This window comes from Neoarius graeffei, chromosome 14 (genome assembly GCF_027579695.1).
Source record: "Neoarius graeffei isolate fNeoGra1 chromosome 14, fNeoGra1.pri, whole genome shotgun sequence".
Taxonomy (NCBI): Eukaryota; Metazoa; Chordata; class Actinopteri; order Siluriformes; family Ariidae; genus Neoarius; species Neoarius graeffei.
In genome coordinates this window covers 24,622,160-24,858,739 of record NC_083582.1, presented here as the reverse complement: position 1 = coordinate 24,858,739, position 236,580 = coordinate 24,622,160, and the positions used below count along the sequence as shown (strand labels likewise).

The window sequence follows — 236,580 nt, the reverse complement described above, 5'->3', positions numbered from 1 at the left end:
CAACTGTTCCAGGAGGGAGAAACTTGGCATTGGCCTGGGGCTGTTGAACCGCTCTTTTGACTGCAGCGTCTTCCAGGTGGCGCCCTGCGAGATCATACGCCACCCGGAGGCGTTCTTGATGTTCTTGCACCCAGTCCTCTATTGAGCCCTCCTCAGCACAATCCTCTTGAAAGCCTAGCAAGGCAGCCACAGGCAGAAAAGGTTTGCGCCCAAACATGAGCTCGTAGGGAGAGTACCTGGTAGAAGAATGCACTGTGGTGTTATAAGCAAAAACTACTTGAGGTAAGTGTTTTGGCCACTGTCTCTTCTTCGCCGCTGGGAAAGTACACAGAAGGTTGTGCAGGATGTGGTTGAACCGCTCTCATTGTCCATTCCCCTGAGGGTGATAAGGGGTAGTGCGGCTCTTCCGCACCCCATAGAGTGTACACAGATTCTTCAGAAGGTCACTCTCAAAACTTCGCCCCTGATCTGAGTGGATGCGTTGCGGAACGCCATAGATGTAAAAACATTTCTCAGTTAGAATACAGGCCACGGTGTTTGCCTTCTGGTTAGGTGTAGCGTATGCTTGGGTAAACTTGGAGAAAATGCCCGTAATTACCAACACATTCTCTTGGCCATCACTGGCTCGCTCTAACATGGTGAAATCCAGTGCTACTACTACCAGTGGCCTGGAAGCCAGGAGATGCCCCGGAAAAGTTCTCAATCTTGGCTGGCCTGCCTTGGCCACAGTGCACCGCTCACAGTTCAGACACCACTGCTCCACGTCTTTTCAGAGTCCAGGCCAGTAGCAGCGCTCTCGCAGCAGCTGGGAAGTTCTCTCACATCCCTGGTGGCCATGATCGTTATGAAGGGCAGAAAGCACCTCGCTGTGCAGAGACTGGGGAAACAGCAACTGGAGGACATCGATGGCGCCATCTGGTGATTGTACCAGCCAGTACAGAACCCCATCCCGATCCCGGATCCTGTCCCTCTGGCGCACTAACTCCTTAACAGCTGCGGGCTCCTGCCCACGTTCAGCTGCGGATGGTACTGCTCCCCTCTTCCAATACTTCAAAAAAGAGCCCAGAACCGGATCAGCAGCTTGTAGAACTCTAAGCTCTTGCTTTTCTTGAACTGGAAAAGCATCAATGGCACCACAAGAAGCACTGTGGGTGCTAGCAAGAACAGCACTGGCCTGCTGGATAGCCAAGGGAATGGCTGTGCCTGGGGCTAGCTCTGACATGGACGTTGGAGTGGGTTGGCCTGGCAACCGAGATAGAGCATCTGCATTTCTGTTCATAGTCCCTGGGCGATACTTGATGTCAAAATTGAACAGCGCTAACTGAGAGGCCCAGCGCTGCTCAACGGCACCAAGCTTAGCTGTCTGCAGGTAGCTAAGGGGATTGTTGTCAGTATACACTGTGAACTTAGCACCTAGCAGATATTCTCTGAATTTCTCCGTAATTGACCATTTCAAGGCGAGAAGTTCAAGCTTCATAGCACTATAATTAGACATGTTACGCTCTGATGGATGCAGTCCCCGGCTTGCAAATGCTACAGGCCTCTCCTTGCCTTCATATTCTTGAGACAGTACTGCCCCCAGACCGGCATGACTGGCGTCTGTTTCCAAGATAAATGGCTTGGAGAAGTCTGCATATTGCAGCACAGGTGCGCTTACTAGCTTACTCTTCAACCCCGAAAATGCAGCCTCACAGGCATTGTCCCAATGTCCATCTAATGAGGCAGACTCATGCTTCTTCTTGGAGCTTTGCAACACCCCAACTACCTTATGCAAAGGAGCCGCCAATTGAGCAAAGCCCTCCACAAAGCGCCTATAGTAAGAAGCGAAGCCCAGGAAGGACCGCAGCTCTGTCAGCGTCTGTGAGCGCCTCCACTCTACCACTGCCCTAATTTTCTCTGGGTCGGTCGACACCCCTGCAGCCGAGATGACATGCCCCAGATACTTCACTTCGGACTGGAAAAAACTACATTTCTTTAGTTTCAACTTTAGGTTATGGTGCTTCAGTCTCCCCAAGACAAGCTCTAAACACTGCAGGTGTGATTCAAAGTCACAGGAGAACACTACGATGTCATCCAGATAAAGCAGTAGGGAATGGAAATGCTCATCTCCAAAAATACGTTCCATGAGACGCTGAAAAGTCCCAGGAGCATTGCATAGCCCGAACGGCATCCTATTAAATTCAAACAATCCAAATGGTGTACAAAAAGCTGTCTTTGCCTTGTCATGCTCGGCCATTGGCACTTGGTTGTATCCAGAGGCCAGATCAAGGGTGGAAAAGAAAGTGGCCCCAGTCAAGGCGTCTAATGACTCCTCTATACGGGTAAGAGGAAAAGCATCCTTTCGAGTCTGTGCATTTAGCTGTCTATAGTCGACACACAATCGGATGGTGCCATTCTTCTTCTGCACGACCACAATAGGGGAAGAATAGGGACTGCAGCTCACCCGCACCACCCCCCTGTCTAGAAGCTCACCAATGTGGGCCCTAACGAGATTGTACTGCAAAGGGGGAAGTCTACGATAGCGCTGTCTCACAGGTGCAGTGTCTAGTAATGGTATTTCATGATGTATGAGGTCAGTACACCCAATATCTTCTTCACTCTGGCTAAACACACAACTGTACTGCTGGAGAAGTGCTCTACCCTCCTGATCTTGACTGGAACTGAGATTGGGCCACGAGATGGCTGACAAGTTGAGGGGACTATGTTGAGCCTGAAGTGTATTAACTTGCACGATACATGCCATGTCCCCTACTCTCTCCAGTGTAATAGCACTACTGTTGGTCTGCAGTTCTACGGCAAACAATTCACCTAGAGTGACTCGGCGTGGCAGCCAAACATCTTGTGCCCTGACATTAACTATAGGCACCCATACCCTCCCCTTTTCCACTGAGAGGTAAGCCTTGGAAGCCAAAAGGCCAGCTAGCAGCCTGCTGGTGGGTTCAAACAATGCGGAGTGAAGAGCACGACCAAAGTGTGTGGCACAAGTGGCAGCTACCATCTTCAGCGACCCAGCTGGAACACGCACAGATGAATGCCCACTCATTTTAACACGCCCCAAAAGCCCCGTTTCTGGCAGGCAGTCTAATTTGTGGCACTCAGACAAAGCATTCCTCCAACCCTCACTTGCTCTTTGTACGATAGGAGACTGAAACAGAGTGGAACCATGTTGTTGAAAGAGGTCCCCATAACACCCACTTATTATATTCATGCCCAACAGACCAGGGACCTTGGCTGCACTGTCTGAGTGGGGGTGATCACGGACAACAAGAACACCCATGCGTGGCAGGGCCTTACCTAGAACTCGAACATCGAGCTCCAAGTACCCCAAGTATGGGATGTCTAGGCCGTTAGCTGCCCTGAGCTGAAGCCAATTGCACTCTCTTAACTGTTTGTCATCCCAAGATTGAAAATGGCAATTAAAAAAACTCTCGCAGGTAGTTGTTACCATTGAACCTGTATCAAGTAGACATGGGACCTGAACCCCTCCCATCTCAACTTCGACTACTGGACAAGACCCGATAAGCTTTAAATGTTTTGCGGTTATTATTGAGCCGTTAAAATCCCCTTCTGACGGCCGACTCTCTGCACCAGAGGGGGCTAGTTTCCCTGTGGCCCAGAGACTGCAGCTGCCACATCTGCCTCAGTTCCCTGCACAGCCACCCTTCCCCGCATGGTTGGCCCAGAGCTACTAGCCAGTTCTAAACGGCAGACATGGGCAATGTGTCCCGGTTGTTCACAGCACAAACATATGGGTTTACCGTCTGATTGAAAATGATAAGGCCTACGGGAAGGTCCGCTTGGGCCCCGACTCTGCATGTTGGGTGAGTGTGAGGAGGCCAATTGCTGCAATATAGCATCCAACTGTGCTTGCTGTTTCCGTAAGCATTCTTTCAGTTCTGTTAGTTCGTCATTAGGTTTAGCAGTGACTACATGGCTATCAGCTCGACACTCACCCACCACCAGAGCTTGGGAATCACAGGAATAAGAATGAGGTCATGGCACACAAACACGCTCCCCATCCTCCACCCAACGAACAGCCTCGCTGCGTATGGAAAGAAAAGAAGAACATGGGTTAAGCCTAACCAACTTCTTCAGTTCCCGTCTTAACAGCCCATCCCGTACATGCTCAATAAATTGATCCTGGACTAAAGCATCTGAGTCTGGAATGCCTCTGGGGTTGTTATGCTTTATAGCCTCCATCAAGGCCAACAAGGCATGAGAAAACTCAGGAATGGACTCCCCCTCTAATTGTTTACGCTGGAAAAACTGCTTTTGGAGAGAAATAAATGATTTAGAACATCCATAGGTATCAGTCAAAACTTGAAATATTCTGTCTGGATCATTTTGCTCTATGGAAGGGCGGAACTTTATCTCATTTTTTGCTTCGCCATCTAAGAGGTCATACAAAAACAAGGCCTGCTCTGCCCGGGACATGTGTCATACTTCCAGAGATCTACAGGCCTCCTCCACCCACTCCTCTACTGGCAGAGTGTCTATGTCTTTCCCAGAAAACCTAGGACATTTTCTCTCCCTTGGCAAATATATGTAACGTTCAGATCTATGAGATGCATTAGCAATACCAGCCCCTGAAGAACCACCCCCATCATTCCCACCAGAGCTAGCATGAGCATCAGAAATACCAGCCCCGGAAGTACCAGCCTGACCAAAAGTAGCACGCAAGCGATCATTATCAGCCTGCAGCTGTTGAATGTGTTCATTTAAGAGTCTAAAATGTTCATCAGGATTCACTTCTGTATCACTATTACTCATGACTGATTACCAACAGCAATTAGAGACAAAAAAACCAAAACCAAAAAGCACTAGTTCAGAGGCACAAAATTTCAGCTTAGCAGAAAGAGCGGATCTTTTTAACCTTGCCGTTCATCTAGAGGGCTGGTCGTCTGCAGGGCTGGTCACTTGGAGGGCCTTTCGTTGACTAGGGGCAACCACTGTTTTCTTCCCAAAGCAACTCAAAACAAAAAAAAAACAAATACATACAAAACCAACTTAACTCTAAAACTTCATGACAGTTGCACTCAGCTATCCTGCTGGCTACGCCAAATATGGCCACTGCTATGACAAATTTACAAAAGTAACTACGCCACTCAGTTTCAAGGGTGAGAGAACCCTACAATAAAACACCTAGATTTACTTCCCCACAACAGTTCAACATAAATAACTGAAATACAACTGTCATATAGTTATATAAAAAGCTTTTATTTTCTTTTAATTTCTCTTTTTTTAATTTAAAACAGGACTACTTATGGGCACTAGGCTCTCAGCCACATAGGCAGATGGTAAGGTAACAATGTGCCTATTGGCAACAGGAATGTGCAAATAGCAAAAATATAATGTATGGTATGAATAATATAAATACTCATGAGAGGAAAACCAAAAGACAATACACAACAAACGTATTAATGAAGAAAGCACAAGAAAAAATAAACAAAAAAAATACAAAACCACAAACCCCCCAAAAAAGAAAAAAAGGTTACTGCCACGTGGGCACAGTCTAGTTTGTTAGATGGTAACACAACACACACCTGCACACACGTACTACTCTGAAGATACTTAATTTGGTTTCCCCCAACGGTAACCTAAATACTACTAAAAAAATGAGACTACAGCCCATAGGCTGCACACTTTAAATGCACAAACCTAATACCTAGTCATGACACACAAAATCACCGAAGCTCAGTTTCCTAATTGCCCAGAGTATTAAACCAACAACAACAAAAAAAATTAACTAAAACTCAATAGGGAAAAAAAACCAGTGGTGCCCCATCTACCGTTGCTGTAGCACCAATGGTGATGACGATGTGTTCTTGCATGTTTTTAACAAGAAGGTTGCCATTAGGAAAATACTATGGTTACCCACTTACATTAAAAAAACATTGACCACCCCCGCATAACGCTGGGCACCGTAGTACTTTCACGAGATATATTACAGAACAAAGGCAAAGGCAACATTACCTCCCGCTTGGACAGCTACAAAGAAACGAATTTTACTCATAGAAGGTCAGGTTCCAGCTGGGTCCACCCCATCAGTAATACTGTGATAAATTCAATAATAAATTAAAATCAACAACAAGAAAACATTGTTTAAATTTGGCTAAAGTCAGACATGACGTTACCTTCCGTTTGCTCGTCAAATCGCATGAGCTGTTACCCACACACAGGCTTCCAGCTGTAGGCCACTGGCAATACTGTGATTAAATTAAGTGAGGTCAATAAACTTGCAAACATTTACATGAAACAAATGCATGGACCGAATGCAAACAGACGCAACTTTACCTTCCGTTTGCTTGTCCAGGCACTGAAATCACTACACACACACAGCCAGCTGGGCTCACACCACCAGGTTCTTTGTAGAAAAGACAAAAATGACAATCACGGAGAGGAGACACAACATATACCACCACAGGTGCTCAGCATCAACTCGGCGTCTCTTGCCAGGTGAGCTAAGGACGTGACGTTTTAAACTTTACGTGAGACCAACAGGGAAAAACAAGGGTCCGGCTGCCGCATCAAAATAAAAGTGCAGTGCTCCCATAGGCTACACTGCCATCATTGACAGAGAGCTCACTAAACTCAATGTTAGTATTGCTGCACTTCAAGAGACCGGACTTGCTTCTTCTGGCTCCCTAAGGGAGGATAACTACACTTTCTTTTGGAAGGGCAAAGAACTTGAGGAACCTCGCCAGCACGGATTCGAGTTTGCCATCCATAACACCTTCCTGGATGCCATAGAACCCTCCACTGGGTGTACCGAATGTCTTCTGTCCATGCTCCTCAGCACTGAAATGTTCTCAGTATCTATGCTCCCACCCTCAACTCCTCAGAGGACACTAAAAACCAGTTCTATGGTCAGCTTGATGAACTGGTTAGGGGTTGCTCAAAAGACAAGGACCTCTTCATCCTAGGTGACTTTAATGCAAGGGTCGGTGCGGATCATGCATGCTTAGGCCTCCACGGTACCGGAAAGGTGAACGAAAATGGACAGAGACTGTTGGAACTGTGCACCTACCATAACCTTTGCATCACAAACTCCTTCTTTCAGTGTAAACCACAACACAAAGTGTCTTGGAAGCATCCAAGATCCCATCACTGGCACCAACTCGACATGATCATCACTAGGTGCTCAGCCCTTAACATTGTCCTCATCACTACAGTGCAAAAAATGATATCTTAGCAAGTGAAAATATCTTGAAAATAGTTGAAATGATCTAGCATTTCTTATTAAAAGAATACAAAACACCAATTCTGAGATTATTAAACCTAGTTCTAGATTGCAACCAACTTATTCTAAGATGTCTTATCAAGTAAAAATATATATCTGTCCATGTAGCAAGATAATTTAACTAGTATTAAGTAATTTTCTCTTCAAATTCAGTTTTCAATTTTTTGCAGTGTAGGAGCTACCACAGTGCAGACTGCGACACTGACCATGCCCTTGTCTGCAGCAAAGTTTGACTACAGCTTCACAGGACACCATTCCAAACCAAAAGGATGCCCCCGTATCAACACTGCACAGACTTCAGTTTCCCTCAAGGTGGAAGAATATGTATCCAAACTGGGCCAGGCTCTTCACAACCTGCCAGACCACAATGCCACAGCAAAGTGGACAGCTATGAAGGATGCTATCTACAACATAGCCATGACCACATTCGGCAAAAAGAAATGGCATAGTCACAACTGGTTCAACACACATCTCCCCAGGATGGAACCAGTAATTGAAGCCAAACGTAAAGCCTTCTTGAGCTGCCTGAATGCACAGACACTGGCTGCTCTCAGAAATGCTCAGAGGACTATGCAACGTACTGCCAGACAGTGCACTAATGATTATTGGCAACAACTCTGCACAGGAATCCAACGTAGTGCCAAATCTGGAGACCTCTGAGGCATGTATGATGGCATCAAAAAGGCTCTTGCTCCAACTATGAAAGGGATTGCTCCCCTGAAATCCCAGACAGGAGCAAAGATCACTGACAGGAAAAAACAGATGGCCCGATGGGTAGAACATTACTCTGAACTCTACTCCCAAGAAAGATCCATCTCTGACATTGCCCTCAACAATGTAAAGGAACTGCCCATCATGGAAGAGCTTGACGAAGCCCTCTCCATGGAAGAACTCAGCAAAGCCATCGACCCACTCTCTTCTGGCAAAGCACCTGGCAACGAAAACATCCCACCGGAAGCCATCAAGTGCAGGGAACCGGCTCTGTTACAATCACTGTACGAACTTCTCTGCCTCTGCTGGAAGGAGCAGTTCCTCAAGACATGCGTGATGCCACCATCGTAACAATCTACAAGAACAAGGGTGATCGCAGTGACTGCAACAACTACAGGGGCATATCTCTTCTCAGCATTGTTACCAAAGTCTTTGCCTGGATACTCCTCAGCAGGCTCCAACAGCTCGCAAACCATGTCTGTCCAGAATCACAATGTGGCTTCAGGTCAGGTAGATCAACTACAGACATGATTTTTACCTTACATCAACTACAAGACACATACAGAGAGCAAGGTAAGCCACTCTTCCTAACATTTATTGATCTCACAAAACCTTTGACATGGTCAGCAGAGGACTTTTCAAACTCCTCAGGAAGATTGGTTGCCCCCCAAGATTCCGCAGCATGCTGGTTTCCTTTCACCTGGGCATGAAAGGTATAGTCCTCTTCAACGGATCAACATCAGACTCCTTCCCCATCAACAGTGGAGTGAAACAGGGATGTGTTCTGGCACCTACTCGGTTTGGAATCTTCTTTTCCTTGCTCCTGTTGTATGCCTTTGACACATCCACCGATGGAGTTTACCTGCACACGAGGTCAGACAACAAGCTACACTGCAAAAAACTGAAAACTGAATTTGAGGAGAAAATTACTTAATACTCGTGAAATTATCTTGCTGCATGGACAGATATTTTTACTTGATAAGACATCTTAGAATAAGTTGGTTGCAATCTAGAACTAGGTTTAATAATCTCAGAATTGGTGTCTTGTTGCTAATAGAAAATGTTAGATTGTTTCAACTGTTTTCAAGATATTTTCACTTAAGATATCATTTTTTGTAGTGTATACAACCTGGCTTGACTGCGCTCTACACCTCAGGGAGCTGCTCTTTGTGGATGATGCTGCACTCACAGCCCGCACAGAGGAGGCCCTCCAGAGACTGAGTGATTGCTTTGCAGATGCATGTACCCAGTTTGGACTTACTGTCAGCCTAAAGAAGACTTGTGTCTGCATACAAGGTGTAAGTCCAGTCCCCTCCATCAGGATGAACAACGTCACCCTGGAAGTGGTGGATAAATTCACTTACTTGGGGTCTACAGTCAACCATACTCTATTGCTTGACACGGAGCTTGACAGATGGCTAGGGATGTCAGACACCACCATGGCAAAATTGATTACAAGGGTATGGGAGAACCCATCTCTGACAGAGCACACCAAGATCCAAGACTATCAAGCCTGTGTCCTCAGCATCCTACTGTATGGAAGCGAGACCTGAACTACATACAAGCACCAAGAACAATGACTCAACACCTTCCACAAGTGATGCCTTAGATGCATTCTTGGCATGAGCTGGCAGGACCACATACCATATAGTGACATCTTGCAACGTGCCAAAATCCCAAGCATGTACTCTCTGCTCAGCCAAAGACGCCTCCACTGGCTTGGACATGTCCGACACATGGAGGATGGAAGACTGCCGAAAGATATCCTGTATGGTCAGCTGGCCACTGGTGCCAAGCGAGTTGGCCGCCCAGCACTGAGATTCAGAGATGTGTGCAAAAGAGACCTAACTTCTTGCAACATTCCTGTGGAGGACTGGGAGTGGCAAGTCGGAGACCGAGCTGCTTGGCACCTCGCCATCCATAAGGGCACCTTGGAGGCTGACAGAAGGAGAGTCCTGACTGCAGCTACAAAGAGGCTGGAAGCAGAAACATCATACCTCAACACCCAGTTCACATACAAAGAGTACAACAAGGTCTGCAAGTCCCAGATAGGCCTGTACAGTCACTCCCATTCCCATTCCCAGGTGCACCCAACATGATGGTCTTACGTGATCGGACAGCCAAAGAAGATTTTCAATGAAATATAGGGTTTCCGTGATTTGCAAATCTTCACATTCTGTTTTTAATTTATGTTTTACACAGTGTCCCAACTTTTTTGGAATTGGGGTTGTAAGTTAATGAACATACAATGAAACCACAAACTACATGCAGTGCAGTGCAGCAAATGCAAAACAGCCATAAATAGATCCGGGTAATACTGTTGCCTGCTGCATTGAATGACTGTTCTTGTCAAGATTTAGAAGTCATATGAACTCTGTTACAAGTTGTTTCTTGCAGCACAAAAGTTAAGGTAGTTGTACAGAGCGGATTTTTCAAACTGCATCAGAATGCCTTCTGAGAAAGTTTTGCTGATGAAATGTGAGTCATTCTATGAAACCAGTGCCATTTGTATCCGCAACGTTTGATGACATGCATAAGGCATCAAAAATGTTCCAAATTGTGTTTCCAAAGTGGAAAATTATTAAAGTGTTTTTGTTAACATATTTGAGAAAATACTTGTGGCAGTGGGGGCGTGGTCAAGCGCCGGTTTGTGACAGGAGGGCGGAGCCAGGGAAGGTGAGTGGCAGAATCACTACACCTGACAGTAATTAATCTGTTTGTGTGTCTTCCCAGTAACCGCGCCCTATTTAAGGAGGCAGAGGGAGAGCAGAGGAGAGCTCTTCCCGGGACAAGAACACAGCGTGTGTGTGTGTGTTTATGAGAATAACGCTTTTTGTTATACTGAAAAGTCTGGCAATAAAAGCCTATTTCGTACCTGAAGCTTTGTCCTGCCATCCTCTGTGCTCCACCCACACCTCAGAGAGCTTACAGTGCTGCCGAAACCCGGGAAAAAGGTGGAGCACCAACCCCGCAGCCCCATGGAATCCTCCCTGTTCACGGACCTGGTCCACGCCCTCGCCACGGCTCAGCAAAGCCAGCACCAGGCACTCGTCACGCTCCGAAAGGAGCAAGAGCGGCGCTTCGAAGCCCTGGTGCTGGCCCAGCAGGAAGATCGCGAGGCGTTCTGGCATCTCCTCGCGTCGGCGGGGTCCACCAGCGCCCCGGCTGCGGGCCCGTCTCCCCTCACCATGACCAAGATGGCCCACAGGATGACCCCGAGGCGTTCCTCACATTGTTCGAACAGGTCGCCGAAGCCTCGGGGTGGCCGATGGAGCAGCGCGCGGCGCGCCTCCTCCCCTCCTGACAGGAGAGGCGCAGCTGGCCGCGCTACAGCTCCCCGCCGACCGCCGGCTGGCCTACGCGGACCTTCGCCGGGCCGTCCTCCAGCGCGTGGGGTGCACACCAGAACAACAGCGCCAGCGCTTCCGTGCGCTGCGGTTGGAGGAAGTCGGCCGGCCGTTCGCGTTCGGCCAGCAGCTCCGGGACGCCTGCTGGCGGTGGCTGAGCGCGATGCCGAGGGAATCATCGATCAGGTGGTTCTGGAGCAGTTCATCGCGCGCTTACCAGCCGGAACCGTGGAGTGGGTCCAGTGCCACCGCCCGGCATCGCTGGATCAGGCAGTAGGACTGGCGGAGGATCATTTGGCGGCTGTTCCGGCGGCAGGACAACCGACGACGTCTTCTTTTCTCTCCTCTTCTCTCTCTCTTTCTCCCCTACCTTCTGTGTCCCATCCTCGCCCCATTCCCCCACCACGGAGGCGGGGGCCGGCTCCACCCCAGCCGGCCCGCCGCACCCGTGGTGCCCTCCCGTTTCTCCCTTCTGTGTCTGTCTCTCCCCCCCTCAGGTGAGTGAGCCCCAGAGCACAGTTGCAGAGGGAAAGCCCAGGCCGGTTTGCTGGCGCTGCGGGGAGCCGGGCCACCTACAACAACAGTGCGCAGCAATGGAGATGGGCGCGGTGGTATGGATCCCTGACGCGCCAGAAGCTGCCCTCGATCGGGCCGGAGCGTATCGCATACCGGTGAGTGTCCAAGGGGCTACATATCAGGCGTTGGTGGATTCTGGTTGCAATCAGACCTCGATCCGCCAAAGCCTGGTGCAAGACGAGGCATTGGGGGGAGCACAGGGGGTGAAGGTGTTGTGTGTGCATGGGGATGTTCACAGCTACCCTTTGGTGTCGGTCCACATATATTTCAGAGGGGAAAAATCTATAGTGAAGGCGGCGGTTAATCCTCGCCTTACCCACTCTTTAATTTTGGGGACTGATTGGCCGGGATTTCGGGGTTTAATGACATGCCTAGTAAAGAGTGGGTCCTGCCATTTGACAGGGGGAGGTCCCGGTGTCGCTTTGGCTGGAGCTGCTGTCGCAGAGCCGTCTACGTCATCTCCGAGACAGAGTGAGGAGCTGCCGGCTCCTCCTCTTTCTGTTGGGGAATCCCTCGCTGATTTCCCATTAGAACAATCGCGAGACGAGACTCTGCGACATGCGTTTGACCAAGTGAGAGTAATCGATGGACAAACGCTCCAGCCGAACGCCACCCCGTCCTTCCCCTATTTTTCTATTATGAAGGATAGATTATACCGAGTGACGCAAGACACTCAGACGAAAGAGCGAGTCACACAGCTGTTAATTCCAAAGAGCCGCCGGGAATTGGTATTTCAGGCGGCTCACTTTAATCCCATGGCTGGACACCTAGGGCAGGATAAGACACTAGCCCGGATAATGGCCCGATTCTATTGGCCGGGGATTCGCGGTGATGTCCATAAGTGGTGTACGGCGTGCCGCGAATGCCAGTTAGTAAATCCAGCAGCCATTCCAAAAGCGCCTTTGTGCCCCCTACCATTAATCGAGACCCCGTTCGAAAGAATTGGGATGGATCTCGTCGGGCCATTAGATCGGTCAACACGAGGGTACCGCTTTATATTGGTTCTGGTGGACTATGCAACGCGATACCCGGAAGCGGTGCCTCTTCGCAATATCTCAGCACGCAGTATTGCAGAGGCCCTCTTCCACATCATCTCCCGGGTTGGAATCCCAAAAGAGATTCTGACTGACCAAGGCACCTCGTTTATGTCACGAACACTGAGCGAACTGTATGGGCTATTAGGTATTAAGCCAATCCGCACCAGCGTTTATCACCCACAAACGGACGGTTTAGTCGAACGGTTCAATCGCACCCTCAAGAATATAATTAAAAAATTCGTAAGTGAGGACGCACGTAACTGGGATAAATGGCTCGAACCCTTGTTGTTTGCAGTGTGAGAGGTCCCCCAAGCCTCCACGGGGTTCTCCCCGTTTGAATTGTTATACGGGCGTAAGCCGCGCAGCATTTTAGATGTGCTACATGAAAATTGGGAGGAGGGACCTTCACAAAGTAAAAACGAAATTCAGTACGTTATGGACCTGCGCGCAAAACTCCACACGCTCACACACATAACTCAGGAGAATTTGCAGCAGGCCCAGGAACGGCAAGCCCGCCTGTACAACAAGGGCACGTGCCTTAGAGAGTTCACTCCGGGAGAGAAGGTACTCGTACTGTTGCCCACGGCGAGCTCCAAATTAATCGCCAAGTGGCAAGGACCCTTTGAGGTCACACGGCGAGTTGGGGACGTCGACTATGAGGTAAGGTGAACAGACAGGGAGGGGGCACTACAGATCTACCACCTCAATCTGCTTAAACTCTGGAATGAGGAGGTCCCCATGGCGTTGGTGTTGGTAGTTCCGGAGAAGGCGGAGCTGGGGCCGGAGGTTCAAAAAGGGACATTGGCATCACGTACCTCTCCGGTCCCCTGTGGAGACCACCTCTCCCCGACCCAACTCATGGAGGTCGCCCAGTTGCAGGCCGAGTTTTCGGATGTGTTCTCGCCCCTGCCCGGTCGCACTAACCTCATAGAACACCACATAGAGACGCCCCCGGGGGTGGTAGTGCGTAGCCGCCCTTACAGGCTACCCGAACACAAAAAAAAGGTGGTTCAGGAAGAACTTCAGGCCATGCTCGAAATGGGCATTATTGAGGAGTCCCACAGTGACTGGAGCAGCCCGGTGGTCTTGGTACCCAAGGCCGACGGGTCGGTCCAGTTCTGTGTGGACTATAGAAAAGTCAACGCGGTGTCTAAATTCGACGCGAACCCAATGCCTCGTATTGATGAGCTGCTCGATCGACTAGGCACGGCTCGCTTTTACTCGACACTGGATTTGACGAAGGGATATTGGCAGATCCCCTTGACTCCATTATCCCGGGAAAAAACGGCCTTTTCCACACCGTTCGGCTTACACCAATTTGTCACACTTCCTTTTGGGCTGTTTGGGGCGCCGCTATGTTTCAGCGGCTGATGGACAGGGTCCTCCGGCCCCACGCCACCTATGCCGCCGCATATCTTGATGACATTATTATTTATAGTAACGACTGGCAGCGGCACCTGCAACACCTGAGGGCCGTCCTTAGGTTGCTGAGGCGGGCGGGTCTCACTGCCAACCTGAAGAAGTGTGCGATTGGGCGGGTGGAAGTACAGTATCTGGGCTTCCACTTGGGCAACGGGCAGGTGCGTCCCCAAATTAATAAGACAGCAGCGATTGCGGCCTGCCCGAGGCCCAAGACCAAAAAGGGGGTGAGACAGTTTCTGGGGCTGGCTGGCTACTATTGTAGGTTTATACCTAATTATTCGGACGTCACCAGCCCGCTGACTGACCTCACTAAAAAGGGGGCACCAGATCTGGTCCAGTGGACGGAGCAGTGCCAGCGGGCTTTCTCTGAGCTAAAGGCTGCACTGTGTGGGGGGCCACTATTACACTCCCCTGACTTCTCTCTCCCTTTTGTGTTGCAGACCGATGCGTCGGACAGAGGGCTGGGGGCGGTGTTGTCCCAGGAGGTGGAGGGGGAGGACCGCCCCATCCTGTACATTAGCAGGAAGCTGTCAGTGCGTGAGGGGCGCTACAGCACTATTGAGAAAGAATGTCTGGCGATCAAGTGGGCGGTCCTCGCCCTCCGTTACTACCTGCTGGGGCGCCCTTTCACCCTCTATTCGGACCACGTGCCCCTCCAGTGGCTCCACCGCATGAAAGATGCCAACGCACGGATCACCCGTTGGTATCTGGCACTCCAACCCTTCAATTTCAAGGTGGTCCACAGGCCGGGGGCGCAGATGGTCATGGCGGACTTCCTCTCCCGTCAAGGGGGGGGGAGTTGGCTGCAGGCCAGACAGGCACCCGGCCTGAGTCGGGCGGTGGGGGTATGTGGCAGTGGGGGCGTGGTCAAGCGCCGGTTTGTGACAGGAGGGCGGAGCCAGGGAAGGTGAGTGGCAGAATCACTACACCTGACGGTAATTAACCTGTTTGTGTGTCTTCCCAGTAACCGCACCCTATTTAAGGAGGCAGAGGGAGAGCAGAGGAGAGCTCTTCCCGGGACAAGAACACAGCATGTGTGTGTGTGTTTATGAGAATAACGCATTTTGTTATACTGAAAAGTCTGGCAATAAAAGCCTATTTCGTACCTGAAGCTTTGTCCTGCCGTCCTCTGTGCTCCACCCACACCTCAGAGAGCTTACAATACTATTTTTAAAAATTACAATACAATTTTTAAATACTTTTTCATTAGTCCATGACCATTTTCACATCTGTATTGACCAACATGAGACTAGCACATTAAAACATCACCAAATAAATGTTAATTTTTATCAGACATTTATTATTTTCGGAATTACGTGTCCCTATTTATGAGATATTTCTGTTCAAATTTTTAAAAAAATTGAAAAATTATACGTGCGTCCTTCATTTTAACTTACCACCCTTTCAGACTAACTTTTGTCTATAAATAATGTGCAGTTGCTATAAACTACATCACAAAGAGGAAGTGACATTATTTGAGCCATTGAAGCAGGCAAGTTCTGACATTCTTTTTCATTGTTTACTTACTGCATTTTTATGCTAGACCAGATCCGTCAAGCCAACCACCCTGTGATGCAAAATAGATAGGGGAAATAGTTTTTTATTATAGTTTTTACACTATTAATGCAAAGATTTATATTTCAAATTGAATGCATGTGTGTTAGGTCATGCACTTGACCCCATGGAGATCTGTGGCCATTTCAGGATGAAATGTACCACCCTGTCACATACAGTGGTGCTTGAAAGTTTGTGAACCCTTTAGAATTTTCCATATTTCTGCATAAATATGACCTAAAACATCATCAGATTTTCACACAAGTCCTAAAAGTAGATAAAGAGAACCCAGTTAAACAAATGAGACAAAAATATTACACTTGGTCATTTATTTATTGAGGAAAATGATCCAATATTACGTATCTGTGAGTGGCAAAAGTATGTGAACCTCTAGGATTAGCAGTTAATATGAAGGTGAAATTAGAGTCAGGTGTTTTAAATCAATGGGACGACAATCAGGTGTGAGTAGGCACCCTGTTTTATTTAAAGAACAGGGATTTATCAAAGTCTGATCTTCACAACACATGTTTGTGGAAGTGTATCATGGCACGAACAAAGGAGATTTCTGAGGACCTCAGAAAAAGCGTTGTTGATGCTCATCAGGCTGGAAAAGGTTACAAAACCATCTCTAAAGAGTTTGGACTCCACCAATCCACAGTCAGACAGATTGTGTACAAACGGAGGAAATTCAAGACCATTGTTACCCTCCCCAGGAGTGGTCGACCAACAAAGATCACTCCAAGAGCAAGGCGTGTAATAGTCAGCGAGGTCACAAAGGACCCCAGGGTAACTTCTAAGCAACTGAAGGCCTCTCTCACATTGGCTAATGTTAATGTTCATGAGTCCACTGTCAGGAGAGCACTGAACAACAATGGTGAGCATGGCAGGCTTGCAAGGAGAAAGCCACTGCTCTCCAAAAAGAACATTGCTGCTCGTCTGCAGTTTGCTAAAGATCATGTGGACAAGCCAGAAGGCTATTGGAAAAATGTTTTGTGGACGGATGAGACCAAAATAGAACTTTTTGGTTTAAATGAGAAGCATTATGTTTGGAGAAAGGAAAACACTGCATTCCAGCATAAGAACCTGATCCCATCTGTGAAACATGGTGGTGGTAGTATCATGGTTTGGGCCTGTTTTGCTGCATCTGGGCCAGGACGGCTTAGCATCATTGATGGAACAATGAACTCTGAATTATACCAGCAAATTCTAAAGGAAAATATCAGGACATCTGTCCATGAACTGAGGCCAAGTTTACATTAGACCGTATCTGTCTTGTTTTCTTCGCGGATGCATTGTCCATTCACATTAAAACGCCGGGAAACGCCGGGAAACGGGAATCCGCCAGAGCCCACGTATTCAATCCAGTTCGTGTCTGATCCGGTGCTGTGTAAACATTGAGGATACGCGGATACGCTGTGCTGAGCTCTAGCTGACGTCGTCATTGGACAACGTCACTGTGACATCCACCTTCCTGATTCGCTGGTGTTGGGATCACACACACAGCGGCTCAGTCCCGAATCACTGCTTGTGCGCTTCACTCGCGCGCTCTGTGAGCTGCGCAGGGCCGGAGTGCGCACCCTCCAGAGGGCACTTCCTGTTCAGGGTGGAGTGATTTGGAGCGCAGGAGGAAGCGCTGAGCTTCACTGAGGTTTATTTACACATTTCAACTTATTTACCTCCTTCAGGCGCTTAAACTCAGTGAGAACATGAACATCACAGCCAGGTGTGTTTATCTGCTGGAGAAGGTGTTTGCTTGCCATCCTTCCACTTGCAAGTGGTGAGTGACTTGCGCATGCCCGATATGCACTGGGATCATGTGACGTGCCGTCTAATTAGTCATGTGATTAGCGTATCCGTGTATTGGCGTTGCTGTGTGCATGCGAATCGTGTATTGGCGTTGCTGTGTGCACGCGAATCATTTTAAAAACGTTAATCTGATGATCCGCTGATTTGAAATAATGTAAACAGGACCTTAATCTCAAGAGAAGGTGGGTCATGCAGCAAGACAACGACCCTAAGCACACAAGTCATTCTACCAAAGAATGGTTAAAGAAGAATAAAGCTAATGTTTTGGAATGGCCAAGTCAAAGTCCTGACCTTAATCCAATCGAAATGTTGTGGAAGGACCTGAAGTGAGCAGTTCATGTGAGGAAACCCACCAACATCCCAGATTTGAAGCTGTTCTGTACGGAGGAATGGGCTAAAATTCCTCCAAGCCAGTGTGCAGGACTGATCAACAGTTACCGGAAACGTTTAGTTGCAGTTATTGCTGCACAAGGGGGTCCCACCAAATACTGAAAGCAAAGGTTCACATACCTTTGCCACTCACAGATATGTAATATTGGATCATTTTCCTCAATAAATAAATAACCAAGTATAATATTTTTGTCTCATTTGTTTAACTGGGTTCTCTTTATCTATTTTTAGGACTTGTGTGAAAATCTGATGACATTTTAGGTCATATTTATGCAGAAATCTAGAAAATTCTAAAGGGTTCACAAACTTTCAAGCACCACTGTACCACCCTGTCACATGCTTTATTGTGATGGGGTGGCTCTGCTTCCCATTTTGAATGTTATAAAAATTGAATGAATTGGAGCCTATACCTATAGGTTAAAATTGACTGGCAGAGCGAGAGAGTATTGATTGACTGGCAGAGCGAGAGAGTTAGCAGGTATGATGGAAAGAAGGAAGTTGGACATTTTGTGTGCGCAGGAGATGAGGTGGAAGGGAAGCAAGGCCAAGAACATTGGAGGTGGATGCAAATTGTTTTATTATGGAATCGATGGAAAGAGAAATGGTGTTGGTATTGTTTTGAGGGGAGAGTTGGTCAACAGTGTGATTGATGTTAAGAGGGTGTCAGAGTGATAGGTATGAAGTTGGAGATTCAAGGAGTGGTAATCAATGTGTGTGCGTACGCCCCACAGGTTGGATGTGAGAATGAAGAGAAAGAGTTTTTCTGGGGAAAAGATGGATGAAGTGGTAGAAAGTATACCGAGGGAGGAGCGCATGCTGATAGGAGCAGATTTCAACAGACATGTTGGCAAGGGAAACAGAGGAGATGAGGACGTGATGGACAGATATGGTGTAAGAGAGAGAAATGTGGAAGGGAAAATAGTGGTTGATTTTTCAAAGAGGATGAATTTGGCAATAGTCAATACATACTTCAAGAAGAAAGAGCAGCACAGGGTGACGTTTAAGAGTGGAGGAAGATCTACACAAGTGGACTACATACTCTGTAGAAGGGGTAACCTGAAGGAGATTGGAGACTGTAAAGTGATGGCAGGGGAGAGTATAGCTAGACAACATCGAGTGGTCGTGTGCAGGATAAGCTTGAAAGTGAAAAAGAGGAAGTGTGAAATAGTGAAGCCGAAGATTGAGTGGTGGAAACCAAAAGAGGTTGATCATCAGAAGAAGTTTAGGGAAGAAATGAGATGAGCATTGAGTGGTAATGGAAGTCTGCCAGAAGATTGGGATACTACTGCTATACTAGTAAGAGATGCAGCAAAGAAGGTGCTAGGGTGGTCATCGGGAAGGAGGAAGAAAGACAAGAAAACATGGTGGTGGAACAAAAGTGCAGGAAATTATAAAAAAGAGGCTAGCAAAGAAGAATTGGGACGATCAGAGAGATGAGGAAAGCAGGCGGTTATACAGAGAGACAAGACAGAAGGTAAAAAGAGCAGTAGCAAAAGCGAAAGCAGATGCATACCAGGAGTTGTATGAAAGACTGGAGACCAAAGAAGGAGAGAAAGACCTGTACAGACTAGCTAGGCAGAGAAATAGGGAAGCAAGGGATGTACAGCAGGTAAGGTGTGATGAAAGATGTAAATGGAAATGTGCTGACAAACAAAGAGAGTGTATTAAGAAGGTGGAAAGAGTACTTTGAGGATTAATTAAATGAGGAGAATCCAAGAGAGAAAAGGTCAGATTCATTGGAGACAGCAAATCAGGAAGCAGAGTTGGTTAGTAAGGATGAGGTGAGGGCAGCCATGAAAAGAATGAAAACTGGGAAAGCAGTCAGACCAGATGGTATCCCGATCGAGGCTTGGAGATGTTTGGGTGAGATGGCTATGGAGTTCCTAACGAGATTGTTTAATAAGATCTTAGAGAATGAGAAAATGCCGAATGAATGGAGAAAGAGTGTGCTAGTCCCAATATACAAGAATAGGGGAGATGGACAGAGCTGCAGTAATTACAGAGGGATAAAACTGATGAGCCACACCATAAAGTTATGGGAAAGGGTATTGGAGGCGAGACTGAGAAGAGAGGTAGCAATCTGTGAACAGCAGTACAGGTTTATGCCAAGGAAGAGCACATCAGATGCAATTTTTGCTTTAAAAATGTTAATGGAGAAGTACAGGGAAGGCCAGAGAAAGCTACATTGTGTGTTTATAGACTTGGAGAAGGCATACGATAGAGTGCCGAGAGATGAGTCATGGTATTGTATGAGAAAGTGTGGAGTGAATGAGAAGTATATCAGAGTGGTGCAAGACATGTATGAGAACAGTGAAACAGCAGTGAGGTGTGCAGTTGGAACAACTGAATGGTTCAAGGTGAAGGTGGGACTTCATCAAGGATCTGCTTTGAGTCCTTTCTTGTTTGCCATAGTGATGGATAACTTGACGGACGAAGTATGGTAAGAGTCACTATGGAACATGATGTATGCGGATGACATTGTGATATGTGGTGAAAGTAGAAAGGAGGTTGAGCTGGGTTTGGAGAGATGGAGGTATGCATTGGAATGAAGAGGAATGAAGGTGAGCAGTAGCAAAACAGAATACATGAGCATCAATGAGAATGGGGATGAGAGTGTAGTAAAGATGCAAGGAGTAGGTGTAAAGAAGGTTGGTGAATTCAAGTACCTGGGGTCAACTGTGCAGGAAAATGGGGGCTGCAATAGTGAGGTGAGAAAGGGAGTGCAGGCAGGGTGGAGCAGGTAGAGAAGGATTTCGGGAGTCATTTATGATAGAAAGATGGCAGCAGCAGCATTGAGATGCAGCATGGCAGGGGCTGTTGATCTGCATTTCTTAAAACATCAGGAAAGCTGTCCACCATGCGAAAAAATACTCATGCCAGTCACCATTTCAAGCTTATCTTGTACTGATAAATGCAATAAATGCAAATTTTGGGAAGTGATCCATGACGTACTGGATTTGCTACACTGCTGCTGGCCGCTGTTGCATTGCCTCTTCGCGGCAGCCTGTTTACAGCAGCATGCTCTGACCATCGGAAACATCAGGCGACGCGGCAGAGCTTGCCCTGGGCTACATACATTGTGAACATTTGTGCCATAAGTCATCAGTACCCGCTGGGCTACTATACAATCTACGCATCAGTTCTGTGCTGCGGACAGGCTATGCTAGACCCCGCTTGCCTATATAAACAAACCAATGAACAGACGAGACTCACCTCTCCGTCATGAAAGATCCATGGAACCCTACTTCTGCTGCTCCTACTTTCCGGGGATGTTCAACTAAATCCAGGGCCTGTCATTCAGGGCGCTCAGCTGGACTCCGATATTGGGCATTCTCCAAGAATCGAGATGGTGTCTACAATGGAGGTGAGTGACAGTGCATTACCTCTACCTGGTTTCCCCGCAAACGAAGTAATCACTGTCGGGAACTATGATCAAGTGTATAACGCTACTCGACCACTAAATATGCCCCCTGTATCAGCAAAAATTGACTCTGTTTGTAACTCAGCGATTAAAAAGCAAAGGGCTTTTTAAATTGTCAATCATGCGAAGGTAATATGGGACTCTAAATTCAAGCTGAGAGGGCTTTTTGGTAGACATCTGAACTGCAGAAGTATTGTCTCAAAGACTGAACAAATGACTCATCTGCTATTGAACTCAAACCTGAACTTTTTGTGCCTGTCTGAAACCTGGTTACAACAAATAACTCCCATTAATGTTTTCACAATGCCAGGGTATCAATGTTTCAGACAGGATAGAACTACAGGAAGAGGAGGTGGAGTGCTGCTATATGTGAAAAATGATATCAAATGTGAACGCATTGTTTTCAAAGTTGCTGTCACTCTAGAATATGTTGCTGTAAAACTGGTACTATCCCAACAAATGTCATTTATGATTATAGGTTTTTACAGACCCCCAAATGCAAATGACACCTTTTATGACCAGCTCGCTGGTATCTTGAAAGAGTGTAATTACAACAAGGAGATCATCCTAATGGGTGATTTTAACATAAACTGGGAGGATAAGGTGAAGAGAAGAAAATTTAAAACCATTATGGATAAATATCATTTTGATCAGTTGATTAAAGGTCCAACAAGGATTGGGCGCAGTTCAAGCACACAACTAGATCTAGTCTTCTCCAATAAACCTGGAAGGATAACGAAAACTTATAATTTCATTACTAGTTTGTCTGACCATAATTTAATTTTGGTGGCAAGGAAATTAACAAAAAAGAGATTTCAAAATACTACATCACATCACACATAATTCTTCTTTTATACCAAAAAGCAAACAAACTGCATTTGATAATGAAGTAAACAATGTAAATTGGAATGAGTTACTGTCTACTGAAGACTTGAGGCATGGCTGTGACTTATTTACAGCAACTATTAATTCCATAAGAGCTAAGTATACCTCAGAAGCTCGGAAAAAAAAAAAAACAGGACTAAAGTTGATTTATCCTGGTTTAATGAAACCCTATGGAAGCTGATGAAGAGTAGAGACTCTGCATTAAGGAAAGCCATTAAGACAAGAAGAGATACAGATACGTTGATTTACAAAGGTATGAGAAATAAAGTTATTAGAGAACTGCGATTTGCTAAATCAATTTTATCTCCAAGTAATGAATGAGGCAAAAGGAAATAGCAAAGAAATCAGGAAGAATATTAATCACCTCATAGGGAAGGAACAATATTTCTCTGGGGGACTTCAGTTAAAAGTTCAGGGTAAGCTAGTTGAGGATACTACTACTGCCTCTATTTTTAATTCTTTTTTTCTTGAATCAGTACAGGAGCTAGGTAAACATTTTAAAAAGATGGATCTGAAGAATACTGTCCACATTAACATTTTAGGACAGGTTTTTGATCTTGATATAGTTCATGAAGGGAAAGTTCACAAAATAATTTGCTCCCTTAGAAATTCAAAGTGCAGAGATGCCTTTCATCTAGACACAATGCTTATTAAAAAGCATGTTGATTGTCTAAACCCCCCCCCCCATTGCTCATTTAATTAATCTCTCAATTATTCAAAGTCTTTTTCCCTCAAATTGGAAACATGCCATTGTGACTCCTGTATCTAAATCTGGTGATCAATATGAAGCCAGTAATTATAGACCTATAAGCATACTGCCTGTATTATCAAAGGTGGCTGAGAAGGTTATCATTGAACAGCTGACAGCATTTCTTAACTCAAGCAACCCAAGTTTACACAGCATGCAGTTTGGCTTCAGAAAAAAATTATTCCACTGAAACTGCAGTCTTGCACCTCATAGAACAAGTAAAATCTAAGCTGGACAAAGGTGGGATTGTTGGTGCTGTATTTTTAGATCTACAGAAAGCATTTGATACAGTTAATCATGATGTACTCATTTCTAAACTTGCAAAATTTAACTTCTCAACTAATACACTGGCATGGATGTCTTCATATCTATCCAATAGAATGCAGTGTGTTAAAGTAAAAAATGTGTGTTCCAGTTACCTAGAGTGTAAAATGGGCGTGCCTCAAGGTTCAGTGTTAGGCCCACTACTGTTCAGTCTATATATCAATGACCTACCTCAGAATTGTCATGGCTTGGATGTACAGATGTATGCTGATGATACAGTATTATACACGCATGCAAAAAACGCTCAGGTGGCAGCTGAGAAATTAACTAAAGCAATGGAGGGTGTGGTTAATTGGCTTGTCCAAGCTTGTCTTAGTCTAAATGTCAGCAAGACAAAAGGTATGTTTTTCTCTAAGACCAACACTCACACTCCTAACACAGGTATATTTATTAGGGGTGAACAGATTGACATAGTAACTCAGTTCAAATATCTTGGTGTGACACTACATGCAAATCTAAACTTTAAGAAACACATAAAAAAATGACCAAAACTATTAAATACAATCTAGCAAATTTTAGACAGGTTAGACATTCTCTTTCTATGGAAGCAGCAAAGATATTTATGCATGCATTGATTTTCTCACATATTTCATACTGTATTACCTGCTGGGGGCAGGCTGGAAAAACCACAATTAAACAAATTGAATCATGATATAAACAAGCACTAAAGGTGTTTGATAAAAAGCCATTTCTGCACCATCACTGTGAAATTTTAGACAAACATAATCTCTTGAGCTTTGAGAATTTTCATTTCTTTTCAAACCTCTGCATAGTGTATAGAATTTTAATGGTCTGGCTCCTACTTGTCTACTTGAATTTGTCCAATGTCGCCCTGTAAACTCTGTAAGATCCACCAGAATAGCATCCATATACAATTGCATAGTACCCTTTCGCTATTCTACCTTTGGTCAGTCAGCATTTGCAGTGAATGCCACCACACAGTGGAATGACATACCTGACAACATAAAGAGCTCTGGCTCTATTAGTAGTTTTAAATTGCAATTAAAACATCTATTGAAAACCACCCAACACTGCACTCACTGATGACTGACAAAACACTTTCATACACATCATATACTTTCTGTATTTTTATCTACTCACAATGGTGTTGACTGTGTGTATAGTGGAGCTATGTGTGTCTTGTTGTATTTTGTATTGTCTATATTGTATTGTCTATATTGTCTATTATGTTTGTATGTGGGCGACATGGTGGTGTAGTGGTTAGCGCTGTTGCCTCACAGCAAGAAGGTCCGGGTTCGAGCCCTGTGGCCGGCGAGGGCCTTTCTGTGCGGAGTTTGCATGTTCTCCCCGTGTCTGCGTGGGTTTCCTCCGGGTGCTCCGGTTTCCCCCACAGTCCAAAGACATGCAGGTTAGGTTAACTGGTGACTCTAAATTGACCGTAGGTGTGAATGTGAGTGTGAATGGTTGTCTGTGTCTATGTGTCAGCCCTGTGATGACCTGGCGACTTGTCCAGGGTGTACCCCGCCTTTCGCCCGTAGTCAGCTGGGATAGGCTCCAGCTTGCCTGCGACCCTGTAGAACAGGATAAAGCGGCTACAGATAATGAGATGAGATGTTTGTATGTTTGAATGTTATCCTGTGTTTATTTGTAATTGTGCCCTGCCAGGGGGACTGCAGATGTAAATTAGCCAAAGGCTAACTCTGGTACAGTGCATCAGATGGAAACATTTATGTTAAAAACTGTACATGGTCCCCTACAAATAAAATGACATAATAATAATAATAATAATAATAATAATAATAATAAAGTCCCAGCAAAAGTGAAAGGTAAGATGTATAAAACAGTAGTGAGACCACCTGTGATGTATGGATTGGAGACAGTACCCTTAACGAAGAGACAGGAGGCAAAGTTGGAGATGGTGGTGTTTGAGGATGCTAGGGTTTGCGATGGGAGTGACAAGGTTGGACAGGATAAGGAACGAGCACATCAGAGGGACAGCACATGTGGAGAGCTTGGGAATTAAACTAAGAGAGATGAGACTGAGGTGGTATGGGCACATCCTGAGAAGAGATGCAGAGCATGTTGGAAGGAGAATGTTGAGGATGGAGCTGCCAGGCACACGAAAATGAGGAAGACCAAAGAGGAGATACATGGATGTAATGAGAGAGGACATGAAAGTGGCAGGTGTGGTAGAGAAGGATGTGGAAGACAGGGAGCAATGGAGACGAAAGATCTGCTGTAGCAACCCCTAATCTGGAGCAGCCAAAATAATAAGACCTATAGGACTCTAAATTGACCGTAGGTGTGAATGTGAGTGTGAATGGTTGTCTGTGTCTATGTGTCAGCCCTGTGATGACCTGGCGACTTGTCCAGGGTGTACCCCACCTTTCGCTTGTAGTCAGCTGGGATAGGCTCCAGCTTGCCTGCGACCCTGTAGAACAGGATAAAGTGGCTAGAGATAATGAGATGAGATGAGATGAGACCTATAGGTTAAAATTTCTTTTACTAGGAAAGCCCAGAAAGATGTGTTGCAACATTAGTGTTTCTGATGTAGGTTAATCACTCTATTTTGTGTTACCTTAACCCTCTTTGGTTCACTCATTCACTTACTATATCTTTCACTTACTCACTATATTTTACAAAATAATGTTCCAATTCATTAGACTTGCAGACAGCCTAGTTCTGTCTCCATCATACCTCCTTTAAGTGCAGCTGAGAGACAATGGCGATACCGTGCACGTTGGGATCCTGATCCAGAGAGGAGGCAAAAATACATAGAGAGTGAGAGATGGAGATGGAGAAGGGAGAAAGGAAAAAAAAGATTAGTGATCTAAGTGGGCAGGGGAAATGTCAGCTACATAAAAAGTGGAGGGAGCAAAACAAAAAGAGAAATGAAAAGGCAGAGGCTAGGAAGTGCAGTCTGGCCACCCCTCTTCAGAGTATAGATTCTGTCCAACAGTCAGAGCAGCAGTCAGGATCTTCAAGTTCAAGGTATTATGTAGTTAGGACTGAAAATAAACAGACACTTAAAGAATAAGAAATAGGGCTTACATTAATTGGTAATTATTTTACATATGGTGTAAATGACTGACCCATTAGTTACCAATTGAGTTTTGTTTTGTTTCAGGCAACATGAACAAGGAAACAATTTCCAGGAAGAACAGAGACAAAAAGAGAAATGAAAAGGCAGAGGCTAGGAAGTGCAGTCTGGACACCCCTCTTCAGAGTATAGATTCTGTCCAACAGTCAGAGCACACAAAGAATTTGAAAACCTAAAGAGCTCACGAGAAGGAAAGAAAACATGCTGACAAATACAGAAAAAGACATAAGCACTTAAAGAAGAACGAATCAAAAGTAAACAAATTAACTAAGACAGGCAGAGTAAGCTCCAAAATCAGAAAAAGACTACTATCATGAAGCCTTGATTGACTATTATAAATAATAAGTACTGTAAAGCAAGAAAAGAGAAACAAAAATAACTAATCATGAAGGTAACAGTTGGGTGGATTGTGAAGAAGTACAGACTACATGGATTTGCTGAGAATGCCCTTGGATTCTCAAAGAAGTGTTGCAGCATTCAGCGTGAAAACCTCTGTACTACCAACAAACGTTCCACAAACAGGTGCACTGCTGCTTTTAAGTCCAAACTCAAAACCTTCTTCACGTGGGATGATGTCAGTCAGATAACAAAGGGATGAAAACAATTGCCAGGAACAAGGTGAAAAAGCAGAAGAGGTTTCTGGCTGACACGATGAAAAATCTTCATAAGAAATTTCTTGCTGAAAACTAAAGTAATGTATCATTCTCTCTTTTCTATAAGCTTTGCCTATTTTGCATTGTACACCTGACCCTCTTTGACCACAACACCAATCAATGCAAGATCCATGAAAATCTATGTTGAGAAGATGCAACATTTGAGGTTCATAGATAGCTCAGACCTTGAAAGTTTGACCAAAATGAGAATTTGTGACACCTCTAGCAAAACGTGCATGTATATGAGTGTACAGAATGGAAAGACAAGACTGTTCAGCTGTCCAGTTTTTATGGCTTGGCAAAAGTTGCTTTCACTCAGTGGGCCACAGCAGAGAAAGAAAGAGAAGATGCGAGTGAGGGCCCTACCACTCTCAAGATCACAGCAAAGAAAACAATGGAGGACGCACAAGACAATCAACAGGTTCTTCTGGCCTGCAAGAGATGGTATCCTGTGGTACCTCTATGATGAGGTGCTTGAAATCATTCAAGCACCACAGCCGGTGACATTCTATCACATGGAAATCCAGAGGGATGTTTGGAAGCAACTCTCCCAGTCACTGTCATGATGTATCCATCCATCCATCCATCCATCCATCCATCCATCCATCCATCCATCCATCCATTTTCTGCCACTTATCCGGGTCCGGGTTGTGGGTGTAGCAGCCTAAGCAGAGCAGCCCAGACTTCCCTCTCCCCGGCCACCTCCACCAGCTCTTCCGAGGGAATACCGAGGCATTCCTAGGCCAGCCGAGAGATGCAATGTCTCCAGCGTGTTCTGGGTCTGCCCCGGGGTCTCCTGCTGGTGGGGCATGCCCAGAGAACCTCCCCTGGGAGGTGTCCAGGGGGCATCCTAACAAGGTGCCTGAACCACTTCAACTGACTCCTTTCAATGTGGAGCAGCAGTTCTACTCTGAGTCTCTCCTGAATGACCAAACTTCTCACCCTGTCTCTAAGGGAGAGCCCAGCCACCCTGCAGAGAAAACTCATTTCAACCACTTGTATCTGCAATCTCATTCTTTCGGTCACTACCCACAACTCATGACCATAGGTGAGGGTGGGAACATAGATGGACCAGTAAATTGAGAGCTTTGCCTTTTGGCTCAGCTCTCTCTTCACCACAACAGACCAGTTTAGTGTCCACATCACTGCTGACGCTGCCCCGATCTGTCTGTCTAACTCCTGCTCCCCCCTAACCTCAATCATGAACAAGACCTCAAGATACTTAAACTCCTCCACTTGAGGTAGCAACTCCCCCTGACCCAAAGTAGGTACTCCACCCATTTCTGGCTGGGCGCCATGGCCATGGACTTGGAGGTGTTGATCCTCATCCCAGCCGCTTTACACTCGACTGCAAACCATCCCAGCGCATGCTGGAGGTCACAGATTGATGAAGCCAACAGGACCACATCATCTGCAAAAAGCAGAGACGTGATCCTGATGCCACCAAACCGGACACCCTCCACCCCTTGGCTGTGCCTAGAAATTCTGTCCATAAAAGTTATGAACAGAACTGGTGACAAAGGGCAGCTCTGGTGGAGCCCCACATGCACCGGGAACAAGTCCGACTTACTGCCAGCAATGCGAACCAAACTCCTGCTCCAGCCATACAGGGCCTGAATGGCCCACAGCACTGGGCCTCGAACCCCATACTCCAGAAGCAACCCCCACAGGGCACCATGAGGGACATGGTCTTAAGCCTTCTCCGGGTCCACAAAACACATGTAGACCGATTGGGCAAACTTCCATGCACTCTACAGTACCCTTGCAAGGGTAAAGAGCTGGTCCAGTGTTCCATGACCAGGATGAAAACCACATTGTTCCTCTTGAATCCGAGGTTCAACTATTGACTGGACTCTCCTCTCCAGCACTCCAGCATATGCTTTCCCAGGGAGGCCGAGAAGTGTCTGTCCATAAAAGTTATGAACAGAACTGGTGACAAAGGGCAGCTCTGGTGGAGCCCCACATGCACCGGGAACAAGTCCGACTTACTGCCAGCAATGCGAACCAAACTCCTGCTCCAGCCATACAGGGCCTGAATGGCCCCCTATAGTTGGAACACACTCTCTGGTCCCTCTTTTTAAAAAGGGGGACCACCACCCCAGTCTGCCAATCCAGAGGCACTGTCCCCAACCTCAGCAACTTCAGCCCCTATGATGGGTGAGTCCTCCCAAGCACCCTCAGACTTTGCATCGTCCTCAGATGACATGAAGGTGGGATTGAGGAGAATCTCAGAATCTCAAGGCTGATCAAAAGTCGCTTTCCATGGCCTCACCGAACTCCTCCCACATCCCAGTTTTTGCTTCAGCGACTGCCAGAGTTATTTTCCGCTTGTCCCATTGATATCTGTCAGCTGCCTCTGGAGACCCACAGGCTAACCAAGCCTGATAGGACTCCTTCAGCTTGATGGCTCTCCTCACCACAGGTGTCCACCACCAGGTTCAGGGATTACCGCCACGACAGGCACCAACAACCTTGCAGCTGCAGCTCCGCACAACAATGGAGGTACAGAACACTCGGACTCAATGTCCCCATCCTCCCCCAGTATGCAGTTGAAGCTCTGACGGAGGTGGCAGTTGAAGATCAGACAGACGGGAGCCTCCACCAGACATTCCCAGCATACCCTCACTACATGTGTGGGCCTACCAGGTCTGTCCAGCCTCCTCCCCCACCATCTGATCCAGCTCATCACCAGGTAGTGATCAGTTGACAGCTCTGTTCCTCTCTTCACCTGAGTGTCCAAGACATACGGTCGCAGATCAGATGAAACGACTACAAAGTCAATCATCGATCTACGGCCAAGCGTGTCATCGTGCCACGTGCACTTATGGACACCCTTATGCTCAAACACGGTGTTCGTTATAGCCAAACCGTGCATGGCACAGAAGTCCAACAACAGAACACCACTTGGGTTCAGATTGGGCAGGCCATTCCTCCCAATCACACCCCTCCAGGTCTCACTGTCATTACCCACATGAGCACTGAAGTCCCCCAGTAAAACAATGGCATTCCCTCATGGTGCACTGTCTAGTACCCCACTCAAGGACTCCAAGAAGGCCGGGTACTCTGAACTACCATTTGACGCATAAGCACAAATGACAGAGACCATTCCCCGAACCAAAGATGCAGGGAAATGACCCTCTCGTTTACTGGGAAGAACTCTGATGTTAGCGTGCTGAACTGGGGGGCTACCAATAGCCCCACCCCTGCCCAGCGCTGCTCACCCTTGGCAACTCCAGCATTGAAGAGAGTCCAACCCCTCTCCAGAAAATTGGTTTCAGAGCCCAAGCTATGCATTGAGGTGAGCCCAACTATATCTAGTTGGTACCTCTCAAATTCACGCACAAGCTCAGGCTCCTTCCCCACCAGAGAGGTGACATTCCATGTCCCAAAAGCCAGTTTTGTCAGTCGGGGATCAGTACAACAAGGTCTCTGCCTTTGGCTGCCTTTGGTGGCCAGGCTTAGCCCAAATGACCAACATGGAACCACTCTCATATAGACCCAACACCTGCAGGAGGTGCTGTAAGGGTCTGGTGCATTGTCAAGTCAAGTCAAGCTTATTTCTACAGTGCTTTTAACAATAGACATTGTTGCAAAGCAACTTTAAAGAATTTGAATGACTTTAAACATGAGCTAATTTTATCTCTAATCTATCCCCAATGAGCAAGCCTATGACGATGGTGGCAAGGAAAAACTCCCTCAGACAACATGAGGAAGAAACATTGAGAGGAAACAGACTCAAAAGGGAACCCATCCTCATTTGGGTGATAACAGACAACATGATTATAACATTAACAGTTTTAACATGAAGTCAGTTTCATTGATGGAAACTTGAGTGCAAAACTGTTCATGACAACTGCAATCCTAAAGTTAGCAAGTCAACTGTAGTCCTCAGCCATAAAAGCATTACTGTAAGTGTCCAGAGCATCTTCCAAGTGTGACTTTCAACTGTCCATATGGGGCCGTCCTCCACAGGAACAATGTGATGAGACTCCAACCAGATATAGGGCATCAGGATGGATCAGGCAGGTCCGAGGAGCAGAAGAGGTCAGTATCTCGATCTCAGGATTGACATGTAACTCAGACAGACAGACAGGGGGATAAGAGAAAACACAGGTTGTTAGGTATGCCCAATGTTACCTGAATAAGTAGAAACAGTATATATTTTGCACTGAATGCAAGCAAGGACGCCGGCAAAGCTAACTATGACAGCATAACTAAAAGGGGAGAGCCAGAAGGTAATACAGGCATGATGGTGCCCCAGGACATAAAGCAGCAGCCACTACACCATCACCAAACTCAAGTGAGCAAGTGAGTGGGGGACTGACAGCATCCATACATCCCAGTTTACCAAAACACTCTATGTCTGAGGACTCTCCAGATCTACTCCTTTACCTAATAAAAACTATTAACAAAACGAAACAGATGTTTTCAGCCTAGACTTAAACGCTAAGACTGTGTCTGATTCCTGAACACTACTTGGAAGGCTGTTCCATAACTATGGGGCTTTGTAAGAAAAGGCTCTGCCCCCTGATGTAGCCTTCACTATATGAGGTACCAACAAATAGCCTGCACCTTTTGATCTAAGTAGATGTGGTGGGTCATAAAGGACCAGAAGTTCGCTCAGGTACTGTGGCATGAGACCATTCAGTGCTTTAAAAGGTCAATAGTAGTATTTTATAATCAATACAAAATTTGATTGGGAGCCAGTGCAGTGTGGATAAGACAGGGGTGATGTGATCATATTTTCTGGTTCTAGTAAGGACTCTTGCTGCTGCATTTTGAACTAACTGGAGCTTGTTTATGCACTTATTGGAACATCCAGACAGTAAGGCATTACAATAATCCAACCTGGAGGTAACGAAAGCATGAACTAGTTTTTCCACGTCATGTAGTAACATTAATTTTCTTATCTTAGCAGTATTTCTGAGATGAAAGAAAGCTATCCAGGTAATGTTATCGATGTGAGTTTTGAATGAAAGACTGGGGTCAATAATCACCCTGAGGTCTTTTACTGCTGCACGTGAAGAAACAGAAAGGCCATCCAGAGTTACTATGTAATCAGAAAACTTAATTCTAGTTGCATGTGGTCCTAGCACAAGTACTTCAGTCTTGTCAGAGTTAAGCAAAAGGAAGTTAATAAGCATCCAGTGTCTAATGTCCTTTACACATTCCTCAAGTCTATTAAGCTGGTGTCTCTCATCAGGTTTTGCAAAAACATGCAACTGTGTGTCATCAGCATAACAGTGGAAACTAATACCATGCTTATGAATAATATCACCCAGAGGTAACATATATGAAGAAAAAAATCACTGGACCCAAGACAGAACCTTGTGGAACACCAAACTTTACCTCAGTATGTCTAGAAAAATCACCATTTACATCAACATACTGATAGCGATCAGTTAAATAAGAGCTGAGCCAGGAGAGGGCTGTTCCCTTAACTCCCACACATTTTCTAGTCTATCCAGAAGAATGGAATGATCAATGGTATCAAATGCTGCACTAAGGTCAAGCAACACAAGCAGCGAGACGCAGCCCTGATCAGACGCCAACAGTAGGTTGTTTACTACTTTAACCAGTGCTGTCTCTGTGCTATGATGAGGTCTAAATCCTAACTGATACATTTCACGGATGTTATTCCTATGTAAATATGAGCATAACTACCATGCGACAAGTTTTTATAGGATCTTTGAAATAAAGGGGAGGTTTGATATTGGCTGATAATTGGACAGGGATCAAGGTCAGGTTTTTCAATCAGGGGTTTGATAACTGCTAGTTTAAAGGATTTGGGTACATAGCCAATCCTAAGAGAAGAATGTATTGTTTTTAGAAGCAGTTCTGTAACACGATAAAGTGTGTAAAAACGGAAAGGATCTCAATAAGAATTATTTAGCCACAAGTACTCCAACACTGACATGATGTCTTCATGGTTCTTTCTTTGTGTGTAGGGGCATTGTCATGTCATGGAACATGTTTAAAAGAAGAAGAGACATGTACACTCAAGTACAGTGAAATTCCTCCTCTGCATTTAACCCATCTGAAGTAGTCAACACACTCATACGCACACACACACACACACACACACACACACACACACACATACACACAGAGCAGTGGGCAGCTATGCTACAGCGCCAGGGGAGCAGTTGGGGGTTAGTTGCCTCATTCAAGGGCACTTCAGCCATGATACAGAGGGAGGGTAAAGTGCTGTTCATTCACTCAACTCCCCTCACATTTATTAGGCTTCTTAGTTGGGCTTCTGCAGCATACAAGGACATTTTATACAATTGTGTTCTTCAAACTTTGTGGCAACAGATTGCAGAAGGAGCACATATGGGTGTATGATCAGGTCTCCACATTGCTAACAAACTGTACAGTGCCTTGAAAATGTATTCATACCCCTTGAACTTTTTCACATTTTTCCACCTTACAACCATGAACTTAAAAGTTTTTTATTGAGATTTTATGTGATAAACCAATACAGAGTAGCACATAATTGTGAAGTGAAATGAAAATGATAAATGGTCTTCAAAATTTTAAACAAATAAAAATCTGAAAAATGTGGCGTGCATTAGTATTCAGCCCCCTGTACTCTGATACCTCTAAATACAATCCAGTGCAATCAATTGCCTTCAGAAGTCATCTAATTAGTTAATAGAGTCCTACTGTGTGTAATTTACTCTCAGCATAAATACACTTGTTCTGTGAAGGCCTCAGTGGTTTGTTAGAGAACACTGAAGAACAAACAGCATCATGAAGTCCAAAGAACTCACCAGACAGGTCAGGGATAAAGTTCTGGAGAAGTTTAAAGCAGGGTTAGGTTATAAAAAATATCCCAAGCTCTGAACATCTCAAGAAGCACTGTTCAATCCATCATTCAAAAATGGAAAAGTATGGCACAACTGCAAACCTATCAAGACATGGCCCTCCACCTAAATTGACAGAGCGAGCAAGGAGAGCACTGGTCAGAGAAGCAGCCAAGAGGCTCATGATCACTCTGGAGGAGCTGCAGAAATCCACAGCTCAGGTGGGAGAATCTGTGCACAGGACAACTATAAGTTGTACACTCCACAAATCTGGCCTTTTTGGACGAGTGGCAAGAAGAAAGCCATTGTTGAAAGACAGGCATAAGAAGTCCCATTTGCAGTTTGCCAGAAGCCATGTAGGCAGGGCATTTTTTTAACATAGTTACTGGGAGACCAAATTTTAAACCAAGTTATGTCTTATCATTTGGTTCAATCAGTTGCAATTAATTAACCAAGTACAATGTAAGTATACATTTAACAAGGAAAACTTGGCACTGCATTAACTATGTTGATATTATGCTGGCTGAAACGAGGATTCGTAATGTGGCAATTTGCATCACAGAATATGCCACAGCAGTGCAGCCGCATGGACTCTGGGGCCTGTGATTGTATTGCCCAGACCAGTTGGTCTCCTAGTGGAAAATCCTTAAAAAATGCTCTGCATGTAGGGGACACAGCAAACATGTGGAAGAAGGTGCTTTGGTCAGATGAGACCAAAGTTGAACTTTTTGGCCTAAATGCAAAGCGCTATGTGTGGCAGAAAACTAACACTGCTCATCACCCTGCACACACCATCCCCACTGTGAAACATGGTGGTGGCAGTATCATGCTATGGGGATGCTTTTCTTCAGCAGGGACAGGGAAGCTGGTCAGAGTTGATGGGAAGATGGATGGAGCTAAATACAGGGCTGTTGGAGGCTGCAAAAGACTTGAGACTGGGAAGGAGATTCACCTTCCAGCAAGACAATGACCCTAAACATACAGCCAGAGCTACAATGGAATGGTTTAGATCAAAGAATATTCATGTGTTAGAATGGCCCAGTCAAAGTCCAGACCTAAATCCCATTGAGCATCTGTGGCAAGACTTGAAAATTGCTGTTCACAGACGCTCTCCATCCAATCTGGCTGAGCTTGAGCTACACTACTGTTCAAAAGTTTGGGGTCACCCAGACAATTTTGTGTTTTCCATGAAAATTCACACTTTTATTTACCACCATAAGTTGTAAAATGAATAGAAAATATAGTCAAGACATTTTTCTGGCCATTTTGAGCATTTAATTGACCCCACAAATGTGATGCTCCAGAAACTCAATCTGCTCAAAGGAAGGTCAGTTTTATAGCTTCTCTAAAGAGCTAAACTGTTTTCAGCTGTGCTAACATGATTGTACAAGGGTTTTCTAATCATCCATTAGCCTTCTGAGGCAATGAGCAAACACATTGTACCATTAGAACACTGGAGTGATAGTTGCTGGAAATGGGCCTCTATACACCTATGTAGATATTGCACCAAAAACCAGACATTTGCAGCTAGAATAGTCATTTACCACATTAGCAATGTATAGAGTGTATTTCTGATTACTTTAAAGTGATCTTCATTGAAAAGAACAGTGCTTTTCTTTCAAAAATAAGGAAATTTCAAAGTGACCCCAAACGTTTGAACGGTAGTGTATTTTGCAAAGAAGAATGGACAAAAATTTCAGTGTCTAGATGTGCAAAGCTGGTAGAGACATACATACCACAAAAGACTTGCAGCTGTAATTGCAGCAAAAGCTGGCTCTACAAAGTATTGACGCAGGGGGGCTGAATACTAATGCACACCACATTTTTCAGATTTTTATTTGTTTAAAATTTCGAAGACCATTTATCATTTTCGTTTCACTTCACAATTATGTGTGTTGGTCTATCACATAAAATCTCAATTAAAAAAAACTTTTAAGTTCGTGGTTGTAAAGTGGAAAAATGTGAAAAAGTTCAAGGGGTATGAATACTTTTTCAAGGCACTGTATATCAATCTTGGAAGCATAAGGGTCTTGCTCAAGGTTCCTCCAGCGTTTTTATGGAAGCCCTCGGATTTGAACCAACAGCAAGAGCTCGCCTGGAGGGAACTGGTGCTGGTGGTGGTGGTGGGAGTGCCTGGGTCGCAGCACGTGCGGGGTGATACAGCAGCACGCGCTGGCCTCAGGTACAGGAGGAGGCGGAGCTCGCGCGCGCGCACACGCACACGCAGCGGCGACTGCTCGACTCGCGCGTTCAGAACAAGCCGTGCAGAGCTCGCGTTAATTAAGCTGCGTAAACCGAATGCGCTTGCATCGTGTGAACCGGGAGCAACTGGCCCGTTCCTGACCGCCAGTCCTTCAGCTTGAGGGAATGTTTTATCTGTTTTTGCAGAACTCTCGTGAATAAATTGCTGCTAATTCTATTAATTCTATTAATATTTGAGCTCCAGAGATCATGATCACCGCTTATGACTCCATGAATAATGATCGAGTCACGCGTGAACCGGATGTAAGGAAGACGTTATAGGCTATATTTGATTCTGCACGCTATCCTTCATTCATTCCCAACATGTCTCATGCAGAAGTAGAGGTGTCCGGCCTCGGATTCCCGAGTTTACCTGTTGATCTGGACGCGGACTGTCTGTCCCGAGTGCCGCCGCTGCGCGCGCACGCGCTCAGCGCCAGAAGGAACTCGTACGTGCTTCATAAACTGGAGCTCGAGCCGCAGTTTTACAGCGCGCCGTCATGGTCCGACGAAAATATCTTACCCGAGAGCCGGGCGGAGGAACCCAAAGCCGCGCGCGCTCCTTCATCCCCGGCGTCTCCGCAGCCCTCAGCATCCAAAGCGCAGTGGGACGCAGCGGATCCGGTGTCCGCGGGGCACGGGGCGAGCTCGGATTCAGACATCGAGGTCACGAAAAGCAGCCACAAGCTGATCAAAAGACTCGAAAGCCGATGGGAGCAAGACGAGAAGGAGGACGTGGAGACCAAAGCCGTGGCTACATCTCCTGATGGTCGATACCTGAAGTTTAACGTGGAGATCGGAAGAGGATCGTTTAAGACGGTCTATAAAGGTCTGGACACGGAGACCACAGTGGAGGTGGCGTGGTGCGAGCTGCAGGTAAACTTGTAAACATCTCTTATCTTATCTCATCTCATCTCATCTCATTATCTCTAGCCGCTTTATCCTTCTACAGGGTCGCAGGCAAGCTGGAGCCTATCCCAGCTGACTACGGGCGAAAGGCGGGGTACACCCTGGACAAGTCGCCAGGTCATCACAGGGCACATAGACACAGACAACCATTCACACTCACATTCACACCTACGGTCAATTTAGAGTCACCAGTTAACCTAACCTGCATGTCTTTGGACTGTGGGGAAAACCGGAGCACCCGGAGGAAACCCACGCGGACACGGGGAGAACATGCAAACTCCACACAGAAAGGCCCTCGCCGGCCCCGGGGCTCGAACCCAGGACCTTCTTGCTGTGAGGCGACAGCGCTAACCACTACACCACCGTGCCGCCCCTCTTATCTTATATTGTGTCGAATTATAATGATGAAACGGCTGAGAGGAGTGAGGACAGGTGATGAAGGTGCACCTGCCAGCAGGAAGATCCCTAAGGCATGGGGGGGGACATTTTTGCATGACTAATATCTATGGTTAACATTGCTGCTCATGAAGGTCTGGGTTCGAGCCCCGTGGCCGGCGAGGGCCTTTCTGTGCGGAGTTTGCATGTTCTCCCCGTGTCCGCGTGGGTTTCCTCTGGGTGCTCCGGTTTCCCCCACAGTCCAAAGACATGCAGGTTAGGTTAACTGGTGACTCTAAATTGACCGTAGGTGTGAATGTGAGTGTGAATGGTTGTCTGTGTCTATGTGTCAGCCCTGTGATGACCTGGCGACTTGTCCAGGGTGTACCCCGCCTTTCGCCCGTAGTCAGCTGGGATAGGCTCCAGCTTGCCTGCGACCCTGTAGAACAGGATAAAGCGGCTAGAGATAATGAGATGAGAACATTGCTGCTACACACCGATTAGCCATAAAATTAAAAACACTGACAGGTCAAGTGAATAACATTGATTATGCTGTTTCAATGGCACCTGTTAAGAGGTGGGCTGTATTAGAGAACAGTCAGTTCAATTTGACAGCTTTCTGTTTTAGCCAGCATGAACTTTTTCAGCATTTTGTGCTACAGTAGCTCTTTTGTTCTTCTGGCTTGGACTATATGTGCTAGCCTTCATGCCCCATGTGAATCAGTGAGCCTTCGACACCCATGATCCTGCTGCCGGTTCACCGGTTGTCCTTCCTTAGACCACTTTTGGTAGGTACTAACCACTACATACCAGGAACACCCCATAAGATGTGCCATTTTGGAGATGCTCCAACCCAGTCATCCAGCCATCACAATTTGGCCCTTGTCAAAATTGCTCAGATCCTTACACTTTCCCATTTTTCCTGCTTCCGGCACATCAACTTCAAGAACTGACTGTTCTCTTGATGCCTAATATATCCCACCCCTTGACAGGTGCCACTGTAAAGTTATTCACGTCACCTGTCAGTGGTTTCAATTTTATGGCTGATCAGTGTACATAAGGTATATCGAGAAAATAATTCTACAAGTGCTATACTGCTTTCAATTTCAATTATTCATAATCATGACTATACTTATATTAATATATTAGTATATTAATAATTATATTCAGTCAAATGTGGCTTCAGTTACATGCCCCTTTTTTGTATTCCCAACCCTGATTTGGGATCTGGATCAGATCTTTTCAGTGTAACTTCCTGGAAATGCATTTTTTGTTTTTTAAATTTTTTACCAGCTTAAACAAACAAACAAACAAACAAACAAACAAACAAACAAACAAACAAACAAACAAACAAACAAACAAGGGGGGGCCATGGCCTAAAGGTTAGCGAAGCAGCTTTGGGACCAAACGGTCACTGGTTCAATTCCCTGGACCAGCAGGAAAAGTGGTGGGGGGAGTGAATGAACAGGACTTTCCCCTCCCTCTACATCCATGGCCTTGAACCTAACAAGGTACAAGTGGGTATGGTATACATACCAACTTCTCACTGGGTATGTGTATGTGTACTCACATCCCCAGATGGGTTAAATGCAGAGAAAAAAAGATTACTGTGCTCTAATGTACATGTGACAAATAAAGGCTTAAAATTATTGGCACCATAACATCATGTCTTAACTCACCTGTGTTACAGAGTAAATGCTGTGTTTAAGCTTGTTTAATAAATTTCCTCTCTCCCTCTGTCCCTCCACCACCTGATTACTCTGATTTCTCTGAATTTTAAAAACTTGTAACTGACAGTTTGGAGAGAACTTGCCAGTTGCTGTAGTACTAGAATTTACTACATTCACACTCAGGCAATGGAATGTCATTTTCAAGTTTATGCAATTTGCTGCTTCTTCATACACTTATTCATATTCATTACTTCAATGTCACATGCTTTAACAACTTCAATACTGGACATTCACTTATCACAAGAAAGTGATGATTACCGAATATTCATTCAGGTTAGAACTGTCATGTCTCACAGTTTCGATGTCAGTACCATTCGTTTAAATGGAGGGTTTTACTGATAGGAAAATGAACATTATATTCTGCCTATGTTTTGCGACGTTGAACGTTTTATTATAATAGCTTTCTTCTAATATTGTTGATCAGTATAACCCTTATAACCCTGTTTTGATTGATAACAGCACACTCACAGTTTTGGTATTATTATTATTATTATTATTATTATTGCTCTTCAATGCATATAATCTCTCAGGACAATTGATATGATAGAAAACATTGTATTTTTTCTCATATGGGATCAGATCTGGTTTACATGACATGAACTTTTCAAAAATACACGTCTCAATACAGTATTACTGAGATATAAGAGACACAGGTAACAGGACTAAAGCGAGGTTCGCGTTCCCTTATTCAATGGAGGCCTTATATATATGACACTTCGTCTGGCATCAGATATACTAGGACAAAACAAACACAATGCCTGATTTTTCCAGATTTCCTCTTCACCCTTAGTGAGCAACTGGCAGATGTCATTTCTGCTACAGTAGTAAGAAGCTTGCCAAAGCTACTTCAATTGTTAAACAGTTGGTCTCAGTTCAAAAGAGGCTTGAGTCCTGTTAAAAGTCTTAATCAGCTCTAACAGTATTAAAGAGTAGGGGTCGACCGATAATCGGCCTGGCCGATATATCGGGCCGATATTCTGCATTTTTAGGGTTATCGGTATCGGCCATAATTTCCACCGATATACCGATAACATGCCTTTTTTCAGCCATTTCATTCCTAACGTGACTGTCACTGCACGTCCTTTCCTGCACTCGCCTCTCTGAGTTCAAGAACACGGTCCCGCCCACCACAACATCTGATTTGTTTGGCACAAGAGATATAGCCAATCGACACGTGTAGCGAAATGCTGTGAACTGTTTCAAGGCGGCCGTACGGGCACTCGGGCAGAAGCGGCACAAGGGATACAGCAAATCAACACGTGTAACTAAACGCTGTGAACTGTTTCAAGGCGGCCGTATGGGCACTCGGGCAGAAGTAGATCCCACTTCAAGGTAAGGACACGCTGCTTTTGCCGCAATAAGTCACAAACACACAAGTTGCAAAAGCACAACATCATTATATGTTTACATTCTTCATCTACTACTCGTTAAAATTGTCTATTTGCATCTGTGTAGCCAGGCAAACTTAGCTTACGGAAGGAAGCACTTGAATTAGCCTACAACCAACTAGTCTCGCTGAAACTACATGTAATGCTTTCTTCACTACAATATAATCCTCCTAAATTGGGAATATTAGGCTTGGGCATTAAAAGCATTAGAATGTAGATGGTTACTTGTTAAGTTGTTACATAATAGGGAGTGATAGCCTACTTTATGTTTGATTTTACTTAAAAATGCTGCAGGCAGCTCCCTACACTTGATTTGTTATTTAAAAACTACTTGAAGTTGGTAAGTCTTACTTAGTTCTTAGTGTAAAAGAATCCAGAGTGTATTTTCATTTATTTTCCACTGAAAATGGTGAGTTGTAATATAGTAGGGAGTGATTTATTTTTTTATTGGTGAATATTTATTTTATTATTATTTTATTTCTCATTTTATTCTAACTAATGTTTGACTTTATTGTACAAATGCTGCTGGCATCTCCCTGCACAAAATTTCATGTTCAATTTTACAATTAAACAAACATTTCATGGATATGAAGGTCTGTGTCAGTGTGTGCTATGTTTAATTTCATGTGAATTATAATGTTTACATTTATCGGTTGCACATATCGGTTATCGGCATCCCAATTCCATAATAATCGGTATCGGTATCGGCCCTGAAAAAAACATATCGGTTGATCCCTATTAAAGAGGAGTGCTACTGAGATGTCAGCCTGCCTTTGATGACATCATCATGAAAATGAATTGCATGTGAGCAATCACAGGTCTGGTCTTATCTTTGGTGACTTCATGAGTTTACTCCTGATCATACACCCTCTCAAATACACCCCTCAAAGAAACTGATGACTCTTCATGAATATATGAACTGATCTTGTACTGGCTGTTGAAACATTAGAAAATGGTCGGATTTCTCCTTTTTGGTTAGAAGATGGAGCAGTTTTGTTACTTGTAGGTCCTGCTCATCCAACATGTATTTGATCTTGGTCTTCGCATGCCCAGGATGATTTGCTCGGTGGACTAGGCAACGTGGTATACTGGATACACTAATGCACTAAATTCCTGCAAACAACTTGATGACTGCATACAATGGAATTGAAACACACAGAGGGTCTGTGTAACGAAAAATACAAGAATCTAAGAAAATGCAAGTTTTATTCAAGTAGATTCACTGAACTGTTAGCTTGTTGACATTATGGATACCAGTTAACAAGGAAGTCTAAAAAAATCCTGTATATTTTAATTGTATAAAGCCTAAGCCATAGTTTGCATGTTCTCCTCGTGTCTGTGTGGATTTCCTCTGGGTGATCTGGTTTCCTCCCACAGTCCAAAGACATGCAGATTAAGCCCATGTTTACATTAGACCGTATCAGCGGATCATCAGATTAACGTTTTTAAAACGATTAGTGTGCACACAGCAACACCAATACACGATTTGCGTGCACATAGCAACGCCAATACACGGATACGCTTGGCTCCGCAGGCATCCTGCGCTCCAAATCACTCCGCCCTGAACAGCGAGTGCCCTCTGGAGGGTGCGCACTCCGGCCCTGCGCAGCTCACACAGCGCGCGAGTGAAGTGCACAAGCCACGATTCGGGACTGAGCCGCTGTGTGTGTGATCCCAGCGCATATCACTTACTACTTGCAAGTGGAAGGATGGCAAGCCTAAAGACAATCATAACTACACAATGGGCAGTATTCGCATCAGTGTTTGCAGTATTTTCATACTTTTATACTCTTTAATGAAAGGTGATACAAGGCGGAAGTCCGCGCCGTTTTTCAGCAGTCGCGTCACATGACCAATGCCAGCGAATCAGGAAGGTGGATGTCACAGTGACGTTGTCCAATGAGACGCCAGCTAGAGCTCAGCACAGCGTATCCGCGTATTCTGAATGTTTACACAGCACCGGAGCTGACACGATCTGGATTGAATATGTGGACGCTGGCGGATTCCCGTTTCCCGGCGTTTCCAGGCGGTTTAATGTAAACGGACAGTGCATCCGCGAAGAAAACGAGACAGATACGGTCTAATGTAAACGTAGCCTAAGTTCACTGGCTACTCTAAATTGCCCAGAGGTGTGAATGTGAGTGTGAATGGCTGTCTGGCTCTCTGCAATAGATTGGCGACCTGTCCAGAGTGTACCCTGCTTCTCGCCCAAAATTAGCTGGGATTGGCTCACACACGAACCTTAGTATGATGAGCGGTATAGACAATGAATGGATGGATGGATGGATGGATGGATGGATGAAAAAGGCCTAAGACTGAAATGTACTAGTGCATCTCAAAAAATTAGAATACCATGAAAAAGTTCCTTTTTTTCATAATTTAATTCAAAAAGGTAAACTTTCATATATTCTATATTCATTACATGTAAAGTGAAATATTTAAAGCCTTTTTTGTTTTAATTTTGATGATTATGGCTTATAGCTCATGAAAATCAGAAATCCAGCATCTCAAATTATTAGAATATTCCCTAAGATCAATCAAAAAAAGGATTTACAAAACAGAAATGTCCAACTTCTGAAAAGTATATTCATTTATACACTCAATACTTGGTTGGGGCTCCTTTACCATGAATTACTCTATCAATGCGGTGTGACATGGAGGTGATCAGTCTGTGGCACTGCTGAGGTGTTATTGAAGCCCAGGTTGCTTTGATAGTGGCCTTCAGCATATCTGTAATTTTGGGTCGGGTGTTTCTCATCTTCCTCTTGACAATACCCCATAGATTCTCTATGGGGTTCAGGTCAGGCAAGTTGGCTGGCCAATCAAACACAGTAATATCATGGTCAGCAAACCATTTGGTAGTAGTTTTGGCACTGTGGGTAGGTGCTAAGTCCTGCTGGAAAAGGAAATCAGCATCTCCAAAAAGCTCGTCAGCAGATGGAAGCATGAAGTGCTCTAAAATCTCCTGGTAGATGGCTGTGTTGACTTTGGACTTGATAAAATACAGTGGACCAACACCAGCAGATGACATGGCACCCCAAATCATCACAGATCAAATCATCACATTATGTTGTTAGTATACTAGGCCTAGCAGTACTAGTGTAGTCCATACACAATAATGACGTTTTTACAGCCAAACTAGCCTAAATGCATTGTGCTAAAAGTTAGCAAGCTAGCTAAATAATGTTATAACATTACAGCCGCCCACCTGAGTAGCATCCCCCTCCGGGTCATGTTGTCCTCCAGACGGCGACGCCGCGAGAGCTGCAGGTGCCGCTGAGGATGGTGCAGATGATGCAGCAGCAGAAAATATATTTGTCAATTTCTGACACTTGGCCACATCTGCTTATAGTGTGTGCCTTTTCTTTTCTCTTTGTGCTCCTCCCTTGCATTTCTTCTCCATTTTTGCATGGCTGATTAATTGATTGACAGATGAAGAGGGAGAAGGGGGCCGGACCGAAACCCTCGGCCTTCGGCTCGGCTGTGATTGGCCAACAGCTCCATGACTGACGCCCATGTAAGCCAATGCTGATTATCCAGACACTAGAGAAACTGTTAACATTGCTTATCATATTAAAGGCCAGCGCAACTGTATTATTTTTTTTTCTCTGCCGGCCCACACTGAACCACCGGCCCACCGGGAAAACTCCCGCTACTCCCGATGGCCAGTCCGTCCCTGTTTGGGAGACAAAAGCAACTTAATAGCCACCCATCACTCTTCATAAAAGAATCCACGTACTCCTGAAAAACCCTGTTGCGTCTTACAGATGTATAGAGGTCTTCTAACAGAGCCAGAGGTGCCCTTGCTGAGATTTGATGACTGGCACAGCTCTTGGTTCAATAGGTGACTGAATAAGCATCTAATCTTCCCATTGCTTTAATTGCAAACAGTTTGAAAATACCCGTGTAGCCTATGTTAGGGTACCTAGATAGTGGATGTAGGCCTTTAATAAATATAATATTTTGCCATATGCTAAATATTATATTTATTAAAGGCCTACATCCACTATATGCCATATGCTAAATCCAGCCACTGGGGGTGCATAAGCGTACTCTTGGTGCCGGTCCCAAACCCAGTTAAATTGGAGAGGGTTGCGTCAGGAAGGGCATCCGGCGTAAAACTGTGCCAAATCTAACATGCAGAATGAAATGAGAAATACCATACCGGATCGGTTGAGGCCCGGGTTAACAACGACTGCCTCTGGTACTGTTGGTCAACAGGGTGCCGGTGGAAAGTGTGCTACTGTTGCGCCAAAATGGAGAAGGCGAAAGAGAGGGGGGAGGCGTGTTAGGAGAGAGCATGAAAGATGGAAGGGAAGGAGCTTAGAATTTAGGGTAGGAACACTGAATGTGGGAACACTGACTGGCAGAGCAAGAGAGTTAGCAGGTATGATGGAAAGAAAGAAGTTGGACATTTTGTGTGTGCAGGAGACAAGTTGGAAAGGAAGCAAGGCCAAGAACATTGGAGATGGATGCTAGTTGTTCTGTTATGGAGTCGATAGAAAGAGAAATGGTGTTGGTATTGTTTTGAGGGGAGAGTTGGTCAACAGTGTGATTGATGTGAAGAGGGTGTCAGATAGGGTGATAGGCATGAAGTTGGAGATTCAAGGAGTGGTAATCAATGTTGTGTGTGCGTACGCCCCACAGGTTGGATGTGAGAATGAAGAGAGTCTTTCTGGGAAAAGATGGACGAAGTGGTAGAAAGAATACCGAGGGAGGAGCGCGTGCTGATAGGAGCAGATTTCAACGGACATGTTGGCAAGGGAAACAGAGGAGATGAGGACGTAATGAGCAGATATGGTGTAAGAGAGAGAAATGTGGAAGGGCAAATGGTGGTTGATTTTTCAAAGAGGGTGAATTTGGCAATAGTCAATACATACTTCGAGAAGAAAGAGCAGCACAGGGTGATGTTTAATAGCCTGGGCCCGCCCATCCTAAGTGTGACGCAACACGGGGGGCTGTTGCGAACTTAGTCTGGCAAGGCAAGCTATCTCCAGCTCTTCCAAGCTCCCTAAAAATTGAGAGCCAATCAACTTTGAGCATCTCCAACGGCCCTGGGTAGAGGCGTGTTCAAGGCAGTGATGTAGTAGAACTGCGACCGGAAGCCATAGATTGTTTACAGAATCTATGCCGGAAGCACTTCATTCACTAGAAACATTACGAACATGGAGCAGCGGCAAGCCTTTGACACAGTGGTAGATGCTGTATTGAAAGCATTCAATGGGAAGTTCTCATTGAAAATGGAGCAAAGAGCAGCCCTGGAGGTATTTATTGAAAGGAAGGACGTTTTTGCCTTGCTCCTGACCGGCTTCGGTAAGAGTTTAATCTACCAGTTAGCTAGCCTGGGCCCGCCCATCCTAAGTGTGACACAACACAGGGGGCTGTTGCGAAGTTTCCGTCGCATCACATATGTCAGAGGAAAGAGTGATGTGATTGGTTTAAGCTTCGTCACAGCCTTTTCTGGCTTCGACCAGTGGCAAACTGAGGCATTTCAGGGAGGCGGGTCAACCACGCGCTTTGGGAAACGGTTGGGCTTAATATCTATGCCAGACCAATGCTCGCAGAGCTTTGAAGTTGCGTTAGCCAGACTAGACATTTAAGAGTGGAGGAAGATCTACACAGGTGGACTACATACTCTGCAGAAGGGGTAACCTGAAGGAGATTGGAGACTGCAAAGTGATGGCAGGGGAGAGTATAGCTAGACAACATTGAGTGGTCGTGTGCAGGATGAGCTTGAAAGTGAAAAAGAGGAAGCGTGAAATAGTGGAGCTGAAGCTTAAGTGGTGGAAACTAAAAGAGGTTGAACATCAGAAGGAGTTTAGGGAAGAAATGAGATGAGCATTGAGTGGTCATGGAAGTCTGCCAGAAGATTGGGATACTACTGCTATTCTAGTAAGAGAGGCAGCAAGGAAGGTGCTAGGATGGTCATCGGGAAGGAGGAAGGAAGACAAGGAGACATGGTGGTGGAACAAAGAAGTGCAGGAAATTATAAAAAAGAGGCTAGCAAAGAAGAATTGGGACGATCAGAGAGATGAGGAAAGCAGGCAAAAAGAGCAGTAGCGAAGGCGAAAGCAGATGCATACCAGGAGCTGTACAAAAGACTGGAGACCAAAGAAGGAGAGAAAGACCTGTACAGACTAGCTAGGCAGAGAAACAGGGAAGTGAGGGATGTACAGCAGGTAAGAGTGATGAAAGATGTACAACCCCGATTCCAAAAAAGTTGGGACAAAGTACAAATTGTAAATAAAAATGGAATGCAATGATGTGGAAGTTTCAAAATTCCATATTTTATTCAGAATAGAACATAGATGACATATCAAATGTTTAAACTGAGAAAATGTATCATTTAAAGAGAAAAATTAGGTGATTTTAAATTTCATGACAACAACACATCTCAAAAAAGTTGGGACAAGGCCATGTTTACCACTGTGAGACATCCCCTTTTCTCTTTACAACAGTCTGTAAATGTCTGGGGACTGAGGAGACAAGTTGCTCAATTTTAGGGATAGGAATGTTAACCCATTCTTGTCTAATGTAGGATTCTAGTTGCTCAACTGTCTTAGGTCTTTTTTGTTGTATCTTCCGTTTTATGATGCGCCAAATGTTTTCTATGGGTGAAAGATCTGGACTGCAGGCTGGCCAGCTCAGTACTTGGACCCTTCTTCTACGCAGCCATAATGCTGTAATTGATGCAGTATGTGGTTTGGCATTGTCATGTTGGAAAATGCAAGGTCTTCCCTGAAAGAGATGTCGTCTGGATGGGAGCATATGTTGCTCTAGAACCTGGATATACCTTTCAGCATTGATGGTGTCTTTCCAGATGTGTAAGCTGCCCATGCCACACGCACTAATGCAACCCCATACCATCAGAGATGCAAGGTTCTGAACTGAGCGCTGATAACAACTTGGGTTGTCCTTCTCCTCTTTAGTCCGAATGACACGGCATCCCTGATTTCCATAAAGAACTTCAAATTTTGATTCATCTGACCACAGAACAGTTTTCCACTTTGCCACAGTCCATTTTAAATGATCCTTGGCCCAGAGAAAACGTCTGCGCTTCTGGATCATGTTTAGATACGGCTTCTTCTTTGAACTATAGAGTTTTAGCTGGCAACGGCGGATGGCACGGTGAATTGTGTTCACAGATAATGTTCTCTGGAAATATTTCTGAGCCCATTTTGTGATTTCCAATACAGAAGCATGCCTGTATGTGATGCAGTGCCGTCTAAGGGCCCGAAGATCACGGGCACCCAGTATGGTTTTCCGGCCTTGACCCTTACGCACAGAGATTCTTCCAGATTCTCTGAATCTTTTGATGATATTATGCACTGTATATGATGATATGTTCCAACTCTTTGCAATTTTACACTGTCGAACTCCTTTCTGATATTGCTCCACTATTTGTCGGCGCAGAATTAGGGGGATTGGTGATCCTCTTCCCATCTTTACTTCTGAGAGCCGCTGCCACTCCAAGATGCTCTTTTTATAACCAGTCATGTTAATGACCTATTGCCAGTTGACCTAATGAGTTGCAATTTGGTCCTCCAGCTGTTCCTTTTTTGTACCTTTAACTTTTCCAGCCTCTTATTGCCCCTGTCCCAACTTTTTTGAGATGTGTTGCTGTCATGAAATTTCAAATGAGCCAATATTTGGCATGAAATTTCAAAATGTCTCACTTTCAAGATTTGATATGTTGTCTATGTTCTATTGTGAATACAATATCAGTTTTTGAGATTTGTAAATTATTGCATTCCGTTTTTATTTACAATTTGTACTTTGTCCCAACTTTTTTGGAATCAGGGTTGTAAATGGAAATGTGCTGATAAACAAAGAGAGTGTATTAAGAAGGTGGAAAGCATACTTTGAGGATTTATTAAATGAGGACAATCCAAGAGAGAAAAGGTCAGATTCATTGGAGACAGCAAATCAGGAAGCAGAGTTGGTTAGTAAGGATGAGGTGAGGGCAGCCATGAAAAGAATGAAAACTGGGAAAGCAGTCGGACCAGATGGCATCTCGATTGAGGCTTGGAGATGTTTGGGTGAGACAGCTGTGGAGTTCCTAACGAGATTGTTTAATAAGATCCTAGAGAATGAGAAAATGCTGAATGAATGGAGAAAGTGTGTGCTAGTCCCAATATACAGAATAAGGGAGATGTACAGAGCTGCAGTCATTACAGAGGAATAAAATTGATGAGCCACACCATGAAGCTATGGGAAAGGGTATTGGAAGCGAGATTGAGAAGAGAGGTAGCAATCTGTGAACAGCAGTACGGGTTTATGCCAAGGAAGAGCACGTCGGATGCAATTTTTGCTTTAAGAATGTTAATGGAGAAGTACAGAGAAGGCCAGAGAAAGCTACATTGTGTGTTTGTAGACCTGGAGAAGGCATACGATAGAGTGCCGAGAGATGAGTTATGGTATTGTATGAGAAAGAGTGGAGTGAATGAGAAGTATATTAGAGTGGTGCAAGACATGTATGAGAACAGTGAAACAGCAGTGAGGTGTGCAGTTGGAACAACTGAATGGTTCAAGGTGAAGGTGGGACTCCATCAAGGATCTGCTTTGAGTCCTTTTTTGTTTGCCATAGTGATGGATAGCTTGACGGACGAAGTGAGGCAAGAGTCACCATGGAACATGATGTTTGCGGATGATATTGTGATATGTGGTGAAAGTAGAAAGGAGGTTGAGTTGGGTTTGGAGAGATGGAGGTATGCACTGGAATGAAGAGGAATGAAGGTGAGCAGTAGCAAAACAGAATACATGTGCATCAATGAGAATGGGGATGAGAGTGTAGTGAAGATGCAAGGAGTAGACATAAAGAAAGTTGGTGAATTCAAGTCCCTGGGGTCAACTGTGCAGGAAAATGGGGGCTGCGATAGTGAGGTGAGAAAGAGAGTGCTGGCAGGGTGGAACAGTTGGAGAAGGATTTCAGGAGTCATTTATGATAGGAAAGTCCCAGCAAAAGTGAAAGGTAAGATGTATAAAACAGTAGTGAGACCAGCTGTGATGTATGGATTGGAGATCGTACCCTTAACGAAGAGACAGGAGGCAAAGTTGGAGGTGGCGGTGTTGAGGATGTTAAGGTTTGCGATGGGAGTGGCAAGGTTGGACAGGATAAAGAACGAGCACATCAGAGGGACAGCACATGTGGAAAGTTTGGGAATTAAGCTAAGAGAGATGAGACTGAGATGGTATGGGCACATCCTGAGAAGAGATGCAGAGCATGTGGAAAGGAGGATGTTGAGGATGGAGCTGCCAGGCAAACGAAAATGAGGAAGGCCAAAGAGGAGATACATGGATATGGTGAGAGAGGACATGAAAGTGGCAGGTGTGGTAGAGAAGGATGCGGAAGACAGGGAGCAATGGAGACGAAAGATCCGCTGTGGCGACCCCTAATCGGGAGCAGCCAAAAGAAGAAGAAGAATTTTGCCATATGCTACATATTTTAAATGATGAATATTTGGCTACATATGCTTAGATACCAGTCCAATGATATATTCTAAGAACAGTTCTCCACTTGGCCAGATATACGGTGCTGCACCGCACATCCAAACTTGCGTACACAAGGTGAGGTGAGACTTGAAGTGAAATTTGATCATAGTCTCTGCATGGAAACGACCATATGCCCAGTTTTCTCTTGTAAGTTAATTTTGTAAATGAGGGTCATTGCATATCTTTTGCATTTTAAACTGGTTTTATGATAGTGCAATCAATCTGGAGCTTTTGATTCAACATACATTTATCTTAACAGTTATTGGACACTATGCTCACAAGCCAGACTTCTAATTATTGCTAAAGAAGTTTAATATGTTTTATCACTGAATATAGCCAAAACATTGTACTACTTTCACAATTTATTTTTCAGTCGACGTTTATTGTGATGCTATCTGACAAACAGTCAAATATCGAAAGTACAGCATACTGGTGTCAATAAACTCAAACTTAAAATCATTCATGAAATATTAAAGTGGCTTAAAAAAATGTTCCAAAACACTAAACTTCGACATGGATCTGCAGTCTGTATACACAAGTTGTTTGTATTTGTGCAACTGAACAGTTGATGGCTTTAGAAAAATTGTGTTCCTGTCTGATTAGCGTGTTCCTGTCTAATGACGACCACAGTATATTCAATGCACTGCTAGTTATAATTAATCCAACAAGTCATTTCAGTGTTAGTTGCATCATACCTTGATTTAGTAGAACATAACCACTGGTTGCTGAACAGCATTTGGCACCGACAATGGAACACCGAACACATCATTAATGTTCATGGGCTAATGCAATGCTGGCCAGTTATGAATCTAATCATTCAATGTGGATGTTGCCAAATCACCTCTGGGTCTCCCCATCCCTTTAATAGGGAGAATTACAGAACAGTTGTGCATTTATTCACAGATGGAAGGCATCATACATGATTGAGACATTTTGTGCAGTGTCCTTTTTTACAGTTGCACGGAGTTTGTTTTTTTTTTGCGATCAATGTAAATTTATAGTTGCAGGTTGAACAAGTTGTATCCAGGAGCAGTATTCTTTCTCCAGCCAAGTCCCCCCAGTAAATTATTCCTAAATCCCAAATCTACAAGTCACAAATCTGTGGATTGTTGAATAACAGGTTGGAGAGACTGCAGTTATAAGATGTAACACCATCCCTTTATTGGTTTTCTTTAATGCTCTGGTTTTTGCAGTGGGAAAACCAACCCTGATCCCTCATCTCAACAAACATCACTAGCAACCCTATCCTGACCATCTCATCAGTTTTAATCCTATAGTGCTACTTCTTCTTCTTCGGTTTCAAAGATGAGCACAAGATGAGCATGACTATCTATTATGGGTCCTCAGATGACTGGAGAGGCTGGTCTGGGCTAGAGCCCTGCACTCCCATGGGAGTCCCGCGGGACCTGACGCAAAGCAGTGCGGCGCGGGCCAAATTTTGAAAGCTCATTGCGGGCGCTGGTGGGAGTGCACAATGCGGGAGCGGACGGGAGAGGTGATAAGCTGCAGTCCCACTAACTAAAAACGTGTTTAAAATAAAATTTATAAATTATTAATTTATGTCAATCATATATAATTTGTGCTGGGTATTTATTTGGCATTAATAAAAACATTTTAAGATGCCTAAATTTGCGGATGTGGTCTAATCTCGCGTACGTTTCCGATTCCTTTCAGCTCTTCAGTGTTTGAGATCTCCGATCATGGCAGAAGAGCAGAGCTCCTCTAGTGAAGCTCACAGTGCTTCAGAAGTAAGGGCTGCTTTAAAAAGAGGTACATTTACCGTTAAAAAGTCAAGAGTCCTGAAATCAGACATTTGGAAGTCGTTCTCACTCATGTATGACGCAGAGGGAAATCAGCTGCCCTTTGCTTGTTGTGATAAGTGCCAAAAGTACTACAGCTTTGGGAAACCGTCGTTTTTTGGATGTTAGTTAGTTCAAACTTGCATCGTACCATATTGGTTTAATGCTAACTTGGTTGGTTGTTTGGGAAACGCACCCCTGAACGTGAGCTGTAGATATTTATGCTCAAATCCACTCAAAGTAGGGGGCGGGGCACCATCACGCTGTGTCTTTAAATTATATTAATTTCTTATAGGCCTACTTGTATTTCCTAGAATGTAAATGTGAGGAGTGACATATAAGCTATGTGCAATGTACAATATTCTTAATATCCACTGTAGATTTTGGTAGGTGTGTTGGGTATCTCTGTAAAGCCTCAGCTGTGCATGCCGCCTGGCAACGCGCACCCTCGCTATGTGCGCTAGGTGAAGGATCGGTCAGTGGAGAGCTCAGCTAATCTCAGCATGTTTAATTCCCCAAGCCAATGACAAGAACTTTCGTGAGAAATAACGCGAACGTCTGCATCATGCAGGATTTGCGGGCGGGAGCGGGACAAAATGTGGCAGGTGCGGGCAGGAGCGGGACTGAAAATCATAATTCTTTGCGGGAGCGGGCGGGAGCAGGACTGCACAATGCGGGAGCGGGCAGGAGCGGGACTGAAAATTCTGTCCCGCGCAAACCTCTAGTCTGGGATAAGAATTAACAATGGCAGTGAGGACATTGGTGGGTTTCCGACTGTTCAGAAGGAGGGGCAGCCAAGTTCTGTTCTTGCAAAGTTGGCCCTGCATTCTTCAAAGGTAGAGACACTGGAGTGAAACTTGCTTCACCATTCGAGCTGGTCAAGGGCAGTAGGTTCCCATGAAGATGGGATCCAAGCCGCACTTGAGTGAGGCTTTTAAGGCGTCTTTCTATCGCTTCCCCTGGCCACCCCTGGAATGTTTACCAGAGCACAGCTCGCCATACAGCAGCTTCTTGGGAATTTGATTGTCCAACATATGACCATGTGCTGTGATCTTACCAGAACACAATATACAGTGGGGCAAAAAAGTATTTAGTCAGTCATCAGTTGTGCAAGTTCTCCCACTTAAAAAGATGAGAGAGGCCTGTAATTTTCATCAAAGGTATACCTCAACTATGAGAGACAAAATGAGAAAAAAAATCCAGAAAATCACATTGTCTGTCTGATTTTTAAAGAATTTATTTGCAAATTATGGTGGAAAATAAGTATTTGGTCAATAACAAAAGTTCATCTCAATACTTTGTTATATACCCTTTGTTGGCAATGACAGAGGTCAAATGTTTTCTGTAAGTCTTCACAAGGTTTTCACCCACTGTTGCTGGTATTTTGGCCCATTCCTCCATGCAGATCTCCTCGAGAGCAGTGATGTTTTGAGGCTGTCGCTGGGCAACATGGACTTTCAACTCCCTCCAAAGATTTTCTATGGGGTTGAGATCTGGAGACTGGCTAGGCCACTCCAGGACCTTGAAATGCTTCTTACGAAGCCACTCCTTCGTTGCCCGGGCGGTGTGTTTGGAATCATTGTCATGCTGAAAGACCCAGCCATGTTTCATCTTCAATGCCCTTGCTGATGGAAGGAGGTTTTCACTCAAAATCTCACGATACATGGCCCCATTCATTCTTTCCTTTACATGGATCAGTTGTCCTGGTCCCTTTGCAGAAAAACAGCCCCAAAGCATGATGTTTCCACCCCCATGCTTCACAGTAGGTATGATGTTCTTTGGATGCAACTCAGCATTCTTTCTCCTCCAAACACGACAAGTTGAGTTTTTACCAAAAAGTTCTATTTTGGTTTCATCTGACCATATGACATTTTCCCAATCCTCTTCTGGATCATCCAAATGCTCTCTAGCAAACTTCAGACGGGCCTGGACATGTACTGGCTTAAGCAGGGAGACACATCTGGCACTGCAGGATTTGAGTCCCTGGCGGCGTAGTGTGTTACTGATGGTAACCTTTGTTACTTTGGTCCCAGCTCTCTGCAGGTCATTCACTAGGTCAGGGGTACTCAAATAGAAATGATGAGGGGCCACAATTTTTTTTCCCATTTACTCAAAGGGCCATTTATTGAGAATGTGTATGATACATGCCATAATAATGTAACACATTTATTTTAACATTTCCTTGTCATTGAACACAACAGTATTAGGGCCTACCTAAAATAAAAATATATTTTTCATTTGGGCACAAATAACTGAATAAAATAAATAAAACAAATAAATAACTGAATAAAACATTACCCTGTTAATAATCCAAAACAAATACCCTTCAAGCTGCCCATTTTCTGTGCTTTGGTTAACAAACTCAAGAACTAACTCACACTCTCAATATTGCTTAATGGGAGAAATGGCCTCATGTGTCTTTGGCCAATGTTTGGAACCTTGGTTTGAATGGATTTTTTATTCCATCACACAACTGCTCTGCTACATCACCAGCCAGCATTTCCGTGCGTCTGCATGCTGTGGAGTCAGACAGGGGGATTTGTTGAATTTTGCCTTTCATTTCCTCTTTTTCTTTGCCTTCAAACAACGTGTCCATCACATCAACCATGCACTCTTTCATTATCTCTGCGTCCGTGAATGGTTTCACGTGCTTTGCCAAAACCCACGCTACTCTAAAGGAGCATTCCGTTGCCTTTTGTTGTTTTGTCAAAGAAGTGTGGAGGATTCTGTTGGATGTTTGATATGACGCCATCAGAGCATTTAATTTTGTTGTTCTGGTCTCGGAGTTTTGCGGAAATGTCTCTTCAAAATGCTTGTGTTTTGATTCATAGTGCCGTTTCACATTGGACATTTTTATTGCCACGACACTTTCTTGGCAGATTAAACACAAAGGTCGAGTGCTGGACGGTGGAAGAAAGAACGCAAACCTTTCTGTCCATTCTGGTTGGAATTGGCGGTTCTCGCTGTCCAGTTTTCTTTTTGGTGCAAACTTCGAGTATGCCATTGTGGCTACGGCCGGTAAACTGACTGTCTGGAGTTTTGCGAGGGCTTAGATTAGCCTTGCTATTTGTTTATCGTTGCCATGGAGGCAATCCTCACATCTCGTCGCAGCGCGAGGGGCGCTCTTTCAAAATAAGAGCGGACAGCGCGATTGAAAAAAAAAACCCAAATTAAAAAAAAACACACAGAACAGCTCGCGGGCCAGAAATAGACCCCCCGGGGGCCTAAAATGGCCCGGGGGCCACTATTTGAGTATGGGGGCACTAGGTCCTCCCGTGTGGTTCTGGGATTTTTGCTCACCGCTCTTGTGATCATTTTGACCCCATGGGGTGAGATCTTGCATGGAGCCCCAGATCGAGGGAGATTATCAGTGGTCTTGTATGTCTTCCATTTTCTAATAATTGCTCCCACAGTTGATGTCTTCACACCAAGCTGCTTACCTATTGCAGATTCAGTCTTCCCAGCCTGGTGCAGGTCTACAGTTTTGTTTCTGGTGTCCTTTGACAGCTCTTTGGTCTTGGCCATAGTGGAGTTTGGAGTGTGACTGTTTGAGGTTGTGGACAAGTGTCTTTTATACTGATAACGAGTTCAAACAGGTGCCATTAATACAGGTAATGAGTGGAGGACAGAGGAGCCTCTTAAAGAAGAAGTTACAGGTCTGTGAGAGCCAGAAATCTTGCTTGTTTGTAGGTGACCAAATACTTATTTTACCGAGGAATTTACCAATTAATTCATTAAAAATCCTACAATGTGATTTCCTGGATTCTTTCCCCCCATTCTGTCTCTCATAGTTGAAGTGTACCTATGATGAAAATTACAGGCCTCTCTCATCTTTTTAAGTGGGAGAACTTGCACAATTGGTGGCTGACTAAATACTTTTTTGCCCCACTGTATGCTCTCCATCTCTGCTCTCTGCAACACTTTAGTATCCGACACCATGTCCTGCCACTTGATGCGGAGGATCTTTCCAAGGCAGTGCAGCACAAGGCAAGCAGCTTTAACCCTTTGGTGACTGACCCCTTGAAAATGGTTCCTCCAGGAACGATGACGTTTCAGTTGTCAAGACAACGGAAAAACTAAAATACAAAAACAGAAAGATACGTCACAATGCTTTTGTGCACAAAACAAAATGCTCTTGTATTTGTATTTGTATTTTAGTTTTTCCGTTGTCTTGACAACTGAAACGTCATGGTTCCTGGAGGAACCATTTTCAAGGGGTCAGTCACCAAAGGGTTAAAGAAATGGATGTAGATTTACAGTGGTATGCAAAAGTTTGGGCACCCCTGGTCAAAATTACTGTTATTGTGAACAGTTAAGCAAGTTGAAGATGAAATGATCTCCAAAAGGCATAAAGTTAAAGATGACTCATTCCCTTTATATTTTAAGCAAAAACAATTTTTTATTTTCATCTTTTACATTTTCAAAATGACAAAAAAGGAAAAGGGCCTGAAGCAAAAGTTTGGGCACCCTGCATGGTTAGTACCTAGTAGCACCCCCTTTGGCAAGTATAACAGCTTGTAAATGGTTTTTGTAGCCAGCCAAGAGTCTTTCAATTCTTGTTTGAGGAATTTTGATCCATTCTTCCTTGCAAAAGTCTTCCAGTTCTGAGAGATTCCTGGGCCATCTTGCATGCACTGCTCTTTTGAGGTCTATCCACAGATTTTCAATGATGTTCAGATCAGGGGACTGTAGGTAAAACCTTCAGCTTGCACCTTTTGAGGTAGTCTATTGTTTCCAAAATGCATCAGGCTTGTTTAGATGTTCTTTTGCAAACTTCTGACGCTGAATTTTGTGATGAGGATGCAGGAGAGGTTTTCTTCTGATGACTCTTCCATGAAGGCCATATTTGTGCAGGTGTTGCTGAACAGTAGAACAATGTATAGTGGTGCTTGAAAGTTTGTGAACCCTTTAGAATTTTCTATATTTCTGCATAAATATGACCTAAAACATCATCAGATTTTCCCACAAGTCCTAAAAGTAGATAAAGAGAACCTAGTTAAACAAATGAGACAAAAATATTATACTTGGTCATTTATTTATTGAGGAAAATGATCCAATATTACATATCTGTGAGTGGTAAAAGTATGTGAACCTTTGCTTTCAGTATCTGGTGTGACCCCCTTGTGCAGCAATAACTGCAACTAAATGTTTGCGGTAACTGTTGATCAGTCCTGCACACCGGCTTGGAGGAATTTTAGCCCATTCTTCCATACAGAACAGCTTCAACTCTGGGATGTTGGTGGGTTTCCTCACATGAACTGCTTGCTTCAGGTCCTTCCACAACATTTCGATTGGATTAAGGTCAGGACTTTGACTTGGCCATTCCAAAACATTAACTTTATTCTTCTTTAACCATTCTTTGGTAGAACGACTTGTGTGCTTAGAGTCATTGTCTTGCTGCATGACCCACCTTCTCTTGAGATTCAGTTCATGGACAGATGTCCTGACATTTTCCTTTAGAATTTGTTGGTATAATTCAGAATTCATCATTCTATCAATGATGACAAGCCGTCCTGGCCCAGATGCAGCAAAACAGGCCCAAACCATGATACTACCACCACCATGTTTCACAGATGGGATAAGGTTCTTATGCTGGAATGCAGTGTTTTCCTTTCTCCAAACATACTGCTTCTCATTTAAACCAAAAAGTTCTATTTTGGTCTCATCCGTCCACAAAACATTTTTCCAATAGCCTTCTGGCTTGTCCACATGATCTTTAGCAAACTGCAGATGAGCAGCAATGTTATTTTTGGAGAGCAGTGGCTCTCTTTGCAACCCTGCCATGCACACCATTGTTGTTCAGTGTCCTCCTGATGGTGGACTCATGAACATTAGCCAATGTGAGAGAGGCCTTCAGTTGCTTAGAAGTTACCCTGGGGTCCTTTCTGACCTCGCCAACTATTACATGCCTTGCTCTTGGAGTGATCTTTGTTGGTTGACCTCTCCTGGGGAGGGTAACAATGGTCTTGAATTTCCTCCATTTGTACACAATCTGTCTGACTGTGGATTAATAGAGTCCAAACTCTTTAGAGATGGTTTTGTAACCTTTTCCAGCCTGATGAGCATCAACAACACTTTTTCTGAGGTCCTCAGAAATCTCCTTTGTTCGTGCCATGATACACTTCCACAAACATGTGTTGTGAAGATCAGACTTTGACAGATCCCTGTTCTGTAAATAAAACAGGGTGCCCACTCACACCTGATTGTCATCCCATTGATTGAAAACACCTGACTCTAATTTCACCTTCAGATTAACTGCTAATCCTAGAGGTTCACATACTTTTGCCACTCACAGATATGTAATATTGGCTCACTTTCCTCAATAAATAAATAACCAAGTATAATATTTTTGTCTCATTTGTTTAACTGGGTTCTCTTTAGCTACTTTTAGGACTTGTGTGAAAATCTGATGATGTTTTAGGTCATATTTATGCAGAAATATAGAAAATTCTAAAGGGTTCACAAACTTTCAAGCACCACTGTACCACAACTCCAGAGTCTGCTAAATCTTCCTGAAGGTCTTTTGCAGTCAAGCGGGGGTTCTGATTTGCCTTTCTAGCAATCCTACGAGCAGCTCTCTCTGAAAGTTTTCCTGGTCTTCCAGACCTTATCTTGACCTCCACTGTTCCTGTTAACTGCCATTTCTTAATTACATTTCGAACTGAGGAAATGGCAACCTGAAAATGTTTTGCTATCTTCTTATAGTCTTCTCCTGCTTTGTGGACCTCAAACATTTTCATTTTCAGAGTGGTAGGAAGCTGCTTAGAAGAACCCATGGCTGCTGATTTTTGGGACTAGGTTAGAGGAGCCTGGGTATTTATAAAGCTTTGAAATTTGCATCACCTGGCCTTTCCTAATGATGTGTGTGAACAAGCCATAACCCTAACAAACTAATTAAGGTCTGAGACTTTGGTCAAAGTGATCTGAGTGCTCAAATATCCTATAGCCCGAGAGCATTAGCTCAAAATTGAGTCCAACCCGGAACAAATTAGTAACAAGCTGAATTTTTCAGAATATGTTCAGAATACCCTTAGGAATAACATACTAAAAGTCCCCGGGAATCCACCTTGTGCTCTCTGAGAAATTCAAGATGGCGTCCAAAATGGCTGCCGATTGGAGATTTTTCAATATCTCAGGGATAAAACATAATATAAATGCAATTAAAATGTTAAATTATATATTCTCTCATACAAGCAATGCAAATTCACCATTGTCACACTGTTAAAATTAAAATTAACCAAGATTACAAGGTCATTAATGTGGAAATTACATGGAATTTGATGGTTGACATGATTGACAGATTAGCTTAGTAGGCTACGTACATACATGCACATAATGTAAGACAACAATTAGACATCAATTTCCTTAATATTTAGTGCATCTTTAAGCTTTGATAAAATATTAAAGGGAAATTAAATTTGAGAACTCTATCTTCTAAAACTACAATGGCAAGCTGTTTCAGTACACTTCTTCAACATTCCGGCGACTTTCATGACAAAAAGGTCTGCCTCAATAAAAGCTCTTGCTTATAAACAATGAGTAGACTTAAACACTTCTCAGTGCCTCAGTTGTAATGCTTGGACCTTTGTTGTACCATCAGTGAAGTAGGGAATTTATTCAAGCTTGTTTAAGGGTGGAAAAAAATTAATCTTTGAGTTTCTAGCGCCAGTCTTTACTACTAGCAATGCCAGTGTGTTCGGACAAAAAATGACTAAACTCAGCATGACCTTTTAAAAATGACTGAACTCAGCATGACCTTTTAACATGCCATTTTTCATTTTACACCACCAATTTACTTTAATTAATATTAATGAAAATAAGTGCTCCAACCCCTAGTAATTGTGTTTGTTGTTTTGTGAACAGAATAGGATGATACGGAGTGAACGAGTAACCAATGGATCCACACTATACACAAATATACTGTTATAATAATGTGTACATTGTTATTATATAATGTTAATACACAATGTAATTAATACACACATGTTGGAATTTACTCTCCTACCCTACAAAACATATATTCTGACCTTTTAATTGCATTAATATTTTGTTTTGGGCCTGAGATATGGGCAGATCTCCATTTGGCGGCCATTTTGGACGCCATCTTGAATTTCTCAGAGAGCACAAGGGGGATTTCCGGGGACTTTTAGTATGTTATTCCTAAAGGTATTCTGAACATATTCTGAAATTTTCAGCTTGTTACTAATTTCTTCCGGATATAAATCCTTTTACTCCTGGGCTACTAGGGTTCCCATACTTTTGCAAGTTACTCTTTTCCTTTTTTTACTCTAAAATTGTACAAAACCAAAATAATACACCGATATTGCTTAAAATGTTGATGAGTGTGTTTCAGCTTTAACTTTATGCCATTTGGAGTTCAGTTCATCTTCAACTTGCTTAACTATTCACAGTAACAGTAATTTTGACCAGGAGTGCCCAAACTTTTGCATACCATTGTATATCCATGATGAACAAACCAGAGGACTGTGGCAAGGAAAACGTGCAGTGAAGGCATGAGGAAGAAATGTTTAAAGGAACCAGACTCAAAAGGCAACCCTCTTCTCTGGGTTGCCAGATAGTTGGATTATAAATAATGACTTTTTAAAATTGTATGCTATAAAATTATACAGTACTAAATGAGTTGAAAGTATAATGTGAATAAGAGCCTTGGGAGTCCTGGGATGAGACGTCTTTATGATTAAAGCAGCAGTTCTTAGGGTCAAATCTATATCCAGGAAATGAGCCCAAAGAAAGCGTCAGACATGGGGGGGAGGTAGGGTGGGGTGGGGTAGAATGTTCTGGAACCAACCACAACATACACAATCTCTTAGTTGTGTTCATATCTTGAACCTTCTCTTACATAGCAGTTGTGTTGTGCCAATCTTGAATATAGCTGGACCTTCATACAATATAAGGAAGTGGGCATGTGGTCATAGTTTACTAATCTCCATTTCAAGTGGTTTATGCTTATTCATCCCTATAACATAGGGGAATTGTTTCTTGACCATCTTTTCTTGATTTGACCTTGGTGAACTTGTTTTAATAAACAGTTCAGAATTGACCCAGGTGGGCAAAAATGTGAGCTTTGAGGAAAACTGGTCAAATTTTAGAAAGAAAACATGACATTTAAGGCAATTATACTGCATTTCAACAGATATTATTATGTAAAGTTTGCACTTGTTTCCTGACAGTGAATGTCCCCTCTCACCCAGCGTTGACTGGCGCTTAAAAACACTCCTGCATGCTTATCAGCAGCTGCCTTATTTTAGATAAGTAATGCTTATACTTTTCTGTGGAAGAGGTGTGGTTTGTTTCATAATTCTGTAGCATAACCACTGAAACCTCCCAGTCACGTTACACTGCAATATATGTTTGTTTTTGCGTATACAGTGGCATGCAAAAGTTTGGGCACCCTTACTGAAAATGTCTGTTACTGTGAATAGTTAAGTGAGCAGAAGATGAACTGTTCACCAAAAGGCATAAAGGTAAAGACGACACATTTCTTTTCAGCGTTTTCTGCAAGATTTGTGTATTATTTTTGTTTTGTACAATTGGAGAGTGAAAAAAGAAAAGGAGCACCATGCGAAAGTTTGGGCACCCCAATACATTTGAGTTCTCAGGTAACTTTTACCAAGGTTCCAGACCTTAATTAGCTTATTGAGCTGTGACTTGTTCAAATTATTCGTTAGGAAAGGTCAGATGATGCAGATTTCAAAGCTGTATAAATTTTCTAACTCCTCAAACTTGTCCCTAAAATCAACAGCCATGGGCTCCTCTAAGCAACTCCCTCGCATTCTGAATGATAAAATAATTGATGCTCACAAAGCAGGAGAAGGCTACAAGAATGTAGCAAAGTGTTTTCAGGTAGCCGTTTCCTCAGATTGTAATGTTATTAAGAAATGGCAGTTAACAGAAACAGTGGAGATCAAGATGAGGTCTGGAAGATGAAGAAAACTTTCTGAAAGAACTGTTCATTGGATTGCTAGAAAGGCAAATAAAAACCCCTGTTTGACTGCAAAAGACCTTCAGAAAGATTTAGCAGACCCTGGAGTGGTGGTGCACTGTTCTACTATGCAGCGACACCTGAACAAATATGACCTTCATGGAAGAGTCATCAGAAGAAAACCGTTCCTGCGTCCTAGCCACAAAATTCAGCATCTGAAGTTTGCAAATGAACATCTAAATAAGCCTGATGCATTTTGGAAACAAGTCCTGTGGACTGATGAAATCAAAATAGAACTTTTTGGCCACAATATGCAAAGGTATGTTTGGAGAAAAAAGTGTACCAAATCCAGGAAAAGAACACCTCTCCAGCTCTGAAGCACGGGTGTGGATCGATCATGCTTTGGGGTTGTGTTGCAGCCAGTGGCACAGGGCACATGTCATTGGCCGAGGGAAGCATGGATTCGGATAAATACCAACAAATTCTGGAAGCAAACATCACACCATCTATAAAAAAGTTGAAGTTAAAAAGAGGATGGTCCTACAATAAGACAATGATCCAAAACACACCTCAAACTCTATAATGGAATCCCTCAAGAGGCACAAGCTGAAGGTTTTGCCATGGCCCTCACAGTCCCCTGACCTAGATCTCAAAAGAGCAGTGCATGCAAGACAGCCCAAGAAACTTGTAGAACATGAAGCCTTTTGCAAGGATGAATGTGTGAAAATCCCCCAGTTAAGAACTGAAAGATTATTAGCTGGCTACAAAAAGTGTTTACAAGCTGTGATACTTGCCAAAGGGGGTTTTACTAGGTACTAACCATGCAGGGTGCCCAAACTTTTGCTTCGGGCCCTTTTCCTTTTTTGTCATTTTGAAAATGTAAAAGAAGAAAATTAAAAAATTGTTTTTGCTTAAAATATAAAGGGAATGAGTCATCTTTAACTTTATGCCTTTTGGAGATCATTTCATCTTCAACTTGCTTAACTGTTCACAGTAACAGCAATTTTGACTAGGGGTGCCCAAACTTTTGCATACCACTGTATACAGAGACTGCTCAAACTTTTTTTGGATGAAAAAAAACGTAAGCTACAGTGTAACAGCAAGAAATTCAAATACGCAAAAAAACTTATTTTTTTGTAAATTTCGTTAAGCATGTGTGTGTTGGATAAGTAATCATACCCTATTAAGAACTCTAGCAAGGATATTTTTATATCTTGAATTACAATGCTGATTAAAAATATTAAAAAGTTAATGATTTAAAGAAAGTGATTTAAAGAATAGTATAAGTAGTATCATCTTCTCAGGCACAGCCTCACAGCTCCAGGATCCCTGATTGGTTTGTGAGCTCAAGTTACTGTCTCCTTGATCTGCATTCTGTTCGAACGGGTTTCCTCCTGGTTCTCCAGTTTCCTCCCACCTTCAAAAAACATGCCGGTAGGTGGATTGTGGATGCTAAACTACCTCAAGGTGTGAATCTGTGTCTGGATGATGATTTATGATGGACTGGCGTGTTTTTTTGTCCTCATGCCAGGGTCCCTGAGATAGGCTCTGGATCCACTATGGAATAAAGTGTTTAATGAAGATGAATGAATGAACATGATCTCTTAAACTGAACGCATAATGTTTCCCCATCCATGTGACTTAATTGTGGTAATTTAATGGTAACAATGAATCCTCCTGGAAGGCTATGAGGGGCTAAACGAATGGAGAAAGTGCCCTAATGGATCAATACATCATCCAAAATCTGGAGGCACACTCAACTGTCTGAGGGCCAATGAAGAATTGAGGGAGTTTCTTGCAGAGAACAAAGATTCTGACTATATGGATTCCAAACTTTTTGAGTCAGATGATGTGCTGCCAGCTCCTGACCATTGGCCTATTGTGCTTTCATGCACTTCTCTCTGCTGCCTTGGCTGTAAATGTGGACTGAATCATTCTGATTACTTACTGAAAACATTATGACACAAAATATCAATAAATCCAAAAGGGAACAAACAAAGCCTTCATTTTTTTTCCAAACTGAAAATGTACATGAATAAAAGTATTGATAGTTTTGGTTTGAAGTTTACTCCCTCTCTAATTTGACATTCATTTGATGCTTTGTATAAAACTCGTTCAGCTAAATTGCATCTATGTATATTTATTTATTTGGCAGATATTTTTATTCAAATTGACTTACAGCTGAGACAAAACCCAAGCAAAGAGCTGAAGATGAAAGGTTTTGCTCAGCAGTGGCTCTCAAGCAGCCCTGAGATTTGAACTGGAAATTTCCAAGCTACCAGTCCGTTATGGAGATAAGTACTTTAGAATTTTGTTTTGTTTTCTTCCTTGCGGTACCATTTCATTTCGAGTAATGAACTGCTTTGTATATCTGTTATAGCAACATTACCACAGTTTTCAAAGTCTTTTAGTGACTTTGACCACTCTTAGCTTTCTTTCTATCGTCCAATATTTGCATTTTTGTGTTATAGCTTGATCTTCATCTCATTGTACACTAGATATGCTATCGTCTTTTTATTTTTTATAACCTTGCAGTTGTATTACCCCCCCCCCCCCCCCCCCCCCAATTTATAAAATTCCATATTTGGATGGATAAAGCAGTACATTCTGTGACAGTGTGTTATCGTATTTCCCTTATTATATCATACAGCTAGTGGTAATCTTTTGGCTGTAATTAGTGCCAGATGTGTCCTAAATAACGTCAGTGTTCTCCCGGAAAATCCAGTTATTGCAACCCAACACATCAAGGAGAAATAATGCAGCACACACTCTGCTTCAGTTATGTCTCAGAGAAATGTGTGGAAAGGATCTGTTTCCATTTTGCCATCCAACGTATCAGATTATATTCAATATCAGTTGTACTCAAAGTTGACAAATTAATTCAGCCACTTAAGTCCAATAGTTACATCATTACTCATAGTGATAGTTGGGTTACACAGTTAATTGTGAGATTATTAAAATTATCAGCATGGTTACCCTTGAGGTTGCCAGAGTTGTCTTGATTAAAAGTATCTGTGACAGGGTTTCAAAATAGCATCTAGAACACCACCTTTAAACACAAACACTTGCTTTTAAGCTTGAAATTAACAATTGGGGGATAGAAAATACCGACTGAAGGAGCAAGTCATGTTTGTTTACTTTGCTGTCTGTCACAATGAATACAATGTGATTTCTATCCTTATTATTCAGCAGCTTATAAAAAAAGCACTTGATCCAGCACATCCTATTATCTTGCATTTTATTATTATTATTATTATTATTATTATTATTATTATTATTATTATTAATACATTTTTTAAGTTACTCACAAATTAGTGGATCTACGAGATACTAAATAAAGGTCATGACATGAAAATCTGTGTAAGGAATGTACGCTATTTTGTCAGGCTTTTAATTCTCAATTTTGTTTTGTCCAATTAATAAAATAATAGCTATATTTTTGTAAAGAAAATGTGCTGCGGGTTTAAAGGATAAACTGACAGAGCATTTATTTGCTTCACTTACTGTTTTGCTGTACTTACTCTCTTTAATTCACTCAAAACTTTGGAATGGATTTATCCCATGACACATTTCAGTGTGGTTAAATTAAATTGTCAGACAGTTGCTCTGGACTTAATACCGTTTCTCACTTGAGCCAATATCACTCAGGAAAAATGGGCTTAAGTTCGATGCCAGAATCGCACATAACAGAGACACGCCTCTATTTTGGCAAAAACCATCGAACCTGTAACTCTTACGTAACTTCTAAATAGCACTTAAGTGTGTAATTACGTCTGTGGTCTAAATAGCTATGTTCACAATTCCTGTATTATGTCCTCACTATTACTGTATTTCCTATGAAATCATTGGAAACAAAGACATTATTTAAAAGGAAGTATTGATTTACCTATCAAGGTTATACCATTAGATTTTGTAAATGCAATCACATGACCCTCTACTCAGACTTAGTGACAAAAGCCACATAAACGATGGGCACCAAGTAAATATACTGTGGGCTTAAATGGTCAAAGAATTTAAGCCTGAAAAATTTCTGATACTGATATGGAAATATGTGAACCTCTTGCAGAAACTTTTCTGGTTGGGTAACAAGCTATAATTGTAATCAATTTGATTTGATTGGCAAATGAAAGGCTCAGGAATATGCTAGTGTAAGTAAGATAGTGAACCACAGACATGGTAAATATTTCCCTTAATATTTATACCAATTAATAGTACAGACATACATTAAAATCCATAATTAAATGAGCAAATACAATTAAAATACTTCACAAAGTGCAGAACAGCCTGTAGGTGACAACTCATTCTCGATGTTATCTATAACAAAAATTCTCTTTTTGAGTTCCTTCTAGCTGTTTTGCTTTTTTATTTAAGAATTTAATCTGGACATCCATTTCACAAATCTATTATTATTAATGGAACCGATGCCAGTGCAGGGGCTCCACAAAGACAAGGCTCTGGGTAACTGCCACCTTCATCTCCTCTATCAGGCATCTCTTCCTGCAGTGTCCTGTGGATGTGTCCACTTTTCTAACATTCTCAATTTTTCATCTATCTATCTATCTATCTATCTATCTATCTATCTATCTATCTATCTATCTATCTATCTATCTATCTATCTATCTATCTATCCTTTCTTCTATTTATTTATTAATTTATTTATTTATATTGCATGATTTCCATATCCATTTGTTCTCCTTTCACCAAGCTTTAATAACGCAGGAGTGAAAATGTATGGGTGAGTGAAGCCATGAGCCAGTGAACAATAATATTTCCATTTCATTATCTATGCCACTCATCCACTGCGGGTCGCGGGGAAGCTGGAGCCAATCCCAGCTGACATCAGGCAAGTGACAGGGCACACTCCAGACAGGTCACCAATCCATTGCAGGGCCAACCAAAAGAGACAAACAGCCATTCAAACTCAATTTAAAGTAGCCAGTTGACAAACTGCATGTCTTTGGGGGAGACTCCAGCACCTGGAAGAAACCCACACAGGCACAGGGAGGACATGCAAACTCCACATAGAAAGGCCCCAGTCAGCCACAAGATTCGAACCCAGAGCCTTCTTGCTGTGAGGCAACAGTACTAATCACTATACCACCCTCTCACCCTACAATAATATTTATACTCGCAAATACAAATTGATTTATTAGGAAATACCCTGATACTAATTAAGCATTATAGCAAGTTCACTGGTTCAGACAAAGAAATGGAGGTCAATTATGATGAGTGGTCTCAGCTTTTGGTGCGAATTAAACATTAAACTGACGGAATAAAAATAATGAATGAATATTACATTAATAGAAGGTCAGATTACCCCAATATATTAGTGTCGTCTATCTATCTATCTATCTATCTATCTATCTATCTATCTATCTATCTATCTATCTATCTATCTATCTATCTGTCTGTCTGTCTGTCTGTCTGTCTGTCTGTCTGTCTGTCTATTATCTGTAGCTGCTTATCCTGTCCTACAGGGTCGCAGGCAAGCTGGAGCCTATCCCAGCTGACTATGGGCGAGAGGCGGGGTACAGTCGCAAGGTTATCGCAGGGCTGACACAGAAACAAACAACCACTCACACCTACAGTAAATTTAGAACCACCAATTATTGGGGGAAACCGGAGCACCCGGAGGAAACCCACACAGACACGGGGAGAACATGAAAACTCCACACAGAAAGGCCCTCGCTCCTCGCTGGCCACAGGGCTTGAACCCAGACCTTATATATATATATATATATATATATATATATATATATATATATATGCTTATCCTGTTCTGACACAGAGACAAACAACCATTCACACCTACAGTCAATTTAAAGCCACCAATTAACCTAACCTGCATGTCTTCGGGGGAAACCCACACAGACACAGGGAGAACAGGCAAACTCTATACAAAAAGGTCCTCACCAGCTGCTGGGCTCGAACCCAGGACCTTCTTGTTGTGAGGCGACAGTGCTAACCACACACACAAAAAAATATATTGACTTTGTTTCATTTATTATGACTTAGTGCTGTTTATAGCATTTTTTTTTAAATGTTGAAACATTTCATTATTTCTTAAGCCATTTTTGGTCTACAGCATTTCTTTACATGTGCCTAAGACTTTTGTACAGTACTATAGGGTTAGTCAAAATTATGTTAACACTTAAATGGTAGCAACCATTTATTCACAAAACATACATCATATGTGCAAGATGATTTACAGGATGGTCTCAGCCTGTTCACCATCGTGTTCAACACACAAAAAACAGCGAGCAACAGTACCATTTAATCTGTCATCCATGCCGTACGTCTATCTGCAGGAGAAAAATAATTTTTGACTAACCCTGTATTTTATACACACACACACACACACACATATATATATATATATATATATATATATATATATATATATATATATATATATATATATATATATGAGTGATTCCACGCTTATGGGTACTGAAATGGGGACATGAACTTATTCACCTAAAACCATTTCTTTTTTTACCATCAGGTCACAAAACATGTAATCTTTAATGAATGATATGTTAAAAGATAACTTTAATTTTCTGAGATGTAACAAAAACATATTTATATGCCAAAGTCAAGCCTATGAGTTCCAAAATGATGTCTGTTATATTACTTCTGTTATGATTGTCCATCTCGCGTCTGTTACAAATTAATTACAATCTAGCTATATACCATGTTAATCTTATTGAAAGAATGTGTATGTTTATTCTACTACACATGTTTATTAATTATATTTCCTAAAACATCACCTTCCTATGTTTCAGAAAGTAATTCTACATTGTTAAAATTGAGAATATATATGTCCACAACACTTCTGTTACGTTCTGACTTTGGCATATAAATATGTTTTTATTACATCTCAGAAAATTAAAGTTATCTTTTAACATATCATTCATTAAAGATTACATGTTTTGTGACCTGATGGTAAAAAAAGAAATGGTTTTAGGTGAATTTTTAAAAATAAAGTTCATGTCCCCATTTCAGTACCCATAAGCGTGGAATCACTCATATAGATAGATAGATAGATAGATAGATAGATAGATAGATAGATGATGAGTCATGGAATCCACAGACACATGTCAGCCGAAACGAATCCGAGAAAATCGCAAAAGAAGCATTTTTTTTTAAATTTAATGCTTCTTTTGCGATTTTCTCGGATTCGTTTCAGCCGACATGTGTCCGTGGATTCCATGACTCGTCACACACACACACACACACACACACACACACACACACACATATATATATATATGTGTGTGTGTGTGTGTGTGTGTGTGTGTGTGTGGAGGGCCTGTGTGGAGTTTTGCATGTTTTCCCATTCTCTGGTTTGCTCCCACTATCAGAAAATATGCTAGTAGGTGATTTGCTCTGCAAAATGTTCCCTTGGTATGGATGAGTATGTAAATGGTGCCCTGCGATGGACTGGTTCTGTTGCGCCCAGTCTTGCCAGGATAGGCTCTGGATAAAGCGGTTACCAAAGATAAATTTAAAAAAAATTTCAGGAAACTAATATTTACAGTAGACAGTTAAAGTAAGAATATTGACACTTATATAGGTCTATATACAGTGGATATAAAAAGTATACACACCCCATTAAAATGATAGGTTTTTCTGATGTAAACAAAATGAGACCACGATAAATAATTGCAAAACTTTTCCCACCTTTAATGTGACCTATAACCTGTACAATTCAATTGAAAAACAAACAAATCTGTTAGGGGGAAAAACATAAAAAAATAAAAAACGTACAATAAGCTGGTTACATAAGTGTGCACACCCTTAAACTAATACTTTGTTGAAGCACCTTTTGATTTAATTACAACATTCAGTCTTTTTGGGTCGGAGTCTATCAGACTTGGCAATATTTGCCCACTCTTCCTTGCAAAAGCGCTCCAAATCTGTCAGATTGAGAGGGCATCTCTTGTGCACAGCCCTCTTCAGGTCACCCCACAGATTTTCAATTGGATTTAGGTCTGGGCTCTGGCTGGGTCATTCCAAAACTTTTTTGGGGTCATTGTCATGCTGAAAGATGAAATTCCTCTCCATCTTCAGCTTTCTAGCAGACACCTGAAGGTTTTGGGCCAAAACTGACTGGCATTTAGAACTGTTCATAATTTCCTCCACCTTGACTAAAGCCCCTGTTCCAGCTGAAGAAAAAACACCCCAAAACATGATGCTGCCACCATCATGCTTTACCATGGGTGTGGTGTTCTTTTGGTGATGCACAGTGTTGTTTTTGCACCAAACATACCTTTTGGAATCGTGGCCAAAAAGTTCAACCATGGTTTCATCAGACCATAACACATTTTCCCACATGCTTTTGGGAGAGTTGATGTATTTTTTTTTTTTTTTGCAAAATTTAGCTAGGCCTGGATGTTTTTCTTTGACCCTGCCTCATATGGCAGGGTCCAGGCATATGGAGAATACGGGAGATTGTTGTCACATGTAGTAAACATGTGAGACCATGATAAATAATACTACCAGTACTTGCCAGAAATTCCTGCAGCTCCTTTAGTGTTGCTGTAGGCCTCTCGGCAGCCTCCCTGACCAGTTTTCATCTTGTCTTTTCATCAATTTTGGAGGCACGTCCAGTTCTCGGTAATGTCACTGTTGTCCCATATTTTCTCCACTTCTTGATGACAGTCTTCACTGTGCTCCATGGTATATCTAATGCCATGGAAATTTTGTGTACCCTTCTCCTGACTGATACCTTTCAACAATGAGATCCCTTTGACGCTTTGTAAGCTCTCTGCGAACCATGGCTTTTGGTGGAGGATGCAACTGAGTAAATGTCTGAACTTTATTTGGGGTTAATTAGAGTCATTTTAATTTACGGCAGGTGTGTACCCAAAAAGACTGAATGATGTAATTAAATCAAAAGGTGCTGCAACAAAGTATTAGTTTAAGGGTGCGCACACTTATGCAACCAGCTTATTGTATGTTTTTTTAGTTTTTATGTTTTTCCCATTAACAGATTTGTTTGTTTTTCAATTGAATTGTACAGGTTATAGGTCATGTTAAAGGTGGGAAAAGTTTTGAAATGATTTATCGTGGTCTCATTTTTTTTTTACATCAGAAAAACTTATCATTTAAACGGGGTGTGTACACTTTTTATATCCACTGTATGTGCATTTTCTTGTACCATGTTTTTAGTATCTCGGTCGTGTTTTATTACACAACCCCACCTACAGAGTTAATCTGTTGCTGCCTTTTACTCTGCCTTTCTCCCTTCAGTGTCAGATATTAAAATAGCAACATTATCATTGCTGGAATGATGTGACAATATCCATGCTACAGCTAATCCCCCAATGCTATTTTGGGGTCGGTGTGCTCTTGTGTAATTTTCTGTATTTCGGTAAAACTGAGGTTTGACGCATGATTTAAAAATCAATCAAGAAGAATTTCAGCAGCTCACGCCTCAAACTTCAGTCTTACCATAACACAGAAAATGAGGAAGGAAAACTGGAGAAAGTCAATGGGTTTCAGCTCTCAAGCTCACTTATATCCCTTTTGGCAAGAATCATACTGCTTCGTGTTTTCTGCCCAGAATCCGCCTTCACAGTCATGTGTATTTTCATTCTTTATGCGACATGAAAATCCATGCATGGATCCATGAATAAATCCCCTCAAACCCCAGCACCTCATGCAACACTTGATCTTCTTTGGGAAATGCTGGACTCCAGGCTCATCTGCACATACACTTAGATAAGAGGAACAATGATAAGTGGTCCTCTTAGACAACACGGAGGACGATTGCTAGCGTGCAGTAGAAAAAAACTAAGTGAGGCACAAAGCAGTGCTGGACTATAGTGAACACCGTAGGGGTTTAAAAGTCACACCTGTCTAGAAACTGAAATAAACACAGAATGCGTAAGTGCTCTTTGATGATTTGACAGCGCAGGAGGATTGTGCACATTTCCATCATATACCGGTATTTATGATAAAGTATCGTACTGACAGAAAAACTAAATTTAGGTCAAAACCTTTTTTTTTAAACTTTAACTCTTATAATTCAGCTGTTTTGACTCCTAAGAAGAGCTTTTTTCAGACTATAACATATATCTGAATATAGGATACGTATGAAATATAAATGTGGGTGGCACGGTGGCGTAGTGATTAGCACTGTTGCCTCAGAGCAAGAATGTCCTGGGTTTGAGCCCAGCGGCCGATGAGGGCCTTTCTGTGTCGAGTTTGTATGTTGTCTGCCCGGGTTTCTTCCGGGTACTCCAGTTTCCCCCAAAGACACACAGGTTAGGCTAATTGGTGGCTCTGAATTGACTGAGTGTGAATGGTTGTTTGTGTCTATGTGTCAGCCCTGCGATGACCTGGCAACTTGTCCAGGGTGTACCTCGCCTCTTGCCCATTGTTAGCTGGGATAGGCTCCAGCTTTCCTGCGACCCTGTACAGGATAAGCAGCTACAGATAATGGATGAAATAGAAATAGTAGAAATCTGTAAATTAGAAGAAGATATCTGCAATATACAATTGTATGTGCAACTTAGAAAGGCAGTATATGATTTTAAATAATACTGTAGTGACTTAACGGTCAGAGGTCTAATAGTGCAAGAGAAGAGCTGCATTTCAACTGACAGTGATAGTCACTGGCCACTTTATTAGAAACACCCATCCATCTGCTGTTTTATGCAGTTCTCTAATCAGCCAATCCGTTGGCAGCAGCACAATGCATAAAATCATGTTTCTACAAATCAAGAGCTTCAGTTAATATTCACTTCAAACATCAGAATGGGAAAAATTGTGATCTCTGTAACTGTGGCACAGGTGTTGGTGCCAGATGGACTGCTTTCAATATTTCAGACACTGCTGAGATAAACCCGGGGTTTTCACACAACAGTCTCTAGAGTTTACACAGACAGAATGGTGCGAAAAACAAACATAGAGTGAGTGACAGTTCTGTGGGTGGAAACAAAGGCCTTGTTGATAAGGGAGATCAGAGGAAAATGGCCAGATTGGTTCGAGCTGCCAGGAAGGATATAGCAACTCATATAATCACTCTTTACAACCGTGGTGAGCAGAAAAGCATATCAGCATGCAACAGCAGAAGACCACATTGGGTTTCACTTCTGCAGCCAAGAACAGGAATCTTAGAATCAAGAACAAGTTCCTATTAAAGTGGCCGGTGTTTGTATAGTGGCACTGTATGTTAACGCTGCAGGTCGGATATTGTAAGTCATATACTCACCTCACGGAGATGACTTGCTGATAATGTTTCTAAACTTGTGAATGAGGTGAATGCCCGCTCTCTGTATAATCTGGGTGGTTACCTGGAGACATTGTAAGCATATCAAAACAGCCCCAGGTTTCTTCGCACACCCGCACACTTTAACGTTCACTCGAGTTCCGATCTGTCAGCACAATGCAGCATTACTGGTTTGGCAAAGTTCTGCTTATAACGGACTTCCTGAGTTTTAGTTCAACTCAGTTCAGAATTGCAAATGAGTGAAAGTGCCCCATATCATGAAACACTTCTGCATCAGGTAGCAGATTATGCATGGTTTAGCTTTGCATATGTGGTTAAAATGTTTGCTGGTTATAAATATGTTTTGTGCAAATTTGAATAATTTGCGAATTTTGCAAATTGCAAATTTGAGTGAAATATGAAAACACTCACAATTTCACTGGACACTCATGTTGGCTATTGTCTTTCCAGCTGTTCTTCTTTAATCGAGAGGAATATGTTTCTGTACCCAGTATTATAGGAACCCCAGCACTGCCTGCTGACATCGGCTCTTCTCCCACTTTTCTTTCATATATAGTAGGATCAAAAAGTTCAGTCTACTACCAAGAACTGTTTTTATCTCTTCAGTTATGAATAACACAGTCCTGTGGTACTGAGTTTGTATTTTGTGTTCATTTGTGATTAAATGAAAGCAATTCCTCATGGTGGAATTGGATTTATTCTCACTTTTTCCATCTGATGTAAATATGCCTTCCTGGGTAACACCTTTTGCTAGGAATCATACTTACAATTGTGGTCAGAAGTTTACATACAGTGACATGAATGTCATCTTGGATATGAATGTCATGACAATATTTGGGCTTTCAGTAATTTCTTTGAACTGTTCTTTTTCTGTGGCAGAATGATTGTACAGCATACATCTTTAATTTAAAAAAAAAACACCAGAATTTGGTGCATTAGTTTTAATTTTCTTTGGGTTTTCTGAAATCATCACAGGATCAAAATTATATATAGAGGGTAAACATTTACATACGCTCACTTAGATTATTAATTCAGAGGTGCTGAAACTTCCAAAATGTCTCTTATCTTGCCAAGGCCGAGGTCTCTTAACTTCCTGTTTGTGATCATGATTGACTACAGCTGGTAGCTTCTCTGTGCCTTCATAAAAAGGGTTTGTTTATAGCACTCAGTGAATTGACCAAGACACAGTAAAATGGGAAAGTCCAAGGAGCTCAGTGCAGATCTGAGAAAGAAAAAAACCTCCTGGAGGATAGCTGTATGGTCAGATGAGACAACAATTGAGTTGTTTGGTCACAATGACCACCATGTACAGAGGGACACTGAACCAGCTGGTGGTGGTGGTAGGATCATCATGCTCTGGGGCTGTTTTACTGCCAGTGGAACTGGTTCATTGCACAAAGTGGATGGGATAATGAAGAAGGAGGACTACCTCAGAATTCTTCAGCATAAACCATCAGAAACTTGAACACAACTTGGGACTTGGGAGTTACAACAGGACAGTGAACCCAAACATGCATCAGAGCTGATTGTGGAGGATAAAGCAGCTAACATTAAGCTTAAAACAAGTCCTGGCTTCAACCCTATTGAAAATAGGACTGTGCTAATAAGTCGAGTCCATGGCAAAAAAAAAAAAATTAATTGAACTCTACCAATTCTACCATGAAGAGTCATGAAATATCCAACCAGAATTCTGCCAGAAGCTTGTTCATGGTAAACAAAATGTTTGGTCAAGGTGAATCTTGTGAAGAGACATTTTACCCAAATATTAGGTGTGCTGTATGTATATTTTTACCCTGTGTTGATTTCAGAAAACCCAAAGAAAATTAAAACTTGTGCACCAAATTCTAGTGGTTTAAAAAAAAAATACATGCTGTACATTCTGTTACAGAAAAAGAACAGTTCAAAGAAATGACCGAAAGCCCAAATAGTGCCATACACTGCAAAAAAAAAAATTGTAAACTGAATTTGAGGAGAAAGTTACTTAATACTAGTGAAATTATCTTGCTGCATGGACAGATGATTTTACTTGACAAGACATTTTGGAATAAGTTGGTTGCAATCTAGAACTAGGTTTAATAATCTCAGAATTGGTGTCTTGTATTCTTCTAATAGGAAATGCTAGATTGTTTCAACTATTTTCAAGATATTTTTACTTGCTAAGACAATTTTTTGCAGTGTGATATTCATATCCAAGATGATATTCATGTCACTGTATGTAAACTTCTGACCACAATTGTACATAAAAAGTTGCAAATTCAGGCTTGTCGAGTAAGAGTTGTGGTTCTTTGTGACAGTTTTTGCCTTAGAATACATAGATTTGAGCTAAGTTTGGCTCTCTCATTTTAAGGCAAGTGTTTCCTGTAATAGATTTTATGGAAAATTCTGTCCTTGTGAATCCTGTCAAACATTCCCACTGTGGCAGAGTAGCTCACAGCAAATGGGAGCGAGAGACTGTGTGTGTGCGGAGGGGTGTTGTTTCAGCTTTTATTTCAGCTTTACTTCTCACATTTTACATCTGCTCTCACATTCATTATTATTATCACATTCTTACCTCTTTTGTAACATGTTTACGCCTTAGCTTTCATTATATAAGATAGAAAAAAGATATGGTTTGCCAGTGCACGAGAGGAAATGCTTGCAGAGGAACTGAACTGTCAAGAAAGAAAGAATGAGAAAAACTACAAGTTGATCTTTTGAGAAGTGTCTTTTCAAACTTCCATTCAGCCTGTCACCCACTATAGATTCAACATATTTTTCTGTCACTTCTTTTACTAACAATGCGCATGCACACACACACACACACACACACACACACACACACACACACACACACACACACACACACACACACACACATTTTATCTATTCAGTTCTATTCTGTCCTTGTGATGACCTTTCATTAACAATTATAAATGCAACTAATTAGTGCTATTCCTACTGTACCTACTGTATATCGAACCCTGACATTAACTTCAGTGACCAACAGGAAACCTTTTGACTATTACTTTGAAAAATAAAAGCTGCATTTGTTTTTGTTGCTCTTTTGAGAAGTGTAAAAAACATCAGAATGGGAAAAATTGTGATCTCAAAGTGTGACTTTCACTGTGGCATGCGTGTTGGTGCCAGATGGCCTGGTTTGAGTATTTCAGAAACTGCTGAGCTCCTGAGGTTTTCCACACAAAACAGTCTTGAGATTTTACACAGAATGGTGCAAAAAAACAAAAACATTGGCTGAGCGACAGTTCCGTAGGTGGAAACAAATGCCTTGTTAATAAGAGAGGTCAGAGGAAAATGGACAGATTGGTTTGAGCTGCCAAGAAGGATAATTATATAATCACTCTTTACAACCGTGGTAAACAGAAAAGCATATCAGCATGCAACAGCAGAAGACCACATTGGGTTCCACTTCTGCAGCCAAGAACAGGAATCTTAGAATCAAGAATGAATTCCTATTAAAGTGGCCGGAGAGTGTATTCTTCACGTATTAAGGGTTTAAAAGAAGATGTAAAAGTCACAAGACACCTTACCAGTAGTTGCACTCTCGTGACAGCTATGCGAACTTCTTTCTCTCCTGTTAATCATGATTTGTGCGGGATTAATATGCCAAGACACACATTAACCACACTGACAGGAACAATTATATACAGACTCTGTCTTTAACAACTCGCTTTTCTGAGGGCCTACATGGTGCCACGTACATACATGTAAAATCCATGATCCTTAGTTTTTTTAAAAAAATGCATTTTCAAGTTCTGACATGCATTTGATTCATACAATACACTGGAAAAGTGCCCTGAAACCCTTTAGGCCTTTCATGTTATTGTAACATAAAATGATTTATGTGTCATTTTGTAAACACACCCTTGCTTGTCCTGAGGCTGTCCTGCATTTCCCATTTTTTTGGTTAAGGTACTGTACTTCATCTGCTTTCTCTCCCTCAGGTTTTGCACCATTTTAAAATACTGTCAAATTATTATAGACAAAAGTTTATAATAGTTTCCATGAAGGAAGTATTGATAAATGATTATAGCTGTGCTAAGAATTCTCAGTATTTGACTAATTGTCACTATTCAGTGTAATTTCTTGTGGCATACTGCACTACTGCAGTAATTTTAGGGGTAATACAGACCATCCAGCCATCCATTATCTGTAGCCGCTTATCCTGTACAGGCAAGCTGGAGCCTATCCCAGCTGACTATGGGCGAGAGGCGGGGTACACCCTGGACAAGTCGCCAGGCCGTCGCAGGGCTGACACAAAGAGACGAACAACCATTCACACTCACGGTCAATTTAGAGTCACCAATTAGCCTAACCTGCATGTCTTTGGACTGTGGGGGAAACCGGAGCACCCGGAGGAAACCCACGCAGACACGGGGAGAGAGAACATGCAAACTCCACACAGAAAGGCCCTTGTCGCCCAATGGGCTCGAACCCAGGACCTTCTTGCTGTGAGGCGACAGTGCTAACCACTACACCACCATGCCACTGCAGCAATACAGACATATAAAAAACAAACCAGACCTACAAACATGGTGGCCTCTGTCACACATATTCCTACCTGCCTCATTACCGATCACTCCACCGTATATAAGGACGCTTGTTCTACTCACTCAGTGTGAAGCAGATGCTATTTGCTTTCATACCAGTCATTATCAAGCCTTGTATTTTTTTCATAGTCTTTCTGGTTTTCTAATTTTTGCTTTTTGCCCAGCCTGGTTTATGCTGCATGTACATCACCTGAACATTGCCTGTTCTCTGACGTTTTGGATCTGTCTGCAAGCTTGATAAATATAGTAGTTGTTTACCTGCGTTTGCATCGGTATCTGCCATGTAAATTGTACAGAGGATGTACAGAGGACACGATGTACACGATGTACAGAGGAACACTGTACCAGCTGGTGGTGGTGGTAGGATCATCATGCTCTGGGGCTGTTTTACTGTCAGTGGAACTGGTTCATTGCACAGAGTGGATGGAATAATGAAGAAGGAGGACTACCTCAGGATTCTTCAGCATAACCTCAAACCATTGGAAACTTGAATGTGATTGGGAGTCACAACATGACAATGAACCCAAACACGCATCAGAGCTGGTTGTAGAGGATAAAGCAGGCTTAAAACAAGTCCTGATTTAAACCCTATTGAAAATATATGAACCGTGCTTATAAGTTGAGTCCATGCCAAGAAAAAAAAAAGAACTCTACCAATACACCCATGAAGAGTTGTTAAATATCCAACCAGAATTCTGCTAGAAGCTTGTTCATGGTAAACAAAAAATGTTTGGTCAAGGTGATTCTTGCAAAAAGCCATTTTATCCAAATATTAGGTGTGCTGAATGTAAATTTTTGACCCTGTATGTATACTTTTGACCCTGTGTTGATTTCAGAAAACCCAAAGAAAATTGTGCACTGAATTTGTTTTTTTTTAAAGATGTATGCTGTACAATCATTCTGCTACAGAAAAAGAACAGTTCAGAGAAATCATTGAAAGCCCAAATATTGCCATGACATTCATATCCAAGATGACATTCATGTTACTGTATGTAAACTTCTGACCACAACTCTCTCTCTGTGTGTGTGTGTGTGTGTGTGTGTGTGTGTGTGTGTGTGTGTGTGTGTGTGTGTGTGTGTGTGTGTGTGTATATATATATATATAATATCTCCATGGTGGTGTAGTGGTTAGCGCTGTCGCCTCACAGCAAGAAGGTCTGGGTTCAAGCCCCGTGGTGTGGGTTTCCTCCGGGTGCTCTGGTTTCCCCCACAGTCCAAATACATGCAGGTTAAGTTAACTGGTGACTCTAAATTGACCGTGAGTGTGAATGGTTGTCTGTGTCTATGTGTCAGCCCTGTGATAACCTGGTGACTTGTCCAGGGTGTACCCCGCCTTTTGCCCGTAGTCAGCTGGGATAGGCTCCAGCTTGCCTGTGACCCTGTAGAACAGGATAAAGTGGCTAGAGATAATGAGATATTGATCCAGGAGTGTGGTTTAGTGGCCATCTTTACCATAACAACAGTTAGCACGTTAGTCCAGTCAACATGTTCAGCTTTTTAATCATGCTGCTTGTGTTGTGTGTAACAAGTTTTAGTCGATTTCCATCTCAGCAAAACATCATTAAAATGTTGTGATTAAACAGACAGCAAGAGTTTGTGACTGCAGTGGAGTTGCTCAACAGTATATATTTGTCTGACATTCAGGAACAAGGAGGCTGTGGATGTTGAAAAGAACATGAAATTCACACATTATCCATCGGTAATGACATTGGTATTTTAATATTACTAACAGTTAAAGGTCATTGTTTTGGAATTTAGAATAATTGTTTGAGAAATTATCATGACCGGTGTGTTTTTATATAACTGTTTTATTGCACAAAGAGTGTGCACACACAAACACTGATTCCAATGAAAGTAATCAGACACAGATTTACATGGCTATTATGCTTCAGTTTAATGGGTTATTACAAGGATTACCACCTTGTTTGATTGGATAGGCAATTCATTTGGACTGGTCTCAATCAGTTTAGTCTGTTCCAAGTGAGCTATATGCACGAAAGAGGTTTTTTTTAAATTTCAATTTAAACTATCAGTCTGATTATTAATGGATCATTAGGCCACATGTATGTCATGTTTATCATACTGTCCAACTTGGGCTTTTCTCCAGTAGTATAGTATTCAGAGAGACCGGTATAAAAAATAACCAGTTCAAGAAGTGATTCATTTCTAATAAAACCACATATTCAGTTTATTTTTATTACAGCACATTAGGGCCAAAGAAATGGAAAGGTGTGTGTTTGGAGTTGAAATTAAATTAGTGTGGTTTCATATGTGCAGCTGGAATCAGACAATCCAGTCTGCTGTTGATGGCAAGTGGAGTCATAATGTCTGAATTCAGTAATAATGTTAGTGTCTTTAGCATACATATATAAAATAGGTATGAAAATATCACAAAATATCATATCATGATACCTGAAAACCACAAATACATTAAAGGTGACATATTATACCCCTTTTCCACAAGTTGACACTGTTCCGTGAGGTCTTAATAAAATGTCTGAGACATGCTTCGATCAAAATACCACAAGGATAAAGCATCACAGCTCCCTTCCCACCCTGTCTAAACAACCCCGTTCAAAACGGCCGATTTCAGTGCCTCTTCCTTTAAATGATAATGAATCACTGCTCACCCCACCCCCTCTTCCGCTGGCCAATCAGGTAGCACTTTCCTCATTTGCAAAGGCATTTCTCAATCCATGAGTGGAGATACTCAGATGAGGGGGCAGGATAATTCTAATGAGCTCCACTTGTGACACAGAAAGTGAAGCCAAGTTTTCTGAAATAGGCAGAATAAAAGAAACTGACTGGGTGTCTTATTTCAGAGTTTGTAGGTTGATAGGCTCCAGATACCTAAATGAATGTGCACAAGCACTGAAAAAGCAAGTTTTTCATTAAACTGTTCTCTTTAATATGACATACGATATGTATAACATGTATGTAGATTTGATAAACTGCGAGCTAGACAATAAATGTTGCAGTAAAATAACTTTTGAAAAACTCAGTTGTTGTGATGCTTTTATTTAAGTTCTAAAAATTAAATTTGTTGACTGTGAAAATGAGAAATTGCATTTTATAATTGTTGATTCAATTACAATTAAAGCTTCCATAAAATACAATTAACATCGAATGATCTGCTTTCAGTCAAAGTATACAATTGAAATAATACATCTCAGAGAAGTATATTGTGATACATATTTTTAATACATATTTTTAAGTGTATTTTGTGATATTGTCAGAGATGCAGGTTCAGATGCAAATGCAGGTATATCAGGCTTTATTAAACTTGGCAATTGGTAAAAAGACATAACCCATAGTCAAAGTCAAGGTGCAGGGAAGGGTCAGGCGATTAGCAAGCAATGTTAACTAGGACAGGCAAGAGCAAGATGAGAAAAGCACAATCACTGTACAAAAGGCTTGGTATCTTCCGGAATAACCACAGAACATTTACTTCACAAAGTGGATGTGTATGTAGCTGTGGTTGTAATTGCATCCATGTATCTGTAGTCAACAAGATAGTGAATGTGAACGTGACAAAGTCTGTGTTTGCTGGGAAACGTAGTCCTCTGCGGCCATGTTTGTAGTCCAAGCTGTAATATGGGAGATGGATTCTAACACAGGGGGCACGGTGGTGTAGTGGTTAGCACTGTCGTCTCACAGCAAAAAGGTTCTGGGTTCGAGCCCAGTGGCGAATGAGGGCCTTTCTGTGTGGAGTTTGCATGTTCTCCTCGTGTCTGTGTGGGTTTCCTCCGGGTGCTCCGGTTTCCCCCACAGTTCAAAGACATGCAGGTTAGATTAACTGGTGACTCTAAATTGACTGTAGGTGTGAATGTGAGTGTGAATGATTGTTTGTCTCTATGTGTTGACACTGCGATGATCTGGTGACTTGTCCAGGGTGTACCCCACCTCTCACCCATAGTCAGCTGGGATAGGCTCCAGCTTGCCCACGACCCTGCACAGGATAAGCGGCTACAGATAATGGATGGATGGAGTCTAACACAGATTCCAGCTTTGTCATGACAGATACACGGTATGAGAAATATTTAAGTTATTCCACAAAATCAAGTTGTACATGAGTTGATAGGCAGGCCTAGAAATTCATATATTTTTTCACCAGCCAGCCAGACTAGTTACCTTCCAAAGTAACTAGCCAAACAGAAAATAAACTAGCCAAAATTTGTTCATGTATGAATTTTACTTCTGTCAAAAATAACACAAAAGAGAGTAGTTACCATTGTTCATGACTAATGTGCATTTATTTCAAGACCCGAGTATTTTGATACTGTTGTTAAATACATAAATGAGAACAACACAGAGCACCATAATATAATATAATATCAACAAATAATAATATATTGGAAAACTTGGCAACTTGGTGTATGAGTATTGAAAACAAATATACTGACTATCATGACTATAGCACCCAAAATATGTCCAACATGCTTTCTGTATTTAACCATTTATGAGAGAGAAAGCATTAGGAGCTTCATATTGACTAGGAATCAACTTGAAAAAAAATTAATTGTTCCATAAAAATCGTATCGCAGCCAAGGCCTACCCTGCTCCCACGTTTGCTTATAAGTCCTTTGTCATTTCTCCTTCTCGTACGCTTTATTGGCGGCCTTTTTCTCCTCTTCAGACCGAGGTCGCTTTGTCCCCGTCTTTGGCGGTTTCTGTACACCTTTCAGAAAATTCCACATCGCAACGTAGCTTTGGCAGATGTAGATGTAAACAACAACAAAAACACGTTTTTAAATGGGCGATAATGTGGCCACATCTATTGAATTTGATAAGGTGATTACCGCGATATTCAACAAGATGCGTTATATGCATGCGCAGTAGTGAAAAAACCGACAGCCTGACTCGTACACGATATGATTCGGAATTCTTCGGTATTTTCCGTCATGCCGATAAACACATTGATGAACACAGACACGGCACACGCTTAATATGTGGTGGCTTTAATTGACGGTGTGTCTGAATCTTCACTTCATATATATTTTTTATTTTCAACTAGCCAGCCGGGCTGGATAGTGACAGGAATTACCCGCCAAATGACAAATTAAGTCGCCTCGGGTGACCGGACCACCGTGAATTTCGAGCCGTGATAGGCTATAAGCCATGTACGATGAGATTGAGTGGAATAACTGTTTTATTCTATCCACATTCATTGGATTTTGCGAAACAGAGCATTTTTATTTTTTGCAAATTCGATAAATAAAAACTTTATACAAAACATCTGACAAAATCATTTCCACTTAGAATGTAAACAAACTGGCAAACTGACAGTAGCAATTTGTGAAAAATACTATAATAATAATACTTACTGAAAAACAAACAAAAAATTTTTTATGTTCTTACCATCAAATACTTTTATTCCATATTTTGTTGCTTTTTTATTTTTTGGGGGTTTTGTTTTCAAGTAGAGTTTTTATTTCATCCTCGGTTGGTTCAGCAAAATGCTCTGCCATTTTGTTTTTCTCTACTCACGGTATATGAGCTGATAGCCTAGTAGTAGAGTAACCAATCAGAACACATGATTGCTCATATCCAGTGAACGTGGATAGAATATAAATAAATATCCTCTTTACACACCAAGTTGTTTCCAAAACACTGTATTGTGATCTCTTATTATTGGGCTAATAAACAACTGGCTTTTATCAGGCTGATTTCAGGGAGACAACTTTAAGAGATTCATGATAAGAGTCATTTAGAATTTGTAATATTGCTTGCATTTACATTTGTTCATTTGGCTTCGGATTTTGTCCAAATTAACTTTTGAGACAAGCAGCTGCCAGCTGGAGTGCTGCTACAGTAAAAACCGAGCCAGAAATACACACACAATTTCACACACCATAACACACACACACACACACACAAACATAGTGAGAGTCACACCTTATAAGTCAAAGAGTAGGAAGAAATTGAGTTATTTATTTATTTTTTAATTTTCTTATTTTATAACATCGCATTCCAAAGTGTTTTATACCACATCGATTTTCCAGAGATAAGATTTTTATTTATTTATTAATGAACAACATAATCAGTTTATAGGACATTAAAAGTTGTAGAACATCTACATATCACTTATGCTAAGGCAGCTGTAAACAGTCGTTCCATCACCAAGCTGTTATATTACACTAGCAGGTTGCCCGATGTTGCCCGGGCTCGGGGGTGGGTGAAGCTCGGACGTGCCAAGGTTAGTAAAGATCTGTCGAGAGTTTGTGTTGATAAATGTAACGTGAAAGGTATATTATTGAGGGAGGGGGTGGGTGGATGTTGTGCCCCCAGGGACCTCCCTGGGGCCCGTACATGAATTTTGTTTATATCTGCAAAATTCTGGGTCATCCCTGGGCCTACTTGCCAAATTTGGTGAAAATCTGTTGAGAAATGGCAGCATTAGCTCAAGACAAACAAACTTTGCCACTTATTATATACTGTAGAGTACATTAACATATACAGAGCAGCAGTTGGGGGGTTTGGTGCCTTGCTTAAGGGCACTTCAGCCATTTCTGCTGGTTCAGGGAACCAAACCAGTGACCTTTTAGTTCCGAAGCTGCTTCTCTAACCATTAAGCCATGGAGTCCAGTTTTTGCTTATCCATTTATTAGACTTAGATTATGTGGAACCATACCAACCACACTATGGTACAAATAATATTTAACGGTGTGTAACATGGGACATCATTCGCTTCAGCAAGGAGGAAAAGATAACACACCTACCGTACGTAGACACAGACAACACACATCCTCAAGAAGCTGTTTCAGTGCTGACATCAGACTGCTCTCAGAAAAGTTACTGTAGGTATTTGGCTGTCTTGTGTTGACACAAAGCTGATTAGATGCATATTGCACAAGTCTCCGTCATTACAGTTTGGTTGTTGCATAGTTGTACATACAGTACATGCGTGTTTTTTTTTCTCCACAAACTCCTTGAATAGAGGATTCATGATGCTTACTCTGGTCTCATGGGAGGAATTTTTCCACCAACCTGCCATGGGCCAAGAGGCCGTGAGCTAAAGCAAGCCTTTCATAACTCACCTAAGTACAAAAAAGGTTTTGTTGCCGAGTAATCCATGCACTCAGACAGTTCCTAGAGGTTTCCTGGGATTCCTCAATACGGATCACGCTCTAAACAAGAGATGATTATGTAACATACAGTGTTTACATCACAGCTGCTGTGTGGATCTTTATCTACTTGACTTAACTCTCTATTGAAAATCTGGAGCCAAGACAAATACCGAGTCAGAGATTGTTGGATGAATCTGTTGTAGGAAATATTAAGAGCTTTAATAATGACAAATGGAGGGCAGAGCTCCATGAAAGCTCCGTATGAGTATAATTTTTGCTGTCCTGTAAATACTGTAAATGCTTCATAATCTGCTTAGAAATTATCTACATGCCTGTTTGTGTTATGTCTGAAGCAGTGCTGTGATGTTAAACAGTTATGGAATATTTGTACAGTTAATGTTATGCAATACTGGCGTAAATGATGATGACATGAATATTACTTCCAGATTTTTCCAAGGAAGACCAAGACCTTCTCAGTGCTTTGCTATATAAAATGGTTTGGGAGTGAGGCCTACATTTGAGCAATTTGTGACAATTTGTGATTTCAACATAAGACTCAACAGCTTTAACTTATCATGGTCTGATGTGGTAATTATTAGTTGGTAACGGGAAAAGTTTAGCTACAGGTCCTGCATTCAAAGCTTTGTAAAAGCTATTAAGGATCACATACGGATTATGGTGTTGTTATGATGTATTTTGAAAGGATTGATACTCCCCCCCCCAGGTTGGTCATCTGTCAATTCCTACTCACCAGACAGCTCTCACCATCATGCAACAACTACCAAGTTCAGGCACATGTCTGCTTCCTCCAGGACATCTGAAGCCAACTATCGCATTTTTCTAACTCCTGCACATCTACAGTGGTGCTTAAAGTTTGTGAACCCTTTAGAATTTTCTATATTTCTGAATAAATATGACCTAAAACATCATCAGATTTTCACACAAGTCCTAAAAGTAGATAAAGAGAACCCAGTTAAACAAATGAGACAAAAATATTATACTTGGTCATTTATTTATTGAGGAAAATGATCCAATATTACATATCTGTGAGTAACAAAATATGTGAACCTCTAGGATTAGCAGTTAATTTGAAGGTGAAATTAGAGTCAGGTGTTTACAATCAATGGGATGACAATCAGGTGTGAGTGGGCACCCTGTTTTATTTAAAGAACAGGGATCTATCAAAGTCTGATCTTCACAACACGTTTGTGGAAGTGTATCATGGCACGAACAAAGAGATTTCTGAGGACCTCAGAAAAAGCGTTGTTTATTTATTTATTTGTTTATTTGACAGGGACAATGCACAACATACAATTGAGCCAGATTATAGCCACAAGGCTAATTTTCATCTGTAGTCCCTGGACAGGAATTGATGTTTAAAAAAAAAAAAAATACAACAAAACATGTTATGGGTGGGACTATGTGCAGATATAGGCCTACTGTATATTGCAGTAACAAGTACATAGTTAAAAAAACATTATATATATTAAAATAAACACAAAGACACAAGATTGATGACTAAAAATGTCCACAGTGCTGCCCTGCTTTTAGCCATTTCTTAAGACCTAATTTAAAAGTACTGAGTGTGGTGCTTTGCCTGATACTAACAGGAATGCTATTCCATAACCCTGATGTTTTTACTGAGAGTCTGATGCTCATCAGACTGGAAAAGGTTACAAAACCATCTCTAAAGAGTTTGGACTCCACCAATCCACAGTCAGACAGATTGTGTGCAAATGGAGGAAATTCAAGACCATTGTTACCCTCCCCAGGAGTAGTCGACCAACAAAGATCACTCCAAGAGCAAGGCGTGTAATAGTCGGCAAGGTCACAAAGGACACCAGGATAACTTCTAAGCAACTGAAGGCCTCTCTCACATTGGCTAATGTTAATGTTCATGAGTCCACCATCAGGAGAACACTGAACAACAATGGTGTGCATGGCAGGGCTGCAAGGAGAAAGCCACTGCTCTCCAAAAAGAACATTGCTGCTCGTCTGCAGTTTGCTAAAGATCATGTGGACAAGCCAGAAGGCTATTAGAAAAATGTTTTGTGGACGGATGAGACCAAAATAGAACTTTTTGGTTTAAATGAGAAGCGTTATGTTTGGAGAAAGGAAAACACTGCATTCCAGCCTAAGAACCTTATCCCATCTGTGAAATATGGTGGTGGTGGTAGTATCATGGTTTGGGCCTGTTTTGCTGCATCTGGGCCAGGACAACTTGCCATCATTGATGGAACAATGAATTCTGAATTATACCAGTGAATTCTAAAGGAAAATGTCAGGACATCTGTCCATGAACTGAATCTCAAGAGAAGGTGGGTCATGCAGCAAGACAACGACCCTAAACACACAAGTTGTTCTACCAAAGAATGGTTAAAGAAGAATCAAGTTAATGTTTTGGAATGGCCAAGTCAAAGTCCTGACCTTAATCCAATCGAAATGTTGTGGAAGGACCTGAAGCAAGCAGTTCATGTGAGGAAACCCACCAACATCCCAGAGTTGAAGCTGTTCTGTATGGAGGAATGAGCTAAAATTCCTTCAAGCTCGTGTGCAGGACTGATCAACAGTTACTGGAAACGTTTAGTTGCAGTTATTGCTGCACAAGGGGGTCACACCAGATACTGAAAGCAAAGGTTCACATACTTTTGTCACTCACATATATGTAATATTGGATCATTTTCCTCAATAAATAAATGACCAAGTATAATATTTTTGTCTCATTTGTTTAACTGGGTTCTCTTTATCTACTTTTAGGACTTGTGTGAATATCTGATGATGTTTTAGGTCATATTTATGCAGAAATATCCTCCTGGGAACCAAGAAAAAAATGTGCCTCTCAGTTTCTCTTTTGTTGTGATTTCCTTACTAGGAATTTCCCAGCAACCCTCCTAGTCACATGATATATCATTGGAAATCCCAGGATGTACTCTTTACAAGATATCAGGATTCAAGTGAATAGCTTGAAAGAGTAAGAGGGAGTGCATGTAAAACAAGTGTCAACTACAGACGACACAAGTCTATGGTTCTCAGGAGGATATAGAAAATTTTAAAGGGTTCACAAACTTTCAAGCACCACTGTACATGTACATCACAGAGCAGCTTAACACACTCAGACGAAAGCATAATAGCATGAGCTCACAAGTGCCCATGATGGATTGTTGTCATTGTGACTGACAGGGGAGAGAGAGTATGCCATCCCTCTCACTCAGAAAGCACAGGCAATTTTGCTTTCGTGGATTTTTAGACATAGTCAGCCGTGGCATCGTCGATTCAAACTCATGATCTCGTGAACACTTTTCTGTTGCGCCACAATATCAGTTTCCAGGATTTGTGTGACAGGGTATCTATTTATTTATTTATTGGTAGGTTATCTTAGGAACTATATTCAGTACTGTGCAACATCTTAGGCACGTGTAAAGAATTGCTGTAGACTAAAAATGGCTTATCAATAATGTAATGAAATGTTTCAACATAAAAAAATGCTAAAAACAGCAATAAGCCACAATAAATGAATCAAAGTCAATATTTGGTGTGAGATGACCCTTTGCTTTAAAAAAAATAGTAGTCTCACATACAGTGAGTGCAGTTTCATAAGGAAATGAGCTGTAGGTTTTACTGAGCATCTTGCAGAACCAGCCACAGTTCTTCTGGAGACTTTGACTGTCACACTTGCTTCTTAATTTTGCACCAAAACCCAGAAGCCTTCATTATGTTTTCTTTTCTCATCTGTAAAGTGGTCTCTTATGTAATATGCTGCTCAGATACAAACTTTTTTTTTTTCCTGTAACATTAAATTTTGTGCTGGAAATTGAACATTTGGACTCTAAAACCTTTATGTACTGACTCGATAATGTAGAAGTCATAAAATAGAAATCTATAACAAAGATCTCTCTCTCTCTCTTTCTCTCTCTCTCTCTCTCGATTATTTTTCTATTTATTTATATTACTGTAACACCAGTTAGTTGAGGGACAAAACACAAAGTATACAAAGACACAACTGTTATATCTGTAACTAAATATGTATGTATGGCTGGAACAACAAGATTCAATTTAGTCTGATATGTGCACATCAGGATTTGGATCCTAATATGTGGAGTAGATGCGCATAAAGTTGAGGTGTTGCTCTGGATGTTGATAATTAGGGCCCGAGCCCTATGGGCGAAGGCCCTATTGTTCTTGTAAGAGTTCACTATTATTAGGGCCCGAGCCCTATGGGCGAAGGCCCTATTGTTCTTGTAAGAGTTCACTATTATTATTCTTCCGTCTTCTTCTTCTTCTTTATTTTTCTCCGCTGTTGAGCCATTTTCGGGGCACTTGCCATTCGCGAAAACGCACGAAATTTGGCACCAGTTCCGAGAATTGCCACCGCTACTCAGAACCATAAGCCCAAACTTGGCCGGGGCTCAGGGCCTCTATAGCGCCCCCTAAGTCGTTGTGATTTTGGCCTCCCGCATTAAGGTGCCTGGGTGCCATGTAGTTCGTAGTAGCGGCATGCCATTTGGTACGCATATGTATCTCACTAAGCCGGACAAAAATGTAATGCCAATGCATTAGCCACGCCCAACAGGAAGTGAGGTTATTTCACTTTTGTGCGAAATGCATGGCCACGAAGACGGCGCAACTCCTCCTAGACCGTTCATAGGAATGTCACCAAAATTGATACACATCATCTACAGACATGGCTGACAAAAGTTACTAAATAGGTTTCACGTGGGATAAACCGTTCAGAAGTTATACGTCAATCAATTTTCGATGCAAAATTTTACATGCTTAAAAATTCATAACAAATCTTCTGATTGCTCAAAACTGCTCATACTTCACAGGCAAATCACTCATTGGGCTTCTGACATGTTACCCAATTTCTGTGATATTTCGCCACTGGGGGCGCTATTTTTGGGCAAAAATTCCAATCTTTCCTCAAATTTGGTCAAACTTCACGGCCACCCTCTTTCTACCTCCCATGTCATGTATACCACGTTTTGGAAATTTTTGTCCATGGGGGGCGCTGTTTTTGGCCGACGCAATTGCTCCAAAACGGGTTTTTGGTAAATAATTCCATAATGCTTTTCCTTCACACCACTACCTTGTGATAGTACGTTGCTGTTGTAGACACTTATTTTTCCAACTCATAATCGCTCATGTACAGCATAGCGCCACCTACTGACATGGGAAAAACCAAAAAATGTATTCTTCAAAAATCTATATCTCATCTTCTATTTACTCAATTGTCATCAAACTTCATACGCAAACTCTTCATAGCTCACCTGACGTCTACGCCAAATTTTGTGCACTTTCGCCCCTGGGGGTGCTGGTTATGGCAAAAATGATATTGCAGCTTCTGATTTGTCAAACTTGGCAAGCAAACTCTTTACAAGACCCTTTTTGGGGCGCTTGCCATGGTCGACATCGCACGAAATTTGGTTCCTTTTTCTTAGACTCCCACCGCTACTGAGAACCAGAAGCCCAGATCCAGGCGGGCCTCAGGGCCTCTATAGCGCCCCCTAACTCATTGTGATTTTGGCCTCCCGCATTAAGGTGCCTGGTTGCCATGTAGTTTGTAGTAGTGGCATGCCATTTGGTACGCATATGTATCTCACTAAGCCGGACAAAAATGTAATGCCAATGCACTAGCCACGCCCAACAGGAAGTGAGGTAGTTTCACTTTTGTGCGAAATGCATGGCCACGAAGACGGCGCAACTCCTCCTAGACCGTTCATAGGAATGTCACCAAAATTGATAAACATCATCTACAGACACGGGGGACAAAAGTTCCTAAATACGTTTCACGTAGAATAAACCGTTCAGAAGTTATACGTCAATCAATTTTCAATGCAAAATTTTACATGCTTAAAAATTCATAACATATCTTCAAATTGCACAAAACTGCTCATACTTCACACGCAAATCACTCATTTTGCATCTGACATGTTACCCAATTTCTGTGATATTTCGCCACTGGGGGCGCTATTTTTGGGCAAAATATCCAATCTTTCCTCAAATTTGGTCAAACTTCACGGCCACCCTCTTACTACCTCCCATGTCATGTACACCACATTTTGGGAATTTTCGTCCATGGGGGGCGCTGTTTTTGGCCAACGCAATTGCTCCGAAAGAGGTTTTTGGTAAATAATTCCATAATGCTTCTCCTTCACACCACTCCCTTGTGATAGTACGTTGCTGTTGTAGACACTTATTTTTCCAACTCATAATCGCTCATGTGCAGCATAGCGCCACCTACTGACATGGGAGAAACCAAAGAATTTATTCTTCAAAAATCAATATCTCATCTTCTATTTTCTCAATCTTGATCAAACTTGATACGCACACTCTTAACAGGTCACCTGACATATGTGCCAAATTTTGTGAACTTTTGCCACTGGGAGCGCTGTGTTCAGGCAACAATTTATATCTCGGCTTCTGATTGGTCAAACTTGATCAAACTTTACAATACAACTCTTCATAGGTCCCTTGACATGTATACCAAATTTGGTGAACTTTCACCACTGGGGGCGCTCATTGCGCTGTAGCAGTTGCAGGAGAGGTGTTTACAATCATGAGGCACCAGGACTATGTTGTTTTGGTTGCCTTAAACACACATGACTTGTGGGGAATGGGTAGGCAGTCGGGAGCAAGTGTTGTAGCGTTACATACAGACTAATAGATGTCTAACAGAAGACAATCCTATGTAGCTATAGCTTGGTGACTGATGAGGTAAATACATTAATTTGGTTGGGAAGCCATGGCATAAAATGTTCTGTCCATTACAACATCTCAGCGCACCGTGTACTCTGTGTCCAATTCTGTGCTTTGTCACCACTGTGGGAGTAATGTCTCTTGCCAAAGAAGCTGTGGAAGGTATTTCGCGGGGACGCATGCCCCCGCCCCCCTTGGCCGCTGGCGCGAGGGCCCGTCGAGGCCGCTTGCGGCTTTAATTATTCTTCCGTCTTCTTCTTCTTCCGTCTTCTTCTTCTTCTTTATTTTTCTCCGCTGTTGGGCCATTTTCGGGGCGCTTGCCATGGGCGAAAACGCACGAAATTTGGCACCAGTTCCGAGAATTGCCACCGCTACTCAGAACCAGCAGCCCAAACTTGGCCGGGGCTCAGGGCCTCCATAGCGCCCCCTAAGTCGTTGTGATTTTGGCCTCCCGCATTAAGGTGCCTGGTTGCCATATAGTTTGTAGTAGTGGCATGCAATTTGGTACGCATATGTATCTCACTAAGCCGGACAAAAATGTAATGCCAATGCATTAGCCACGCCCAACAGGAAGTGAGGTAATTTCACTTTTGTGCGAAATGCATGGCCACGAAGACGGCGCAACTCCTCCTAGACCGTTCATAGGAATGTCACCAAAATTGATACACATCATCTACAGACATGGCTGACAAAAGTTACTAAATACGTTTCATGTAGGATTAACCGTTCAGAAGTTATGCGTCAATCAATTTTCGATGCAAAATTTTACATGCTTAAAAATTCATAACAAATCTTCTGATGGCTCAAAACTGCTCATACTTCACACGCAAATCACTCATTGGGCTTCTGACATGTTACCCAATTTCTGTGATGTTTCGCCACTGGGGGCGCTATTTTTGGGCAAAAATTCCAATCTTTCCTCAATTTTGGTCAAACTTCACGGCCACCCTCTTACTACCTCCCATGTCATGTATACCACGTTTTGGAAATTTTCGTCCATGGGGGGCGCTGTTTTTGTCCGACGCAATTGCTCCAAAACGGGTTTTTGGTAAATAATTCCATAATGCTTTTCCTTCACACCACTACCTTGTGATAGTACATTGCTGTTGTAGACACTTATTTTTCCAACTCATAATCGCTCATGTACAGCATAGCGCCACCTACTGACATGGGAAAAACCAAAAAATTTATTCTTCAAAAATCTATATCTCATCTTCTATTTACTCAATTGTCATCAAACTTCATACGCAAACTCTTCATAGCTCACCTGACGTCACCGCCAAATTTTGTGCACTTTCGCCCCTGGGGGTGCTGGTTATGGCAAAAATGATATTGCAGCTTCTGATTTGTCAAACTTGCCAAGCAAACTCTTTACAAGACCCTTATTGGGGCGCTTGCCATGGTCGACAACACACGAAATTTGGCTCCTTTTTCTTAGACTGCCACCGCTACTGAGAACCAGAAGCCCAGATCCAGGCGGGCCTCAGGGCCTCTATAGCGCCCCCTTACTCGTTGTGATTTTGGCCACCCGCATTAAGGTGCCTGGTTGCCATGTAGTTTGTAGTAGTGGCATTCCATTTGGTACGCATATGTACCTCACTAAGCCGGACAAAAATGTAATGCCAATGCATTAGCCACGCCCAACAGGAAGTGAGGTAATTTCACTTTTGTGCGAAATGCATGGCCACGAGGACGGCGCAACTCCTCCTAGACCGTTCATAGGAATGTCACCAAAATTGATCCACATCATCTACAGACATGGCTGACAAAAGTTACTAAATAGGTTTCACGTAGCATAAACCGTTCAGAAGTTATACGTCAATCAATTTTCAATGCAGAATTTTACATGCTTAAAAATTCATAACAAATCTTCTAATTGCTCAAAACTGCTCATACTTCACACGCAGATCACTCATTGGGCATCTGACATGTTACCCACTTTCTGTGATATTTCGCCACTGGGGGCGCTATTTTTGGGCAAAAATTCCAGTCTTTCCTCAAATTTGGTCAAACTTCACGGCCACCCTCTTCCTACCTCCCATGTCATGTATACCACATTTTGGGAATTTTCGTCCATGGGGGGCGCTGTTTTTGGCCGACGCAATTGCTCCAAAACGGGTTTTTGGTAAATTATTCCATAATGCTTTTCCTTCACAACACTACCTTGTGATAGTGCGTTGCTGTTGTAGACACTTACTTTTCCAACTCATAATCGCTCATGTACAGCATAGCGCCACCTACTGACATGGGAAAAACCACAACATTTTTTCTTCAAAAATCAATATCTCATCTTCTATTTACTCAATCTTGATCAAACTTGATACGCACACTCTTAACAGGTCACCTGACATATCTCCCAAATTTTGTGAACTTTTGCCACTGGGGGCGCTGTTTTCAGGCAGCATTTTATATCTCGGCTTCTGATTGGTCAAACTTGATCAAACTTGACACAACAACTCTTCATAGGTCCCTTGACATGTATACCAAATTTGGTGAACTTTCACCACTGGGGGCGCTCATTGCGCTGTATCAGTTGCAGGTGAAGTGTTTACAATCATGAGGCACCAGGAGTATGTTGTTTTGGTTGCCTTAAACACACATGACTTGTGGGGGATGGGTAGGCAGTCGGGAGCAACTGTTGTAGCATTACATACAGACTAATAGATGTCTAACAGAAGACAATCCTATGTAGCTTTAGCTTGGTGACTGATGAGGTACATACATTAATTTGGTTGGGAAGCCATGGCATAAAATTTTCTGTCCATGACAACATCTCAGCGCACTGTGTACTCTGTGTCCGATTCTGTGCTTTGTCGCCATTGTGGGAGTAATGTCTCTTGCCGAAGAAGCTGTGGAAGGTATTTCACGGGGACGCATGCCCCCGCCCCCCTTGGCCGCTGGCGCGAGGGCCCGTCGAGGCCGCTTGCGGCTTTAATTTTTTTATTATTATTTATTTGTTCAGCCCTACAAATGTTTTTATTTTATTGCATAAATGTACTCATAGTTCATTCATTCAAGGATCACAGTGGATTTCAAGTCTATCCCAGGAAAACTGGGTGTGAGGCAGGAATACATCATGAGTGGATACCTCAGGGTGAACATTGGGAGAACATGTGAAACCTCAGAATCAGTAACCTGAGCTCCAGATCGAACCATGGAAGCCATAATACTACACCGCTATACTGCCTTCTCATAATTTCTTTGTTAATATCCTCCTCAGACACGGAAACTGACGAAAATGGAGCGCCAGCGGTTCAGTGAAGAGGTGGAGATGTTGAAGAATCTCCAGCATCCAAACATTGTTCGCTTTTATGACTCCTGGAAATCCACAGTGAAAGGACATAAGTGCGTCTTGCTAGTCACAGAACTTATGACCTCTGGCACCCTCAAAACGTGAGTGATTTGAAAGATCAGAGAGTTAATAATGAGAGCTGAGAGATTTTCTTCTTGTGAAGTCACAAATTTTGTTTCATTTCCTTTCATTCTACAGGTACCTGAAACGCTTTAAGGAAATGAAGCCAAAGCTTCTCCAGCGCTGGAGCCGTCAGATACTAAAAGGGCTCCACTTCCTGCACACTCGAGCTCCTCCTATCATCCACAGAGACCTGAAATGTGACAACATCTTTATTACGGGACCCACAGGGAGTGTGAAAATTGGCGATCTTGGACTTGCTACACTCAAAAGAGCATCATTTGCTAAGAGCGTAATCGGTAAGCTGTTACAATTTGACCATATTGACGATACTGCTCAAAAATTTTTTTTTTTTGGACGTGTAGCAAAATATGTGGCAATAATGAACTTAAGCAAAAAACAATATATATGGCTTAAATCTCTATACTCATGAGGAAATTGATGAATTGTTTGATAAATTAACTTCTCATGTTGAAAAACTCACATTTTTCATACGAAATGCATCGCGGAGTGATGTTTAAATAATATTGGCTGGTGTTGTGTAGTATATCAGATACAAGAAGGTACAAGTGGCATATTTCCCAGTAAAACACTCATGTCCATTCAGCTAGCATGATATTGAACTAGTCAAAGATGAGTTCAATATCATGCTAGCTGAATGAAATATATCTGATATACCACGAAAAAAAGCCAGCCAATATTATTATTATTATTTTTTTATTATTATTATGCACATTCCTTTTGGGTGTTCAATATGTCTTTCTCTTTCAAAATTCTCTCAAAATCTTCTGTATTTAACAAAGCCATGTTTGTTTATAAATTGTCACAGTCGCTCGCTAGCACGGAAGTTTTACATCTCCAACATGTGATGTCATGTTGTCTTGACAACCATGCAGTATCGTAAACCATATTCAACGCTCATTCTCCATTGGGTAGAGTGATGTAATACACGTAGGATAAGTGATATGCTAACAATATTGCATGACTAACAATATCGGGCGGCATGGTGATGTAGTGGTTAGCATTGTCATCTCACAGCAAGAAGGGTCTGGGTTCAAGCCCAGTGGGCGACGAGGGTCTTTCTGTGTGGAGTTTGCATGTTCTCCCCGTGTCTGTGTGGGTTTCCTCTGGGTGCTCTGGTTTCCCTCACAGTCCAGAGATGTGCGGTTAGGCTAACATGGGGTGGCCTTAGGTTGAGGTGCCCTTGAGCGAGGCATCTAAACCCTAACTGCTCCCTGGGCACTGTTAGCATGGCTGCACACTGCTCTGGGTATGTGTGTGTGCTCATTGCTCATGTTTGTGTTCAGATGGGTTAAATGCAGAGAGGGATTTCACAAGTGTATGTGTGATAAATTAAGCTCTTCTTCTTCTTCTTCTTCTTCTTCTTCTATCAAACCAAATGAATGAAACCCATTAGAAGGGAATAGAATACATGTTTTTATTCCATGGAAAAAGTGTCCTGTATGTATAATATTTCCCGATATTTCACTCCGATGACGTCACTCCCAGCGTTTTCCCGCTGACTGGGCGTACGCTGTCAAAATGGCTAACGATTCAAAATTAAAATTCTTTTGATTAACTTGCATTTTTTTGTGGATATGTCCATATAATATAGTTTATCTTCTCATGTTGAAAAATGCACATTCACCACTTGAAGATAAACTTCATATCTTAGCACAACTGTGTAATATCCTCTCTATACGTATATTGGCCCAAAGGTTCTTATATTATAAACATCTGAATTTCTGAATCTTCTGTTTTCCAGGAACACCAGAGTTTATGGCTCCAGAGATGTATGAGGAAAAATATGATGAGGCTGTCGACGTGTACGCATTTGGGATGTGCATCTTAGAGATGACTACATCAGAATACCCGTACTCAGAATGCCAAAACGCAGCACAAATCTACCGCAAAGTCACAAGTGTAAGTTTAGAATCATGTTATTCATTAGATTTTTGAGTTTTCTTTCAAAAACAGCAGCAACAGGTAATGTATTGAGGAGTTGGATTGTATTTTGTACCCCTTCCTTTGGTGTTCATGTATGCCATGTGTGACCCAACATGAACAAGTTTTACATAAGCGCCATATGCATGTCCATCTGGAAGTCTTTATCTAGACCAACTATGGGAGGCCCCATGTAGCTCCAAACTTTAACCCAGCATGGAGAAGGACAGTAAACATTCCTCTCTCTCTCTCTCTCTCTCTCTCTCTCTCTCTCTCTTCTTTTTTCCTTGTGTCCTCATTTCCTCTCATTTCCTTGAAAGCTCTCCAAAGATTGACCTTGAGCACAGACTTAATTCTTGTGGATGGAGTTGATTAGATCTGCCATGGACTCTGGAATGTCCCCTGCATCGATCCCATCATTACACGGGTGTTTTTGAAAACACACTGCAGGCATCTCTCGGGATTATGTAACTATTAAAAAAAAATCAAAATACAGAGAGAGAGAGATTCACAAACTGTCACCAAACAACTTGTTTGTCAGCGATAAATTGAACGGCCATTCTACGTGCACATGAAAAACAACAAAAGCCTTCTTCTTTTTATTCGAGAAGCCTTGCTATTAAAATAAATTTCTCTATAAATATGCCTCCTTAGCAGTAGTGAACCATTACTATTGGAGCTGGGACTTCAGCTCAGGTAAAACTTAGCCAGACGCAACAGGGCAAAGGATTTTGCAAGGGATTAGCGGCAGGCTGCCAGGTAGCTCCTTTGTGTGTTGATGTTGTCTATGTTAATTTTAAAAGTAATTAAGTAAATTATATAAGGAAATGACTATTTAAGTGAAAAATACTGTGGCGAGTGTGCGTGGAAGAAGAGTCTGGAGACAAAAATCTTAGTTTCTCGGTCATTAGCCTGTGCTCTCTTGATAGCACTGGCTTGACTGCTTTATTAGCATTCGCTAACACTACTGATGAACACTACACAGACTAGAAGATGATTGCGTTTTCTAAGGTATCCAACATCACTGTGGAACTTTATTCCCAATTACATTTTTTCTTCTTTGGGGGGTCTGAACTTTGTTCTAATGTGCAATTACAATATTGATAAAATTCCTGTAAAACTTGCTTCTTACCATAAACAAATCCTGTTGGCCTGGTCACTGATATATAAACACAACTTTAGCCCACAAAGATTTTATATTTGGAACAATAAGCATATTTTATCTAAACATAGATCACTCTTTTTAAAGCATTGGTTTGATAACAATATCATTTTAGTTAATCAACTCTTCAATCAAGATGGTCATCTTTATTCCTATTCTGAGTTTCTTCTTAAATATGGTATCCCTGTCACCCCGAAGGACTTTTCTGTTGTTTTTGATGCCATCCCTGCGGGCATAATTTATTTATTTAGAGGCCTTAAGGGTCAGTTATATGACCCTGTTGTGCATGACGTTGCTGAGACTAATGTTGGAAGAAGTTGCTTTTCAAATCATAAGAATTCAAACAAAACAATCCGTCAACTTTTCCAACAAGAAATCACCACTGCGCCACCTTCTTTATCATTCTGGTCTAGTTATGTAGCGGACATTTGCTGGGATAAAGTGTGGCTGCTACCACATAAATTCTGCTTGACTAATAAGGTCAGAGAGACTTCTTTTAAGTTGATACATAGGTTTTACCCAACCAACCACTATTTACAGAAACTTAAAAAAGATATTGATGTAAACTGCACCTTTTGTAGGGATCACAGAGAAACACTTGAACACTTATTTTGGTCATGCTCTCATACAAAGACATTTTGGTCTAAACTATCAAGATATATTATAGATTCTGTCTACCCTGATTTTGCTTTGAAATGGGAAAATGTACTCTTTGGTTTTGTTACTCAAGACAGGAATGCCACTTCTGAGTTTTACTTAATTAACCTCATTATCATTTTAGCCAAACATTATATACACAAGTCAAAATTTCAAAATGTTAAGCCAACCTTTATTGAATTCTCCATTTATGTAAATCATTATATAGCGTCCATCTCTTGTTCTCTTAATAAGAAAGCTGTGAAGTCTTATTCCCTTTTTGTGCTGTACAACGCATTCATGTAATTTTATTTATTTTCCTGTTTCTGTTGCTGTTTATTTGTTTTTCTACTATTATTTCCATGCCATAACCCCTGGCAGACTGATATATATATATATATATATATATATATATATATATATATATATATATATATATATATATATATTTTTTTTTAATACAAAATATATGCAATGATATTTGACAATAAAAAAAAAAGACTAGAAGGTGACTGGTCCCTCCCACTATAAATCAAAATCTGATTGGTTAAGTCATCTGTCACTTCCCACATATACATACACTGCCGGCCATCTGTCCTGGCAATGAAGTCCTAACCAGTAAGTGAGCCAGCCCTAAACTCTTCTCAGCCTAGAAACAACAAACAAAAATTCTCATTGGATGACTCGATTTTAATGTTTTCAGGACAGTAACCCTTTCATTTCTGAAGCAAATTTGATAGAAAATGAGGTCAAATTAGAATCAGAAGAAAATAATTATAATGAAAGCATGGAAGCAATTAAAGAATGAAAGAAATTAAATATAACATTTGAAATGCTGATATATTTGGGCATTCTCTGAAGGCCTAGAAGACCCTGACGAGTCCCCTCCGCTCCTTAGAGAATTCGATAGAGCCTGTTTTTAGCAAACTGCATCTCTATGATTGCTTGGTTCATTTAAAATGGCCTTATTACTGTACTAATTTATTACAACAGCACATCACATTTAGCATATTTCCAAGGAGGATTTATTGTCATATACACTGCACTGGAGGGCGGCACGGTGGTGTAGCAGTTAGTGCTGTCGCCTCACAGCAAGAAGGTCCGGGTTCAAGCCCCGTGGCCGGCGAGGGCCTTTCTGTGCGGAGTTTGCATGTTCTCCCCGTGTCCGCGTGGGTTTCCTCTGGGTGCTCCGGTTTCCCCCACAGTCCAAAGGCATACGGTTAGGCTAATTGGTGGCTCTAAATTGACCATAGGTGTGAGTGTGAATGGTTGTTTGTGTCTATGTGTCAGCCCTGTGATGACCTGGCGACTTGTCCAGGGTGTACCCCGCCTTTCGCCCGTAGTCAGCTGGGATAGGCTCCAGCTTGCCTGCGACCCTGTAGAACAGGATAAAGCGGCTAGAGATAATGAGATGAGATGAGATGAGAAAATAATTATAATGAAAGCATGGAAGCAATTAAAGAATGAAAGAAATTAAATATAACATTTGAAATGCTGATATATTTGGGCATTCTCTGAAGGCCTAGAAGACCCTGACGAGTCCCCTCCGCTCCTTAGAGAATTCGATAGAGCCTGTTTTTAGCAAACTGCATCTCTATGATTGCTTGGTTCATTTAAAATGGCCTTATTACTGTACTAATTTATTACAACAGCACATCACATTTAGCATATTTCTAAGGAGGATTTATTGTTATATACACTGCACTGGAGGGCGGCATGGTGGTGTAGTGGTTAGTGCTGTCGCCTCACAGCAAGAAGGTCCGGGTTCAAGCCCCGTGGCCGGCGAGGGCCTTTCTGTGCGGAGTTTGCATGTTCTCCCCGTGTCCACGTGGGTTTCCTCTGGGTGCTCCGGTTTCCCCCACAGTCCAAAGGCATACGGTTAGGCTAATTGGTGGCTCTAAATTGACCATAGGTGTGAGTGTGAATGGTTGTTTGTGTCTATGTGTCAGCCCTGTGATGACCTGGTGACTTGTCCAGGGTGTACCCTGCCTTTCACCCGTAGTCAGCTGGGATAGGCTCCAGCTTGCCTGTGACCCTGTAGAACAGGATAAAGCAGCTAGAGATAATGAGATGACACTGCACTGGTTGTTTTGGCTCAGTGCTCCAGACATTGGATTTACAAATCAAATAGTAACAATAAGTTGAAGTGCAGAATGTCAGCTTTAATTTGAGGGAAGTAAATCAAATGCTCTTGAATTATAGCTGACATTCTGCCCATTAGTAATGGTTTTATTTCAAATGCAGTACTGGGCCAAAAGACCAAAACAATCTCCAATGTTTCACTGTCCAAATACTTACAGCGTACACTTTTAACCATGTTGGAAAAGTTACAGCATACATAAATCAATCATCTCATATTACACCACTGGCTAGTGGCCTAATGGTAGCGTGTCCGCCTCTCGATCGGGAGCTTGTGAGTTCTATTCACGGTCGGGTCATACCAAAGACCATCATAAAAATGGTACCTACTACCATCTGGCAAGGCACACTGCAATACAGATGCGAGCGGGGAGTTAAACTCTCATGGTTACCAGAGGACTAGCCCCCCACTGTAACCCTAGCTATAGGCAAGAGGCCGAGGGCTGCAGAAACGGAGATCGGCGCCGCCCGATGCGCCACATGGCACAGGAAGGACTTTAACTTAACTCATATTACACCATCCACTGACATAAATGGGACATCAACTTATTGAACACAGAGCTCTTTCTGATGGTTTACATCTTCATGCATGTGTCTGTGGCAATGCACTGGTTTAAAAACAAAGGACATTATAAAGAGAGTGTGTTATCCAGGCCCGGGGTGGTACAGTGTGAACAACACAACTAAAGTGGAAACGCTATCTGCAGTGATCCATGAATACAGTGCTTCATGAAATGGCATGCTCTGCAGAGGCTCCGCAAACATCATGGGGCCGTAGGGAAAGGGTGTGAAGTGATGACTTAGCAACAGTGCTCCTTTAAGCTGAGTGGCAGGATAACTGCATCACTGCACGTGTTCAGTGCAGAGCCTCATGGGAAGCATGAGGAACAAGTTGAATTCTGTAATGATCCGAGAACGTTTTACAGGAAGGTGTTAATCCCGTTTATTCCACTGTGCTGTTGAATGCTTGACTGTGATTGGTCAGGAGGTGTTGATTAATTTTCTGGAACAGCAGCTCTGTAATGACAACTGCACTTCAAATCACAGGTTGAGATTAATGAACTTCCTATAATACGTTATCGTTTCTATAGAAACAGTTCGTTATAGTGGACATGTCACATAAAAATGTGTGTTAATGTTAAAGTGGTGAGATTTTCTGACAGCAGAAGTTTATTTAGCATTTGTGAGAGGAGTTGCCAGTGTCAGCACTTGTAACAGTCAAAGTATCAGTAACTGTAGATTTAACAATCAGAGATTGTTAAATATACAGTAGAAATTAATTTGTATAATTTTGAAACAATTTTCCTTGGGCTAGTTATTTTGATGAATTCATCTATTAATGAGGATGGGAGTAGACTGTTATTTGATATATTGATCTTAGATTTTAAAACAGATCTTAACCAAAGATATTGAAGGTATTATGCTTTCCCAACATTGTATTTCTCTTCCAATTGTTGGAAAATTATGAGTTTGTTGTTCTGAAAAAGGTGCTGGAGATATGTGATTTCAGCTTGTTTCCATTAATTGAAGTTAAGAGGTTTTTTTTTTGTTCAGTAGAAAGTCCAGGTTATGCCATATTGGGGTGTACTTACAGGATTCCAGAGAAGATTTAAAGATTGTATTGATTTTCCACCAAGTGGTTAAAGTTGTTGAGATTAGTGGGTTATTAAAACAATTATGGTGTTTTATTGTAGTGTTAAGGAATGGTAAATCAGATATGGCGATATCTTTGCAATCAGATTGTTCTATCTCTAACCATGATGTGTCATATTGGTTTGAGTGTATCTAGCTGGTAACATAACGTAGTTGATTTGCTAAAAAATAGTTTTGGAAGTTTGGTGCTTCTAGGCCTCCTTGAGATTTGTGTTTCTGTAAGGAGGCTAATTTAATTTGGGGTATTTTATTTTTCCAGTAAAATTTACTTATTATCGAATTAAGTGAGTTAAACCAGGTATTAGTGGGTTGGGTCAGGATCATAGCAAAGAGATGGTTTACTTTGGGTAGAATGACCATTTTTTTACAGTTGCTATTCTACCTATAAGGGAAATAGGTAAGTAAATAGGTAAGAAATAGGTAAGTGATTTAAGTCCTCTTCTATTTTTTAAATTAATGGAACAAAGTTTAAATTAAAGAGCTCTAACATTTTGGCAGAAATATTGACACCCAACTACCTAATGTTACCAGTAGGAATGGGGAAATGGGATACGGAATTCCAGTCATTCCCATTTATAGGGAGGACTGTTGATTTGGTCCAGTTTATAGCATAGTCAGAAATTTTAGAGAATCGACTTGGATGACTTCTCGCAAAGAAACTGAAGGGGTTGTAAGTAAAGCAGACCATCGTCCACATATAAACTCATTTTATGATGGGTTTTAAGAGTTTGAATTCCCTTGATATTGTTGTTTTGACGAATTGCAGCAGCCAAGGGTTCAATAAACAAGGCAAAAAGGGATGGAGACAATGGACACCCTTGTCAGGTTCCTCTATACAGTCTGAAACTCTGTGATGCTAATCCATTAGTGACCACTGTAGCCATTGGTGAGCTGTACAGAATTCTAATACATTGAGTAAAGGATTCTCCAAAGCCGAATTTATTTAGTGTTCCAAATAGAAAATTCCAATTTACTCGGTCAAATGCCATCTCTGCATCCAGAGACACAATGATAGTTTTCAGGCTATTTTGTTTAGATAAGTGGACTAAGTTAAATAATCTACGCATATTGTTTGATGAGTGTCTTCCTTTAATGAGTCCAGTTTGATCTGGATGAATAAGTGATGGAATTATGGTTTCCAATGTAGTGGCTAGTGCTTTACTAATGATTATTAAGTCAGAATTGATCAAAAGATTGATAGTGGATGGTAGCTGGAGCAAAGCGTTGGGTGTTTATCGGGTTTTAGGAGAAGGGAAATGAGGGCTGTATTCATGTGTTCTGGGATTGTTGAGCTATGCTTAATATAAAGAACCATTCTAAAGAACAGTAGTGAGATTGTACCCCAGAAGTGTTTATATAATTTGGTGGGGAAGCCGTCAGGACCAGGAGCTTTATTATTAGGCATCTTATTGAGTGCTATGTAAAGTTCATTAAGTGTTAATGGTGCATCTAAATCATCAACTTGTGCCTTATTAAGCCGGGGTAGATCTATGTTACTGAGAAAAGAATTGATATCTATTAAATTGGATTATTTATCAGGGGTGTATAATTTGGTGTAAAATTCATGAAACGTGTTGTTTGTCTCTTCTGGAGTTTGTATAGTTAACCCCGTTGAGTTCTTTATTGCCGGTACAAATTATTTCTCTTTATTATGTTTGAGTTGGTTTGCCAGGTATTTAATGATTTCCTGGCGCAAATATCACTGTGTCTTGATTTTAGCTTCAAGGTCCTTCTCTAGTTTCTGTTCCTGTTTTTTTTAATGTAGAATATGATATTATTTTTCCTCTCAATAGTACCTTAGCTGTTTCCCATAATTCAATGGGTGACATTTCTGGGGGTGGCGGCATGGTGGGTGTAGTGGTTAACACTGTTGCCTCACAGCAAGAAGGTTCTGGGTTCAAGCCCAGTGGCTGATGGGGGCCTTTCTGTGTGGAGTTTGCATGTTCTCTCCGTGTTTGCGTGGGTTTCCTCCGGGTGCTCCGGTTTCCCCCACAGTCCAAAGGCATACGGTTAGGTTAATTGGTGGCTCTAAATTGACCATAGATGTGAATGTGAGTGTGAATGGTTGTTTGTCTCCATGTGTCAGCCCTGCGATGATCTGGCGACTTGTCCAGGATGTACCCTGTCTCTCACCCATAGTCAGCTGGGATAGGCTCCAGCTTGCCTGCGACCCTGCACAGGATAAGCGGTTACAGATAATGGATGGATGGATGGATGGGAATTTCTGGGGAATCATTTATTTCCATGAAAGCTGTCCATTCTTTTACAAAAAAAGAGATAAATTCAGAATCTTTGAGCAGAGAAGTGTTAAATCTCCATCTGCTAATGGGTTGTTTGGGTTGTTTAGTATTTAAGTTAAATGATACTGGGGCGTGGTCACTGATCACTATTGTATGTATTTTGGTGTCTGAAATATCTGCTGTAATAGATTTACTGGTAAAAAAAAAGTCAATACAAGAAAATGATTGATGAGGAGGTGAAAAGTGTGAGTATTCTTTTATTAATGGATTATTCAACCGCCAAATGTCACAAAGACCGAAGTCACTCATATATTGTTTTAATGTTTCCGTAGAGTGCCAGCTTCTGGATTTAGCAGTAGGGGATGACCTATCCAAAGTATAATCAATAACTGTATTGAAATCCTCACCAATTATGATTTTAGAATCCAATAAAGTAAACAGTACATTGAAAAATGTATGAAAAAAAGTAGGGGCATCAGTGTTGGGTTCATATATGCTTGCGATAGTGAAATTATTGTTATTAATGGAGACGTTAATGATGATATATCATCCGTCCGGATCAGTAATAGTATTACAATGAATTAAAGATCCTGTTTTGCTAATCAAGATTGACACCCCTCTTTTCTTAGAACTGTACATTGACAAGTATATTTGTGTAGATTGTGGAGTTTTTAATATCTGATTTTCTATTTCTGTTAAGTGAGTTTCTTGTAGGCGGCACGGTGGTGTAGTGGTTAGCACTGTTGCCTCACAGCAAGAAGATCCTGGGTTTGAGCCCAACGGCCAGCGAGGGCCTTTCTGTGTGGAGTTTGCATGTTCTCCCCGTGTCCGCGTGGGTTTCCTCCGGGTGCTCCGGTTTCCCCCACAGTCCAAAGACATGCAGGTTAGGTTAACTGGTGACTCTAAATTGACCGTAGGTGTGAATGTGAGTGTGAATAGTTGTTTGTCTCTGTGTCAGCCCTGCGATAACCTGGTGACTTGTCCAGGGTGTACCCCACCTCTCACCCATAGTCAGCTGGGATAGGCTCCAGCTTGCCTGCGACCCTGTAGGACAGGATAAGTGGCTACAGATAATGGATGGATGGATTGATGGAGTTTTTTGTATGAGACATACATCTGCTTGTCATTTTGTCAAATGATTTAAGATTTTTGTGCTCCTTGTCTGTGAAATAATTCCCCGGATATTCCAGGTCACAAATTTAAGTGATGCATATTAGGAGCAAATTTACCTTTATGTGATACTAAAAAGTGTTTGTAAGCACTGATCATATGTTGTTGATGTAATTGTAATAGTTTATAGTGGGGATATGACGTGCCCTTGAATGGCATTAAACATGTTATACTTGGAGCTGACCAAGAGGAAGAAAGAGAGATAGAGGTATACACAAAGGTGCCGCTATAAAGCAGGTCTACTGTTATAATTTGGTTGTTTCCCTCATAGTTTTTAGGTCTCCCATTTACACAAATTCCCCATGCTAACTCTAACATGTATACATGAACAAACAATAGACAAAGATAAACCATAAACACAAATGGGATAGGCAAAGTTAGAAAGTGAGAGAGAGAATGATGTCGAGAAAAAGAAGGAGACAGTGTTTGTAAAGTACTAAATAGAAGTAGCATTAATTATTAAGGGGACAGCAGGGTGTTCATTTACAGATATATGTCATATTAGCATGTAAAGTTATAGTATTGTTTCAGGGTAAAGCCAGGTGGTAACATTTCAGTTGCAGTAGAGATTTCCATTGAAACAGAGCTTGTCCACCATCAGTATAGCTCGTTTTCCTTGCTCTCGGAACTACTTCATTATCGGGAAAAGTTTTTTCGTTCTTTCCTGGATTTCTTTTGGAAACTGATCATTCATCCCATATTTAGTTCCTTTCAGCATCTTTCCTTTACTCTTAACAAATTCTTTCTGTTTGTAATGCTCAAATTTCCTGATGACTTAGTCAAGGCTTGGACATTTTTATAAAATAGTCAGCTGTACCCCAATGCCTTATAGCTGCTGCATTTATACAGTAGGTTCAGAAAGTATTCACACCTCTTCACTTTTTGCACGCTTATATTAATATAATCCATCCATCCTTCTATTATCCATAAGCACTTATCATGTGCAGGGTCCCAGGCAAGCTGGAGCCTATCCCAACTGACTGTGGGCGAGAGGCGGGGTATACCCTGGACAATCACAGGGCTGACACATAGAGACAAGCAACAATTCACACTCACACCTATGGTGAATTTAGAGCTACCAATTAGCCAAACCGCATGTCTTTGGACTGTGGGGAAAACCCAGAGGAAACCCATGCAGACATGGGGAGAACATGCAAACTCCACACAGAAAGGTCCTCATTGGCCACTGGACTCGAACCCAGAACCTTCTTGCTGTGAGTCACCAGTGCTAACCGCTACACCACTGTGCCACCCTCCAAAACAAAAAGTTTTTGAAAAGTGTTTGTCAAGGTATTAAAGATCAAAAACTGAAATGTTCCTTTTCGACACCTCCTGTTTTATGCCAATCAGCCAATCCCTTGACAGCAGCACAATGCATACAGATACAAATCAAGAGCTTCAGTTAATGTTCATTTCAAACATCAGAATGGGAAAAATTGTGATCTCTGTGACTTTCACTGTGGCATGGGTGTTGGATTGAGCCAGATGGAATGGTTTGAGTATTTCAGAAACTGCTGATCTCCTGGGGTTTTCACACACAACAGTCTCTAGAGTTTACACAGAAGGGTGCAAAAAACAAAAAAACATTGAGACCACTGAGATTTTTGCCCATTCTGCAAAGCAAAACTGCTCTAACTCCTTTAAGTTAGATGGTTTGTGTTGGTGTACAGAAATCTTCAAGTTATGCCACAGATTCTCAATTGGATTGAGGTCTGGGCTTTGACTAGACCATTCCAAGACATTGAAATGTTTCCCTTTAAACCACTCCAGTATAGCTTTAGCAGTATGTTTAGGGTCATTGTCCTGCTGGAACATGAACCTTCACGCCAATCTCAAACCTCTGGCCGACTCAAACAGGTTTTCCTCCAGAATTGCCATGTACGGTATTTAGTGCCATCCATCTTTCCTTCAGTCCTGACCAGCTTTCCTGTCCCTGCAGATGAAAAATATCCCCACAGCATGATGCTGCCACCACCATGCTTCACTGTAGGAATGGTGTTCTCAGGGTGTTGGGTTTGCGCCACACATGGTGTTTCCCATGATGGCCAAAAAGATCAATTTTAGTCTCATTTGACCAGAGAATCTTTTTCCATGTGTTTGGGGAATCTGCCACATGCTGTTGGGCAAACTCCAACTGTGTTTTCTTAATTTTTTCTTTAAGCAGTGGCTTTTTTCTGGCCACTCTTCCATAAAGCCCTGCTCTGTGGAGTGTACGGCTTAAAGTGGTTCTATAGACAGATACTCCCATCTCTGCTGTGGAGCTTTGCAGCTCCTTCAGTGTTATCTTTGGTGTCTTTGTTGCATCTCTGATTAATGCCCTCCTTGCCCGGTCTATGAGTTTTGGTGGGGGGCCTTCTCTTGTCAGGTTTGTAGTGGTGCCATATTCTTTCCATTTTGCTTTAATGGATTTAATGGTGCTCCCTGGGATATTTTTTTTATAACCCAACCCTGATCTACTGTATACTTCTCCACAACTTTGTCTCGGACCTGTTTGGTGTGCTCCTTGGTTTTCATGTTGCTTGCTTAGTAGTATTGCAGAGTCAAGGTCCTTCCAGAACAGGTTGATTTATACAGACATCATGTGACAGATCATGTGACAGTTTGATTGCACACAGGTGGATCTTAATCAACTAATTATGTGACTTATAAAGTGAATTGGTTGGACCAGCTCTTATTTAGGGGTTTCATATGAAAGGGGGTGATTACCTATGCACGCTCCAGATTTCTGTGTTTTTCATCTTAATTATTGTTTGTGTCACAATAAAACATTTTGCACCTTTAAAGTGGTAGGCATGTTGTGTAAATCAGATGGTGTTAACCCTCCAAAAATGCATTTTAATTCCAGCTTGTAATGCAACAAAACAGGACAAACACCAAGGGGAATGAATACTTTTGCAAGACACTGTACTCCTTTGTAAAAGGCCTGACAGGCACTTCAAGCACTATGAGACCTCATCTGGTTTTATGAGGCAAAAATACATCTAGCAAAACCAGGTACTGCTAATCAACAGGTTAATACAATCCTTATAGTGAAGTATGGTGGTGGCAGCATCATGCTACTGGGATTGCTTATGAGCAGCATTAACAGGAAGACTGGTCAGAATTGAAGGACGGATGAATGGTGCCAAATATAGAAAGGTCCTTGAAGTGAACTTGCATCACAGTGCATACAACCTTAGACTAGGGTGAAGGTAAGGCTTTCAGTACGACAGTGACCCAAAGTATATCGTCAAGATAACACTGGAGTAGCTTCAGGACAAATCTTTTCATGTCCCTGAGTGGCTCAGACTTTACCCCATAGAACATCTGTGGAGAGACTTGAAGATAGCAGTTCACACACTTCGCCATGCAATCTGATTGACCTTAAAGAGGATCCACCAGGAAGAAATGTGAGAAACTGCTCAAATCCAGGTTCGCAAAGCTTGTAGCGACTTACCCAGGAAAACATAAATAACCCCGGCTTAGCTAAGTGAGAGTTCATGTTTTGATTTGTAATAAATTTGCAAACATTTCTTATAATTTGTTTGCGAGTTGTCATTCTAGATTATTTTGTGTACACTGAGGGCCAAGAAGTCAGTTTAATCCATTTGAAATTAAATCAATACAATGAACTGCAATAAATAAATTAAATCTTAAGGGGTCTGAATACTTTCTGCATTCTATTTATTACATTGACTTAAAATTGATAATTGGTTTATACGCATGTGTTAGTAACAGGCTTGATCTTAATACAACTCTCCAGCTCACATCAGAGCAGCTGTTATACAAGTTTAGAAAGCAAGTTTGCTCGACTGACCATCAGTGTGTAACTCCTGTGTTGTGCTTCTGACTGATCACCACTGTTCCCCAACAACAATCACTAATCACCACTGTTTGTCCCATCCTCTCAGCTCCTCGTTTAAAAAAAACCCCTCAAAAACAAAAAAACACCTCTCTTTTTGGAAATATCACATTTTATATGAACTAAAAGTAAGTAAACATTTTCCTTCATGGTTTCTTTGTGTCTGTGTTCTTCACATAAACATTTATTATGCCCTGCAAAGGCGTAAAACTTTCGTTCATATAGTTCCACAACCAAAGATAATGTATTTCTTAAAGAAAGAAGTTATTTAAGAAGTAAATGATAACCTATTACTTTCTATCCTAATTTTTAGTATTAAAATGCAGGTGATTATAGGAAATTGCATGCGCTGATTGGTTGAGAAATTCAGCGCAATTCAGACTATTTCTCGATAATCACCAAAATGGCAGCCAATCGCATCATCACTGTAAATGAGGAAGAATTACAAATTATGAAAGAAAATGCTGTTCCTCAAAGCATTAAGATGCTATGAAGTTTGGACTAAAACAAAACGAAGTATTTTATACCAGTATAGATAAGTGACACAAGTCTGCACCGCGCCGTTATTACATTTGCATGCCACTGTTGAAGTTTGAAATGAGTTATTTTTTAAATATGATTTTAATTTTTTTAAATAATCACCTGTGTATTTATACTAAAACAATTATCCACCTCAAGCTCAGTGAATATCAGTGAATAATAACCTTGACTTCGTCTCAGTTATTATTTAAACAATATTGGCTGACGTTGAGTTGTATACCAGATAATAACATTATTATACATACAGGACACTTTTTTGATGGAATAAAAACATGTATTCTATATCCTTCTAGCGAGTTTCATTCATTTGGTTTTATATGGTAGCATACAATATTGTTAGTATATCGCTTATCCTACATATATTACACCACTCTACCCAATGGAGAATGAGCATGCAATATTGTTATAATATTGCACGTTGTTAAGACATGACGTCACACATCAGAGCACATGCGAAGATCCAATGATAAAACTTGTCTTCTGCGCATGCGCAGAATCATTTCTTTGTTGGCCAGGAAAGAGAGAAAACAAGGCTAATCTAATGCTAGGTTTAAGTACTAAATAAATAAACTGAAACTAATGATGCACTGGACACCCGAAAGGCTACCCAAACTTTATTATATATTCTTCATGCATATTTACAAGAGAAAAACCTACCAACAGACATCAAAAAACTGGAAAAGAGACACGTCGGAGATGTAAAACTTCCATGCTAGCGAGTGACTGTGACAGTTTGTAAACAAACATGGCTGCAAGATTTGCTTCATTAAAAGCGGAAGATTTTGAGAGAATTTTGGCTGCCAGGTCGCTCCGTTGTGTGTGTGTGTATATTGAACTAGTCAAAGATGAGTTCAATATCATGCTAGCTGAATGGAATATATCTGATACACCACTCAAAGCCAGCCAATATAATTTAAAAATTACATTGCAGGTGTTTAGCAGACGTTCTTATCCAGAGCAACATATGACATACCCAGAGCAGCCTGGGGAGCAGTCGGGGGTTAGGCGCCTTGCTCAAGGGCAATTTAGTAATTCCTGCTGATCCAGGGAATCAAAACAATGACCTTTTGGTCCCAACGCTGCTTCTCTAATCATTAGGCCATGGCCTTCCCCATGAAAATACACAAAGGCAATGACCTACAAACATGTTAAGCCATTTTTATACTAATTAATACATTTAGTGATGAATTCTGATGAACAGCACAATTGTAGGAGTTTAACATGATCTGCATTAAGGGTTTAAGTCACCTGGGGACTAATGCCACTATCATGAGCTGTTTTTATTGAAACGACTACATTTCCAAACTGATACATTTCTACATTTAACAAATTTAAGAATTCACAGTGTATCATTAGCTAAACTTTAAATTACATGAGTACAGAATGATGTGATACTGAAAGTGCAAGTGGAGAAAAAGATGTCCTTTTTGTTAATAACTGAAGAGATTTTGGGTTACAATAACCAGCCTTCGGTAAATACTTTCTGGGTCTATAATAAGTACATTACATGAGTGTGATACACCATGTAACCTCATGACATATTGTATAACTGTAAAGAGAAATAAAAAACAAAATAAAACAGTGCTCTGAAGGTTTTGTGCTTTGCATTGCATGATTTGATGGTAGTTATTGGAAATTTTATATTTGAACTCTCATATTTAACCCCACTGTCACATTAAGTCACCTGTTATGTCACTTTATTGATCTGTTTTCCTCAAACATTTGATGTGTGCTTCTTTTATTTGATGTGTCTCAGGGCATGAAACCAGACAGCTTCTACAAAGTGAAAGCACCCGAGCTAAAAGAGATTATAGAAGGATGCATACGGATGAACAAAGATGAAAGGTAACGCATGTTTTTCTACCCTGCCATCGGGTATTTTTTAGTTCAAAATAATTTTCCATGATGTATTTTTAATAGTTGGAGAGTGAATGATTATACTGTTTGCCTGGCACCGTTTGAGACATTTCTTTATTCAAGCTAATCACTAATTAATGAGGTTATTTTAAAATATGGATTGTCATTGTACAATTTAATTAGCATGATTCATTTGCTTATACTCTCTGCATCCAACATTTCCCAGTGAAGATAATAATCTTTGTGTCTAACAAAAGAGCTTTAATTAAATTTGTCATATAATTTTTCCACATAAATTAAATCCTTGTTATTTTGCAGCATCTCTAGTGTTCAGGCTCCAAACAACCTCTCCTTTGTCAAGAAGAATAGCCTGCTTTAGACAAATAGCTTTCCAATGAAATAAAATAATGTCTGTCAATTCCCATTCATCTTCATGGGCAGATACACCATTCAAGACCTGCTGGAGCACATATTCTTCCAAGAGCACAATGGTGTGCACGTGGAGCTGGCAGAAGAGGATGACATGGAGAAGTCCAGCCTGAAGCTTTGGCTGCGCATGGATGGCACCAAGAAGCTCCATGGCAAGTACAAAGACAACAATGCTATCGAGTTCCTGTTTGAGCTCTACAAGGACGTGCCTGAAGAGGTGGCACAGGAGATGGTGAGTGGATGTCAGGAAATCAGAGCAACAAAGTTAGAAATGCATGTCCTTGTGTTTGATGACATTGTGGCTAAATGTTGCTGAAATATTGGATGCTGCAGTGACTGGATTCTGGCAAATAGCCACAAAGAAAAGGCAAAAATAAAACCATTAAAGGTTTTATTTAATCTTTGTAATTTTGCCTAAACTATCTTCCTGTAAAGATTATGAACATAGTGATACAGTGTCACCAAGTTAACAACTTTGCTGCTAGATTTGGCAATTGTTTAGAAGAAGAAGAAGAGCAACTTTACTCATCACACGTACACTTGCAAAATTCCCCTCTGCATTTAATCCATCTGAAGCAGTGAACACACACACGCACACACATATCAGCAGTGAGTACACACACATACCTAGGGCAGTGCATAGGAAGCAGTTGGGGGTTATGTGCCTCGCTCAAGGACACCTCCGCCTAAGGCCGCCCCATGTTAACCTAACCAAATGTCTTTGAATGTCTTTGCATGTTTTAGACCTCTTTATTTCAAAAAAGAGAATAGTGACCACCTATTAGAATAGAAAAATTGACGTCACAAGTGCTTGAGTTGACAGAGCAGGTTCAGTTGACTCACCACTAGTCTGTAAAACCTGATTGAGTTATACTTGCCCGATGCTTCCGACAACCAAATCACTGATTACCATTATTTCCCAACAAGCAATCACTAATCACCATTGTTTCTTAATAACTACAGTAATCATGGTTCACCATTGCTGCTAAAAAGGATAAACCAACATGAAGACCAGATAGCTGTCTATAGGAGAAAAGCAAGACATTTTGAAGCTGAGAAAAGAGTGAAAATGGATCAGAGCCATTGCACAAGTACTGAGCATAGCCAATACAACAATTTAAATGTCTTAAATAAGTAAGAAACCACTGGTGTACTAATAACCAGACATAAAACAGGTTGACCAAGGAAAACAATGGCGGTTGATGACAGAAATATTGCAAGAGCTGTGAAGAATTACCCAAAACAACAGTCAGTGACATCACCAACAATTCCACAGTGCAGGGATGAAGGTATCGCAATCCACCATTTTGAAGAAGACTTTGAGAGCAGAAATGTAGATGCCATACCACAAGACGCAAATCACTCATCAGCAGTAAGAATCAGAAGGCCAGACTGGAATTTGCAAAGAAATACAGAGATAAGACACAAAAGTTCTGGAACCAAGATTAGCCTCTACCAGAGAGATGGAAAGGCCAGAGTGTGGAGAAGGAAAATATCTGCTCATGATCCAGAACATAAAAGCTCAGTGGTCAATCATGGTGGAGGTTGTGTCTTATCTTGGGCTTAGATGGCTGCTTCTGGAATGGTCTCATCAACCTTTACTGATGACATAACTCATGATAGTAGCAGCAGAATGAATTCAGACGTGTACAGAAAATTCAGTTTGCGAATTTACAGAGAAATGCATCCAATCTAACTAAGAGGAACTTCATCAAACAGCAAGACAAGGACCCAAAACACACTGCAAACACAGCAAAGGACTACTAGTACTTTCCGAGGGAACATGTTTTCATATGCAAATTATGGTGATGTTTCAGTGAATATGCAAGTTAGTCTATGGCATCATCTGGTAACTTCTAGAAAAGGTTTGAGCATGCATTAGCTACTTTCCCCTGAAAGTAAGGGGGAAGCCATGGCCTACTGGTTAGTGAAGCAGCTTTGGGACCAAAAGATTGCTGGTTTGAGTCCCTAGACCAGCAGGAATCACTGAAGTGCCCTTGAGTAAGGCACCTAACCCCCAACTGCTGCTCAGGGTATGTTGTACGTTACTCTGGATAAGAGTGTCTGCTAGATGCGATTAATGTAATGCAACATAAAAGAGTTGGTAGCAATGGGTAAAACACTCCATCTGCCGAAAATTGTTAGCTAAGAGTGATTTCCTGGGGGCGTCGTGGCTCAGGTGGTTAAGGCGCTATACCATGAATGCGGGCGACCCGGGTTCGATTCCGGCCTGAGGTCATTTCCCGATCCCTTCCCGTCTCTCTCTCTCCTGCTCATTTCCTGTCTCTACACTGTCCTATCCAATAAAGGTGCAAAAAGCCCAAAAAAATATCTTTAAAAAAAAAAAAAAGAGTGATTTCCATACTTTGATAGCTGTGGAAGACAGCTTTGTTATACCCATTTAATAAGGACTCGTATTTGTCTCAGACTGGGATGTTTGATAAAAAATAGGTTCTGTTTTCAATGGTCTCTGGAATATTGTATTAGTGACCCAGAGGGTCTGTTTGTCTTCGCTGAGTGGTAACTCTTCCTGTGTTAATGAAGAGACACTTCTTGAACCCTTTAACTCTAAGATCCAAATGCCATTAGATTAGATTAGATTAGATTAGATTCGATTAGATTCGATTAGATAGAACTTTATTGATCCCTCAATTACGTTCATTATGTCTTATATTAGATATGGTTAGTTTTTTCTTTTTTTATCAGGCATCTAGTTTTAGGTTCGTTTACCTGACATGTTTTGACGTACGTAACTGTCGTCTTCCTCAGAGTGTCACCGGATGTTGTTGGTGATGCATCTTATCAGCTGATGTTTCCGAAGGCGTGACCTTCCTGTCTAGTTTGACAGGTAGGTCACGTCTTCTGCTGTCCATTCGTCCCCTGCAAGATGGCACTCCAGGTATGGGAGAGCATGTATGTCGAAACATGTCAGGTAAACAAACCTAAAACTAGATGTCTGATAAAAAAAGAAAAAACTAACCATATTTATTGATCCTTTTGGGTGGGTTCCCTCAGGGAAATTAAGATTCCAGCAGCATCATTACAGGATAAACAGAGAATAGAAAATAGAGAAAAAAACTTCTAGATAAATTAAATTAAATTAAGTATTTACATATACAAATATAAAAAGAATAAGATATGGGGAAGAGAGGAAGGGGGGAAGGGGGGCCAGCAGGAGAGATATTACACTTTATATTGCACATTATATTGCACATTGTCCAGTATTGCTTATTGTTAGGCTAGGCTACTGCTCCTTCCTGTCCTCCTGTTACCCCTCCTCCCCCCCAGAGAGGAGTTGTACAGTCTGATGGCATGAGGGACAAAGGAGTTTTTAAGTCTGTTCATCCTGCACTTGGGAAGGAGCATTCTGTCACTGAACAGGCTCCTCTGGTTGCTGATGACGGTATGCAGAGGGTGACTGGCATTGTCCATGATGTTCAATAGTTTGTCCATAGTCCTCTTCTCTGCCACCGTCACCAGAGAGTCCAGCTTCATGCCGACCACAGAGCCGGCCTGCCTGATCAGTTTGTCCAGCCTGGATGTGTCCTCCTTGGATGTGCTGCCCCCCCAGCATACCACGGTGTAAAACAGGACACTGGCAACCACAGACTGATAGAACATCCACAGGAGTTTCCTGTAGATGTTAAAGGACCGCAGCCTCCTCAGGAAGTATAGCCTGCTCTGTCCCTTCCTGTATAAGTGTTTGGTGTTGCAAGTCCAGTCCAGCTTGCTGTCCAGCCACAGCCCGAGGTACTTGTAGGAATCCACAGCCTCCACCTCAACTCCCTCGATCAGAACTGGTCGTGACCTTGGTCTGGACCTCCCAAAGTCAATGACCAGCTCCTTGGTCTTCGAGGTGTTGAGCTGCAGATGGTTCCTGTTGCACCACACAGCAAAGTCCCTCACCAGGCTCCTATACTCCTCCTCTCTGTTGTCACTGATACACCCAACGATGGCTGTGTCATCGGCGAACTTCTGAATGTGACACAGCTCCGAGTTGTAGCAGAAGTCCGCGGTGTACAGGATGAAGAGAAGAGGGGCCAGCACCGTGCCCTGGGGTGCTCCAGTGCTGCTAATCAGAGTGTCAGACGTGATGTCCTTCAGCCTGACGTACTGCGGCCTGTCGGTGAGGTAGCTGGAGATCCAGGTGACCAGGCAGGGGTCCACTCGCATCCTGTTCAGTTTGTCCTGAAGCAAAAGGATTAACAAAAAAAAGCAAAATTAACATGCATATGTTAAGTTTAGGCTGTAATATGTTCCTTCAGTAGGATACTTTTGAAGATACAACTTTTAGAGCCGAGGCAGAAGGCCATCTTTAGCTGCGCAGTGTCCCTGGCTGCATAAGAACATTCAAGGACACAGCTCGGCAACTTATTCATTGCTTCGGTAATATGAGATGCAGGATACAAGCGGAAGAGGAGGTCACATGCTTCATGATAGACTGGCTTTTGGAGGTGTGTTGCAAAATGCTGGGCATTTCTCTTATCCAGAGGATTTAAGAGGACTGGACCTTCTGTTAATTAGGCCAGACTTCCACAATCCTTCCTTTCTCTCACCATGTACTTTTCATCAAGAGCAAATTTACTGATGGGCTTTGGGTTATCACATTAATCTTCCTGGCTGAGATGATGATAGACAGTCCAGAACAGGCAATTTAAATTGTTTGGAAAGAAATGCAACCAGCGATGTCGCAATCCAAGTTGAATTCATAAGTGAAACAGGCTGTATGTACGCAGATGAACTTACTCAGAATGTAAAGACTTTTACAATAATTGAATGTGTAGTTGAATGATTACGATCCGCAGATGTACACAGTTTACTGATTCCCCACACATTCTCATTCTCATCTCATTATCTCTAGCCGCTTTATCCTTCTACAGGGTCGCAGGCAAGCTGGAGCCTATCCCAGCTGACTACGGGCGAAAGGCGGGGTACACCCTGGACAAGTAGCCAGGTCATCACAGGGCTGACACATAGACACAGACAACCATTCACACTCACATTCACACCTACGGTCAATTTAGAGTCACCAGTTAACCTAACCTGCATGTCTTTGGACTGTGGGGGAAACCGGAGCACCCGGAGGAAACCCACACGGACACGGGGAGAACATGCAAACTCCACACAGAAAGGCCCTTGCCGGCCCCGGGGCTCGAACCCAGGACCTTCTTGCTGTGAGGCGACAGCGCTAACCACTACACCACCGTGCCGCCCACACAACCGAACCTAATTCAACTTATTTCAGTTAGTCACTGTTTATTAAATACCCATACCAGACAAGGACTGGGAATCACTGGTGGACAAAGACAAATAGACATGTGCATGCACATGCATGCACACATACTGTACATTTTGGTTGTTTGTAAATATTTGTGAATTGCTCAATGATGATTTTCAGTCCTTCAGGTCATATTAAATGGTAGTATTAAGTTAAGTCACTGGATTTGTGTTTTCATTCCTCATTTGAGCCACTTCATCATTTCAAATAATTATGCAATTGATTTGTTAATGAAAACTTATGTGTTTGCCAAGTTGTTGATATTGGGCCATATTCAGAGTCAGCAATGTACACTTTTTTAGGAACACCCATCCACCTGCTGTTTTATGCAATTCTCTAATCAGCCAATCCCTTGACAGCAGCACAATGCATAAAATCATGCAGATACAAATCAAGAGCTTCAGTTAATGTTCACTTCAAACATCAGAATGGGAAAAATTGTGATCTCAAAGTGTGACTTTCACTGCGGCATGGGTGTTGGATTGAGCCAGATGGACTGGTTTGAGTATTTCAGAAACTGCTGATCTCCTGAGGTTTTCACACACAACAGTCTCTAGAGTTTACACAGAATGGTGTGAAAAGCAAAAAAACATTGAGTGAGCGACAGTTCTGTGGGTGGAAACAAATGCCTTGTTGATAAGAGAGGTCAGAAGAACATGGCCAGATTGGTTGGAGCTGCCAGGAAGGATATAGCAACTCGCAGCAACTCTTTACAACCGTGGTGAGCAGAAAAGCATTTCAGCATGCAACAGCAGAAGACCACGTTGGGTTCTACTTCTGCCAGTCAAGAACAGGAATCTTAGAATCAAGAACAAGTTCCTATTAAAGTGGCCAGTGAGAGTAAGTACCTATAAAAGTTCCATCAGTATCTTACGTGAGGAATTTGCACATATTCAAAGGCGGGTTATGCACCTTACTTAGGTTGATTTTCTGTTTGCACCTTTTAGAACATTTGTTGAAATCTGCATATAGTTTACGCCCCTGTGGTTGGTAGAAGCCTTCAAGATGGAGTTCTTCAGTACTGTCTAGACTACTCACACAAACAGCACATGAAGGGTAGCGCTTACGTCTGTAGTTATGTCTGAGGCATGAATCACAATTTTGTTATTAAATCCTCACTGAGATTTGTGGTTTATTTTGTACTTGTTTTATATTTAATATGTTTTCCCATGCACAGCTTCTGTTGTGTTTCATCATTCCAGGTGGTGCTGGGATTTGTGTGCGAAGCCGACTACAAATTAGTTGCCAAGGCAATGCGGGACCGAGTGACAGCCATCAAACGGCAGCGTGAGAGACAGCGTCGGATACGTGATGAGGAGAAGAAGAAGCAGGAGGAGATGATTGAGGAAGAACCTGAGTCGTCTTTGCCTAAGCCCACTGGCCAAGTGCTGGATAGTCCCATCTCTTCTCCATTGCAGATTTCACCCACTCTGCCTCTTCATGACCCTCCTGCTGTCTCTCCGGGTATCTCTCTAGATTATAGGATCACCGGGGGCTTTTTACAAGAGCCAGAAGAACCAGAGGCCGACCAACACTTTCACATCTGCCACACCAGCTATTCCTCAATTACATGTGAGCACTCTGGGCATTTAGCTTCCTATTAATTCTACTTACTATTCACAACACTTTGAAATGGAGTGCCAATAATGTACTTTAACAGGGAAATGTTTTTATTGTGGTTGCCTTGCTTTGGCATCTGCCTGCAAAGATTATGTTGTGTAAGGAGCCATTTTAACACATACACCAGTAGAAACAGTCATTATTTCGCAACCTTCAGTCAACTGAAGAGACGACAACGTTTAAATGCCGCAAGTGACTTTAGTTAGCAAGCCTCTAAAATAAATGTTTAAAATAATGTCATACACATGCACTATATCACGCTTCAATAGCACAGTAAGCCTGCAAGTATAAAATCTCTTGATGTGTCCTTCATGGAGTGTTAAGTCCAACAGCTTGGATACTGAGAAAGGTATTCCGTGGTCGACTGACCTCACATCATAAACTCGTTTAAAAACGTCAGCACGTCTGCACTGCTGGACATAGCTTTGAGTTCTTGGGTCATGCAGCGTTAGACAGGGGAGTGAAGGGAAACCTGAACAGGAAGATTAGCTCGATTATTCACTCCCACATGGTATTGTGTCATGTGCTGCACTGTGTTCATTGTGTGTGCATGTCTTAAAATGGTTCGCAGTAAGACAGCTTCGTGCAAATGAGCAAACAATCACCGTGAGTGGGCAGACCAAACCCAATATTGTTCAAACAGTTCATTAAATCAATAAGCTTTATAAATAGTTGTTTTTCAGATTCTGACATCTCAAACAATTGTGACAATAGTGTTTGGATCGTTGTATGGGTTTGTTTATGATTATGATAAATGAGAGACACAGTTGTTACTTGTTAACTTGCAGTGCTTCGTTGTAAAGACGCAAACGAAAAGCTTAAAAAAAAACCCCATACTTCCATGGGCAAAAACAATACAGGATTCATTCGGCAGCAACTTAATACCAAGGTCCTTTACTCAGCCACGTCCAAAAAAGTTGAAAGCCTCCATACTTTTCCACGCTTTCATCTGTTTTGCGGTGTAGAAAGATGTCTGCAACACCAGATAGTTCGAGATGTCAGGGAACTTGACTGAAGGGTAGTTTTCGAGATCGTATGACAAATCCTTCTTTCCTAGACTGTAGGGGTCTACAGTGGTGCTTGAAAGTTTATGAACCCTTTAGAATTTTCTATATTTCTGCGTAAATATGACCTAACACATCATCAGATTTTCACACAAGTCCTAAAGTAGATAAAGAGAACCCAGTTAAATAAATGAGACAAAAATATTATACTTTGTCATTTATTTATTGAGGAAAATGATCCAATATTACATATCTGTGAGTGGCAAAAGTATGTGAACATCTAGGATTAGCAGTTAATTTGAAAGTAAAATTAGAGTCAGGTGTTTTCAATCAATGGGATGATAATCAGGTGTGAGTGGGCACCCTGTTTTATTTAAAGAACAGGGATCTATCAAAGTCTGATCTTCACAACACATGTTTGTGGAAGTGTATCATGGCTCGAACAAAGGAGATTTCTGAGGACCTCAGAAAAAGCGTTGTTGATGCTCATCAGTCTGGAAAAGGTTACAAAACCATCTCTAAAGAGTTTGGACTCCACCAATCCTCAATCAGACAGACTGTGTACAAATGGAGGAAATTCAAGACCATTGTTACCCTCCCCAGGAGTGGTTGACCAACAAAGACCACTCCAAGAGCAAGGCGAGTAATAGTCGGCAAGGTCACAAAGGACCCCAAGGTAACTTCTAAGCAACTGAAGGCCTCTCTCACATTGGCTAATGTTAATGTTCATGAGTCCACCATCAGGAGAACACTGAACAACAATGGTGTGCATGGCAGGGTTGCAAGGAGAAAGCCACTGCTCTCCAAAAAGAACATTGCTGCTCATCTTCAGTTTGCTAAAGATCATGTGGACAAGCCAGAAGGCTATTGTAAAAATGTTTTGTGGATGGATGAGACCAAAATAGAACTTCATGGTTTAAATGAGAAGCTTTATGTTTGGAGAAAGGAAAACACTGCATTCCAGCATAAGAACCTTATCCCATCTGTGAAACATAGTGGTGGTAGTATCATGGTTTGGGCCTGTTTTGCTGCATCTGGGCCAGGATGGTTTGCCATAATTGATGGAACAGTGAATTCAGAATTATACCAGAGCCATTCCACCGAATCGGTGCCATTTCCGTCCCTAGAAAATTATATGTATAAATGCACATAAAAAATTACTTTAAAATACATTTCCTTATTACGCAGAATGTCCTGCACATTGATCTGATTTCAAATTTAAGATATATACTTGTAAGGATTAATAAAAACTACCTAAAACACTGAAAAATAGCATGTGTTACTTGTCCCCGCACTCTAACTTTATACTTAACTATGAAATATTATGATTAAAATCCTTCAGAAACAGTATTTCTTTTGCACTGTTGTGTGACTCCATATCCTATCCATGGCTTTAAATATATTTTTTTCATAAGAAATCCACAATATCTTAGTTAAAATACACATTTTAGTCGTGTCCTTGGGTTTTCACTCAGTCCTGTTACCCAAACATATTACCCCATCTGACAAATTTGGAACATTCCATAAATCACATGCTGAACAGGAAGTTACATCAGTTGTGTCTTCTGAAGGCCATGGGAAGACCAAAAGTTAGTTCTCTCATTTACTTTTCTGTATATTTGATGATTTTTTAACTTTGACTGATAAAGTCAATGTCAACCTACTGTCCTGTTACTTAAATTATTTCTTAGATGATATTTGTTTATTTTAAAAATACAGATTTTTGGTAAATCACTAGAATGTGCTAAGTGTGGTCATGCTATTAGCAATGACGCCATGTGGCTTAATTCCATGTATTAGCTAATCCTAGGCTAAAAACTCAGTCCTGTTACTTTCAGTCCTGTTACTCATATAAAGAGTATGCAGCCATCTTTGACTTCCAAACCTTGTAAAAAAATAAATAACGTAGCCTGAGGTTGACCAATACACATTTTGAATAGTTAAATATGTGTGTTATTATAATCGGTGTTGAAAAGATATAACAAATTAAGTTTAATTTGGGAGTGGTACAACAAGCAAATGGCACCCATTCGGTGGAATGTCCCACCAGCGAATTCTAAAGGAAAATGTCAGGACATCTGTCCGTGAACTGAATCTCAAGAGAAGGTGGGTCATGCAGCAAGACAACGACCCTAAGCACACAAGTTGTTCTACCAAAAAATGGTCAAAGAAGAATAAAGTTAATGTTTTGGAATGGCCAAGTCAAAGTCCTGACCTTAATCCAATCAAAATGTTGTGGAAGGACCTGAAGCGAGCAGTTCATGTGAGGAAACCCACCAACATCCCAGAGTTGAAGCTGTTCTGTACAGAGGAATGGGCTAAAATTCCTCCAAGCCGGTGTGCAGGACTGATCAACAGTTACTGCAAACGTTTAGTTGCAGTTATTGCTGCACAAGGGGGTCACACCAGATACTGAAAGCAAAGGATCACATACTTTTGCCACTCACAGATATGTAATATTGGATAATTTTCCTCAATAAATAAATGACCAAGTATAATGTTTTTGTCTCATTTGTTTAACTGGGTTCTCTTTATCTACTTTTAGGACTTATGTGAAAACCTGATGATGTTTTAGATAATATTTATGCAGAAATATAGAAAATTGTAAAGGGTTCACAAACTTTCAAGCACCACTGTGTTCCATTGCACATAGCAATCTTCTAAATATATCTAAAGCGAGCAGTGGCTTCTAGATTACGAGCATACTTCTAGATTACGAGCATAAGTTATCGCTAGTTGTTTGCACTACGGCAGCTGTTTAGACCACCAGTTATTTCACTTCCGGTAAACCGCTAAGAAAAGTCACATGACCAAAACCCAGCATTGAGCTGATAGCCTAGTAGTAGAGTAGCCAATCAGAGTGCGCGATTGCTCATACCCAGTGAATCTGGATATAATAAATTAGTTTGTGTCCAACTTGAGAAATGAGGCTGAGTAGTTATTTCAAGATGTAATCACCTCTGCCAGTTTTGTTGGAGGAGGTAATGTTTTTGCCTCCGTTTGTTTGTTTTTTCTCAATGTAACTCAAAAAGTAGTGAATTTTGAGGAAAGGTACGCCATGGGCCAAGGAACAATTGATTAGATTTTGATGCAAATCCAGATATGTCTGCAAACACAGTAAACATCTGGATATTCTAATATGTAGCTTGATGGAGGTATGCACTCTACCGAGTGCCCTTCGAATTTATCTCATCTCATCTCATTATCTCTAGCCGCTTTATCCTTCTACAGGGTCGCAGGCAAGCTGGAGCCTATCCCAGCTGACTACGGGCGAAAGGTGGGGTACACCCTGGACAAGTCGCCAGGTCATCACAGGGCTGACACATAGACACAGACAACCATTCACACCCACATTCACACCTACGGTCAATTTAGAGTCACCAGTTAACCTAACCTGCATGTCTTTGGACTGTGGGGGAAACCGGAGCACCCGGAGGAAACCCACGCGGACACGGGGAGAACATGCAAACTCCGCACAGAAAGGCCCTCGCCGGCCCCGGGGCTCGAACCCAGGACCTTCTTGCTGTGAGGCGACAGCGCTAACCACTACACCACCGTGCCGCCCCCTTCGAATTTATAGTTTTGTTAAAAATATTACAATCGTAATTAAGCAATGTTTTTCCTTAGTAATGTAATTTTTGTGTGTGTGTTCTTCTCTCCAGCTGACTGTGAGACAGATGGGTACCTCAGTCCCTCTGGCTTACAAGATGGGCTTGACGCTGCTATAGGAAACATTTGCAGCCCTTCTACCCCACCCTCTAATTTGGCCACACCCCCTATCACACCCACCTCAACTCTACCAATGCCACTTCTCCGCTTTCCCTCGGTGAGTGCTTATGAGAAAACGACATAGCTTCAGATTTCTTCAGTTTATCTCACATGTACCGTCACAGGTACATACAAGCGAATGCAGCAGGCTCGTATTGATTTATGGATTTCTAGTTCCTTTAAACCATGATTGCAATGAATGAAAGTTGGGAATGTCTAAAATCCTTTTCTGATCCTCTTTTCCCAGAGCATTGCAGTGTGTAATAATATAGACAAAAAAGTATCAGGGCCTCCCAGTCCTTTCTCCTCATCTGTGGACAGGTAAAAAGCTGCTGTGTGTCCTTCAGCTTAGCTGTCTGTGCACGCAACACACACACATACACACACACACACACACATCTGAGACACTTGAAGCAATGTCTCTCTTTATACTCATACAATGCAGTTTGGAGGTTTGTGTTTAGACATATTGAGAGCACACTTGGTCCTGGCAGAGTTTTGGAAAAGAACAGTTTTTTATCTATAAGAGTGCATGCATACAAAAGTGTGTGTGTGTGTGTGTGTGTGTGTGTGTGTGTGTGTGTGTTTGTTTGAATCAGTGGACTTGGCGGGAACTCACATTGTCCTTTGAGCTTCATCTTCTCCTCTCATCTTTCAAAACAGAGCACATTCCACTCATATGCTGCTTGCTGCTGGTTAAATTCAGTAAACACCATCCTCAAAAAAAAAAAAAAAACCCAAAAAACCCTTCCTCTGCCTTCCCAGCCATGTACCTCAGTGGACTGAGTTTTTTCAAAGCACAGAGTTTGCCAAGCAGCAGGCCTCTTGTAAATGTTTCTAAGCATGGTAGGAGGGCAAGGACCTGGCAGCGTCCAGTGTACCAAAAGATGTATGAAACACAATTAGCTTGCTGAACTGCTGTCAAAACAAACTTTGTATACTCTCAATCCTTCAGGGGTCATTGGGATTTTTTTTTTTTGGGTGGGCGGGCAGTGTGTGTGTGTGTAAGGAAATAGATAATGTCAATTCAAACACGCTTATTCTATGTTTAATAACTATACAACAATCAGCATCATATATTACTAGTAATAGGATTTTTTTTGCTGTGAAAAATAATCACAAACTAAGCAAATTAAACTTTATTGGTAAATGGAGAAAGTTGGCCTCTTTTAACATGCTTCTTGAGCTCCTTATATTACTCAAGTGAGCCTGTAAAGAATAGTTACAGCTTATTTCCAGTGTAGTGGACCTCTCCCGTATAGAGTGGGAGAAAGACCAATCAGGGAAGTCTAAAGCCTTACACGCCTCCTCCAGCGTGAAAACCTCCATTCAGTACATACAGGGTTAGTTGTGGTCACTTCTGTCCCAATGGGGTAAATTCTTCCACTGTTGTTGAAATTATATATATATATATATATATATATATATATATATATATATATATATATATATATATATATATATAAGTGCTGTGAAAAAAAGTCTTAGGCACCCTATTTTTTTCATCCAAACTTTGTTATAGATTTCTAAGTTATGATTTCTACATTATCGAGTCAGTATAAAAACATTTTTGAGTCCAAACATTGATTTTCTAGCACAAAATTAAATGTTACAGAAAAAAAAAGTTTGTATCTGAGCAGCATATTACATAATATGCACTTTACAGATTAAAAAAGAAAACATAATGAAGGCTACTGGGTTTTGGTGCAAAATTAAGAAGCAAGTGTGACAGTCAAAGTGTCCAGAAGAACTGTGGCTGGTTCTGTAAGATGCTCAGTAAAACCTACAACTGATTTCCTTATAAAACTGCACTCATTGTACCTGAGACTTTTTTTTTTAAAGCAAAGGGTCATCTCACACCAAATATTGACTTTGTTTCATTTATCATGGCTTACTGCAGTTCATAGTTTTTTTAATGTTGAAACATTTCGTTTCATTATTTTTTAAGCCATTTTTGGTCTACAGTATTTCTTTACATGTGTCTAAGACTTTTGTACAGTACTGTGTATATATAATAAAACATGTTGTCTTAGTTGTGTTGACTGAAAGCTTCAATCTTTACAGCTATGCTTCAGATGTGACCTCAGGTTTGAGTGACGGCTATGAGGGCCAATCAGAGAGGGGCAGTAAGTCAGCTGCCAGACGGACAGCAACAAAACTGTTCAAGAGAAGGGCCCGGTCCCGTCTGCGCATCACAGGGGTAAGATTTGCCTGGCCATTGGTCAGTTTATTGCCGCCAGCAACTTTGTTGGAGGAGGTTATGTTTTTGCTTCTGTTTGTTTGTTCCCAACATAACTCAAAATGTAGTGAACAGATTTTGATGAAATTTGGAGGAAATGTGCCAAGGAACAATTGAATAGATTTTGATGCAAATCTGAATATGTGGCTTGGCGGAGGTATGCACTCTACCAAGTGCCCTTCTCGTTATTGATATTGCAGCATGTATTCAACAAGGAGTTCAGTACCAAGACTTGTTTTAATTTTTTTTAACAACTATTTGAGTTCTGACAGTTAAAAGGTTGTGGTTCATCCATGTATTTGTATTTAAATGGAATGTGTTGTGTTAAAACAGTTTCTTTTAAATAATGTCTTGGCAGGACCATAATCATAACCCAATTTTTTATGAAAGAAAGGCTCATCAGATAAGACATACCATATGAAAGAAGCTTTATGAAAATTTCCTTCAACTACAATATTTTTAAAATTTCTTCTACATTTCGGAAGAGCAAAAAAAAAAAAAAAATAAGTCATAGCCTGAGCTGAGAAAAAAACTTTTTTTTTTTTGGTGTTAAATACCTATAAATTGTACATCTTGGATTCTAAATAAGGAGACCTTTTCACTATGGGCTTCCAGAATATTTTACAAGAGGTTACACACACCTCAATTAAAATTCTCCAAAATAAGAAGAATAAATTTAAATTAAGAAATGCAAGACATTCATACATATTTACTGCCACCAACTTTGTTAGAGGAGGTTATGTTTTCACCTCTGTTTGTTTGTCTGTTCCCAATGTAACTCAAAAAGTAGTGAACGGATTTTGATGAAATTCAGAGGAAACGTGGGCCATGGGCCAAGGAACAACTGATTAGATTTTGGTGCAAATCTGGATATGTACGTGGATCCAGGATCCAGATATGTATGCAGATCCAGGATTTTTTGTCTTTTCGCAATGTAACTCAAAAAGTAGTGAATGGATTTTGATAAAATTTGGTGTACAGCTTTAGTATTATCCTAGGTTCAAATAATTTGATTTTGCCCGTAGTCAGCTGGGATAGGCTCCAGCTTGCCTGCGACCCTGTAGAAGGATAAAGCGGCTGGAGATAATGAGATGAGATGAGATGCAAATCCAGATATGTATGTGGATCCAGGATTTTTTTTTTTTGCCTGTTCCCAACATAACTCAAAAAATAGTGAACGGTTTTGAGGAAAATTTTGAGGAAAGGTGAGCCATAGGCCAAGGAGCAATTGATTAGATTTTGATGCAAATCCAAATATGTGGCTTGGTGGAGGTATGGACTTAACCGAGTACCCTTCGAGTTAATTAATCCTTTATATTTTTTAGTATAGGAAGTAATGTTGTTAAAAATAAATAATTGAAGCATAATAGTTGTAATGGAGACCATCCTTTACATGGGGGAGGTGAGATATCTCTGGAATTTTAGTCCCATCTGAATCCGTCATGTCAGTAATTTTACGGACTGCGTATTCCACACCAGGAAAGATCCTGCTGTCTTTTAGCACTGATGAAATAGTGTATATCTCAGTCCAAGTTAACATGTTGGTACAGATTCAGTGATATCCTGTGGGAAAACAGGTTTCATGCCTTTTCTTCACTATAAAAGGTTGCAGGAAATGCAGAATAATAAAATATAGACATCCGTTAAAATGATGTGCCAGGCACATCGAGTTCCAAGCAATATAACCTACATACATGTCTGACCTACAAATGTTCAAGCTCATCAAGTAGTTATCTTTGTCTTAATAGCCTTGTGAGGACTTTCAATGGGCATAATTACTACTCTAGCTAATTAATACAGTACTGTGCTACACCCAGGACCTAATTTGTGCTGGATCATGCTGGAACAGGATCTGACACCTATCAGTCTACATTCTGGAACCTTGTTCACACAATCAGGCACCTCTGCACATTCTTAGAAAATAAAGTACATTATTGTACCTTTAGGGGTACAATGGCCTGTCACTGGGGCAGTACCCTCTAAGGTACTGATTTGTATCCTTTATATACTGCTTGGGAGCATACATGTATATTTTTGTCCCTAAAAAGGTACAGTTAGTTACCTTGAGGTCCAATGATGAGCCCTGTGGTATACATTAGTGTAGACTGTACCTTGGGGGACAGAAATGGACTCCTATTTCTGACAGTGCAGCTTTATAATAAATAAAAATAATATTAAATAAAACAATATATATATATTGTTTTATATAGGCGGCACGGTGGTGTAGTGGTTAGCGCTGTCGCCTCACAGCAAGAAGGTCCGGGTTTGAGCCCCGTGGCCGGCGAGGGCCTTTCTGTGCGGAGTTTGCATGTTCTCCCCGTGTCCGCGTGGGTTTCCTCCAGGTGCTCCGGTTTCCCCCACAGTCCAAAGACATGCAGGTTAGGTTAAGTGGTGACTCTAAATTGACCGTAGGTGTGAATGTGAGTGTGAATGGTTGTCTGTGTCTATGTGTCAGCCCTGTGATGACCTGGCGACTTGTCCAGGGTGTACCCCGCCTTTCGCCCGTAGTCAGCTGGGATAGGCTCCAGCTTGCCTGCGACCCTGTAGAACAGGATAAAGCGGCTAGAGATAATGAGATATTGTTTTATATGTATATTTTAATCGGCTCATTTCCAATATGATCAATTAGTAACTAGTTCATTATGGACAATTAAGAAAGCAAAGAATATCTTTTTTTGTTGTTGTTGTTGTTGTTTAAATCCAAACCCCAGAAAGTAAACATTTTGGCTCTTTTAAGCTTTTTTTTTTTTTTAACAAAGTTTTGTTTGTGGGGACCAGCAAAACTGTTGGATATTCCTATCCTTGTGGGGACAAACATACACAGGACAACATGAGATGCCCATAGACATACAGTGGCACTTGAAAGTTTGTGAATCCTTTAGAATTTTCTATATTTCTGCATAAATATGACCTAAAACATCATCAGATTTTCATACAAGTCCTAAAAGTAGATAAAGAGAACCCAGTTAAACAAATGAGACAAAAATATTATATTTGGTCATTTATTGATTGAGGAAAATGATCCAATATTACATATCTGTGAGTGGCAAAAGTATGTGAACCTTTGCTTTCAGTATCTGGTGTGACCCCCTTGTGCAGCAATAACTGCAACTAAATGTTTCCGATAACTGTTGATCAGTCCTGCACACCGGCTTGGAGGAATTTTGATTGGATTAAGGTCAGGACTTTGACTTGGCCATTCCAAAACATTAACTTTATTCTTCTTTAACCATTCTTTGGGAGAACGACTTGTGTACTTAGGGTTGTTGTCTTGCTGCATGACCCACCTTCTCTTGAGATTCAGTTCATGGAAAGATGTCCTGACATTTTCCTTTAGAATTTGCTGGTATAATTCAGAATGAATTGTTCCATCAATGATGGCAAGCCGTCCTGACCCAGATGCAGCAAAACAGGCCCAAACCATGATACTACCACCACCATGTTTCACAGATGGGATAAGGTTCTTATGCTGGAATGCAGTGTTTTCCTTTCTCCAAACATAACGCTTCTCATTTATTGAATTCAAATAATTCTATTATTTCAATAGTTGAATTTCAGAATTCAAAAAGTTCTATTTTGGTCTCATCCGTCCACAAAACATTTTTCCAATAGCCTTCTATAACTGGCAAAATAAAAACAGTTATTGGTGTTGCACTCTGTTTTATCATCATGTTTTTACAACAGCTTGATCTCATGTTCATGAAAGTCCTTAATCCTGCATTTCCACCCAGAGACAAATGTATTAGTCCATCAGATACTCTTAATAAACACTCAATAAGCATGTACACACCCACACACATGCACTATAGCTATGTTAGACATGAATAATCGTGTGTGTTTCTTCTTCAGCTGTCTGATAAAGTGGACCGGGTGGTGGAGTGTCAGCTTCAGACACACAATGATAAAATGGTCACCTTCAAATTTGACCTTGATGGCGACAACCCTGAAGACATCGCTGCCGTTATGGTAGGCTTATCAGTCTCATCTAAATATCTTGCTCACACACACACACACACACACACGCACGCACGCACGCACGCTCTCACACATGCATGCATATCCAGGCACATAATCACATTTGTAAACACATGAATGCACACACTTTAGGACTCATACATTGTGCCTAAAGATGCTACATGTTGACAGCAAGTCACAGAACATTTTCTACAGCTAGTCTTAAAACAACACTTGATATGACTCATGAAATGTCACGACTGTTCTATTAAAGCTTTCATCACCTCCGCCTGACCACCATGTTCTAGCTGTCTCTCAGTGACAGATGTACTAATGCTGTTACTGTCTCCAAACTGAAGACCTGTTCATTACTGTAGAAAATGTCAATATTTTTGAATAATAAGTGTACACCGATCAGCCATAACATTAAAACCACTGACAAGTGAAGGGAATAACATTGATTATCTCATTACATTGGCACCTGTCAAGGGGTGGGATATATTAGCCTACAAGAGAACAGTCAGTTCTTGAAGTTGATGTGCTGGAAGAAGGAAAAATGGGCAAGCGTAAGGATCTGAGTGACTTTGATAAGGGCCAAATTGTGATGGCTAGATGACTGGGTCTGAGTATCTCCAAAATGGTACATCTTGTGGGGTGTTCCCGGTATGCAGTGGTTAGTACCTACCAAAAGTAGTCCAAGGAAGGACAACTGGTGACCCGGCGGCAGGGTCATGGGTATTGAAGGATCATTGATTCGCATGGGGCACGAAGGCTAGCCCATATGCTCCAATCCCACAGACGAGCTATTGCTGAAAAAGTTAATGCTGGCTAAAACAGAAAGGTGTGAGCCTTCAACACCCATGACTCTGTTGCTGGTTCACCACTTGTCCTTCCTTGAAACACTTTTGGTAGGTACTAACCACTGCATACCAGAAACACCCCATAAGATGTGCCAATTTGGAGATGCTCAGACCCAGTCATCTAGCCATCACAAGTCACTGCCAGCTAATGAATAATCCATATTTGGATAGGACTAAAAAAAACATCTACTCATTTCACGGACATGTTTATCCAAAGTGACATATACTATATGGGCAAAAGTATGTGGACACCGACCATCACACCCATATGTTGTTACTACAACCATTCCCCACAAAGTTGCTCCAAAGTTGGAAACACAAAATTGTTTATACTATATTGTCTTTATATGCTGTGGAATTAAGATTTCACGTCAATCGTTCTCAAGGGCCCAAACCTGTTTCATCATGGCAACGCCCCTGTGCACAAAGCTAGGTCTATAAAAACAGGGTGTGTCAAGATTGATGTGGAAGACCTTGAGTGTCCTGCACAGAGCCCTAACTTCAACCCCACTAAACACCTTCGGGATGAACTCATGCTCTTGAGGCTGAATGAGTACAAATCCCCACAGCCACACCCCAAAATCTAGTGGAAAGCCTTCCTGGAAAGGTGGAGGCTGTTATAACAGCAAAGGGGTGACCAACTCCATGTCAATGCCCATGATTTTTGAATAGGCACATATGGGTGTGATGGTCAGGTGTCCACATACTTTTGGCCATATAGTGTACAACTGAGACATGATTCAGCTGAGTAGTTAAGTGTTAAGGGCCCAAGGATGCAGCAGTGGCAACTTTGTGGTGTTGGGATTTGAACACCTGATCTGTAGCCTAAAGCCTTAACTACTGAGCCTTAATCACTTTCCAGGGTATTTGGTTGTTAAGTAATAGAAATTAACTTGGCTGTGACATCAATTGACATCAGTTGAGTACACAACTGAGTACACAAGAATGCAAGATTTTAAAAGATGTATTTTGAAAACCGCCTCAACACTCAAACGTTTGATTGATTTTTAACTAGCTCATAGGGAATTTGGAACAGGCGTCTAGCCAAATAGAAACCTCTAAGCTCATGTGCAGAATCACCAGTCAGTATGGACCTGAAGGCAAAAACAGGACAAAATTCATTGGCTAGCAACCTTTGGGTGGAACTGTTAAAAAAAAAAAAAACCCTGCTTCAGCACACCATTTCCCTAAGTCATGACTAACACAGTTGTGTCTTCACATTCATCCATGAAAATATTTCAATTACCAGCCAGATATCCAAAAAAATTGCTCGGTAACCTTAACTAGCCAGCGAGCTACCTAAATAGATCACCAGTTTCTGCAAATAAAAGAGTTTATGGCTTATAAACTTATCATATGAGCTTATGTAGCTTCCTGAGTTTTCTAGCTTAAGACCAATAACAGAAACTTTCCTTTTCCTTTTCAGTTAAATATAAATAAAAGCCTGTGATGACCTGGCGACTTGTCCAGGGTGTACCCCGCCTTTCGCCCGTAGTCAGCTGGGATAGGCTCCAGCTTGCCTGCGACCCTGTAGAACAGGATAAAGCGGCTAGAGATGATGAGATGAGATGAGATGAGATGAGATGAGATAAATAAAAGCTTACTGTGTCTGATACACTTGCATGTTAATTAGCATGGTCTTTTTTTGTCTTGTGAACTTCATATTTAGCCTTATCTTCATATCTAGCTTGTATCACTGAAGTAGTTTGATATACTTTGAGGTTCATCAGTTCTTGTGTCGATATCCACCAGTTATTAGACATATGTACAAGAACAATGTCACTGATAAGAAGAAGAACAATGCACTCGACACTTACAGTAATGCTTTTATGGCTGAGGCCTACAGTTGACTTGCTAACTTTAGGACTGCAGTTGTCATGAACAGTTTTGCGTTCAAGTTTCCATCAATGAAGAATTATAACATCAATGAAACAGACTTCATGTTAAAACTGTTAAAAATGTTATAATCACACTATCTGTTATCACCCAAATGAGAATGGGTTCCCTTTTGAGTCTGGTTCCTCTCGAAGTTTCTTCCTCATATCATCTGAGGGAGTTTTTCCTTGCCACTGTCGCCACAGACATGCTCACTGGGGATAGACTAGGGATAAAATTAGCTCATGTTTAAAGTAATTAAAATTCTGTAAAGCTGCTTTGCGACAATGTCAATTGTTAAAAGCGCTATAAAAATAAACTTGACTTGACTTATTTCTGCAACTCTCTGGTTACACTTTTTACAAAGCACCCAAGAAGACACTACACCACACCACTGCCTTTGAGAATAGATATAATTTTCTTTAGTGGAGTAAAGTATTTCATTACAACTGCATACTCAGTGTTACATATTTACCTCCACCAAGGAGATTACAGTATGCTTTCAGTGTGGTTTTGCCTGTAAGCAGGATTGCACAAAAACCTACTTCCTGATTTCCATGAAACTTGGTAGAAGGGTGTAGCATGGGCCAAGGAAGAACCCATTAAATTTTGGAGTGGATTTGAGACGAATTTAGTTTCACTTTCATTAACGTTGCAGGAGTAAAGTTCAGTAGTGAAAATATAGCCAATGGGTGCCATTTGCTTGTTGTACCACTCCCAAATTAAACTTAATTTGTTATATCTTTTCAACACTGATTATAATAACACACATATTTAACTATTCAAAATGTGTATTGGTCAACTTCAGGCTACGTTACAAGGTTTGGAAGTCAAAGATGGCTGCATTTTTTTCAGTCCTGTTGCCAAAACTCTGAAAGTAACAGGACTGAGTTTTTAGCCTAGGATTAGCTAATACATGGAATTAAGCCACATGGCGTCATCGCTAATAGCATGACCACACTTAGCACATTCTAGTGATTTACCAAAAATCTGTATTTTTAAAATAAACAAATATCATCTAAGAAATAATTTAAGTAACAGGACAGTATGTTGACATTGACCTTATCAGTCAAAGTTAAAAAAAAATAATCAAATATACAGAAAAGTAAATGAGAGAACTAACTTTTGGTCTTCCCATGGCCTTCAGAAGACACAACTGATGTAACTTCCTGTTGAGCATGTGATTTATGGAATGTTCCAAATTTGTCAGATGGGGTAATATATTTGGGTAACAGGACTGAGTGAAAACCCAGGGACACGACTAAAATGTGTATTTTAACTAAGATATTGTGGATTTCTTATGAAAAAAATATATTTAAAGCCATGGATAGGATATGGAGTCACACAACAGTGCAAAAGAAATACTGTTTCTGAAGGATTTTAATCATAATATTTCATAGTTAAGTATAAAGTTAGAGTGCGGGGACAAGTAACACATGCTATTTTTCAGTGTTTTAGGTAGTTTTTATTAATCCTTACAAGTATATATCTTAAATTTGAAATCAGATCAATGTGCAGGACATTCTGTGTAATAAGGAAATGTATTTTAAAGTACATTTTTATGTGCATTTATACATATCATTTTCTAGGGACGAAAATGGCACCGATTCGGTGGAATGGCTCACGTCGACTCCATATCACAATCCACTTTCACATATAACAGTAATCCTCCGAGATACACATATAGGCACATAATTCTAATAATTTAGGAAATATTTCCAGGCATATGAAGTTTTTGCAGTTAAAAACAGTTAAAAGATTAGATTTGCATATCATAGAAGAGTTGACTGTTGTCCTTGGTGGCGGTCCAACGTGTAATAGTTTAGGAATTATTTTGTCGTAAAGACTTACTTTAATTAAATTGCAAATCCACTAGTATACCATTTGAATTTTTTTTTGTCTTAATTATCAACAAGTTTCCACAAAGGCTTTGTATTTTTTTATTTATTTGCTCCTCAGTTTTAGTTTTAAAGTTAGCTGCAAGCCCACAGTTTGCATACAGCATTCAGCAACAGTTTTGTCACCAAAAGTACAACAAAATAAATAAATAAAAAATAAAAATAAAAATGCACGGAGCAAATTTCTGTCCCAGTAATAGTCATCCAGAATGTTTAAATTTTTTATTCCATTTTTTTTCCTGACACACTTTAAAATACAGTAATGACAGACCTATCTGTGCCTGAAAATGACATAAACAACACAGTAATAGGAGCATTTTGTTGCCTTTAAACCTAGCTATCAAAACTGGCAAAAATAAAAATTAAAAAATGGGCATAGACCTTTAAGTACAGGTATTTTTATTTAATCAAATATGAAAAAAAAACTTTTTCAGGAAAAAAAAATATTTTTAAAGGATACAATTTCAAAAATCTTGTTTGTACTTTGTCTAAAAGCAACTGGGACAGTAATAAGGTTAGAAGGGTGAATTGAGCAGTTGAGTAAATATGTTGTATGTTTCAGTTTTATATTAGGATTTCTCAAAAAATATTTTTACATTTCATTCCATTAAAGAAAATGAATTTTACTAGTGACACATTGTGCAAATGTAATATTTGTGATTAATAGGATTAAATTGCATTGTTATATTTTTGACTTAACAACATCTAAATTTAAAAAAAAAATTAAATTCAATATTGTCTTAGAAAAGATCATATTAAATTTAGATCTTTTATTTGTTCGAATGTATTTGTTATGAGTCTTTGACTCATTGTACATATCAATGATAAATAAAGCCATGACTGATTGATTAGTTTTTAAAAATGTCTTCAAAACTGTATCTGTGAACCAAGTGAACTTTTGGATTAATATTTAGTTAATCACAGAATACAGGTCCTGGTGGTGGACTCAGACTTTTCGACCGTACTCTATATAGGAGTGTGTGGGCAAGTGCACATGTATATTATAGCCGTGTGTATTCAGTAGGGAGTTTGCTCCTGCTCCCTCTGTTATACAGAAGCTCTTTGTTCAGTATGAGAGCCTTGGCAGTATGGAGTCTCTCCTGGAGTGTTATTGGTTGCGCTGTATACACCCACAGCTATTAGCAGGTTACAGGAACACAAAGTGGGAATGAACTGAATTAATAACCGTCCTGCTATTAAAAATGTTTACAAGTTTGAACAAGCTCGTACACAAACCGCACTCTTATTTGGGATATCTAGGAATATATAGTGAAGATTTAGAACATTCTGGATTGCACCACCTTAAACCCTATCATTACTACTCCAGAAGTACACTACCACTAACACTTGCCTTCTGTTCATATTCATTTCATAAATACATTCTTGAAAATTGACCTAAAATAAGCATTTCGCTGTTTCAGAAGCTCTTTGTGTTTACTGTTGTCATCTACATTTGTGTATTTTATGCCATGAGCTTGCGACAATGCACGTGAACATCAGACACAAGGTTATTTTAAAGTAGACGTCTGGGATTCTGCCAGATATTGAAGGCAGAAGTAGGCAATCAGACTCAGATGTAAGGATTTTGCGATAAAGGAAGGCCACATTCATTAACATGAGAATTGTATGGTGCTTATGTGGCACTGTATGCCACATTTACTGTTTTATTCATTCATTATCTGTAGCTGTTTTATCTTGGTCAGGATCCTGGTGGTTTAAATCACTAGTTTGTTGATATTTTCAGAAATAGAAAAAAAAAACCACCCCTACGTTTGTCAGAAAATATTGCATGCAGGTTGAAACAGTTATAAATTCAGCGAGATTGGTCAGACTTTGTGCAAAAGCAGGCAGGATTGCTCAAATGTGTCTGCAAGAGTGGGTGGGATTGGTCAAGGTTGTGAGAATGAATTCCTTCAAGAACAGGATTAGAAAACAGTACTGTGTACACCTTTGTCCTCAAGCAGAATGCTGTTACACCTCTGATGGTTGGCAAACCTGGAGAACTAAAAGGTAACTGATACACAGCTCTGATATCAGTATCATAGAGAAAATAGAATGACTATAAAAATAGAAAAAAACAGGAATATGATATTTAACTTTGGGAGAACAGAGGAACTGGAAGCAGGCTTCAGAACAGGTGTGTTCTTTTTATTATGACACTTTTCAGTGGCAACTCAATGCACAAACATACACACACGTGGGGAGACGCTGCTCTCTCTCTCGTTCCTGACTGTCTGAAAGACACACAGAGACACAAGTTAATAGACAGCCAGTAATTTGACACAGGTGCACCTCATCATGTTACCTGCTGGTTCAACCTGCTTCCTCGCCGTTCACAGCCTACACTAGACCACACCCCCGCTGCCACAGATATTCTAAAAAAATGTGAAGAATCATGTATTTACTCAAATTTAACCTGACAAAATCTTCATAACTAAATATCAAAAACATTTATTTTTCCTTCACACTGCCCAATAACCTCTGTCACTCACGGTCTTCTTTTTCTTTCATCGCCTCTTTTTTTTTCCAGGTGCATAATGAGTTCATCCTCCCCTCTGAGAGAGATGGATTTATTCACCGAATACGTGACATCATCAAGCGAGCCGAGTCTCTAATGTGCAAAGATTTGGCTGGGCAACAGGGCAAAGTAGAAGGCACGCATTTCCCACAGCATAACATCACCAGCTCCATTTCCTCATCGCAGGTAAAGTCTGCACGAAGTGTCAAAAATGGAGCCTTTATTCCAGGTGCTGGTTTAGTAGAAAAGCTCTCATACTGTAGATGTAAAAGGGATGCTAAAATGCAGAGTGCTGTAAATGGGAAGCTGAAATAACATTTTTCATAGCAGATTTTGTGCACAAACAGAGTGAATCATCTGATTTTATGTCCTTTGTAGTATCTCTCTCTCCCCCTGCCCCTCATTTTTTTCCCCCGAAACAGATCTTTTGAACCATTCTGTGCTTGCCATACTGTTACCTCAGTTATTTATTTTTTTATTTTACTGAACCTTTGCTTTCATGATCTGTAGCGAGTGAGGGTGTAAATCTGCTCTTTTTTTATAACCTCTCTGAAGTTTAGGGAGGTTTAAAAGGGGCCAGGTAGGGCACTGTGTCAGAATGCTTGAACAATCATAAAATAATGGAATGACCCAAACTGGCTCCATGATAACACTTCAGTGATCATCTGGTCCTCATGTATGTGTGCACACAAGAGTTTTAGCGAATTGTTTTAATGAGAGATGCAGATAGCAGACTCTGCTTTATCGAGACTTTGCATTCATAGGATGTTTCCTGTGGACACTTTAGAAGAATTTGGCATTTTATAGTGGTTACCCTGGCGAAAAAAAAAAAAGTACTTTATTGTATTTAAAGTATATTCATATTTTCAATAGTATATTGAAAATGTACTTACACAAATTGTACTTTTTGTAAATATATAAAAAGTATACTAATATCACGCTTTCACACTAACACTTTTACCACACTTTTTAAAATAATTATACTATATTACACTTTATAGGAATATATTATACTAAAATATACTTTAAGTGAAAGTTATGTGTAATTTCTAAAGTGTACTAATTTTTAAGGTACTTATAATACAAAAGTACTAATTAAGCATATATTAGTACATATAAAGTCATATACTTAAAGTATACAAAATATACTTTAAGTTGTTCCACTTTAGCACATAAAAGTACACTAAATACACTTCAAGTTGCACTTTTCTACAATTTAATTACAATTAAAATATATTTAGTACAAAATTAGTTGTTCCAAAATAGCATGCCTCAAGTTAACTAATCATAAACACACTTGAAGTATATTGATGATTAGTGTGGCTTCAAGTACACAAAAGTATGCTAAATTTTAGTACACTTAGCACATTTATTTTTCACCAGGGTAGACTGGTGTAAGATAGTGTAGTAGAAGTTGAACAACATGTTTAGATGTGATATAATTGGCTTAGGACACTGGTGATGACGCTATACAGTTAAAGAGCAGGATTTGGACAGTAACAGCCATTAAAGTGCAACACATCATGCCCTTCACACCTGATCAGTAACAACTATGTCCGTTTCCTTTCCAGTTAGTCTGGTACACTGGCATTAGAAACACATTTCTATTACTTTTTGTTGTTCCTGTTCAAACTCCACACACTGCCTTCTCTCTTCAGTCTACTGTTCTCAAATATCCTTTAATGAGTAATGGAGAACAACAATTGCCTGTTTCATGTGGAATAAGAGATCTGTAAAATACTTTTACACACACACACACACACACACACACGGCACCCAAGGGGCTGCATAATTGTTATCAGGACGCTCATGAGATCTCTCTCGGTCTCAGCTCAGGCCCTGATTAGGACCAGACACTCCTTTAAATTACAACTGTAGCTCTAACATGGCTGAAAGAGATCTATGAGGGCCAACGCCAGCCATGTGGTGCTTATTTAAATGAACTAAGGGGTGTGTGTTTGGGGTTACCTACTCAAGCTATCGCCCATCTGTCTGTTTGTGCATGTAGGAACTGATCAGTGTTTGTGCTTCTTCTGTAAAGCTCGTTTCACTTCCCTGCCCAGGCTGAGAGACTTCTTTATAGTGTTGGAAATGTAGTCTTAAGTAGTCTCAAATGTGTACAACAAGCAAGTTCCTTTATCGTACATTGGTGTGTATATGTGTTTTGTAAGACATCAGCAGCCATCTCAATCAAGCCTTAAGAGTGTGCAATTGCAGGAAATTACAGTAGTAACGAAGAGGTAGTGCAGGAAATCACTCACCTTTGAATTGACCTTTTATTTAAAACACTGCTACACTGCAAGCTATGAAGTCTGTGTTATGAGTCATTGTTGCAGTAAATGTAAACTAGATAGAGACTGTGACTAAAGTCACAGTAATTTGTGCTAGCTGTTACAAACTGGGGCATCTGGTCACCGCACCCTATAGATCCGGAACGGTAAGAGATAGAGAATGACGCTTAGTGAGGAAAAGTTGTGCCCTGTCGCCCTGAACAAACAAACAAATAAATAAATAACTGATTGAAAAAATCATGAAGACAGAGTTATAAGTGATTGAAAAAAATCCTGTTTTTCATGGATCATTCCGGTTTGGTGATCCGGATCGGTACCAAAAGTCATAGCAACATAATTCAGCCCAGATGTATTCTTCATGTGAAATTTGGTAGTGATTGGTTGAAAACTGAAGGAGAAATAGCATCCTAAAAAGTGTTAGGATAATAATAATAATAATAATAATTAGTAGAAGAATAAAGTCGAAAGATCCTGAGTGAGAGTAACAATTTGTGCCAGCGCTGCTAGAGCAGATTTAAAGTATTTCATATTCACTTGTAGGAGTAAAGATTGATCTCCTTTTCACCTTTACAGCCAAACCTGTACAATCTTGCTCGGACACATTCCACGTCCTCGCTTCCAGGTAAGAATAAACCCAGCTCAATTATTATAACAACATTAGTGCTACGTTAAACAACGCCCGACTTTTTCTTTTTCTATGTACACCCAATCAGAGTCCCGTGGCTCAGTAGCAGGGCAGAACGGAGACGTTACATCACCAGCACGATCCCTGTTACGTTCACAGTCCTTTCATAACACACTGGGTGAGTGGCTCCACTTTCTCTCCTTAACCATCCTTCCAATTTATGCATACATTCTATCATTTTCCCCACAGCCTTCACTATTGCTCTACGTCTATGCTGTAGAAGCAACTGGCAGCAAATAAAACACACAGACCACTGTATTTAGGTTTTAGCTGGCGCCTGTTACACAAACCAGGTTCAAAGCCTCACTGTGTATTTCTGTGTGTCGGCTCCAGTCCCAGAACCACCTGGGTAATTACCTCACCTGAATGCTGCTTGTTTATGGCTTGTAATTGCCATTAGAGAAAGAGCTGGCAGGGGATGTGTTGACCAATAACACGCCCTTGAAGCTTTCTCTTCATTTTTTCCGAGAATCCCTCTCCTCAATGTGAAGTTAAGCGATAAACCAAAAGTCCCAAACCCAAACCCACTCAACTCTACAAACCAGAACCCCTTCAGTTTTTCTGGTCTGGTTTCCTGTTGTTCCTATTGTCAGAGCTGCCCTTTTCCTTTTATAGTGCAATCCATCCTGCTGCTTCCTGGCACTCCACACCACTTTTATTGAGTGTTAGCTCACTGTTATATTTCCCCACTGTTTGTTTTTGCGTGGTTTCAGTACGAGTTACCATTTTTCCTTTATCCACAGGCAGGCATCTGGTTTCTGACTTAAGCCTTGTTATAAAACTTTCTCACACAATTAAAATAGTTTAATTTTTATTGAACTGCAGTGTAGCCAAGGACTGCTTTTTATGTTTCAGTGAAATGAAAAGTTTGGAGCGGGAGAAGAAAGCTGTTAATGCAGATCCCTTTTTTTTCTGTGAATGTAAGAAAGGCTCTGTCATTACAATGTCATTTATCATTAATAGCTTACAAAGCATTGGAAAAAAGAAAGAAAGAAAGAAAGAAAGAAAGAAAGAAAGAAAGAAAGATAATCCTCAAGAAGCGTGCAAATGCATGAGGGATAGGACTTTCAATGCAGGCAGGTTGTGACATAGCCTTATTTTTGTTGAACAGGTATTGCTGAAGGTGACATTTTATTTTGCCTCCAGAACCAAGCAATGTATTTTCACATGGTGGAGTTCACCAGAAAAGTGTTGACCAACCATAGGAAGATCATGAGTTAACAAATCCCCAAGATGCCACAGCCATTTGTATCTGGGAAGCTTGGGAGCAAATTTAGTTGTGCTCTCTGGGTGGGACGGATGACAATCTCCGCTGTCAATCACAGCAACACTAGCCATTCATGATCGTCTGTGAGCTCATGTACAGTATGTAGAACAGGGGAGATAGCACTTTCCTCTGATTGTGTTTAGCTGCCTTAACATGTTTCAAATGAATCACAGGAAGAAGTTAAACTTCACCCTACCTGGTTGGTAGTTGTCATGTTATAGGTGAGAGCTGCCTGGTGATGAGGAATTGGCAGGTGAAGAAATTGGGAAGAAAATTGGAGAAAGATACTAAAATGTACTTCTTGTTTTTCTTTTAAACAATCAGCAAATATTTAAATAATATTGCCTGGCGCTAAGTGGTATATCCGATATATTCCATTCAGCTAGCATGATATTGAACGAGTCGAAGATGAGTCAATATTATTATTATGTATACACATTCCTTTCAGGTGTTCAACACATCTTTCTCTTTCAAAATTCTTTCAAAAACTTCTGTATTTAACGAAGCAAACCTGGTGGCCATGTTTGTTTACAAATTGTCACAGTTGCTCGCTAGCACAGAAGTTTTATGTCTCCGATGTGTGACATCATGTTGTCTTGACAACCATGCAATATTGTAAACCATATTCAACGCTCATTCTCCATTGGGTAGAGTGACGTAATGCACATAGGATAAGTGATATGCTAACAATATTGCATGCTATCAAACCAAATTTCATAAGTGTATGTGTGATAAACTACTGTTGTTGTTCTTCTTCTTGTATCAAACCAAATGAATGAAACCCGCTAGAAGGGAATAGAATACATGTTTCTATTCCATCGATAAAGTGTCCTGTATGTATAATAATATTCTTTATCCTCCAACAAAAGCTTGCTTTTCTTTGCTATACTGTAGAAAGTCATGTGCGCTAGGGATGTGTTAAACATTTGCATTTTTGTAATCAGTCTGACACCTTCAGACCTTCATACAAAACTAACTGATTGCACTTTAATATTCAGTCATTTTATTTAATTCACTTATTGCTTTCTTTTTTAGGAACTTCACGCCCATTCCATACCACGTACCCATCCAGTCCCACCATGTCCCTTTCAAATCTTGGCCACATGCACCAGTTTCCAATGTCCGTTATGAACACCACTGCTCAACTTCCCTACCTGTATCCACCAAATCCTGGCTCCCCTAAGACTGCTCATCCTTCGCAGACACACATTCCCAGTAACCCTTCCCACCTCATGTCTGCCTCTCCTGGCCCTCATGTTTCAGATTCCACCAACCCCACTGCCGATGGCAATCCTATGACCTCACACATGCCCACCATATGGGCGCCCCAAACGCCTCCGCTTTTCTCCTTGGCAAACATGATCTCCATGGCCATGAGTATGGCTCAGTCCTTCATCCCTGCCCCTAACTTGCCAACCCCTATGGTTCCACCCATGCCCTCTCTTCCTGGCTTTCCTCCACACATCAACCATGCTGTGCCACCCCAGGCTGGGTATCCTATGGCATATCCACCCCCATATACACTGCCTGTCCAAGCAGGGGGCATATACCCACCATGCAATCCAGACGCCCAAAATCTGAATCAGGATGCAGTGTATGGGTTTGCTCCAAGAACACATTCCACATTTACACATGCACCTGGGATATCCATGCATACAGATACTCATGTGCAACAAATGTTCAACAGCGTCCCACAGAAAGGGGTTCAGGGTGGTTTTCCTACACACATCCAGCAGCACTCTACGGATTATTCTCTGCCACAAGGATATACAGAAACTGTTCCCAGACCTTCACTGGATCAATCAAGCCTCTCCAGATCATCTTCCTCTGGACTATCATCTTCCCCAAGACCCAGTCCAGAGAGTATGGTGAGTCATGCAGACTGTGAAAGTGATGTGAAATTTACTCCTAAAATTATTGTGGCCCATTCATGCTTGAATGTTGCATTACTGTTACAATTCTCCAACCTTCATAACTAGTAATGCAAGACTAATGTTAATATCCTTGCTTTTTTGTAAGGCTTCTTCCTCCAGTCCAAGATCCCTTTCCCCATCAGTGGAACCAGACATTAGTAGCAGTATGTGTGAGCTCAGAAAATCCCCTGGTAAGCGAGTCTAGAGATTATTGTATGCACACAAACAGCAATAAAGGGACCTCTTGTATTATATAATAAAAATTCTTATATGTGCATATAGGTGGTTAGTATTTACTTAACAGGCAAGCTGATTCTCTATCTTGAGCACTGCAAGTTTGTTAGGGTTTAGCTGGGATTCGAACCTGGTTCACTGGTGTGATAATCCAGCAAACCCCCACTAGGCTTGTTAGGGTTTAGCTGGGATTCGAACCTGGTTCACTGGTGTGACAATCCAGCAAAAGAAGAGGCAAAAACTCAAACGCTAAGAAGATTCAAAGGTCAAAACAAAATCCACAAAGTCCAAAAGAAAGCAACAAAACCAAGAATACTAAGACACAGGCAAGGTACATGGGACAGAGGGAACTAGCACTAACAGCATAGCATAGGAAAAAGACTCCGTGACAAGGGAACAAACAGAGGGGTATTTATACACAAAACAATTAAGGAACAAGGCGGGGCAGGAAACAGGTAATCAAGACAAACACAAACACATTGGCGGCCTCTAGAGGCCAAAACAAACATGACAAGATGGAAATAACAGCGGCCTCTAGAGGCCAAAACAGTCCCAGTCCTAACAGGACCCCCCCCCAGGAGCATCTCCTGACGTTCCCAGGGCGATCCAGATGGGCCGAATGGAAGTCCCGGCATAGTCCTTTATCTAGAATGTCCCGGGCGGGGACCCAACAGCATTCCTCAGGGCCATAGCCCTCCCAATCAACTAGATATTGAAGCCCGCCGCGGACCCGGCGGGAGTCAAGCAGGCGATGCACGGTGAACACAGTCTGACTCTGGAAGATGCGGGGGGGTGGGGGGTTCCTAGGGGCAGGGGCATACGTGGACGTCAGTACGGGCTGCAACAGGGAAACATGGAATGTGGGGTTGATCCTCAGAGTCCGGGGCAACTGGAGCCGGTAGGCGACAGGGTTCACCCTGCGTACCACCTTGAAGGGGCCAATGTAGCGAGGAGCAAGCTTGCGGTTCTCCACCTGCAGCGAAAGGTCCTTAGTGGACAGCCAAACCCGCTGCCCAGGGCGGAAAGCATGGGCAGGTCTTCTATGGCGGTTGGCCTGAGTCTGGTTGGTTCTGGAGGTCTGGATGAGGGTCTTCCTGACCTTGCTCCAGGTCTTGCGACACCGTCTCACATATTGGTTGACCAAGGGTACCCCCGCGTCCTCCTGCTGGTCCGGGAACAGAGGTGGCTGGAACCTGAATTGGCACTGGAATGGCGACAGCTTGGTGGCCGATGACTGCAGGGTGTTGTGGGCGTACTCTGCCCATGGCAGCCAGGTGCTCTACGATGTCGGGTTATCCATAGCCAGGCCTCGCAGGGTGGTTTCCAGGTCCTGGTTGAGCCTCTCCGTCTGGCCATTGGACTGTGGGTGAAATCCAGAGGAGAGGCTGGCAGTGGCTCCGATGACCTTGCAGAACCCGTGCCACACTCGGGAGGAGAACTGGGGCCCTCGGTCTGAGACGATGTCCTGCGGGAGACCAAAGACTCGGAAGACATGAGTGAATAATAGTTTAGCAGTTTCAAGAGCAGAAGGGAGCTTGCACAGTGGTAAAAAGCGGCAGGCCTTGGAGAATCTGTCAACTATGACCAATATGACAGTGTTACCTTGTGACTCAGGGAGACCCGTGATGAAGTCAACTGCCATGTGGGACTAGGGACACCGGGGAATGGTCAGAGGATGCAGGAGACCCTGGGGACGCTGTCGCGGGTTCTTGGTTCTGGTGCAGACCTCACAGCACAGGACAAATGACCTTACTTCCTTCTCCATGTTAGGCCACCAGAAGCGTCTTTTCAGGAAGTCCAGGATCCTCCGAGCTCCCGGGTGGGCGGTGAGAGGGGAAGAGTGACCCCACTGGAGAACCTTGGCCCGGGCTTGATGTGGGATGTACAAGAGGCCCGGTGGCCCCGTCCCAGGACCGGGGTCCTGGCGTTGGGCTCGTCGGATGGCCTCCTCAATACCCCAGCAGACAGGGGCCACAATCCGGGACACAGGGATGATAGGCCCGACTTCACTCTCCCTGTTAGTGGCAGAGAACAGCCTGGACAGTGCATCAGGTTTGGTGTTCTTGGAGCCGGGGCAGTACGAGAGGGTGAAGTCAAACCGACTGAAAAACAGGGCCCACCTAACCTGTCGTGGGTTCAGTCTCTTGGCTTGCTGGAGGTACTCCAGGTTCTTGTGGTCCGTCCAAACCAGGAATGGATGTTGCGCTCCCTCCAGCCAGTGCCTCCACTCCTCAAGGGCCAGTTTGACCGCTAGCAGTTCTCGATCCCCCACATCGTACCGGGACTCCACAGGACTCAGGCGGTGGGAGAAGTAAGTGCAGGGGTGCAGCTTTCCTTCCAAACGTTGAGAGAGCACCGCGCCGACACCACTGTCCGAGGCGTCCACCTCCACGATGAATGGTTGGGAGGTGTCCGGGAGGACCAGAATGGGTGCCGTGCAGAAGCGGTGCTTGAGGACTTTGAACGCCTTTTCCGCCTGAGGAGACCAGACATAAGATCCACCTGTCCCTTTGGTGAGGTCCGACATGGGTGCTGCTACAGAACTAAAGTTCCTGATAAACTTGCGGTAGAAGTTAGCAAATCCTAAGAACCGCTGAACCTCTTTGATGGACTTGGGAGTGGGCCAGTCCCAGACGGCCAGGGTCTTGGCTGGGTCCATTTGGAGTTGGCCTGTCCGTACAATAAAACCCAGAAAGGAGACTTCGGGAACATGAAATTCGCATTTCTGGGCCTTGGCGAACAGATTGTTCTGTAGCAGCCTCTGGAGAACCTGGCGGACATGGTGGCGGTGTTCCTGCACGGTCTTGGAAAAGATAAGGATGTCGTCGAGGTAGACAAAAATGTACAGGTTAAGCATGTCCCTCAAGACGTCGTTGATTAGGGCCTGAAAAACAGCTGGTGCGTTGGTGAGTCCGAAGGGCATCACCTAGTATTCGTAGTGCCCAGACGGGGTGTTAAAGGCAGTCTTCCACTCGTCTCCCTGTCGGATACGGATGAGGTGGTATATGTGTTCCGTAGGTCCAACTTGGTGAAGACGGTGGCGCCTTGGAGCAGGTCGAATGCTGTGGACATCAGCGGAAGGGGATATCAGTTGTGCACAGTGATCTTGTTCAGGCCCCTGTAGTCAATACATGGTCGGAGCCCCCCATCCTTCTTGCCGACAAAGAAGAAGCCGGCACCAACAGGTGAGGTGGAGGGTCGAATGAACCCAAAGACCAGGGCGTCTTTGAGGTATTCCTCCATGGCCTTACGTTCTGGCTGAGAGAGGGAAAACAGTCTGCCACGAGGAGGGGTAGTCCCAGGGAGCAAGTCGATGGCACAGTCGTAGGCCCGGTGCGGAGGAAGAACGGCGGCCCTGCTCTTGCTGAATACCTCCTTCAAATCCCAGTACACTGTGGGAACTTGAGATAGCTCGGTGAGATCAGGGGGCTCAGCAGGAGACACAGGAGAGCTAGAGAGCAGACAAGAGGCATGGCATGCAGGGCCCCATTCCACAACCTGGCTAGTGACCCAGTCTATACGAGGGTTGTGGCGGGTAAGCCAAGGAAGACCTAGAATAACTGGGAACTCAGGTGAATGAATCAGGTGCAGGGATATTTCTTCCTTGTGACCTTGAGACTGGAGGAAGACTGGAGAAGTAACTTGGGTGACTCTTCCATCACCTAACGCTTGACCATCGAGGACAGACACAGACAGTGGGACTTCAAGAGGCGCAGTCGGGACATTGATGCTTTGGGCGAAGTGGATATCCATAAAGTTTCCAGCCGCCCCTGAGTCTAACAAGGCTTGACAAGAGTGGACGGACTCACCCCAGGAGATGGAGACCGGGATGTAGATTCCTTGGCCAGGGAGTTTGGGAGAGAGGGTAGGCCCCGTCACAACCCTCCCTCGGCTGGACGGGGCAGTCCTTTTCCCAAGAGCTCGGGACATGATGCTCGGAAGTGACCAGGCTTGCCACAGTAGATGCAGCACTTGTCCCTCCTTCTGCGCTCCCTCTCGGCTACGGAGAGACGAGTACGGCCAACTTGCATGGGCTCTGGACAGTCACTGGAGGAGGTAGACGGGCTCCATGTAGAGGCAGTGAGGCCGGGGAGACTCAGGACTTGGCGGCGTTCTCTAATCCTGTTGTCCAGATGAATAGCATGTGAGATCAGAGTTTCGAGGTCACTTGGGCATCCAATAGAGGCCAGGCCGTCTTTGATGGGGTCAGACAAACCATGGTGAAAGGCTGAAACCAGGGCAGCCTCATTCCATCTGCTGACTGCTGCGAGCATCCAGAACGATATGGCGTAATCTGCGATGCTTCCTCCTTGCCGGATGGACATGAGCTTTCTGGCCGCATCGGTACTGATGTCCGCCTGGTTGAAGACCCGAAGCATCTCTTCAGTAAACAGTTCAAAATCAGAGCACTCGGGTCCCCGTCTCTGCCAGATAGCTGTCGCCCAAGCTCGTGCCTTACCAGCTAACAAGGTTATCACAAAGGCGATCTTGCGGCGATCCATAGTGTAGGTGGTAGGCTAGAGCTCAAAGGTGAGTTGGCACTGGGTAAGGAACTCCCGGCACTCATCATGCTTTCCGTCATACCTCTGTGGTGCAGGAAGGCTGGGTTCGCGAGGTGAAGGAGACAGTGTGGCGGGAGGCACTGGAGCAGGAACTGGATCAAGATGAGGAGATGCAGGCAGAGGTGTCAGCTGTGCCAGGGTTTTCCCAATTTGCTGAAGCAGTACCTCGTGGCGAGCAAGGGCCTCACGTTGGCTTGTGAGCGTTCGTCCATGAGCGTCCATGGTCGCTCCGAAGCGTGTCAAAGCTGCCATAATTCCCTGAAGGTTGGCCGGGTAGACAGTTGAAGCAGCCTCTGCTGAGTCGGTCATGACGGAGTCTTTCTGTTAGGGTTTAGCTGGGATTCAAACCTGGTTCGCTGGTGTGATAATCCAGCAAACCCCCACTAGGCCACCAGGGGGATGACTCAAGTGCAGAGGCGTGAGGCGGAAGTAGAAAAGTATCAAAAAGTTTATTTACAAAATATATACAATCCAAGGGAAAAACCAAAAAGAATAATCCAAAGCTCAGAAGATATACAAAAATAAAAATATCCCAAGGTTCAATGTCCAAAATCCAACTAAGAAAAGAAGAGGCAAAAACTCAAATGCTAAGAAGATTCAAAGGTCAAAACAAAATCCACAAAGTCCAAAAGAAAGCAACAAAACCAAGAATACTAAGACACAGGCAAGGTACATGGGACAGAGGGAACTAGCACTAACAGCATAGGAAAAAGACTCCGTGACAAGGGAACAAACAGAGGGGTATTTATACACAAAACAATTAAGGAACAAGGCGGGGCAGGAAACAGGCAATCAAGACAAACACAAAAACAGTGGCGGCCTCTAGAGGCCAAAACAAACATGACAAGATGGAAATAACAGCGGCCTCTAGAGGCCAAAACAGTCCCAGTCCTAACAAAGTTAGTGTGCTTTTGTGTCGACTTGACTTGCTGAGATTGGTGTTGGAAGATATTACCACCCATTAGCTATGGCTTTAGAGGTGTTGCATAACCATAACCAATGTGTTGTAATGTTCCCTGGAACACAGCCTGGAGGTGCTAATGCTGCCCAAACCATACCAACACAGTCAACAATAAAGCTCTTGCATTTTAAAACCGGCTTGCCTAACACTTTTTATGTCTGTGTTTACGTCCGAGTCAGATCATACAGCCTCCAGCCCCAAACTCATATTAATGTGTTACCATTGGTGTAACAAAATATCATGAGGTTCATGTGATCAAATACAGCCCCAATTCCAAAAAAAGTTGGGACACTCTGTAAAACATAAATAAAAACTGAAGATTTGCAAATCATGGAAACCCCATATTTCATTGAAAATAGTACAAAGGCAACATATCAAATGCTGAAAATGAGAAATGTTATTGTTTTTTGAAAAATATACGCTCATTTTGAATTTGATGTCAGCAAAATGTTTCAAAAAGTTGGGACAGGGGCAACAAAAGACTGAAAAAGTTATGTAATACTAAAAAAAACTAATTTGGTCAATTGTCAACAGGTCAGTAACATGATTGGGTATAAAAAGAGCATCCTAGAGAGGCTGAGTCTCTCAGAAGTAAAGATGGGGAGGCAGTGGCGATCCTAGAGTGATTTACTCCCCGGGCGAAACCCCCTACTGGCGCCCCCCCACCGGCCTTCTTGGTTTTTTTTTCAGTTTTTTTTTTGGGACCTTTTTTTTGGGGGGGACCGTTTTTTTTTTTTTGCGCCCGCGCTCGTGCCCCCCCCGTTGGGCTCTGTATTAGCCAACAGAATGTTAACAGCTTTTAGAGATGGGATTTATGGCTCTTTGATGGGATCCGCATCTTTGTGATCCGTTCTTTGAAAAGAGCCGTTCAAAAGACTGGCTCATTTGGCTCTTTTTAAATATTTATTCAGTTTTAAGAAGACAGCGTCTAAAGAAGCCAGATCCCTCTGCTTAGACAGTGACATCAATATTTCTGGACATACCTTTTATATAAAGCAACCTAGGCTTACATTATTGTAACCCCTAAACGCTCATAAATAACCATTAAAAAACAATGAGGGCTTCAATGAATGTCCATGCAGAACAAACAAAATGATGAAAGAATAAATTAAATGAATGTCTGTGCAAAGTAGTTTTCCCACAATATTATCATTAATATCACACAACAACATTATAAGCTATATAGAAAACAATTTGAACTATTAGGCAAACAGATAAAACTTGAATAAATAAAAGGCAAATGCTGTTTAGCCTACTTCTTGTCCTTGGGCAAAAAAGAACAACAGAAAGAACGGCTCCCCCAGCTCGAGACTCGGTTCTCATCGTTCATGCCTAGGAGCCGTTCAAAAGAATCGGTTCGTTCGCGAACGTCACAACACTAACAGCTTTACATGGTCGTTTAAACATTTCTCGTCGTGTGTTGTATGTCGCGGACACGGCCCGTTATAAATTTGCTGTTACCAGAATGGCAATGATCAAGTCGTAATGTATTACTTAAGACTCTGTGTAATGTCATAGTAGTGTAGTACTATGGTAGTAAAGTCTTTTTGATGACTAGTACAACGTTCCGCTGGCGGGATTGTGCATATTATGGGGCTACAACAAGTTAGGTACACACACACACACACACACACACTGATGACGTCACCTGCGCAACTTTGGTATTGGGCTTCCCCATCCAAAATGTTCATCCCCCCGCCCCACCCGTCTTGTTTTTTTCGGGGGGTTTTTTGGGGGGGACCTTTTTTTTTGGGGGGGGACTGTTTTTTTTTTCCGCGCCCGCGCTCGTGCCGCCCCGGGCGGCTGCCCGGTCGGCCCGCCCCCAGGACCGCCCCTGTGGGGAGGGGTTCACTGCTCTGTGAAAAACTGCGTGGGCAAAGAGCGCAACAATTTAAGAATAACGTTCCTCAATGTAAAATTGCAAAGAATTTGGGGATCACATCATCTATAATACATAATATCATTAAAAGATTCAGAGTATCTGGAGAAATCTCTGTAGACAAGAGACAAGGCTGAAAACTGACATTGGATGCCCGTGATCTTCAGGCCCTCAGGCGACACTACATTAAAAGCAGACACGTGTCTGTAGTGGAAATGACTGGATGGGCTCAGGAACACTTCAGAAAACCATTGTCTGTGAAAACAGTTCATTACTGCATCCACAAATGCAAGTTAAAACCATGCATCAACAATATTTTTTTTCTCTCCGTGCTCTTGCGGAAGGCGGTCGCATTCTCTCCCTCTCCCTTCCCTTATCTTTCCTGCTTCTGCTGTCTTGTCTGTCTAAGTGTCTATATTCTGAGAGACTCTCTCCGCATTACTCTCCAAACTAAAAACCATGGAATTGATAAACTGGTCTCTTCACGCAATTGATACAATCTTCTCGACGAGAAGCCTGGGTTCGGGGGAACCAGCTTGTCCTGCCGGAACGTTCGCAGCTGGCTATACGATGGACGCATGGGAGAAGCGGCGGGTCATGTGCCTGGCGGTTCTTTCTGTGGAGGACATTGAAGACATCTACCTATTCGGAACCATGATTATAGGACTTTTGCTGATTGGATTAGGCATTGCCCTGGTTTATCGAGGAAATCAGAAAACGGTGACAGCTATTCAAAGCCCCATAAAGCTGCCCGACATGATTGAAGCGGTGAGCAGAGCTGTCGGCACTCAGACTGTGGCTATTCAGAACTTGACCCGCAATGTGGATAATATCTTGGAGAAGCTTTCGGCTTTGCCATGGAAATTAGATCGTTTTGGAGACCAAGATGGACATGGACATGTGGCGTAGGTGTGGAAAATAATGCGTCTGCTTGCTAAGACCAAACAAATTCCAATCTTATCTATTTCAGCTCCCTAGCCAGCACTGGCCTTGGCAAGGTCGTTGCTGGGGAAACAATTCCCCTGGAGAACACTGCTGTTAGACTCTCTTCGAAATTCCTTCCCCCACTCCCCGCAGTCGCCGCTTTTCACCCCCAGTGTGACAAGTGGGTGCATGACCAGCGCCCTCATGGCTGCAGGAGCAGATGGCTGCTTGCTTGCGCTGGGTTACCTCTACCTCCTCCCCTCCCCCTCTACCCCCCCACCACCCCTGATCACCCCCCCTTTTCCCCCTCCCCTCCAAGTCCCATGTCATGATGTAAAATGTACTTGTGTTTTCTTGTGCTTATGTGCTGAGGTTTTTTAATGTTCCCACACTGTACTCCAGCAGGAGCATAGAGTGGGGGTGTTCTTTTTTTCTCCTCTCCTTTCCTCATGTTCTCTGTAAGGACAGGTTGATGGTCAAGTTCACTGGTAAAACAGTGATAATAAAGGGTCCATTCATTCAATATCTAGAAACACCACCACCTTCTCTGGGCCCGAGCTCTTTTATGATGGACTGAAGCGAAGTGGAAAATTGTCCCGAGGTCTGACGAATCAAAAGTAGAAATTATTTTTAGAAATCATGGACCCAGTATCTGTGATGGTATAAGGGCTCATTAGTACACATAACATGGGTAGCTTGTACATCTGGGAAGGCGTCATTAATGCTAAATGATACATACACGTTTCAGAGCAATATGCTGCCATCCAGACAAAATCTTTTTCAGGGAAGGCCTTCTTTCTTTCAGCAAGACAATGCCAAACCGCTTTCTGCACATATTAACACTGCATGGCTTCATAGTAAAAGAGTCCGGGTGCTAAACTGGTCTGCCTGCAGTCGAGACCTGTCTCCCATTTAAAACATTTAGTGCATTATGAAGTGCAAAATACGACAAAGGAGACCCCGAACTGTTGAGCAGTTGAAATTATATATCAGACAAGAATGGGACAACATTTCTCTTTCAAAACTACAGCAAATGGTCTCCTCAGTTTCCAAATGTTTACAGAGTGGTGTTAAAAGTAGAGGTGTTGCAACACAGTGGTAAACATGGCCCTTTTTTGAAACATGTTGCTGACATCAAATTCAAAATGAGCATATATTTATCAAAAAACAATAACATTTTTCAGTTTCAACATTTGATATGTTGTCATTGTACTATTTTCAATGAAATACAGGGTTTCCATGATTTGCAAATTATCGCATTCTATTTTTATTTCCAGTTTACACAGCATCCCAACTTTTTTGAAATTGGGGTTGTAAAAACATCCTGCATGTATGTACACAATATGCAGTTTTAATGCGCTGCTCTTTTTTTTTGACTATTCATCATCCTATTTTATGTTCTCCTTTAGAGCCAAAACCAGTAGTTACAGTTGGGCGCTTCCAGGTTTCACCTACCAAGGAGATCCCACCTATCCCTTCACTTACTGACAAAAACCCCAGCACTCCTCCTGCCCTGACACCTGTTTCACCAGACACGGCAACCAACATTTCCATTTGTTCCTCCCATGATAATCAAACTAAGAGGCCAACAGGGTTAGAGAGAAATGAAATCTCCACCCTAAGCACCACCTTCTCTCAGCACCTCCACATCGATGTTGCTCAAGCTCATCACTTCCCCTTGAATGCTACTCATGACCAAAAACAATCATTGGGCCTTGAGCAGAAATTGTTATCTGAGGCTCCTCATGATGCTTTCTGCCTCAATGAACAATCTCAACAAGACAGTAGTAAAACAACCTGGACTGATGAGACCAAAGAAGAGGAGAAAAAGGAAGCACAGCAGAGTGGTGACGAGGAGCCAGATGAAGATGGCAAGGTTCAGGAGGAGCAGCAGCAAAGGAAGAAGAAAACTCGAAGACTTGGTTCTATACAGTCTCTGACTGGAACATCAGTGGACAGCGGGCTTTGTGTCATTATGGATCCAAATGGGAGTCTGGGGGATGGGATTATGGACAGCCCTCAATGTCCTGTCCCTCACCACAACATGTGGATGAGCTATGCACGCACCAATTCCTACATGAGCAGTGACGAATCTGAAAGTGACGACGAGGAGATGTGGGATGAGCTGCAGGAGCTGAGGGAGAAGTGAGCATCTGATTGGATAGCTGTTATAAGCATTCAACAGATTTATTTACTCCGTAATAGTTTTACAGTATCAATAAATGACTATCATCCTGTCTCTTAGGCATTTGTTTGAGGTGCAGTCTCTGCAGGCGATACAGAAGCAAGAAATAGCAGAGCTTTATGAACGGATGGGGAAAGTTCCTCCTCCATGCATCCTCTCACCAGCAACCATGTTGTCCAGTCGGCAGCGTCGGCTGTCGAAGGGAGGAGGCTTTCCTTCATCTCGTCGCAACAGCCTTCAGAGACTGGATATTCTCCCTATGACAGGTATAGCTTGGTGTGGAAATAAATTAGCTGCACATTGAAATCTTAATCATGGGCATTATATAGCAAAATAAAGAACATGTCATCTGGTATTTTGTGTCATTATGGCTATTCATTTTGAGGGATTTTCTTTCAATTGACTGATAACACTTTTGACCAATCCTGCCATTGACCACATTTATTTTTGTTTGCATCAGCCTGTGATATTGTCTAATGAACTTGGTTATATTTCCTCAAAATAGATATAGGATATTACATGGTTGCGTGAAGATATGAAGTTTATCTTCGACTGGGGAGTGACGTGAAGGAGTGATATATTTTTCAACACAAGAAGAAACTAAATATCTTCGCACCACCATGTAATGTTCTTTATATTATTATGGACACATCCACAAAAAATACAAGTGAATCAAAAGAATTTTAATTTTGAACCAGTTCGCCATTTTGACAATGTCAGCAGGAAAACACTGGGAGTGACATAATTGGAGTGAAATATCAGGAATTATTATACATACAGGACACTTTTTCGATGGAATAAAACATGTATTCTATTCCCTTCTAGCGGGTTTCATTCATTTGGTTTGATAGCATGCAATATTGTTAGCATATCACTTATCCTACGTGTATTATGCCACTCTACCCAGTGGAGAATGAGCGTTGAATACGGTTTACGATATTGCATGGCTGTCAAGACATGACGCCACATGTCAGAGACGTAAAACTTCCAAACTAGCGAGCGACTGTGACAATTTGTAAACAAACATGGCTACCAGGTTTGCTTTGTTAAATATGGAAGATTTTGAGAGAATTTTGAAAGAGAAAGACACGTTGAACACCCAAAAGAAATGTTCAAAACTTGTCTTCGACTCATTCAATATCATGCTAGCTGAATGGAATATATCTGATACACCACTCAACGCCAGCCAAGATTATTTAATTAATATACATACAGGACACTTTTTCCATGGAATAAAAACATGCATTCTATTCCCTTCTAGTGGGTTTATTGATGGTATGCAATATTATCATACTGCTCATCCTCCATGTATTACGCCACTCTCCCCAATGGAGAATCAGTGTGCAATATTGTGATAATATTGCACGCTGTCAAGAAAACATCACCACCACACATTGGAGCTCATGCGAAGAGCCAGTGACAACTTTTCTGCTGTGCACGTGCAGAATCATTTCTTTGTCGGCCAGGAAAGAAAGACGAGGCTAATCCAGTGCTAGGTTTAAGCACTAAATAAACTGAAACTAAAGACGCACTGAACACCCGAAAGGCAACCAAAACTTTATAATATATTCTTCATGCATATTCACAAGAGAAAAACATACCAACAGACATCGAAAAACTGGAAAAGAGACACATCGGAGATGAAAACTTCTGCGCTAGCGAGTGACTGTGATAGTTTGTAAACAAACATGGCTGCGAGGTTTGCTTCATTAAAAGCGGAAGATTTTGAGAGAATTTTGGCTGTCAGGTCGCTCCGTTGTGTGTAGCTGTCGATGTTGATTTTAAAAGTAACTAAGTAAATTACACAGGGAAAATAATAATAATAATCGGCTTGATTGCGATAGCATTGGCCTGGACTAATGCTACATCAGCTAGAAGGTACCTGGACTGCCGAGCACCAAGTTGCAGGTAAGCTAGCATTGGCCTTTGCTAACGCTACTACTACACCAGCTGGACGCTAACTGGACTGCCGCGCTAACGGCACCAAGTTGCGGGTAAGCTAGCGTTGGCCTTCGAGAATGCTGATATGAAGCATATATATGTGTATAATAATAATAATAATAATAATAATATTGGCTGGCTTTTTTTCATCTTCGACTCGTTCAATATCATGCTAGCTGAATGGAATATATCTGATATACCACTCAAAGCCAGCCAATATTATTGAAATATGTCACAGTTTTGGTTCTCTATGTCCAGGATGTAGTTCGTATGAAAAATACAAGTGGTGTATTTCCCAGTAAAACACTCCTGTCCATATAATATAACGAAATAAGTCATTTAAACCAGTGACCCTGACCTGACCAATAAAGCAGATATTGTAGATGAATGAACATGATGCACAGAGGTACACAAGCACAGTACCATGTTCAATACTTTCTGTTGTTAATGAATGTGGTCTTTCTTTTTCCCCATGAACCTTGTATCTGCCTGCTTGCTCCTGTCCGCATGAGAACAAAAACACTCTGTCTCGCGACTTTGTTGTTTTGATTCCTATAACTGGCTGAAGCACTATGAATAAAAAAGGTAAATGTTTTCTGTTGCTTGACAGGGATAATGCGAAAGAACTCTGTAAGTGGCAGCAGCAGTAGCAGCAGTTCACAGGAACGACTTGCTAAAGGCGTGACCTTCACTCCTGACCTTACCAGAATGGTATGCTCCATTTAAATAGTGCTGGTTACAGGAAAGAGTAACTCAGCATTTGTCCTAATAATAAAATGCTAGTGTACTATGTGAACATTTGTGCCTTGTGTGTGAATAACACCCTCTCTTCTTCAACAGTAAACCAAGCTGTTGGCAGAACGAGACCAGACTACCTCATCCAGCACATGCCTGCTGTCCTCTTACTCATCCTACTGAGGAAAGAAGACTTTACACAAAAAACGCTTTACGCTGCTCATGGTGTTCAGACAGTTGTCGGGTCTCAGTCACTGTCCCTGATGATGCTAGCAGCATTTCAAAACTGTTAGCCTGCAACCCAAGGAAAACATATTCTTAACTCTAGAGCATAATCCACACTGTGGTCTTGAATCCTAAAATATGCGACCATGTCTACAGACTCTGCTGTTGTGTACAGTGCAGTGTACGTGCTACAAATCATGTTTCACTGAAATAGACGTCCACTACTCACTACTGCCATGCAAAACTGTGCTCCTGCAAGGATGCTGTTGTTGCTGCCATTTCTGTGGTGAGCTCAGTGACGCAAGAGTTAACGCGCATATTTCTGATAGCTCACCAGTGGCTCATTAGTGACTCAGGCCTGGCCATGTCCTTTGCACTTTTCTAAAATAAACCGCTTGTAGATGCAGCTGTCAGACCTGCTGAACAGGCATGTGATTCCTCTGGCTGTGCGCATGTGAGTGCGAGAGAGAGAGATTGAGAAAATATAACAGTGCATCTCTCCTCAATATTTCCAGACTTTGCTGTCGTAAAAATATGATATTTAACAGTTATTCCACGAAATCAAGTGGTACATGAGCTGATAGCTGATGAGGCACATAGCACCGAGTTGGCTATAAGCCATGTATGGTGAGATTGAGTGGAATAACTGTTTTATTCTATCCACATTCACTGGATTTTGAGAAACGGAGCATTTTTATTTTTTGCAAATTCGATAAATAAAAACTTTACACAAAACGTCTGACAAAATCATTTCCGTTTCGAATGTAAACAAACCAGAGAAATAACAGTAGCAATTTGTGAAGAATGCAATAATTCTTGAAAAATAAAAAAAGATATGCTCTTACCATCAATTACTTTTATTCCATATTTTGTTGCTTTTTTTTTTTGTATTTCTTGAGGTTTTGTTTTCACATAGATTTTATTTCATCCTTGGTTGGTTCAGAAACACGCGCCACCATTTTGTTTTTCTCTACTCACAGTATATGTAGTAGCAGCCAATCAGAGCGCATGATTTCTCATATCCAGTGAATGTGGCTAGAATGATAGTCAATAATCCTGATCAAAGAAAACCAATTTAACAGGACAGTAAAGTGCCGCCTGATATACTGTATACTTTGTCAATGTGCGTTTTAGTTTCTGGGGTAACTTTTCTGCTATACGTGCCTTTTTTTTATAAACTTCTGATTGCTTTATTAATGTGAACCAAAACTGGAGGTAATGACCTGATTGTTGTACAGTTGCGTGTTATAAAAGCCTTGTCATGACTCAAGATATTTTTTGAGAGATTTTCAAACAGTGCAGTTCAGTTCTACTCTTATTCGTGTACATAGATATAAACACTTTTTTTTTTTTGGATATACATACCATACTGTGCAAAAGCCTTAGGCACATGTAAAGAAATGCTGCCAACCAAGAATGGCTTAAAAATAATGAAATGTTTCAACATAATTTTTTTAAAAAAATACTATAAACAGTAAGCAGTAATCAGTCAATATTTGGTGTGAGATGACCCTTTGCTTTATATACACACAGTATATTAAAAAAAAAAGTCTCAGGTACAATAAGTGCAGTTTTATAAGGAAATGAGTTGTAGGTTTTACTTAGCATCTTGCAGAACCAGCCACAGTTCTTCTGGACACTTTGTCACACTTGCTTCTTCATTTTGCACCAAAACCCAGTAGCCTTCATTATGCTTTCTTTTTTCATCTGAAAAGTGCTCTCTTATGTAATATGCTGCTCAGATACAAACTTATTTTTCTGTAACGTTTAATTTTGTGCTGAAAAACGAATGTTTGGACTCAAATGTTTTTGTACTGACTCAATAATGTAGGTCATAAAATAGAAATCTACAACAAAGTTTGGATGGAAAAAAACCCCAAACCAATAGGGTGCCTAAGACTTTTGCACAGTACTTTCATGATTCACTGATTATAAAGATGTATGGAGGCTACTAATCGACCAAAATGCACACAGCACTTATACAGCATTGCCTATGGTAAATAGTTATAGTTCTCTCTCTGATGGTTTCGCTCATTTTGCCTGGATGCACTTTGGTTTGAAGATCTTTCTGTATTACTTGGGAAATCAATGCTCGAGCTTAACTGGTTTAAAAAAAAAAGTATTGTTTCATGAACATATGTTTTGTAATCCATTTCTTACCTAAAGGTATATGCTGACTTAAATGATGTTCAAGGGGAAAAATCTTACATCAGGTTGTTTAAATTAAAAAGAAAAAGTCATATAGCTTATTGTCCCTGCATTAATTTAAAAAAATCATTTTCATTCAATAATTAATAACGAACTGTGAAAAATCACATGCTGCCTTTAAATAAACAGTGAATTTAAAAATGTGACAGTTTTACAGAATGTGATGCTTGTTTGCAAAGCTGCTGTACTGCCATGTATTGTCTTCTTTTTCCTCTTTTTTTCAACCCAAGATGAATTTGGATATACTTAATGCAAAAAACCCAGATTTGTACAATAAAATGTAAATAAAAAAAAAAAATACATGAATAACATTTGACTGTTCATTTGCAGGATACAGCAAAATCAGACATTTATTTATATTGCAAGAAAGCAGAATATTAATTCACCATTTAAACAATCAAAATGTCCCCTTTTTATCAAGATCACTCACTCTACATGGAGCATAAGGTCCATGTAGAGTGAGTGATCTTGATAAAAAGCAGTGCCCTCTTGTGGTAGTGTGATTCAATTCCTCACAATTACTGACTAATTTTTCTTCAAGATAGACATTACTGTTCTTCCAAGTCTGTGGCTTTCTTGGACAAATCTTCACCAATGAACGCAGGAGCGTCTGGTAATCTGGAAGAATCCATTGCCAAGTCTCAGATGGTTCTGGACCGAGGTGTGCACTGGCTCATTGATCCTATTCTGCACCCCTAACATTCATATCTAGTTCATATTCTTACAACACAAGATCATCAGTTCTAATAAGTTCAACAGTCTTCAAGCTTATCCAGAAAGTGTGTTCTTGCTTCATTTGAATGAATAAACACACTGACTCTTTGGGGATGAGATTAAAAGACACATTGTGTAGTCAAGGGATAGCACACAATTTTTACACAATGTTTAGGATACACATTTAGTTTAGATTTCATTATAATCAAACACAATCAATATTTCGTGACATCTGAACATTATGGCCAAGTGTACTGGAACAAAAGTCTGCACATCTCCCAAAAAAAACCAACAAAAAACCCATAATACGCAGCCTGATCCCAACAGTCTACAATTATTTCTTTCCCAATGCAGTTCACAGATCGATGATACAGGAAGCCATTTGAGAACAGGCCAAAAACCACAGCTGCTTTTCATTTGTGTAAAGCATAGTGCAAAACATCTTCTTCCGGCATCCAGTTCTTAGTTCACTCCCGTCTTTGAGTTTCGCATCCGGGCAGCCACCATTGCTTCTTCATCGAGCTCATCCATGATCCTTTCTTGGGACACAGAGTAGACTGTATATCCATCTGGTGAGACTTAGTCAAGGCTTGGACATTTTTACAAACTAGTCAGCTGTATTCCAATGCAGTAGCCTTATAGCTGCTGCATTTATATGGTAGGTTCAGAAAGTACTCACACCCCTTCATTTTTTGCACGCTTATATTAACATATTAATTAGATTGTAAGTTTTGGTCATTAACCAACACATAAAATATGACAAAACAAAAACAGGTTCTGAGAAATGTTTGTCAAGGTATTAAGAATAAAAAATTTAAATATTCCTTTTAGACCCTTGGTTACAGCATACCCACCCACCTCCTGTTTTACGCAGTTATCTAAAATCAGCCAGTCCCTTGACAGCAGCACAATCATACAGATACAAATCAAGAGCTTCAGTTAATGTTCACTTCAAACATCAGAATAGGAAAAATTGTGATCTCTGTGACTTTCACTGTGGCATGGGTGTTGGATTGAGCCAGATGGACTGGTTTGAGTATTTCAGAAATTGCTGATCTCCTGGGGTTTTCACACACACAACAGTCTGAAGTGTTTACACAGAATGGTGCGGAGAAGAAAAACAAACAAACAAAAAAAAAATCACATCGAGTGAGCGACAGTTTTGCGGGTGGAAACAAAGGCCTTGTTGATAAGAGAGGTCAGAGGAAAATGGCCAGATTGGTTTGAGCTGCCAGGAAGGATATAGCAACTCATAGCAACTCTTTACAACCGTAATGAGCAGAAAAGCATCCCAGTACACAACAGCAGAACACCACAATGGGTTCCACTCCTGCAGCCAAGAACAGGAATCTTAGAATCAAGAACAGGCTCCTATTAAAGTGGCCAGTGAGTGTATATTTGCTCTGAATATCTTAAGATGTCTCTAGAGTCCACCTGTGGCAAATTCTTTAGATTGAGAAACCTGTCTGTATGAGCTACTCCTTAGTAAAAGGCCTGACAGGCACTTCAAGCACTACAAGACCTCATCTGGTTTTATGAGGCAAAAATACATCTGGCAAAACCAGGTACTCCTAATCAATGGGTTAATACAATCCTTATACAGGGCTCGACATTAACGCTTGTCCGGAACAAGTGATACTTAGATGTCGGACAAGTTCATTGTCGCAGTTACTTGTCCGATCGGACAAGTGCCAAAATACGCCGATATTCGGGTTACATATCAAATTTATCAGTTTATTCACATGATTTCCGAAGCATCTCACTCGACATGTTTTGTTGAATTGCTGGATGTTTCTATTCAGAAAGAGCGATGTGCGCATGCGCAATATTCCACTTGCGAAACCAGCCAATACCGCTTCGTGTATTTGAGCTGAAAAGTAAATGGTCGTTTATGATTGGTTTTAATCGAGTCATACACGTGGATTTGTTGGCGGGATCATTATTCAACTGTATATTTACGTTGAGCATGTGGTAATTTCCAAATCTTTGAATTGGCTGGGCTTGGAATGTGCGCCTGCATGCGTGTGGATTGACAGGGAGTGAGGTAGGAGTGGGGAAAGTTATATAGGAAATACCAAGCTGTCAAATGGCTGCTAATTAGGTTACTGTATTAACTAATTAGTAATGGGAGTTTAAGGATTTGAAACATAGGGCTCTATAATTTAGATATATGGATTATTTGAAATTATCTTTTTTTTTTTTTTTACCATTAAATACCATACAGGAGCCACACTGAATAACTAGACAACAATTAATCAGTGGAGGATATATATTCAAAATTAATAATTTAAAAATGAAAATATATATATAATTTTAATTTTCTGGTTTTCAATTTCTCATAAATAAATTAATGATTGATGGAGTATAATTGATGGAGCAGAACTCAAGGGTTGATAGATGAAGATGAATAAAAACTTTATTTGTATCCATTCATCTGTGAGTCAATAGAGGTGTGGAGGTTTTCATAACAAGATATATTATCTTGTCATTTGATAAGTAGATTTCAGTGTATAATAATCAGTGATTTACAGTATTAGTCAATTTTGTTATCAGTTGTTTTTATTTGTAGCATTGTTATTTGTTTCTCTTGTCCAAACTAGTGATATCTCATCAAGTCATAAATTTTATGATAGCTTCTTTTTGTGATATTTGTTACTGAACTGCAGAGTACTGATCTGTGTATATATAATGGTTAGTGTTTCTGGATCTCGTAGTATAGTTATTTTGTTCTTAAAATTTTATATGTTCATAATTTCTACTCTATTGGAATATATTGCTTCTGAACTTCAGCATAATAATTGGTGAATTATGGTATCAATCAGTCTGTTTTACTATATTTTTGAACTTTTGCCTCAGTATATCAAGTATTGATTACTTTTGATTCATAGATATTATGCATATGTTGTGAATTCGGAAACAAATGCCATAAAGATTGTTGGGTTACAAATAGTTTGTGTGTTTTTCTCAAATATTTCTTCGGACAAGTCAACTTCACATTCGGACAAGTAAATTTCCTTTCAACTTGCCCGACAGGACAAGTGGTTTCAGAAGTTAATGTAGAGACCTGTTATAGTGAAGTATGGTGGTGGCAGCATCATGCTACTGGGATTGCTTATGAGCAGCATTAACAGGAAGACTGGTCAGAATTGAAGGACGGATGAATGGTGCCAAATATAGAAAGGTCCTTGAAGTGAACTTGCATCACAGTGCACACAGCCTCAGACTAGGGTGAAGGTAAGGCTTTCAGTACGACAGTGACCCAAAGTATATCGTCAAGATAACACTGGAGTAGCTTCAGGACGAATCTTTTCATGTCCTTGAGTGGTTCAGACTTTACTCCATAGAACATCTGTGGAGAGACTTGAAGATAGCAGTTCACACACTTCGCCATCCAATCTGATTGACCTTAAAGAGGATCCACCAGGAAGAAATGTGAGAAACTGCTCATATCCAGGTTTGCAAAGCTTGTAGAGACTTACCCGAGAAAACGCAAATAACCCCGGCTTAGCGAAGTGAGATTTCATATTTTGATTTGTAATAAATTTGCAAACATTTCTTACAATTTGTTTGCAAGTTGTCATTCTAGATTTTGTGTACACCAAGGGCCAAAAAGTCAGTTTAATCCATTTGAAATTAAATCAATACAATAAAAGCGTGCAATAAATAAATAAAATCTTAAGGGGTCTGAATACTTTCTGCATTCTGTTTATTACATAGACTTATTTATTACATATCCACTGCTGTGTATGAAATCACTCTATATAGTGGACTATATCATGTATATCATGAGTTCACCATTTTGTTGTGCTGTCCGAATGGACAGTGAGAATTATTACACCCTATATAGTGGACTCATAGTATCCCACAATGCATCGTGAAAAGTAGTGTACAGTTGATGGTCACTAACCAAGCAATATATACACCATGCATTGCGGTTGTGCATTTTCACAGAGCTGTAAAAGTTGTTTCATAAAGATCGTTAAGTATTTTAGACTGAGTATAACAGTAGTTTGTTTTTTTCTTAGGACAACGGCACGAGACAAATTTAGAAGTTGTGGCGTGAAAATAGCAATAATGTAGTGTTTGGGGTGAATGGATGGAGGAAGAAACTCACTCATGGACATTCAAGTACAATTAAAAATACTAAGAGAATAGAAAACAAGCTAAAATAGAATAAGACAAAATATAAGAATAAAAGTTACAGTGCAGAGCAAGGAATTAATAACCTCAAATTTGATTTAATAAAAGGCAGCAGCAAAGAAGAAAGTATTCAGCCTTGATTTAAAAGAACTGAAAGATGCAGCAGACACAAAGTACATGGTATTTATTAATGTCGGAAATACGCTCAGTATACACTTATTTATTATTTTGAAACCCCACCAGCCGACTGATCTGGCACGTTTTAATTGTGCAACAGTAATGATGGGAGTAACGGCGTGGCAAAGTAGTGTCCTAAAGTGGTTTTGTTTTTTTCCACAATTTTACTAATGAGCTCACTAGTGAGTAGGGAGTAGTGAATGAGCAAGTGATTTCGGACACAGCACACAACTTTCCCGAACTCTAACCTTTCCCATAATTCAATGCTGTCATAGCGGAAACCGTGATCTTTCTTCCGCTCCACCATGTTGACGTCACTGAGCTCTAAATAAAGGTCTGGAGAGTTCATGGCCCATTCCTCACTGTAGAGAAGAGTGAAGCCATCTGGCCGCCATCTTACCACTCGCATTGTGTGTATTATACTTGATTATTTATTGAGGAAAATGATCCAATATTACATATCTGTGAGTGGCAAAAGTACCTCTACTATTGGCAGTTAATTTGAAGGTGAAATTAGAGTCAGGTGTTTTCAATCAGTGGGATGACAATCAGGTGTGAGTGGGCACCCTGTTTTATTTAAAGAACAGGGACCTATCAAAGTCTGATCTTCACAACACGTTTGTGGAACTGTATCATGACATGAACAAAGGAGATTTCTGAGGACCTCAGAAAAAGCGTTGTTGATGCTCATCAGGCTGGAAAAGGTTACAAAACCATCTCTAAAGAGTTTGGACTCCACCAATCCTCAGTCAGACAGATTGTGTACAAATGGAGGAAATTCAAGACCATTGTTACCCTCCCCAGGAGTGGTCGACCAACAAAGATCACTCCAAGAGCAAGGTGTGTAATAGTCGGCGAGGTCACAAAGGACCCCAGGGTAACTTCTAAGCAACTGAAGGCCTCTCTCACATTGGCTAATGACTTGTGCACCTTAGACACAACACATACACCTCAGGACTGTGTACCTTACACACACAGGCACATACACCAAGTCTGTGCACCTACCTTACCTTGCAATACTTCATAAATGTGTAATACTTTATAATGTGAATCTCTTGTGCAATAATTTATAATGTGACTCTCTGTGCAATAATTTACATGTGCAATGAGCAATACCTCATTCCATAATATGTAACACAACACATACACCTCAGGACTGTGCACCTTATCCCCCCCTTTTTTTCCCCCTTCCTCTCTCTCACTCTACACGCTGTTTTGCACTGTTATTGGAGATGCTTTAATCTCACTGTACATGTGTATAGTGACAAAGGCATTCTATTCTATGTTCTTGAGCCCACCATCAGGAGAACATTGAACAACAATGGCAGGGTTGCAAGGAGAAAGCCACTGCTCTCCAAAAAGAACATTGCTGCTTGTCTGCAGTTTGCTAAAGATCACGTGGACAAGCCAGAAGGCTATTGGAAAAATGTTTTGTGGACGGATGAGACCAAAATAGAACTTTTTGGTTTAAATGAGAAGCGTTATGTTTGGAGAAAGGAAAACACTGCATTCCAGCATAAGAACCTTATCCCATCTGTGAAACATGGTGGTGGTAGTATCATGGTTTGGGCCTGTTTTGCTGCATCTGGGCCAGTACAGCTTGCCATCATTGATGGAACAATGAATTCTGAATTATACCAGTGAATTCTAAAGGAAAATGTCAGGACATCTGTCCATGAACTGAATCTCAAGAGAAGGTGGGTCATGCAGCAAGACAACAACCCTAAGCACACAAGTCGTTCTACCAAAGAATGGTTAAAGAAGAATAAAGTTAATGTTTTGGAATGGCCAAGTCAAAGTCCTGACCTTAAGCCAATCGAAATGTTGCGGAAGGTCCTGAAGCAAGCAGTTCATGTGAGGAAACCCACCCAACATCCCAGAGTTGAAGCTGTTCCGTATGGAGGAATGAGCTAAAATTCCTCCACGCCGGTGTGCAGGACTGATCAACAGTTACCGGAAACATTTAGTTGCAGTTATTGCTGCACAAGGGGGTCACACCAGATACTGAAAGCAAAGGTTCACATACTTTTGCCACTCACAGATATGTAATATTAGATCATTTTCCTCAATAAATAAATGACCAAGTATAATATTTTTGTCTCACTTGTTTAACTGGGTTCTCTTTATCTACTTTTAGGACTTGTGTGAAAATCTGATGTTTTAGGTCATATGCAGAAATATGGAAAATTCTAAAGGGTTCACAAACTTTCAATCACCACTGTAGCAGCACGTTTCAGAGGTCACGTGAGGTGTCGATAATAGTGTTCACTTTCACCGGTGTCCACAATTATTGACATCCTGTGGAATTAAGTGGCATTTACAACCCCGATTCCAAAAAAGTTGGGACAAAGTACAAATTGTAAACAAAAATGGAATGCAATGATGTGGAAGTTTCAAAATTCCATATTTTATTCAGAATAGAACATAGATGACATATCAAAATGTTTAAACTGAGAAAATGTATCATTTAAAGAGAAAAATTAGGTGATTTTAAATTTCATGACAACAACATCTCAAAAAAAGTTGGGACAAGGCCATGTTTACCACTGTGAGACATCCCCTTTTCTCTTTACAACAGTCTGTAAGCGTCTGGGGACTGAGGAGACAAGTTGCTCAAGTTTAGGGATAGGAATGTTAACCCATTCTTGTCTAATGTAGGATTCTAGTTGCTCAACTGTCTTAGGTCTTTTTTGTCGTATCTTTCGTTTTATGATGCGCCAAATGTTTTCTATGGGTGAAAGATCTGGACTGCAGGCTGGCCAGTTCAGTACCCGGACCCTTCTTCTACGCAGCCATGATGCTGTAATTGATGCAGTATGTGGTTTGGCATTGTCATGTTGGAAAATGCAAGGTCTTCCCTGAAAGAGACGTCGTCTGGATGGGAGCATATGTTGCTCTAGAACATGGATATACCTTTCAGCATTGATGGTGTCTTTCCAGATGTGTAAGCTGCCCATGCCACACGCACTAATGCAACCCCATACCATCAGAGATGCAGGCTTCTGAACTGAGCGCTGATAACAACTTGGGTCGTCCTTCTCCTCTTTAATCCGAATGACACGGCGTCCCCGATTTCCATAAAGAACTTCACATTTTGGTTCGTCTGACCACAGAACAGTTTTCCACTTTGCCACAGTCCATTTTAAATGAGCCTTGGCCCAGAGAAGACGTCTGCGCTTCTGGTTCATGTTTAGATACGGCTTCTTCTTTGAACTACAGAGTTTTAGCTGGCAACGGCGGATGGCACGGTGAATTGTGTTCACAGATAATGTTCTCTGGAAATATTCCTGAGCCCATTTTGTGATTTCCAATACAGAAGAATGCCTGTATGTGATGCAGTGCCGTCTAAGGGCCCGAAGATCACGGGCACCCAGTATGGTTTTCTGGCCTTGACCCTTACGTACAGAGATTCTTCCAGATTCTATGAATCTTTTGAAAATATTATGCACTGTAGATGATATGTTCAAACTCTTTGCAATTTTACACTGTCAAACTCCTTTCTGATATTGCTCCACTATTTGTCGGCGCAGAATTAGGGGGATTGGTGATCCTCTTCCCATCTTTACTTCTGAGAGCCACTGCCACTCCAAGATGCTCTTTTTATACCCAGTCATGTTAATGACCTCTTGCCAATTGACCTAATGAGTTGCAATTTGGTCCTCCAGCTGTTCCTTTTTGGTACCTTTAACTTTTCCAGCCTCTTATTGCCCCTGTCCCAACTTTTTTGAGATGTGTTGCTGTCATGAAATTTCAAATGAGCCAATATTTGGCATGAAATTTCAAAATGTCTCACTTTCGACATTTGATATGTTGTCTATGTTCTATTGTGAATACAATAGCAGTTTTTGAGATTTGTAAATTATTGCATTCCGTTTTTATTTACAATTTGTACTTTGTCCCAACTTTTTTGGAATCGGGGTTGTACAACTGGATCTATCTTTGTTGAAGTACTTTTATTTTTTAAAGTGCTATGATTTATCTTTTTTTTCTGATTCATAACCAGTGTATGGCCTTTAGGCCAAAAAGTTGCAAGCCATTTGGACACTCAACTTTAAAAAGTTAAGTGCCCAGCAGAAAAGTTAAGTGCCTGAAATGCAGCAGAGACGGCACGGCATTGAAAATGAATCTGTAATTGGTGGTGAATTCCATTTCCTGTTCGAGTAAAATAATCTGAAGGAAATCAAAGCCTACTTCTTATGATGGTATATTGTAAAATTATTGAAGAACCAGATTCTGAGCTCTTCAGCTCAGAACACTCTAGGAGTAAATAATATTCATCACCAATTGCATAATTATCAATCATTTGGGTTGAAAGAATTTTTTCCACATGAAAGCTAGCATTCACATAATCTGTCACTTTGCTTTTCTGGAAAACTGTAGGACTTGGGGGGGGGGGGGGGGGTCCTACATGCAGACTTTGCAGAACATTCCACTCTTGTTGTCATGCAGTAACCAGGGAAATTCTTGTACCCAAGCATCCTTAAAGCTTCTCTCTCGTCTCTTCATATTCCTTCTTTTTTTGCTTCCCTTCCTCCTCAGATTTCCTCCAAATTTTTGCGGGGGGGGGGGGGGGGGGGGGGGGGGGGGATATTTCTGAATTTAACCACCCCTGCAAGAAGGACATGTTGTATCATGTGACTCAGCCCCTGCTAACAGCGCATTTGATTGGCTGTATTTGCAGGTGGACCAATCAAATTGCTCCTACTAAAACAAGGTCGGCCAGCAAAAAAATGTGCTCATCTTTTGATGACGTAGTACGCATAGTACACATATCACACGTAGCCTAGGTCACTCAATGATTTGATGGCCTTGGATCTAGGCTTTATGTTGACGGGTAATGTAACGCTAAATGCTGGGTTTTGACTGGCTACAATTAGATACTTCCTGTCCAACGAACCAATTAGAAGATGGCAACCCCCAGTTTTTATTAATAAGGTTGGGATTCCCCTCGTCAACATGCCTCACACCCGGAAGTGATGTTTAGGCACCGGTGTCTTCACCTGGTCCTTTTTCGCTCCGATTTCTGGCTGTTCAATGCATATTTCATAAATAAAAATATTAGTTTATTTATTAGGTAGATGTATTTTCTAAATTCCTGCCTGTTGTTTTCTGTCTCTCTCTCCATATTTTGGTTGCATTTTAAAGAAACACTGCTCTTTTCGCGGAGTATGTGGTGACTGTAAGATGTCCCAATGTCGGCGGGTAAAGTGACGCTAAATCCTGGATTTTGATTGGCCACAATTATATACTTCATGTCCAACTAACCAATCAGAAGAGGGCAACCCCCGTTCTATAAATAATAAGGTCGGGTTTCCCTCCTGGCGAGTAAAGTGACGCTAAATGTTGGGATTGGTACCTCCATCTACGCAAACCGGTCATTTTCACTCAGATTTCTGACTGTTTAACGCATGTTTCATATATATATTAGTTTATTAGGAATAATTTTGATGAAAATTTGCCCCAAAAAGTTGGTGGCCAGACCCGTTTATAAAAAATTCCGTGCCCACCCAAAATGTTACGGTGGGCACGCGGGAAAATCGAACCCTGTTCATAACAGAATGGAATACTTAGAGTATTTGGAATCCTATTGCAATAAACAGAATTAGGCCAGAATTAAAAATTCATAGCATATAAAAAAAATTACATGCTTGAAATATTCAGATTTTTCTATTCCATTCAGAAAAAAAAATACAAAAAATGTATTTATATACATCAGTTTGCTGTAAATATCTACCACATATTACAATATCAGTAAACATTTTATATTTTGGTTCGAGGAATGACATGCGACCTTTGACCTGGATGTTCATGTTGTGACTGTCAATTGCCTGTTGACATTTACTGATAAACTACAAACAACGAATGATTAACAAAATGTGACCTATGAAAATACTTAGAAAGTCGGTAGAAAGTGGAACAAAAAGATTTTCTGACACAGGTTAAACATTATCAGTTCATTTGTTTACAAACATTAGAATTACTTCCTCATTTACATAAGCACAGACACCCATATATTTATATAAAATATATTTTATACCAAATATAAAAGTCTACGTAAAACAAATTTTAAACAAAAACTATGAGTTTTTTTTAAACTTAATACCACATACCGATTATTATTATTATAATACAAATACAGTAGTATGCAAAAGTTTGGGCACCCCTAGTCAAAATTGCTGTTACTGTGAACAGTTAAGCAAGTTGAAGATGAAATGATCTCCAAAAGGCATAAAGTTAATGACGACTCATTCCCTTTATATTTTAAGCAAAACAATTTAATTTTCATCTTTTACATTTTCAAAATGACAAAAAAAAGGAAAAGGGCCCAAACTTTTGCTTCGGGCCCTTTTCCTTTTTTGTCATTTTGAAAATATCCACAGATTTTCAATGATGTTTAGGTCAGGGGACTGCGAGGGCCAGGGCAAAACCTTCGGCTTGTGCCTCCTGAGGTACAAGAAGTTCTATTTTGATTTCATCAGTCAACAGGACTTGTTTCCAAAATGCATCAGGCTTATTTAGATGTTCATTTGCAAACTTCAGACGCTGCATTGTAGATTTTGAGGTGTATTTTGGATCATCGTCTTATTGTAGGACCCATCCTCTTTTTAACTTCAACTTTTTACAGATGGTGTGATGTTTGCTTCCAGAATTTGCTGGTATTTATTTGAATCCATGCTTCCCTCGGCCAATGAAATGTGCCCTGTGCCACTGGCTGCAACACAACCCCAAAGCATGATCGATCCACGCCCATGCTTCAGAGTTGGAGAGGTGTTCTTTTCCTGGAATTTGGCACCCTTTTTTCTCCAAACATACCTTTGCACATTGTAGCCAAAAAGTTCTATTTTGATTTCATCAGTCGACAGGACTTGTTTCCAAAATGCATCAGGCTTATTTAGATGTTCATTTGCAAACTTCAGACGCTGAATTTTGTGGCTAGGATGCAGGAACGGTTTTCTTCTGATGACTCTTCCATGAAGGTCATATTTGTTCAGGTGTTGCTGCATAGTAGAACAGTGCACCACCACTCCAGGGTCTGCTAAATCTTTCTGAAGGTCTTTTGCAGTCAAACAGGGGTTTTTATTTGCCTTTCTAGCAATCCAACGAGCAGTTCTTTCAGAAAGTTTTCATCTTCCAGACCTCACCTTGATCTCCACCGTTTCTGTTAACTGCCATTTCTTAATAACATTACAATCTGAGGAAACAGCTACCTGAAAACACTTTACTATGTTCTTGTAGCCTTCTCCTGCTTTGTGAGCATCAATTATTTTATTATTCAGAATGCGAGGGAGTTGCTTAGAGGAGCCCATGGCTGTTGATTTTAGGGACAAGTTTGAGGAGTCAGAGAATTTATACAGCTTTGAAATCTGCATCATCTGACCTTTCCTAACGAAGAATTTAAACAAGCCACAGCTCAATAAGCTAATTAAGGTCTGGAACCTTGGTAAAAGTTACCTGAGAACTCAAATGTATTGGGGTGCCCAAACTTTCGCATGGTGTTCCTTTTCTTTTTTCACTCTCCAATTGTACAAAACAAAAATAATACACAAATCTTGCAGAAAACGCTGAAAAATGTGTCGTCTTTACCTTTATGCCTTTTGGTGAACAGTTCATCTTCAGCTCACTTAACTATTCACAGTAACAGACATTTTCAGTAAGGGTGCCCAAACTTTTGCATGCCACTGTAATCATGTGGATGTCGATAACTGTTATGTGACTTGCGGAACGGTGTCACGTGATCTGAAACGCTAAGTAATCGGGAATCAACGCGTTTTTTCCCCCAGTGGAAGTTTAAGTATTCATGCACAATGTACGTATTGAAAGTCTTTTCTACTTTTGCAATGGCCAAAAGATCATTAAGGTGTCGATAACTGTAACCGCCGCTTTAGTAAATAAGACTAACTAGTTGACTAACAAAACGAACAAAGCTACAAACTTAACTCAATAGTTAGTGACTTGTCAGTTTAAAAAAAACATTAAAGTATATTTCCTATTTAATAAACATAGCTACATCTAGCTAGTTATATTTATTTATGTTTAGCATAGCTTGCTAATAGTAGACTAGCCTTAGTAACCTTGTGTAATGGTGGTGGTTGAGGATACAGATACCCATCACCAGGGTTCCAATGGCGAGGCCGGTTATAACATTTCGAGTGCGAAGTTTTTGGCTCTTCTTCCTCCACTGAGCAAGTTCCGCTTGCCGAATGAATTGCAGTTGTTCCCGTGTCAGATCCTCCTTGGCAGGATCTATCCTCTTGGCAAATTCTCCTTTACCTTCCTGTTCAGCCATGCTTTCTCTAAAGAGTGAGTGCTTTGTCTCGTGTGTGTTTTAGCGGTCAAAGCTGCGTTACATATGGGCAGTACGGCTAAAACGTCAAAGCTGCGTTTTAAAAACGCATACTAAATACAGTAGTATGTCAAAATAGTAAAACTAAATCGCCTTGGGTTAATATAATTAACATATGTGTTTATTATATTATTTTGGCACGCTAAATAATAAAAAAAATGTTTAGGGATAAAATTAGCTCATATGTTTGAAGCATTTATTTTTTCTGTAAAGCTGCGTTATACTTGATTTGCGCATGCGCCTTATTGTCAGAAAACTGGAAATATCCGGTTGAAACGGTAAAAAAGAGAAAAGGTTGCCCTCTAGTGTGTTTTAGGCTTTAAGCTTTAGAACTATTATCTTTACTATAGTTATGAGCAAACTCAAACTTAATCCCACACTGGCCAAAATGCCGACTTCATTTTCACTGAAGCGTCAGAGAAACATAAGATTTGGTGAAGCTTCCTTTGAGCTGTTATCAGACTTCCTGAGCAGCCTCAACAACCAAAACAAGTCTCACTTGGAGAATGTTTCAAGTGTGTGTGGGAATTTTAAAGACAGAAGAGTCGTTGGTGGGTCAAACTGACCTCACTTTAATTTTTTATTATACTCTATTTGTTGTAAATTTTAACTCTAAGTCCAACTTTATAGTCGACCATGGGTGCAGATCCCGGGGCGGACATGACCCCCCAATTTCTGAAAAACATGAATTGTCCCCCCCAATAAAAATCGCCTAAATTATTCAAAATTGTACAAACAAATGTATTTTCAGACAAATGATTCCCTGTGCAGTACTTTTTGAATGATGTGGCGAGCCTCCACGAAGTTGTGATTTATGGTTGCATGGTATGAGTTGCATACGGGAAAAAAAAATCACTTTTGTGTCCCTCCCAATCCTGACATCGGATCTGCACCCCTGTAGTCGACGGTTTCTTTCAGACACAACACATACAGTAAACTTTGCTAAACACATCCTGAACCCACAACACTGTATTTCCTTTAACTATAGTGTTACAATGCTTTCCATCTCTACCTAAATCTAAATGTCTGTTCTGTTATCATATTTTCTACACTTACAGAACATGCATTCTTTATTTGTGAGGAGTTTCAACTTGACCCTTTGGTGGCGTATCATGCCATTGAAATACTAGAGAGGCAAGTCACAAGATAGGTAACGTGTCGCTTTATTTTTCTACTCAGTCACCTAAAAAAATATTAACAATGATTTTCTTACCTCAGATTTATGCCGAAGCACATTGAGAATTTATTGTCTCAGCAGAAGACTGAGGTGTGTGACAGCGGTGTGTGTGCAGCCAAAGAAAACTACGAAGAGCTCGTCTTTCAGAGTCTGAGAGACAAATTCTGTCTCTTCATTATTTCAAGTGTGCAAATTGCCAGCAAAGTAACCATATATACCAATGTAAGAGTATAAAGATAAGTTGTAAATGATCAGTGATACTGTTAGTATGCTGTTATAGTGAGATTGTATGTCGAATATAGGTGATTGACAACAGTTTTGCATTGAGATACCTTCAGCTGGTGGGTATTGAGTGTTCCAAAGAGAAAATATTAGCATCAGAGCTTCTCATCTTGAAAACTTTGGACTTCAGAGTTAACGTACCAAATCCCCTGTCATATGCGGAGACTCTTCTAGAAGTTCTTGGTAAAGTTATTCAAAGCAGGACTTACAGTACTTTTCAATGTGAGCTCAGTGTAGTCGGATCAGCTTGTCATGCTTTTGCGATGGTCTATGAAATGTTCTTGTGTGTTTTCTATAGGCCACAATGACCCGAGTACACCTGTTGTACACCTGCATGAGTTGTGCAGATATGTTCTTCAATTTGTTTACCTGCAAAAGGAGTCAATCTACAGCTCATTACTTAGGACTGTAACTGGATGTCTCAACCCCTCTCCAGATCAACAGTAACTACACCACTTATGTACTTGTATGTGTGTGTGTGTGTGTGTTGAAGATTCTGTGATAGAGTTAAATCTATTCATGCCATTGAAAAAAATACCTTGTAAAATACACGATACAAAATCTATTGTTTTCATTTGTGACATACAGAAAATGTGACACACTGGAAAGCAAAACCTTCATTGCATGACTCTTGTGTTAATCAATCTCTTTAGTGAAAAGCAATCAACAGGGCATTTTTTAAAAAATAATTAAATGCTGATTTTATTACATTAATGGCATTTACAGTAGCGGATGCTCTTATCCATAACAACGTACAACAAACCCAGAGCAGCCCAGGGTTAGGTGCCTTGCTCAAGGGCATTTCGGCCATTCCTGCTGGTCCAGGGAATCAAACTAGCAACCTTTTAGTCCCAAAGCTGCTTCTCTAACCATTAGGCCATGACTTCCCCCATGGGGAGACAAATCAAGTAAATGTAGTTCTCAGCTGCATTTCACTTTCATCACCATATTGCAGTCATACCACAATGAAATGCAATCACTCTCCAATCACAGCCCTAAAAGTCATACCCGGGGGCATGATTATAATCAGACAAGAAAAGAAGTGCCTGAAAAAATTATCTTTTTCCAGGATATTTAAGTTATTCCACGAAATCTAATTATACATGAGCTGATAGCTGATGAGGCACCTTGCCCTGAGTTGGCTGTAAGCCATGTATGACACAATTGAGTGAGATAACAGTTTTATTATAGTCACATTCACGGATTTTGAGAAACAGAATATTTTTATTTTTACTTTTTGCAAATTCGATAAATAAAAACTTTATACAAAATGTCCGACAAAATTATTTCCGCTTAGAATGTAAACAAACCTGTGAAATGACAGTAGCAATTTGTAGAAAAAAATGCTATAAAAAAATGTTCTTACCATCAGATACTTTAATTCCATATTTTGTTGGGGGGGTTTTTTGTATTTTGGGGGGTTTTGTTTTCAAGTAGAGTTTTTATTTCATCCTCAGTTGGTTCAGCAACATGCTCCGCCATTTTCTTTTTCTTCTCCTTTAGGGTTTTTTTGGCGGTTGGCAAACCAACTTAAAGGTGCATTACCTCCACTGACTGGGCTGGAGTGTGGAACAGGAGATATTGAGAGAAAAAATATATTATTTTAGCTATTTCTGTTTCTTTTAAATACTTGATAACAAAGTGATATATCTGACTCGATGTGCTCTGCCATTTTGTTTTTCTCTACTCATGGTATATGAGCTGATAGCCTAGTAGTAGAGTAGCCAATCAGAATGTGCAATTGCTCATATCCAGTGAATGTGGATAGAATAAAAAGGAATGCCCACCCTTTATAATTTCTTATTGCCTCATTGTTTCTGTATTCCCAATGAATCAAATGTTGAATCATCATGCTTTTAAGAATTACTACAAAGACTGACTTTAAATTCAGCTCATCGCTGAACCTAGGTGTTATGTTACACCTACATTTCCACTGCACTGTCTAATGAACAAATACACCCTTGTAGCTGCTGTTTTTCTGTTCATTCAGATGTTTTAAATAGTTTAGAGCATTGTTGCATCACTACAGCAAGGTGCCACTGATTGCCACACACACTGCATGCTCTTCCTTCTCATTGGTTGTTCTTTACTCTGTGTGAAACAGGACCAGGTTTCTGTTTGTGACTGAAGACTGCATGCTGTTAGGGGTTGGAGTGATTGCTGTGGCTGCTTTCATCTACCGAACATCTGCTTGGGAGAAGGTAAATCAGTACTGCACTTACGACCAGACCATGAGCCACAGGTAAACATAGTGTTTGCTGTTTTCTCTTGGAAATTATGTAAAACAAAATATTATTTTATAAAATATCTCAGAAGTCTTTCAGGTTGTTCATATTCTCTTTATTGCTAGATCAACACTTGATAAAAATAACTAAAATACTTTTGGGCATTCTTTCATATTTTCATCCTTTCATATTTTCATATTTTCATCCAAGGGTGGAGTAAAGTGATGTCACCTCAAAGGTTGGTTTGTGTGCTCCTAAACCTGTCACTTTAGATGCTGCTTTAGTATTTAGCATATTGTTTGTTCATATATCCCCAGTATTTTGTACATATTCAAAAAGGCATAATAAAGGCATGTTGCATCATGTGCAAAAGTCTTAGGCACCCTATTTTTTTCCATACAAACTTTGTTATAGATTTTTATTGTATGACTTCTACATTATCGAGTCAGTACAAAAACATTTTAGAGTTCCAAACATTCAGGGGTGGGGGGTTCCAGCACAAACTTAAATGTTACAGAAAAAAAATGCTTGTAGCTGAGCAGCATATTCCATAAAAGAGCACTTTTCAGATTAAAAAAGAAAGCATAATGAAGGCTACTGGGTTTTGGTGCAAAATTAAGAAGCAAGTGTGACAGTCAGAAGAACTGTGGCTGGTTCTGCAAGATGCTCAGTAAAACCTACAGCTCATTTCCTTATAAAACTGCACTCATTGTTCCCGAGACAACTATTTTTTTTTTTAAGCAAAGGGTCGTCTCACACCAAATATTGACTTTGTTCTATTTATTATGGCTTACTGCTTCATGTTTATAGTATTTTTTATGTTATAACATTTAATGTAATTATTTTAAGCCATTTTTGGTCTACAGCATTTCTTTACATGTGCCTAAGACTTTTGCACAGTACTGCATATTAAAAAACAAATCCACTGTCGACTTCAGTTAAAACGGTGTCTTCAAATGCAGCCCTCAGGGACCCCCAGCCAATCAATATTTTCACTCTGTCCCAGTTCCGAGTATATACAGTGGGGCAAAAAAGTATTTAGTCAGTCACCAATTGTGCAAGTTCTCCCACTTAAAAAGATGAGAGAGGCCTGTAATTTTCATCATAGGTATACCTCAACTATGAGAGACAAAATGAGAAAAAAAAAATCCAGAAAATCACATTGTCTGATTTTTAAAGAATTTATTTGTAAATTATGGTGGAAAATAAGTATTTGGTCAATAACAAAAGTTAATCTCAGTACTTTGTTATCTACCCTTTGTTGGCAATGACAGAGGTCAAATGTTTTCTGTAAGTCTTCACAAGGTTTTCACACACTGTTGCTGGTATTTTGGCCCATTCCTCCATGCAGATCTCCTCTAGAGCACTGATGTTTTGGGGCTGTCGATGGGCAACACGGACTTTCAACTCCCTCCAAAGATTTTCTATGGGGTTGAGATCTGGAGACTGACTAGGCCACTCCAGGACCTTGAAATGCTTCTTACGAAGCCACTCCTTCGTTGCCCAGGCAGTGTGTTTGGGATCATTGTCATGCTGAAAGACCCAGCCACATTTCATTTTCAATGCCCTTGCTGATGGAAGGAGGTTTTCACTCAAAATCTCATGATACATGGCCCCATTCATTCTTTCCTTTACACGTATCAGTCGTCCTGGTCCCTTTGCAGAAAAACAGCCCCAAAGCATGATGTTTCCACCCCCATGCTTCACAGTAGGTATGGTGTTCTTTGGATGCAACTCAGCATTCTTTCTCTTCCAAACACGACAAGTTGAGTTTTTACCAAAAAGTTTTATTTTGGTTTCATCTGACCATATGACATTCTCCCAATCCTCTTCTGGATCATCCAAATGCTCTCTAGCAAACTTCAGACGGGCCTGGACATGTACTGGCTTAAGCAGGGGGACACGTCTGGCACTGCAGGATTCGAGTCCCTGGCGGTGTAGTGTGTTACTGATGGTAGCCTTTGTTACTTTGGTCCCAGCTCTCTGCAGGTCATTCACTAGGTCCCCCCATGTGGTTCTGGGATTTTTGCTCACCGTTCTTGTGATCATTTTGACCCCACGGGGTGAGATCTTGCATGGAGCCCCAGATCAAGGGAGATTATCAGTGGTCTTGTATGTCTTCCATTTTCTAATAATTGCTCCCACAGTTGATTTCTTCACACCAAGCTGCTTACCTATTGCAGATTCAGTCTTCTCAGCCTGGTGCAGATCTACAATTTTGTTTCTGGTGTCCTTTGACAGCTCTTTGGTCTTGGCCATAGTGGAGTTTGGAGTGTGACTGTTTGAGGTTGTGGACAGGTGTCTTTTATACTGATAACAAGTTCAAACAGGTGCCATTAATACAGGTAACAGGTGGAGGACAGAGGAGCCTCTTAAAGGAACAGTCCACCGTACTTCCATAATGAAATATGTTCTTTTCTTAATTGAGACGAGCTGATCCGTACCTCTCCGAGCTTTGCGCGACCTCCCAGTCAGTCAGACGCGCTGTTACTCCTGTTTACTCCTGTTAGCAATGTAGCTAGGCTCAGTATGGCCAACGGTATTTTTTGGGGCTGTAGTTAGATGCGACCAAACTCTTCCACGTTTTTCCTGTTTACATAGGTTTATATGACCAGTGACATGAAACAAAGTTCAGTTACACAAATTGAAACGTGGCAATTTTCTATGCTATGGAAAGTCCGCACTATAATGACAGGCGTACTAACACCTTCTGCGCGCTTCGACAGCGCATTGATACCGTCACGGTCATTATAGTGCGGACTTTCCATAGCATAGAAAATCGCCACATGTCAATTTGTGTAACTGAACTTTGTTTCATGTCACTGGTCATATAAACCTATGTAAACAGGAAAAACGTGGAAGAGTTTGGTCGCATCTAACTACAGCCCCAAAAAATACCGTTGGCCATACTGAGCCTAGCTACATTGCTAACAGGAGTAAACAGGAGTAACAGCATGTCTGACTGACTGGGAGGTCGCGCAAAGCTCGGAGAGGTATGGATCAGCTCGTCTCAATTCAGAAAAGAACATATTTCATTATGGAAGTACGGTGGACTGTTCCTTTAAAGAAGAAGTTACAGGTCTGTGAGAGCCAGAAATCTTGCTTGTTTGTAGGTGACCAAATACTTATTTTACCGAGGAATTTACCAATTAATTCATTAAAAATCCTACAATGTGATTTCCTGGATTCTTTCCCCCCATTCTGTCTCTCATAGTTGAAGTGTACCTATGATGAAAATTACAGGGCTCTCTCATCTTTTTAAGTGGGAGAACTTGCACAATTGGTGGCTGACTAAATACTTTTTTGCCCCACTGTATTCTGTTTGTTATTGATGCCTTGATTCATGTGCGTTGGAAGTGAGAATAAGGGAAAGATGTAAACATAAGCCATTTGGGGGCAGGAATTTCTCACAAATATCAGAAGTTCTATGTTTCTGTCTTAGGTCCTCTTCTGTTCATTATCTACGTGCTACCCTGGGCCAAATTATCCACTGTCATGGTTTGAATTTTCATTGCTATGCAGATCAGCTGCAGGGCTTGTATATCTGCCCCATCCCCTCCTCCTCTTAATGCATCCACAATCTAAAGCTGTGGATGAACGCTACGGTGCCTTTTTAAAACTTAATACCGGTAAAATGGATCTTCTTCTGATTGGTTCCAAATTAATCACTTCTTCCAATAGTAGTTTTAATCTTGTCATTGATGGCATTGTCATTAAACATTCACCCACTGTACGTAACCATGGTGTTATCTTGATTCTGCTCTCTCTTTTGAAAGTCTTATACTCCCTGTCTAAAACATTTTTTTAAACCTTCTCAATGTTGTACGTCTCCATCCTGCACTTAGCAGCAAGGATGCTGAAACACTCATCCATGTTTTTATTACATCACAATGAGATTATCGTAATGCTTTGTTCATTGGTCTTCCAGCCAAGTCCATTGCTCGGCTTCAGTATATTCAAAACTCAGCAGCCAGAGTCCTCACCCACACTAAACGCTCAGCTCACATCACCCCCATCCTCCAGAACCTCCACTGGCCATCTGTTCTATATCGCATTCAGTATAAAATTATTCAGCTCACATTTAAAGCACTCCATGGCTACACTCTTCAATATCTCATAGAACAAATGTTGCCAGGCAAAACAAACCTCGCCCAGTAGCACTTATTTTTTGTTTGTTTGTTTTTAAGTGCAACTAAAGAGCTATCTGTAATAACTATGGTTTTTGACCTTGACCTTGATCGGATGACCCTCAAAATGTTGGCGGTTCTATTTGAGACCAATGGCCATCTATCCTGAAAGTTTCATGAAGATTGGTCCAGCCGTTTTTCCATAATGTTGCTTACAAAAAAAACAAAGAAACAAACATACGAAGAAAGAAACCCCACCAAAAACAGTACCTTGCCCCCTGGTGGTGGACTCTGTCCTGGGCGAGGTAATTACTTCAGCTCGACTCTCCCATTCGCAGTCTCAGATCTTCATCCTGTGGTCTGTTGTCTGTCCTCAAATTTAAACAAGTGTTGCCAGGCAAAACAAACCTCGCCCGGTAACACTTATTTTACACCTATATGTTGATAATGGTAATATTTCTCAATCATCAGCTGTCAGGTTATAGTCCTATGAAAATCCATGAGCTTGAGTTTGATATTTCAAAGTCATTCAAGGTCAAAGGTCATGGTGCCAAATGAAAGCCGTTATATGACTTCCTGTATATTGATAAACATCTCTCTATGTCTAACTGTTTTCGAGTTATAATAGAAAATATGCAAATTTAACAATGACCTTGACCCCCCTGACATTTGACCCCCAACCACTAAGAAAACTATGAGAGGTACCCCATCATGTAGCATATCAGTGGAAGCAAAACTGAAAAGATGAACATTTTGGAATTGGTTTGAAGTAAATTTGGTGAATATGAAGGAAGATATCACAAAAAAAGATTTTGACCTTTTTGGTGACCTTGAGCTTGACCAGATGACCCTCAAAATGTTGGAGATTCTATTTGAGACCAATACCCATCTATCCTGAAAGTTTCATGAAGCTTGGTCCAGCTATTTTCCTATAATGTTGCTAACAAACAAACAAACAAACCCCACTGAAAACAATACCTCGCCCCCTGGTGGACTCCGTCCCCGGTAACTATCCACCCTGGGTTCCAGGACATTTAGGGTTTCAGCCCCTAAGCTGTTGAATTCTCTTCCTCAGTGTCTTCGGCAGGGGCGTGTTTAGCCTATTTTTGGGGGTGCTCAAGCACCCCCAAAAACGAGCTCAGCACCCCCTAGCTCAGCACCCTCAAAAACACTGCTTTTGGACGTAATTTTCAGAAATAAGTGCCCTTGCGCACTGCGCAGTGAATGTGTGCGCGGGCGTGTGTGTGTTCTTGAATTTACCTGTTACGTGATAGTTCTATGACCAGTAAAATACCTCTCCTCCTTGCGTCCTCTCTGATTGGGTTGCCTGTCCGTGTGAGTGCTTGCTATGACATGGTGTTTTTTTTAACTGGATTCCACGCCGATGAGGAACTCGAAGTAGCACCTGAGTATTACTGGCATAGCGAGATGTGAAGGTACGGACTGGAGTTACAATTGTTAAACACAACACAGTAATATGCATAATGCAATATTGATGTTCCCTGGTCTATGAACAGAATGATAAAAACGACATTTATCATCCATATCGAGATACTTTTGTGCAGAGCTTTACAAGTGCTACGGTGCTAGACCACCGTGTGTTAGTCAATTTTATTTAATGTAACAGAGTTTACTAATGTAAACTAATGTAAAATCATAATAATACACACTATTATTACACAATAACACATTAATTAACAATTACCACTGTTCAAAATGAATAGCTCCAACATTACAAATGCAGTAGTAGGTCTTGTTTAGTTAAAAATATAACGTAAATATTTGTGTCAGTGGTTGTAAATGTGTAGATATCATAGTTTATTGGGTCAGCTTCTGTTAAAACATTGCATGAGTCTAGTCTTGTCTAGTCTAGTCTTCTTGTCTAGTTAAGTCTAGTCTAAATGCGGAATAAACGTGGAAACACTGTCGTTCAAGCCAGGTGCCTCTGTCAGCTTTTGGGGCTAAGCACCCCCAAAGATCAGATGCTAGAATCACCCCTGGTCTTTGGGATTGTACATCTCTTTCCAAATTCAAAAATCATCTCAAATCTTATCTCTTCTCTCTCTGCTATTTCCTCTCCTGATCACTGACTGTTCTGTCTTTTTCAGTGCTTTGAGCTTGTCTGTGATCTTTACGCTCATGTAAATTGTCCTTTTGTTTTCTGTGTCTCCTATGTGTCATGTTTTCTTTTAGTTGATTTGCTTCTCTTTACAAAGTAATGGCACTACAGAAAGTGTTCTTAGATTGGTGAAAAGCGTGATATAAATTAAACATTGTTGTCATTGTTGTTGTTAAGGAGTGGACTGAAATATCAATCTGTGTAATGATGCAAGGAGTTTCACAGTTTTATGGAATTATATTTTGCCAAAATCAAATTAGCAAGAATTTAAAAATTCTTGTTAGAAATTTAGAAGAATATTAAATTCTTAAAGTAAAGGTTGAAATTACAGGACAAGTTTGAAAATTATTTATTAAAAAAATAAAAACCCAGTCCATTTACTATTGTTTGCTCATTCTCCTGTTCAGCTTGTTCTCTTGTTGCCACAGGATTGTCAACTTTTTATTCTGTCATTGCAGTATTATTGCTATTTTGCCGGTGGACAGTAGCTGGATGGGTCCGAAAAGAGGGTGTGAACTTTACTTTAAATGTCTGTAGGTCAACTGGAACTGGAGCTACAAGTTCTTAAACCCTTAGACCTACCCAGTATGTGAATAATGGAGGCAGCCATGGCCTGTAGGGTACAGAAGCAGCTTTGGGCCCAAAGGATCGCTGGTTCGATTCCTGGGACCAGCAGGAAAATGTGAAGGGAGTTGACTGCATCAACAGCACTCACCCCTCCCTCTGTATCATGGCTGAAGTGCCCTTGAGCAAGGCACCTAACCCCCAACTGCTACCTGGGCACTGTAGTGTAGCTGCCTACTGCTCTGGGTATGTGTGTGTGCTCATTGCTCATGTGGGTGTGTGTGAACCCACATGCAGAGGAGGAATTTCACTGTGCTGGTATACATGTGACAAATAAAGGCTTCTTCTTCTTAACAATTGATTAGCAGTTCACTAGCAAACTTGCAATGATGGTCTTTTGTCTATTCTATGGAGAAAAGTAAATGAACAAGGAAGCAGCACTATGAAACTAAGGTGGTGTTTACATTAGACCGTATCAGCGGATCATCAGATTAACATTTTTAAAACGATTCGCGTGCACACAGCAACGCCAATACACGATTCGCGTGCACACAGCAACGCCAATACATGGATACGCTAATCACATGACTAATTAGACAGCAGTTGAAATGTGTCAGTGCGGCTCAGCGCTTCCTCCTCAGCGGCTGCGCTCCAAATCACTCCGCCCTGAACAGCGAGTGCCCTCTGGAGGGTGCGCACTCCGGCCCTGCGCAGCTCACAGAGCGCGCGAGTGAAGCGCACGAGCAGTGATTTGGGACTGAGCCGCTGTGTGTGTGATCCCAGTGCATATCGGGCATGCGCAAGTCACTCACCACTTGCAAGTGGAAGGATGGCAAGCCTAAAGACAATCATAACTACACAATGGGCAGTATTTGCATCTTACCATGAACAACATTAAGAATGACAAAGCAAAGCATTATATTCATACTTTTATACTCTTTAATGAAAAACAAAAAGGTGATACAAGGCGGAAACAATAGCAGGACGTGAAGTCCGCGCCGTTTTTCAGCAGTTGCGTCACATGACCAACGTGGCATGAACAACACCAGCGAATCAGGAAGGTGGATGTCACAGTGACGTTGTCCAATGACGACGTCAGCTAGAGCTCAGCACTGCGTTTCCTCGTATCTCAATGTTTACACAGCACCGGATCAGATACGAACTGGGTTGAATACGTGGGCCCTGGCGAATTCAAGTTTGTTCCGCCTGTGGAGTCGTTGCCCGGCGTTTTAATGTGAACGGACAGTGCATCCGCGACGAAAACGAGACGGATACGGTCTAATGTAAACACCACCTAAAGGTTACTACAGGTACAAGGCTATCATTTAGCTTTACTGCTTGTGTGACGATTTATTAGTGTGAAATGCTGCTTGACTGGATGGTGTGAAGATACCTGGATGATCATGACATATGTACATGATATGTATACATTCACTGGTGGCTAATAACTGTCCTCTTACCAGTGCTTATATAAAGTACATAGGTACACAGATTTTAGTAGTTAATGTAGAAAAAATGATTAATATTTCTGGTACAACATTAACACCATGCATTATATTATATTGCATTAAGATATAGCATTTTGTTTATTAGGACCAATTCTATACAGACTACTGACTAAATTTATAATCCACAATGTGCATGTGTGTTTATACTCTAGGTAGTGGAGGAGCTCACGCTGATCACCGGTATCTCATCAAAGAGCATCATGGAGTTTGCTCACGTGACCCTCATGCACATCACCAAGAACAAAGTCAAATAACCTGAAGGAAATATGAAGGAGACTATTTTGCTACAGAAATAACTGTGGTATCTTCAAAATGCAAAACATATGCAAAATATCTCCATGTCCCAGGATTGTGTAAAAAGCAGCACAAATGTAGATATACTAATGAGTGGAACATTTAATGATTGATAGATAAAATGAAAAGATTTAATGCTTTTCATTGTACAGTTCATCTACATTTGACATTTTTTGGTTATTTATGATTTGGCATTGTGTTGTTTCAGTTTTCAGTGTCATGCATAATAAATTGGTAGATTGGTAGATTTTTAGACACAGGATTTGAAATCTGTTGTCATAGTAACCCCCACCACTGAGCTCAGTTCCTGACTCGAGTTCTCTTAGCTTAACGTCTAGCCAGAGGGGCCAGGGTCCGTTTTTGTTTTTTTTTCCCCCTCGTTATTTAAACCAAATTTAGCATGAAGCATTAGTTTGCTTTTTCAGACCGAGGACCACTTTATCCATTAAAAATAAAAATTGTGGCCCACCTAAGCCCCTAAATATTCCGAAAAAAAAAACAATGAGTCTACTTCAACAGTATATTACGAATTACACACTAATGAAATGACAGTTTTACAAATAGTATAGTCAACTCACTCATTGTTGTCCTTACCTTAATGGGAAGAATGGTGCTGCTTATTCTGATCAGTGAAGCAATGTCTGGGTCCAAACTGGGCAGTTTTAATCTCATATTGGGGGCCACATTGATCCAGTTGTGCTGCTTTGTTTTCAGTTCAACCAGAATGGAAAATCCACCTTCACAGTTGTACGTGAAAATGGCATTAAAAGTTTTAAAGCAGAGGCAGCCAACTCAGGATGTTCAGGTTGGATGTGGACCCAAAAGTCTGTCAAGCATCTCTCTCTAAATGTCATCTTCAGTGTCTCATCTGATGCAATGTCCACAAGACTGTCAACCTCTGTTGGAGATTGTTTTAAATTGGGTTGTGTAGACAGCAGTGGAAAACCGTTACTATTATTATCCAGTGAGAAAGTTTTCTGCTGCGCATGTGCAGAAGCATTTCTTTGTTCACCAGGAAAGAGAACGATGTGTTGAACACTCGAACGGCTACCAAAACTTCATTAGATATTCTTCACACATATTTACAAGCAGTGATGAACCGTTACTATTAGACCTGGGACTTCAGCTCAGCCAAAACTTAGCCAGACACATAAAAAAACAACAGGGCAAAGGATTTTGCAATGGCTTAGCGGCAGGCTGCCAGGTAGCTCCGTTGTGCGTAGTTGTCAGTGTTGATTTTAAAAGTAACTAAGTAAGTTACATAAGGAATTGAATACTTAATTCTGAGTGAAAAATACTGGGGCTAGTGTGTGTAACCAACTATAACCAGCAGTGGCGGCTCCTGAATTTTTTTTCAGGGGGGGCAATTTTCCCCCGTTGTCTACACGGACCATAAATGTCCACAGGACTGAAGTAAATTGACCTAGGTAGCAAATCAATTGGCCGAACTTGTTTTTGCCTGGTAAATTCAGATATCAATATAGACAATATCTCTTCTGTCCACTAGGTGGCAACACTGAACAAGTTAAAGGTGGCAAACTAAGGTAGCCTAGTAAACTAGACCCACTCGCCTAGCAGCCAAAAATATTTTTGCCTACGAGTGGCAAATATTCACATTTAGTCTGGCTTGCCAGGCTAAAACTAAGGAAGATTCATTGTGAAGCCTTCAAAGCAAAACATTTGGCATCACAATCAATTAATATTACATTACTCATTTATTTTCTCATATTTTTCCAGTATTCTATAATAAGTAGACACAAATTCTTAATTATAAACATATTCTAATTTCTTCATTCTAAAGAATGCAATTAAAGTGGCAGGATATAAATCCAAAACAAGTGTTTATTTAAGTTTTGAAAAAGATGAAAAGCATAACCATCAAACAAACATGTGCAGCTTAATTATGTTTTTTTTATATGGAATTGCACCATTTTAACAACAAATAATAATTCTAAATAAATTCTGCAGTTTTTTTTTCCCAAGAATTCCTCCAGAAAGCCATGCCTTAAAAGGAAATTTAAAGTATTACAAGCATGTCAATGAACACAAAAGGATTTAGTTATTTAGCTATATACACACAAGGTTACACAAGGTTTTGTAGTCAGTGCAACTTGGCTTAACAAGTTGGAAAAAAGGTAAGGTGCTGCTGGCTCCAATGAACACATACTGTACAATATATAAAAACTGAAAATATGCTTAATTTACACCAAGTCAGAGAGAACTTGAGGCTACTGAAATATTCCAAGCATGGCAATGTTAAACTGCCATTGGTAAAACAAAAACATGGCAATGTTAAATTGCCATTGGTAAAACAACTGCCATTGGTAACACACACACACACAAAACCTTTTGCCTAGTAAATTCAAATATCAGATATCACTGTACCATCTGCTGTGCTACTTCCAGGGTGGAAGAGAACACAAGGGTAGCAAAAACGAGCATTGACTACATCACAGCCAGCTAGCCAAGTTTTCCGGTGGTACCAGTTCTTGTTAAAACCTCTTGAGTAGGTCTTCTCCCCCTTCGTAGACACTTGCTTGATGTTTAAATTCGGTCTAGGAGGTCCTAGCTGTTTGATTGCCGTTTTCTCCTCATTGGTACGACGACTAAAGGGAACTTCTTTCAGAGACGCTATCGTATTGTTGCACTCAACACTCGCCATCTTCTTCATAGAATGTTCACACATTTCCCGCGCAAGTTGCATTTTCCAGCCCAAAATTATGTTCAAAACCCGCCAAAACGCACTTAAAACTGCCCAATCTGGCAACACTTGCGCGGCGCAACAGGCGTATGACGTAAGCACGCTGCTTGTGCGAGCACATAAAACCTAATAGAAAATGCATTGGGAGCATGATTTTCAAAAAAAAACGTACGTACCATTACTGTCAATGGGAGATTTTGGGGCAAATCTGAACCTGACAGAAATCGCACCAAAAGGGCGTGGCTACACCAGGCGTGACCTTAGCCTGATTGGACAATGACATTACTGTTGTCGTGGTAGTAGGAGTAGATAAAAAAAAAAATCTCCCTCCCTGTTTGGGAGTGCGTCGCCCAAATCGCCCCTATTAACGAGCCGCCAGTGATAACCAGTCAGTTACTCTAATAATAACTTCTTGTGTCTTTGTGTGGCTAATAGATAATGCAGAGGAGGCGAAGAGTTGATCTGTCAGCATTTATTCTGTAAAACAATGAATGACAGGGCTATCAACACACGGAGACAGGGGAAAGAATTCTGGCATCCCCTTTCCAGACATCCCAAGCACAATTAACTGTTCAATAGCCTGAGTCACTGTGTGAGATAAACCAGACTATAATAGTCATGCACTAAATATTTGATCTGATACAAACAGCGGATGTGTGTCAAAACATTCTTACATCAAAAAATAAACATCATATCTTGGGGGGGATAAAAAAAATGAACATTGTCTGTGCGGGATTCACGAAGCCAACTTACCCCTTTTCAGACATCCCAAGCACGATAATGTCCACAGGTGTGTTACGCTAATTAACACCCCATCAGAAACAAGAGTGGAACCCAATAAATTAACATATTTTACAATAGAGGGATTTGAGGAAGTTCACAAAAACACCCCAAAACTTATTCATATGAAATTATGACATTGCTACATGTGCATGGAAAAACAGTCTGGGGGCAGAAATCTTAGTTTCTCAGTCATTAGCCTGTGCTACTTGCTCTTGATAGCACTGGCTTAACCACTAGCATTGGCCTTCGAGCAGGCCTAGGGCGATAAATTTTTGGTCCCACCCACTATAAATCAAAATCTGATTGGTTAATTCATCTGTCACTTCCTACATAAACATACACTGCCAATGGTCTTCTGTCCCAGCAATGAAGTCCTAACCAGTGAGTTAGCCAGCTCTAAACTCTTCTCAGCCTGGAGACAACAAACAAAAAAATCTCATTGGATGACTCGATTTTAATGTTTTCAGGACAGTAACCCTTTCATTTCTGAAGCAAATTTGATAGAAAATGAGGCCAAATTAAAATTAGAAGAGAATAATTATTATGAAATTATGAAAGCAAGTAAAGAATGAAAGAAATTAAATATAATATTTGAAATGCTGATATGTTTGGGCCTAGAAGGCCCTGACAGTTCCCCTCTGATAAACAGTGATATGTCATTACATCAAAGTCATTCAAATCTATAGTTACATTCATTTTACCAAGATCCACACTGATACTTCAGCACCTGCACAAAGAATAGGCATGCATATGAAAAACAAAATCCACAGCTAGCATACATACATAAACATGGTATGACATTGCCAAGTGCCATAAATGTAAATGTACAGAAACCCTTAGGCCACCCATTTTTTTGTTTTTAGGTTCACGGATTTTTTCAACATATTTCTGATAATGTCAGTCAAAATAAAAATAAGTGTCCTTTTATATTTTTATATTTTTTCTTTTTTTTCGCATGGCAAAATTTCAATGTCAGATTAAGATGATAAAATAATTTAAATTCAAGAGACTCCCTTTATATATACATACATACCGATATATATATATATATATATATATATAAATAAATAAAAGCTGGATAGTACAGTGGTAATGCTCACTCAAAAATTTCACTGACTACGACGCGGGAGATCGGGGTTTGAATCCCGGTCGGGGCAAAACATCATCCAGTAAGGGTCCTTAGGTAAGACCCCTCATGATATATCAGCCTACCTCAGGAATGAGTGAGGACATAACTGATAGAGTCATACTGGCTCAGATGTTGCCCGGGTCAACAAGGTCTGTGTCAGTTGCTAGGGAACCAGACATCGATGGACAAGGACAGAAAATATGGATTTGCTGGAATGCTACTATACAAGCAATCCCAGAGAGAGGGGATACATGCAGCGAATGTGGGACTTGGATACTTCGAAACCCACAATCAAGGAAACAGCTAACAAAGAAACAGCTATTAGCCTAGTGTTCCAACATCCGTAATCGAAATCTACTATCACAACTAGAGATTAATGAAATACAACAACGGGGAGATGTCATCATCATCCCCACAGCTAACAGCCTCAACACAAGAGCTGCTGACCTGAGAAGGAAGATTGTGACTGAACTGGAAACCCCCACGAATACTGAGTTGCCAGGTACCTTCAGAAGATCTACTAGTAGATGTGAATGCTGCTCTGAAGACAATCTCCACAAGAACCATCACTGAGACCAACAAGCTGATACACAGTACAGCAACAGTAATCATGGAGATGCTTGGACCCAAGGTGGGCTCGGGACATAACAAACAGTATCCAGAGGCCAAGATAAAGGCAGCACGGAGAGAAGTTAGCCAGCTAGCTGAACTACAGAAAGGGAACATGGTGAATAAAGGGGCACCCAGGAAGTACAACTCACTCTCCATGCCAGAGGCACTCGAACTAACAGCTCTGGCCACCCGGTTGAAGAGATACACCAAGGAGGGAGAGGCCAGGAGAATAAACAAGCTGTTCTCCACCAGCCAAGGTGTACTCTCAGTGGCAGGGGAACAACAACCCACCAAGAGCTGAGGTGGAAAAATACTGGAAAGACATATGGGAAAGAAAGGCATCACACAACACCGATGCCCAATGGTTAGTGGACCTAAGAGCTGACCACAGCAACCTCCCAGAACAAGAACCAGTAACCATCTCAATGGCAGATGTCCAAGAAAGAGTGTCAAAGATGAAGAGCTGGACAGCACCAGTGAGAAATAGACTCGCTGATCCACACCACCCGGATCTACAGCGATGACATAGGGATGTCATTTGGATTGGACAAGTGTGGCCGGATGGTCTCAAAGAGAGGCAAGATGATCCGGACTGAGGGGATTGACCTACCAGAGGGCAACATAGGTGATATCCAAGACAGCTACAAGTACCTTGGCATCCCACAGGCTAATGGAAACCATGAAGAGGCCACAAGGAAGTCAACCACAGCCAAATACCTCCAGAGAGTAAGGCAGGTCCTGAAAAGTCAGCTGAATGGTAAGAACAAGGTCCGAGCCATCAACATGTATGCACTACCAGTCATCAGATACCCCGCTGGTATCATAAACTGGCCAAAGGAGGAGATAGAAGCCACAGATACCATGCATGGAGGGTTCCACCCCAAGTCCAGCACCCTGAGACTATACACTAAGCGGAAAGAGGGAGGCCGAGGGCTAGTGAGCATCAAGACCACGGTCCAGGATGAAACATCGAAAATCCGAGAATACAGCAGAAAGATGGCCCCAAAGGATGAACTGCTAAGTGAATGTCTCAGGCAGCAGAACCCTGATGAGAGTGCAGAGGAGGAGGAGGAACAGACAACCTGGAGAGACAAACCCCTACATGGCATGTACCACCGTCAGATAGAGGAAGTGGCTGATATCAAGAAATCCTACCAGTGGCTGGATAATGCAGGACTGACAGACAGCACAGAGGCACTAATCATGGCAGCACAAGAACAGGCCATAAGCACAAGAGCCATAGAGGCCAGGATCTACCAGAGTAGATCAGACCCAAGATGCAGACTGTGCAAAGAAGCCCCTGAAACAGTCCAGCACATAGTAGCAGGGTGTAAGATGCTAGCTGGATCAGCGTACATGGAGAGGCACAACCAAGTGGCTGGGATAGTATACAGGAACATCTACAACCAGTATGGAATAGAAGTACCCAAGTCCCAATGGGCCATACCACAGAAGGTGGCTGAGAACAACAGGGCCAAGGTTCTGTGGGACTTCAGCTTCCAGACTGACAAACAGATCCTGGCTAACCAACCGGACATAGTGGTGGTGGACAAAGAGCAGAAGAGGGTGGTGGTGATAGATGTGGCGATCCCAGCTGACGCCAACATCAGGAAGAAGGAACATGAGAAACTTGAGAAGTATCAAGGGTTGAAAGAGCAGCTGGAACGGATGTGGAAGGTCAAGGGTTGCGTGGTCCCCGTGGTAGTGGGGGCACTTGGGGCAGTAACCCCCAAACTGGGAGAGTGGCTCCAGCAAATCCCAGGAACAACATCTGAAGCCTCAGTCCAGAAGAGCGCAGTCCTAGGAACATCGAAGATACTGTGCAGAACCCTCAAACTCCCAGGCCTCTGGTAGAGGACCCGAGCTTGAGGATGACATGGATACCACCCCCCCCGCTGGGGGTGAGAAGGAGAGATTATATATATATGTGTGTATATATATATATATATATATATATATATATATATATATATATATATATATATATATATATATACTATTATCTGGCCCTATCATTATATCAGATGTATTTGTTTGAATAAAATATGTGTTCACATAATTCTATATGTAAATAAAAAAATGAAAATCATCAGTTCATTCTATCTACAGGCAAGCTTGCATGCTACCAGCACAAAACAGAAACGCTACCATCACCAATACAAGAAAAAATAAACCTACCTGACCATATTGTCCAATTTCTGTTTTCCTACATATCAATATTTATCATGAATAGTATATTTATATTTTTTAAACGAACACCTTCAAAAAATCAGTTTCAACATTTCTTAAAATCACACAGCACACATCAAGATATATTTTGTACCACAGATACATGTACTTATCTGATCTCAAAAACATTGATCCACATATATCAGGGCTATTTTTCTATACACCATCAATTTATACCTGTATAAGTACCATACATATGCTCATGAGGCTATTGCTAGCCATCAGCCACTTAAAGAAAATCTTGAAAAAAATAATCCAAATTAGCCAAAAATATATTTCTTCTTTTGATTTACTGTAATGTGGTTAATCAATTTGAAATCCTAGTGCTAGCCTGGCATTCCCAATGACAATTCTTAAGAATGCGCAAATCCTAAGTAGGCACACAACATGTTTGTGTGTATGTATATACCGGTATGTGTGTGTGTGTATGTGTGTGTTCTAATATAAAACTGGACTAGTATTCCAGAATTTACTTCTCTGAAGGTGTGTGGTCATATGACCATTGAGCTCTCATTAGCACATCGAGCGCTGATACCTTCGTGATACTCGGTTCGATAGGACTCTCTCCGGCACCTTCCTCTTCTAATTCTACAGTCAGATACCTGCAGCCAAAATCTCAAACTATCGTTATCGCAGGCATGTTCAGTATGGCCCTGGTTAAATCACTACCTTCTCTCTGTGAACCAAAGATCGTTTTGATCTTTTCATTGTTTATCTTCAATGCTTGAGAGACGAAATCGCCCACATTTTGGTTGGTGAGACAATAAAAAGATTTTTGTTTACCACATGTTATGCTTACATAGAGTTGAGTCAATGGCTCAGAAGCCATGCTGTCAGCATCAGCCATGATCAGCACAAGGTTTATACTGTTGTAAAGCGGTCGTAAATCACCCCGTAGAATTTACAACATTCGAATCTAACATTCATGTGAATACGCAATGTCATAAATAGTTTCATTTTCTGATTTGGCTGAAGTGGATATATACAACATATGTTGTCGTTTGTATTTCATGAATTTTTTTAATGACAAAATTGAGAATATCCGACAAAAAATTCAAACTAATTTAAGGTTAGACATTGTAAGTGACCCTGTAGTTAACAATATAACTATCAGATCATCAATTAGAATGTTTTACTCCCCTAAAAGAAACTGAATTACTTTCATTAATCTCGGCATCAAAAGCCTCAACTTGTGTACTAGATCCCTTACCTACACGTCTATTCAAACAGATAATACCTGAAGTAAGTGAACCGCTTCTAAAAATAATAAATTCTTCTCTTACGATTGGCTATGTACCCAAATCCTTTAAACTAGCAGTTATCAAACCCCTGATTAAAAAACCTGACCTTGATCCCTGTCAGCTGTCCAATTATCGGCCAATATCAAACCTCCCCTTTATCTCCAAGATCCTAGATAAAGCTGTGGCACAGCAGTTATGCTCATATTTACATAGGAATAACATCCATGAAATGTATCAGTCAGGATTTAGACCTAATCATAGCATAGAGATAGCTTTGCTTAAAGTAGTAAACGACCTACTGTTGGCGTCTGATCAGGGCTGTGGCTCGCTACTTGTGTTGCTTGACCTTAGTGCAGCATTTGATACCATTGATCATTCCATTCTTCTGGATAGACTAGAAAATGTTGTGGGAGTTAAGGGAACGGCCCTCTCCTGGCTCAGCTCTTATTTAACTGATTGCTGTCAGTATGCTGATATAAATGGTGATATTTCTAGACGTACTGAGGTAAAGTTTGGTGTTCCACAAAGTTCTGTCTTGGGTCCACTGCTTTTTTCTTTATATATGTTACCTCTGGGTGATATTATTCGTAAACATTGTATTCGTTTCCACTGTTATGCTGATGACACACAGTTGTATGTTTCTGCAAAACCTGATGAGAGACACCAGCTTAATAGAATTGAGGAATGTGTAAAGGACATTAGACACTGGATGCTTATTAACTTCTTTCTGCTTAACTCTGACAAGACTGAAGTACTTGTACTAGGACCACATGCAGCTACAAGTAAGTTTTCTGATTACATAGTAACTCTGGATGGCCTTTCTGTTTCTTCACGTGCAGCAGTAAAAGACCTCAGAGTGATTATTGACCCCAGTCTTTCATTCGAAACTCACATTGATAACATTACCCAGATAGCTTTCTTTCATCTCAGAAATATTGCTAAGATAAGAAATTTAATGTCACTACGTGACGTGGAAAAACTAGTTAATGCTTTCGTTACCTCCAGGTTGGATTATTGTAATGTCTTACTGTCTGGATGTTCCAATAAGTGCATAAACTAGCTCCAGTTAGTTCAAAATGCAGCAGCAAGAGTCCTTACTAGAACTAGAAAATATGACCACATCACCCGTCTTATCCACACTGCATTGGCTCCCAATCAAATTTCGTATTGATTATAAAATACTACTATTGACCTTTAAAGCACTAAATGGTCTTGCACCACAGTACCTGAGTGAACTTTTGCTCCTCTATGACCCGCCATGCCTACTTAGATCAAAAGGTTTCTTCTAAGTTAAGAAAAAAAAAAAGATGACTGGTGAGGGCGCTGCACAGTGGCGACCAGCGGTACAGTCTGTCTGTCTCGTTCTTTGTTTGTTTGTTTGTTTGTTGAGTGACCAAGTTGTTTGTTTGAGATCATTTTCAGCACAAATTTTAATTAGTTGCGCTTTCTTAATCGTAGGCTACCATAAGCCACTATGAGTTGCATATGGGAGCTTGTTTTATTAGTAGGGTTGATACTGTTTATTATCAGTGTGGCATGTGAACCGGCCTGCAATGCGGAATCACATGTATGCTACAACAGAGACTTTCTCTTACAACTGAGAGCCTTTGCAGGTGATTGGAATTATACCAATGTACCTGCGGAGATAATACGAACCCAAGAAAACAAGAGAAAATGAGGGAAGAGGGGAGAAGTGCGTCAAAGACTCAGGAGGAGAAAAACAAAAGTCCCACTTCCAACTATCATTCTCTCTAACGTCCAGTCGATTAAAAGAAAAGCAGATTGGGGGCGTCGTGGCTCAGGTGGATAAGGCGCCATACCATAAATCCAGGGACCCGGGTTTGATTCCAACCCGAAGTCATTTCCCGATCCCTCCCTGTCTCTCTCTCCCACTCATTTCCTGTCTCTACACTGTCCTATCCAATAAAGGTGAAAAAAGCCCAAAAAATATCTTTAAAAAAAGAAAAGCAGATGAGTTGCAAGTAAACACTCATTACTTGCATGAATATAGGGAAGCTGGTGTTCTTGCCTTCTCCAAGACCTGGCTCAATGATACCGTGCCAGATTCCGAAGTTTGTCCCGATGGATTTAGTATCGTGCGCTTGGACCGATGCAGTAAGGCTACAGGCAAGGAACACAGAGGGGGCGTGTGCGTCATGATAAATGACAGATGGTGCAAAACAAATGTGGTAAGAAAAAAGATCTGCACCCCTGATATTGAACTTTTATCAGTTTCTATGCGACCCTCATATCTTCCCCGTGAATTCCCACAAATTTTTCTGACACTGCTATATATACATCCAAGAGCAGACACAAACAAGGCAGCAGACATTATCTTTAATATCACCCAAGAATTTGATGAAATCTCACCAGATGCACCCAAGTTTATAATGGGGGACTTTAACAACTGTACCCTCAAAAAAACACTGTCTACCTATTCGCAGTATGTCACATGTCCAACAAGAAAAAAACAAAATAATTGACTTATGCTATGGCTCCATTCCCAAGGCATATTCATCTATTGCATAAGGAGATTTACAAGGCCAGATGTCAGTACAGGGATAGAGGACAGAGTACCCTGGCAGAGGGGAATTCTAGAGTTGCATGGACTAGAATAAAGCTGATGGCCAATGCACCTTTCAAGACGGGGAGAAAAAGTAACTTCATGGATGACACAGCATCTCTTGCGCTGGCCAATAACTTAAACGAATATTTTACCCGCTTTGAATTCAATGGCTGTGGCAACGTCTCTGCTTGGAAACAGACTGTGATGGACGACACTGGGATGGAGAGCATTTTGACCATCAAGGAGGAGATGGTCCAGCGAGTGTTTGAGAGGACCAATGTACGAAAAAAAAGCCTGGGGTTGGATAACATCGGAGGCAGAGTGCTGAAGCACTGCGCGGCCCAACCAAGTGGAATTTTTTGTTCTCTCTTCCAACGCTCAATGGACACCCAGGTGGTTCCACTGCTCTGGAAAACAGCAGTTGTGACCCCCCTTCCAAAGGTCTCCCATCCATCCTCATCCAAGGATTACAGGCCCATTGCCCTCACCTCTCTCTTAGTTAAATAATTTGAAAGGATTATAAAAATATACATCATGAACTCCTGTAGACATGCCCTTGACCCTCTACAATTTGCCTACAAATTTGGGAGGGGGACAGACAATGCTATTAAATTATTATTAAATGCTTTTAAATTATTTGTATACACATTTGGAAGGTTGCAAAACACATGCTCGAGTTTTATTTGCAGACTTTTCATCAGCATTCAATACAATACACCCACAACTTTTAGCAATCAGACTCAGAGATAACTTCCAGTTAAACTCAACACTAATTAAATGGATCTTGGACTTGTTGAGTGGGCGGCCACAAAGAGTAAAGGTGGGGAATACATTCTCTGGGGTTCGCTTCACTTCAATGGGGACACCACAAGGCAGTGTCTTGTCACCATTGTTATACATACTGTACACTGATTGTTGTTGCAGTAGATACCCTGGACATCACATAATTAAATTCGCAGATAACACTGCTGTGATTAGTTTACTGGAGCGAGACGAATCTGAACGTGGTCCAGTGTTGCAAGAATTTGTTGACTGGTGTGAAGCCTCCCAGTTGCATTTGAACACATCCAAGACCAAAGAGCTGGTCTTTGATTTCAGACGTGAGGCTCCCTCAATCACTCCGTCTCTGATTAAAGGGGAGGAGATAGAGATGGTGACGGAGTACAAATATCTTGGTCTTATTATCTACCACAAATTATCTTGGGACCAGTGTGCTGATGCTATTTTTAAAAAGGGCCAACAGCGCTTGTATTTTATAGAAAACTTAATTATTTTAATGTTGATAAAATTTTGATCATGTTCTACAAGTCCTTTATTGAGAGTATTCTCTCATACTGCATTGTATGCTGGTATGGGCATTCCAAAATCACCCATAGGAACAAATTGGGGAAGATTGTTAAAACCTGTGGAAAAATTATAGGTCAGCAACAGGTAGACCTGTACCAACTATATCTGACCAGATTAGAACAGAAGGCAGACAAGGTTTGCATGGATATAACTCATCCACTTTCAGTGGAATTCAAGCCGCTCCCTTCTGGTCGTAGATATAGATACCCCAACGTCAGGACAAATCGAGCAAAAAACTCATTCATTCCCATGGCAATAACTCAATTAAATAAGATGTGGGGAGGGGTAAGACTAGAAGAATATCTGTAGCACTGTGTAGTATTTTCCTTTATTTATGATGTTAGGTCTTCTGGGAAGTGCAATATACTTCTTATTGTATTCTATTTATGGATGTCTGTTATGTATTGATGAATAGTGGTGTAGCACAGTGCAGTAGTTTGATTTATTTATGGCATTCAGCCTTTTAGGGAAGTGCCATACACTATACAGTAGTTTTACTTATTTATGACATTAGGCCTTTTAGGGAAGTGCAATATACTTCTTCTTACTCCTTACTGTATTCCACTCATTGATATGTGCATGTTATGCATTATTCTTTTATGATATTAAGCCTTGTAGGGAAGTGCAATATACTCCATTTCATTATACTGTATGTTATGTGTTAGATGAATAGTGCTGCAGATGTCTATTGAATGTCTGTTTTTGTCTGTTCTGTCATATGCCTGTACTGTACTGTACAACAAATTGCCTTTCAGGGACATTAAAGTTTTCTAAGTTAAGTTAAGTTAAGCTAAGGTGCAGGCTATCTGCTGGTACCTCGTATAGTGAAGGCTACATTAGGGGGCAGAGCCTTTTCTTACAAAGCCCCACAGTTATGGAACAGCCTTCCAAGTAGTGTTCGGGAATCAGACACAGTCTCAGTGTTTAAGTCTAGGCTTAAAACATATCTGTTTAGTCAAGCCTTTAGTTAATGGTGTTTATGAGGTAAAGGTGTAGATCTGGAGGGTCCTCAAACAGAGTGTTTTGGTAAACTGGGATGTATGGATGCTGTCAGTCCCCACTCGCTTGCTCACTCGAGTTTGTTGACGGTGTAGTGGCTGGCTGCTTTATGTCCTGGGGCTCCCTCATGCCTGTGTTACCTTCTGGCTCTCCCCTTTTAGTTATGCTATCATAGTTAGTTGCTGGAGTCCCTGCTTGTACTCAGTGCAATATGTATACTGTTCCTACTTATTCAGGTGACACTGGGCATACCTAACAACCTGTGCTTTCTCTCCCTCTCCCCCCCCAAAAAAAAAAATCTGTCCCTCTGAGTTACATGTTGGTCCTGGGATCGAGATGCTGACCTCTTCTGCTCCTCAGACCTGCCTAATCCATCCTGGTGCCCTGTGTCTGGTTGGAGTCTCATCGCATCGCTCCTGTGGAGGACGGCCCCATGAGGACAGTTGAAAGTCACACTTGGAGGACGCTCTGGACTCTTACGGTAATGCTTTTATGGCTGAGGACTACAGTTGACTTGCTAACTTTAGGACTGCAGTTGTCATGAACAGTTTTGCACTCAAGTTTCCATCAATGAAGAGTTTATAACATCAACGAAACTGACTTCATGTTAAAACTGTTAATATTATAGTCATGCTGTCTGTTGTTGCCCAAATGAGGATGGGTTCCCTTTTGAGTCTGGTTCCTCTCGAGATATCTTCCTCATGTCATCTGAGGGAGTTTTTCCTTGCCACCGTCGCCACAGGCTTGCTCATTGGGGATAGATTAGGGATAAAATTAGCTCATGTTTTAAGTCGTTCAAATTGTGTAAAGCTGCTTTGTGACAATGTTTATTATTAAAAGTGCTATACAAATAAACTTGACTTGACTTGACTTGACTTGACTATTTACGATTTTTCCTTTTGACTTGTGACAAATAGGATCTAGTACTGGGGATACAATGCTGTTACAAGAAAAATATGTGACCCAAAAATTTTGTCATTTCTTTTTGTATGTTTCAGCGGTTCAAATAAAAATAAAAATACATACAGACTTTTTATTTTTTCAGTCATAGTATTTAACTGCCATCAGCGGATCCGTGATCCGAAAAATCTAAAATGAGTCGCCTTATCCAGAGCGACTTACAGAATTCTCCATCAATAAATACATCCTGATACTGGTTCACTAGGTTACAGAATAAGAATAGCATCAGTCTAAAACTCTGGGGAGGTAATATAGTAAAAAAAAAGCACACAGCAATGCATTTTTTAAAGTGCTAATTTAAGTACTTCAGGGAAGGGTAGTTCTTTAGACGCCATTTGAAGACAGCCAGTGACTCAGCTGTTCATACATCTAGGGGAAGTTCATTCCACAACCTTAGTGCCAGAATAGAGAAGAGTCTTGAATAGAGAAGAGTCTTCTCCCCTGTACCCTGAGAGATGGTGAGACCAGTCGAGCAGTGCTCGAGTATTAGAGGGAACATGGTGCAGAGTGGGAATCATGGGCCATTTGTCTATAGCTTTAAGGCTATTTGGTTCTTCTGTTTGTAGTCATACAGAAAAAGGCACTGGACAATGTTCATTTTATTTTGTCTTTCCATATTAAACCATAGCCCTGTGATGACCTGGCGACTTGTCCAGGGTGTATCCCGCCCGTAGTCAGCTGGGATAGGCTCCAGCTTGCCTGCGACCCTGTAGAAGGATAAAGCAGCTAGAGATAATGAGATGAGATATTAAACCATAGCCCTGTGATGACCTGGCGACTTGTCCAGGGTGTATCCCGCCCGTAGTCAGCTGGGATAGGCTCCAGCTTGCCTGCGACCCTGTAGAACAGGATAAAGCAGCTAGAGATAATGAGATGAGATGAGATATTAAACCATACAACTACGTTTCAAAATGGTGGTATCCAGCTGCAGTCCCATAGGCAAAAAAAGCAAGTCTTGGTCTGAAGATTGCGATCCAGCTGTAGATCAATCCTGTTTCTGGACAGGTCCCTCCCTGCTCGATCTGAAGTATGAATGAATCTGGGAAAACTGAAGTTTGAACACAGAAGAAAGGAGAAAGGATGGAAATGATTCAACGACGCTCAACAACATTACCTACTCAATGAATGTTGGCTAAATTGGATGACGAACTAGCTGCCTTACTACTGTGAACCAGTGCACAAATTTGCATGTAATTATTATATAGAATTTATCTATTCAAATTCAACAAGATTATTAAAAATGATGTTACTAAACTTTAGTAACATCATTTTTAATAATTTTATCATTGAAGAATGCTACAAAATAGAATGAGTCAAACTTTTCATCAAACTTTAACTTTCCTGCATTCAAAATATCCCCAAAATGATATATTAAAAGCCTATGGTCCAATTTTTGCTCCCATTAAAACATCAGTGTGCATCAGTGGAGTTCTCTCAGCAGGGCATTTACAGGATTTAAACAGGATTTTAACACAGGGTTCAATGTCCACTGAAAACAGTTTGTATTAAAGAATTAGTAGCTCGATATTGAAGTGAGATATTTGATACTTTGATGTGCAAACATTTGAATTTCACCAGGGTGAAGAATAATACAGAGACATTTATACATTGTATATGAAACATTTCATTGGTGCATTTTAACTAAATTATATTACAACCCCGATTCCAAAAAAGTTGGGACAAAGTACAAATTGTAAATAAAAACGGAATGCAATAATTTACAAATCTCAAAAACTGATATTGTATTCACAATAGAACATAGACAACATATCAAATGTCGAAAGTGAGACATTTTGAAATTTCATGCCAAATATTGGCTCATTTGAAATTTCATGACAGCAACACATCTCAAAAAAGTTGGGACAGGGGCAATAAGAGGCTGGGAAAGTTAAAGGTACAAAAAAGGAACAGCTGGAGGACCAAATTGCAACTCATTAGGTCAATTGGCAATAGGTCATTAACATGACTGGTTATAAAAAGAGCATCTTGGAGTGGCAGCGGCTCTCAGAAGTAAAGATGGGAAGAGGATCACCAATCCCCCTAATTCTGCGCCAACAAATAGTGGAGCAATATCAGAAAGGAGTTTGACAGTGTAAAATTGCAAAGAGTTTGAACATATCATCATCTACAGTGCATAATATCATCAAAAGATTCAGAGAATCTGGAAGAATCTCTGTGCGTAAGGGTCAAGGCCGGAAAACCATACTGGGTGCCCGTGATCTTCGGGCCCTTAGACGGCACTGCATCACATACAGGCATGCTTCTGTATTGGAAATCACAAAATGGGCTCAGGAATATTTCCAGAGAACATTATCTGTGAACACAATTCACCGTGCCATCCGCCGTTGCCAGCTAAAACTCTATAGTTCAAAGAAGAAGCCGTATCTAAACATGATCCAGAAACGCAGACGTCTTCTCTGGGCCAAGGCTTATTTAAAATGTACTGTGGCAAAGTGGAAAATGGTTCTGTGGTCAGACGAATCAAAATTTGAAGTTATGGAAATCAGGGACGCCATGTCATTCGGACTAAAGAGGAGAAGGATGACCCAAGTTGTTATCAGCGCTCAGTTCAGAAGCCTGCATCTCTGATGGTATGGGGTTGCATTAGTGCGTGTGGCATGGGCAGCTTACACATCTGGAAAGACCCCATCAATGCTGAAAGGTATATCCAGGTTCTAGAGCAACATATGCTCCCATCCAGATGACGTCTCTTTCAGGGAAGACCTTGCATTTTCCAACATGACAATGCCAAACCACATGCTGCATCAATTACAGCATCATGGCTGCGTAGAAGAAGGGTCCGGGTACTGAACTGGCCAGCCTGCAGTCCAGATCGAAAACATTTGGCGCATCATAAAACGGAAGATCGACAAAAAAGACCTAAGACAGTTGAGCAACTAGAATCCTACATTAGACAAGAATGGGTTAACATTCCTATCCCTAAACTTGAGCAACTTGTCTCCTCAGTCCCCAGACGTTTACAGACTGTTGTAAAGAGAAAAGGGGATGTCTCACAGTGGTAAACATGGCCTTGTCCCAACTTTTTTGAGATGTGTTGTTGTCATGAAATTTAAAATCACCTATTTTTTCTCTTTAAATGATAAATTTTCTCAGTTTAAACATTTGATATGCCATCTATGTTCTATTCTGAATAAAATATGGAATTTTGAAACTTCCACATCATTGCATTCCGTTTTTATTTACAATTTGTACTTTGTCCCAACTTTTTTGGAATCGGGGTTGTACATAGACATGAGTGTTTTACTGGGAAATATGCCACTCATATTTTTTATACAAACTTCATTCGGGACATCGAGAACTACATCTATGACGTATTTTTCAATATGTTACTCATCAGGAAATTGATGAATTGTTTTGAGAAATTTGGGGACTTTTTGTTGGTGAATGTGTCTATATAATAAAAAGAAAATTACATGTTGGCCTAAAGATATGACGTTTATTTTCTCGTATTGAAAAATTTGCATTTTTCATATGAAATATATCGCAGATCTGAGTGACATATTTAAAAGAAAAGAAAATCCATTTTTAAAATACAGTTATGAAGATAGATTATGATATAAACTAACAATTCATGTGAATAATTGAAAATAAGGAGCTCACACAACTAAGATATCCATCTCCGAAAGTCAGTTTCTATGCAGAATGGATGATTTCATGGATGCCGCCATTGCAGATATTTTAACCAATCAGAAAAATCCCCCCCGATCGTTTCCGGCAGTGCTCTGACGTCATTTGGGTGCAAGACACAGAAGCTCCGCATAGGGAGTAAGACTTGAAGCTGCCTCTGGCTGGAGATTATTTCATTAAAAGTTTATATGAAAAAAAATTGAAATTCCATTTCTCTAAAAAAAGTGGAGGGGAAAGATAATACTGATGTCGCTGATAAACAGTGAGGGAATAGTGAATGGCTGATCTACTCCTATGTGACTGAATGGGGGAGGCAACTTTTTATATATCCCCAGTACAAGTAGTGCTGCCATGACAGCTTCATTCTGTGGACTGTAACTTTGCTAGACTACCTACAAACAGAGCTGCATACAATCTGACTTACCTAAATCTGTTGAAGAGGCAAGTGCATGAGTTTTTAGACGTTCCTGGCAGCATAAGCGCTTGTTAGCATGCTCTCAACTCATTCATGAAAAACTTCCTCATCAAAACGTCACCAGGCTAGCCTACCATAATTACCATAGTAGACAGTCCAACCTCCACAGCAACACAGAAAGAGGGTAACAAACACTGCTTTATGCAGCTCGTGTGCTCGGAACATTTTGAAGAAAATTGTTTCACTCAAACAACTCGGATGCACTGGGCATTAGGAATACCGTACAAGCCAGCACTGAATCCAGATGTGGTTCCCACAATCTTCGGCCAAAAAGCAGACAAGACAAACGAGACAACATAGTCAGTAGTCCACAAAAGAGAAGTTCAAAGGGTAAGAAAACACTTTTTATGGCTTACCTAACTTTTTATTAAGTGTGATGTTATTTTGCGCTCCTTTGGGCATAAACGTAATAATTGCTGATGCAGCTAAGCAGCTTGATGTTTGTTGGGTGTCTTGCTTTGATTCAGTGTTGTCAAAAAAGCCTTGGTAATAACTAAAACAATTCTATAAATATTGTTCACTTGTGTGTAACCAGTTGATATGGTAATGCTTGTTTTTCATGATCAGCATTATTCGTGTCATTGTCTGAAATACTCGAGGAAATCAGTGAAGAAATGTCACTGGCGCTATGGTCCATTTTGTTGAATACGGCCGTGTATTGTAACTGACGTCACACTTTACGGAAACCATTCGGAGTTCTTTTAGGTATACAGGAATTTGTTTGTGGAATGGCTGACCTCGAGCACTGCAATCTAGTCAAAAACCAGGGCTCGACATTAGCACTTGCCCGATGGCCCGGCGGTGTTTTTTACATCTTTCGGGCCAGTTCGGGCCACTAAATTTGGCCAAACAGTGGCCCGGGCAGGCCAATACGTTTTCGATACAAATTAACAAATTTTATTACTCATATTTTACCCAGAATTGTGAAGAAATTGTTAGTAAAATGCACCTTTCGATACGAGGTCCGCCATCTTTGTTTTCGTCACGCTCGGAGTGTGTCGTCTTCGTGCATCTTCGGAGATGTTCGGCGCTGTACGGAAGCGTCATTTTGGAGGGAAACTCGCATCTTGTAGACGTAGACGGTTGCGGCAAGGAGACCATCAGAATGGTGAAATTAAAATAGAAATATGTTCAAACTCCACGCTCCCCAACTTGGCCAAAAGCCAGGTAAGCAGTTTAAATATGATCGTGCATAAATTAACTATCGGGTGTTAACGAACGGCTTCATTTTGAACTCGGCAGCCAATCAGAGCATGCGACATCACGCTTGGTTTACAACTCACCAAATCGTAAAATAGCATTTCAACACACGCGCTTTAGCTTCAGATGGTGTTCATTACAACAAATAATAACTATTCTGACCCTCTCTGGTACAACCAGACCATGCTAAACCCAGTATACCCCCAGTTGCTAGGCTATCTGCTGTTGCCATGGCAACGGTTTATGCAAATGAGCTGAATTTGCAAAAATGTACTACCCCCAGTTGCTAGGCTATCTGCTGCTGCCATGGCAACGGTTTATGCAAATGAGCTGAATTTGCAAAAATTTACTACTAGTTCCCCCAAGGGCATATCCTGAAAATTTGGTGTTTATATCTTGTCTTATTAAAAAAAAAAACCCAAACATTTCACCACTTTTTGGCTCACCTGAGCATACCTGTTAATGAGCTAATTAACAGGTAATTAGGTTTATAAATCACCCCCGAGCAGGTAAGGCTTTGCAAAAATCTCACTAGATTATTCCCCAAAGTCCACCCTTTCAGGAAATGTATGGTTTGTCAATGATTCTCATGATATTTTATTAATTAAGAAATAAAACTTCTTCATGGGCAATAAAAATGCCCATTTAAATCCAGCATGATAAGGGTTAGTATGCCACCCTCACCTTTCATCCAGACTTGGGACTGGCCTGTGTGTGTCTTGTGGCTATTATATAAAGGTTTATTTAAAAAGTTCATTGTACTTCTATTTCTATAAGAATATCTACAATGTTGAGAATATATGAGCCAAAGTTGAAACCATGACAAAGAAGGAAAATATGTCTACATCACACAGGGTGGGTTACAGGCAAAGCTTATTCTATAAACAAGTTAATTGCATGGTGAGGCAAAACTTAGCTTATTCTAAAACTTATACAATTGTTAATGTAAAACAGTAATCAACAGCATGTGTTAAACGAACAGAGAACAAGAACAAAGGAAATTTTTAAATGTAACTAAGAAATTGATAGAACAAGAAATGCAAACAATAAAATATCAATGTGAACAAACAATAAAGATATAATAATGTTAGCAAAATATGAATAATCTCATTTTCATTAATTTCACCTTAAAATGCACCAGAATGCATGAATATGAATTGAAAAATCTAAATTTTCCGGGGGAGGGCCCCCGGACCCCATGCTTTGTGCAAGCACCTGCGGTGCTTGCAGCGGCTGCCTGTGGCAGCCGTGATTCGGGTACCGCACGCATTCGGGCCACCATATTTTCCATTTGGGCCAGTAATTTTTCAATTCCACTGGCCCAATGGGCCACCAGTGGTAAATGCTTAATGTCTAGGCCTGCAAAAACATAATCATTTCAAGAAACAGGTGAACAGTTTTTATGGAGTAAATTCCAAACCCAGTTTTATGACGTGTATATAACTCATTTTTAATAATTTTGGTGCTGTTTCTGTAATCTAGTTGTACTCTGTGATAATTACAGTTAGCATATTTTTTATTTAGGACTTTTTCATCATTGTTTATACAATTTTGTCAATTTATTATTGTCTCTTATATTTTATTGTTTCCTGCTGTCATCAAGAGGACCACATTGGAAATAAGTGTATTTTATACTTTTTGTTATCCTCGGTGCTATTTATACTGTATCTTTTACATGTATGAATTTTACCAAATAAATCCATACCATACCAGCAGCTCGGGTGTTTCTAGCAAGATTTCCACCTTTTTTGTACAAGTGCATCCTGCTGTAAATGTTCAAATGAATCCTGGATAGTAAAGCAGTGTTTCTTTACCTTCTTTCTGCATTGCCATGGGGGGTTGGACTGTCTACTATAGTAAATACGGTTGGCTAGCCTGGTGGTCTTGATGAGTAAGTTTTTCATGAATGAGTTGAGAGTATGCTAAGCATGCTAACAAGTAGTATAACACATAGTTTCAGCCTCGTTTTACAAGTAAAGAGTTCGGGTTTGTCCATAAGTCAGGGTTGCAGCTCATTTATACACTATTTCAGATGTATAGTGAAAAAAATCGGCCTTGTCACCTTAGTAGACCTTTCGCTTTGCCCCTTCAGTACTGAAGTATACACTCAGCCTTATACCCAAATGACGTCATGCATCACCCTTGCAACAGGCAACATGGCAGCCTCCTGGTGGCATTAGAGTAGCAATACAAAAACGCTCACAACTTTTCTATAAATGGTCAAACATGCCTGAAACTTTTCTTATGGGATCTCAATATTACAAGCTACCAACCCATGCATGTATTTATTTTACATTTTCTATTCCTTTAAATAATCTTGGCTGGCGTTGAGTGGTATATCAGATATAATCCATTCAGCTAGCATGATATTGAACGAGTCGAAGACAAAGACATTATTATTATTATTATTATTATTATTATTATTATTATTATTGACATACCAGAGGGGAACCATCAGGGCCTTCTAGGCCTTCAGAGAAGGCCCAAACATATCAGCATGTCAAATGTTACATTTAATTTCTTTCATTCTTTAATAATTTCTTTATAATTATTCTCTTCTAATACTAATTTGGTTTCATTTTCTATTAAATTTGCTTCAGAAATGAAAGGGTTACTGTCCTAAAAACATTAAAATCGAGTTATCCAATGAGATTTTTTGTTTGTTGTCTCTAGGCAGAGAAGAGTTTAGAGCTGGCTAACTCACTGGTTAGGACTTCATTGCCGGGACAGAAGACCATTGGCAGTGTATGTTTATGTAGGAAGTGACAGATGAATTAACCAATCAGATTTTGATTTATAGTGGGTGGGACCAAAAATGTATTGCCCTAGGCCTCCTCGAAGGCCAACACTAGCGGTCAAGCCAGTGCCATCAAGAGCTTAATCATGAGTCAGCACTGTCAGTGCAGCAGTGAAGTCACCTTCCAGCTGGTGTAGTGTTCATCAATAGTGTTAGCGAATGCCAATAAAGTGGTCAAGCCAATGCTATCAAAAGTGAGTAGCACAAGCTAATGACCAAGAAACTAAAATTTCTGTCTCCAGACTCTTCTTCCATGCACAATTGCCACAGTATTTTTCACTCATACTTAAGTATTCATTTCCCTATCTCATTTACTTAGTTACTTTTAAAATCAACATCGACAACTACACACAATGGAGCTACCTGGCAGCCTGCTGCTAATCCCTTGCAAAATCCTTTGTCCTGTTGCTTTTTTGTGTGTCTGGCTAAAAGTTTTGACTGAGCTGAAGTCCCAGCTCTAATAGTAACGGTTTGCCACTGCTTGTAAATATGCGTGAAGAATATCTAATGAAATTTTGGTAGCCTTTCGGGTGTTCAACGCATCTTTCTCTTTCCTGGCAAACAAAGAAATGCTTCTGCACATGCGCAGCAGAAAACTTTCTCATTGGATATTCGCATTGGCTCCGACATGTGACACCATGTTGACTTGACAACCATGCGATATCGTAAACCATCTTCAGTGCTCATTCTCCATTGGGTAGAGTGATGTAATACACATAGGATAAGCGATATGCTAACAATATTGCATGCTATCAAACCAAATGAATGAAACCTGCTAGAAGGGAATAGAATATATGTTTTTAATCCATCAAAAAAGTGTCCTGTATGCATAATAATCACCGATATTTCACTCCAGTGATGTCACTCCCAGTGTTTTCCCGCTGACTAAATGTGCGTTGTCAAAATGGTGAACCGGTTCAAAATTAAAATTCTTTTGATTAACTTCTGTATTTTTTTGTGGATGTGTCCATATAATATAAAGAACAGTGGCATGAAGATATGAAGTTTATCTTCTCTTGTTGAAAAATATTTCACTCATTCACTTTGTTCCCTCACGATATATATATTCAACACTCGAAGATAAGCATCATATCTTCACATAACCATGTAATATCCTCTATTTATGGGAGGTTGAGCTTCCTATATGGTCTTAAAGGAACAGTCCACCATATTTCCATAATGAAATATGCTCTTACCTTAATTGAGACGAGCTGCTCCGTACCTATCCGAGCTTTGCGCACCTCCCAGTTAGTCAGACGCAGTCAGACGCGCTGTCACTCCTGTTAGCAATGTAGCTAGGCTCAGTATGGCCAATGGTATTTTTTGGGGCTGTAGTTAGATGCGACCAAACTCTTCCGCGTTTTTCCTGTTTACATAGGTTTATATGACCAGTGATATGAAACAAGTTCAGTTACACAAATTGAAACGTGGCGATTTTCTATGCTATGGAAAGTCCGCGCTATAATGACAGGCGTACTAACACCTTCTGCGCGCTTCGACAGCGCATTGATACGGAGCTCAGATATCAATGCGCTGCCGAAGCGCGCAGAAGGTGTTAGTACGCCTGTCATTATAGTGCGGACTTTCCATAGCATAGAAAATCGCTACGTTTCAATTTGTGTAACTGAACTTGTTTCATATCACTGGTCATATAAACCTATGTAAACAGGAAAAACGCGGAAGAGTTTGGTCGCATCTAACTACAGCCCCAAAAAATACCATTGGCCATACTGAGCCTAGCTACATTGCTAACAGGAGTGACAGCGCGTCTGACTGCGTCTGACTAACTGGGAGGTCGCGCAAAGCTCGGATAGGTACGGAGCAGCTCGTCTCAATTCAGGTAAGCGCATATTTCATTATGGAAATACGGTGGACTGTTCCTTTAAAGTAGTTGCCTTGGGTATACATACTGTATGTAAGGCAGTGAAATTGCACTAGCTGACAAACTATTTCATCATATGAAAAAACATGGAGCAGGTTAAACAAAATTATTTAAATTAGTATAAAATGATCAAACATAAAACACTAACTGGAGCAACAAAGCTTAGACAACACTGTGCAAGAGCCATCAGTTATGGCTGTTTATTAAAGGTGTGCTTCACGCATAGCTAGTGGTTTGGTAAGTATTAATAATTTAAAAGTTGTTTTTTTAGGGATTAGGAACAATAAAATATTTAGATGAAAAGTCTTAGATCTCTTAAATATCTTTAAAAAACACTTAGGGGTAGCCTGCACCTACTTACATTGTCTCTTTGTTACCATGGAGACAGTGCCGCAGAGCTTCACATATTCTCCCTGTGTCTGTGTAGGTTTCCTGGTTCTCTAGGTTTCTTCTGTTTCCCAAAATGTGCACCAATGCATGCATGATGCCCTATGATAGACTGGGCGTCCCATCCGAGGTCTATTCCCACCTCATGTCCAGTGTTCCCGGGATTGGAGGGATAGATAATGACTGAATGAATGCTTGATATAGTTGTCTTTAGACACAGACCTTTTAATGGTATTGTATACATAGTACAAGGGTGCTAGAGACAAGAGGAGATTCAGATAGATAAAATCCTCTAGCGAGTGTTTCAACCCCATTTCAGAAAAAGTTGGGACATTATGTTGAAATTGAAATAAAAATCAAAAACAATGATTTGGAAATAATCTTTGTCCTTTATTGCACTAAAAACAGCACAAAAGCACATTATTCGATGTTTTACCTCATGAATTTTATTGACTTTTTTAAGATAAACACATTTCAATTTTGATTTTTGCAACACATTTAAAAAAAAGTTGGGCAGTAAAGCATTTCCCACTTTATAATGTTGCCGTTCCTTCTCACAACATTTAAAAGATGTTTAGGGACTGAAGACACCAAGTGATGAAGGGTTTCAGGTGTTATTTTGTCCCATTCTTCCTCAAACATGTCTTAAGGTGTGCAGCAGTATGAGGTCATTGTTGTTATACTGTATTTTTCATTTCAAAATTTGCCACACATTCTCTATTGGGGAAAGAGGGGATAGGCACCTTCTTCTTCCACAGCCATGCCTTTGTAATGTGGTTTTGCATTATCTTGTTGAAATGTCCCTGGAAAAGATGTCATCTTGAAGGCAGCATCTGTTGCTCCAAAATCTCAATGTACTTTTTTGCATTAATGCTGCCATCACAGAAGTGTAAGCTACCTTTGCCAAGGACACCTGGTTGTCCAGGTGGTGTTCTGAAAACAGTGTGGGCTTTATAGATAATTGGGCTAATTTTGAGGGCACTGCTGGCCTGTTAGGGCGGGACGGTATCCATCCCACTCAGGAAGGTGCTGCTCTCATTTCCTGCAGCATAGGTCATAGTTTCAGAGCTGGCCTAGTTAATATCTGACAATCCAGAGCCAAGGCCAGGGAGCAGACGAACAGGCTAAACCGACTGTCTGCTAGCTGCACAGAGTCGTCACTCAGGGTCCACTACATCGAGACTGTGTCTGTTCCCCGAGCTCAACAAAAAAGTAGAAATATTCAGAGAGTTTGTTCCAGTAACCTAATTGGTCTAAAATTAGATCATACTGACTGTACAGCCACTGCCAGGACCTTTGACCTAAAGGTGGGGCTATTAAACATTAGATCTCTTACATCTAAAGCGCTAATGGTTAATGTCAAGTCAAGTCAAGTTTATTTGTATCGCGCTTTTAACAATAAACATTGTCACAAAGCAGCTTTACACAATTTGGATGACTTAAAACATGAGCTAATTTTATCCCTAATCTATCCCCAATGAGCAAGCCTGTGACGACGGTGGCAAGGAAAAACTCCCTCAGATGATATGAGGAAGAAACCTCGAGAGGAACCAGACTCAAAAGGGAACCCATCCTCATTTGGGCAAGAACAGACAGCATGACTATAATATTAACAGTTTTAACAAGAAGTCAGTTTTGTTGATGTTATAAACTTTTCATTGATGAAAACTTGAGTGCAAAACTGTTCATGACAACTGCAGTCCTAAAGTTAGCAAGTCAACTGTAGTCCTCAGCCATAAAAGCATCACTGTAAGTGTCCAGAGCGTCCTCCAAGTGTGACTTTCAACTGTCCTCATGGGGCTGTCCTCCACAGGAGCGATGTGATGAGACTCCAACCAGATACAGGGCACCAGGATGGATCAGGCAGGTCTGAGGAGCAGAAGAGGTCAGCATCTCTGTCCCAGGACCAACATGTAACTCAGAGGGACAGATTTGGGGGGAGGGGGGAGGGGAGGGGAGGGGGGAGAGAGAGAGGGAGAGAAAACACAGGTTGTTCAGGTTGTTAGGTATGCCCAATGTCACCCGAATAAGTAGGAACAGTATAGACCCTTTTCAGTCACGTGACCTTCGTAAACGCGACCGCCATTTTGGACATGTAGTGGACTTCGGTTCGAATCAGTTTGAATGCGAGGAAGGCGACAAACGAAAAACATAAAAGAAAAAGGAGCGAGATGCAGAAAACACCTTCACTATCTAGCGACGTAGGGCATTTACAGGGCGAGCAGAGGGAGAGGTATTTGCAAAAATTGAGGTTAGCAGGCTTAGAGAACGACGTTTACCTGCTTCCACCAGGATTGTTCACTGATGTACGGAAGTACACGAAGCCCTCGTCTTTACCTGACTTCGGCCCACATGATCTGTATACCGATGTCGTTAAAAACCCATCGCCATACACATACACACCAACGTCCGAGGTTCCGGAGCGCGCTCCGGCTTGCTCCCGGAGTGCTCCGGCCGAGGTTCCGGAGCGCGCTCCGGCTTGCTCCCGGAGTGCTCCGGCCGAGGTTCCAGAGCGCGCTTCGGCTTGCTCCAGGAGTGCTCCGGCCGAGGTTACGGAGCGCGCGCCGGCTTGCTCCGGAGCAAGCCAGAGCGCACTGCTTAATTTGAGGGCAACCTTGGCCAGAGTGTGCCCCGGAACCTTGGCCGGAGCACTCCGGGAGCAAGCCGAAGCGCGCTCTGGAACCTCGGCCGGAGCACTCCGGGAGCAAGCCGGCGCGCGCTGCTTAATTTGAGGGAGAGCAAGCCGGAGCACTCCGGGAGCAAGCCGGCGCGCGCTGCTTAATTTGAGGGAGAGCAAGCCGGAGTGCGCTCCGGAACCTCGGACGTTGGCTCCGGCAGCTATTTATACTGGATCCGGTGTAAATAGCTGCCGGATCATAATTACAGTAAACTAGTAAATACAGTAAAGGAAAAACTTGAGACTGAAAGGTTTTAACAGTCATCCAAATGACTGAACGTAAACATTGCTACAGTAACATACCAGCTACTTGTTGACATTAGCTAGTCAACAATAGCTACTACAGAAGAACAAAGAGGTTACAATGGGTTATTTTAGCCTATTTGGTGACACACTCGCCGCCACAGAATGTTAACAGCAATGTAATGCCTTTTCTGGCTAATTTTATTTGTCTTACCTCCAACAAAGTGGTCACTACACAAGCGTTGGTATGCTGAGGGCTGCCAATCTGTTAATGGCCGCTATCCATCTTCTCCGTCGGGATCCGATAAAATGATAAACCTTGCCTTGTTTGTTGATGGTTACTACATCCAGGTGCACAACAATATAGTGGCATGATGGAAGTCTTGCTGAAAGTAAAAACTTTCTTTGCTGCCGTTCCTCAATGCTGGCTGTGGTAAACTACTGGTAGTACACGTCCAAAATGGCAGCCGCGTTTGTCGTGACGTCACGTGAAAAGGGTCCATACATATTGCACTGAGTACAAGCAGGGACTCCGGCAACTAACTATGACAGCATAACTAAAAGGGGAGAGCCAGAAGGTAACACAGGCATGAGGGAGCCCTGGCACATAAAGCAGCAGCCACTACACCGTCAACAAACTCGAGTGAGCAAGCGAGCGGGGACTGACAGCATCCATACATCCCAGTTTGCCAAAACACTCTATATCTGAGGACCCTCCAGATCTACTCCTTTACCTCATAAACACCATTAACAAAAGGCTTGACTAAACAGATATGTTTTCAGCCTAGACTTAAACACTGAGACTGTGTCTGATTCCAGAACACTACTTGGAAGGCTGTTTCATAACTGTGGGGCTTTGTAAGAAAAGGCTCTGCCCCCTGATGTAGCCTTCACTATACGAGGTACCAGCAGATAGCCTGCACCTTTTGATCTAAGTAGGCGTGGCAGGTCATAGAGGAGCAGAAGTTCACTCAGGTATTGTCGTGCGAGACCATTTAGTGTTTTAAAGGTCAATAGTAGTATTTTATAATCAATAAGAAATTTGATTAAAAAAACCTGACCTTGATCCCTGTCAGCTGTCCAATTATCGGCTAATATCAAACCTCCCCTTTATCTCCAAGATCCTTGAAAAAGCTGTGGCACAGCAGTTATGCTTATGTTTACATAGGAATAATGTCCATGAAATGTATCAGTTAGGATTTAGACCTCATATAGCACAGAGACAACACTGTTTAAAGTAGTAAACGACCTACTGTTGGTGTCTGATCAGGGCTGTGTTGCTTGACCTTAGTGCAGCATTTGATACGATTGATCATTCCATTCTCCTGGATAGACAAGAAAATGTTGTGGGAGTTAAGGGAACGGCCCTCTCCTGGCTCAGCTCTTATTTAACTGATCGCTATCAGTATGTTGATGTAAATGGTGATTTTTCTAGACATACTGAGGTAAAGTTTGGTGTTCCACAAGGTTCTGTCTTGGGTCCACTGCTTTTTTCTTTATATATGTTACCTCTGGGTGATATTATTCATAAACATTGTATTCGTTTCCACTGTTATGCTGATGACACACAGTTGTATGTTTCTGCAAAACCTGATGAGAGAAACCAGCTTAATAGAACCCTTACAAAAATTAACCATGGCTTTACTATGAAAACTAACCATGGTTTTTTGGGTAACCATGAAAACCATGGTTCATGACTATGGTTTAACCATGATTTAACCATGGTTTCACTATGGTATAATCTTTGCACCCAATCGTTTCAACCCAATTGTTTGGGCTAAGATAACCTAGTGTTGAGTTCGTGCAATATTAGCCCAGTGGTTGGGTTAAAGTTGAGTTATTTTTGACCCAGTATTTTTAGAGTGTATTATTATTGTTTTTGTTGTTGTTTAGGATGTACTATATGCATTTTACCTCAATGTTCACTTAAATTGTTAGGTTCTAAGTAAATGTTAATGTATCTGGGCTGTTAATCGAGATCCTTCTCTACAGCATTGACTGTTGGACGAAAGCATGGTAATACTACAGTTAGTGCATCCTTTTAAAAACCATACTATCCCTTTTTAAACTAATTTCATAGTTACTATGACCTATTACACATACAACTATGATGCTACCACAGCTACTGCAGTCCTATGGATAAACCACAGTAATGCTATGGTTGGTTCATAGTACTTAGAATCACCATGAAATACCATAGTAGAACCATGGTTACTACCATGGATGAACCATAGTAATACTATGGTTGGTTCATAGTACTTAGAATAACCATGAGATACCATGGTAGAATCATGGTTACTACATAAAAACCATAGTATAACCATGGTCACTACATAAAAACCATGGTAAAACCATAGTAAACCATGGTAGATTTTCGTAAGGGAATTGAGGAATGTGTAAAGGACATTAGATACTGGATGCTTATTAACTTCCTTCTGCTTAACTCTGACAAGACTGAAGTACTTGTACTAGGACCACATGCAGCTAGAAGTAAGTTTTCTGATTACCAGAGGTGGAAAGTAACGAATTACATTACTCGCGGTACTGTACTTGAGTAGCTTTTTTGTGTACTTATACTTTTTCAAGTAATTTTTAAAGAGTGTACTTTTACTTTTACTTAAGTATGTTTTCTTTTAAGTAGTGTACTTCGGTACATTTTACATCACAACCGTTACTGAGTAAAATAAATAAATAAATAAAAAATAAAAAAAAGGCTAAAACGGAGAAGGGGAAATGCATGGGCGTCGCCACCATTGAATGTGAAGGGGACATGTCCCCCTCACATTTCATAATTCTTCGTTTGGAACCCCCCCCATTTAACATAAAATATTAGTTCACCCAGCGCCGTTTCTATTGCTTCGTGAAAGAATCCATTCCACTTGATCGATAAGAGAATACACAGACCACTGAAAATCCACTCCGGGTTTTCCGGGCGCTCCCTACAACAGCTCACCGCGCGCGAGGGAAGTGAATCTCAGCGCGAGCACAGAAATGTTGGTGCAGCTGCTGGAAAGTGGAGGAGGTGACGTCAGCCACATTGCAACCTCACAATGTCTAGCTTTTGCTAAAACCTTATTCTTTTGTTCTATGCCCTCAAAATTAACCCTAGGCCACGTTAAATTAATATTCAACTAAACAGTGAAATAAGCTTAGCCGAATGGGGTATTCTTGATTGATGATGAATTGTTTGCAGTATTTGCTCCCAGACACAATGGACATAAGGACATTCTTTACAAAGAAGCGGAAAGTCAGTCAAAATTTCCCCGCAGGACAGGTTTTTTTTTTGTCCCAATGGAAATGTTAGTACAGTTAGCTGGCTAGTCAATGTTAGGAGATGTATCAGCTAGCTTAACGTTAGCTATCATTTCATTCAAACCCAGTAGGCCTGCCTTACTGTAATGCCAAGAATGAGGTCAAGTCTGCTCTGATGATATTTATTGATTCCTTGTTTTGTCTGGTCTTTGGCAGTTTTCTGGAAAGTAAGATGGGAAATAAGTGTATGGGGAAGGAATAGTAGAGAGGAAAGCAATGGAGAGAGAAGGATGTTATTCCAGGTGGATTGTGAAGGAAAGGGGGATAAAAGTTATGAAGTGGTAGAAATTGTGGTGGCACCAATATAAGAAGGAGTTATATCTATAAATCTATTTGTTATACTCATCTGTAACTGCTACTGTAGTACCACCATTGCATGTAGGTTGACAAAACTGCACTTGTTCATTGTGTGTTCTCTTTTATGTGTCGTTGCTTGACCCAGTGTAATTTTGTGTTATGAAGACTGCATGATGCCATGCCATTTTTGTTATGAGTATCGCTAAATCGGAAAAAAGTAAAATGCACCCACTAAAGTCACTGTTGGTGGTGAACAAAATTGCACCTGTTCATTGTGTGAAGTTATTTTTTATGTGTCACTGTTGCTTGACACAGTGTGATTTTGTGTTATGAAGTTTGCATGATGCCATGTCATGCCTGTTCATTGTGTGAGATTATGAATATTCTTATTTTTAAACATACAGTTGAGTGTCACTATTGCTTGGCCCAGTGGCATGTTGTGTTACATCTAAAACTAAATAGAAAACACAAAATAAAAAGTAAAATGCACCCATAAAGTCATTGTTGGTGATAAATTGTGTCACATTCATCTCATTATCTTAGGCGTAGCGGTGGGTTTAAAAACAGGCTGATGAATATATGGACTAGTTGAATGAGGACTTATTGTTGAAAATTAATTAAAATTTTTCTGGCGGAGGACCCCCCGCCAGTGTGTCCCCCCCCCCCCCCCCCCCCCCCACATTAAAAATGCTTCTGACGCCCCTGGGGAAATGCGTTCTGGAAATGAATCACGGGAAGGACAGTTGTTGCGCGCGAGAGTCTCACACAGACGATGGCGGACATGCACCGGCGCTTTAAGGGGGGGGGCTTCGGGGGGCTCAACCCCCTGGGCCACAGCCAATCAGGGGCCTTGTAATATTAATAAAATAATAAACTGTCGGAATCGTGGGCCTACATTAATGTACGGATAGAAATAAGGTTAGAAATAAATGAGCGCACAGTAGCCTGCTGTAAGAGACATGGTGGATGTGGTTCGCGAAATGAACACCCACAACTGTACCAGAATAAAATGTAACAAAATGTAACGTCACGCATGAAAGCGCGCCAAAGACTGCAGACTACAGAGACACAAATTTAGAGGCTTTGAAAGATGAAGTGTTCACATGTTAGCGGGGCACATAAAAGGAAAAACAGAGAGAGATGCAGGTAATGATAGAATCGTTGCCTAAAGTCACAGACTTTTTTAAGGTAAGGATCACCAATCTGTTCAGAATATCAGCTACTTATCAGTCATCAGCCTACCAGCAGCTAGGCTATGTGCAGCTAGGCTAGATATGCTATGATCTGTCCAACAGTAAAATAAATCAGTTGTGATTTGAATACGTGTCGTGTGATTTGAGTTATAATCCTGTTAGTATAATAGCATATTTCGATGGGGATAATAAAATGTCTAAAACGGCATCTACTGAAGAAATTGATGAAAAGATTGTAGCCTATAATGTTCACAGTTCGGGCAGCAGACAGTGTAAGCATACTGAGGGGAATAGCAATACAAAGCTAGCGCAGATCCACATTTCTCGCTAGCTGTGTTGGGTGTGTTTTTAACCCGTGTGGATTTAAGTGAAATACTTGAGAAGTTCTGTGGTCAAGACAACGTTTTAAGGTAAGGACGCTTGATTATTAATGTTTGCCCGCCGTGGCTTGTTGTTGATGAAAGGCCCACATGATTTTGCCTTATGCAGCTACTGCTAGCGTCATGCTTTGAACTAGGTTAAGCTCATTTGCGCTAAAGGATGGGTTTATTGAAGGACTTTGATGTAGCTAGTTTCTTTTTAAAAAATCGTATGCTCAAAACAGTATGCCCGTGTTCATCATGTTTAACTTTTTTCTTGATGGAGTGCGTGAAATATTGTTGAGTGGTATTTCGATGCAGTCATGTCAAAAAGGCAGTTGAATGCACGGTCTTATTCAAGGAGAAGGAAGACTTGCATGATGCTTGAACATAGATCGGTAAAATAGACCCTAGTAGGACTCGGTTTCGTGTATTTCGGTCTGTAGAGTTATGAGTTTGGCCGCTGTCCATGGTGTTTACGTTTCATGTGGCCGCCGAGCCAAGTACCTTCATCATCATCATCATCATCATGTTCCCCTGTCAAAAGTTAAACTCTCTAGGGGTGCTTCTGCTGTAGCAGTTGCAGCAGTTGCTCAAAGTTTGATTTGTCCATCATCATACGTCTTATCTGTTGGGTGTCTATGCCCAGCAGATTTTCCCATTTCGTCCATTTGTAACCATTTTTGTCAAACAGGAGCTGCTTTTGCACTTGGTTATTTCCCATCCGGCAAACGTGAGCAATATATTTTAGTTGTTGTACGTAGCAGGATAGTTTTATATCCTGGGTTCCTGTCAGTTTCCGGAGGTCAGCATTGGACATCTTGTAGCTCCAGTCTATATCTTCATTTGTAGTGTTCTTTTGGTCAGGGGCATTCTTTCGTTTATATCCACCTTTAATCATTTTCCTTAGGAAGCCGTGCCACACTACCTCAATTTTGTGAATTTCACTGGATGATAGTTGCCATGCCTGTGTGCTGTACAGGAGACGAGATCGAACGCATGCCACTAGGGACTTTATACGGGTTTTTAGTAGTATTCGGTGGTCGGTTAGAACGTGTTTCAGTTCATTCCATTTCATGAATGCAGCACTTATCCTAGCATGCAGGAAGTGTGAGGATTCATCACAGTTGCTGACATTATAACCAAGATATTTAAAGGTGCGGACGTTTTTAATATTAGTGCCGCCAAGGGAAATGATACTTGGTTTACATTTGATATCCTCATTGACGTTAAAAGCCATTGTTTCTGTTTTGACATATGATATTTGTAAACCAAAGCGGGTGTAGGTCTTATCATACAACTGAAGAATATTCTGAAGCTCCTCGATGGATCCAGCGAGTATGGCCTGATCATCTGCGTATAGAATCTCTGTTATGCAACCCTCTCCTGATGTTCGTGCTTTCATACACATTTCTCTTGTAGATACCTCATTTGGAATGCAATATCTGAACTTGAAGCCTGTATCTGGGTACAGTTTTGATATCTCATGCTGTGCAATCCTGACAACAAAGTCCATATAGATATTTAAAAACTGATGGCGATTCTAGGGCACCTTGTCTTGCAGTGAATGTTTGTTTTCATGCCGCCGAGCTATTTTTATGTATTTTATTTTTTAAAAGGACTTGTCTGTAGGTGTGTGTTTTATGTTTACAACACATAGGTCTACATTAGTGCACGCGCGCTTGTGTGGTTATCTCTGGCCATGCCCCTGCGTGAAAGTTACGCAGTATCACTGTCCTGTCCGTGGTAATAATCAGAACCGGCTCTGTAATGATAATGCGCGCGTTCTTCTCTCCCTCTGTAGTCGGATGTGTTGAGCGATGTGAGCGTGGGCCTTGCACAGCTACGCTGAGCCAAACGTAACCTATCGTAGGCTTCTAGGCTAATTACGCGCTTACACTGTAAATGCTTGACACGTATTGCAAATAAAATAAGAGTGTTTTCCTGGCCAACGGTAAGGGTAGGGTTGACAGGTAGCCTATGAGGGGCCTAGCCCCTGGGCCACGGGTGTTGATAAAGCGCCCCTGCGGACATGGAGGAGACCGAGGAACCTGTGGTGGACGACCCTGCAGAAAACGCAATTTCTTCCAGTAATGAAGTGCACCCCTGGCCCTACATACGTGATCACTTCAGCTTCGTAGAGAAAAGGGGTGACAGTTTCATTATGCAATGCAGATTGTGTGCCCAAGAAGACAACCATTGCGGCATACAAAAATTCGACGTCTAATCTGCGCAAGCATGTTGAGGTAAGTATTGTCATTGGCATCATAATCACGGGCGCAGATAGAGGGTGGGACGGGTAGGATTCGTCCCACCCAGATTTAAATTCACCTCGTTCGGTCCCCCCCACTTATAGGGAGGAAAAAAACATCTATGCTGTCTTTCTTTGCATAAGGCAAACCTCACGGAAAAATCAAAAGACTAATTACCATTCGGTTTATTGAGGTGCACAGCAGTGTATACATAGTTGCAACAACTCACATAAAACAAAACAAAGACTGATATTCGGTTGGTTGAGCTGCGCAGACTGCACAGGTTTCGAGCTCGAGCTTGGTTGCTATGGTTACCCACAACAAGTTTGACAGGCATATCGGGGTTGGGGTTGGTTTGCTGGCAGCTTTGTCCCCCCCAGTTTTTTGTCCCCCCCAGTTCAAAAAACGTATCTGCCCCCCTGATCATAATGTTTCCTTTCCATAGTAAAACCGACAATAGGCTGGTTATATTCCAAAAATAGTGGATGGCATTGCTAATGTTGAAGTAGCAACCTGTTGGTACTGTAACATAACGGTAACTAGTCTGTTATTCAGTTGGCTAATCATGCAAGCAAGTTAGCTCGCCAACCTGACGTGATCAGTCCTCCTACCATTCTACATCCAACAGGCCAGAAAGGAATACTAAGCAAAACAAATAATGTTTGAATTGAATTGTTCAATAACACACAGTGCACACAGGCAAGCTACGAGATTTCGGTGCAACATTTCACTTTCATATTTTGTGTACAATGCTTTGTGTGTGGTCAGGGCAATGTAAACGACATGACTGTGTGTATTGACCTTTTTTGTTTGTCTCAGTTTTAATGCAGCATTATCCTAAGCATTCAATTTGATACACTTCCTTTAAATAAAACATCTGGGTTGAGATGTACATATATCCTTGTTTCCTCTTCTTTTTCATTTTTGCACAACACAATGGAGGCAGAAAACACCCATTGTTAAAAGTAACGTTTTACTTTTACTCAAAGTACATTTTAAATGATCTACTTTTTACTTTTACTTGAGTAGATTTTTTGTCTGGTAACTTTACTTGTACTTAAGTAAAATTTCATCAGAGTAACAGTACTTGTACTTGAGTATAATATTTTAGTACTCTTTCCACCTCTGCTGATTACACAGTAACTCTGGATGGCCTTTCTGTTTCTTCACGTGCAGCAGTAAAAGACCTCAGAGTGATTATTGACCCCAGTCTTTCATTCGAAACTCACATCGATAACATTACCCGGATAGCTTTCTTTCATCTCAGAAATATTGCTAAGATAAGAAATTTAATGTCACTACATGACGCAGAAAAACTAGTTCATGCTTTCTTTACCTCCAGGTTGGATTATTGTAATGCCTTACTGTCTGGATGTTCCAATAAGTGCATAAATAAGCTCCAGTTAGTTCAAAATACAGCAGCAAGAGTCCTTACTAGAACTAGAAAATATGACCACATCACCCCTGTCTTATCCACACTGCATTGGCTCCCAATCAAATTTCGTATTGATTATAAAATACTACTATTGACCTTTAAAGCACTGAATGGTCTCGCACCACAGTACCTGAGTGAACTTCTGGTCCTCTATGACCCGCCACACCTACTTAGATCAAAAGGTGCAGGCTATCTGCTGGTACCTCATATAGTGAAGGCTACATCAGGGGGCAGAGCCTTTTCTTACAAAGCCCCACAGTTATGGAACAGCCTTCCAAGTAGTGTTCGGGGATCAAACACAGTCTCAGTGTTTAAGTCTAGGGTGAAAACATATCTGTTTAGTCAAGCCTTTTGTTAACGGTGTTTAAGAGGTAAAGGTGTAGATTTGGAGGGTTGTCAGACATAGTGTTTTGGTAAACTGGGATGTATGGATGCTGTCAGTCCCCCACTTGCTTGCTCACTCGAGTTTGTTGACGGTGTAGTGGCTGGCTGCTTTATGTCCTGGGGCTCCCTCATGCCTGTGTAACCTTCTGGCTCTCCCCTTTTAGTTATGCTGTCATAGTTAGTTGCCAGAGTCCCTGCTTGTACTCAGTGCAATGTATACTGTTTCTACTTATTCAGGTGACATTGGGCAGCCGCATACCTAACAACCTGTGTTCTCTCCCCCCCCCCCCCAAATCTGTCCCTCTGAGTTACATGTTGGTCCTGGGATCGAGATGCTGACCTCTTCTGCTCCTCAGACCTGCCTGATCCATCCTGGTGCCCTGTGTCTGGTTGGAGTCTCATCACATCGCTCCTGTGGAGTACAGCCCCATGTGGACAGTTGAAAGTCATACTTGGAGAATGCTCTGGACACTTACAGTAATACTTTTATGGCTGAGGACTACAGTTGACTTGCTAACTTTAGGACTGCAGTTGTCATGAACAGTTTTGCACTCAAGTTTCTATCAGTGAAGAGTTTATAACATCAACGAAACTGACTTCATGTTAAAACTGTTAATATTATAGTCATGTTGTCTGTTGTTGCCCAAATGAGGATGGGTTCCCTTTTGAGTCTGGTTCCTCTCGAGGTTTCTTCCTCATGTAGTCTGAGGGAGTTTTTCCTTGCCACCATCACCACAGGCTTGCTCATTGGGGATAGATTAGGGATAAAATTAGCTCATGTTTTAAGTCATTCAAATTCTGTAAAGCTGCTTTGCGATTTTATTGTTAAAAACGCTATACAAATATACTTGACTTGACTTGCCTTGACACTGGCACAACCCCATACCATGACAGAGCCTGGCTTTTGGATTTGTTGCTGATAACAGTCTGGACGGTCCTTTTCTTCTTTGGTCCGGAGTACACAGCATCAATTTCTTCCAAAAAAGGCCTGGAATACTGATTTGTCTGACCACAATACACGTTTCCACTGTATGATGGTCCATCCCAGATGCCTCCGAGCCCAGAGAAGTCGACAGCTCTTCTGGACACAGTTAACATAAGGCTTCCTTTTTGCACAGTAAAGTTATAACTGGTATTTGTGGATGTAACTGTATTGTACAGTAGCTTGATAAAGGTTTGCCAAAGTAATCCTGAGCCCATGTGATTATATCAGTTGTAGATAAATGACAGTTCTTTATGCAGTGATGTATGAGGGCTCAGAGGTCAAGGCTGTTCAGCTTAGGCTTGTGCCCTTGCACTTTACGCACCAAAATTCCTCCAGATTCCTTGAATAATTTATTATGCACTGTAGAGAGTGAAATATCTAAAGCCCTTCATATCTTTCATTGAGGAACATTGTTATTAAACATTTCAATTATTTTCTCACACATTTGTTGATAAACTGGAGATCCTCGTCCCATCTTTGCTCGTGAAATACTAGGCCTTTCATGGATACTGACTTTGTACCAAATCATGATTAGAATCACCTGTTGACATCACCTGTTTCAAATCACATCATTATACAGCAATGGGATTTCTGTATAGGCCACCAGATGTCTTTGGACAAACTTAACTAATGACCTTTTTATGGTCATGTTACATCTTTAAAATCTTACATCTTGACTCAATGAAACATTAAACAACTTGTCTGTGGTAGGCCTCAGTGAAGGCTGCGTCATATAACGTGAGCTCAGTTTGTCTGTGTATGGGTGCTATAACATTGTAATCCCAGAAGTATGGGGCAGGAAAAAATAAAAATGCTCCATCACTTCCATGTGGTTACCATGGCAACTGGGGTCTTTGCCGAGTCATGGGGGAATTCTGTTTTTTTGCATGGCTCACTTGCCAAATGAGCGAGTCAGCTCTTCGGGGGTCTGCCTTTTGCCTCTCCCTAGCAACTGGTTGCTAGGTTGCCACAGTTGCCATGTTAATGTGATAGGGAGGGTTTGTGGGTATTCAGGCTCTTGAAACATTGTATCACATTCTGGACACCAGCCTCTACCCATAACATCTCCTCATTAATCTCATTAATCTCATATGTTTTACAGAGAACTATAACCATTGACTACCCATGCCAAGTTAGTTCTTCTAAACATGCCGCATTTTTATAGCAAGTATACACCATATTAAAAATGGAATTGACGTTATAGCCACCCACTGAGAGACAGCAGCATGTGAAGATACTGCAGTTTTGTTCCATGGCAATAAGAGAATGAAGACAGCTGTTCTGGGAGCAGCTCAAAAACACTGAATACCATAAATTGTCATCATGACATTTTCCTTCCACAGATGAAAACATAAATAAGTGTGGTGTAATGACATTTACAGCAGGGCCAAGTGGCAGCAATGTTTCACACCTGGCAAATGATGAATGTGGAGAACTAGTAGAATTTCCTAAGAGACTGACTGCTACCGGTAGTTGTAAGCCACAATACACAACGCATAGGATGACGCGATAATGTATATTATCTCTAGGACCGAGTGATGGATGGCTTAGTTCAAAAGGTCACTGCACCAGGAAAACCAGGGGCCTCATTTATAACCATTGTGTTAAAACAGTCTAAACTGTTCCTTTTCCATAAGATTTTGAGTTCCCATGTGGACAATAAAATTGGGATTCATCAAATGTGCCTACAAAGGTCATACACACAAGTATAAGCAATGAAACTTAATAAATACCAGTTGCTCATAGCTGCTGTGCATGTGCATGCCACTGATTATTTAATAAATTAAATAATTAAATAATATTGGCTGGCTTTTTTGTAGTATATCAGATGTATTCCATTCAGCTAGCATGATATTGAACTCATTTTCGACTCATTCACTATCATGCTAGCTGAATGGAATATATCTGATATACCATGAAAAAACCAGCCAATATTATTATTATACATACACATTAGATGGAACAATTATAGATTTTACAAAAAGTTAAGAACAGGGGTGTAACTTATCAATATTGAATGCTGATTCTGATCAAATGTAATTCAATGCTCTGTCAAAGTCAAAGTTCTAACAATAAAAATGGTAGAAGTCCAAAAAGCCTGAACAACAACCCAACTAATATACAAGCTATGTACAGGTTGACAGTTCAAGTTCAAAGTTACTTTTGGTCGTAGTTAATTGTTACATCGCAGTTGTTCAAAACAAAAGGGCTTTGCCTTTTCGTATTGATTATAAAATACTACTATTGACCTTTAAAGCACTAAATGGTCTCGCACCACAGTACCTGAGTGAACTTCTGCTCCTCTATGACCCGCCACGCCTACTTAGATCAAAAGGTGCAGGCTATCTGCTGGTACCTCGTATAGTGAAGGCTACATCAGGGGGCAGAGCCTTTTCTTACAAAGCCCCACTGTTATGGAACAGCCTTCCAAGTAATGTTCGGGAATCAGACACAGTCTCAGCATTTAAGTCTAGGCTGAAAACATATCTGTTTAGTCAAGCCTTTTGTTAATGGTGTTTGAGGTAAAGGAGTAGATCTGGAGGGTCCTCAGACATAGAGTGTTTTGGTAAACTGGGATGTATGGATGCTGTCAGTCCCCACTCGCTTGCTCACTAGAGTTTGTTGACGGTGCAGTGGCTGGCTGCTTTATGTCCCGGGGCTCCCTCATGCCTGTGTTACCTTCTGGCTCTCTCCTTTTAGTTATGCTGTCATAGTTAGTTGCCGGAGTCCCTGCTTGTACTCGGTGCAATATGTATACTGTTCCTACTTATTCAGGTGACATTGGGCATACCTAACCACCTGTGTTTTCTTTCTCTCCCCCCCCACCCCCCCACCCCAAATCTGTCCCTCTGAGTTACATGGAGTCAACAGGAAATCTTTTGGTGGAGACGGTGGGGACCTCGACTGGCTATCGTAGCCTGCAGGGAATCGGCCGTCAGACATTCTGTCGCATGTCCCAGACCCGGTGAAATGTAACTGAATTGTCTTGGCCAGGCCTAAGGGTCCCATCTGCATCTCATCATTGCTGAGGAGTGTGCTCCCATCACCCAATCAAGCATCCAGCCAGAGCAGTCATGATATATTTTTTACCATATTAACATGCCATTGTGCGTCATGCCTGATGTAAAGACTCTCGTCTCTGCGAGCCTACCACACAGATTTAATACTTGTCATTTTTAGGGCATACCTAACAACGTGTTTTCTTTCTCTCTCTCTCTCTCTCCCCCCCCCCATCTGTCCCTCTGAGTTACATGTTGATCCTGGGATTGAGATGCTGGCCTCTTCTGCCCCTCGGACCTGCTTGATCCATCCTGGTGCCCTGTGTCTGGTCGGAGTTTTATCGCCCCACTCCTGTGAAGGACGGCCCCATGAGGACAGTTGAGGGTTATACCTGTTAAAACTGTTAATATTATAGTCAGGCTGTCTGTTGTTGCCCAAATGAGGATGGGTTCCCTTTTGAGTCTGGTTCCTCTCGAGGTTTCTTCCTCATGTCGTCTGAGGGAGTTTTTCCTTGCCACCGTCGCCACAGGCTTGCTCATTGGGGATAGATTAGGGATAAAATTAGCTCATGTTTTAAGTCGTTCAAATTCTGTAAAGCTGCTTTGCGACAATGTTTATTGTTAAAAGCGCTGTACAAATAAACTTGATTTGATTTGATTTGACTTTGCTGAGTGAAGTCCATGAATGAAGTCTTCTTGTAAGTCTCCGTAACTTTTCCTCACCTCCAAGGAGAACATTGATAATATTTCCGCTATTGCTCTCTTTTCCAGATTTTCGATGTCCGTTGGTATGTTTTTCTCTTGTAAATATGTGTGAAGAATATCCAGTGAAGTTTTTGTAGCCTTTCGGATGTTCAGTGCGTCTTTCTCTTTAAATCTTCTGCAGCAAACCTTGTGGACATTTTTGTTTACAAACTATTACAATCACTCATGAGCGCAGAAGTTTTACGTCTCCAACGTGTCTCTTTTCCAGTTTTTTAATGTCTATTGGTAAGTTTTTCTCTTGTAAATATGCATGTAGAATATATAATGAAGTTTTGGTAGCCTTTTGGGTGTTCAGCGCACCTTTACTTTCAGTTTATTTATTTCGTGCTTAATCCGAGCACTTAATTAACCTTCTCTCTTCTCTCTCTCCCGGCCAACAAAGAAATGATTGTGTGCATGCACAACAGAAAAGTTTTGTCATTGGATTTTCGCGTGTGATGTTGTGTTGTCTTGACAACATGTAATATTATAACAATATTGCATGCTCATTCTCCATTGGGGAGAATGGCGTAATACATGGAGGATAAGTGATATGATAACAATATTGCATGGTATCAATAAACCTGCTAGAAGGGAATAGAATACATGCTTTTATTCCATGGAAAAAGTGGCCTGTATGTATAATAATTAACCATATACAGTATGTTGGCATTATTTCACAACATTCTTCTTCACTCCATAGCCAGCAAGGGCTCTAAGGGTACCAGTGAGGACATTTTAACAGTCCATCATTGGTGTGTGTAGGACATTTAAACTTGGTGGAGCCCATCCCTCTCCAAACTTGATCAATGGACAATTTAGAGTAGCCATTTGGAATGTGGGGGAAACCAGAGCATCCAGAGCAGTGTTTCCGTTATGTACAATTGGCTGTGGCGGGCCGCCGCACCTTGATTTTTGCCGCCGCACCTTCAGGAATTCCTGAAGGGGGGCCGTGGCCCGGGTAACTTTTTGAAAATTATTTTTGAAAATTATTAAAAAAATAGGCTAAACCAATATTTTTTGACGTTGAGCGGACTCGAGCCTGGCATGAACCGCTCCGATGCGCTATAATGACACCAATCTATCACCAGCCAATCAGGAGACTTAATCAAACGCATCCCCCGCCCACCAATCTATCACCAGCCAATCAGAAGACTTAATCAAACGCATCTCCCGCCCACTTGTGTCCGCGTCTGAGACGTTGAATTTTCACAGAAGGAGGGAAGAAGTTGACTGAGGTAAGACTGTGTGATAAATTAACGAACGAATAAGACAGGAATTTCAACATATAGGGCTTAAGTTTGTTACCGTTAAATAAGCATTGCTTGTACAGTAGCGTTATGTCGTTACAACGTTGACCCACTTTTAACGTGCCGAGTACCGACTGTAGCCGCTAACATGCTAATTAGCGTGCTGTCAAAATTGCAAAGACCTTAAATTGCTCTGTGTAAATTAGAAAATGGTGCAACTTCCTCTGTAGCCGTCAACTCAACTTGTCTTGAGTTTTGAGCCAATCACAGCAGGGCAGCACTGTGGCCTGAGGTAAAACATGATAGTTTTAGTTTGTTTAAATTACAAAAATGAGTACACCCAATGACTGTCTCATATACTCTTCATATACTCATACTGTTTAAGTAATGCAATAAAACTAATCTTTAAAAGTGGTATTTACTCAAACTGTTTGCACAGAATGAACTTTGGGGTTAACAGTGTAATAGTGTTGCAGTGTTCTGCAAATTTGCAATTTAATATTTCAGATCTTGAGACATGAAAGTGCTATTTTAAAAAATAAAAGGTCAGAAATGTTTTCTTTGTCGTCTATTTAGTTCATTTTATTTCTTCAATAATTTTTCTTGATTGAGAAATCGGTCTGGGCTCTTATGGGTTAATCAGTAGCCTGCATGCTAGTATATGTTCCATTTACAGTCAAACATTTTGATGGACTCCAGGCTCAGTTTTGATTAATCAAAAATCTGCGTAGTAGTACAGTCTGAAGATGCTCTTGCACATTTGGTGTCAACTGAACAAAAATTATGGGAGGATATAGGTTTAAGTTTTACAATTTTTGAAGTGAGTGATGGATTGATAAGTTTAGATGTGTTCAATATTTTCTTATCTTCAGACATAATATTGTAGAGGTTTCTTTACCTGCTTGATAGTTTTGACCGGGACTCCAATCTTCCTCAGAAGAGTCATTAGTCCTTAAATTAAATTCATTATAGACATGAACTTAAAATCATTGTTTTATTTTATGGCCTCGGTGCCCTGGCTTTTGGCCTTCGTGCCCTCGGCATCAGCAGAGCGTTTGTTTTCCACACTTCGTCGACTGAAATCATACCTCCGATCCACAATGACACAAGAGACTGAATGACTTGATGAACTGCCATATTCACCGTGACATTCTGGAACAAACTGACATGACAGCCATCGCAAAGGAGTTCGTGCAGGCCAATGACAGACGCAGGCAGGCCTTTGGGAAGTTTTAAGGGTAAGTCATTGGTTACTTCTATTAGCACCGCTTCCTCTGTTTTCAATGTTTCTATACTGCATTGGTACTGATACAAGCAAGTTGTTTAAGTTGAGTTAGCCTACTACCGAGGTGCTTTTGTTGTGTACTGTTGGCTGTTTTAGCATTTTATTCTGCGCAGTTATGTGCTGGCATGTTGTGGGCTAAAGTCATGACCGATGGATTAATCTATTTATAGCCTTCTGTGCTGTTGGCTGTTTTTATCCTCGTACTGGGGTGGGACGTCTGAGCGCAGGTCTTGCCACCGCACCTTCAAACATTTTCTAGGGGAAACACTGCAGAGGAAACCCACACAGACACGGGGAGAACACACAAACTCCACATAGAAAGGCCCCTTGTTGGCTGTGAGGTTCAAACCCAGAACCTTCTTGTTGTGAGGTGATCGTGCTAACCACTGCACCACCATGCTGCCCCACTTCATTACATCGATGCCTTCAAAAGCGATCAACATTGGAGCTACAGATTTATAATACTGAATTAATTTTCTGAAGGCACTTTAACTGCCACCAGAATACAGACAAGCATTTGACATCAGGACAGCCATTGATTATGTGCAAGTCCTGTTTCACACTGATGTAGAGAACCTGGATAAAGTTGTGCCAAGAAAAACTATAGCATCCAGCACTGTATGCATAATGCTACTCAATGATGGTGGGAAAATACCCCCTATATCCATAGTTTCTCTCTGAAATGAGTCTGTAGCCAAAAATCATTGGGTTAAAAGACCATGAACATACACAGGTAGCACATGTGTCTTGTTTTGTTGTCTTCTTTCTGAATTTGAGATTGTACTTTTGGTTTGGTTTTGCACTGATCGGCCACCATACAGACTTTGTATTGAATTTGAGGATTGGATCGGCTGCCTTGGCTCAACTTACCATGATGTTGGTGGTTGTGTTCCATTTAACCCCTTTACTTTCAAATACACCACAGCTCTGGATGCTTTCTAAAATACTTTTAAGAGCCCAATACACTAAGTGGACAATGGATGCAAGTCCTCAATTTTTGGTTTGTCTCTTTGTATTCAGATTGTATCTGATTATAGTTACACTTCCATTTATTTGGCAGACTCTTTTAATCAAAGAAAGCAAAACAGTATCCAATTATCAGTCAAGTGCAATAGAATTAGCTAGAATGTTGGGAACACACATACACAAAAATCCTGGATCCGTATACATATCCCGATTTGCATTAAAATCTAATCAATTGTTTCTTGGCCCATGGCTCACCTTTCCTCAAAATCCATTCACTACCTTTTGAGTTATGTTGGGAACAGGTAAACAAACGGAGATGTGAACATAATGTCCTCCAACAAAGTTGGTGGAGGTAAAGATCCACCAACTGACCATAAGAAAGTGGAACATGGGAAAATCAAAAGGAGCAATTAAACACAATAACTTGTAATTATAGGTTATAGTTAAAAATACTAGTACTGAGACATGTTAAAATTATTATTCATAAAAAATTAAAAATGATATCTATTGATACCCTGGTGACTTGTCCAGGGTGTACCCTGCCTTTCGCCCGTAGTCAGCTGGGATAGGCTCCAGCTTGCCTGCGACCCTGTAGAAGGATAAAGCGGCTAGAGATAATGAGATGAGATGAGATCTATTGATACATACTGATAACAATAATAGAGTTCTTTGGGTAGCAGTGAGGAATTGGATTATGCTAAAGAGGTAAAAAAATAAATAAAATAAAAAAGGAAAGAGAACCATGATTGGATGTTTTTTAGTTGATGTTCAGGTGCTCTTGGGGAGCTGTATTGTTTCTTGAAGCTTGTGATGGAATATACAGGGCAAAAAAAAAAAAGTCTCAGCATTATGGAAGCATGTGTAGGAAGAGTCTAGTTTTAGTTCTGTCACTAAGGCCTGTTCACTCACAGACTGAAGCCAGCAGGCAGATGGGTGAAGTTCTATTATTTACTCTGTAGGCAAACATCAAAAGACATAAACTACGATTGCCCACACAATATGGTCTGTGTTAACTGACCCACTGCTAGCTGCCTTGAGGCTTCACCAATGTCCTTCATTATTAGGACTTTGTTCCATAAGTTAAACAAAATTGCAGGAAAACTTCGAAAGCTTGTTATAGTAATCTAACATAAAATAAGTAAGCCTAAACATACTACCAGCTCAAACTGCTAAATATTAAATCTCTTCCATCACTGTTACATTACTGATTTAATGTACTGTGTCTAACAGAGACTTGGATTAGACCAAACGAGTACATAGCTATAAATAAGTAACTCACCCCCCCTTGGATACAACTATATACCCCACCCTTGTCAAACTGGCCGAGGAGGAGGAGGCGTTGCAGCTATTTATAATAATGCTGTAGGCATTACACAGAAATCTGCACATGAATTTATCTAATTTGAAGTGCCTTTTCTTAGCATAATGAACAGTCACAAAAAAGTTTAAACAGGAATTTTCACTCATTAATATTTACACATTACAGGCATTTAGCAGACACTCTTATTCAGAGCAGCAGTTGGAGGTTAGGTGCTTTGCTCAAGGGCACTTCAACCATTCCTGCTGGTTCAGGGACTCAAACCAAAAACCTTTTGATCCAAAAGGTGCTTTTCTAACCATTAGGCCATGGCAACCCAACACATTAGGACCGCATTTTGAATTTATATATAAGTTCTCAAACTTCTTTTAAAATCTAGTTGTTTAAGTTGAAAAAGCAATAATCGGAAACTTGAATGTTTTAGAGAATTCAAAATGTTAATTTAGAGAGTAAACAACATTTTCTGGGAATGTTTTTTGTCTAAAGCTAGACGGCCTTTTGATTTCATAAAATCGGTGAAATTTAGCTTCCCTCTGAAATTTGGCCATTGTGATGTATGTTTATTTCTGTACTATCTCACAAATTATCAGGCCATTCTGTGGCTGGGAAGTTATCAATTTGAGGGGATTAAAGCAAATAATACGGTATGCATGAAATCGCTCGCTTCGCGCAGTCAAGCAGACAGAGGAAGTCCATGTGTGCATGCGCAGGCTTACCTTCTTCTTTTGGGTTTTACAGCAGCTGGCATCCACAGTGTTGCATTACTGCCATCTACAGGTTTACCTTGATCATGCACTGACAGTTACATAATTTTGTCGCTAAACGAACAGTTGATCACATCGAGCAGGTATGTGATTTTTCCACGAATTCGCGGAATTCCGCTTTTTTCACCTCAAAATTTGCAAAAAACATTTTTTCCGATTTTTCGCTCAAAAATCCGCATTTGTATCCTATTCGTTCCGACTTTCAGTAATTCCGTCATTGAGATGAAACGAGGTACGTGATTGGCCCATCGCTCTGTAACAACCAATGAACGCGCTTGTTAGATAGCTGTATGTAAGCTTGCTTCAAACAAAGAGTTGAAAGATGGCAGCCTCCGTGATCGAGCGTAAAGATGCACCTGATCATCAGTTTGGTGTGTGTGTGTGTGTGTGTGTGTGTGTGTGTGTGTGTGTGTGTGTGTTTAAAGTAAATAAACATGGGGAAGAAGAAAAAAAACAACCCAGCTCATTTCTTTCCCCATAATAAACCTGCGAGTGGTGATGGTGTCACTGCACGTGCGACAGTTGGGTATGTTTTCGCGGGGTGACGAAGGTTGCCGTGGCAACGGGGCCTCGCGCCATCTGTTGCTTCCTGGATGCGCATGCGCATGCTATGAAAGCTGTGGTGAAAAGGTTAGCATCGGAGGCTAAACCTTCTGAGGAGTAAAGAAGGGGCGGTTTTTATTTCAGTTTGTTTTAGTTACATCCGAAGAAACAGCAGTTTAAATCACGGCTCTAGTTTACAAATCAAAATGGTTACTCAGTGAAAACAAAACAAAAGCTAGAGAGAGGGGGAGTGGTGGGAGTTTAACCCGGGAAAGTGAGTCTGTGAGGCGGCAGTGATGCTTGACCCCTCCCGCCTCCTCTCACTTTACCTCAGAGTCTCTGCCAACTTCATCACAGATTATTTCACCTTTTTCACTCCAAGTTAGTTTTAATTTTCGCTCAAAACTTTTCCCACAGCATGGATGTAAGGTAATTATACACAATGTTGATTTGTTTATTCAATATTAAAATGTTAGTGCAAATAATACATACTTGCCAACTTTTCAAAATTCTCATGAGGGAGAAAAGTGCATGAAAGACATTTTCAATTGGCCGAGGGTCTGATGCGCGGTTGAAATGATAAAAACAGTGGATCCCAATTAATTGCAAACACATTTTTTGTGAATGTTGTTTAGTGAAAAAGTGATTTTTATTCTTGCATATGAAAATCCTCAAGTGAGTGAACACTGTACAGTTCTGTATATGAGTCAATTTCACAGAAAACGTTTTTTTTTTTTTGTCCGGACGTGTTTTGTTTACATTTTGAGATTTCTAAAACCTTTTTATGGTCTTATATGATAAAACATTATCAGTTCTACCTTGCATTTCAAAATTTGACAACTTTGGTTCATAAATGTGTATTTTGTAGCAAATTTTAGGGTCGAAAATGAGCAAAAATGGCTGTCCCACTGAAAAGAGACTTTTTTCAGACATGATTCTTAATGTTAGACAAAGGTGGAATTGAAACTTTTTCATGTTCAACGACAAGACTGTGGAAACCACAATGGACATATGATGTCACAAATTGAAAATGCCATTAAGAAAAGATATTTTTTCGATGTTTTGTTAATTTTTGTACCTGTCCCAGAGGTTTTTGTCAGTTCTGTTACCGTGATTAATCACATAACAAAAATAAATGCTCCCAAAAGCTATTATTGAAATTATTTGTTGCCAAGGATCTACATATTCTCACCTTTTATATGGATGGCAGAATGAACTGAATCTGAGAATATTTACTTAAAATTTTCAGTTTTGGTAAGTAGTCTATGCATGACTAATTTTTTTGTGTCAATCCTGTTACCCTGTCTAAACGGGGTGTGCAGTAACTTAATCAAATATTAGAAGTTGCCATACATAAGAAGCAAACCGGGAGACTACCAGGAGCAATAGAGTTTAATAAATAATGGTGGATGAATTCTTATGTTGCATCATGTTTGTTTGAAAAGGCACATTTAGGTATGTTCAACTTCTACAGTAATTGAAAGTATAAATTGTTTTTCCTTATACAATTTTCTATTTATTCTAATGCAGTTGATTTAATTTAGAATGACATTTTTAGGTTTCATGTTGGCGGCACGGTGGTGTAGTGGTTAGCGCTGTCGCCTCACAGCAAGAAGGTCCTGGGTTCGAGCCCCGGGGCCGGCGAGGGCCTTTCTGTGTGGAGTTTGCATGTTCTCCCCGTGTCCGCGTGGGTTTCCTCCGGGTGCTCCGGTTTCCCCCACAGTCCAAAGACATGCAGGTTAGGTTAACTGGTGACTCTAAACTGACCGTGAGTGTGAATGGTTGTCTGTGTCTATGTGTCAGCCCTGTGATGACCTGGCGACTTGTCCAGGGTGTACCCCGCCTTTCGCCCGTAGTCAGCTGGGATAGGCTCCAGCTTGCCTGCGACCCTGTAGAAGGATAAAGCGGCTAGAGATGATGAGATGAGGTTTCATGTTTTGGCTTTTTGTCAGTTAAGAATCATTGAATTTACTATAGGGGCTCAGAGTTGCATGTTGAGCATTAAATTGGCTTGAATTTGTTAATCATGACAAGTTTTTTCTTGTGTGTTTGCTTGCCATTTTAATACAATTTTTAAGTCAGAAAACCCCAGAACCCAGGAGCTTCGGGGGGCTTCGCCCCCTTTGTCCCCCCACCAGGGCGCTGCCCTGGACCAGCTGGGGGCCTTTGGCCCCTAGACCCCTGGCTAAAATTTTCAGATAATTTCACCAGCCCCAAATCACATCCCTGATCGAGGTGCTCGCTGACCACTGATATTTATTAGTTTGGTCCTGCATTTCCTTTCCTTTGCAACATAACGTCTTTTCTACTTGCTTTCCATTACGGTAGTCGGTCTTTCACATTTCATTCACACACACATGTCCTCCATTTTCTCTCCTGTTTCAAAGTTGTATCCACAGTGCCTGGCATGAACTGGGAAAGCCCACCACATGATGCATGATGAATTATCTTGAATTGGGTCATGTTGAAACAGGAAAAAATAGTGGAGAATTTAGGGCCACATGGCCCTAAATTCATTAATTGTTCTATTTAAAAAAACAAACACACAAACAACAACATTGTGTCTATGTGTCAGCCCTGCGATGACCTGGCAACTTGTCCAGGGTGTATCCTATGTATCATAGTCAGCTGGGATAGGCTCCAGTTTGCCTGCGACTCTGTACAGGCTAAGCGGCTACAGATAATGGATGGATGGATGGATGGATGGATGGACAAACAACAACAAAAAAAAATTTAAAAAATGTGAAGTCTGTGATTTGACTTCAGTAGCTTTCAGTCCACCAAACAAAAAAATTGGGTGTCAGGGAAAATTCTTTTTATGACCTACACTTGAAAAATCTGAAAGGCAGGCTACCTTTAATAGGCATGGGTCTTTCTTAAAATATAACAGGGCTCACTCACTGCGGTGGATACACCCTCCATTTATCACTAACATTTAGTAGCAGTAGTGAAAACATAGTCACACTACCCTACTCTGAAATGATCTCAGACAAGACCACAACCTCATCTTGTTTGAAATGTGTCTTAGTCATGATATTAAATGTACAATCACATCGGTTACTGTATACATCTCATCTCATCTCATTATCTCTAGCTGCTTTATCCTGTTCTACAGGGTCACAGGCAAGCTGAAGCCTATCCCAGCTGACTATGGGCAAAAGGTGGGGTACACCCTGGGCAAGTCGCCAGGTCATCACAGGGCTGACACATAGACACAGACAACCATTCACACTCACACCTACGGTCAATTTAGAGTCACCAGTTAACCTAACCTGCATGTCTTTGGACTGTGGGGGAACCAGAGCACCCAGAGGAAACCCACGCGGACAACATGCAAACTCCACACAGAAAGGCCCTCGCCAGCCACGGGGCTCAAACCCGGACCTTCTTGCTGTGAGGCGACAGTGCTAACCACTACACCACCATGCCACCCTACTGTATACATCTTTATTTTAAAAAACTCACAGATTTACTGACTTTGATTGTTTCACCC

At 41.3% G+C, this 236,580-nt stretch overlaps 3 protein-coding genes across 5 annotated transcripts; 2 read left to right on the top strand and 1 right to left on the bottom strand.

Annotated features, from left to right (window-relative positions):
* The first annotated feature begins 36,182 nt into the window (after window positions 1-36,182).
* wnk4a (WNK lysine deficient protein kinase 4a) lies at window positions 36,183-159,737 on the top strand. 3 transcript variants are annotated; one of them, XM_060939455.1, is made up of 21 exons: window positions 36,183-37,098; window positions 94,628-94,800; window positions 94,898-95,118; window positions 96,585-96,742; window positions 111,901-111,989; window positions 112,443-112,662; window positions 118,911-119,280; window positions 123,995-124,158; window positions 124,348-124,421; window positions 126,165-126,300; window positions 130,189-130,305; window positions 137,457-137,630; window positions 140,309-140,357; window positions 140,449-140,538; window positions 142,723-143,281; window positions 143,375-143,555; window positions 143,707-143,791; window positions 153,570-154,305; window positions 154,406-154,611; window positions 156,897-156,997; window positions 157,127-159,737. In XM_060939455.1, exons 1-21 carry the CDS (start codon window positions 36,547-36,549, stop codon window positions 157,127-157,129), a joined length of 4,458 nt encoding a protein of 1,485 aa, XP_060795438.1. In that variant the 5' UTR covers window positions 36,183-36,546; the 3' UTR covers window positions 157,130-159,737. The 3 variants fall into 3 exon arrangements, with proteins under 3 accessions (XP_060795438.1, XP_060795437.1, XP_060795439.1); XM_060939456.1 differs by lacking the exon at window positions 36,183-37,098 and adding exons at window positions 62,877-62,939; window positions 63,163-63,292 and having other exon boundaries at window positions 142,723-143,555; XM_060939454.1 differs by having other exon boundaries at window positions 142,723-143,555.
* A 545-nt stretch (window positions 159,738-160,282) lies between these two features.
* On the bottom strand, window positions 160,283-172,807 carry LOC132898075 (cytochrome c oxidase assembly factor 3 homolog, mitochondrial). The gene is made up of 2 exons (XM_060939457.1): window positions 172,586-172,807; window positions 160,283-160,737 (listed from the first exon to the last, which is right to left on the bottom strand). Exons 1-2 carry the CDS (start codon window positions 172,770-172,772, stop codon window positions 160,631-160,633), a joined length of 294 nt encoding a protein of 97 aa, XP_060795440.1. The 5' UTR covers window positions 172,773-172,807; the 3' UTR covers window positions 160,283-160,630.
* Window positions 172,808-173,181: 374 nt separating this feature from the next.
* cntd1 (cyclin N-terminal domain containing 1) lies at window positions 173,182-185,370 on the top strand. Its single transcript, XM_060939458.1, has 7 exons — window positions 173,182-173,380; window positions 173,888-173,963; window positions 174,048-174,228; window positions 174,309-174,471; window positions 174,587-174,731; window positions 176,393-176,489; window positions 184,984-185,370. The coding sequence occupies exons 1-7, from the start codon at window positions 173,182-173,184 to the stop codon at window positions 185,083-185,085; spliced, it is 963 nt and encodes a 320-aa protein (XP_060795441.1). The 3' UTR covers window positions 185,086-185,370.
* Window positions 185,371-236,580: the final 51,210 nt, after the last annotated feature.

What these genes read in the sequence shown, in the direction of transcription:
- cntd1 (XM_060939458.1), top strand. Translation starts at nt 173,182, where the DNA reads ATGAGCAAACTCAAACTTAATCCCACACTGGCCAAAATGCCGACTTCA. An exon ending in GACTCTTCTAGAAGTTCTTG is followed by an intron (nt 174,472 to 174,586) that starts GTAAAGTTATTC and finishes TGTTTTCTATAG; the next exon opens with GCCACAATGACCCGAGTACA. An exon ending in AACCCCTCTCCAGATCAACA is followed by an intron (nt 174,732 to 176,392) that starts GTAACTACACCA and finishes TGTGTGAAACAG; the next exon opens with GACCAGGTTTCTGTTTGTGA.
- wnk4a (XM_060939454.1), top strand. Translation starts at nt 36,547, where the DNA reads ATGTCTCATGCAGAAGTAGAGGTGTCCGGCCTCGGATTCCCGAGTTTA. An exon ending in TTCCACGTCCTCGCTTCCAG is followed by an intron (nt 140,358 to 140,448) that starts GTAAGAATAAAC and finishes ACACCCAATCAG; the next exon opens with AGTCCCGTGGCTCAGTAGCA. An exon ending in GACCCAGTCCAGAGAGTATG is followed by an intron (nt 143,556 to 143,706) that starts GTGAGTCATGCA and finishes CTTTTTTGTAAG; the next exon opens with GCTTCTTCCTCCAGTCCAAG.
- LOC132898075 (XM_060939457.1), bottom strand. Translation starts at nt 172,772, where the DNA reads ATGGCTGAACAGGAAGGTAAAGGAGAATTTGCCAAGAGGATAGATCCT. An exon ending in AACCCTGGTGATGGGTATCT is followed by an intron (nt 160,738 to 172,585) that starts GTATCCTCAACC and finishes AAGTCTCACCAG; the next exon opens with ATGGATATACAGTCTACTCT.